This window comes from Ischnura elegans, chromosome 2 (assembly GCF_921293095.1).
Source record: "Ischnura elegans chromosome 2, ioIscEleg1.1, whole genome shotgun sequence".
Classification (NCBI taxonomy): domain Eukaryota; kingdom Metazoa; phylum Arthropoda; class Insecta; order Odonata; family Coenagrionidae; genus Ischnura; species Ischnura elegans.
In genome coordinates, this window is record NC_060247.1 from 25,668,288 (window position 1) to 25,905,060 (window position 236,773).

The window sequence follows — 236,773 nt, forward strand, 5'->3', positions numbered from 1 at the left end:
TCTTTATAAACGACCTCCCTGATGTCCTCATGCATTGTGACTACCACCTTTACGCCGACGATTTTCAAATTTATCGTAATTCATCGCCGTCCAATATTATTAATTCAATCGCACTTATCAATGAGGACATCGAGAGAATTAACAGTTGGGCGCAGGCTAATCATTTGGTTCTCAATGACAAGAAAACAACAGCAATAATTATAGGGAGCAATTATTTCTTTTCCCAATTAGACCATGAAAATCTACCTAAAATAAGACTCGGTAGCCACAATATACCCTATGAGGAAACAGTAAAAAACCTTGGAGTCATATTCGATCGAACCCTTAGCTGGAAGCCTCAAACAAACTATGCGAGGCGTAAAATTTTGAGATCACTACATCAACTTGTCAGAGCCAGTACGAATTTCATTAGTTAAAACACTAGTCTTCCCTCACTTGGATTATTGCACAGCCTTATTCACTAACCAAGACGACGCAAACAATAATAAACTCCAATTGGCCATGAATTCAGCTGTAAGATTTATTTACGATTTAAAAAAATGGGACCATATCAGTAACTATTACAATCACCTCAACTGGCTTAAGTATAAAGAGCGTCGCACCCTTCACATAATAACTCTAGCCTTTAGTATCTTAACGACCGGTTACCCGCCATACTTGTATGAGAAATTCATTAGAAAATCTGAGGTTCATGATATACCTACCCGAAATCATAACATTGACCTCCATATTCCAAAACATCACACGCCTCATATGAACAAATCATTCATAGTAACCGCCTCACAAATATGGAACTCTCTCCCAGCCCAAATAAGAAGCAGTACAAATATCAATAGGTTCAAACACAGCACATATGGGTTTCTGAAGAATGCCTCCTTATCCCCAAGTTAAATTTCTTTTGTTTTTATTCACTTTCTTATGTTCATATTTCTTGTTTATATTCACTTTCTTGTGTTCATATTTCTTGTTTATATTCACTTTCTTGTGCTCATATTTCTTGTTTATATTCACTTTCTTATGTTCATATTTCTTGTTTATATTCACTTTCTTATGTTCATATCTCTTGTTCATATTTCTTTTGTTTGTCACCTTAAATTTTGTAATTAGTGTGTTATATCGAAGTGCGATTATTTATTATTATTTTTTTTGTCGAAAATATTGTATTGTTTCTTTCATGTACTAGGCGATATGCACTGTTCACATTTGACTGTATATGTATATATATTTATTTACTTTTTCTTTTATTTATCTATCTCAATGTGAAATGTAGAAAGATGTACTTATATTTTCTCATGGGCCCCAGTGCCTACGAAAATAAACGATATTATTATTATTATTATTTAGCAATATAATTGGATTCCGGGTTAATTCCGCGTCGACTCATTTTTGGTGGACAACAATTTCGGGCGCGCTCCAGCTCCCGTCTTCGGGTCCAAATGATCTGCATAGCTACAATTCTTTATATATAAGGCTAGTTAGGCGCGCGCTGATTTTCTCGGTTTGAATTCCACTCTTAGAAGAGCTGTTTGAATGATGAAGCTAAAGGATAGCCGTCCTCCCTATTGAAGTTATTTTCATGATTCGCTTTTTCTATCGTCTCCCTTATCAGCCGAGGGAAATATTTATTTTTTTTCTGATGATAATTTTTTATTCTTGGAATAGTATGACGTTCCCAGGTTCCGACAATGCATGCTCCGCAACCGCAGAAAGTCGAAAATTTTTCTCTTCGTTTGCCTTACGATGTTCATCTATTCTGCATTTGAGGGATCTAGATGTTTGCCTGATGCATGATTGACCACAGGTACACGATACTTAATAAGCTCCTTCATAAATATCGGATGGGTGACGATCATTTTCATTCCGGAGGAGGTCAGAGTTATTCTCTAAGCTTTTGAATCTCGTCAAAATGTCGTGTTTGGCGAGGACTCTTCCAATCATCTCCGAAGTTCATGCGACGTATTGCAAGGGAGTTGCCTTCGCCTTTTGCTGGTCTTACCTAGCAGTCTCCAAGGCCACATCTCGTTTCTCTTCTTCCTTACTCGCGATTTTCCGAATCAGTTCCTGATCGTAGCCATTCCCTTGGAGTGTGGGAAGGACATGTTTTTCTCTAGCGAGCGAATCGGCATCCGAGATATACGCCCGATGAAATAGGGTTTTAATGACTGATGCTTTTTTCCTAGGATGATGATGTGATTTCGCATTCAAATAGCGATCAGTATCCGTTTTCTTACAATAAACTGATTGTCCTAACGTGCCATAAGATTTCTTCTTGACGAGAGCGTCCAAGAAGGGAATTAATGATTTTCTTCCATTTCCGTTGTGAACTGAATGGAACTATTTTGGTTGTAAAGGTGTTCAAGGAATCTTTTCAGTTCATCAGTCTCGTGTGGCCAAATGACCAAGGTGTGTTCGGCATAGGCGTGGTAACATTTACTTTAATGCCTGTAGTGCTGCCATGTGCAAGGCAAGGGGAAACCACCACATTATAATCCCGAAGAGTCCAACTACGCCAACTTCAAATAATCTGACATGATGGAATTCTCTCAGGTGAAATAATCCCGAGGTAAACTAGTCCCTCAACTAGATCTCAAAGCAGAGACTACACGAGAGGGTACATCGGTCGATTGTGATAAAGTTATGAGGAAAGGTACATGGAACTTGAGATCACTTCGAACTTGAGGTAAGCTAGAAAACCTTAAGGAGGATATGTAAATATTGAATCACGATGAGCTAGGAACCAGCAAAATGAATTGGCCTGAAGGGGGAGACTTTTAGAGTGGAAGCTACGGGATTATGCATGCAGGATCTCTAAACGGTAATGCAGGGTTGGGAGAATGCTCAGGAAGAGCGCCGGAATGCGAGTGAAAAACTCCCTAGAGTACAATGAAAGGATATTTATGGTAAAGTTAGAGACTAAGCCGATAGATAACGTAGGGGTACAAGTTAACATTCCTACGACAGACTACAAGGATGAAGAGGTCGGAGACGTCTACGATGATATCAGGGACGTTATCAATCAGGTAATGGGTGAAGAAAACCTTATTGTTTTAGGTGATTGAAACGGTGTCGTCGGCAAAGGTCAGGATGGAAGAATAACCGAAAAATATGGACTATAGGTAATCGAAATGAAAGAGGAGAAAGGGTCCAGGAATTCAGCGCAGAACACAAATTAGTGGTTGCCAACACGCTATTTAAGAATCACGTGCGAAGAAGATAGGCATAGAAAATGCCAGGAGACAAAATAAGATTTCAACTAGACAATATTATAGTAAAGCAGAGGTACCAGATAAAGGACTGTAAAAGCTATCCAGAGGCAGATATCGGCAGTGATCATAATCTAGTGATGATGAAATGCCATCTGAAATTCAAGAAATAAAAGAAATTAGCGAAAAACGAATGGCAATTAGAGAAACTAGAGGAGCCAAAAAATCAACAGGCCTTACGAGAAGTAGTGGAGAGCAGTATATAATTAGATCAAACTCAGATATCATGCTTTGGGAAGACGCTAGAGAAGTTCTAGGGAGAAGAAAATGTGTTAAGAAAAAGCTATGGATCACGGATGAAGTCCTAGACCTGATTGAAGAACTGAGAGAGTAAGAAAGTATAAGAATGCGAAAACTGAGGAATGACAGGCTTGCTGCAAGATAATAAAGAACTACATTTGCCGCGAGGAAAGCCAGAGAAACGTGGATGAGAACATATGCGAGGACGTGCAAAATAACATCGTACTAGGGAAATTGTAAACGGCCTATGGAATAGTGAGGACCCATTTCAAGGAACGAAGCACAAGATGTAATACCACAAAGGACAAGTATGAAAATATTCTAATTGAAGACAAAGACAAAGCCGAGAGATGGAAGGATTAACTGGAGGAATTATACAACGGAAGCAAACTTAGCTCAAAAATTATCGTAGAGGAAAGTGAAGTAGAAGAAGGATGACATAGGAGCGAGCATCTTAAGAGCGGAATTTGACGCTGCAATAAGAGACCTGTGAAAGAATAAGGCCCCATGAATAGATGACATTCCAGCAGAGCTAATCAAAAATGCAGGAGAGAAGGTATTAACTCAACTGCATAAAACCATCTGCGATATATACTCAATAGGAGATTTATCTAGTGACTTCGAGAGGAACATCATCATTCCCATACCCAAAAAGAAGGGAGCAGAGAAGTGTGAAGACTTCAGGACCATAATCCTAACGACAAATGCGTCGAAAATTCTGACAAGATACATTTACAGGAGATTATAACAAAGAGCAGAAGAATTCCTGGATGAGGACCAATTCGGATTTAGGAAAAATAAGGGCCCAAGAGAAGCAGTTTTGGCTCTTAGGCGAGAGAATGAGAATAGAGAAGAGAATGGAGAAATATAAACCGACTTTCATAACATTAGTCGATTTAGAGAAGGCATTTGATAAAGTGGAACGGAATTCAATGCTTATAATTCTGAAATAAATTGGAGTACTCTATAGTGATCGTAGGATTCTTCATAGTTTTATAAAAACCATGTAGCTGTGATCAAATGTGGACTCAACGAAGCAGACGCAAGAATAGTAAAAGGGATGAGACAAGGGTGTGCACTTTCCCCCATAATTTTTTATGTTTACAGAGAGAAAGCCATCGATGAAATCAAGAAGAAAATCTAAATCTCTATTGAATACCTTTCCGAAAATTTATGGTTTAATTTTATATAAGTAAAGATAAGAAATGGTGGTCATAACTGCCGGATCTAATTTATAATATTTAAGTTTATTAAAGTCATGGTTTGAGGTGAATCTAGAAGATTTAATTCTCGAAGCTCTAGTTCACCTATTTTTTATTTTCAAACATTTAATTATTTTTTCAGAGGTCAGTCAGCGCGTATGAAATCTATGGATATCCAGGAGTCCAGGGTATACTACGCAACTCCTACGCTACAATAAGCCTAGGTTAATAAGGGCATTTCTTAAGAGAGTGAACCGCTCAATGACCCTGAGGTGCAGAGAGGAGAAAGAGCCCTGGGCGGGATGGAGTCAAATATTCTCATATTAACATAATTTGAATATGTTGGATAAACAACAAAGGCGGCATAACAGCGTACTACACATACTATTCTGTCTAGAGCTCTGCCAGACGAAAATTTAAAGCCTAATAGTGAAATTTAGTCAGTTTTATAAGATCTGAACAACTGATGAGAGATTTTCCTTTGCTAGGAAATATTTTGACAACTTCAAGTGACTTGCCTCTGAAGATGAAAAGCATAGTATGCGAACCTTTCTCTTGTGGTGGAGAGAAAAAAAATTGACCATGGCAGGAATCGACCTTATTACGTTATAAATGGTACACATCCCTGATATACACTACACCACTACTTCAATTACTAAATGGCATGCTCTTATATGACAAAACTCCGTTCAGTCTCTTTCTTATTGTTTCCGATGAAACATTCACGAGCATAAGAACCGAAACAACAAGTTATCCTAAGCAATCCAACATATTTATATGCTCAGAAAAACAGCACTCCCACAATATCACAATACCCTTGCCCGATAAAAGCTTCGCGGTTCATTCAAATGCAAACCCACTTTTAATCCCATCTATTGATTTACGTAGAACGACAAGAAGAGTAAAACAACACACATGTTGTATGCCAAGCATTTGAATAACAATTAAGCTAATTGGGATCAAAAATATGACATAATAATGGTGTATAGCTGTAATTAAATCACGAGTCGTTCTCTCATCAATTCTTTCGCCAGGTTGCTAGAGCGACTTCACTGTCGTCGCTAGCGAAATTCGCTCTTGGCGAATGTTTACATTCGCAATATGCTCGCCAGACATAACGAGAATAACTTTTTCGTCGCCAGAGGGACGAAGCGAAGTCAGCTAGCGAATGAAAATGAGAATACGAATTCAGTCACCGCTCGCCAATCTTTTCGTCAAATCGCATTGGATATAGCAAGAAGGGTTTGCATTGATTGTCCACGAGGGGTTACCAAATAATCTACTACGTACTTGGTATGATGGTAACACAGAATTCATTCCCGCCAGTGAAAAGACTGAAATCATCATGTCGACTTCAATATTAATTTTCCTTTATTGGAAAATTAACAAAAACAATATTTTTATTTGAAACTGTCTCAGTATTATACAAAAATCTAGTTGGGTATTCTAGGGATTCTATTCAAAGAGCAAAAAAATGTTAAATTTATGAGCCCTTCGCGCGGACATTCTAAGCAACTATACGCATCCAACGCACGGAAATGGGAAACAGCATGTATGCCAGGTTTTGTATCAACATGAAAGTATAGGATTCAAATTAAAAAGAATTACTTTTCCCGGCAAAAAAATCAGCATAAGATGAATAAATATAGGTCCTTGAATACAAAGCTAGAAGAGAAATAATGCCACAGTCTGCTCTATACTAAAAGCCAAAAAGCGCTAGTAAATAAACCAAGTGTAAGCAATAATGAGCACCAGATTTTAAAGGTAATAAGTTCAAAATGGAGGAAAATTAAGTATGAAAATGCCACGTACTACACTTGTCTTGAAATGCATATGATTTCATTGAGTTTCATACTATGCCAATCAATATACTAAAGAATATTTACAAATATCGCCTGATGATCGTCGAAAATGTTCACGGATAACATAAGTACAGATGTTTGCCACATTTTCAAGTTTGATGCTCACAAAAAAGTATGTTTATCCCGATCGAGTAGCTTATTTCTTTACCCCTCGGCCTTACAAAGTTTTGAGAGCGCGCGGGTGGGCGGAAAGTGTGTGAGTGAGCCTGTATGTACATTACCCCGCAATCCCTTTTGCCCCTTCAGTTCCCGTCATTTATTCTCTCTACCCCTTCCCTCACCAAGCAGCAGTCGGAAAGAGAAGCCGTGGGACGCGAGGAGCGAGAGAGGGAGCGACCACAAGGTTGAACAATGCCATTACGCGGAGGCACCGCCTTGTTAGTACAGTTGTGCTGTGACGTCTATAAAACCCTTTCCTCCCTCGACTCAGTCCATCCCCGCTTGCGCCCCTTCCCTCCCGCTCTCAAACTCTCTCCTTTCGTTCCAAATGCCTCTTCAACACTTCCCGCCTCCATAAGGACTCCCTTCCCTCACTGAGTGTAAGGTCTTAAAGCCTACTCCTTGCATCCACCCCACTTCTCCCCCCACTCCAATACCTCCTCTTATTCCTTCCCTCCTCTTCTACCTTAAAAACTTCGGCCCCTTCCCCCCCCCCCCACCTACAAGCTCTCCTCCGCGCCATGCTCCACGAAGCGTCCCGCCCGAAATGTTAATTATATGGATATTCATTATCCCCACCACCCCACGACCTCACCCCGCCAGCCCATCCGCCGCCGCACAGACCTCTCTTGCCCCTTATCCCCGCCCACACAAGTCTCCAGCCTCGAAGACATCTTCCTTCCTTTTCCCTTGCCATACCACTCTCTCACACACTCTCTCCAAGCCAACCTCGACTCCTATTTCCACTCCCAACAACTCACCAGGCCCCTTGCACCTCACCCCTTGCCGAAACCCCTTCTTCACCGATCCCCAGAAAACAACCCCTATCTCTCCCTCTCTCTACACATAACCTTTTCGTTATATGACCGTAGAAGTAGGCTCGGTGTGTCAGCCATCTTCCCCTCTAACTCCGGTTGAACCCTAACTTCGAACGCGACCCACCCCTCTCCCGCAACCTCTAAGGTCTTCGTGCCCAAACTTCCGCCTACGTATTCAAAACCTTGCTTGCTCGCTCTCTCTGTCTTTAGCACACTCACCAAGACTCAGCCGCGTCTTTTACAACCAGCCTCTAAAACCCCACTCCACTCGTCCTTTCTTTTCCACCCCGCTAACATGCAGCCAACCCTTCCCCCCTTCATTTGCCCCCGCCTCGCTCCACTCCTGTTTCTTACACTCTTTCCCTACAGTGCCCCTATCGTCGTCCCACCCTCACATTCTCCAACTCCCCGTTTCCTCGTTCCAGCATCACTCCCGCACCAACCCCAGATGCTCACTTATAATTACCGCCTTCCAACAAAGCAATGAGAGGGGAAGGGATAGAAGGAGGAGGTCGAGGGAGAGGTGGGAAAGAGACTAAAATACAGGTAGATACCACTAGGCCCATCCATCTCCAGTATCTTGTGTCCTTCACGCAGTTAAAGGACAGATTACCTCCTCCCGTGTTCGCAGGGAGGCTGACAAGGAGACCGGATTCCCTTTTTCTCTCAACTGCTTACTAAAACCATTCTCACCATATCCTTACATCTTCTGCTTCTCGTGGTCTCTCCCTTGATTACTGCAATCTCGGGCAGTTCTCTCTACTCTGCTGTAATGCCATACCGACAGAAAAACCGTCCTTCACCATTCTTCTACGCCCCCACCTCTGAGCCTTAAAATTTTACTCACACATAAATATGTCTGTAGAGAACCTTTAACATGTACTCGCAGGAAGGGCTCATGGCATACTCACCTCTATCTATCTCCCAAGTCCCTTGTCCCCTATGAACTCCATCACTATTTACATTTTGCATAAGCCTCCCAAGCTACCATCTACCATCCCTCCTTCCATTTTCCTGGAATTCAACGCCTTCCCAATCTTGTCTCTGTGAGGAGTCTAATTTCTCATAATTCCACTTATCTCCCTCCATCAGAAAATGCACATCACCCGTGTCCACTAAAGGCTCTTCCGACTTGATAATTTCCCATTCTTAGAAGTAGATAAAGAAATGCTTTTTCACATATGATCCATTATAGTACTCACAATCAGTAAGGGATATGTAAATACTCCGAAGTTGAAAATCAGACCCAAAGACTGATCCAGAAAGTGCAAGAAATGATTTAAACGTGTTCTGAGGTTATGACGTCACTGTATTATAAATTATCTTAATCTCATGACAGCCAAAAACTTATTTTCCTACCATTAAAAGTTTCTGAAAATAATTCGCTGCAGTAAATACCACTATGAATGTTAACTGCGGCATCTTTATTTGCACGTATTTCCTTACGATTTATGATTATCTATGCTATAGGAAATTTTATATTAGCATATGATATATTTCCTTACGATACATTTCACAATCATCAGCCTATGTACCATGATCATTTTCAAGGAATATGATTTAATTTTTGATCGTGATATTTGGGATAATGAACATGTGTCATATTTCTTCGCGTGTCATATTTCTTTATAGTAATAGAAACAATTACGATTATAACTGACCTCAGTGAAAAGACAATGAAGCGACGGACTTGAGTAACAACGCGGCTTACTCAATTCATTGAGGTTTAACACATAATTACGGAATAAAGATACGCAAGTAATTAAGGGACGCCTGGTAGTGCTTTAATTACTTAAAACACTGGGGCAGCATACACCTTCCTCAAAATACGACTTGCTCTTTCACTCTCATATCCACCTCACTCACTTTTATTGCTACTTCTCCGCGATTTGCTCCACGACTAACGCATGTATAACGCTGAGCAGCTATTCCCTTTCCCCAAACAAGTACACCGAAGGCTTGGAATAGGGAGGAGCGAGGATTAGAAGGGAGAATGAAAAGCTTCATCAGAAACAAGGGACCCCTAAACGCTCTTCTGAGGTTATTCCGACGAAATCGCCATTATTTTGCCCTGAATAAATAACTTTTGGAGAGGATTGAAGAGAAGAATAGGGAACTAAGGTGGGATATAAGTCATTCACTTTCCATTTATACATTCAAAGTGATTGCGCATAACTTCTTGACAGCCAAGTCTCGAAGGAATACCATAATGAACCATAAGAGTCATGCCATGAAACTACGTGTAAAGATATTTCCAGGGCATATATTACATCTCTTCTAGGGTCAATATTTATAGCTACATACGGAACTATTATTTATAATGTTAAAACAGAAAATTCAGGCGAAATGACTGCGATATGAAATATAAAATAAATTACAGTTGATAATTGCAATTATTTCCCCATAAATGTCGATGTTTACCACATTTGTTTCATTAAAATAATTTATATGAAATAATTATTCCAACCTATATAAATTTTAACCATTATTACATGAAAAATAAAATATGAAAACAAGTAGGTAAGAAAATTTGGGCATCCTAAACTTAAATTCTTTTTGATGTCGTTAAAATGACCATTGGAATATAAAATTTATTAGTAAGTGAAGCATACATTAAAAATATGCAGGATTTCAAGAAGAATAATTCTGTAACAGAAGTAAGAAAACGTTCTCTTAACCAAGCGTAGGTAGAAATTAATATTTACATCTAATGAGATCAATAAAGGAGAAATACTGATGAAAATTGAAAGAGCGATGTAAAGCATTACCTAAGGTAAACTTTCAAGTTTCCTTTAATACTAGAATAAATATATTTTTAATACTTTCAAAGAAGAACATAGCATTAGGAGGCTGAATTGCTAAATAATACTATGTCGGCCTCAGCAGCGGCGAGGAAAATGCTCCCCGTGAAGTCTTGTCTTCCCTTTTTTATTGCTTAACCTGGCCTAGATGAGGCCATAAACCGGCCCCCTCATCCCCTGGGCCAGGAACAGTGTTGGGTGGTTCGAGCACCAACTTCAGTAGATTTCTCATGACTAGGGATGTGCGAGTACTCGAAAATTAGAGTCGGGTCGAGTAGTTGGCACTCGACTCGAGTGCTACGAGTAGTACAACGAATGTAGAGTCGAGTAGTTTCGGTTACAGAGCTGTAGAGACCAGAAAGTTTAGAAATCTGCCAACAGGAGTTAGGCGGAGGCGCTATCACGAAACTCGTATAATAATATCGTTTTTAAAGTTGATAAATTGTTCTAATACTTTGGCCTATGAGTTTCAGCTTGCCGTACACGCGGCAGTCAACCACAATAGTAGCCGAGAGTCTTTTCGTCAGCCACGGCGGCATACCGTCTCCAAACCCAGCGTCGTATTCCGAGTGGACCGCAGCATTGCTCATACTTTCTGATGCGATACTCTTATGCCCTACCCTCCTTTACTTACTCAAATTCTTAGATAATACGTAAAATTTGTAAAGATTTCTATTAAAAAATGTAACTTTTAGGTTTTAGCGGAAAAAACCGGTTTTCACCTGTGTTTGACGTCGCAAGTGGAGCATTCATTTAGCGTTTTTGAATACTGCGTAGGTCCTAGGTCAATTTTCCTTTAAATCTTTGTTGATGTTTAGTTTTATTATTGAATTTAGAAAATAAGAGTTGCCAAAGTTGATTGCAAGAAGTGATAAATGAAGAGAAATATTTTTTGGTCCACAGAGCTAAAGCTAAGTTCTATATTTCATTCGCATCGTCCATTTAAATTTCATGAAGATTCAGGATTCATGATAATCGTTGATAGTATTTGAATAAAAATTACCCAGATTCACAAATCTTGCGATTTTGGCAAGAAAGTACTCTTCCAGCCACACAAGTGTGAAGCGAAAGACATTTTCCAGCAGGCAGTGATAACATAATATGAAGACTTCACAACCTGCTGCAGGAGCATATAGAACAATTGATTTTTCTGCATGAGAATTTGAATGGATCAAATATTACAAGATTCATGTACGCATATAACATTTATTAAAATTGAGCAAATATCTCTACTCCGTGCTTTTCCTATCAGTTTGGATTCATATATTAATTAAATTGTCGACAAATTGCTATCGGTTAATTCATTTCAACAGTGCTTATGAAACTACTTCAGACACTTTAATTTTCATTCATCTCCTATTTCTTACACAATTACCATCAAAGATCCTCATTATCTTTTCATTTTTACATCAGGCTAAGTATTCAGAATAGAACATCCACAAGGCAGTTAGTCGGGACCAAAGGCGGGTACCCTGAGGGTTGCAACACACCCGTGCCGGGACCCAGTAACTTAACTGATACGCCCGATCCACAAGGCAATTGGAAAAAGGAGAATATGTTTGAGCATGCATTGTTGTATTGTCTGGTCCAGAAATTGCCATACTGGACTCGACTCGATACTCGCGAGTAGTTTGCAACTCGACTTGGCACAAAAAAGTACTACTCGCACATCCCTACTCATAACAATAGGTGATTTACCATACGTGATTTTAAATCCTATTCTGTTTTTGGGTAGCGAATCAAACGTTTGTTTGATAAGTTTATTCACTATGTAATTAAAATACTATGCCAGTACATCAGCTACGCTTATTTTCATTGATATTTATCTGGATAAAAATGCCTACACAAAAGTCTAGCGTGGAAGAATTAAAAATTTAGTCCTAGAGATTAATGATGAAGGTTGAATAGATCGACTGTTTGCGTAATGATAAAGTGTTACAACGGTGAGGGAAAGGAGAAGTCTGCTGAACACCGTAAGAAGAAGATGGGACAACTTAACCGGCCACATCATGAGGCATGATGATCTGATGGAGACAACCGTCAAATGATAAGCGGGCATATGGATGTGTTAAGGAATACCTCGAATTACTTGGATAAATTATGCAGAATGTAAAAGAGAAGACACACGTATCTATGAAAAGCCGACCTAATCTGACATTTTAGTAGAGAATTGCATCCAACCAATCTTAGAATCCGGACCAATTATGATTCTGAATAGTTGCCCGTAATTCTTCCTGTTAAATCATTTCCAGAACAGTCCTTGAATTAAAATTCTCAGTTTTCGCAACCTAGCACCCATTGCAAATACCCCTCTTGAGAGCTAATGACGATGGTCGACTCCACTCGACTGCCCTACCGTCGCCATTTCCCTTACCGCTCTTTTAACTCAGCCGCTACACTGTTCCTCCTCGGTTGCTAACCTGAATCCTGGCTAAATGCCCAGGAGACCGGAGAGCAAGCATGGGGCAGGGAGGATTATATTAGCGGTGCGTGCATTCTACGTGCAGGAAAGGGTCCCCTGGAAACAGGGCAACATGGAGTGGCAAGGTAGCTCAGCAGTTGCCTAAAAATAAGGGGAGTGAAATGCCGAACGTTACACACCATAGCCATTGCGACGTGCATATGGTTTCGCAGAAGAAAACATACACAGAGTACTGTTTGTTTACAGAGGAAACCCATTGAATTGAATAACGAAAAACAATATTGTACTCTAAATTAATCATTTCGCACACAACTGAAAAATGAAAGAGTACAGTTCAAATCAAACCATGCCAACATTATCAACAGATTGATCCTTCCGTTAAAATCCGTATAAAGATGGATTAAAATACATTTTTATAACAATTAAAAATATAAATTCATAATAAAACAAAAGGATTCATGAATAATCTGGCTATTTGATTAATAACGTAAGGCGAACCAAGTTTGACACAGCGCATCACTACAAGGAGAAAACATGCGATAAACTTGCACGTTAACACCCTTAAGCACGATCTGTCAGTAATCTCGATTAGAGCAGATTCTATCTCCCACCTCTTCTTCGAACTAAATGCCTCAAAGCCGACCGCATAACTTGATTAATCACCTCGTTCAATGCTAACCAAATTGAAATGCTGAGTAATACATCGCATGGAGCAAATGATCGAACTTCAAAAGTGTGTTATCTCATACAAATAAAATTACGAACCATATTGTTTGCTTCTCTGCACGCACACAGTCAGTCCTAATTATAATATTTTCTATATTGCTTACAAGTACCCCCAATTACAAGTAATTATATACGACATATACATATAAGTAAACAAAAAACTGTTAAAACTACCCATTCACTGGATATCCAGGCGGGGCTTGAACCCGCAACCTTCAACCAATAAAGTGCAATTTTGCCTTTCAATTCTAGTGGTCAGTTTTATTGTCATTTTTGATCTAAAGTGCTAATTAAAACTTCTCAAAAATTATCCTCAAGTAATTATTATAAAACTCTGAAAAATAGGCGAAATTGCAAAATTTATACATTTTTAATGATCTTGTGCGATCGGTAATAACAGTTAAAAGCCATAAATATGCATTTATAAATAATAACCTATGCTATTTGTAATCATATTTTGCTACAGCGTTAAAAGATATTAATTTAATTTAATTTTTTTAGAACGAAAAAAAAACAATTTTTTTTCATTTTTGTCATTTTTTCAGGTGCTTTGCGGGATCGGAAGATGACGTACGATTTTAATAATTCTTTTTTTGTTTTTCTTGTACTAACGTATCGCAACTTTTCCGCACTATTACGACACGAAATTTGGAACTTGAGTTTTTTCGCACCACCCTACTTTGCATCCTACCTTTGCATCAAGCTTGCATGCAAACGTACAGAGAAATCCCTCCACTCTCACTACTCTACTCCGCCAGCCGGCTGCTGTCTTCTCCCCCACTCCCTCCCTCTGCCCCTTGCCCCTTCCTTCTGACCAACCCCCCTTTCCCAAACGTCATGCAGACCAACGGACTCGTGGCCCGGGCTTCCCATCGATTCGGCGTCCTCAGCCGTGTGAAGAAGGACAGAGAGAGGACAAGGGGGGTCGGGGCGAGAGCAGTAGGAACAGGGAGAGGGAGGGGATGGTGGTCCCGCACAACAGGGAGTGAAATCTGGGAATAGCCATCAAGAAAATGGACCGCAATGGCCGGCAGAGCCTTCAATTTGCTCTTACCTCGCACTCACTTGGTGTTTAATCCTGAATTTGGGTTGAAACAGATGAGGGTAGAGGTAACCCCAGGATGATCCATATGCGTGTGATTTTCATAAAAATATGGGGAGGAGGCCATCCCCTTCCCGGAGTCATCTAGATGAGTGGAGATTTTTCTCCTAATGCGCTAAATTATAATTGACTACGTAAAACAGGATATTTCACAGTGAATAAAATCGGAACAAATGCTTAACTTTGGTGGAGGTCAGAATTAGAGCTAAAGGTTTTTCCAATAATAACATTTAGAATAGCTGTGTTCGGCTTAAAATAGTAATAGGCAGGAAATTTCTGCATGGATTCACCACACATAAGTTTATCTTTTTTTTAAGACGCATTCTAAACAGAAATCGTATGGTTGAATAAATGATGTGCTAGAAACACATTTGCCATTTATTTTCAGGAATAATGGACATTTGAAGGAAAATCTTGAGGAAAGCATTTGTAAAAGAGCAACATATATAAACGAAGTAAAAAGTACTTACGTATTACCTTCAAAAATCATTTAAATTATTCTGAAAACTAAAGAATCCAAATACATGACTGAGTTGAATTTGCAGGAGATACGCATTCTAAAGAAAGTAAAAGGAGACATTTATTTCGAACAATATCTACAGGAATATTGTTCAAATCCACTCAAAACGGACTCGACATGTGATTAATGTTGAACTATCTATCACCCAACCTCAATAAACACCAAAATCTAATTAACTTAATAAGTTTATTTGAAGGCAATAAAACCAAAAATAAGCATCAAAATTTGCAAATACATTTGCAGATTTTGATGCTTATTTTTGCACATATACATGCGCAAATAAATCGAAGTTTAAATTGGTAGAATCATACCAAACTTATGCGAAATAGTGAAAATATTGTGAACAAAAAGCGACGCATATTTAAGCGACTTGGTAATTCATCAGTGTTTAGGTGCTGATTGAAATGCCATCTATAAAGGCGATGTAAAGCCTTAACCAATAAGCCTTAAGAGAGAAGTGATAATTTCCTATATATGTTATATATAAAGCAATAATTAATACTGATAATGAGAGCGAGAGATGAAAAACGTCTAATACCAGAACGGAACCGATAAAAACTACACCAAGATGTAATTAACAATGCATTCCATATTGGCTTATTATTACATACATCAACTATTCGTATCACCACGAGGCCAAATGTTCAGCTGACTTTAGAAACAAGGTAGTTTCCGCCACATATTTGAATACAAAGTAGAGGTATTTATAGTCAAATTACCATTCGTAATTTTTTACGGGAGAGAGACATATTTCACACAAAAAGATATTATCATAACACGCAGGCAGTAACCAGCCTAAGAAACTAGGAGCGATATTCCCGAGAGCAAGAGAAGATAATCCATATGGATGCCAAAAACCTCGAGATAAGAAAATTAAAAATTATGTACTTAATTTTTATACCTCGACGACTGAAAGAGAAATTTCACAGAAGGACCCAATTTAAACATTGAAGTTCGTACAGTAAGTTCAATAAGAGATAATTAGTAGTCTAAAAAAGAATCTTGCCTGCAATTTTTGTGCATAAGAAAGCGGGCTAAGAAGTTCGACTCCGTTTGAAAACAGAAAATCGGCTCCAAACTACTCCAAACGGCTACCGGATTGCCAAGTTAACTTTCATTCAGTCAAATATCTCATCCAGATGAATCGAATTATGTATGAGTATATCCTCTTATTCCCCAAAACAGTCCTTTCTCAAGTCTTCATATTATTTATTAAATATTCTCATGATAAAAAATTGACGTTGGACGCTATTAGAGAATGTACAAATCGTTGTAATATAGATTATTAAATAATGTTTGTGCAAACGATTCCCATGCAGAAATGCTGAAAACCTATGTGTGCGCGTGCTGAAGTAGCGGAGAGCTCCTTGGAGCCATCTCGGACGCCCTCCGCTGAACTCCTTGTAGCTTGCAACTCCTTAATCTTTTATGCATCTTTTCCCTTCTCTCGTAATCTTATTTCCTCCCGAGAGCCTCATCGCACACGCCATTCCAAGCGTTCGCCCACTCGCCACCCCCTCCCAATAGCAGCACCGTCGCCGGCAGCCGCTCCGACGTCTCTCCTATCCGGCATCCTCTTCAACTATCCCTATTCTAGCGCTCACATCAATTATTAATAGGGTTCACTCCGCCTTCGGTTTCCTTTCTCCCCGAGAAAAACCTCTTTCCCATTCGACCTCTTTAGTCTACCCCCATTCGCGCACTCTCTTTGAAACATAACTCAATTGCTCTCCGCCCCGAGCTAGTCGTGCGCAGTACCTAATGTTCCCTCGAATAATACTCACAAAGAGATTTCAAAAGCTCGATGTAACATGCAACTGTCATACAAAAGCAATTGTAATGTGGATTTATCTGTAATACGTAACTAATGTGGAGTCAAACGACAAAATTCAAACCTGAAAATTTGACTTAACGCAGCATTAAACATATTTTCCACAGACACTCTAATGTGAAATTTCCCTCTTAATAAAACCAAATCGCCAGTTAAAATAAGCTCGAAACGATTTGTATTAACAACTAAAATAGTCTCATTAAACTCAACTGACCTCTTTTTTCATCGACCCAATGAGTATTGCTATGTATTCTGCTAATAAAATGACGTGAACGATTGAAATTGAGGGCAATAATACCACATTAGCCAATATTATCACGTCTAAAATAGACATAAATGCACATTAATTCTAATTTTAAAAAGTTTATATACAAAGAGCCAGGATAGACTTCACCAATTAAAACGAAATAAAATAGAAAGTTTTGCGCCGAAATTTTTGAGAAAGCAAAGATCTTTCTCAAACACCACAAAGCAAAGACACTGCACTAAACCTCAAAACACAAAAAAATATTTTAAACTCGACTTTTGCGTAATTGTAAGGACAAAACTAATCCATCGGTCCTGAGTAGAGATTTCCATGAACCATGGACTAAATATATTTTCCATAAGGCTAACTTCTCACATAATTTTACCATTGAATGGTTGGTTGCTTTCTCCACAAAAATAGCCAGAACTATTTTATAATTATAAGACTACAAACTTGTATCATACATGTATTACAAATATTGAGATATAAAATTCCATACACATAATCACGAATGAGAATTGACTGAATGCAAGACTGACAAAAAAATCAGAAGTAAAGGAATCGCAAGAAAATGACGGAGCTTTTATCAAATCAAGGGATTATAAAAAAGGATAGCTCGTCTAAACATACGAATTCAATGTATTTAAGTACGATAACTTGCATTAAAACTGTTCACATTTTCGAAAATTATATTTTCACTGCATAGGTACCTTCCGAACGGTGATAGCAGTTGGTTATGAAAATGACATAATGATGAAAAATATTTACCAAATATTATAAATAATCCCCACTCTTCCGATATGGTGCCAAAACTAAATAAAAATAATTTTTTAATTATTCATATAAAACGCTTAGTTACGAGTCAATTTTCATTAATTTTAGACATTTACGCCAAATCTATACACAGTCACGCTAAGCAATGGATTCACAAATTACTGTTCTCACGATGAAAATTGTTGATTTTAAGACAAACTTTTTCCAGAATTTTAAGGTCGAGCTTTATAGCTGATTTGCTGATAATTTATTTATCTCCTTATCCCTATCAGAACTAATCGCCCGGCTCATTACTTAAAAGCACAAATTAACTGGCCTTCTAATGTTCAATTCAAATATCATTTTTCACAATCGTCCCTTAAGCATTTTTTTCCATGAAGATATTCTCAAATCTCAATTAAAATAATGCAATTCCTACGAGGCTCTCTTCCGCTATTTTAGAATTTTACTTATGCCATTAAAAATGACCTTTCCCAATTTGATGTCTATTTTATGATGCATAGAACTATACTATACTTCGTACATGGTTTTTTTTCACAGATAAGTGTTCGGAGGAACTCGAAGGCAACCATGTGTTTCCAAAATTCAAGCTGCTAACTTACAAACATCGGAGTCACATGACAAACGCCAGCGTTACATTGAAGTACTTAGTCCCTAATCATTTAATACTATTTACCGGGTGGCAATATTTAAAAGTAATGACAGTATTTTTTTAGTTTGACCCAGAAATAACCCGACTTGAATACATTAGTTAAGGTCGTTATTTGACAACAATCTGACGCAAAAATAATATTTGGTTAATTTTAACAATTCGATACTTAATTTTTCCAGACTGAAAATATTCCAAATGGGAAAACCAACCGCATAAAATTTTCAATTTCTCCCATCATGACAAAACATGGCACATTTGATAACGTTCGTCAAACACATTCTTTTGCGTATTTATAAAAGAGGACGACTTAAAACGGACACCATCCGATTCACTATTGAGTTTTTCTTGGCAACAAACAATTATAGGATGGAATCATAAACTCATTCAGATTTCAAAAATCTTGAGGGAGCGTACGCTAAAAGTTCCCTCCGAAGGACCTGAAACTTCTCTTGAAATAAAGTCAGCATAACTCCCAAAAATGAATCAGAACCCCAGCAATAACTTCCTACCATATATAGAGAAACATTCTAATTCAGAGTGACTCAGTATAGTAATGCAACGGTTAAATTTTTATTGGGGTCACCATCTGTCCCATTGTCCCATACATGCTTCAAAGGAGGCTGACATCCAAGAGAAGTTGGTAATGGGTCAAAACATAAGTCAATCACCTTTTTTTATTTTTTGTGTATAATATATCACGCTTATTCAATCAAAGTTCTTCCACCATGACATTCACTTCTTGACGATTTCATGACCGCGCCGAAGGTTCGTTTGATACTGCCGCACCGGTTAGTCCAGTGACTCACCCCAAATAGTGAATTTTTAGCGTATATGTTTGCGTAGGCGGTGTTAAATGTGCTTTGTATGAAAAAGGAAATTTAACTATAACAATCTGTGAATTAAACAATAAAACATTTGAATAAAATATAGTGACAGATGATTGCAGATTAGTACATTTTAAAACACTGCCATTTGGGTGTTGGTAATTCATTTTTTTCTTTCAAGTATCTTTCTATTTTTTCAGATGAATTCGCAAGCACGAAATCCTAGATATTTTTAATGTCTTTTTCTTTTTTCATTCGAAGATTAAAAATGATCAAATTACCTAAGATTAAAAGGTAGTTTAGGCATAGGATAGACTCATAAAAGAGTTGTTGGGGCACTGCATATGTAATTGGATACTTGGGTCATAGTCCCTATCTAAATATCTTTAAGAAGTGTGTTATTAGTGCCCTTCAGCCTGAATTTGAAATTTTTAATCATATAGGAAATTAAGTCGCTAATGGTAGGTAGCTTATGGGCTTATATGACACCTAAGGTATTGATAAATTTACTGAGAAATTAATTTAGTGGAGGAAACAGATAGATTTAATTTTGAAATTATTCTACTTGTTCCGTGTTGTTCTGTTGATGGCGTAAATGCTTACAGGACCACCGGGTGAATGATGCTTTTGTTCAGACAAATCCTAAAACTGTGGCAAAAAGGATGGGTGGGGTAGGAGAGCGAATAAATTGCTTGACGGACTGCGATTGCTTTCGAAAGATTGTAATTTATATGCTGATTGAAGGACAGTTTGCTGTCGAGAATCACAATTTGTGCGTGGTTGCTCTTGGTACCTTCTGTTTGTTAACGTGTGGTGACAGTTGTCTCAGCCACTTTCTAATTAAAGTTTGTACTTTTTAGTAAGTAGCTTTAAGGTACGCACTTTCATTGTTAAGAGTATTTCGTTCATTTTATAGTATCACATAAGCAATAGGTATATTTAAGTAAAAACATAATGTATTATTATTTGATGGCAGCCTTAAACAGGTTATCTTTCAAGGCTACCTAAAATAACTCTACATTAGCAATTGAAACCTAATTTTTTGCATGGATTAATAATGAAGTTATCATTATTAATTTTGTTCTGGTACCCTTAAAGCCCCCACCACGTTCGTCATAGTTTCGGCATAGTATTCCCCACACAAATTTGGTCTACGCCTGTTTGGCGCAACTCCCGATAGCCGGACTCTCTCGATCTCGTACACATCAAAATCTCTTCACATCACCTACCCCTTTCTTCCCTAGGAACATCCATGCTCCTAAGGCGGCACCGTCGTCGCACGGGGCCCCGAATCGATCTGTTTGGTAAGGGTGCTGGGGACAGGCGCTACAGCGGCAACCGCTGCCCTCTCTCCCTCCTATTACCGTTATCCCCTCCCCCTTAGGGCCAACCCCTAACCTCCCCCCCACCCTTTCATCCTTCTCCAAGAACCACAGCCTCTGACGGTCCAAAACGCCGACCCCTCTATTCTCCACTTCCCTCCTTCCACTATACTTGCCGTGTTCCTCCAACCCGCCATCTTGTTTCCCAATTTCCTATCGGGAAAAGAGAGCTCTTTAACCGTGTCTCTTTCACTTTGTTTCCCGAAAATTTACACAATGAGCCTTATTTTGTACGCTCCCCATATTAGAAGTTATGCATACAAGTATATTAATCACTGACGAATTACCATAACTTATGCACCACTGTCATACACTGACGGCTACCACACTATGCGCTCAGCCCATAACGTCTAAATTGAATAACTGGGCTGTACATAAACTTTCTACAAATTCTTAAACTTAAAAATCGGAGAAAGGTCAAAAAGTTCAACGAACACAGTCAATTATACCACAGATATCATTCGAGTAATTTCTCTAAAACTGAATACAAGTTAAGACAACTCGATAATATTCAGCAAAGGTACAACGTATTCTGGCATTGAAAATTTAGAGAACTTAAGAAAGATGACATAAAAATATAAAAGGTATCTCTTCGACTACAGGCTTTTCTTCCAAGATGGGTAACGTATTCGTGTTTGAATAAATTTAGCCGTAGAAATAGTGTCATTAATACCGATACCGTCTTGCGACATAAGGCACAAACATATAGAGAAACAAAAAATATAAGACCCTGATGATACCACGCGACGGAAAAAAAGCGTTGGGCATTATAGAACATTATTGGGCGAAATATTTGTAAAACATTACGAATTTATTAGAACATTTATATATCAATTACATACACAACAACTGATTTAGATGTTCATAGAACAAACTAGGAGACACAATATGCAAGTACTTCACGCGAATTTTAATAATATAATATTTAAATAATATAATATTATTTACAAAGGCTAGGAATATGTTAGTTTACACACATTGTACTGAAAATTTTAAATTATCCAGGGCAAGCTAAGAAACTGCTTTGACCTCATAAGTATGTAGATGTTGATGTCACCTGGCATTCTATTCTTTGTGTTTTCGAATCTTACTTCAGTCAAGAGTGTAAGACATTTCGATTCTGTTTTCTTGTCTTACATTCCACGTTTCGATGCGACTGTAAAAATTCTACTTAGCTACTGCACTTCATATTACGTCAAAATATTTTAGGCCTGAAAATGGGTGTGAACTGGAAATATTTTATGTGGATTGAAATAAAAGATTTTGAAATTCCAGGTCAAAGCGAAAATTCATGAATAATTCGCGCATAATTCCAAGGACTAAAATTTCACGCACAATTCCCGATTTTTCCTGCTTTTCGGTTGCTGGACACCTAATAAATAAAACAAAACCTTTTAGTATATCCTCTGAACGAATGCTTACTTTTTAACTTTCGAACTCTTTTATATGAACAGGAATTGGGACGGCCTTGTTGATTGATGGAAGTTGTTATTTTTATTGCCTGCATGCTCGTAAGACGAACCTTACCTTTGCTGAAATCCCGAGTTAAATCATAGGAGCTCCATCGATGCCAATTCATTGATGTCGGACTGTGAGTAGGAACTCAATGATACAGCTGTAATGAATCCCGGTCAATCATTTAAACAGCTTTGCTGAATTTCCATTCCGTGAAAACTTCCCGAAAACAGGTTCACTGGTTAACACTGAAATGAATGAATGAATGAATACGCATTGAGAAGAGGGAGAAAAAACAACTTAAAGAGTAATAAAGGCAAAAATTCAATAATATATTTTACGGGTGATGCAGAAGGGAGACTCAAGAGGGGAATCACAACCAACAATGAAGAAAGGGAGGAACGGGAGATAAGATTGTAGCCTTTGGACGAGAAAAAGAAAACAAACAAACCGAAGAATAGGACCTTACAAGCATGAAAACTAATATCAATATTTTTTCTTAAATTTTAAATTACCAAAACTGGTATATTGCTTCTAGCAGTGATAAATGAGGACTAGCTAAAACTGAAAAGTATACTACCGTCTCTAAACATATATCACACACCATTACGTTCTCAATTGAAAGATATCGGTGCTGTACTAGTAGTCCTCATTAGCCAATGGCTATTACAAATATTTTGATAATTTTAACTATAATTAAAGGCAATGATTTATTTAATGTACAGTTATAAAATGCATGTTTACTGATGCTGAGAGAGCTCAAAAGAAGGCCAAAGAAGTCAAATATTTTGCATTTTAATATTTAATTGAGTCCAGACCCAAATCTCCACATATTCAACGCAGAACTATATTCAATTGCTGTGGTTAACCGCAGCCGTTCCGTCTAACGAGGAGGCCATCGCACAAATAAATGCCTATTTTGAGGAGATTCCGAAATTCTACTTTTTGGACAGCTTAAATTGACTGGAAAAATGCTTTGAAAAATGTATAGATGTGATTGGAGACAATGTTGAAATATTTTTTTTTTTTACTGATCCAAAATAATTTGCTGTTCTACCTTTTTCTTGAACGACCCTGGTAAAATCAAAAAATTAATTAGCTTCAGCGCAATTAATATGATTGCAAAAAATTAATTAATTACCTTCAGCGCAATTTAAATTATTACAAAAGGAACAACCAGACAAGGAACCACATCTGAAAAAAAATGAAAATCTTTAAGTTAACCCGAGAAATGTCGTTCATAAATTAGTAAAATGTGCACCATAAAAGAGAAATAATGGCTATTCTCAGAACATTCAATAGGCATTTAACGCAAATGATGAAGTTTAAATAGTTTTCACTATGGAGTGAAATTTTCATTGAATGTCGATGTACCTACGTGTGTTTATCGTCCATGAGCACATAATAAAAGATCGCGAAATAATGCATGCATTATTTGTTTTGCCAGAAAGCAATCATTTTTCCACTCAATCCATTCTTAAAATTAAATTCTCCTCCAATAGAAAAACAATAACGGCGACTGAATTGAAAACAATACTAGTGTTCATTTTTATCTAAATAATATTTTATCATCATTTGTGCAAGGTATTTTTCCTCCACGTAGTTTGTATTTATATTTTAATTAGAAAAAGTCTAAATAATCCTATTTTGACTGAATGTATTCCGTCTACGATACTTCGAAAATAATTCCAGTAATAAATATTTTGTTAACATGACTCGTACGATGACAGCATAGTCAGATAATCTGACTCAGATTCAAAATTAGTCGCCACTAACAAAATCTGACAGCACTTGATACCTTGACATCTTGGCTAAAGATTGGTAAGAGTTTTCTCGCCTACTTAAGTTCCAGGTATTTTTGTTCTGATATGTATTTCCAATAAAATGAGATGTGTCAGTTTCGTCAAAGTCCTAGATATGAATTTGACTCGGAAAAATTCTATGGACATTGTAATAGAATAGAGAAAAAATATGCCCTGGGTAATGGAAAAAGAAAAGCATGACCTCTCCGATTTTCACAATTTTTGGAAACCAAAACGTACACGAAAAACCAGGAGCTGATTTCTTATTCGTTTCCTCGCCTTAAAAGGCCGTAAAATCCATTTATGAGAGGAAAAAGAGCGGGATGACTTCCGAGAGGGAAAGAACTTATAGAGGGGGAGAAGTATGGGGTAAGAAAGATGATAGAACGAAAGAGCCAGAAAGGAAAAGAAAGAGGAGGCCTGAATTAATAGGGTACACGCCGATAAAATAAAAAAGAAGCGCGAAAAATTATTTGACGCCCCCCTTACCCTCTCCTCACACCCTCATAATAGGAATCTCACACTCTGCGATTCCTCTCTCCCCACTGCCATTGTAATACCCATTCCTTGACTACCCACCCACCCAGACAACCTCACACACCATTCCACCAATCCCACCTCTATTTCCATTATTTCCCTTTCTCGCCACTCGAACTTATTTTTCCCGCCCTTTCCTCCTCCTTGCCTTCCTTAACGAGGCGTCAAATCAGATCCAGGCTTCCTTATAGACACTCGATTCACACCCCACTCAAACCTCCTCCCAAACCCTTTTCTGAAGTTGGTACCGCGCCGCCTCCTCCAGCCCTTCTCCGTCTTTTTTTTTTTTTGCTCCTCTTCCTTTGTTTTCTTCTCGATTTCAATTGCCGTGACCGCCATCCTCTTTCGTTTCCTCCCAAAATCCAAGATCTCGTAACTTCCCCACTCCCATATCTCCTCGTAAAATCGCTTCTCCACAGCTACCACGCACTCTTTTTGTCCTGCCTGTCCTTCCCTTTGACAGATTATTCATTCACGAAACGATGAGAATTAGCGATAAATTTCACGATATGGTGACGCACAAGAGCATTTTTCGCATCACCAAAAGAAATTTCTTAACTAAAGACGAGATTTCAAGAAGCGAATATTACTACGACAAACTTTATAAAAGGCTGATTATAATCATGTTTATTGAGCCATTACCGACCAAGATTTCTCCGATTGCTGACCACATGATAAATTGAGCTATTAAGCTTGAATTAATGCGGTATACGCCGATAAAAGAAAAGAAGCGGGAAATATTCTGGTGACGCATAGCCAAAAGAATCACCGAAAGAAAATTCTTGACTAAAGGCGACATTTTAAGAAGCTAATATTGATATTTCTTATTTTAAAAAGGACTGATTAAAATCATTTTTACTAAGCCATTACCGGCCAAGATTTCTCGGATTGCTGACAACATGATAATCCGATTTATTTCACACAAAATCTGCGAGAGAATGTACTTTAGTTCACCATGACCACTTGCTTAGTTCAGACCATAAAGTTCGTAGTATTGGCCGAAAAATACTCACAATTCAAAAGTATGGATAATACGAATTAATCCCAAATACACGAAATTACGGCCAAAATCTCCGACTGCCTCTCGAAGTTGGTGAAATCGTACGGTGAAAGACTAACACATTTACTATCTTACGGGTCATTTTCCATTTTATACTGACAATAGCCTAATTTTTTACCGCCAATTCATCTTTTAGAATAATTTTCTATCCGACAATGTTAATGAACCGATTGAATGCACAATTCTGAAATAGTTTCTAAATCAAATAAGTATTTACTCTGACAATATACACCACTACCACATAATAAATAAAAGAAAATATGGGAAATACAGAGAATTTTAGTTGTTCGGACAAAAAGACACGCCTTAAACGAATTCCGTATGCATATCTTTTTTTAGTTTCCCTAAGCCCACACTTGACGGGTTTTTCTGCGGATCCAAATGGAAAGGCAGATAGTAAAAATTGATCCTATTGTGGTTGCAGCAAAAGAAAATACCTTAACTAAACCAAAACGGTAGTGGGATTCTAATCGTGGAATATACACCGACATGACGCGAAGGGCTGCCTGAGAATCTAATTCGCCTTCACCAGAGGGTCACACTCCAACCATAACTCCGTCTTCTCTCTATCTACCTCCACCCTAAAAAATCTTCCATTCATAAATCATCATTTGTTTACTCGTTTTTCCCATTTCCCCTTTTCCCGCATGTCCGTAACCAGAACCATAAAGTTAGGTGCGATCTTTCTCCCGCGAAGAAGCCACGTGATATCACATCCAAATCAGCTTTTCTAGAGTTTTCCTTTCTCGCGAATGAACCATTTAGATCATTCATCCCACTCCCTAAAAAATCCCTCTTTATATCATTCGTTGGCATAGCCATGCCCTTGATATAATCGTTAAAATTTCAAGCCCTCTCCCTCTCACCTTCCTTCAGCATATAAGCATTCAGCTGATTCAGCAGCATCAACAACGGCTAAGTTAAGAGTGACCGGCCCACTAAGACCTGTTTAAGAGCCATTTATATTTTTCGCATCACCATTCACCCTCAATCCATTGCAGTTTCCAACGTTAATTTAGAAAACTTTCACAAATCAAGGCAAAAACTTCACAAAACCTTACCAGCAAAGCAATTCGCATGTTTTACCAAAAGAGCAATAAAATACAGGTTTCCTCCCTGAAATCGAGTTGGTAGACACCATTCAAAATTTACATATTGGCATGGAGTACAGTTTTCCAAGTTTTCGCCCGAGACGATGTGAATAAAACCAAAGGCAAACATGAACATTCTAAGCATAATTTCAATTCCGGGATAATATTTTAGCTCCAATTAATAGGCTAAACTTGGTTTTCAGTTCCTACGACATAGCTAACATTCAAAATTAGTAAATACTAATTTTGGCTACATTCATGTTGTTATGCTCACATCATTTCAAAAAAAATCTCCAAAATTAAAGAAAAAGGGACTTGTGTCAGATAAAAACTGCGCCATGCACAAAGCATATTAGCTTAGTCCACTATAAAAGCCTTTCAACACGATAGTGGTCTATTAAAAATTTTATGCTATTTAACATAATGTCATACATATGAAATAAATGCTTTCATCAAGCTGAATAAATATGAATACCAGCAAAAAATTCCAGCACCTTACCTCATTATAAGACCTTAGCCGTCACCCCTTACAAGAAAAGCAAAAGTAGGATGCCAGAGACATCTGTCCAAGCCTAAAGCTAACTATCTTCAGCGGTTGGCTATACGCAAGAAATTCAAAAGAATCTTCTCAACATACATTTTTTTCATACATAATACCATACCCAGTGCTCACTTATTTAGTAATTTGCGAGCCATGTTCTCAAACTCCTTAAATTATATTAGCAATCCCTTCAATAACTTTGGATCAATAATTTAACCTGAGTTTGAAATGATAATTTAATAATGAAAAATTTAGCATAACCAAGAGCTAAAAAATTCTTCAAGCACAAAATACGTATTGTGGCAATAGTTCTCACCAAATTGAAGAAATACAATGATTTTTGGAAAATAATTGGAATTAAAGTTTATTCATATGAAGTGATAAAACATTATCATATCCTAAAAAATCTACTCAATAATAAAGTTTAAAAATAAAAGTTTTTAAATAGAGGGAAGATCACAATTGATGCATAAAATATTCTTGATACCAATCAATCGCCCCAAAACTAAAATATCATTTAAAACCTGTACAGTACAAGCTAAAACACAGCCAAAATAAATAATAAAATACCAAAGATATACTCAAATATCAATAAATGAAGTAAATCTTCTGCTAATCTCTCGCTAAAGTAATGTTTCTGAATGTTCGGTAAGCGTATTGGCCTAACCCTTACAAATCCTCAAACGGAATCGCGTTGAGATCCTACAAGGTGCGCAACCCTCAATGCGAAGAAATGTTAATCCTGCTCAAAAACTCTACTAAGAGAAGGATGGATAGGACAACACATAAGAAAGCAATTTCAGGTACACATTTCATATGATTGAAAAATCATAGTATCTTCTTTAGGTTGATATATAACTGTTGCAGCCAGGGGCAACGCCAGAACAGTGTGTTGAAGGGGGGGTGGGGGGGGGGAAGGCACGACCCCCAACATCATCTTGGAGAGGTCCAGGGGGTGGAGCATGTGAAAATTTGGAGAGGTCCAGGGGGTGGAGCATGTGAAAATTTTCAACCCTATCACATTTTATGCTTTTAGACACTTAAAATAATACCCTCGGGAAGCCGATTCCCAAAAACATGCACAAAGCCATGGTTAACAGGGTTGCTTCATAAAATTAGCCGTCAATATTAGTTTTGCTTCCTACTACTGGTGGAGTAAATTTTTTTTGGGTGTTTTATAGGATAATATTTTTCCACTAAAATAAATTTTTGGGAGGGGGGCCCCCTTCCAAATGCCCCTAAGGTCCCCTACTGGTTACACCACTAGTTGTAGTAGTTAAGACAATGATGGGCATGAGCAGTGGTGTCGCCATATGGTAGTGAGGGGTGGTGTCCACCTCCGGAACACTTTGAAAGAGACTACACACTGGGTTTGCTGTGGGTGGCACTGAGGATAGCAAGGCACGAAACTCACTGTGCAGTACAGGATTCATTCCTCTTCCGGTATCCTGAACCAGTTCACAGTTATGAAAAAAACAGTTCACTACTTAGGTGCACTGGTTCAGTTGACCAAAATAGCTTTTTCTAATGGACCCTTCTTTTCCTGAATCTTTCTTTGGCAAAGTTCTAAGAAAAATTCAATTCCAGGGAGAAAATTTTGGACAAGTGATACATTGTTATTTGTTTTAGGTTTTCAGCAGGATGAGAACCGCTAAACAAACATCGCCTTTACTTATCTCCTTGAACCCCAGTGGCTGAAGTGCAATTATTAATTGTGTACAGAGAGCAGTTTTTGGGTGTTCTCACTAGGAGCAATTATAATATAAGATCTAGTTGTCTTTTTCAGCAGGCATTTGCTCTGCAATCAGATGAGAAGTCTATTACAAGAGGTGGCAGGGAGCTATAGAGCTGAGAGAACACAAATTATAATCCAACACACAGGCCAGTTTTTTGAGACACCTTGCTGCCTTGTAATTTGAAATTAACCTTAAATGCAGTAATAGACTTCAGAAGTAATCTGTAATATCTGCATCAACTACATAATTTTGTTCCACATTTATATCCTTTCATTGGAGTTCTCAAACTACATGTTTAACGTTAGCTTCCGTGCTCGCAGATAAAATATTTGTCACATACTGGTCGAAATTATATATAAATGTGTAAATGCTTTATCAATGAAAACAGTGGTTATCTAAATTTGTCCCCATTGATGGTTAATTTACCTGAAATTTTACTGTGAATGCTGGTTCCAATTACCATATTTCTCCTAATATAGTCCCCCTCTGAATGTAGTCCTCTCCTCATTTTGAGGCAACAGTTTTGGAAAAAAAAATTAAAAATGCATTAGAATGTATTCCCCCTTTACTTTTACCACGGACATTTTTGGAAAAAAAGGAGGGACTATATTTAGATAAATACAGTGAAACCTCGATATAACGACACCCCACGGTGCACTAATAAACACTCGCTATAGCGAATTGTCGCTTTACCGGAGGTGGAGCAAATAATAGCCAATATATCTGTTGCAAACAGATATACAGGAACAGGAGTGGTGCGGCGACAGATAAACATCTATCCCATAAACGTAAGCATAAATCCAGACGAAAGGCGATGTTTTTTTGCATCACTAAATTTCCTTACTCAAATAACGACTAACTATTCAAACAATTTATAAGCGCCGCACTGAATGAAAATCATGCAAAGCATTGTTTCGTCATCATTATATTTATCGAACGACAGTTTACCACATAAATTTGAGTCTGAGCACTCCATTAACTTCATTTCTCACAGATCACTAGCAATTACAGAGGTTAAGGAGTCTTCATGAAAGTCTTCCGGCGCTGAAACCCTCGCTATGGCGAGAGCCAGCACCGAAAGGGTCTCGTAAAAACGAATTCTTTAACACTCTTATTATAGGGTCAATTGACGGTGCATCGGCTATCTCTCGTAATAGCGGGGGTGTCGCTATAGCCCGTACTCGCTTTAACGAGGTTCCACTGTATGGTACTCTACTGATCAAAGCAAATATTAGCGCAAAGGTGAACATAATAAACCTAATACAGTAGAATCTTGTAGAGTACATCTTTCAACAATTCCTCAAAAGAATGACTTTTGGCCAGCATATTTCTATTTGAGACCATAGTGAAGAGAGCGGGAAAGATGAGGTGAGTACACCTGGGAAGGGGTGGGCAGTATATGCAATGCATGGTCATTCAAAAACGCGTAGTAGAGGCTCTACCGTATATGTAATGACCAAATTGTGAGGGACGCAGAGGAGTCAAAGTAGGTGGCCAAGTGATGAAAGAAACTATATTACCATGCACAAGTAAGAATTTTATCAGTCTCCAAGAATTATAATAGGCCTCAAACAAGCAAAGAGCTAAAAAGAACACAAAGATTTAATGGCAGCAATGGTAAATACCTGACCACGTCAATGACTATATGCATCAGAAATATAGTCAGCACGAAAGGAGATCAATTGAAGGCTGCAGGCATTCAAATAGAGGTATATAAAAGAATGGAAAACGAAGTATGGACAGAAAGAAATGAAGATTAAATAAAAATGATTGTGCGAGAAGTATTACATATATGTATTATTATTTCTCCTTGTATATTAAGAGGAGAAACATAAGGAAAAGATAAATACATTAAAAGTAACAGCAAGACCTTGGTTCAAAAATGGTGATGGAAAACATAATCTACAGTCAACATATTTCTCCAACATTTCATGGAAAACAATAAAAAATGAAATCGTGATGTACACTGAAAACCTTAGCCACTCACTTTTTGACTCGCCACTTGCTCACCTTTTACACAAATGATGTGCTAAAAAGTCATTATAAAATATATACTCTCATTCTAATATAAACACCAATTAACATTTTTATTATATTTTCATGTAAAGCATTTGATTATAAATATTCTGATTATAAAATATATTTATACATTGAACAAATTAAAGCCTCATATCATGACAAATCCACATTTCTGGTAAGTTAATTCATTAAGTCTCAATGCACATCAACCACATCCTCCACCAGAGCAGCAACTCTTCTTTGGGGGCCTGTAGCCAGATGATCCTCCAGAGCCCATCAGAGGATTGTAATCTTCAATGAAAGAAAGAAAAGGTATCAACAAATTTAGAATTCACACCATCAATCTATTTTTAATAATGACATGCATCTGAAAAAAGTTATACATATTACATCAATAACTCAAGAAACAGAAGGAAATATTACGGAAATATTATTATATTGAGCTACGTCTTCCACGAATCCTTCCCTCTTCTCTCTGCTTGGCTTTCCCCATTACTACTGAAAACAGTTTTACAACATGCAGCTGTGAATAAGTGTTGAAACTATCTCATGCACTTCAAAGATTGCTGTCCGAAAGCCAAGCAGGAGAGAGAGGGAATTTTCAGGGGGGGCCCCGGGCCCTATAAATATATATTCGCAAACTAAGCGAATAGGCTATCAGTTAGATAGGGTCACGGAAGTATTCACTCGAACACCACAGATTTTGATGAAATCGTGAGAGGAGATATGATCGAATATCGAATGGACGTTGGAGGGGTTTTACATCTAGCAGTGTAATAGTAAGCGAGACAGAATGATTCCTTTGACGAAGTGCTACAGCCTTCTGCAATACGGTACTGGGACATTTTCAAATTTGAGAGAAAATATCGCCGATGGTCTTTTGTCGGAAGACATGATACTGAGCCACTTTTTGAAACTTTCTGCATTCCATTTAATAAGGCAAGGAAATATTACCCATGAATTAGTTCCACGCTGAAAATTTGATGCGAAAGCGGAGACGCATTTATGGTAATAGGAGTTTTTGGTTTGGAGTTTCATACTTCAGGAATAAAGGACATAGAAGACGTAAAAGTTTGCTAACAACAACATGCGAAAAAATATAGAAAAGAATTCACATTTGTTTAAATAAAAGCTGGTAGCAATTTTCTGCAACATCTTAATGCGTACAACGCGTTTCGGCTCACAGAGCCATCATCTGGCACAAGACACTCTCTAAAATATAAACATCACCTTTTTGCCTTTGAAAAAGGGGTTGGGGAATATTTGACATGTTTGAAGAAGGGATGGGAAACAGGCGTACACACTGGAGACAGTGAGAAAAGATACCAGTGAAGAGGTATGGGAAATCCAAGGTGGGAAGAGGACTCTAGACTTAACTGTAGAATAACTGGGAGATTGAGAGGAGTAAAAAGGGGGTAGGTTAAAAAGAGAGGCGGTGTGTCATTAGAAATGGAGAGGTGGGAATAAGAAGTGAAGCAGGAAAGAGGCGGGGGAGAGAATTAGCTGAAGGGTAGCTGAGAAAGGAGTGAGAATTAACAGGATTTCCCAGAAGGGAATGCAGGCGGAAGAAAATGGTCTACGGAATACGGAGAGAGGTGGGCGGACGGAAATACTCTGTGGAGGTTGGGGTCAGTTAAGGAGTGGGTGAAGAAAGAATTTGACCATTTGTTTTCGGGAAGGGGATGCTAAGGATAGGAGAGTGGGTGACAAACACTAACTCATTCATGAGAATATTTGTATCAATTTGTACTATTTCAAATTACTAGTAGTAGCATGCCGAATGAAAATGAAAAAGCAGGAGCAATTTCCACAATTTTACATTTATTAATACGACCGGTTTCGCTTTTCAGCATCATCAGGTACAAAAATATCAAGTGCGCTGTGCTTAAATAGGAAGGTAGGAGGCACTTGATATTTTTGTACCTGATGATGCTGAAAAGCGAAACCGGTCGTATTAATAAATGTAAAATTGTGGAAATTGCTCCTGCTTTTTCATTTTCATTATGTCACGTTTCCACTCCATCTCGCCTGAAACCTCAGACTATATTAGTAGCATGCCATCAGCAGACCAAGAGACAGAGGAGGAAGAAGATGACAGCTCAAGTGGTTCGTAATTTGTCTAGGATAACACAGTGGAAGTTAAAGATGTTTTAACTTTGGAACATTGCTCAATCGTTTACTTCGCCGGATATCTCCATAAGAGACTCTTGGCAAAAAGTGGATGCATTAACTGCAAGAAAAAATTTTCTGGGAAGAAAACAATTGAGGTGTCAAATATTAATCATGAAAAGAACATTCCCAGGAATAACCAAGGATGTTGAGGATTTGCTGTGCCCATCAAAGAGGTTTATCAGAATTTTTAAAAAAGCTCTTTTTTTACAAATTTTCAGATATCAATTTAGTGATAAACCTGTTAAAGGAAATTGAGAAAGTCGATGCTTTCAAAAGCAGAGAGTTTCCTTAAGTTAGAGATGGAATATGAGCCTGAGGTTTGTAATGAACATTTAATATTCACTCTAAATTTACTTTTTCAATGTATGATAAAAAGGAGTTGTACGTGGTCGTCCCCATTTGCTTCACAGGAGAAACAAAAAAATTAATATTTTGTCAAATTTATAGTAAATACATGCAACTGAATCTTAATACGTGAGTATGAAAAACTCATTTTAATTATCAATTCGTTTCAGAATTTCGATATAAACAAGCCCTGACCCCAGCATTTACTCAGTAATAACCTGATGAGAACAAAAGGAAGAGTCTCTTTAGAAGTACTGTAGAAGTAAGTATGAGGAGCTCATGGCAATCAATGAATCAAAGGATTAAATGTATTCATCTAAGATGTGTCCTATATCAGCTATTCATGGCCTACATTGCTTGCAATGAATATCATGTGAATGTAATATTTTCTTGTGCATTCATTCACAAATGGTTTGAATTTTTAAGATCTGAAAGTCTGCTCACCATGTATGGAGAAATACATTACGAATTAATATCTCTTAATAGCTAATTTATAACAACAATTTTTAATCAACAGTTACTTTATTGAAGGCACCTGGTTTTCTGATTTTGACACCGAAAACCAACCTTTACCACTCGTTAGTACATATTACATCGCATTTAGTGCTAACGAGTGTTATCTTAATCCCAGACGCGTATTGCATCGCTTTTGTATACACCTACTTGTGTTTTAGCCTAGCAGTAAGTGATTAACACTCTTGATCGCGGTGCATTACAGTCATCCAGAGGAAGGCGAGGCAGTTTCAATCTAATCCATCAAATCCAGTTTCCATCAAATATTGACCTAGCATTTTTATAACGCCTGAGATTCAGATAATAGCTGGCACACTTGCATGACAGCAGCCCATCGGTGTACAATTCGTCCGATAGGTCGGAAGAAAGTGCAGATCATTCCACTGGCGACTGCAGAATTTGGTTCTTGAAAACGTTTTGAACAATCAATAGCTATGAATTGCCACATTTTTCTAATGCCGTGACAACTTACAATCGGAACATACTAAAAATACTCCATTTGATATTGCTGTATAAATGGTCACCACGTAAAATGTATCTTTGGATATTTCGTTTATCGGTCCCTGGCAGAAGAGATTCATATCCCGATGGCAAAAATTTAACCAATGAGTGAACCTGGGCCCAGTTGCAGCTGCTATTTCTTTTACTTTTCAGAACCTCTACTAAATGTAAACTGACTTACGCTTAAAACAAAACTTTTCTCAAATGACAATGCGCCTTGTTATTGACGAGATGACGATTATCACAACTATGATCAAAATAAGGTCTCAAGGAAAGACAAAATCATGCATTAGATGATCCCTGCCCTAGGCAAGACCCGAAGTTTAAGTAGAGCCGATAGAACCCATTTCATTTTCCACGTGGTCACAGAATGGGCCATTACTCATCCCGCTATTATGCAAACAAATCAAGGTCACCAACGTACCCTTATTCCCAAAAATATAATGCTACTGCTGATGCATACCTCTTGTGTTTGTTTGCAGCGGTGCTCTTAAGAATTGATAACCAAATACTTTGAAAGCTTTAGTTACCTACTGTGGTGAAGAGGCTATGACCGTTAGCAAAAGGCAAACAGTGCAGGGCCATTTCATCTCAAATCAGGCAGACGGTGCAAAATCATGTCAGGTGACCATCACCGATTTCTCTGAAACTTATATATGTGAAAGCAGTATCCTTATGATGGATATTGATGCCTTTATATCAGCTCAGAACTGAACTGTCATAAAGTTACCGTCCTTTGAACATTGCGGTGTCAGGCCTCCGAGTAAAAAATGAAAATCACATAAATGCTGATTACTAAGGAACTATGGTCCATAAAGCAGTAGTTATATTGTAATTTTGAAGAGAATTCATTTATGCACATTATGGCATAACTTGCAAGTCATTTGAAGCAATAATAAACAAATAGGATTTGTTTAAACAATAAAAATTAGTCATTATTTAACAATTTATTACTAAAAAAAGGCCACCTTTTATTTCCTGTAAAATTTCTCAGCGGGTAGTTTAAATTCTCTGCTTTCAATTAAAAAAAATAAAAAAGGTAGTATTTTTATACTTTTTGTTTTAAGGCATGTCAAAGTTAGGTATGTTTTCGAATCTTTTACACCAAGATTGCATACATTCAAGGGGGAAAATGAAGTTTCATTCTACTTAGCATTCATAACAGTGAAAAGTTCATATCTGAATGATTGGTAACATCAATTGAGTGAAATAAAGTTCAATCTTGTTTACTTCCATGGCATCCAATGTGTGCAAAAACCCACTGCTACTGGCTGGAAACTGTGAATGAGTCGCAATTTGCACAGAGTATTTTTCAATGGCACTTCACATAAGTCTTCCACTTTGTGCCATGTGGAACATTTTGATGGACCGTGTGGATGCGTAAACGAGACACTAATGCTATTCTCTTCTAAACACACTGCAGTGATTTTAGAAATTCACCAGGTTTTTCGGAAACACACAATGAAGTCATTCATGGTGAGATTTTGAGTACAGGTGCTCCTTTCACCTAATTATTTTTTTGTCTAAATCGATCTTGTTAACATGTGTAAAATGCAAGTTTCATATTAGGAAAGAATTTACTTACTTAAAGAAAGTGATGTGAAACATGTACATCGTGAGAAAATAATATCTCCACAGCAATTTCTATTTTATTGTAATATTCTGGCACTTAATGTTGTAAATAACATTTACACTTCACCAAAGTGAGGTAATTCCTCACTGAAGTTCTGAAGCACACTACGCAAAATGTATTTCATTCGATATGTTGATTGTTCAATGAAGTGATGAACATTATTAAGATTTATATTGTCTCCTAAAGCGAAAAAATCTTCCCTCACGGAAAAGCTCTTCCTTGTCAGAAGAAAAGCCTCACCTTGCCAACCTATCTAATGGCAAAACCGTCTCCTTGGGAGGTGGGAGCTTTCAGCGCAGACTCAGACCAGTAAGGAAAGCCTGATGACATGCGACCATTAAAAATTCATACTCCGATTGTAATCGAGATAAAGGTACAATTCTTTCACCAAAAATAAATTTATAGTTTTATCCGAATTTCATATGCAGTATGTATGGACCTATGTCGTAAGATACGAAAGATTTTTACCCAACAAAATTTCAAATTTTTGGTCCAAAAAATATATAAACACACATAACAATGTTGAAACGGAGTTATTAACAAATTTAAGTTTACCAGTATGGAAACATATGCACAGTAAACGTTTCCTGCAAGTTTCAGCTTAATACTAAGAACAGTCTGCCGGCAAATGGATTAGGAATATAAACTCGGAAAAGTCAAGTTACTAGCCGAAATTCGAGGAAATACTTTTCATAACAATTGTTATAAACAAAATCGAATAACTATTATCTCCACAAAACATAGCGACCCTTTCTGCTTCAGAATATATTTTTAGACTTGTGGAACGAGCAAATTAAAAAAAAAAAATTGCAAAATATTGTTCCTCGCCATCTGATAATTGTTCCAGAGCTACAACAAAACTGTATACGATTTTTGTACGTGCAGTGAGCCCTGTATATATACTTACTCTATGCCCCTTCCCACCCCTTTCATTTCCTGCTCGGATTCCTTATTTTGGCCATTTTCAAAGGCTGGTGGAGAGCCATCACTACGGCAAAACAAGTGAACGAAGACAATGGCCATTTGGTAACACAGCTAACTTACTCACAAAGGGTACACCACAGAGGTCTGAAAGCGACTTAATTTCCCGGAGGCCAGACCCCGCCTATAGTATTTTGGTTGGTTTTCAGGAAGTCACGTGCCCTCTGCCCACACACCCTAAAAAACTTGGGACTACCTCCCAGTCGCAAAGATATTTAAAATAAATACATATATGTACATCAACATCCGCCACAGTCCAGTAGCTAAAGTGCACGACTCCTGAGTGGGGGGAGCCCAGATCGAGGTTCTCAAGACGCTGTTTTTACTCATGCAGCCATTTTTCATTCTCACAACACAAAAAAGTCTAAAATAATATTTCATTATTATAGAAATATGTACCATTTTTTGCTTAAAAAACATGTTATTTAAAAAGAAGAAAAGAATGGCCTATGGTCTAATAAATTATCGACAATTTCTCATATGTTTGATTGGAAAGTAACAGAAATTTTTAGATGAACATTTCAGATAACCAAAAATATTAAAAATGTGGTGCACACGTAATGTTATACAATTCATCCTTGCTGGTAAATAGATATCATCCTTGTCTCTCATCAAAAGTGATTATGTACATATAACCTTACATGCACACCACGTTTTTCATTTTTGATATCTGAAATATTCTTCTAAAATTTATTTCCACTTTCTCATCAAACATTTGAAATTTTCAATTACTTAAGAGGCCACTATATTCTTCTTTTTCGGAAAAAATGATATTTTTATAAGTTGGGAGCCATGTGCCAGCCGATACATTTCCAGTGGTTGATTAATGTGGATCTCAAAGGAGGGCATCACTGCCAGCCTGAGGAGATGAGAAAGTTCCAGATATCCAAGCATAAAAAAGGCTGCACCTCGAAAACAGGGGAAGGACTACTGACACTTCGCTTGCAATTTGACTTATGTAACTTATGGGAAATAAAATGTGACTTGAACTGAAAGTTGGTGTTTTGTTATAGGAGTTAACACTGCAATATTATTTATACATTGCAAACAAAATCCACACCAGAGTCCCTAAAAATTGTTACAACACTTTCAAATAATCATATGTGCACCAAAATTTCTTAAAAAGTTGAGATAAGGTCTAAGACTAAGATAAAAAAATGTTATCAATGAAAAATATGCCGACATTTTTCTGTACTTTTTTGTGCCACTCATTGAATTATTCTTCAAAATTATTATGTTTTCCATAATTTGCCAACTTCATTATAGTTTATGCTTGATTCAAGCAAGATTTAGATGAGCATTAATAATAAAAAACTATTGGTAGCTGACCACTGAAAAATATCAAAATTAAATAATACATAGTACAGTGGAACCTCGTTAAAGCGAGTATGGGCTATAGCGAGACCCCCGTTATTACGAGAGATAGCCGATGCACCGTCAATTGACCCTATAATAAGCGTGTTAAAAAATTCGTTTTTACGAGGCCCTTTTGGTGTTGGCTCTCGCCATAGCGAGGGTTTCATCGCCGGAAAAACTTACATCAAGACTTCTTAATCTCTGTAATTGCTAGCGATCTGTTAAAAATGAAGTAAATGGAGTGCTCAGTCTCAAATTTATGTGGTAAACTGTTGTTTGATAAATAAGTAGTTAATTTTGGTGAAAATATTGTGGCATTAGCATTCATGAATGCTTGATCTTCTTTTGTTCCTTGGGCGGCATAAAGCAGTCGTCAGCATACCCGCACATCCATGAGTTGCATGAATAGAAAGCATTTGATGGCAGACACCATGGCCAAGAAAACACCAAACAATTAGTCGTTGTTTGAGTAAGGAAATTTAGTGATGCAAATAAACATCACCTTTCATCTGGATTTATGCTTATGTTTATCAGATAGAAATTTATAGGTCACCGCACCACTCTGTTCCTGTATAACTGTTCGCAACAGGTATACATATTGGCTATTATTTGCCCCACCTCCGGTAAAGCGACAATTCGCTATAACGAGTGTTTATTGGTGCACCGTGGGGTGTCGTTTTATCGAGGTTGCACTGTACACTAATCAAATCTTTAAATTACCAGGCCTTAAGCTAGAATTAGACTGACTTTGACTGGAATTACCGGAGTCACTCTCTTTGGGCTTCATTTTAGATCTATAACCTAGTCCTTTTTCATGCCTTTCCCAATCAGCAATTCTTTCAAGACGATTTGCCTCAGCAATCTGCAATTAAAAAAGACATTTGATGAAGGATCATAACTATTTCAAATTTCAATTCAAAGCCCAAAAAAATCCAAGCTTCAAGTGAGCCCCAAAACTTAAACGGAAAATTTTGACATGCAGAATATCCGTATAACTGTCCATGAATTTCATATCATGGATAAATGGCATCCTTTAGTCAAGGCTTTGCTGCCTATTATACAGCAAAGGTTGCCTTTTGATTGGAAGGTTTCTTCACTTCAGACAATTCTCAAGAATATTAGTTTTAGGTAAGTTTTATAACAATAATGAGTGCAATTCACCTAGCTTTATCATGCATTATTATTGTGGATTACACTGATTGCACAAAATTTTCCCATTTCTTTACATGGCCCTAAGCAGCCAATAATAAAGTCATTCTATGTGATGAGGATGATACTCATTTAAAACGGATTGAGTATCTCTGGAGGATAACCCAATTTCATGAAGATCAGAGAAACATTGTGAGGACCGATGAAACATACATCACTCCACTCACAGCATTCCATCAATGTGGACAATGGGAGGAGGACTGAGATGCCCAATTTCTGAAGGACAAAGAAGTTTAGTAATCACTATTTTAAATTAAATGAATCTTTATCCGTATTATGTATACTGTAGCTATGGAAATAAGCTCATTCATAATGGTATGTGCTGGTAATATATTTTTCCAGGTGAATAGTTGGGATTCATCCTCAATGGCTAACTGCAATTCAAATCTAGAATATCAACAATTAAAATCTAGATAGAGGAATTGAGGTCAGGGGATTATCATGGAGACATGAATGCCCAAAACTATTTTAAATGGCTGGAGAATCATTTAAACTTTTATCTACGGAGGCCGTGTTTTCACGGCTTGAATTTTCCGATGCTAAAGGGGGAAGGCCGTGTTTTCACGCCTTGAATTTTTTGATGCATAAGGCCAAAGGCCATGTTTTCACGGCTTTGCAGTCAAGCTTGCCAAGTGGGTCCCAAGCGCCATTAGGATGCCTAGGCACGAGAAGTCCAACCCTTTCCTATTGTCCGTGTGGGGATTATCTCGGCCCATTCCGGCACTTAAGTGTCCCACTCAAGGAAGGTGCTCATGGTCACTTATTTGTTTATAAGTTAGAATAACTGAAAACCTACATGTTGCATTTATTGAAAATCAATGCCAAGAATTACATACTGGATGTTCTGCTGATCGGTTCCAAATTTTAAACGGAACTCTAGCATTCATATTAACGGAGTTCATCATCACCAAGAACAAATTTTGGAGACGCTAAGGTTACATGTTTAATTGTTATTTTAAAACCTTACCAGCAAATTTATATGAGCAATATTGTAATGATTTACATCTAAAGATATATGTTACTCTGTTGGCCACATTCTAAGTGTACGTTTGCGGTGAACTTCGATAAAATATCCGATTTATCTCCTATGAAAAAAACACTCGTAATTTAATAAAATATGATTCTCTCAGTTCTTTGCTGTGAGCCAAAATTACAGCGACTATTTTTAATAACCTCTTATCAACCTTTGAATACAAATGTATTATAAATGAATTTCGCTATAAATGCTATTTAATGCATATCCTAAAAATTCGTAAATTTAATGTACAAATAAGGTATGTTTTATGTAGACACAGTTTGTGAGAAGCATTCCATACCATTGCAGGAAAGAGAACTGCTCTACCCAGGTAATTACTCTCATATCTTGGTTCTCTGGTCAGGATCCATTAAGGTGGTCTGCCCTGAGCACCTCACGGGCTTACTTTGGGACACATTAGTGCATTAATGTTTTCTTGGAAAAACTTATTACCCTCCAACTGGCACACCCAAGAGTAGATTGGAGCAAATATCCTCCTATCCCAAGTGTTTTGTATTTTTTCTTATTCTGTGTGTAATATGAATTTATATTTATCTAAGTGAAATTGCTTAATAAATATAATTTAGCCATTTCAAACAACAAATTTGTAAGATTCAAGTAGTTTTATGAGAATTTTTCAGGAAAATATTCTTCTAAAAAAAATTCGAAATGTTTCATTCCCATGTTTTCAGAGAACTCGTGGAGAGCAGACGCGAATGAGGAGAGTGTGGATTTGGGCATCATGGATCTAAAATATGTTAATATCATAAATCGTAAATACCTAGAAGTATGCTAGGAACATTGAAAGATTTAATTCCCTTTAAAGTATTTGTTGGTCTATGATGTAATGCCCTTTTACTGAAAACCCTAAAAATAACCGTAGAACTTTGTTTAAAAGTTCTACAGGCATTGAAAAATGAAAGGTATACATTGATGAACTGACATTTGCTGCAATAGTAACAATTTAAAAAAATTAAAATTGCACTAGTAACAATAAACTGACTGCAAAAGTATGGCGTGATGGGCTGCCTTCAGGAAAAGGGTCGAGGATTATATTTGCCCAGTTGCCGAGGAAAGGGTCCGGCACCCCGCTAGGTAAGGTCATTAAGTGGAGGAAGTGACTACCTGGACAATTCCTTGCCGAGAAACAACTCCGTACAGGGCGAAAAAGAAATGCTCAAAGCCTTCGTACAGCCAAAAGCAACTTCCCGTGAAGGAGCCCGGCGCAAAAGGTTAATCTAAAATTTTCCGGAAATATCAACAATGTTACTGTAATACACAGAAATGGAGAAGATGCTAAGTACGAGATCTAAGGGTCCAATTCATAGATGGCACTTTAGGCTAAAGTACATATTAGATAGACTATTGCCTGCTTTCTACGTTTCACAAATGCCCCTTAACCCTTGGAGGACCAAGGGAGGGCTAAAAAATGTCCACCTTTTTATTTTTTCAATATTTTAAGTACTCATTCACCCAATACATATTAATAACTTCGTTATATTGTCAAATATAGGTTTAAAAAGATAAATACATCTTGATGTATATGGAAAATTTTGTTCATACAATGTTATGAGAGCGTAAATACGCGGTGGACATAAAGTAACCCTCCCTTGGTCCAACCTGTGACTATTTTTCGACCGAATGGAATCGTGCAATGGGACAAATAGTTTTGTTTGGCATTATAATTTATAACTTAATTAGTTTAAATTAACTATTAACGTTTATTTTAATTCAACAATAGGCTCCATATTGCATTTATGTATTTAAACTATAGGATGTAATTACTTTGATTTTATTTCACAAATTTCTACTTTACATAGTCTCAATTATTATTCTATTCTAAGAAATCAGAATTCGTAAAAATAGTTTTCAATGTATTTATCTTACATATTGATTAATTTTCTTTAAAAATTTTTAACTGCATGTTTAAATAATTACTCTCTGTTTCTATTCACTTTGCTTACTCTTATAGACTCTGCTTGGCAGAATTATAAACTGATACATTATATCGAAAAAAAGTTTCTGAATACCATTCTGAAATTCTGAATATTGAAGTCATTCCCTCTATAATACTTTCACAAAAGCCTTTTCACTGTATTTATTTTATTCATCCATGAACTGGAAAGGGCGCAAAGAGCTCTATCCAGCCATTCATGAAGCATCTTTTACAAAATGAATTTTTGCATACCCCGGAAACACTTGGTTACATATCTAATTAGACTCGCAAGAATTCGCAGTATTTTACCTTCATGTCAAACTGGAATGCCATTGATGCGAAAATATGAGTGCAACAAGAACTAGCCCACTTTCTTACCGTGATATTAGTGTTTTTAAATTTATGACACACCGGCTAATTTACTCAATACCTTCACCCTCACCCTCAGCTGCTGCATGATTTGAACTCTCGCCATTCAAGATGCAATCTGTATACAATATAATGCAATTTATACAATCAGGATACAATCCCAAAATTACCTATCATACGGTGAGCATTTACGATGCATGGCATGCTGTCTGCAAATCTCCTGTGAAATTTTGGTCCTCATGTTGACATCCTGAGGTACTATGCGGTGGCTTTTGAGTGAAAGGGTTTATATCTTTGAAAAGTTTTCCTATCTGCTTATCTACTTGACTGAGAGTGACGTGTGATGAGAATTGGAAATTACAAGTGATACAGAATAAATCAGTTATGTAGAATTGAGTGAAACTGTAGTCCATGTCAGTGAAATCAGTTCAAATAATGAAAGTAAGGCAGGTGAAGGAAGTGACTTTTGTAGGAAAAAAGGCAGCTAGGAAGATATCGAGTACGTTGCAAAAATGGCAAGGAAAAACCTGAGTGATCCTCCTTGCGTGACTAGGCTAACCATTCAAAATATATTGCGGAAAAAGCAATGTTTACTACCTGCTGGTAAGGAAAAGGATATGCGCAAGTCATTTGAAAAAATTTTAACTCTGAAATTCTTGACATGATTTTACGGCATACAAATGAAGAAGCAGAACTAACTCGAAGTCTAAAAATGATACAGTAGAACTAAAATCCTTTGTAGGAGTTTTGATATTGTTCGGTGCAAACGGTGATAGCAAGTTCGAATTGCATGACTGGTGGTTACAGAGATTTGGAAGGTCCTCCTATATTGCTGCGGAGAGTTGAAACTGATATCAGGAACTATTGCCTTATTTGATGAAAAGTCTACTCGGGGAAAGACAAAGATGAGAAGACAAAGTTGCGCTTATTTTTCGGTATTCCAAATGGTCAATGCAATATCACCCAAATATTACATTTGTGAACCCGATATGTTAGTTGATGAAATGTTATCATTGTTTAGGGGAAGGTGTAGATTTATAGTATTCATGAAACGATAACCAGGGTAGTATGGGATACTTATAAGAATGTTCACCAACTGTGATGAGAGGTATGTGCTCAACATGGAAATTATTGCCTCAGAAAATAAAGAACCATGAACAAGCAGAGGTTCAAACGAAATAGTGAACGCCTGGTGATCCCAATCAATAATTCCGGGGGAAATGTGTCAATGGGTAGATACTATAATTCTGTGGAGCCAGCAGAAGAACTTTATGGATTGACTATGGTTGGAACTACGCAGAGTAACAGGAAACTTATTCCTGAACAATCGAAGGGAACAGCTAGTCAGAAGATTTGTTCAAGTTTATTTGAATTTACAGACCCGAGATCTGGGAGTCCACCGGTGACTCTTATCATTCATCACCAAAGAGAAGCCTAAGAAAAATATCGTTTCTATATCCATACAGCATATAGAAATCTATTCATATCCGATATAAATGTCAGTAATTGTTTCAAAAATAAATGTGACGTAAATTTGCTCTACTACAACACCAAAGGAGGAGTTGATGTTATTGACCAGATGCTATGCAAGTATTCCACCAAAAGATCTACAAGAAGTTGGCCAATCTATCTTCTTTGCACTAATCGACATTGCTGCCCTAAATGGATTCTCTCGTTTTATACTCATTTTACTCGGTAAAATATCAAAAAAATTAAAAGGAGACATCATTTAGGCATATTTGTTGGGCCTTGAACTTGTGCGGCCACAATACAGTATTAGTTGGAAAAGGCAATAGGTTTACAGAACCACATTTTATTGATGATGGAAGGGGTCGCGGATAGAAAAATACAGCCGTCATATGTTGCTGTCAAAGTAATTCGCACAGGAAGTTTCCATGCGTGCAGCAACGCACTCACATCAAAAAGAGAAAAAACAAACAAATTATAAAAAACTATGATTATATGTACTTACTATATGTAACAGTTATATTTGCGGTAAACATGGCATAAAAACTAATGTATACAATACAGGCAATAATGCTACCTTATCAGAAGATTCGAGTTGATTATTCATTAGTGATTGTTTGGACCTTAGGATTGGGGTGAGTTGGGGTCGATGATGGATCTATGAGTGGAGGACTGGGTTAGGGGCCTTCGGTGGGGTCGGGGGTGGCGGCCCTAGGGTGACATGATTTAGTGCGAGGGCTGCACGCTCAGAGACAGAGACAAGGGGGCAGTGTTCGGCGTGACCACAACCGAGAAGCATCTATTCTGTGATGTGAACCTTTTCCAATTGTTAATACAGTCCACTAAGTATCTTTACGCGTTTTTCATTTCATTAAAGTTACCACCCTTGGACAAGTCGGTTTGAAGACGCCCTTAATTTTATAACTTATCGGAATGATATGGTTATTGATAAATAAACACTACGAACAATCTAGAACATAATTTTTTTAATTAGGAGACGTATTATGATTTATCATGTACTTTTAAATAAGGTAACTGAAAACGGAGAGGAAAATTTTAGGTTTATTTTGAATAATTATAAAATTGTTGTCCTGGAGTACGGTTGCTGAAAATGGACTTAAATTTGAAGTACTATGCCTTATTGTTATTTTAGATGCACAGTAATTGGTGATTTAGAAACTTAATTTTCAAATAAGGGCATGAAACCCGGCACCTCTGTGAAGAAGTTTTATCATAATTTCGATTATGATCAGTTTAAAAAGATTTGAAAATTTCAATATTTTTATTGCGATTTTATGACTTTCAGCTGGATAAACAACTTTTAAAATGTTTTAACAATGTAAAAAAAACAATTGTTGAAGATATATTCTGTTTCATGATTAGTTAAAACGAAAAAATATAAGTGGATATTTTTTGACCCTCCCTTGGTCCACGGTGTAACCGGAAAAAGGTTGGTCCTTTACGGGTTAAGAAAAAAAATGGCCGAATTGTCACTTTACCGTCCATTTTCAATAAATGGATTACAGAAGTAGATGATCTTATCAAACTCCATATACAAGGTACCTTTGTCAATAAAAAAAACCTTTTGCAGCAACTATCAGCGTACATGCAGCAGCCACACTGTCATCCAATATTTATTACCAAACACTTCTCTTATACACAATATCCTATGTTGTCACAGTCAGCTAATGAGATTTACACGTGACTTATTCCTGCTCCTGGGGCCTAAGTCTGTAACTTCGTTTTCTCCCGAGTTGGGAGAAAAGAGACTCGTGAAGCACCAGTTTCATCCAACTGAAGTCTGTAACTCGTTCCTCCCGGTAACGGAGAAAACTTTCTCCCAGTAACGGAGAAACTGTCTCTCCTGGAGAGTATCTTTCTCCCAACTGAAGTCCGTAACGCGATTTGGAGAAACTGACGTGCCCTGGACGGGAGCTTCGGAGTCACCCGCCCGGGACCCGGCGATTCATTTTCTCCATAGGAGAAAAGAGGAAAATACCAATGGCGGACCGTAGTGGGCGATCGTACTGCGGTTCTAATTGTATTCTAATATGGTTTTTTACATATTTGTGACAAAATAGAACACGAAAATGCATTCTTCAAGTTAGGCAGGCAACGTATGTAGTGTAATTTGTGACAAGAATAGAAATTTTTGTATGGCTGCATTTGCAAGGAAACTTTCGCATTTCGTTGTGTTGTTGTTTGTTTTTGTTTTGGTCATGTTACGGTGAGAGTGATAGTGAAATTCGAAGTTTGTTGGTGTTACAATAACTGGTTTAGCAATTTGTTTCAACCTATTCATTTAATTGTCTTCGCAATGTTAATGTGAAATAACGTAATCTGATTCTAAGTCGTTAGTGATGAGTAGGAAGTGAGGTGTAAAGAATCCTTTCGAATTTCAAGGAGTGCAAATTCTTTTAGTGTGTGCAAAGTGATTGGAAAACCGATTATCATGTTTTATTAGTTTTACATAATAGTGTTTTATATTTATTGTGAGCCAAGATATTTATTGAAACAGTCGATTCCGAATATAATGATTATAAGTATTAAAAAGATAGAAATGTGTGCGTTGTAGTGCTGTATGTGATATGATGAGCAATAAATATGCACAAGTAAGGGTAATTTTGCTTTGTTTTCTCTATATATACCTCCAGTAAACCATTTTCCCCATGTTTTCGCTATTCTACGCTGTCAGTATTTGAAATTTTTAAAAGTAGCGAGGCAGGTTGTTGTGTTTCCTAAACTATAACATTTTGGGAGATTGTAACATATGTTACTAATTGCTCGCACGTAGGTATTTGCAAGAATAAATATGTACCATTCACACATTTATCTTAACGTTATTTTCTTTACGATTCTTTTCTGCATAGTAAAGTTTCTCAATTTTCTTTTTCCGCTCCCACATTGTGTATTTCAGCTTTTCGAGGATAAATGCATGTAATACTGACGTTGATAGTTATGTTTTTCCATACTCATCATGCATTCACCAATGAAAGTAAGCATCCGAAGTGCAAAAAAATATGCCATATATATCATCAATGAATACAGCGGCCGTTTGTATACAAGATTACCTACATCTAAAACATAAAAATGCTTTGGTGTTACGCATTAGTCTCTCCTTTTTCAATGGTATAATATACTCTTTTAAGTGTAATGAACAAATATATCTACGATGGATTTAAATCGATTTATCCACTATCAATTATAATTTCGATGCATCAATTTCTTTTATTTGAAAGTTTAACTTTAATGATGAACGAGTAGCCCTTATTACAGGTGAGAATCGTTTGATTTCCCTCTCGTTTTTTTATTTGAAACAAAGCTTTTCTATTGGTTCTTCACGGTATCGCCGGCTTCGGATTCAATATTTTTCATACCTATCTGCTCTTCCTATCCGATACCGAGAATTAAGAGTTTTCTCCGGTAGCGGCCAGGAACTGATGTTTTCTCCGCCAAGTTACGGACTACAGTCGGGAGAAAACTACAGGAGAATACACTTTCTCCGGAGAAAGGAGAATTCAAGTTACGGACTTAGGCCCCTGGTGCACATAATTATTCTTAATATTGGCCTGCCTACATTGCTAACTTACCCTGCATTGTTGTAGCACCAACTTTTAACATTGTGTATTTTTCAGTGCTTTTTATCCCATTGTTGGGATCAGAATACGGTTAATTTTGAAATTAATGCAACGCATTGCTGTACGTATTATTTTACATCTCCTGATCCCATGTTCATCCCAACTTGATTTTTTACAATGTTGTAGATAGTAACATGAAGAATCAAATATATTTTTTTCATAAATTTTAAAGGTAACATGTTCTAAGATATTTGAGGTCAAAGTCACTGACCTTAACTGTGAGCATTCTTCTAATATGAGTAAACTGCCCAGATAGCACAAAGTAAGAGTGTTAACCGTTTCTTATGGTTTTCTTAAGGAAAAAATTGATAAGCAGCTTGTCGTAAGCTAAGGGACTTATATAAGGCAAGAGTAAGATGTTAGGGAAGATTAGGTAAGGAATGCCATCAAATATCCTGAGGCAACGTAAGTCACTTCTGTTGGAGCGCCAATGGCGGTTGAACAGCGTACTACACATGCTACGCAGCTCATCTCGACATGAATTTAAAGGCTTTCGGTGAAATTAAGCGAGTTTTTATAAGGGCTTAACAACTGATAACAGATTTCCCGGTAAATAGAAAAAAATTAATAACTGCAAGCAACCGGCTAGTGAAGATATAAAGCATGATACAAGTACTCTATCCATGCGGCGGAAAGAAAAAAAAAAGATCATTAGGGTGAACCGAACATGCAACCTACGTAGTCGAAGTCCTGTATGCTAACCACTACACCACGGCAGCTGATAATATTCTGAGGCGTAGTTACCAATTAAATATCCAATTATGTAAAAAAAACTTGTTTGGCATGTGCATGAAAAACTGAAATTATTCAAGGTCCATACATTTTAACATTTATGAATTTAAAATTATGGCTTGATAACCCGATGACTACAATACGTATATTAGATGTTCCTTCCGGCATTTTTATATTATTCTGCGTCGCTATTCTTGTGAAATTGTGTGTTTTTCTTACGACCTTCGTTTCGCCATCAGTTCATAAATGTGAATGATTTTCAAATTATGGCGGTATGATGTTATTTCTCCTCATAATATAGAGGCGCCAATAATAAAAACCTTTTTTTAATACATAAGGCCTCAATAAACACTCTGAAACGATGGGACAATAACAGCATCTATGGAAGTGCTGAAAGTTTGGCATCCATTTTGCCATTACTCTGGATGTTTGTCGCCCTGGCCGTAAGAAACCCATAACAAGCTTACTTGAGAAGCGACTTCCTTACTTCTTCCTTTCATCTTATCTCAATGACTTATAATGTGCTAGCTGGGTGTATATCATTGAAAAGCATATTTCAAGACCTTTCCAAATTTACCTATTTCACTGTTCTATAGTTATTATAACTGAAGCTACAGCCGTTTACGTCACGAGTGTAGGTAAAATTTTCTGCACATTTGAGAGGCCATTACTCTTATGTAACTAGAGATAAAATTCTGTGATTTGGTTTTTTCGTTCTCTTACCATGTGTAATGAACACACCACATTTCATGAAAATCGAAGAGGGTCAGGTTGGAAATTGTACTTTTCTGTGTTGATTTGAAATGGAATGACCCGCATGTGTAAAAGCCCTCAGAGACCACAGCCTTTCAAAAACTCCAGTTTCACCCATAACTTTAAATGGTAGTGAAAAATAAACTATTATAAATTGCCAAGATAAATTAAAATTACATGTCCACGTGAAAGGATAAAAATATTAAGTTTCGTCAAAATCTGAGCAGGTGAGTGAAGGGGCTAGATGAACTAACATGGAATGACCAAACTGTGTAAACTTATTGGAGAGATGGCTCACAACAGCAAAAGTAAGATTGAGAAACGAAGACATCAAATATGTGACGTCAAAGTACTTTGTTTTGATATCAGGAAATCAACCCTCTATAGGGAATTAATTGAGTTTAAAGGCAAATTAACGTTCATACAATACCAGAAATAGATAATTATGGCTAGAACTAATGTATCATCCATGTGATTTAAAAATTAATATTCAATGAAGTTCTTAGACAAGTCTTCTTCAAATTTCAAGCATAAAAAATGCTATAGTGACAATGCAAAAACCCAGTAATGAAATGAATAAGTGAAATTTCAAATGACAGGACTTAAATGGGCACATTTCTGCTATGCAACAAGACCATATGCCTCAAACGCTGGGAAAGTTACCTCCTTCTGCTTTTCCAGATATTGTCTGGCCTTAACTTCTAACTCTTCTTGCATTCTACGACGTGCTGCTTCCATAATTTCCTGCCTTGCTTGAAATAGCGCAGGATCTGCAAAAACAAGCAATGGGTGGATACAGCACAAATATATGACTGAATTACACCGAGGCGGAAACATTACCGCCCTCAAATAAGTGATTAAATTCACTAACCTTTATGATATTTGGCAGAATAGGCTGATTCTTCAGCGCTCTTTTTCCACCTCTCGTACATGGGTTTCACTTTTGTAGCCCATAAATAGTAAGTAATTGAACCAAATATCACAATGTACCAACCATATTCACTTAGAATAGTGAAGCCTGCAATACGTTTCAAAAATATAATACATAGCTTCCTCAAAACTTACATATTAGATAATTTTTTAATAAACATTAAAAATTACCCTTTTCCAGGAAATTTGACAAGAACTCTGGAGTTTGCTCTTCTAACGTAGGAGGATGCACATCATCCCCAATAACATCACCCATTATGATTATACAATATCGATTCCAGATTCCTAACCCAACAAAAAGTCTTTAACTATACAGAACAAGTACTTTAAAAACTTATTTTTCATGGATAACTCTTTCCCATGGACAGCACTATTTCCCCACAAGACAGCCCACGCAAAAAAACACTTCTGCGTCACGAATTGACGGACACGCTGTTCATTTGTCATACTTCGATCCAACCGCGAACGTTTGAAACAAGAGCGTACCCAGGATCATAACTAGGGGGGGCAAGCGAAGTTGTGACATTTTAGCATGGAAAAGGTGAATGAAACCAACATTTTTAGAAAATTATAGCAGCGCTTTATTGGTTTATTTCGTGGAAAAATAGTTTTATTTTAGAAACTTATCTTATACGCATCATTTTTCGTGGGTTTAAAGAAAATTTGTTGAATAATTTTGTTTCCATGCAGTTTTGATTTTGTTAAAAGACTTTTGCTTGTGGTGAGGGGCAGCTTCCCCCCGTGGGTACGCCCATGGTTAGAGAACATATTTTTTTGGTTAATATGGAGTTGTTTAAGCGCACATATTGTTTTAAACCCACAAACATTCAACAGTAGCGAAATGACGAGGGCAATAGGGGTACAGATGAATCCAGCAAACAGTGATTAATACTTTTGGTGTCCACGCCAGGGGCTTACCTTAGAATTAAGGCTGGGGGGGGAGGGTGTTTAGGTGCAACTATAGTCTGTTCACTTTATGTCTTCGGGTGAGCTTTCGTGAGAGCCCGGACACTCTCTGATGGCTTCGCTGATAGGGGAGGGGTAGCACCAAGAGAGAGAGGAGGAGCGAACATAACGTTGCCAAATGTACATAGCCACCTTACTTAATCACTGGAACCGTGTGAGTCATGGGTGGCCACAGGTATTTTGTTCCCGGCGCCGAGACAATATACCTACTCATCTGGAAGGATTTGTGGATAATCCTTTCACAGAAACCCATGACATTGTCAGCTGAATGAGAGTCATATGCTAGGAGAACGCGTAAGGTTTGGCAACACCGCTCCACGAGCAGATTCACGATGTTAACTCGGCGGAGGTCTCAGAGCGACTGACTGAGGCCACGCCTACTGTTTGCTGATTGGCCAAGGGAAAGTCACATGTCGAGTAACTTTCCCTCTCCTCATCTCCACTTGCTTTGGACACACCAGCTCACCCGCAGGGATAAAATGAACAGAGTATAATACCGTGGTGTGTGGGGGTAAGGAATACCTATCAGGATAAGTGGTAGGTGCGAGTTTAATAAATTGCAGAATTTTAAGATAAATGGTTCAAAATGGTTTTGGGGCTTTCTGAGGGATATTTTATTAATCTTCACCCTATTGTATTAGTAATATCAATCCAGTTAAGTAAAATGGATTCAACTTCAAATTTATCTGAGCTTTGTTTATCCCCCAAAAACCTCACTCCTCCATGGATCTTGTATATGTATCTGTAACCCAATGAACAAGTCCTAAACAAAGTTGGGTTCGGGCAGGAGTGCATCACCCCCCATGTATTCCATAGATCATTAAATAAAACTAGCCATTAAATGTAAGAATAATAAGTCATAATTGCAGTCTTGAATAACCAGCTAGTTCAAAGAACAGACTTCAGTCACTACTACCAGATAACAAATACAAGTTTTTTGAAAATTCCTTTAAAGTTTGTTGAAAGTTACTTAAAATTTTATGATAAATTATTATGCAAGAATATACTACATTTTAGTTTTCAGTGCTAAGGAGCATAATTTAAAGAATGTTTATGTAGTTATTCCAAGAAATAAGGTTGTGGTAATAACTTTTTAGCTGTATAGCACAATATTGTACCCAGAACTAAAGATTAAACAGTAATTTTGTAACAGTAGTTTTGAAAGCAGAATAGGATAACCTTCAAACCTGGTCAAATTGATAATCATGCGACATGAGACTCCTTGACTTAACTCTTGTAGATATATTTCTCTTCAGTAATTAGCACATTCAGCGTGGAGCACGTCAATTGACATGGTCCCGTCTAAGCCAAGATACAGACGCTGTGGGTCCTTTCTCCGCCTCCGTACGTGACTAATATCCACTTCCGAGTCTTCCGATCGTATGGATGGCCTTCAACAAGCTTCCCTCTTTCAACCCATATGTACCTTTGGTAAATAGCAGTGTTTGAACGGAAGTTATGGCATGAAAACCTCTCTCTATTTTTCTTTCCTATTTTATCTGCCGATTCTGATGACTTTCATGAAAATCGGGCCCGCATTGAATGTTAAGATTCTTGATACTTATGGAAGTCTTCTTACCATTGCATATGGTGGAGGCACAAAATTTTCAAGGCCTAACCAACATATTTCAAGTAAGGAGGGTATATCATATCAGTAGTCTACACTGCTGTAGCATTTTACAAGTAGGCACTTTCACAGAAATCTACACTGTGAAAATCTAATGCAACTTAGACACATGACTTCTATGCCAGGGAGTTTCATGCCAAGGCCTTCGACTAAAATGCTTGGAATCTGTAACTGATACTGCCATATCAGCAGTTTCACTCTTCATCAGCAGTCTGGCGGATGAATACAAGTGTTTTGAGAAACCAATAGTATAAGTGCAGACCCCTATTCCACAGGTCAGAATGAGAATTAGTTCAAAATTCTCCAATCTAAATCTCTCCCCCTCCAAGACCTCATCCTACCATTCCTTTCCCTCCTTGGCTACCAAATGCTATTCTGCATTTCCCTCTTCTCATCTCTGAACAGACAAGATTGTGGAGAGGGAACAGTTTCCCTGTTTGCTGCAATGCCTCCCCAAACATGTTTGGCATACAAGCAGCATTCTAGGATTTCCTGTCAACCTGGAGGTTGCAGGGAAAAATTGGGCAGAACATCAGCTGCTCGAGGTTTAGCCAACTCAGTTCGCTTAAGTCTCTTTGTCCACCTTGAGCTCCCAGCCAGTTTCCCCATCCCCTAAATTTCCCCTCTTCTTGCGACATATGCACAACCCACCTCCCCTCCATTGATACAGCCCCCTAGGAAGCCATACACCGAGGATGTCTTTCCAATTGCAGTCGCTGGACCCTATCCAAGTTATTTCTTATCATGTGAAATGTTTGCCTAAGGCCTGGTTACATGATACCTTAACACGTACGGGCTAATGTCTAAATGTATGAACATGAGAATGAAAGCCAAAATGCACTGTGTAACCACCCAACTTGTGCGAATGCATGCACAGAAAATAGAACATGTTCTAATTTGGTTCATACATTCGTTCCGTTCCAGTCCATCAAAATCATTCACGCAAACGTACATTAACTCGTACGTGTTCATATACCGTGTAACCAGGCCTTTAGATAAAATTAGCTTGTAGTAGTATTTTGAATACTTGATGATTTTGTCTTTGTTAAGTTTTTACCTCATTTTGTTCGCCAACAGTACGTAAAGTTCTTCTCCTCACGGCAAACGTTTGAAACATGGGGTTTGACGTTTTGCCACAATGCCTATCAGCAGCCTGGGCCTTACTAACTAGTAAAACATTAACCTAATTTTGAGCCATACAACAAGCATACTCATTAGGTAAAACTCATCCCTCAGAAGGTATTCATCCAAATATCTTGTATACTCCAGAAAACTCAAAACAACACACCTGGCCAGGAACTGGCTTCTCCCTCAATACAAAAAGGAAGTAAAGAGACTGTCATCTATAACAACCCATAAGAAAATTGTGAGTTGAGATTAAAGAAGCATCATGAAAATTTTGTTACTTTTATGCTTAAAAACTCTGGGATTGTATAAAAGAAATTTCTTTTGAGGTTTCACACACCCAAATTCTCGCTAAACCAACTGTAGCAAAGCCTCCTCAAATTCAATCTACCAACACCTTTGATAAGGCACATCAGAAAACCTCTACAAAACCACTAGGAAACCTCAACAGAGATATTGATGTTCCTCCTTCAAATACTCTGAATCGACTGTTGCAAGCACTCCAAAAATCCTTCTGAAAACCTATTCATAGAAATAGAGAAATTATGATCATATTCTTATGTTGCCCAGAGCATTTGAAAGCAATTATTGCAATGTTTCTCTCTGGCTTGTTAACAGCTGACAGTGCATTCCTGGCTAATTTAAGAGTGCACCACCAAAACTGTGACAAAATAGATAGCATAAATCCCACTCGATAGGTCATATCCCTGAGCAATACATATTTTGCAACGGTCAACAAGGTTTACCTCGGATTGTCCCATCATTTTGACGCCAATTCTCAGAAGCAGACGTTTCTTTTAAGTCCAACAGATCAAAAATATGAAAAAAAATTTTTTTTGAATGCTCTGATGCATTGATAATAGAGATTCCATGGAAGACATAGATGGTTTGGCATCTGTAATATGAGCAAGAGAACAAGGAAGTTTCTCACTAGCATAAAAAAATTGCTTATTATGTACATACTTCACAATAACATGGTTTTGTTTGCTGAAATAAGGGATGTTCATGCCATGAAATTCAAGGTCCAAATTTGATTAAATATATTGAATGTATTGATCATGCGGGACATTTTCCAACTGGGACTGTGAAAGGGAATTTCGTTCTGATGTGGATGAGTACATACTTTTTTACAAGCAGCTTATTATCAAGGACTTAATACATAGAGCTTTGCTGCATGAAATAAGTCCTTATTACTAAGCTACAGTGAAATCTTAAAAGTCATAATTTATAAGAAGCACAAGTTTTTCAATACAAAGGGAAAATATATAAATACAGAATTCAATAAAGAAGTGATCCAAAAAGAGCTACTACCTGTCAACTATAGTCACAAATTCATTAAATGACTTCATGACTACCCTGAAAATAAAAGGAGAGAAAATAACCCTAGATGTAATGCAACCTGAGATGATAAAATAACTGACAATGAAATCAGGAGAGATAAACAGTGCCTAACTGAGGTGAAAAAGTTAACAGTATTTGCCTGAAGATGCTGTCAACACGAAAGATGAAATGCAATTACAAAATCAAAAACCTTTCATAAAAAAAATGATTCATGTCAAATATTTTTATGCATTATGATGAATAACTTTCTTTTGAAATGCAGTTGAGGAAATGTGTCAGCACTTTGAAGATTCTCCACTTATTACCACCTTATTTGATTTCTGAAGCCAAAGGACACAAAAGCAAATGAACCACATTTTGGAAGTAGAAAATTTTAACAAAAGGCATCAGTTCTCATCCTAAATCAGCTCTCAGCAACAGAATACAAATAAATTATAACACAAATATTATACTTCCATTATTGAAAATTTTTCAGAAATAAAATTATTTTGTCATGACTGTTCACGTAATGGTACAGATCTTAATTCCGGTCCCTGGTAGTATTAGTGGATTGAATTTATCATTACTTAAATGCATGACCAGCCACAATGGTTATAATAATTAATTAACAAACTTAAAAGAAAAAGAGATGAGTGGAGTGCACAGACAAACATTCATTCTACATGAAATAATAAGATGTGAGAGATGTAAAATAACTTTCATAACTACCCATACCAACGAGGCATTCTGTCTATTACTGTCACTCATAAGCACATAATGCAATTCATTTTTATGTTATTTGGGTGCCTTTGTTCAGTGTAATGCTGATGTGAAAATTCATCAGAAAAGCAATTCATTTCATTCCACGAAGTTTTTCACAATTGCTTGGATAGCTGTTTCACTGATAAAATAAAAGTTTGACCAATGGCATTATTCCCAAAATGAGATGCGATGTCATATCAATGTCACATAATTCAACACTATACAAAAATAATTTTGATGAAAAAATTAACTTAAAACTCTGAAATATAATGCTTAAAATTAAGTTCCAAGACGACTAAAAACTCCTGTCCTGAGAGTTATAGAACCGGTTGGTTTTCTGGAAAATGTCACCGGAGTGTGACGTGGTTTAGGTAGTACCGAAGAACTTGCAAAAGTCACTCTCTGCTCAAGACCTTTCACTCCACCATCAGCTTCTGATATTCCAGGAACTATTGGTGACTTTTTCAACATAACCTATAGAGCATCAAATGGAAAAATAAAATTATTACTCCCATGTGCTATAATAAAATATTCACAGATATTCAATAAAAATAATGGGAAATAAGTAAAGCAGCTGTTTAACATTCGCATTAAATACCACACTTAACCTAGCATGCAATGATCTTCAATAAATATAGCACAAGTATTTTTCTGAAACTCAATAGTTCATGCATCATCAAAATGGAATGCAACGAACAGGGAGTTGACAAATGAAGATGCCTACAGGAGCTTACATGAGTGTGAAAAATTGGTCGACATGTTATTTTAAATTTCTCTATCATTTAATACCTCTGGAGCAGAAGACAAAAATCACATCATCTCTGATAAATCATCTAGTCACTCATGCAAACACACCTATTCCTTATTTGCAAGTTTTATGCATTTGAAATCATCTCTACTAGGTCTCATTATTAAGAAATGTTATGTAATATGCCTTTAAAATTCTGAAGTGCATCAGATAACTCACTAAGATAGCATTCGAACAACGCGGCAGGTTTCTCAGATTGTACCTACTTCAGAAAAAATCTACAAGTGATAGTCAATAACAGAGCAATGCCACAAATAAGCCCCTTATAAGTGTCTACTTAAAAAATAGCTCCATTTATAATTCACAGATCTAGCTGCATATTACAGATAAATGCCGACCGATCTCCTCATAATGCATTTCAATTCATGGTGCGTACTATACCAATTAGCATTGATTGAATCCCTCTTAGTCCTTGATTGTTATGAACTACAATTAATAAAAAAGTAACTAATTTATATTCATGGTTTAATGAGAAGTAATTCTTTAAGTGGAATTTCAATGCATTTTACAATATAAGAAAATAGCTCCTGTTACATAGCATCAACCAAAACAGAGGTATACACACATTTCACTCAATTTTAAATTCCAAAGAACATACTCTGATGTCAAACTCAATTATGACATCATATAAGTATGGAAAAATAATAAACAATAAAAAATAAATCAAGGAAAATATTCAAAACTAAGCAAACCAACGTAAGGAACTTGACTTCAAATTTTATTACAAAAAGAAAATTCAAACAATACATATTGATTGAAATTGTAAAAACAGTAGAATTAAACAAATTTGAGCATTTCAATATATACATAAAATGTCTGTTTTTTAAATCCTAATATGAAATACAAATAAACCCTTAATCATATCTGATACAAAAACCAAAGCTCTCACGAAGAGATTTCACCATTACACAGCTTAAAAATTGCATTACCAGCATGGCAAGTACAGCAAGTATTCTTATCCTGGATTAAATTTCAGTTCTTGAACATATTTTCTGAACATTTGTTACACATTAATAGCCAAAATCACAGAGGTAGGTGGTAAAAAATACAATTGCATATCATTCAAAGAAATTAATGAATGGATTGAAAACACTTTACCTACAGAGCAGTTGTCCAATAAAAACAAACAAAATATGTATAAGTTCTGTTAATTTGAACTCTTTTAGGCACATCATTAAATTTGTTACAAAATGTTAAGCCAAATGTATATTTTTTAAATCAAAATTTGTCCAAAATTATACAAATAATTATGCATTACTAATATTGTCAGTCAAACCATCACTGACCAAAATTTCTTTCAGCGTGACAGTTTTTTTATTTGAGCTTTACGTACAGCACCCACCTTTTTAGTCTTCATAGCTGAGGTAGGCTCTCCTCCTGACTTGCCAAGTCTTTGCTTGACATTTAATTTGACAGCATTGATGGGGTTGCCTACCAATATAAGGTCAAAGGATTAGAAAAATCACAAGATCGACTTTATAAAAGAATCTACTTATCTTGAACAACTTAACTTAATTTGAAAGAACACAAATATTGGTACAGAGAGAAACATATAACAAAGTGCCGACCACTAGAATGGACTTACTTATGGTCTGTTTTTTATGATAAAACAAACTTTCAAAATGAGTGGAATGAATATTCAAAATTTCTCATAACATGATAAAAATATGAGTAGCTGAAACTTTTCCTTACAGTAAGAATGTTAAAAAGGTAAAAATTAGTAGTCCAGAAACGATGAATCAAGGAAAATCACTACATATCACACCTTATGGCAAACAAGCCATTAGCACAGTAGAGGAAACCAAAATGTCCACCCATTACCCTCATTTAAAATTACAAAATAATGAGAATACTTATCTGCAACTATTTTGCATTCATTAGTGAATATGACATATTTTAATCAAAGTGAGGTAATACATAGATTATTTATGTACCCTTGAAAAGAATATGCCAGCCTAATTCAGCATAGTCATAGTTCTAGCATTAAGACGCCTCGCAACATATATATTTGCTATCTTTTTATAAATCACTTCCAGCCGACTATAGTTACAAACTTCGAAAATCAGAACTAGGAACTACTGTAAATTATACATATCATTAATCAATCCCTCAAAGTAAAAAACAAGGAAATTATGGACAAATTTCACGGCACAGGATTTAGTTCTTTTCTGGCGAACTCTTAAGATTAGGTAATACTTCTCGGGTTTCCAACTGGGCCAGGTCTTCCACTGCCGACTTTCAATGGTTAACTCTGCCGTCGTCTTAAGGGCAATGATGCTGGGTTGCATTTTCTTGCCTTTATATATGATTTCAAACAGTAAGTTTAAACATCAGCAGCAGAAGACCAGATCCCAATAGAAATTCGAGATCATCTCCAATAACAAGATATCTTCAGTGAAATCCATAAGATATAACTACAATCTGTGATTGCATAGTTTTTTTATTATAAATATCTAAAATAAACAGAAGAGGTGGCTTTGCCTCATTTTCTAAAAGAAACACTGAAATATATCCAGGAAGTAAGCGAGAAAGGGCTTGGAAATAATCAGTAGATTATAGAACCCACACAAAAAAGGTAATTATGAGGATTTGCAAGCAGCAACTTTACCAACTTTCATCGAATAGACAGCTAAACATTAAGTTGTGCCACTGATTTTATGATTAATGGCACAGCTCATGACACAGGAAAAAGTTGTGATATCATCATGGTCAAAGATGATATTGAAGAAAGTTATGGCAGTTGCATATTTGTCTACATCAATTGCACTCCACGATGATCCACAATTCTCCACGATGATGATACATAAGCATTATTTAGAGGGTGTTGCAGAAAGACCTTTAAGCTTCACAAGCCCCACTCTATTTAGAGCAAATTTGCTTTAAAGCAAATAAAAACTCTTGTGTGATCCCTTGTTGAAATTGAACTCAACTCAGATTATGTTTCCAACATGTACTAGGAGGGAACACTCAAAATTAAATAATGGTTTTTGATACTTTAAATAAAAAAGATGAATGAAAAACATAAAGGCCAATTTTCAGTGCTCAAATTCTATTTTTAAACCAGATAAGTAGCTTTAAAAGTCCGCTAGGAGTTTCAGCCACGCCCATGCCGCAAAACGCCGTGTGAACCTCATGAATTTCGCGAAAGTAATGCTTGAAGAAGCCTGAAACACATTGCGTTCGTGTAAAAAGGCCCAAGTTTTTCATCATGGTAAAACAAAACGTTAATTTTATTCTGGCTGATTCCAGGATTCTACTGACATTATTGGCAGAGAGCCTGGACAATTTTTTGTCTCAAAACGGATCATTACAGGTTTTTTATCATAATTTTGCTGTCATTGCTTTATATGCTTTTATTAATGGCAATGCAGCTTTTTAAAGTTAGGAATTGGGCAAGAGTTTACGTATCCTTTTACCGACACCTCTACATCGTAGGGATTTCCAAAACGAGGTTCACCTGACAGTAAATTGTGGATAAAATTCTGGGATTGGTGTTAACGTACAGTTTGAAGTCTAGTGAAAGGAGTCACACATTACGTTGCATTATTTGACACTAATTCTATTTCGATTAATATAGGTTCCAACTATTTGCTAGTACTCATTTAGTATGCATGTGCCACTGGTTTCTCTGTTGTGTTGTAAGACTTGCAAATTTATCCGTGTTTACTGTTTACCACTTGTACTTCTATTTATCAACATGGCAATACTCCCGGGTGTCAATTTTTCTTATTTCTGCTTTTTGTGAGTAATATGATACTGTAGTATTTTCTGGAGTTTAATTTGAGATTATCATGCATTATGTTGAACTATTAGAAATTTCATTAGGTTAGCGTCAAAGACCCTCTCCATTGCAGTGGTAGGCTTTTAATACACAAGATAAAAGGCAAGAGTGAAAACTGGGGCAAATATGTAGTAGATCCACACGACATGACAAATAAATCCAACATAAATTGAAGTAGAATGATAAATTTGCAATCACGAAGCAACATTTCCCGTTGAGCAAGTTGCTCAAGCACATATGAAGTCTTTGCGATGTGTGGCCAGAGACAAGAAAAGGAGTATTGGAAACTACCCTTCTTTGAGAAGCAGAATTGGTGCCGCAGGAGGATATTCCTATGGAACTAATAATAGGAAAATTGGCTTCAATTACCTCTTTACATAAATGAATAAACAACTGTGTAGACCTTACTACTTATTTATTCTTTTTTACAGACTTATTCCTTGGCACTGGTTTGATAATTAAAAATCTGTATTAACTCTTGAGATGATTTTCACATAAATTGCCCACTTTTACACATGTAGCTAAGTAAAGCTAAGCCTCATTGAATTAGTCAGGATATCAGGATAAGATAAAATGAGTTGCTTCAAGGATGCATTCAAATTTCATTGAACTCCCATTCTCAATGGACTGATGCAAAACATATAGATAGATATATTTCCCAAAATATTACAACAGCCACTAAGGAATCTGAGCAGAATTGTGGCCTGTAAACTGGTCACAGATTCAACCCCATATCCAATAATATTTTCTCAGGTCAATTTATGATGCCTAAATTCCTAAGGGCAAACAAATAAGTGCAAAATAATTTATGGAACTCTGATGTACCAAAATGCACTTTGGGTGAATTTTAAAGAGGTCTGCACAGAAAGGCTTCCATTTCGACCTTGATTAAACTTCCTGAGGAAAAAGTAAGATACCCAGGTAGCACATGAATGCTTGTAAAGCTATTTTTCATGGAAACAATATTTTTGATGAAAAAAAAATCATCACTCAGAGCTCCATTTATTATACGTGAAGATAATCTTCTCGCATAATGAAAGACATTTGGAAACTTACTCAGTATTCCCGCAGAATTAGACTTTGTTCCTTTCTTCAGGATGACCTTCTTTTTTGTGACCACTGATGGATTGGATGGTGAATCATGAGCTTCCTGTATCCCGTTTGAAATTCCAAGTTTCTTTTGCTGCCCCAAACGGTTAACTACTCCTTTCTTTCCTATTTTAATGTTATCAGCCCTCATAGTACCAACTGGCGAGGGACTTGACACTTCTTCTTCATACAACGCTGAAATAAAAGAAGTGTCCCTTCACGCCATTCCCTCACAGATAAACCCAGTAGGTAAAAGAAATTCAAGGAACTTACCCACTACTCTCTTATCACTAACACCTGATGTCTTTCGAACAGCTGATTTTTTAAGGACACCAACATATTCCAGTGGTTCTTCACTTCCCTCATCCATCATTTCAGTGAAAGATGATGAAGACACCTGGGACTTGTCTCCCAAACGATTAAACACAGACATTACCTAAAAGATGAGTAGCATGAGTATCTAGGTGGAAGACGCATAAATAAATAATTAGCAAAATCAATTAGTGAAATGTACCTTGTCAGATAATTCTGACTTGATTATAGACTCCCCACATGTCACCGTAAATTTCGGCTCTTCTGCTCCTGTTGTACTGGTTACATTTCCATCCCCCAGTCTTTCAAACACAGTTCTCTTTTTCGATGGAACCTCTGAAATATGTGTGATACAGGGATAGGTATTCCATAAATATTCAAAAGGCAATCATACTTTGAAAAATAATCTATGCTATACAAAAATAATTTTTTGCATCGATGAGATGCATTCACTTTCCATCTTCCGTTTTTTCTAGATGACCGAGATTTACTTCAGACTTAACAATTGCATATTTCTTGGCAAACCTAAAAATATTTATGCATAATATCTTTTGCCATTAAAATTCTTGGAAGGAGGTGATGTTTGCCCTTGCTGTAGTATGTTTCTAAATGACAAACATACAGCACTTTGACAAAAAATAAGGGCTAAACCACCATACTTCAACATAGAAAGAACTATGTACCTTGAAGAGCTGGTCTTTAAGGTTCTCTCCTATGTTATTTGGTGATGAATGAAGGAATGTTTTGGAAACATAAGTATGCTTCATGATTTCCAAGGTCTGTAACTGCTTGCTTTTTGTTGCTCTCTGGTATTCTTATTGGCATGTTTTGAATGCTCCTGATACATATTCTTTCATTTATGTAAAATACAGTGTTGGTAAGAAATTGAGTAAAAGTAATCGGATTACTAGTAATGATTATTTTTGTAGTACTTTATACTTTTAATGATTACTTTTTACGAAATGAAACTTTTACCTACAATTTACTCCATACAATGAAAGAGGAATAGTTACTTTAGTTTTACTTATTATTTGCTCGTAATAGGGTGGTTTCCTATTATTTTTTTATTGCCTGAATCAAAAGATTATAACTCCTGGAGTATGCATTTCATGCTTTTAGATTTTTAAATGACGATATCTATTTTCCGCCATTAAATGAAAAATGAAAATTTTCAAGCGTGCAAAAACACGACGGCTGAGTATGAATGCTGGGAAAAGCCTGTGTGACATCATTCTGGCTCCTGCTGCCACTGTGTGAGGTGACCTTAGGGTGAGGATATGTGTGCCGCTGCGATGCAGGCTGTTAGCATGTAGCACTTGGCTTAAATAAGGATTATTAATACCCTATCCAACGAAGGAAACTTTCCGACCATAGGCAGTTTTAATAGGTGATTATTAAGAGATGTTTCCCTGAGCTCTATGCCTCATGCATGCATTGGTAATCTCAGACAATGTAAAACTCCTATCTACTCATATAGAATCTAGGTCCCAGTGACGTCACATGGAGTGCCATCGCATGGCCACCAATCTGGCCTTTTTCAAATGAGGTTAAAATTGACCATTAACATTCGTCTAAACTGGGATTTCTAAAACCAAATAATTTGTACATTATGAATAAACTAATGTTGGGTAACGAATCGCAATCAATGCCTTTCATTTTCTTTGATGAAGGAGACTACCCTATTGATGATTACCCTACTCACTCCCATGTAAACTTGAATAACTTTCAGGTAGCTTTGCTGGCAGGTATACAAGCTTGAACAGGGAAGAATTCCAAGTTGTGTACCCCCAAGTTCAAGATGGAAACGCTGCTTCGGAAACACACAAGATAGGCATCATTCTCCCCCCTTCCCGATATTTTTACATGTGTGCCAACTGGGTTAAATTCATTGTTGCTAACGGCTTCCGGGTGCAGCTGCGTGTTGCGCTTTGTCGTGCAAGCTTTCGCGACCGTTACAGGACGCATTATCAGGCGATGAATGAAATTACGGAATTGGTTGTCAATTAAAACACTCGTCCAACCTCCCCCATCCACCGGAGTAGTGGGGGAGGAGGGCGGAGCTGACGTCAGCAGAACTCTCACCCCTGTCCTTGAGCGGCGAGCGGACTCTTCTTATCTAGCGAATAACCTTGTTGGTAACATATTCGCCGTTTTCTCTTTTGAAAAATCGTTTTCCACGTCTGGCTGAGTTTAACACCATCCACTCTGTTGAAATTTTGGGGGCATTTTTCAATCTCAATGGGGTAAATTCAGTCATTGAGTTCTTGAAATATTAGACTTAGCCCTTTCCCCTCTTTGATACAAATTGCTGGCATCGCACCTGCCACAAGATACATGAGTAGTGTAGGAAAATACAAGTGCATAAAAGTGGTTCTTGTTCGAGTGAAAAGTTTTGCACAAGGTCTACACGGACGGTCTTCTGAGGACCTAGTGAACAAGGAAAATGGTAGAATTTCAGTGTGTGTATGTAAATTGCATATTTCCATGAAAAAAATATTCTTGACATAACTTATTATCATATAGGTTGAAGTTAAAGCTGGTGTAAAAATAGACATTATTTCTAAAAAAACAATGTATCTCTCCAAAGAACTTGTGATTTAAAAGGGAAAGCGCATGCGCTTTTTCAACTTGATTTCATGTCTAACAAATGCATTTGTTAGACATGAAATAAAGTTGAAAAAGCGAAAGGAAATGCAAAATTACAAAAAATGGGTAGAATATCTGTGATTTCTGCATTATATTCTATGCATTTCTCAGTAGATAGTATGCATAGAAATACACTGGGGAAAGATGAATCTTTGAGCTTCAATATGAGTTATAAAACATGACAGTAAATGCATTGGGAGCAGCACTGAGTTAAGCACCCAAAGTGGAAACCTACTTCCCTTGTTTATTCACAAATTAAATCTTACAAACAGTGATTGTAATTTTACTGACTAATTTTTAAAATCACTAATTTGTTCTTGTAATTGAATACTTTTTTTATGAAGTAACTGTAATTGAGCCCAGTTACTGTTTCTCTGCACTTCTACCAACACTGAATGTATATGAACAAAGAATTGATGTATATAACACATATAGAAGTGCACCTTGATTTGTGAATGGCATCAATCCAAGGGTTCCATTTAGAATAGAGACACGAAAACAACTGCCTTCCTTAACTGGTTATGAACCACTACATATACCCACACATATTTTCACTTCGCATCTGATCCCACCACTACCCAAAACAGAAAGCAAGCACAATGACACTCATTCACCATGTCTTTTCAGTGCCAGACGTTACATTCTAGACAAGGGTAAATGCCGCCACCTCAAGACCTCAATAGTAATGACTTCAATTGACATGAGACTTTCCAAACAACTAGGGATAAAGCCCTAGGCACATTATGATTATACAGTAAAACCTCTTTACATCGTAATGGAGGGGACCAAAATTTAGGCAATTTGATGTATGGAGGTTCACTATAGCGAGGTTTTAGTGATAGGCACAATTTTTTCATATCCTTTGGAAATGAAAGGCACTACTGTCTTTTAAACCATTATATTTATGTGTTTAAACACACATGCATGCATCAGTGAACATGCATTTATTATTTAATAATTAAAGAAAGTGATCGCTATTGCATGATTTTTACCATGATTCGAGAGAAAATGATGTGATCTCTCTCAATTCAACAGTCACTTAAAATGATTAGGATAGTTGAATACCTTTTTTCTTATTTACTGTTAGGTATACTCTCATATTTAACAAAATGGCCAGAACTAATGATTAACGTGAAAATTACAGCTTAATAAGGTATATAAGAAAAAAAGAGTGAAACATTTATTGCTGAAAATGTCATTCCACGTACGTGATCGGGGCTGCATTAATGGTCTCTTGTTGTCTCGGTACAATTTGCGGAGGTAGTTAGGCCGTCTCGGGGGTATCTCCTTGGTATGATGAGTGGAGGTTTTACAATATAAAGAGGTTCACTACATAGAGGTTTGCCTATAAATTTACATGTAAATCCGACGGGACCGTAGGGGTGGTATGATGTATGGAGGTTTTTGATGTAAAGAGGTTCACTACATAGAGGTTTTACTGTAAAACAGAAAAGATTTCCACACTCCTAAGATAGCAAAACATGATGATGAGATACACATGTGCAACTAAGATAGCCAAAATAGTCTGCAGAAAACTAAGTTCCTACGGGCAAAACTAACTGCCATAAATGCCCACGAGGGTGTGTCAATGGGGATTTAACAAGGCAGCCAGACACACAAAGGTGATATGTCAGGAGCCTTCAAGGCATACCTTCCAGAAAATAAAATAACAAACAAAAACAGGTTCTCTTGGGCCTTTTAATCTTTTGAGTGGACCACAAAGTAACTTTACTAGAAGATACCACGTAATTACACAACAAGATGAACTTCTCAAGAGTAATCAGGAGACCTTGGGAAGGTATTATGACATTTCATAGAAGTGGGATATTTTTTATTTGAGCACTAAATCCTCTCCAATTTTGGTTTATAAAAAATACTTTGATGTGTAATTGAGTTTTCAATGAGAGTCTCGATTCTGAATAGGTTAAAAGGTTTTGAATAGGATAATAATAGGAGGGTACATCAGTCAACTGTGATAAAGTTATGAAAATAGGAACATGTCAAGTGAGACCTGTTGTAAGCTAGAAAACCTAACGGTGGAAATGCAACATTTGAATCTGATGATCTAGGAACCAGCAAAATAAAGTGGCCTAAAGGGGGCGACTTTTGGAGTGAAAGCTATAGGATTATGCATGCAGGATCCCTTAATGCTGGAGTTGGGATAATGCTCAGAAAGACCTTTGGAATGTGTGTATAAAGCTTCCTAAAGTACAATGAAAGGATAGAAGGATAGTTATGGTATAGTTAGAGACTAAAATAGTTTATATGTACTGTAGTGGTACAGCTCTACATACCTATGACAGACTATGAAGATGTAGAAATTGAAGATGTCTACAATGATATCACATACATAATCAAACAGGTAAGGGGTGAAAATAAGCTTGTTTTAGACGATTGCAATGCTGCCGTCAGCAAAATCCAGGATGGAAGAATAACAGGAAATTAAGGATTAGAAAATAGAAATGAAAATTATGGGATTCTCCACAGCGGACATATGGTTATTTGAAGACACGAAGCACTAGCAGTTGGGGGAAGGGAAGGAAGGAACAGAAAGGATAGGAGGAGAGGGGGTTCTCCTTATTCGCGGATGGATCGTCGGATATTCGGCTCTCCACTCAGCTTCAATGCAAAAAAAATCATTTCGACATTGGCCAAATCTAATATCTAATTCTTCAGGTGAGAAAGCCTCATTCTACATGCTTCAGGATTGATAAATAGGATATAATTTTTCATGTTTCTTTGAATCCCATTATTTTGAGTTATGTAAGCTTCTTTCGCTGCATTTCCTGACCGATTGGCAACAGCTGTAATCAAAACTAAGCGATTTTGTTGTATCTAGCTGCTCTCCTACCTTCCCTCAACACCTGGATGAGGGGTATCGAAAGGGAACCCACGACATGAAACATTTCGGCCAATTTGTAAGTTATTCAGTACTATGGTTATACCGTAACTACCCAGCACTCATTGTCAGTTTGAAAACACCATCATGAGTGGTTGTGTTTTGCGGTTGGACAGTTTTTTCATTGAGGTTTCATCTTTAAATATCGAATGAAGGAAAGGAATTTTAAAATTCCAAAAGCTAGTGATACCGCTCATACCAGGGCAAGTGAATTCAGCTCAGAAGGATTTTATGTGAAAGACAAAGTATTACTGTGCAAAGTTTGCGAAAAAAGATTTAAATTTGAAAGATGTGACACATTGTTAAAGCACATCAGTAGCGATAACACATAAACGTGCGAAAGAAAGGGGACCCGCAAAACGACAGCTACCATTTGAACAGACAATCACTCAGTCAAAGAAAGCGAAGGAGGAGCTTGTTGTTGCTACTGCTGAAGCATTTTTAAAGGCTTTACTCATTGTCAAGAAACTTGACAATCCCAAAAATTCTGGAATGGCTCTCGAAGTATACACATATAAGGTATTGGGGATTTGCCATTTGCCAATCGTATTCGCCAAGACTACATTCTTGAACCATTCATATAACTTGAGCCGATATAAATTGAATTATTTCCTTCATTTAGTTTTATCAGAAATTTTGTACAATCGAAATTGTTTTAAATGTTATGTAAAATGCTTAATAAAAGTATTAGTATTCATGAAATGTGTACCATAAAATAAATGCCTATAAACGTGAAAAAATTTTAGCGTTATAAAAACACCACCAAGATATTCTATAACACCAAATTCACATGGTTTTAAAACAAATTTTAGCAAAAAATAAAACCACTTTCACAGACCTCTACCTATAACACAAATAGTGTAGTATTCATTTTGGTTGCCACATACAGAGATAAGTCCTATAATATGGTATGCTGACAATAATGCTTAAATTGATGACATTGTGCTTCCAGGATTGAATTTTCAGAAGTACATTTTTTAAACTATGCTAAAGTAAAAATAATCAATAACATTCTTTTCTGTATCATACAGCAGTTATTATCCACATTCTTTCAAGTATTGACATAAGAAAATACAAGAAGCAAAAAACCCTGTCAACAACTTCAGAGTTGTTTATTGTACCAGTATTGTGGCAGGAGCAAGCACCCAAACTGTGATTGACTTACACCATTATTCTTAATTAATCTCGTCAAAAAGTAGTAGTAGATTTAAATGGCTTCAGCATTCCAACATTTAGCAGCCTCTAATTTCTGTTAGTCATACAGAAGCAGGAAGACTGATCAATTTCAATCAATTCATGAGTATGAAATCAGGACTATTAAGTCAGTGGGCCAGGAGGAATGCTGTTTGGGTCCTGTTTACACTATGAATAAAAGTTTACTTTCCCTTTTACATGTCCTTTATAGCTCTTTAAAGAAGGGAGCCTGAGACAAATATTCTCTCTCCTATGAATGATCCTAAATTAAACTTTAGGCACTCTATAGAACACTGAAACAAGCAATAAATTTTTCAATTCCTTTCTAAAATACCATATTATTGAAAACTTATAAATATAAAATCATTTTGTAACATTCAAATTTAAACATTACTTTTCCAACACCAACAAATTAATACTGATCATGAGCAGTGTAAACAGTTTATTTTCTGCAGAGGTGATGGTCACCATACGGAGTACGATTGAAAATAGGCAATAAGTAATGAGATATCTTGGCAATATTTTGGAGTCTTCTACTTACGTAAGTTAATAAACTCACTACGTAAGTTTATTTTAACTTACGAACAACGTATCTTGCTCGTATGTCGAAGAATTACTATATAGTATGAACATGACTCAATCGTAGGACCACTTTCACACTAAACGATTCTCCGCCGGCCACAGTTCACGGCATGGCACACGGCGTTGCAGAGTCGTCTCATCTGAAAGCCGCCTGAATTTCACGTGAATGGTGGCCAGCAAAAAGTCGTTCCATCTGAAAGTGTTCTCGATGTAGCATTGAGTGTATTTAACACCCTAGACGGATTGCCGGGCCGGATTGAAATGGGCAATATGCCATCAACGGCACAATTCGACTCATTTGAAGACATCCATGGAGACCAATGGTTGAAAGAACAGCGCCGTGCCAGGGACGGCGGCAGGCAAAAAGTCGGCTCGTTCGAAAGCGGCTGCGGCAGAAATGTTACAATGTTGGCGAGTGTGACAAACTGGCGAACCCTTAAATGCACGTGTTAGCCAGCAACTCTCAAAAGAAAAAAACGTGGATGCCATGCAGTCTGAAAGTAATACGTGCGTTTTCAAATCTTTTTTTTTTCACTTTTCAGCCTTTAATACGCTGTAGACCATTTTGGCTTTGGCCACCAAGTTCAAATCCTCATGACTATTTTGAGCTGGTTCCAAAGTACCAACTTTAGGCGATCGGTTCGCGATACCAGTTCCACAGGCCAAGAACCGGTAGAATCGAGAACCGGGTACTAGAACCTACCTATCTCTACTTCATTTTAATAATATGAATTTTACCCCAAAATTAAGGACACTGGACACTCTGGAAATCAGGAAATAAAGTTTAACATGAAGAATTCTGACAATTTTAATATAGGCATGTAATACACACCATGTCAAGGACATAAATGTAATTTGCCATCCAATAGAGGAAAAGCACACCAAAATAAAGGCCAGTATTTGATCAGACATACTTGATATATATAACCAGTGCTGTTGCTGGGCTGGTACGGCATACCCCCTAAAATCCAAACTCATTACAAGCCAACCGTTTAAACTACCTTTTAAATCAGTAAAAAAGAGCCTACTGTAAAATTTCCAATGGATTTCAGAAAGAAAATCAGAAATGACTACCTACTTGTTCAGAGTTATCTCGTGGCACAACTTGGAACTAATATAAGAGTTTCACATTTCAATCGCGGCCGGATGCATAAAACATGTTAAGCTGTTGGCAAATTTTGGTGAGTACCGCCTAACTTTTTTCTACAGCACTGTGTATAGCGAAGTGAGATCTGTAGTACTTTAACCCATTTATGCCGAAGGTTTGAAAAATGCGAATTTTACCCTGATTTTTACATTTTGTCGATAAAAATACGTATGAAAACAATATCCGAAAGAAAAAATAATGTATCTCTTGCCAATTATTAATTACGAGGTGTTCCAAAAATGGAACGCTAGGCAAATCCACTACTATGACGTACTCATTGATAGCATGTAAAAAATTTGATTCAGACTTTTATTAACTCACTATTAAGAATGATATCCAGGTTAACACTTAACATGGAAGGAAACATTGCAGTTTTTACATTGAAAAGTGGTATTTTTGTTGCTTTGGACACAGCGAGTTTGCTTTCCCTGCGTTACATTCCGATGATTCATGAGGTCATGACGTGAGTCTAGTTTACGATTCATAGATTTCATGATTTCACGGTCTGTCTTTCCCACCAGGCTCAATAGAATTACTGTATGTCTCTATATATTGACAGGTCAAACGGCGACGAAACTCAAGAAGATCCAATGGCTTCTTATCGTCTTTATGCAATTACCAAGCATTTTGTAAAGCCAGCTCAAAGCAGAATAACCGGAGGGCTCAAATACCATTTCTTTCCACTGTTTGATGCTTGAAACTTGTCAATATTTTCATCAGCTCGGCCCACTCCTCCCATATACTGATTATAGACCTTGATCGAATTTGGCTGAGTAACTTGTATCTTTCTTCTTCTATCTGCTTTTGAGAATAATGACTGACTGTTACAAAGGATTGACACCGGCACCAGAAGATGCAACAGTTACAACACTTTTATCATTTCATCTACAAACAATATTGTCTTTCCCATCAATTCGGTAATCGAATGTGCCCCAACATTTTTTATTTAGAGTAACATCAGATAGCAAAGGAGGTTTGTCTACGCGATCTTTTCTCGCTATGCCAGTTGCTTGGTGGACCATAGAATGAAGTTTATCAAGGAGTGCAATGTTTGTAAACAAGTTGTCGAACACAAAATGGTATTTACCGGGATGCTGCGTTGTGAGTACCTCAATGAATTGCAAAACAATTGAAGCACTTACACCATATTATTAGTATTGAGTGTTCGGTTTTTTCCTTGATAAGGCTGAAACCAGCAAATGTAGCCTAGACGCACCAGAATTTATATATACCCAAACCGAATAGGCTTACCCCGAATGAGCTGTTTGCACCCATCACGACCGAAATAGGGAATCATGGCCTCATCAAAGCTGATGAAGTATATTTCATTTGGCACAAATTTCATACATCTGTCATTCAGACGCTCAGTTAGGCCGCAACTTGGAAAACTTGTCCGTGTGGTTCACGTTAGAGTTGTCAGCAAAATGCAAATTTGAAAATATTGTTTCAAATCGGTCACGTCTCATTGCACCACTAACTAGAGAATTACGCGAATCTGGTCTTTGCTCCCAAAGCATACTTCTTCTCGGAACAGAGACGTAACCACTCAGGAAAATTATTCCCAAAAAACACCGACAGCCAGTTCAAGGTTCACTTCAATGTCCAGAAAGAGTTCTAAATATTCTGTAGGGGTTTTCATTTTCGTGATTTGTTCTTCTGAAACTCTACCTTCTACTGGCTGGGCAGTCGGATAGGCTTTCTTTCATTTGCGCACAACTTTGGTTACGTTTTTTCTTTGAGTAATAAGAAGTTGAGGCGAAGCGGAAGCCGATGCACCGCCATTTTCAGTTGTATCACCATCCGGTATCAGAAAAAGGTAAAACTTCTCGTCAGAAGAACCATGAATGTGATGATCAGAAGCGCGCAGCAATGAACCGGGAAGATAATTAATTGTTAAACGCCTAATTACTTACTTGATTTCAAATTAAAGTGAATTTTTCAGTGCGCATGTATGCACGCATAATAGTAGTGGATTTGCCTAGTGTTCCAAAAATGGAACACTGTTAAATAAAAGCTTATAACTAAATCAAAATACGCTGATTCAAAAATGTCTTCAATAAGCACTGTAGGTTAACTATTACTGAACATGCAGGGAAAAATTTACAACATTTGCACGTAATGGCAAATAGTTATTAATATAACATTAGAGATGGTCATAGAAAAACTGCCTTGAAAAAAAAGACCGATATTTCTCAACACACTGGCTGCGATGGGTTGGCAAAACTGACTAAATCTTTCCGCCCCATAATGCAATATATCTTTATAAAGAGGTAGAGAAAGAAAAACCGTGGCATATTTGTATATAATGAGTCGTAGTTATTAAATTAGAAAGTCACAGCAGGTGTTCCAAAAATGGAACACTAGGCATAAATGGGTTAAGAAGGTTAAGTACAGAATAAACTGGGAGGTTTTCAACACATGTAGCCATTTATTACCAAGGCTGTGAACCTAGTTTCTAGCAAGACCAGCTCTTCTTCCAATCAACTCCACAGGGTCTACTTAATAAAAAGCATACAACTTATGTATTCCTTTCTCCTGAGGATCAAACTTCTTTAGTAAGATCCTCAGGTCTTCAATCATACAATGATCATCCTCATGACATCTACTTGTCAAAGGAAGAACTCCTAAGCACCTATGGACTCGGAGAGCAAAAGCATAGTTCAAATCGTCAATAAACGATGGGAGCAGTCTGCTAAGGTGATCGCTTATAGACGATGAGAGCAGTTTAAGGGTTAAGATCTAAGGGAACATTCCCCATAACAAAACCACAAAAAATTGGCATAAAAATTTCATAACTACTTCGTGCAATTGACTGGCCATATATGAAAGAAATTTTCAAGTTGAGACGTTTCATGATACTACTGAAAGAGGAGTTAAATTGGTGGAAGAGATTTATAAAATTAATAATAAATTGACAGTGATAAATATAACATTGAAGGATATATCGACCAAGTTTAAAGTTTATCTAAAGAATTTCATGCTTTTACGGTGAGTGAGAATGAGCAACAAAAGTTGAAAGTATGCAAACTGCGTGCCACCCACAGTGGCGGACTCGGGTGGCGCACGCTCACTCTCGATGCGATATATCGGGAACGAAAGGGCAGAAATGAAATAAATTTGAGGTTATACTCTGCAAACGTCTAACAAGTTGTTGTAGAAGCCAAAAAAGTGATAGAATAATCCAAGAGTGACATTATCTTCACTTATGTCCCAAAAACACCCAAAAATACCAAAATTTCAAAACTTGCATGATGCGGCACGTTTTCCCGGCATCCGATTGCAAAAATAATTTTCATGATTCATTTTCTCAACAAATGGAACAAAACTGGGGGGCGTCCCAAAAGATATTCGAAAACTTTAAAAATAAGGACCACCCTAATGTACGTATATAATCAAGTATTCTATTCCTTATATTGCCTCTGATTTATACAATGAAAAAGCAACAATAGGGTGGTTTCCCATTATTTTTTAATTGCCTAAATCGAAAGATTATTACTCCTAGAGGACGTATTTCACGCTTTTAGATTTTTGTATGACGATTTCTATTTTTCGCGATTAAATGAAGTGAAAATTTTCAAGCGCGTGAAAACGCGACGGGTAAGTATGAATGCCAGGAAAAACTCCGCGTGACGTCGTTCTGCTTCCTGCTGCCGCAAGTGAGGTGACCTTGGGGCGAGGCTCTGAGCGCTGATACGACACAGGATGCTAGCAGGTAGCTGGGTACCATGCTCGCTGGTAGCACTTGGCTTAAATAAGGATTATTAATACCTTATCAAATTCTGTGCCTCATGCATGCATTGGTAACCTCAGACGATGTAAAACTCCTATCCTCTCGTGCAGAAACTAGGTCCCTGTGACGTCACGTGGAGTGGCATCGCATGGGCGCCAATCTGGCCTTTTTCAAATGAGGATAAAATTGACCCTTGCCATTCGTCTAAACCGGTATTTCTAAAACCAAATACTTTGCATATTATGAATACACTAATGGTGGGTAACAAATCGTAATCAATGCCTTTCGTTTTCTTTTATGAAGGAAACTACCCTATTACATCTTGATTGCCATCGGAGTTTTATGATCATCCGTCATACTGCTGTGAATATTAAACTGTCCTTATAGTCATATTGTGGTGATAATAGACCAGTAGAAGTGAAGGGGAATGGATATTTTACACTTGTAAATTGTAATTTTTGGCTAAGCTAGTTGCACAGCGGATTGACAATATTGCACCGAGGTGATTGACAATAGTTTTCCCTGCAATCATAGGGAGAAAGAAGTAGATGAAGTGTATGAATAGCTCGAGGAAATAATTAGAGACACCCCAGGTATCTGGTAGTGATGAGGGACTGGAATGCCTCAGTCAGGGAATGGAGGGATTGACACAAAATAGGAGATTTTGGACTAGGAATACGGAATGACAGGGGAGAGAAAGCAGCAGAATTTTGCAGGAGAAACAAATTATTCACCACAAACACGTGGTTCAATCATCATAAAGGGCAAAGGTACACACGGAAAAGTCCAGCGGATGTGGAAAGATATCAAATAGACTACATTATGGTAAGACAAGTTTAGGAATAGTGCGAAAAACTTGCGCAGCTTCCCTTCAGTGGATGCAGATTCAGACCACAACCTAGCGCTCATGAAATGCAACGAAAGATTTAAAAGACCTAAGAAAGTTAGGAAGGCAAGGAAATGGAATGTAGAAGGAATGATCCTGAAGTGTTTCACTCGAAAAATTGTACTACACCATACGAGAATTTCTGTATGACATCCGTGTTTAATAATTTTCGTATTCTGTATAAATATAAACCGGGCTTCGGAAAATAAGTACCATAAACAAGAGGGCGGCAAATGACATGTGTGGTGTGTGCTCTGGCAAGGTAAATCCGAATAGCCAACGCATTATTTGCAATAAGTGCAATGAAAAGGTTCATAAAAAGTGTTCGAAGTTGAAGGATAGTTCATTTAAAGCTCTCATTGCTGATACAGAGCTGGAGTGGTTTTGCTGCAAATGCAACCCGAATACGTCGTCACAAGCTGAATCTTCTGATTCACGTGGCTCCTGCTTTGGCATCATCAGTCAGTTAAAATCGCTGATTTTTTGATTAAAAAAGGACATTGAAGAGTTAAAATTATGCGTGACGCCTACATGCAACGGATCAGTGGATAATGTCTTTCTTGGAGACCGTCGTTGCTGAAGTTCGTGAACATGAGTCAAAGGCGAAAAATCTCATCATATTTGGCATGAAGGAGAGTTCAGGATTGATCAGTGACCTTAAAATGTGAAATCTTTATTTCAAGAGATCTCCTATGTGTCGTGCGAGTCAATTCACGTATCTCGAATTGGTGTCCCGAGTCGAACGAATCAGTCAGATCGTGTTAAACCTATAAAAATCACTTTTGACAGCGAGAAGGATGCCTTCCAACTTTTCTTTGACTGCATTAAGGCAAAAAATACCTCTCCTGCTTTGAAAAGACATAATGATCAACAAGGACCGAACAAAAAAGGAATGGGATTACTGTATTGCTTTGAAATATGAACTGTAAAAGGTGAAAAAGGTGAAGTTAATCTAATGATCAAATATGTTCATGGTATTTCAAAGATAGTAGGGAGAGAGATGCATCCAAAAAACTTGTAAAAATAAATAACCTCTCAGTTTATTACCAAAATGTTCGTGGCCTAAAGACGAAACTCAAAACACTTCAGTGCACACCAGTCTCTTTTGATGTTATTGTTTTAGTTGAAACGTGGTTATCTTCGGATATTCTATCGTCTGCACTTGGGTTTGACAACTACATCGTCTTCAGGTGCATCAGAAATCCAGGTACTAGTGCCAAGAAGAGAGGTGGTGGTGTACTAATTGCAGTACACTCAAATTTTGCTGTAAAAGAAATTAGCCTAATGACTGATGACGTTGAACAACTGATGGTTTCCATCTCCATTGGTACAGCAAAAATCTTGATTGGTTGTGTCTATTTACCCCCCAAACAAGACACTTATGCACAGCACTGAACCAGTGTTGAAAAATATAGTGTTGAGCAAAATTTTTTCTGATATCTTAATTCTTGGCGATTACAATATACCTGACTTTACTAGTGGTGCTAATAATGTAGTAAGTGCAAAGTCCTTAATGAACACAGTTGAGTTGCAAATGTCTCATGTTTTATATCTTTACCAAGTAAATACAATCCCCAATCGACATAACAAAATTTTAGACCTTGCTTTTTCCAATAATGAAATGCTCATTCCACTCGCGGACCCTCATCCACTGGTTCCTATAGATAGTTATCATCCTGCCCTTAACTTTATTCTTACGTTTGAACACAATCAATACCTAACCACTGAGCCCTTGTTAAAATATAATTACAGCAAATGTAACTTTGATGAGCTAAATTTACAACTTCAAACTATTAATTGGTCGAGTATTTTGTCCAATACTACTGTAAATGATGCTTTCTCCTGTTTCTATGAAATTGTATATAAAGCAATTGATACTGCTACTCCTAAGAGATTTTGCCCAAATAAATCCACTTACCCTAAGTGGTACTCAGTGACGCTTATTTCTGTGATAAAAAATAAGAGAAGGCTACATGCTTTATACAAAGAGACAAACTCTGATATAATTCATCAAAAATTTTCACAATGTAGAGCAAAATGCAAAAGATTAGCTAAAGAGTGTTCTGATGATTAAATGAATGATATTGCTCAATGCCTTCCAAGTAATGTGAATTGTTTTTGGAAGCATGTGAAGAGACTACGCAATGAGCACAATCAGCCAAAAAACATGTCCTTGCATGATGTAAATGGTGAAGATTCCTATAGTATAGCTAATTTACTTGCATCACATTTTTCATCTGTGTACTCTTATCTCTAGTCCTAAAATGCTTTATGATCATACTCTGTCCACTTATATTAATTTTAGCTCCTTATCAGTATCTGTTAAGGAAATTGAAAATGTATTAAAAAGCCTAAGCACAGATGTAGGATGTGGTCCTGATAATGGCCCTGCTATAATATTAAAAAACTGTGCATCGGTGTTGGCATACCCCGTTTATATTAATTAGTAAATTTTTCTCACATGGTGTTTTTCCAGATATTTTAAAACCTAGTTATGTGATACCCATATTTAAATCAGGGGATAAATGTGATGTAACTAACTACAGACCTATTACCATCCAATCTGTACTTGCTAAAATCATGGAGAAGTTAGTCCTTAATTCTTTTTCTCCAATGCTGAAGCACATACTGGTTACCGAACAACATGGTTTCAGAAAAGGAATGTCTACCACCACTAACTTAGCTGTTTTTAATACTTTTATAAATAACTTCTTCAATGAGAATAAGCAAGTTGATGTAATTTATACAGACTTTGCCAAAGCCTTTGATAAGGTGAATTTTGACTTGCTGCTTCATAAATTGAGCCTCATTGCCATACATGGTCCTATGCGGCATTGGATAAAGAGTTACCAGTTGTTTCGAAAACAAATGGTAAAAGTGGAGGATGCTACCTCCAAAGAACTTAATGTCACCACTGGTGTCCCTCAGGGGTCACATCTAGGTCCCATTCTTTATCTGATATTTATAAATGATATTAGTAGTATTATTTATTCCATTCTCCATATGATGTATGCAGATGACATTAAGATCTATAATACCATTTGCAACAATGAGGACATTTTAATACTGAACGGTTGCATTTCTAGGATTTATGGATGGTGCAAATCAAATCTTATGACTCTGAATGTAAACAAGTGCAGTGTTATATCCTTCACTTGGAGGAAACTTTGTCATAATTTTAGATATATTATTGATAAAGAAGCCATTCCAAGAGTCTCAACTGTGAAAGACCTGGGTGTTTAATTTGACCAAGCTCTGTCTTTCAATGCTCATATTGAGCATATTGTTTCAAAGTCATTACGTATGCTAGTATTTATAAGTAGGCTGCTCAGTGACACAAAAAACATTTATTTGCTAAAAGTCTTGTACTCAGCACTGGTACGTCCTACTGTTGAATATAGCAGTGTTATCTGGTATCCTTATTACAAATAAATAAAATTGAGATAGTACAGAACAGATTTTTAAGAATAGTAAATTTCTATGCTGGATTTCATACTCAATACACCTATCATATATAGAAACTCTTCAAATATTAGATATGGAACCTTTACTGGTCAGAAGGAAACTTAATGATCTGTTGTTACTATATGAACTATCCCATAATGTGGTATGTTGCACTTGTCTAAATGATATTAGTTTTAATTGCTTATTTACCTCAACAAGAAATTGCAACACTTTCTTTGTTAAATTTTGTAAAAAAATATTGTTTATAATGATTTTGTCACCAGGGCAATGAGGTTATTTAACAGTGCATCATATGTGACTGATGCTGACATATTTTATGATTCATTTGACTCATTTAAACGAAATATGTTAACCTATTCGCTGTCAATACACTACCTACCAACTTGATGTAAATTGTATATGATATGCTACCTTTATTGCACAATAATTGTAACCGTAGATGTATTACTTTTCTTACAATTAATATTTGTAAATTGGGTTTACTCCCGTAAAATAAATAAATTATTATATTCAGTTAAACGAAGCATCACTATTGATTTCAATTAAAATTAAACTACAAAAAAAGATAACTGCCAAGAGCAATAACGCGTCCCCAATACTAGCATGCAGTCATTCATTAATCCACATGCTTCAGCGCACCAACTGTTTGATGACACTGCGCGACTCTTCTGAGAATCATAAACAATCTCAATAGAATGCGGTTGGATGAGATCAGGAAGCTTAAAGTCATTATTAATCATTTTAAAACGTTATCATACTTACGTAAAGCTTGCTCCTCTAATATCCTTTTGGTTCTTGGAGTACTGCCGGAGGGCATGATTACTTTGTACTTTCCTTCATGCTCCGGCAGAACTCTTCGGGGTTTTTTCACAGGTGGAGGGGCAGCGACAGTTTTCTCATCTTTTTTCACCACATCCACAGGAGGGGTTTTCATTTTCACAGCTTGCTTTCCAGATGACAAAGGACCTAATCTTTTAGCTAAACTTGGGGATAACTTGGCTGTTACCGGCTTCTGGATGTCTGGCGAATTTTTTACCACCTGCTCCACTGCTACTGCCAAGAATATCTGCATAAGTAACTTAAACTTAACAACAATTTTAAAAAATCCTAGAACATTCAATAAGTCTCACCGGTGGGTTTCTTTGCTGCAGGTACTTCCGGGGGTACAAGTAAAATTGTATCGCGCGCCTTCTACAAAAGTAATGAACAACATGCTTACAGAAAAGGATCAACAATTTTAAATATCTCACAAATAATTCCTCCACAATAAGCATATGAATAAGTGATAGTCAGAGTGCTACACTCGATACCACAATAATGAAAACGCTTACTTGTTCATGGACTTGCTTGGCATGCTTCAAAATGGCTATAACGTCTCCCATTAAAGTGATGCCCATATCCCTTAAAATTTCCTTCGTTAGGTCAAGCAGCATGTCCATCCTAATGCGATTACTAGAGAAAGTCAGGGCGTACGTTGCCGCCACATCTGATGGAATTCCTGCATCGTTAAAAAACTTGATCCAGGCACCTGAAAAACAGAATACCTTGAATTATTGAAAACACAGTTTAAAAGCACGGAGTAAAATACATATTCACAAAATATTTTACCAGCCATAGCAGCTACTGTTACAATCACTAATGACTATCCGCCGAAAAGCGGTGAGAACAATTACACAACATTGTAATGTTGACAAAACTCACCCGTACAACTGCCCGCCATGTTTCGCGAATCCAGCAACATCTACCAACTTATCCGAAAACACTTCAAACAGAATTATTGCAATAAGATTATAAAAATTACGAAATTTTTATTTAAAAATTAAAAAACACTGAAAATCTCTTCCAAAAGAAGGAAATAAGCTATATTTTTGTTTAAGAAAATTGATTTTAATTATCCATACCCCTGTGGTCACGTGACAAGACGGAGACGGGAGCTTCGGAAACGGAGTGCCATAGGAGGGATCGTACGGTGAGTGAGGTGGTGTCACGCCCTGCCTCGATAGCTGTTGTGGACGTTGTATACGGCTAAAGCGAGTCAATACGAAAGTTCTACGATGACACAAAACGCGATGAATAACGCGGAGCCGTATGGTGACGGCTACATGCAGCCTGAAGAGGAATGGGAGAGAGAAGGACTACTCGACCCGGCGTGGGAGAAACAGCAAAAGAAAGTAAGTCCTTAATTTTTATTAGAACTCCGTATGAAAGCCCATGCGATTTGCAAGTAGCCATCCAGATGTATTGCGTTGTAGTGGGTTCGTTCGTGCAGCGCTTAGAGCGTCGATGTGGAGGTAATGGAACGACAACAAATCAATCGTGACATAAACAAGTTTGTGTTCATGGGAGGTTATACTTGGGTCAACGGTTTTCGAATCGACCAAATTGGTGGTGATTCCTTACTATAGGGATAATGTTTGTATGCCGTACCAGATCACTGCTAGTTTGACTCTTGATATATAAGCTTCTTAAGTCGCTTGACCGTTGCAGTAAGCGATTACCTAGTATGCGTCAACATACCTCAGTATTATTGTTGTTTTTTGATATCTCAACCTCTTCCTTTCGATAATAGTACGCGTAAAGAGGAAATTTTTTATACTTGGTTTTGGGAATTTTTCATTCCATGACTTTTATTTTGTTGCTTCATATCATAATATTTACAGTATTAGTCTCGTTGCGGGTTTATGATGTATTCGTGTATAGTGTGTACTTCATTATTTACATGTGATCATTGCTGGGTGGCTATTGCACTATTTCCTTTATAGCTCATTTTGTATTCATTGATTTGTTGTTTATCGTTAATGTGATCTCAGGACGTATTAGCGTCCATATTTTTGTCATAGCACTTTAATTAAGGCTTTAGTTAAGCCATTGATTCGCCCATATATGTCGTATTTTGATACATATAGCCAGCAACTTTCATCGTTGCTGCACAGCATCCCTCATCAGGGGAAAGCGTGCGCAGGCTCGGGTCCACCTTTGTGTCCCGCACGTACGCGGAATGGCCAGCCTAGCCACGGAGAGGGGGTCGTGAGATGTAAGGACTGGGGCGTCGGAGGAGATATTGGGTTACCCTATTCCCCCACCCCGATGCCCAAAAATGGCTTCGAGGCTCATATTCGAGAGCAGCAGGAGTCGACTAGGACCTAGCCGTGGTCCCGGAGCCTGGGTATGGGAGAGAGCCCATGTTAATGGAATTTAGGAGGGGATTGGGGAAACTAATTCGAATTTATGTGGGTGTTTACATCTAATTATCCTCAATTAGTGAACTTTACTTGCAGTGTTAAGTATACTTAGGATGCAATGCACTTTGTGGTATACCCGTAACAATTGACATTTCTTGATGCACCAGATTTTAAATATGATATGTGATTTTGTTGCGTATTTTGAACCATTGTGACATTATTTTATGTTCCTTTGTTTCTTTTTTGTATTTTACATTTAGAATACTATTGCACATTCATCCATGTATCCCAATTACCTGTCTTGTTCTGTCGTTCGCGGTCGACTAAATGATCGAAATTATTCTTTAAATTTTGTTTCCTATTTAGCAATTACTTCGCTATAAAGAGGGTGTACCTTTAAATTCCAGTGGTAATAAAAATGTAGCTTCAAGTTTTTTGATAGTATTTTATTGATTAGAATCTTACAAAAAAATAGTTCATGCTTCTTCTATTTCATATTCAAGTAATGGCCTGACCAAAAAGTTGATCTTCTGACCGAAGCAACTGAAAAAGAGAGAAAAAGTCCTTAAAATCAACATTTCCTAATTTTGTTTATACAATTACAATAGAGATGGAGTTTTTGTATGTACAGCCTTCGCAAAACTGGAATTTGGATGTATGTACTTTTCATTTAATATGTTTAATGAAGCGTTTATTTCACCGCCTCTTAAAAATAGTTAATGGAGACTCACTCGCGAACCGCGGGTATCATTATCAGTAAGTTACTTCTATGTTTCTAACATACTCATCACATTTAATGTTTTCGGTCAGATTGTAGTTCTATGCCAATTTTTAGGATTCATGTTCCTCAATTATTTTCTCAGGCTGTAATATTTGACGTGTGTGCACATTTGATGGAATAAACGTTTAAACGAAAATCTACGTTTTATTTTCCTTCGCTCTGGTTTTGCTTACTAGTATAACCCAAGATATATAGTCGTACTCAACTGTGCTATAGCCCCACCATCTCAAAAAAAATTAATTACTTATTTTTATTGTTCTGTTGAGCAAATCCCTCGTGATTGAGTGGTCTCCCATGTCTCTCCATTTGGTTTGACTCTTGAATTTCTAAGAAAATAAGAACAATTTTACAGTGTTCAGTTGGAGAAAATTATTCACTCTCGCCATTAACAATGAAGGCTACGAAGAGATTGCATGTTTTTGTACCGCATTAATTAGGTCTAGCATATGCAACCTCTAATTCTTAAGCTCTAGGAATATTTATTTCGCCCTTTCGAAATGTTATTATCATTGGTTGTCTGCTAATCTTTTTATGAAGCATAATTTTTTTAAGAAACCGGAATCGCTCTCAGGTCTTAGTATCATTTCTACTATGCATTGTAAGCTTTAACTTAAGATATGATCGTTTTACTAATTTCACGGTTGTTACTGTTTTTATAGGATAGGTACATAATTCGTAGACCTGCGATTCAAATTGTTTGTTATTTTTATGAATTGGCGGAAGCATTTGTATCAAATACTTCGTGTTTATTGGCTGTAATGATTTTGTGTTCGAGTTCAGAGAAATAATGCGGTAACAACTGTCTTTAGAATGTTTAAATATGGACAATGATCCCTATCATTGACGCAATTTATGGACTTTGTGGAAAATGAACGTTTAATTCTGGGTACATAAATTACACCAATCATCGCTCGTTTATCCGTAAAAGTACTTGTTTACCTTGGTGCACTACATTTTCGTTGCAATGTTAGGAGATTAATTAGTGAGAGGCATGACTTAAACTAATTCGAGAAACTAGAACATATCCTACATTGATTGGTATTTTGCAATATGAACGGATATTTTATGCCTTCCTGTGTACGATGCTATCCGTGTAATCCAAAAGGAAAATCTGCTGTAAATTTTCAATGCATTCGGTTTTCGAGGACTAAGGCGTAGAACTATTGTTTTAGCGGAACTATCACTCGCGCGCTATAGTGTATCTATGCGTTCATAAGTGAGTTTTCCTCGTCAAAATGCGTTCTCATACTATATCATAACTTTCTCAACTATCATTACTGTGTACCATTTCTATGAAATTCAAATTATCTTAGTAAATGATTAAATATTTATTATCTGTCATCGCTAATATTTGCCTTGAAGTTGTTGTTGAAAGATGTGGGTGTTTCCCAGACTGATTATGCCCGCGCTCCCAGCGAGTGCTCAGATTACGGGTGAATCAGTAGACGTTCGGAAATACCTCCGTAACTCTGCTTTAGTACTTAATGAGTCAGCCCAGTGGAGACTTCGACTTAGAAAAATTAATCATTCTCGATGATGTTGCAATCGAGGCGAATGTAGCTCTTTTCTGATTAATAGGGTTGATTGAATCATCGGTTTTGCAAAACTAATGATTTTATTGACTGCCTTTTTTGTAAAACTCTGTTGTGAGTTGAGTTTTGCTGTTACTGAGTGTTTGCGGAGGAGTAATGTGGAAAAATTAGTATAATTCAGTTATGGCCATTGCTTTTGGTTCTATTACCGTTGGATTTTATCTCATTTGTAGAATATTGCTCGTATTTACTGCACTGTGTTTATCAGCGTTGAGCGTATGAGAATCCTCAGTCACGGAAATTCTTCTCATCGAAATACATTTTGCATTTCCGCGTCTTTCTGCCGAATCCTTCGATATGTTTTCCTAAGGATCCCTTTTTCATTTGCATGGATCCTCAAATACTTTTTTCTTAATTTTAATTTTTATTCCTTTTCGTTATAAAGTTAATGTATTCATTCCCTCCACGTTAAAACGGCTTTTGGCAATGTTTTTATCGCGAATGTATGGTATAAGAGTATTGGTTTATAATCGATTTTGGCTCTGATTTTCGTAGGTAAATATTTGTAATAGACAGATTGATAATGAGCCTTGTTTAACGTGAGTTGTTTCCTAGGCGAATGCCATGGGAATACCGTAAGGCTTCTGGCGGCGACCGGTGTTTAAAGGGATGACGGTTGCATTAAAGAGGCATTTGACCTTGAGAAATTCCTCTTATATCTCCCGCCAAAGGAGGCCGTGTAGGTCATGTCAACGCGAGGCTGGAGATTGTGAAGGAAACAATTTTTTGTGTAATTCATCGAAGGTGGGACCTAATTATTCAATGAATAGTGGTTAATATGACTAAGTATCCTTATTATGTCGCTCTTGAAATGTTATTTTACTATATTGATGTATAATTTAAGGATTTTTTGCGGACGCTAATGCATAATTTACGAATGTCTATTAATTTGGTCTAACTCCGAATGTAGTGGAAAATTGAACCTCCTATTATGGGTTGGCCTATGCTAACTGCTATTTGCCTTCTAATGTCATTCACTTCCCATGAAAACTTGTATAAGCAACATTTTCTCATGTGCCGAATGGTCCTGTTAACTCAACTCGAATTCAGTTTTTTCATCTATTAGTTGAAACACGATTGGTAATTATAAGAGTTCATAAATATAAATTACTCTTCCGCCATATTTTCAAATTCTTTTCGCTACATATTACCCCTTGTAATGCCCTTAAGTGTTTGTGTTGGCATGAAAATACTAGAAAATAGGTTCCTTCCTTTGAGTAATTATACTGTCAGTCAATTGAATCTTCATTCGGGAATAGGAAAGTATTTATATCTCTAGGGGTAGGTAGGGAGAGGTATTGACATTTCTAAATCATATTAACAATGCAACTGTCATTATTGGGATGTGTTATAAATTACTTGTATGGATAGATGGCAAATTTTCCAGTGGTAGTTGTTATGTGGCAAAAAATCGATTTTTTTTTCTCTCTAGCGTGAGAGGGAATGGGAGTTAGATCAAGGGCATGTAGTAGGTGAAGGGCGACCGAATAATCGATTGCGCCTGTTATTTTTATTCTGTTTGGTGGAAGACCTCTCCAGAGGTAGCCGTGGGTAGCAAAATTAAGTGCAAACGGAATGTTGATTGAGTCGGTGAACGGGAGCATCTCTGTCGATCCCTTTGTTTACGCTCTCCATCATTTGCCGTGAGCTCTCTCCTTTTTGTTTCCTCTGTGCACATGCGCAAGTTATTTTATGCCACGAACTTGCAGTTGGTTTCTCCTTGAACTCGCTGAGCCGGTCGCTATCCTTAGGTAAACGTCAGGACAAAAACTTGTTTAAAATCATTATTATTGTTGTTTTTCATTGATTCGGCGCTTTCTATGCCACCGCTAGTTGACCGCAATTCTGAAGGTGCGGATGCGAGTACGTGATTCTGGATGAAAGTTGGTTATATCTTTGGTTGGTATGCCCTAGTTGCTTATTCCTAGGAGAAGGAAGAGTCCGTGTGATTTAATGGATACGTTGGCCAAAAGTTAACGTAATGTTTTGAGTTTGATGCCTTATTAAAAATGTCTTCACTTGGGTTGTGCGGTGCTGTTTATTTCTGTGGGTGACACTATTACTTAGAGTGTCAGCAACAATATTTTTTTTTTATAATCTTGATCACTTTGTAAAATCGTTGTTATGCATGGTTTCAGTTTTGACATAAATTGATTTTTTGAAAAAATACTTAACTTCAATGAAACATATGGTTTTACATGAAGAGCATATCCTCCAAAAGGGTATATAAGCGGTACCCTTTGTTATCGCGCGTGAGTTACCAACCCTGGTGACGCCACTGCTTATAGGTTGTAAATATCTTGTAATGTCCACCCCACTTGATAGGAGAACGTGCGTAATTGTCATCTCTGTAGATTGAGATATTTTGGTGCTTGGTACATTTTACCATTTGGTGGCCCCGATTGGTTTATGCATATTTTTTACATTTACATTTTTTAGCTGCGATGATATTTTACTGTTATCTGGAGCTGCAAGTATAATTTCTCTCCCAGAGAAAGTATGGCCTGTATCTGAAAAATTTTTAGAACGAACTATCGATCAAAGGTCTGCATGTTTTCCTTAATAATTAAAATTTATGTGTACATTTCACCGCTTTTTTAGTAGTATGGAGAATTTATTCCTACGTAATTTTGAGCGATTCGTCTCGATTTACTATTATTTTGATGGTTAGATTTTTTTTATTTTCCCATCTCGGTCTTTATTATTATTTAAATTACGCAGTGAAAGTTATCCAATTTTGTCTTTAGTCACATCTGCTCTAATATATGATAAATACAATAACTTATTGAGATAGATGGAAATACTGGTCATTTGGCATAAATACTGCTAACAGGTCCGTTATGGTGAAGATAGTAATCATTTGGTTCGTTCACCTAGGTTACCGCAACTAACTAGGTGTTGGATGGACGCAGTAATACCGGGTCCTAATTTCTGCGTGTGTCAGATAGTCTTAGCTCCATATACAAAATGTAGCATTTACTTGTCCACCCGTAATTTAAGTTGGTGTAAGTACTAGTGTATAAAATCCTGTGAGTGATGTCATATTTTTATTGAATTATTGTACCGCTCTAACGATCATGCTATGGCAGTAGGTAGTTCGGAATTGGTTTAAGAAGATAAACTTAATGGATGTTATGTTACCATGGCATCGATTGTCATTTTGACGTGTCAATTCTTGACATATGTACAAGCGTCAGTTAGGAACAGAAAAGAATGAGTGCCATGGTGAATATATTGGTGGTGGATCATCTTTATTTCAATAATGATTACCTGCATACTGACATTGCTGACCTACTCACCCAAGTTGGGATGTTAATATTGTGTACCTGTTGTCTTCAGCATGGCATCCAATATATGGTATATGGTAATGGTATAATGATGAGCTCAGCATCGGAAGCTTATTTAGTTTTTTTCGCTTTAGGCTATTCGAGTGACTGTATATATAGTTAAACATTACGGTGAAACGAACCGGCGACCATCACGTACATTTTTATGGCTTAGGGCAGTGGTGAGTGTTACATTCCACATTTTTAAGAAATATCTTACAGAGCGTTTGTCTGAAGAATAGTATTTCTCATTGTGTACTACTTGATGTGCTCCTCGTTCCAGTTCTTCGCTCTCGAGTATATTATTATTATTATTATAATTAAAATTGTTACAAGTAGGCATTTAGCCTGGTGGTAACATGTACATATGATGAAAAAAAACAATAGAAAACACTGAAAAAAACAATAGAAAAATTGAAAAAACAATAGAAAACATTTGAAAGAACAATAGAAAACATTATACAAAGCCCTTGGTCCCTACTTCTTCAGCCGCTTTTTAAAACTATGTAAATTTTTCGGGAAGGACTCAAATAGTTCTGCTGGTAGGTCGTTCCAGTCCCTTATGGTCCTATTTAAGAAGAGTATGAAAAATGTTCTGCAAAAGGGCTCGATTTTTGAAGTCAGGTAAATTATTGTCGATATCGAAGTGATCATGTGAGCCTACTATTGTATCTCCATCCCGTATTTTCTAAGTTGGAATCTTGTCAATTGTGCGACTTCGCTTAGATTAACTCATCCTAAAGCGCGCGTAGATCTCTTACAGTGTATCTCTTTCAATCCGCCATTTTTTATGTTACGATGTAACCTTTTTCACCCATTTATATTGAGGTGCCTTCTAATCATGAGATCGAGCGATGTCGACGCTGAGCTAGAGTTGTAGGACCTCTCACAGGTGATATAGATTATGACGATAGATTTTTTTATCACGTGCTCTTCCTTCGGTATTGCATTCCAGTTTTCTGAAAATTTCGATCGGCGCGTTCTGCTAGGCGTTGATCAGTTCGTGTATTTGGCGAGAAACGATGACATTCTCACTGTGATCTGGATAATTTCCTGCCTTGCTCTTCCTATTTATCCCTCTTTCAACCTATGGAATTAAATGATTCATGTGAATAATGTAGATTTTTTCCTTTTCTCGATGTGTACGTGTTTGGAAATGGCATGTTTCGAATTTAATTGGGGCACGAATGAAGATTCAAACTCTCACCCGCTTTACGGGCAACATTTATTCTGAAGTCTTTATTTATGATTTTATGTATTTACTTATTTGGTTCACACGTTCGGCTGCCAAACAATAAATCCCATCGAAGGTATGAATTTACCATGGCACTCATTCTTTTCTAATCCTAACTGTCGCTTGTACATGTGTCAAGAATTGACACGTCAAAATGACAATTGATGCCATGGTAACATAAAGGTACCTACGGTGAAAACATCCCATCTCTTTTGAAATACAGTTGAAAGTCATTTCAATTCTGACCTATCTAACTTCATATAATATTATCTGAACTAATTTTGTCACTCTTGGAACAGTCTAGGTTACGTGTCAAGATTAGATGCTTCAATAGTTTTTGTACAATAAGAGAGCGTTTCATCTTCAAATATATAATAGTTTAGTTTTGTTTCCTGTGGTAATCGTTAGGGACAAAATAATTCACGATAATTAAAGTTAACCAACACCCTGGTGTCACTAGCCCTTAAGTTCGTGTTTGAAGGAATTTCAAAACTCTTGGCACTACATTCATTTGTCTATTTAGGAAAAAGATTTTCAAGGTCATTTGCTCTATCTTTATTTTACCTGTCTTATCCTCGCTTGCTTTAGACATAATACATAATTAGAAGTTGTTAATTGCTGTTTACCATTCCATTTTTTTTTCGAAAAAGTCAAGTCTTAAGAAATATATTATTTAATCGAGTTCTTATCCACTTTATAAAAGTTCCCATTGTGCAGCCGGACCGATATGGGGCTTCATCGTGGGGGACGGTTTATGCTTTAAAAACATGTTGGTGGGGATTTCCTGTTAGGGGAGGATGAACTATCGATTGGGTGGAGGAATTGCCACCTAGTTGATAATCTTGTTGGTGGAAAAAATGGTTAGTAGACAGTTGTAAAAATAAATTATTTTGCAGTGAGGTTCTGTGAAAAATATTCAGTATGCCACGATGTTTTATGATGGCTGTTATTATTTGCCTATAAGTGGGGATAATGCGTCGTCATAGCTTGGTCCTCCTAATGTGTTGCGGCCACATATATTTTACATTAAAAAATTCTTCAGATCGCCTCCCTCGCAACCACTTCTATTGTTGCAGATTCCTCTTTAAACACTCGGTATAACTAGATTAATGGATATGCACTCGATATATTCGGGGGCCGTCGTCACCATTACTGGCTATTTTACCGTTTTGTGACCTAGGGGTTAGAGTGTAACCTGGAGTGTCCAAGTCTGTGGCACAAGTTCTTTTAAGCCACACTTTTTCTTCATTTATTGTCATTATCAAGCTTCTGAAACGAATCATCACGGCGAGGGACATAACCTTATTTATTTAACCTTTACAAAAGAATCAACTCACTCTAATGCCATCCAGAAATAAAACGCCACTATTAGATGTATCCATGTTTGAAACTACTCGAAGAACCCTTATTGAACACTTCAGAATGTAATTTGGTCCATAAATCATAATATATCGGTAACCTTCATGAGATACATTTATTGACGAAAGGGAGAAATGCTCATGAGGCGCAATTTTTGGGGAAATTTATTCACATTTGATTAATCAAGCGAAAGCATGGAAATTTCATTCTTTTATTTTATGCAGACATTTCTTTTAAGTTTATCTCATTTTTTAAAAAATTAAAGTTGCTCTTTTTTCTACATACGTTGTCGACATTTTAGTTGTATAGGATTCCATGCAGTGTTATTTTCTGATGGTGATCCGATCAAGCCTTTGGATGTGCTTGCCCCCGCCTTCCTTAATTATGCATGGGCATTTTTTAAAGAAAGGTTTCGGATATAGTATAAGAAAAATAATCCATCCGGTGATTTTCAGTAACTCTTATGCCTTTTTTCTTTGGCCCTCATTTCAAAACATTTGCTCTACTCCCGAATTTTGGGAGATGAAAAGCAATTTTGCTTGACCTTAACGACACCGTTCCATTTGCTGCTCTAGGAAACTATGTGAGGCCGTCCAGCTAGCTTAGAGATTTACAAAAATGCATTATGTGGCAAAATTTCTCGCCCTTCAGCACAGTCATTATCTTTGCATTCTTAAGCATTTATCTAATACCTCGTCTGCTCTTCGCATTTGAAAACATATTCACTCCCCGGGGTAGGAAGGTGTTTTCGTGAAGTTACAGTGATAAATATACTGGTAATGAAGGGAGATATTTCGGTTGGTTACATGTTGAGGAAACGTTCATAATGTAATGCGTGTTCTGGTGGAAAGTAATAATATTTTTTTCAATATCTGATTCTCACCAGAGAGATTCATTCGGAATGTGTTTCCTGTTGTAATTAGATACATTTTAGTGTTTATCCGGAATGGGCGTAATTTTCGTATAATCTTTCTGAATACATTATATTATGACAAAGTATATTATTTCATATTAACCCACATACGCCTTTCCTGTACTATTTACTGGTGCAATCATATGCCTTTCTGATACTTTACCTGATTGCCTTAGTGCGTGCCCAACCTAGCCCGCAATATATCCCCCGTGTAGCATCATAATTAGTTGTTGCTCTTAAGTACTCATTGAACTTTTTTCTCTAAAAGTACATTTTGCGGTGATTTAAGAGTTGCCTGTGGCACATTTATTTCAGTCACAGTGTAAAAATATTGGTTGGCTATCCTACTTGAGTTTCCTTTCATTCATTTGACCGCTGATTGAATTTCTCCCATATCTTCGAGGTAGTCTTGGATGGCATTATTTCTTTGCCCCTCGCCTATCACCGCGTCATTTCTAATTTTACGCCGGATGGACTCAGGAAGTGGTTGTTCATCTATAAATACTTCACTCCTACTCTCAAACTGGATCGATTGAATTGATAGTAAGGTATCCAATCCCTCTCTGACGCCTAAGTTAAACGACAATTCTGTCGATTGGAAGGATGCTTTTTTGGCACTGAATATGTCTCCTTGATTTTTATACACAAAGAAAATATAAATTTTTAAATTCGATATGAATTATAATATGGGTCGCAACATCTTGAGGATGTTGACTCAAAGAATGCTTGCTGTAGTTGAAGTCGTGGTGATTTAATGGCGTCCTCGTCAACGATCGGTCTCGTCTCCGAGTGAATGCCAACCAATTACTAGCCCATAATTTCCTGTTTCTACCCTGCGGTCGTTGGGAGGATATCAGAACGGGGGGCGAAGTGTGGCAGTGTTGGTTTTCACTCGGAAAGCAGGTGGACTGGTAGCGTCTGGCCGGAGATGATCGCGAGAAGTCGGGATTCGGAGGGCATCTCTTCGTCTGGCATTCTCGCACTATCAGTAGCGTAGGCTTCCTCTTCCCTCCTCGTCGCACTTATCATGACGGCTGCGTCAATGCCCACTCCTGCGCCGGTGTCGTGGCAGAAAAGCGCTTCGACGGCATAACCTTTCTCCTTGCACAGAACTGTGGAATCCTCCAGCGGGGCGGGAGGGGCGTGCGGCGGTCGACACAGTTCTTCTTATTAACTTCCGCTCCCTCCGTATCGTCCTTCTTTTCTTCCCGCTCTAATCTCATCGCCTACTGATCGCCTGCGTCATGAGCTCGATATCGTCAAGTATTCCCCGTTCGTATCCTCCCTGGGCCTCTCATGCGTGTACCCATGATATGCTACCCACTCGCCCACGCGACTTTTGCATGCCACCTAATTTGCATGACTTCTTTCGACGTGAGCGTTACCGTATTGTTCCTTCGCCTCGCCCGAGGATATGCCTTCCAACGGATCCCTTCCCCAGAACCAATGATGAATGCCGTCCTATTTTTAATTTTTACTGCCCCCCGGCTGCAGAGTTTTTTTTCTTCTGCGAAGACAGCGACAGACTTGGCGTCTGACGAAATTATTGATTTAAATTGAGCGCCGGTAACTAGTGAATAGCGTCGCCTGAAGTGTTGGTTTTAATTTATCCTTCAATAGTCTCTTGATAACTCCCGAGACACTCCGCATCGAGCGAATGTGTTTTGCCTTGAATCGACAACTCGGGAATGCCATGTCGTGCAAGTGGCTTGATGGAGCTTCCGGACTCAAATGCTGTTGAGAAATAAAGTGCACGTAGGAAATAAGAGGTCTCAAGACCCTCGCACCAGCGAAACAAATTAAAGAGAATTGTGCGTATAGCTCTGTCCATTTTTCTCAGCGCAATCGTATGTACGATTGATTTTATCGCAGATCGTGTGTTGTAGTGTTATACATATATGTAGGCTATCGTTATTGATATGTATGTAGTAGGTTATCTCTAAGCCATATAGGTGAGAGCGAGCGGGGCTAATGATGTTAACATTTTTTAAATGTAGCATATCCTAGTGAGTGTTCTCTCTACCAGATTATTTTAAAGCCTAAGGGTTTTCTCGGTGTGTGTCGCATGTCTGAGATCGACTTTCTTTTGTGCAGATCACGGGCTCATTATCATCTATTAACCTACTTATGGAGACGCCCTTGTTGAATATTTATTGGTCTCAATTTTTGAAATTACATCGAAATTAAAAAAAAATACTTGTTAAAATTATATAAGTAAAAAGTATTCATCTCATCAATTATCAAACCAATTTGTGTACATATGAAATGTTTAGGCGTAACATTTGTAGTCTAAGGATGTTTTATTTTAGAATTCTTGTCCTGTACGAGGATTTACCTCGATAGAAATCGGAATTAGATGCAATGAGTGTTAAACAAAAACGTAAGATCCTCGGGGATTTACGAAAGCTGGCCTCTGGTTCTGAAATATACTCGAAAGCAGGCCATTAGCTGATTATATATGTTGTGGCATTTATGCAACTGGACAGGCGCCAAAGAACTGCTGGGAGAACTGGAAGAATGTCACAATGCACAAGATGAAGAAAGCGCGCAATCGTAAAATTATGGAGAAATCAGGGAATCTGCTCACTAGTTTTCTCCACTTTATAATTATTTGTATTAGTTTAAAAGGAATACTTGGGTTATGTTTTGAAGGATAGAAACAATACGAAGGCTATCGACTTTTTCGTTTTCCGATGAAAGAATAAATTTTACGGAGGGATATCAAGTCGCGGTTTTTTTCATGTCGACCATTCCGTTCTATAATAACAGTTTTTTTTATTTTTGATGTGGATGAAATGCATAGGTATTGAATGAAAAACTCTACCATAAAGTTTTTCAGACCCCCTTCTCTAATACATTAAAAAAAGATTTCTCGCCTTCCTCCTACGCAGGAAACTTCACGACGTATTTCACAATAATGCAGCTATCTGGGGAAATTATGTAGTACAGAAGTGGAACTTGTGAGGTTTCCTTACTAGATAGCTATAGTTACATGTAACCTCTACCTACCCGCTCTACCCCGCGCCTTAACAGGCGATGCTGCAATCGAAGGAGTTGAGTGTGACATAAGGCGCGTCCTTCAGGAGGACGGGAAGGGAAATGTGACACACGAAATAGTAACACGGCGAGCTCAGCGATTCTCGTGACGTCTTTTCCATTCTGGATCTCGAACTGCCTCGTACAATTAGGGCTCAAGTGACGTCCCGCTTCGGCGTCTGGCGTTGTGACATGCCACGGCGATTGTAGCCGGCGGTTTTAGGCGAGTATGTGTGAGTGGGTGGAGAAAACGGGTGGCTGACGCTTATTCATCGCGGAAACGCACAACAGCCTGCCATTCTGTTTGGTGCGGGCGCGTGGGCATTCATAATCCAGCATTGAGGAAGAGGGGGAAGTAGTTGTGCAGCCAGGTAAATGCAGTGCTCTCTCGGTCCCTCGGAGAGTTCAGAGGGATGTTTTCGAAGTGGGGGGAGGGGGTTACATTTGGAGGGGTGCCGCCACTAGCGGGGATCGGAGGCACGAGCCCCCAAGGTGGGTTTGATGAGCAGCCTGTCTCTTGTGTGCCCACTTCCCCGTCTTCCTTTCAGGTGGTTAAGAGGACGCAACCCTCCCGCTTAAGTCGAGTCTTTTTTCCTGACCTATTACTTTTTTTAAACTTGACGCTGTCGTCTAGAAATTTTCATGGTATCTAGGGTAGGCCATTGTAAACGTATTTCTGTTTCTCAAACGTATAAATTTTCCCTCTCTGGAAGTACTTTTAAAAAATTTAAGCAGTTATACGTTCAAATCGATCTACTTCGTATTCCCTGATCATTTCGAGATGATGGCGTTTGTTTTAAACAAGTAATATGTTAGGAAATGAGACAGATAGAGCGGGAGAGACGCGTCCTCTCGAAGTCAAGTGTTGTGCCCCCATCGTCAGTTCCCCCAAGGAGTAGATGGCCCTCGCTCCCTTCCGTGGCGTGAGCCACACCTGGCGCCGTCGAGGATGGTGTAAGAGTCCGTCACCGCTTCGCCCCGAACCACCCGGCCGACCTTAATAAGAGTATCACTTGAATGTTTCCCTTAATTCCACTTGGCAAGGCACGAGTGAGCGTGAAAAAAACTAAGGGCGCATCCCCGTTTAGGCCTCGTCACGTTTCTCCTGTGGCTTTGGTTGTAAGGCTTCACGAATTGCTTTCGGTTTTTCTTCAAAGTTGTTGGATATTGTTCAGCGTGCACGAATCCTTGGCGTCAGGTGTGGGTGCTTGTTCAAGCGTGTTGAAATTGTGATCGATAAGACGATTGTTCTGTTTACATGATCCGCCAAAATGGAGGAAATTGTCCTCTCCTTTTGATATTTTGTGTGTGCTATTTGGCTGATGTGCTGCAGTGGTTCATTCTAAATAGATACATATTAACATTAACTAGGGGAAAATTACTGTTGTTTACTGAAGCTGTGAGGCGTATTCTCTTTCCACGTTAATGTGTATGAAATTACCAAAATTATGACGTACTAGAGATACTTTTTTACGCATACTTATTCATTTAATTTTAAATGAATGGTATCGAAATGGTACTTGATACTAATCAGTGTGGCCTGTGAGAATCCCGCTTTGGAAACATATTTGTTACTTTTCCTATTAATGGATCCAAGAAATGAAGTGTCAGAATTCATTGTGTGTTGTTCGATACGTCTTTGATATGATGTACCGTATTCTGGGAATGTTGTTTTTCTGGTTTACAAGAAAAATGTTAACTTTTGAGGCGGTACATAGTAACTTATCTTGTAACTTTCGAATCCGGCCAAACCTCGTTTTGCTCGGATGGACAAATCATTAATTCAAGTAGCAGATGCAGTCCTTGAATTTAAGGGGTAGGATAAAAATTTCGTACAAATTTAAGAGTGTGATATATTTTGGTCATCAGTATTTAAAAGGGGTCAACACTGTTGACAATTTTTACCTGACTAGTTCGTACTGAATTCTTAATTCTTTTAATTGAGGTTTACTTTACTAATCAGGTATGATAACTTGAAACCAAGTCGGCTCTTCTATCTGACTTTGTGAGTGATTAAGAAGGCCACGAAACAATGTGTTTATCCTTTTCCATGTGTCATTGTTACTATTCCTTGTCTTTCATGTCCTCAGATCTTACTCGCACGTATTTATTCTGGCCACAAGCCCTCTTCCTTCTCTGGACGCAGTATCCGTGGCGGTAATGTGTAGTAGGGGATTCAGTTTCCTTAGCCGACTTTTTTTTGCAAAGTAAGTGAAATAAGTTGTAAAATTAAAGATTATAAGGAAAGAACATGTCACCGTGGAATTGTATTGAGAAGCGCGTACTTCCTCATCAAATGTTGAAGTTCTACTAATTACTCCTCATATGATTACAGTTTATGCGATCTTAATTGAAGGACTTCCTTTATGGCTTCTTAATTCGATAGCCACCATCATTCGTTTTTGTCTATGGACTTTAAATTGTGTTCTGGCGTAGCCCAATGCCCTTTTAAGTGCCAAATGATCAATACACTCCTATAAGCTGCTCTGCCTTGTTTCGGAGCTTTTCGTTAGATAACGAAGGATCGTGAGAGAGCCGAATCGATTGGCCCTGACAATGAATATCTGCTCAGAGACGCTACACGAGACAATAGAATTCTATTTGAAAAACCGCCGTTATCATGAAACGGTAATTTGTCCTCGTTATCAGTGTGCGACCAACTTAATACCTTCGACCGATGTCCCAGCGAACTTCTGATGGTGCTGTGGTATAGTTGTTCTGTGATAGGTAAACGGAAATGAAAAGCGCTTATGAAGTTGAAATAATTTTTTTCCGAATATCGGGGTAGAATATGTTTTCCGACCATGGAAGAAAGTAATAAATTGCTAGTACCACTTCGGAGTGGTAGAAAACCTTTCCTCACCCGTGACTCTTCACTTCCTTAAGAAGGTTTTGACTGTGTAATTCCGTTTCAAATTAATGTTTTACTTGGCGACTATTTTTTTAAATTTCTTGGCGCGATATGCATTCCTGCCTAATCTCCAGGTTGAGGTTTATGGTACTTGGCTACTTTTTTTGTCGGGTGTAAGTAGGCTTGTTAACGACTAATGTTTTTTGTTTTAACTAGAAAATATTTAATAGATATTTTTACATATATTTTAACCGCATAGGGTTGGAGCAACGTTTCAAGCAGAATTTTTAATATCTGACGTTATTCAAATTAGCATGGAAATGCATGAAAAAAGACACAAGAATCGTGGCGAACTATTGTTCAATTTTTGCGTGAATTTGCATATTTTGCGTCTTGTTAAGAAATTAAACTTATTGGGTTAGGATTCTCTGCTGCCCTTAAATACCGTAATCATGTGATTTTTTTCGTATTTAATATGCATTTCTCATGAGATATTATAGTCAGACATTAGATGGACAGCGCATTCCAATTTTTCATACGTATAAGTTATGATTAATTATAATGAATCGTAATGGATGTACTTAATGTTTACATGGTGGTTTATTGTGTTAGTTAAAAATAATTTAAATATGAGTGAAGTATCTTTACAAATACACGTGCTAGTTTGAACACTTACAGTCATGGACATTGGAGTCTGCCATCATCTCCTTTGAAGGAATGTGTAATATTTTTGACTTGACTAATAAATTACTTTCAAACTTTACCGCTTGATATACCCTAAATTATTTTTCGTTAGTAGCTGCTTCCAGAATCCTATTGCCAGTAAAAAAAATACCACTTCTGTTTTAGTCGCCGTGTTTGCTTTAAAATTTCCTGTCTTTTAATGAGCGTATTCTTCTGGTTTATTCACTGTATGTTCGTTCGTAGTGAACTAATTTATTCCACTGTTTCGGATTATTTTCGGCCTTAAACGGTAGTATTTTACGGCATCCGTCAAGCATAACAGCTGCTGGCGAAACTTCGCGCATGACAAAACCAGGTGTATATCTTGAGACTTTACTGCCTTCCTTTGCGTAATTTGTAATGGTTTCGAAATTTATTTTTATTCGCTATTTTTTGTTATTTAAATATCAACAGTTGCCTTCAGTAAATAAAAATCTTTTTCGCCTCAGGAGTTTTTTGTTTCCGATTAACCTGTGTGCCTATACGCATCGTTATGCCCGTGATGATATTTGTCCTCCAAGGACCATTTCTGAAGGCCATAATCATTGGCGCTCTTTTGGTTACTATTTGTTTGTAGGCCAGAGAGCTGGCAAAGCTTGCTCGTAGGCTTGGAACAAATGGCATGGCGTCACGTGATACTCCTCACTCCATCTGTAAACATTACAATTTCTAGCAAACTGAGCTAAATTTGTCGTGGATTAATGCATTTCCGCTTTCAATACTATGTCATAATGGCAAACTAATAGCCGTGATATGCATATTATACGTAGAAAATATATTTAACCCTCATTATGACTCCGAATAACTGTTGGGTAATTGTAAGTAGTCGTGGAATGTAATAAATAAGGCTCTTCGACTGTAATCTTGTCTTTTTCGCTTACACCAAGGCTGCAGGTTCGGTTCCCACTTCAAGTCTTTGTAATTCAGATACTCGGAACTCCTTTCATGGAAGTGTTCACGAGTATTGAGATGATGTATGTAATATCATAGACATTTATTAGATAAAAATATCCTGTATCAATTCACCATCTTTAGTAATGCTACCCGTCATGCTATCCCTAAGTTTTTTATTCCTGACCCTGATTATGCGGTAGAAAAAGTTTTCATTGTTTTTATTTTCTTATTTTTACTCTTGCGAAAAAAAGTGCAAGGGAATCGTATCCCTTGTGTATAGTAACTTAGCTAACCGAACGGATTCAATGACAAATGTGCGTTGGAGTCTAAAATTGTAATTTCTCCCAAGAAAGCGTTGCTATATTGCCATAACCTCATAACCCTCATAACAGCTGTCATTGCTTTTTTGTATTAAGCCCTATCTATCGTGAGAGCTCTTTTATCCTACTATAATTTGCATGATTTTCGCTGTTTTGAGTGACTTTGTGAGTAGATAACCTTTTTGTCATTGAAATTTGGCGGATTGAAAATATTTGAATTATTAAATATTGTCTATATTCTTTTACTAATTTATGGAATATTTTAGGAATGATCAAGACAAATTTAATGCGCCTATTTCTTAAAAAGCAGCTTTGAACATATGATATTTAATAAATTTAATCAGCATCATAAGGAATTGGGTGCATATTTAATAAATTTTTTTCGTTCTAAGGGAGCTCTCATTAATCAATCTCCTGGCTTGTATTCGGATGGGTGCCATAAATCCGGTGCATAGCTAGATTATTCATTGATGTAGATGTTGCCAATGACGTGTCTCGATTGCTGCTAATGAGATTTATGTCTAGTCGTTACTCACGACGATGCGGGCTCAGGTACTCCACCTTTGAAGTTATATTTTCATGATAGGTGACGGGTTGCTTATTATCTATCGATGGTAGTCATACAATATGTATAAGAATAAGTCCTTAGTAATCGTGACCGCATTGCTCAGACTATAATACATTTTATATTTACATATATTAATTTATTTGTAAATGTTACGGATCCGCGGATGCTTGTTTTTTGTGTTTTGAATGACTGAGTTTCAAAGAAATCAAGTCCGAAGACTCTTTGTATTCTATTTTCGGGACCAAGAGGCCGTGAAGGATGTTTTTCCCGAGACGGCTGTCGTTATGGCCGACGTGCCTCAAGGGAGGCGTCGCTTTTAATTACGAATGCCATCATTATGGTTACCATTTCTTTCGATTGATCCACATGCACTAACATATCATGCTATAGGTTTTGATTTCAAGTGCGCAATTCATTTTCATCCTTCGCTCTATACGTCTTCCCACAAGGTCTTTTTGGTGAATTCCCCCAAATTCCGGGAGTATCGAGTGTTGGGGTGTGGTAATCGGCAGTTCTTTTTTTGGCCGACCAATTCATCGGAACGCTCTCTCGGTGCCGAACACGTGATGGGTTTTAACCCCCCTCCATTTCCCCTTCGGTTACATTCGTCATCCCCCTATCCTCCTCCCTCCTCCTCGCACTCCTTGGTCTTGCCTCCCAATTTTCCGCGACTGCTCCTGGAGAAGATGCTGGAGGGAGGGAGTTCATGGCCCGATATTTCCGTCTTCCGTCATTACTGTGGGCGTGTGTGGAGTACGAGGTGGTGGCGGCGCGGCGTCGGCGGGGGTGGTTACGCGAGAATGAGTGGTAAAGGAGGAAGGGGTGGGTGGGCTGTTTAGTGGAAGGCAGCCGTGGCTATTCCTGGGAATGTGACGAAAGGAGCTTGGAATGTTGGCAGCACTGCGTCCAGAGTAGCCAACAGAAAGGGATCAAACCTGTAGGACCTAGGTCCACCGTGAGAGAATTCTTTACGGAGTGGAGGTTTCATTTCAGTCATTATTGTCAAGCGATTTATTTTACCCTTACGCAGGTGCGGAAGAAAGCTGCCTTGTAGTCCTGTTATTTTCTGCTATTTTGTGGGCACCCATCTTTGGTGTTTATTCGTGATTACTGGGCTAGACTGAGATAAGTGATTCACCAAGGGACTCCTATTCCAATGTGTTAATCTCCTCCTCAGGACTTGGATTGGGTTCAGAATTAGTTTAGAAGCGGACGTCTTTATTGAATTTTCTTTCTATACCGATGGCTGATTATTTCAAGATAATCCTCTTTCGCCCACTCAAGAATCTTCGCCGGGAAACGGACGTGTATATTTTTCTATTCCCCTTGTTTAGGAGTCTGGATATGGAGTCCTCCGAGATCTTTTCCCAATAATACCTTACCGCATTAATGAAGTGAGTGATCTCCAGAATAATTTTTTATTCTCTGCCCTGGAACTGGGCGATAGTCTGAATTAATCGGACGGTAATTTCATTATTTAATGTATTTGATTGCCGAATTGATGGAAAGATTATGTTTTGATAAAGTGAGTAAAATTAATGCATTTCATTTACTCCGCCCTAGTTAACGGCAAAACAATCTCACACTAACAGAGCCAGTTCTTCTTGAAATATTTGCGTAGGCACCCGTTTCAAGTTGCTGGAAAAATTATGAATTACAACGCTCTAAGAAAACTGTAATATTTCTTCATCCTTCAGCGAAATATCGTTTTAGTTCGCATACTTATGTTAACATATTGGTGATGAATGCTCTCTGTCAAATTTTGTTATGTGGGAAACGTGAATCAGTAAATACAAAAGCTTTATTTGAATCGCTACTTAAACTCCGTTCGAAGATGACTGCTGCACAGTAAAGGCATGTTCAGAAATATTCAATACAGTTTGCGTAATTTTCGGTCACAAAGGGGCGAATCCGCGCTGGAACTTGCGCGGCGAAGGAATTCTGTTTTTCGGTGATGATCCGGTAGTGAGCCTTATCTTTCCTATTTTTTATGTTGCCGATCGAAGGCTGGAATAAACGGGTTCATACCAACGATTTCTTCGGCTATCGGTTGGCGAAACTCTAATAATACTTTTTTCATCTGCTTTCTTATCCAGGTTTTGATAGGATACCTAAGTTTTAACTTTCCGATTCTTGTCTGTTTTTTTATCTTTAAACTAGGACAATGGTTTGACCTCGAATTTTATATGTAAGAAACGTGCAACATAGCCCTAACATATAGCGTACGTCAAAAATCCAGAAATAAAAAAAACTTTCCAAATTAGTTTTTTGTTTATCGCCTAACCAATCGTTAAAGTTATCGTATTGTATGAAGCATTTGTGCTGCACTTACAAAAGCATGGTTGTTTTTCATTTTTGATACCTTATAAAATATAAAGAGGAATTGGAATTTTTATTGAAACTCAAATGCTGCAACATTTGTGTCATGCCCGACTCATAATTTGATAGTTTTTTCGAATTGCTAAATATATTTTGCTTCTTCTCTGCAATGGACAAAGGAGTGTGAAACTATGAAGGTTTTTCCCTTTCTTACCTTTCTGTGATTTTTTAATATTTTAAAAAAATGTTATTTCTAATTTGTTAAATTTGTCGTGTTGTTTGTCGAAATAAAATAATGGAGAGGAAATAGTTTTTGGCTCTCTACTCCGCCTTCGTTTTGGCTCCTAGCCGTAGATTTACTACTCTGCGTTCTCTATTTTTATCTCAGAAGAGGGCGGGGGTTCGATCCCATGCACTCCAGCGATTATTAAATGGCAATGCAGAGTGAGCTGTGACGGATAAGTCGGACTCAAGCGATGGCAATGATAATGTGACACCTTAACACTGCCAAATTGAAAATATACATGAAGTGCCTATATTCAAATAAATACCTATTGGTGTGATTGGATGTTTTGGTCGGTATTTCTCCATCTTGGTTTTACAGCTTTAGTATTCCTAAAAACAGAAGCTTGCTACCGGAAAAATGGCATAATCTTGTGACACTGGGGTGTAAAATGATAAATTTCTCGCGCAGATTTTTCTGGAAATAATTCATGCGTTCCTGTATTAGCATAGCTCATGTGAGACTTCTTGTGCCAAGCTGACAATTACGAACCCCGCCCCAAGTTCATATCTTCGCCGTGTGTCATATAGGAGCCCAATTCTGTGGTTGGTTGTTCTTGATGTTTGCTTTTTTAATTATCCTAAGTCGCTAGGGTTACCTTTAGCAATTTTATTCCCGAAATAAGTGCTGGCATAATATTCTGGCGATAGGTATGAGTTAATTATTAAATAATATGTATTCGGTGTTATGAGTCCTTTATGGTTGTAAATATTTACAGAGATATGTATTTGGAATGAGATGAATTATATGAGATGGATATAGTATTTGGTTGGTAAGTTGAGTGTGCAGTTTTCTGTTAAGAAGCCTCAATATTTTTATATATTTATTGACTTGTCAATAGACTATCGGTTATTAGAATCTTTGCATTACTAGCTGAGTATGGGATGAGCTCTACTCTCACTTATCTATACCAACAGATTGCTTGGGACACTGCGTAAGTGACGCATTCCTGTGAATGAATGCTATTCCCCTAACTACTGAAAATAACAATGGTTAGACATGTTCCACCTTACAATTTTCTATGCCCATGGCGGAAATATTATCGTTTATAGAATTTAATGATGAGGGTCTTAGCGCGCCGGGCTGGCCTTTTTAGCGACACGACACGAGCTTTGGCTTGAAAACTGACTTATGTCTATGGTTTCAAGTTTCAGATTGCATGAAGCATTGAAACTTATCCAAGTATATTTTTCGATGGAAGTTTTGGTCTTAGTTATAGGGTTATTAGGGCTGATTTATTTAAGTTGAATAAATTAATGCATATATGTGTGACACTATCAGCATCTTAACCAACTTGGTCGAAAGTTATGGTTTAGCAACGCCACAATGCCTGGAAAATGGTTGTTAGTTTTAATAAGTATTTTTAGTTATTTGTAGTTGAGGATAAGTATAACTTTTCCATCACATAATGAATGAATATCTTCCTCAATGTGACGATTTCCATTTCCCCCTAACCAGTGGAGTATTTAGGAATATGATTTGGGTGGGATGGGATGGCCTGGGGTGCCCCAAGCAACTTCTTCGGGAAAATTTTTGAAACATTACATGCCCTTATATAAATTTTTCATCATTTTGGCACCAGAAATTTAGCTTTAAGCAGATAGAGTTATCAAAGTTCATAACTATACAATAGTTTTAAATAACTTTTTTTATTTATCAGAGGCTCTGGGGGGATATATCCCCCCATAGTTACGCCACTACCCCCAAGCAATCATTCTGAATTTCTAGGGTTTCAGGTCGCATTGTTGTTTATCGTATCACAACGCCGTTTGTCAGCTCTCGAAAATAGGCCGCGGATCTATTGCCCAAACGACTTAAATCCTCTCATTATATACTTCTGAAGGTTCACCTGAGATTGTCCATATTGCTTTTAAATAAGGTGTGGTTAATTTGGCAGCAGGAAGACGTAGCCCATCCGTCGTGGTTTTGAGCCTGCTTCCTTCCTCCTGCCTCAGTTTTACTTTCCATTTCGCGCGTGTGACGCAAGATTTGTGTGAAACTACACCCTTATCCGTCATGGAAATATTTCCTGTCCTCTTCAGCCCCCGCTCCCACTTCCATAATCTGCATTGGCTCTCCTCCGCGCTCGCGCCCCCCCCGCGTTGCCCACGCTTCGCCCTCATCGTCTTCTCCTCCACTCATCCAACGCCCTCCACCTCCCCATTTCCTTTTCCCCGTAGACATTTCGTAGCTGCATCCCCGACTCCTCTCACGCATCCACCCCTCTCATCTCACTCCGCGTGTGGGGAGTGGGGGGGTTCGTACGCTTATAAATAACGGCCGGATCTATTTCTTCCCTCGCCTTTAGTCCCTTCACCCCATCCCGCCATTCCTCCTCCCCTACCTCCCCTCTCGCCCTCCCTCGTTTCGGTGGATACTTCTGCTCCGGATTTAGCTGACCGTGTCAATGGGGTACGGGGATATGAAGGGGGGGTATGGCCACTGGAGATTCTCCGGAGACTCTTGAGTGGGAGAAGTGGAGAAAGAGAGAGAGAGAGAGGGGCGATGGTTGGTGGAATGAGGGAAGGATGGGTGTGAGAGGGGGAGAGTTGGGTTGGAACCCAGAGCAAAAGCGAGCTTGAGGACGATAATAACGTTCTCCCGCCGGGGTCCTCCCTTTCCTTCTCCTCTCCACACCTTCTCGCCCTCGCCCCGTTTCCCTTTCTCTCGCTTTTCCACCCCTCCCCCAATCGAACCAAGGGGTTCGGAATCGTTCGTTTCTCAAAGGAAGATCTCGGTGTCGTTTGATGAAAATGATAAACTCTTCCCTTGGAGTGATTTTTTTGCTCTGATTCACTTTTCGGGTCTTGGGGATTTTAAGTTGGATGCAAGTGAATATGGATCGTGTTTCATTGGATGTTGAAAGGAAGAGTAATCGTTATTTGCGCTGTCGAGTAGGTTGAAGGTTTAGATAGTAAGTTAGAATTTAGCCTGGCCTGTTTTGATATCGTTCGTTTTAGAGTCCATTTCAAATTTATGGCGTGAAAAAATATATTTTGAGTGTTGGTATAGTTGAAAATCAAAAATAATTTCCTACTGTACTAGAAAAACATTGCTAAATGTTATGTCGTTCAAAGAATGAAGTTAGTTTTTTTGCATAAATATATTAAATGGCATGATTACTTATGCCAGAACGTATAGTTACCTCTCCCTTTATATATAGTAGGCAGATCCTGTGTTTTTAGTGGTGAAGTACAAAAAATTGATAAGTATAAAACATAATATCAGGTAAATATTTTTCTCTACGCTTTATGTTTCCTAATATCCACATATTTTTAGGAAAACAGACTCCCTAGCAAGAAGACAGGCTTCCGTAGTTTGTGTGTGCTTATCGTTAGGTTACCACATCCGGCTTCACGAGTCGGCACTCTTTTTTTATTAATGGTAGCTGCCGTTAATGATCATGAGCGTAGTTTAGCAGTTATTCATTGAGGATTGAAAGCGTATAGTTTAACCTCTTTTTTATGATGTAATTAATTGGGTGGAAATAAGTAATCACTATTAGATAGCATGGAGAAACTATTTCCGCGGAACAAAAATGGTAGCATAACGAATGTAGGAATGGCATTGGACGGGCAAAATTAGGCTCACAGCAGGAAGATTTCAACCCATTAAATCGAAGTTTCAGCCTTTTTTTTCACCCGATTCTGAAGGTTTTGGATTATTCTGTGAATTGATTTGTCCATTCGTTTGTGAACTATGAAGTATGATAAGTGGATTTGAGAGTACATCTTGAGCAGTGTTTCACCGGTTATCGGTTTTTTTTTCATGGCTTTATCGTATTATAAGGATATTTTTTGCGATTCGAAGTATTTCGAAGTCTTGAAAAACAAAAGTATGACTTCAAAGTTAAAATTCTTATTCTTATATTCTTCAGTAGATATATTAAGCGGAAAATGACTGGTTTTTTAAATTCACTTTCCTAGGCAATTTTCTTGTTAAATATTAACTACTTAGTTTGAGTTTCAGATTTGCTATGTCTGACTCTTGTTTCCTTCGAGTCGTGGAATAATATTTGAAAAGGCAAGGTAATCAAGTTTCAAGATATGCTCGGAAAATTTCTTCGCATATCTCAGAAACTCAGGAAGTTTACTTTCTGGGGTTGACGTCATGCTTTTGGTAGTCATTTCGGTGGAAATATCCATGAATCCATATAAATTCTTCAAACAAACTTCAAACGGAACAACTTGTGAAATTGGGCTCTCTTTCGGGTTATCCGGTTTTTTTTCGCATGTAATTCCAGCTAGCCATACTAGGTAATATTAATCATGGAAATAAATCGTGAAATTTATTTGAAACTGCAATGTTATTGTAAAATTATATTAATTTTATTAGTTTTACATATCTGTGCTTCAGTAACACCTCCGGTTTCAGTCACAGATGCAAAATATTTGTTCAGTTGTCTTCAGCGTGCCTCTTGGCGTTTATCTTTTGACTTTTTGAAAGGTCAATGTATTTAAGTAACTATTGAAGTTTATTTCTGTGATAATCGTGTTTAGTCCTTGTAAAGTTCGATTATTTTTTAATCGTTCATTTAGTTCATGATTTTTTCGTGATATTTAGTCTTATGTGGGCTATATTGCTATTATGAGAATGTTTTTCATCGCTCCTGAGTATTTTAAACCAGCTGTTTGTCGTTAGGTATTTGCTAGCATTATTTAGCTCGTGGCTGCTGTACTGTATCCTGAGAAGTTCTGGAAGTTTTCGGTCATCCATGTAGTGAATTCTTGGCAGTCATGTCATGTACATTGAAAGCTTAAGCTTCTTATTTGAGATGAGTATCCACTCGGGATTTCTTCTCAAATCATCTTCCTAGGTCAAAACATTATTTCTTAAGTTTATATCCAAACTGGAAATGGGTAAATAACGTTAGTTTGCGAAAGAATATTATAATCCAAATATCTGCTTTTAGTTTAAAACTTACTCTTACTTCGAATCTCACTTCTACTTCAATTTCATTCACTTTACGAAATCGTGAATTATATCGTCCTAGGCGGAAAGAAAGTGTTCATACCGAGCGCTCTTGATCACTTGCCATATTGTGACTCCGTTCGCTGAAAGACAAAGGAACAACAGGCTATTGTATAATTTACGTTCCCGTTCTAAAGACGCCTACTTGAAAAGATAAACCGCTGTAGAGAACATCCTTCGACGAACCGCTTCTTCGCATCGCTGTGAAACTGGGTCAAAAATTATGCGCGCAAAGAATACGTGATCTTTCTTTATAATTAGGATCGTTGAGTCATCTTTTGCTACAGTAGCAGGGTAGCATATTATAAGTGCTTTTCTCCTAATGCTTAAAAGCAATGTGGTTCAAAATATCCAAGCCATAATTTTTTATGAGATGGTATGCTAATCCTTTCATATCTCAAATTTAAAATTTTCTCTGTAATAATAATTCATTTACTTGAGTATTATTTCCCCATTTGCGTGCTTCATTTGTTTTCATTCCTGCGATAACCTAAGTTTCTTCCTGAGGAAGTGAATCAGGTGCGTTCTCATGCTTCACAGAAAATGTAATGAGTTTTCTGCAATGCTTAACAGTGGATCTTTACATCTGTATGTGCTCTCTTTATACTTGATGTTGGGCGTTTATTGTTTGTTTTTATCACTGTTTGTTGTGGAATGTCTGACTGCTACTACTCTACCTCTGCTGTGATTTTAACGTTATTTTGTGCCGTTGTTTTTCGGCTAGCTTGTCGGGACACACCCAAAATGCAGTTAGTACATTTTATCTCGGATAATAGTATAGATTTCAAGTACATTTAAAAGTTATAGTCCATAACCTTAATCGGGTTGAATCATGCATTATGCTTCAGTGAATTTTACGGTTTCGCTTGGCACAAAACCAATAATTTCACAGAGCATTAATCATTCGTTGGGAAAAGTATAGATCCAAAAATTACCAATGCATGTCCCTTGCGTACATGCATTGGTAATTCTTTGTCTTTTCTAATAACTGCCTTTTAATAAATATAGTTGTCCTTTTCATCGTCTTATTTTTGGTAAATATTTAATATTTGTTCCCAGTTTTTGTCGTAATGTGCCACTGTGTATTATTTTACTTGGTTGTTTTATTTTTATTGTTGTTAATTTTGAGGTAAGTATTTCTTCATAAGAGCCTGGTAAGTTGTTTTTTTGCTAATAACCCGTTGCGTTTTTCAGTGCACATCCATTCATTAGAATTGTATTGTTCGGGATATCAAAATTAAAATGCGTGGAACCCTAGTTTATATTTTAATGGGAATAATACGGAATTGAGTTCAAGTTAATTATTATTTTATTAGTTGGAAGATTTCCAAGAATCGTGTCCTCTTCTGGCTTCATTCTTTATGGCTTCGTATTTCTTCACTGTCATGTTTCCTATAATTAGTTTTACACCCCCATTTAATTCCTTCGTGTGTACTACTTTCTGTTGATTTTTCCTTCCTGATTTCACCGAGAGTCATTACCACCTTTATAATTTTAGTCTACTTATTTACCTCGTCCTTAGATATGAATGCTTACCTCTCACCGAAATCTTTGCTATCTGTCGTATTCCATCGTTTGAGTGTTCGGTCATCTAAATATTTTCCTTTTTTGTATGCCATTTTTAATTATATTTCAACTCAAGTCCTTTAAAATCGTAAGTTTAGTTTAATGAGGGTAAACAGTCTTAGAGAAGTTTTCAGGTCTTATTTTTATGTTTTAGCGAGAAGTTTTTAATTTATGATTGTGTCGCCCCGGTAGTCCTTGTTTAACGGTTTTTATAATTTACTTATCACCTTTTTGGAAAATTCTTTATCTCCTTTATCTATTCATAACCAACCACCATGATCGAATATCAAGGTAAATAACGATTCCTCTATCAACGCGCATTTAAGTGTCTTCATCGAAGCTTTCCGAATCAATTAATATCAATTCTCTGCCGTTTTTATTTAGTTCGATGTTCATTTGTTCTCTCACCAGTTCGTGTCCATTTTCAGCGTAGTTAAGAGACGACTTCAGCTTTCAGAGGTCGCATATGAAATGCAAATGCCTTTAGGGAAGTTTTCGTTCTTTCCGATCACGGTTCTCACGTTTGCGCCTCCTTGGAAAACCGAAGTTTTTCTTCGCGTCGCTTTTTCCGTGTATATCAGAACGGTGCGAAGATCTGGGCCAAGCGATCACAAAAGGTCGGCGCGGTGTGGAGGAGCAGATTTAGAGTCCGTCCTTTTCCTATCGCTGGCGCCCAACCGATAGATAGCCCATCCACTTCCTACTCGTTCTCGGTCTTCCTTCCTTCCCCCTCTCTATTCCTTCCATTCCCTCCGCCTTTCATCTTGCTCTCCTCTTCTCTCCCTTGCATCCCATGGGATCCGCCTCACACACTGTTTCCTATGCGACTCGTGGACCACCTTTCTCTTAACGGGACTGGGAGTAGGGCGAATACGTGGGGGGAACCTCGAGATCCGAAACTGAAGGATGGGTCGTGAGAGGCGGTCATGTCTCCACCCATCTCACGTTCATTGAGAAAGCCGACGCTTTCTTCCTAGCACTCCGCGTGCCTTCCCCTTGTTCCTCACTCCAGCCATATTTCCTATCCTCACCCCCCTTCTCACTTCTCCCATCCCATTCTCCTAATACCTACCCGTCCCAACGCTTTGTTCCCACTTACAGCTTCCACCTTTTGAGTTGACCTTGATTGCCTCCCCTAGCTAGGAATATGACTTCTATTGGAGTCTCTTCATCGCGGAGCCTAAATGGTATTCCTGCGGCGATTGCCGTGGGGTTTTGTGAGTGGAGCACTTGTGGATTCAAATATGGGTGTAACCTCTTGTAACTCAAAAGTTATGCTCTAGCGGAGGAAGCCGTTGTGATTATAACAGCATAGTAGATACTATACGGTAGCTAATGCAGTGGCCATGCGAGAAGAAGATCCTAGGGTTTAGAATTAGTGGTCATTTTTTATCAGATGCGGTGCCGTGAACTTATCACCTCTGATTTTAATGTGAGGGGAGAAAACAATGAGTATCAATGAGCAATGTTTAAGAGCTTTTTTTATTGTCGAAAACTAATGAATTTGAAAAAAAGCTAATTTGGAAGTGTGAAAAAAACTAATTTTTCTTCTGATTAGAGGTAATCTCGATGTGTTTAAGCAGTTAGCATTCTCATTTTCCAGAGCCCCGTGATTACTACGTATTGTGAAATGAGTGTGAAAGAGCCAGGTTGTTAATTGAAAACAGAAAAATCATGTTTCATACTCGTACCAGATTACGTCACCCGTTAATTTTCATTTGAGGGAATTTATTTCTATTTTTATATTATTATTACCTTTCGTGGTATACCTTCTTTGCGTGGAGAAGTTGTTACCTGCTATAAACTAACAGCGTAGTATTATGAGGAACGCCTTTAAAATTCAAGGTTGCATTCAGTATTGCTATTGTAATTTTATTGTCAAGTAGGTCTCAAGTGTATGAATAGTTTTAACCTGGGCAAGCATCCATTTGGGGAAAGCTTAGGAATTTCCTCTAGTTGCCGGGATAAATTCTTTCCTTCTGAAATTTAAAGGAATCGAAGTATTAGTGCTTACTATTACTTGGGTATTTCTGCTGAAGCTAAAAATAAAGATACACTATTATATTCCACACTTTATTTCGAATGGGACGACCCGGGTTTCTGCATGTCATGCTATCATCAGTTACAATTCAGTGGATGGCTTGCACTTAAATAGATATCCGTGGGTTGAGGGGATATGAAAAAAGAGTGGTGGGGAGGAACATTTATGGCAGGTTAGGCCGTTTCTGGAGGAATGAGGGGGAAGGCCTTGGGATGGCTTGCATAGGCGAAACAACAAAGGAAGGAAGGAGGTTGGGAGTTCTCAAAAAGTTTAAAAACGTGAGGAAATTAAGGTTGAGGGTCGTGGGGGGATTGTAATGTGACATAAAATAATGGTGACTGGGTGGGGAACATATGGTCATTACAAAGTTTAGTGAGCCAATTCACAATCTCAAACTGTTATAAGAAGCCCACTTTACGCCATTTGTCAATGCAATGTAAAATCCTAGGTTCAAATTACACAAATGGTTTTCGTCACATAAATGTTTGGCTATTCCAGAAGATTCGTCGTTATTTAAAAAACAATTGTCGATGTTCTTTCATACTTACATTAAAATTTCTCCCAGTTTGTCCAGTATATTAAATATCACATGTATCACACTTCAACTGATTAACACCACTTTTCTGTAGATTGTCATACTTGTCCTTTGTATTAAAAAGGATTTTATCCACTGATACAGGCTTGTAAAATGACACTTGGGCATTATGAATTTTATTACACAGTTCGTATGATACATGGGGTATGAAAGGTACATTTGAAATAAACTGTGGAATATAACAAAGTATTTATATTTTTGACGTGAAACAGTTCCACAATGTAACGCTGGAGACCGTGTCGTAAATTCTGCTGAAGTGTTGCTATAATTTCTGGCTTATATTTAAAAGCTGCAATGCATAAAAGATATTAGCATACTGAAAATGTTATAATTTCAGTTTTGTTCCAAACACCATACCTAAGTTTTGATGTTACCTAATGAAAATGGTGAAAGTTTGTAGTAGCTTGCAAATAACAACGATTAGAAAACAAAAGTTTAAGTATGCAGTTTATGCAGGCCATATTTTAATAGGACGATCACGCATATGTCACTGTGAAAGATATTAGGCTGCTAATTAAACCTCCAAATTATGCTAAAGGTACATTTACCTTAGGTACCTTAAGTCCATGGAGATGTCATCTATTGAACACGTTTGAGGATTACTATCGGAGTGCTCCTCTGGAAAGGTTGGCATTACACATAAACTGCTGTATCTCTATATCAACATCGCCTGCATTACACCGCGCGTTCAACAGATTATCCGCAAATAACACCAAATTCTTTATATTTCAAATGCCCATTACTTTCCATTTATTATGGGGTTAAATTGTGATTTTTTTGCGATCTTACACACTTTTTCTGTATAAAACATAAACTGTAGCTCTATTAAAAATTCTTGATTTTTCGGAGTAATTTGTTCATTTTTTTCTTTGGAATGTATTCTTAATCATGTCCTCGAGTTGAAAATTGAGAATATTTTCTTGGAAAGTATTTAAGTCGGGACAAGACAATAGCAGTTACAACCACGACAAGCGGAAGTTAAGCTTGATGATGGGCATTAGCTGGTAAATGCCATTCACCATTAAGGATATAAGAATATTACTATCATGAAATGGGACTCTCTCTGTCCCATCAAAAGCGTACGCAACTTTTAAAACTAGGTTGGTCCATAGTGTATTGTAAGAAAACAGAAACGGCTTAATTAAATTGCTGTGAATGGGCAAGGATTCGTTTTTGGAACGTTAATAATGGGTGTAATGTAACGGTATGAAGAATAAATCAAAAGTAATAAAAAAAAGTGAAATTGCCATTCAGATGATCTAAAACGCTTCCTGTAACAACAATTATGCATTGCGCATTTTATGCTCTCTTTTAAAGCTCAAATCCAAATAAGGTTCTCAATCCATTCCCCCTGACCCATAGATTTAGATTTTTTCAATAAAGGACAGGAAACATGTATTTATGAGAGTCTACCTGGAGCGAAATGAATAGACTGACCTGGAGATAGGTTTTTCATTTTTAGCTTCATACTTTTTACGATATTCTTCTTAATATAATATCGGAATTCTCCTCCAATGCGATCATTGGCTGGACTCCGTTCCTTTTTCTGCGTTCCGTTCATCGAGACACTACTGCTATCTCTTTTGTGAAGGGACAGAGGTTCTTTGTAAATCCAGTAACGTAATCAAAGAGGTCTTGCACCATTCATCGCCTCCTTCGGCTGTATTTTCTTTAGGTATTCGCTATCGCTTTTAAGATATCCTGAATAAACTACGAAAGAAGGCCTGCTAGATAATTTCTCATCCGTTAAAAGTGTTTCTTATCGTTTCCCCTGTTGTGAATTTGTAAATATGACTAATGTATCACCTGCTCAGGTACGGATTATCCGTTCTTGTGTGTATGGTTATGTGTTTTCGTAAGAGAGCGTTTCAGCAGTGAGGGAACAAAATTTTAAGCATTATTTTTCCCGTATGGAAAATTAAAGAATAAACTTAGGACCCGAGAAAATCGCCGCTGTACTGTCATACACCTGACGATGTCACATAGCGACGAAACTAGTAGATACTTAAGTTATCTATGTGAAACCTACTAAGTTTTTTTTGATTCAACATGAAGCAATTTCACGAATTCACGCCTCAAACTATCCATTTTGGTATGGAAAGGCAAACATTTGCTCATTTGTGTCATAATTCACGAGTGTAACTTGAGAATGTTTGCTTCTCAGGAGGAATTATTTTCATTTTTCAATAGATACGAGAATAAATTTGCCATTTTTTAGTATTTATAAATTTTCTATTAATACCATTGAACTTTTCGTTTCTCAAAATTTGGCAAAAAAATTCGATGCGTGGTAATGATGTTACATTGATTCGTCCATTTGTGGGTCTCATAAATAAGTTCAACAGATTCAGGCTTCAATTGGTGGAAGTTAGACTTATTAAAAAAAAAAGGTGGAAAAGTGCTACGATCTTTTATTTATTTATAAATATGGTCTTATAAATGATTGACACTGGAATCAGTTTTTAAGATTTAATTTTCTTTTTCAAAGTCAATGGTCAAATGTTATTTTTTTAATGATCCTCACCTCTATGTGGCGATTCCATGGCAACTACGAAATGTATCTGAGAAAATCTGTTAGCGGTGCCTTTAGAATGGGAATTTCCCCAATGAAGCGTATTGTACAATGTACATTCCCTAAATCAAGTAACTAGCGTCCTTTTCCCAACCTCGATAGCCACCCCTTCTTTTTCAGTGGGTAGTATGCCGATTCTACCGATGAATAATGCTGCTCCCGTTGAGTTTTTCCTCGTTCGTGCTCTTTCTCTTCCCCTTACCGCTCAAGCACTTCCTTCACAGGTCACCAGAATGCCATTCCTCGCTTCCTAATCATCTCGTGGGTATGACGACGAAAGGTCGTTGACCTCCCGATTAATATTTCTAATAGTGGGGATCGTCAAATAGGTGATCTTTATGACTCTAACTTATCAAGTAAGCAATGAATCAATTACGATACGAATCGATAAAGTTGCATAAAGGCATTTCATTTACCTCGCAAAATTGCAACTTCTTCGTATTTGAATCCCGTCTGTTCTTCACAGTTGTCCCATTATCGTCCGATATTCCGTTTGCCTCCTATTGATGTTCATTCGATATCCTAATTTGTATTAATTTTGTATTAATTTTTCCCCCTTTGTATTAATTTTTCGATCGTTGTAGTGTCCCTTCGAAGCTTTTTGCTTTGGAGAAGCAAACACTTAATACTATAATTCTGTGCATCGTAATTGAACGCTTGTGTGTAGCTGTAAGTGATCAGTTAATTTAATTTGGTTTTCCAGTGCAAAGGCGTTTTTACTAATAGTTAAAATATTAACTTGTTGTTTGAGCAAATTATTACCCATGATCTGACTAGTGTAAGTGCTGTTTCCGAACGCTCTATGGCGAAAATGTAGTCTCCACACTTTGAAGATGGAAGGTTGGTCGACTGAGGGAGTGAAAAACGGATTGAGGCTTAATAGACTCAAATATTTCATGTACGATACATGCCTAACGTAAATTTTCCATGTTTTTCTCTTAATTTTTCACTTAAAAATCATTTCATTTTTTATTTTTAAGCGAAAATTCTCTTTTTAAGTAGTATAAGAAGGAATATAAAAATAATTTTCGTCTTGTTACTGATTGATCCCGGCATCCTTTATGTGAAGGGGAAAAACATTCCCGCAACTCGATCACTGTATCAAGTTCGGATTCCGCGGCATAACTGTTCGAAAATTGGCGTGTCGCACGTCCCGTCCCTGCCTCTTCCCATTCGTTGCATCCCTATCTCGCGCATCTTCGACTCAATTTCGCATCGGATTCTTTTCCGGCGGCGCCTCACCGCCTTCGAGGGTCGGCACGCTTCTTGCTCGCAAGCGAGGAAGTCTGCATGGCGAATGGAGGCGCTCGGTGCAGCGGCGGTGACAGCGAGTCCCAGTGTTCTCCTCCATTACGTGCACCCCCTCCCTCCACCCCCACTTCATGCTTCTCTCCCTCCCAGCACCATGACGTGCTCCCCGCGAAGAGGATTTCCTCCCCTCCCACTGCCCCGTCATCATTCTCTTCCTCCGCCCTCCTTCCCAGATAAAAGCGATCCCCGATGCTTTTACTCCCTCTGCATTCTCTCACTCCTTCTTGGAACTTTCTTTTCCATATTAGGCTCCCTTCTGCTTCCATATGTTAAGAGCCGCTTCCCTCGGCGCGCTTGCTCGACTTATAACCCGTATTTGGTCCGTGGAAAATTCTTTTCCTTCCGCTCTAGGGCATCCCGGCGCGAATGGGGATCCCGCCGCGGAAGGCGGTGACCGAGAAAGTGAGGATCGACCGAACTGTGCGCGCATTACCATTGAATCCGTCATCGGGGTTTCCGTTTAAGTATCAAGGGCGTGAAGTTTAGGCCTTACCGCCCTTCATAACTGTTGTGTACGTTAAACCGTTGGTTCCGTTGAAGTTGTAGTACCCATATTCGTCGATTACGTTAGGAATGAAAATGTTTGTGTTTTTTTTTATCCTTTCGGTTTTACTTTTCTGTCCTGACCCAGTGAGGATCAAGTGTCCGAAAAAAATTTCTGCGTATCCGAGGAAGGCTTGGAAGTGTGGAGGGAGTGAAAAGGGGAAAAATACCTTCCTTTCCAGTGGAATATAAGTGAATGGATGGGAAGAGGCTGGTTGGTGATTCAATAGAACGTTTAGGAAAAATGCGGGAAAATGTGGAGGCTGTCAGAATGGAACGTAATCCTGACATTGGAAAGAGAAATATTTGCGACGCAATGAATGGGGAAATAAATAAGTACAAAATTGGATTATTCAAAATTACGAACGATTCTGTTTATTCCTAAGAGCTTGTTAATCGAATTTTGTATCATTTATAGGTACTAAAATCGTGTGAGCTATGTTAGATTTTGCATTTTATCTAGAATACGATGTATCGTATCTCTAAAAAATGCTTTTGTTCCTTAAGTATTTTATACTATATTTTGTCTGATTAAAATTTTCACCCGAAAAGTGTTTTTGCTTTGTGTTTCCCATGGATCCATACATCTGTTTTATTTTTTTGTTTTAATCTCCTCCTGATTTCCAAAACATTTCATGTTGCAAAGAGGTTATAATTTTTAACTTACCTCCTTAAGCCTTATTAGTATTTTCGTTTGAAATATGACAGCATGGTTTTACTACTTCCACGATGGTTTCAAGATAGCCATCGAAGTAGCTTATTTTACTCCTAACCAATGATTTACCTCTGCATTGAGTGTGGGATATTCGTATCCAAGTGTGACCTATCATTGTTGCGAATTGCATGCTTGATTTTAGCGAGTATCATAGGGTGTACTTAAGCTTAAAGGTAGAATCCTCTCTTATACTCGCATGATGTACAGACGATTCTCTATGTGGTTCATGTCACTGTTCATCTCCATTGCTAATCTAGGTTTTATACAGTTGGTAATTGCCTTTGGCTGACCCGATTTGTGAGTGAATGCTCTCTAGCTTGTTGAGCCTTTCCACAGTAATCTCACGATGTGTATGTAGTTTGAGCTTCACCGTAGACGTGGTTGTTGCTACGATTTTAGTTGACGACCTACCCTTTCTGTTGTGCGTGACCCATTTTGTTTTTATCTTAAAATATAATTCTGCCTCATTAGGGGCGTCACGCCAGCCTACGACTTGTTCATTATCAGGGGCGGATCCAGGATTTTTTATGGGGGTGCACAAGGGTTTGACAGGCCAACGATCTTTTCATCCTTGATATTAAAAACAACATACAACGATTACTGTACGAAATATTCTCTTTATTTTAATCTGAAAGTTATTACTATGAAGTTAAATGGTTGAGGATTCGTCATTTACAAAACAAAACGAAGGTAATGATAACCGTGTAAAAAATTTTGTCCATTTTTTAAGCCTCTGGGGGGGGGGGGCACGTGACCCTGTGCATAAAATAAAATTGCGTGTCAATGGCGAATTAGATACATTCTTTTCTTAACTATCCCTCTCGTCTGATGCAATATACGTAGAGTCGTGGAGAATTAATGGAATTGTCGGTTGGTTTGTTATTTATTGATGATTTTTTTAATAGTTATCTTCCATTCCCCTCTGGAACGTGTCCCAAAATCGTAGTTCTCTTTTAAGTTCTCCTGGACGTTTTTATTTTAAAAATTATTGTCTATCAAAGGAACGTTGGGCACTCAACTTCCGTTTTATTTTTTACGACTTGCTTTATGGCCTTTAATAAGTTAGCCTTTTTTCTGCTATGTATATTATGAAGTCAATGGACGAGATGGAAAATCTTCTTACCTGGCGTCGCGCGCTAATTTTCGATGTTGCAGATGTAGTTCAATAGAAACAGACTAGCTCAGGTGCTTCAACCCGAATTTCGGTTTTATTGCGTAAAGGGTGGAGCTCACCCCGAGCTGAAACAAGTTAATGTCAACCATATGCGAGTATTTCAGACCATTGACGGTCGTATTGTAGTTTGAATATTTCATCGGACTGAATAAACAGGTTATAATTAATATCTTAATTTTACTAGGGGCCATAACTTTTGTGCCGATAATGAAAATCGTGTAGTTTTGGATCAACTGATGAAATAAATTTAAAGTGAATACAAAGCAAAGTATCAACCTATTGTAGCTATATTTAGGAAATCCGGATCCATCCTTAGCGTGTTGAGCAGACGCCACGCACCTCTGCGGCCTTAATATCATTAAATCTCAAGCTTTGTGGCTCGCCGTCATCACCATGCTACAGTGACCACCTAAACGGCTTCAATTTTACGCCTTTTACCTCGTTGACTAGCCGTCAAAGATAGAATGAACTCATGTATCTTGATGACTTATCTATTACCTTGTTATTCTGACCATATCGTCTAAAAGAGTTGTTATTTTTGTCTCGCTCCGATGAGCTTGATCCCTCATCCTGAAACTCACCCTCAATTGGTACGAGTATTATTTACTAAGGCCTTAATGCGTCATTTTATGCTTAGTGAGCGGGCCGCTTCTCAAGAATCTTTTTCTGGTGAATGAAGGTTGTAGTTTCACGTGAACTTCGTATTTGTACGTGACTGCGTATCACTATCTGCCGAGGAACGGCTAACGCCATAGATATCTCTATCATCCGGCTTTCTATCCAGGGACAACCTACTGTTGAAGGAAATCCCATTGTATTGTTGGCTGAAGATTTCATTCCCGTTCATTAAACGTTCGAGACTAAACATCCATTTATATCCTACTGTTTCTTTTTTTCACTTAGCCGATTGCGTCTGCTATTTAGGAAATGAGACGCCGCAGGGAACAAGCTACCTTGCATGGAGCTGCAGGAGCTAATTTACGCTATCTTCGTTGCAGTTTTTCATACATGAGATCAGTGAACTGGCTTTATAGTTTCTCTCGTTTTAAACAGAATGGGGTGGCTTTAAGTCTTTAACTGACACGAAATCTTTTCGTCATCCTAATCCCGTGATATATTCATGGAAAATTTAAACGTAAGTGCCACATTTTGCTGAAGTCATCGTACGCTAATAGTGCTACATAGTTGTAATCTTATTGTAAATCTCCGGTATATGTATTCGAATTATTATTCATGTATCGTCATAATTATGAAACCATGAACAAATTAGGTTGAAAATTGTCATGAAGTTTCAGATGGTATAATGGTGATGGTATAATAAACCTTGATAGACTTGTATGATGTGAATGATGTTTTTTATCTCGACTATTGTTTTAATACCATCGAAAAATCATTTCGGAACTTTCGCTTAGTTCTTGATGTTTTATTGATTAATATTGTTTTTATTTCGGTCAAAATTTCTTGCTAATTTTCTTGCTACTATCTTGTTTCTTGTATGCTTTTGTCGAATTGTATGGCTGGCTAGTGCCGTAAGATTGTGTCGCCGTTTTTAGGAGAATGGGTTACTAGTGCAGTTCATACTCCAATTGTTGATAAATTTTAATTTAGGATCCATTCGTATTTTTATCTCTCGATTTTTATGCACTCCTAATGGGGTTGTAATTTAGAATCGAATTCCAAAATTAATTCCTTTATATATAAATTTACATTGTGCAATATATTAGTTTAACAGCTCCACTTATAGTGTGTGCTTCGCTCAACGCAACCTTGATGGCATTCATTTGAGGTACCTATCTGTTGTGAATTTTACCGTGGGTTACCTTAATAAACTTGAAATTATTAGAAACGCGGGAAGCTGCGGGCTATCGCCAAAGCGGATAAATCCTTGTTCTCGCTAAAGTATTTATCATACCTCCAAGTGTATTTATTTTTGTGTGTTTCGGTATGATTGTTATGATTAATTCTTTCCCTGTGATGGAATTAGATTCAGAGAGTTTGTTCGTGTCGACACAGCTTCGCAACTATAGCTTGGTAAGTGACCGATAGTTGCGTGATGTCCGTCAGATGATTTCACGGTCAACCTAGAAAACAGTAGGAATGCAGTCGACCACGTTTTTCACTCTGGGATTTCTCCCCAACTATTCCTCTCAAGATTTTTGCTGAAATTTGATGTACCCTTGAAAAAATTACTGTGTGATATAGTAACATTTTCTTTCCAGATACATAATAAAATCTCATAAAATCGGCTGTTACGTTGTGCGAGAAAAAGTCATCATGCTTCTCACATTTCCGTCCACTAAATAAACCAAGTTTCCTGCAGCCATTCGTCCAGATAAGTGTAGCGACTTATATACAATATATTTTTATGGCCTCGCAACTTTTTGCGTCTACGCATAATGACGTCCACCCAATCCGTTTTTTTCGTGATTCGCCAGCTTTTTCGTGGAGTTATCTTTTTATTTTACTTCAAAGTTATCCCATTGTGGTAGGGAAATTCCGTCTGTTTTATTTTGTGTGGCTCTTCTCTCTGGTCAGGGGTGGCTCACCCCTCACCCTCCCAAAACGTTTTGCGTATTTCTCTTGGCAACTATTTTTAGCGGATGCCACTTTTCCTTCATTGTTTTGCCTTTTGTAGTTAACTGCTCTATTTCTTAATCTTTCAATTACACGGCCTCTCCATCCCCCTGCAAAGTTATGAAGTTGGTTTTGGCTTTTGTAGGCAATTGCTCCGCAATTTTCGAAAAATCAAAAAATGGATTTGACTTTTGGGAGCCAATTAGGTTCTCATTGATAACCTAAAAAAAAAGAGATGCGCGTATGGGCGAAGAAGTGGCTGCTTGAAGTTTCACCCACATGAGTTTACTTCGAGAATTGGATGGATATGATTTCCGAAATTATTTGAGGATGGGCGAAGTGTGTTTCATGGAGTTGATTGGCAAAATCAAACCTCAAATCGATAGAAAAAATAGCCGATAACGGTACAGACGTTTCGACGACACAGAAATCGGGGTAGGGCGGTCGGCGTTTGGATGGTCTGACAGGACCAACCGCCCGACCGTCGCGTCCGACTTTTCTGGTCGGGCGACAGGCCTACACACCCTCCAACCGTCGGTGCCAACGTAGTTGGACTCGGCAGTTGGGTGGTTTGGTCGTAACGTGTGTAGCGCCTTTTAAGTGCCACACCGTGTGCAAAGCGCTGGAGCAAAAGATTCTGTCTACATTTTTGGTAAATTTACAGCGATTTAATGAAATGAAAGTTAGTCGAAATGGCTCACTTTCTGGTCGTAAAGCATCTCTGCAGGGCATCACAAAAGTGTTACACTTTTTCACCCAGGCCCTCTCTTGATAATTCCCCACATGCCCGTTTCTATATTATATATCCACATTTGGTTATGCATGAATGGTCTAAATCATAGAAGTGATTTTTGCCCATGGAACAGTAGAGAGGCTAAAACAAAATTAATGTTATAAATCATTTCTTTTGTTTTCTTCCAGACATTCACTGCATGGTGCAACTCCCACTTACGAAAGGCTGGGACGTCCATCGATAATATTGACGAGGACTTTCGAAATGGGCTGAAACTTATGCTTCTGCTTGAAGTGATCTCTGGAGAGACACTGCCCAAGCCTGACCGTGGCAAGATGCGTTTCCACAAAATCGCAAATGTCAACAAAGCTCTCGACTTCATTGAGAGGAAGGGTGTGAAGCTTGTGTCCATTGGTGCTGAAGGTTTGTCCTTAACATTTATTTTCCTATGTCGCATTAGGTCTTAAGAATTTAATTTTTTAGGCTGTCATTATATACTCGGTGATTATTTTCCGGATAGGCTTTAATTTATATATTCCATCCATTTTTTACTTTCATTCAATTTTCTTCGGTGCTGAGCCATCCGGTATTTTCATCACCAGGCTCAGGTTTAAAACCTGTTGATGTTTGTTTGAAATTCTTATATTCCCACTTATATATAGATTCATTTTTGTGTTATAAAGAGTTAATTAGGTTACAATCCACCCTTTGTTGTTACTTGTAGTGTGTATTCTTAGAAGTTATTGACATGAATTTAAGATTACCCGTCTTCTATATTTCTTACCCTTGATGATATTGAATAAAAATATTTTGGTTATTAAGTTTTTTTATAAATAGTTTGACTGGAAAATGTGGCATTTATTTTGGTACAAATGAGCACATTTTGCTGGTCAATATTTTCAATGTAAATTCAAAGTTTTTCAAATGTATATTAATAATTTTAATGACTTACTTAAGCAAAATCTGACAACAGGGTAGCCTACTTCATCCAAGAAAATGAAAGGCATTCATTGCGAGTCGTTACCTACCTTTAGTGTATTCATAATATACAAATTATTTGGTTTTAGAAACCCCAGTTAAGATGAATGTCAATGGTCAATTTTAACCTCATTTGAAAAATGCCAGATTGGTGGCCATGGGATGCCACTCCAGATGCTATGTGAGTAGTCAGGAGTTTTACATCACCTGAGATTACCAATCTCAGACGATGATCACAGGGAAAAAGGCACAGATCTCAGGGAAACGTCTCTTAATGACCAGAATGACATCACGCAGGCTTTTCCCAGCATTCATATTTAGCCGGTTCATTTTCGTGCGCTGGAAAATTTTTACTTTTCATTTAATCGCCAAAAAATAGATATTGTCATTTAAAAATCTAAAAGCATGAAATACATACTCTAGGAGTAATAATCTTTCGATTTAGGCAATAAAAGAATGGGAAACCACCCTTTATTGAATTCATGGTACAATGGCAGTAAAAAAAAAACAAGAATGTATTTATCAATTTTTCTTTTTTGATGCTTTTTTAAATTGTATAGTTAATGTTTTAGACTTTTATAACATATAATATACAATTTTTGATAATTTATTTTTGTTTGAATGCATATAATAAGTTGAAAAAAAATCTCTTCAATGCAGTTTTTATATGGCAAGGGTTTGTATCATATGCATGGAAAAATATTTCTTTTAATTCTTCAACTGGCATGTATGTAGTTTCATTGGATATGTATTCAATTTTCATAGTGCTTTTCCAGCCATTTTGAGAGGAGTTTCTCATTATATTTTGGATGCGTGTGTTTGTATTTTTGTCTTTTTGGATAAGCTTTTCAACATCACATCGGTAGGATTTAGTATTGCTTAAATCCCTTTTTCTTCTTCATTTATAAGTGTGTACCTAAGCATTTACTATCAAAAATTGATAGTTTGAGGTGTGACTTGGTGAAATTGCTTCATGTCAAATATTTTAGTTGTACTGCTTTTAAAGTTTTCCCAATTCTAAGTATAAAGTTACATGGATTTTTGATTTTACTATGTGCAACAAAGACGTGATGTTAAAAAATGTACTTTCTAATCGGGTGTTTTCCCGGCGTAGGTGTTGGATGAAAAGTTCTCGGGCTTTCCAACGGGTAATAAAATCCTTCTCCGCCGACGTTTCGATGTCCATCAGGGGCATCATACTCAGTTGCCCTGAGGATGATGCCCCTGATGGACATCGAAACGTCGGCTGAGAAGGATTTTATTACCCGGTGGAAAGCCCGAGAACTTTTCATCCAATGTACTTTCTAGTTTTCCATGGTTTTAATTTATTGACCTGACCTTAGAGAGGTAATGATTTGAGAAGGTCATTACTGGTTGTGAGTGAGCTTCCTTAGTTTTAATTTCCGCAGTGAAAAACATAATGAAGATAATGAAACCTTTGTTAGTACATCAAATTCTACATGAAATTTCTTTTTATTCTAGAAATTGTGGATGGAAACCTGAAAATGACTCTTGGAATGATCTGGACCATCATTCTGAGATTTGCCATCCAAGATATTTCAGTTGAAGAAATGACTGCTAAAGAAGGCTTGCTTCTATGGTGCCAGAGAAAGACTGCTCCTTACAAGAATGTCAATGTTCAGAACTTCCACCTAAGCTTCAAGGATGGTTTGGCATTCTGTGCCCTCATTCACCGTCATCGTCCAGACCTCATTGACTACCACAAGTTGTCCAAGGTATGGAAAATTTTCTTTTGTATGTATTAACTGGGTTTGACTGAATTCAATGCCAAAACTTTTCTGAAAATCAATTGTGCTGATTGCTTTTTAGAAGAATAATTTTTTTTAAGTTTTAGTGCAAAATATTACATTGGGATCTGTATATCCACATTAATAATAAAAGATGGTAATTTTTAAATCTTTGAAATAGTTGCTATTAGTTTTGAGTGATATCATATTGATCTTTTTGTAGGACAATCCTCTCGAGAACCTGAATACTGCATTTGATGTTGCAGAGAAGTATTTGGACATCCCAAGAATGTTGGATCCTGATGGTAATTATGCTGTGCAGTTCATGTTGTGATTTTGACTCATTTTTTTCCAGTTTCATGTTAGGTAATTTTTTTTATTGTGATGATTAATGATTCTTTTTACAATAGGGTGATATATATAACCCCTCAGTAAATATATGGTATATAATCGAGTATAAGTGGAGTAAAACAGTAGAATCATATTTTTATGTACAATTTTATTCAATTTTACAAATATATTTTTATATAGCTGTTTCTTGCGAAAGAATTTTGTAGCAAAAATGTGTAGGCTTCTGGTGTTAAAATTTTGTATATCTAGTTTACCCATCCAAAAAATTAGTATCTAAATTAATCTGAGACTAATTCTCTTCGTCTCATTTTTATTATCAGTGTTATTTTATTGTTTGGGAATACACCACCTACACGTCATTGGTGAATTTTCAGTTTGTGCTTCTTATATTTGTATGAAGCATTGTTTGAAAATAGCTCAAAAATATATACTGATCAAAGTTAAAGTAGAAAAAAAATCAACTTCATTAAGATTGATTATTTACGCTGCAACTACGTTAAATGGCATATTCTCACAATACTTGAATATAGAGTTCAATCTCAATACAGTTGAGGACCTCAAATCCAGAAACCCGGAAAACCAGAAATCCGTAACGTTTGAAAATTCCTCTGCGTAATGTTTCGATTTGCCACCTCGTGGCACCACTCTCCGAGCCTTGCTCTGGGACAAGTAGGAAGTCAGCACACGCTATGAATGTATGCTAACAACATAGGCAGGGACACGTAGGGATCTCAAATATCTAGCACAAGAGCCTGAACGCATTTATAAATTAATTAGTTTACAAAATATGGAAGCATTTGCAGAGATTTACTGTCCAACTAAGGAAGGTATTGATAGATATCACTACATCTGCTAGCAAATGCTATCAACAAAAGCTATTGAGAATGAAGAAAAAGATGTATTTATTGCTCGTTCTCATCTAGCATTAAGCACTTATAGTTTATGCTGCGGAAGCTACAGTCATGATATGAAAACTTATTTGGCAAGTTTTTTTCTCCTTCAATGTAGAGTACTTGAATCCATCAAAGGCAACGAATGTTCTTGTAGGGGTTGTTCGACATACCATCCACGCATTCACATGTTGCCAGACCTGTATATAAAATTGAAATACTGCTAGAAGGTTTATGCTAATTAATGTTAAATGCTCAATTCATCAGATGCTACATATGGAGTATGTTTCTCTATGGAAGCGAGGCTTGGACGTTGACAGCAGCAGAGAAGTCAAGAGTGGAAGCATTCGAAATGTGGTGCTACCGAAGAATGATGAAGATAAAATGGATTAACTGTGTGAGTAACGAGGAAGTGCTAAGGAGAGTAGGAGAAAAGAGAAGCCTCCTAAAAACATTAAGCAGAAGAAGGGACAACTTAGTTGGCCACATTTTGAGGCACGATGGTCTGATGAAGACAATCGTTGAAGGACAAGTGGAAGGGAAAAAGGGCAAGGGATGGCCCCGAATGAGTTATATAGGACAGGTTATAAAGGATGTAAAAGAGAATAAATATGTAGCTATGAAGAGATTAGCGGATAGGAGAGAGAAATGAAGAGCTGCGTCAAACCAATCTTAGGATTGTTGACTAATGATGATGATGAATGTTAAAATCCCTTTCATGTTCCAATTTCCAAGTTATGGTTTTATTGCATTAAAATTCTCAAAAAAAAAGTGTACCACTTTTCCGTGTTTTGAAGACCAGAAATTCAAAAACCCTTTGGTACCAAGCTCTCCGTATTTAAGGTCCTCCACTATATATGTAATTCAATGTTGGCCTTGTTACAAATTTCAGTAACATTGTCCTCTGTGTGAGTGATGTGATCTCTGCGTTCCCTTTCCCTTAAACATGTTTGTACTGCTGGTGATTCCCTCACCCTCAGCACATTTTTAAAAGTTACAGCTTGCCCTCAAGTGTGCCACCCCCTTAAGGAAATGCTAGATCCTTACCTTGACTTGCTGGTGAGCACATTTCTTACTGAATAAAAAAATAAGAATTTATATTCTCCAGTGATACCAATTTTAGAGGGAAGTAAATTTGGATGCAGGTAGTCATAGGTGATTTTCAGTTATAGCCTTTAAATTACTAGATAGGAAAAGCAAATCAGATCGAAAAGCAGTTCGTGGAGAATGGAGTGGAAACTCAGAATATGAATCGAAATTAAGAGATATAAAATTATGAATCAAGTGAAGTCCTTGATAGTTCAGTGATTTATCCCAGTGGTGGTGTAGCCAAGAATTCCGTTCAGGAGGTCCAAAACCAGGGTGGAAAATTTTTGAAAAACAGGGTGCTAAGTAGTGGGTTTTGAATCAATTTTTAACACTTTTCATAATGGAAATAACTTCATTTGTCAAATAAATCTTTTGTTAATTCATGATTTTTCAATATTTTGTTTTCTTTTATAAAAGAAATTGTGTTTTTATATTTGGGGGGGTCTGGACCCCCCAATTGATTCACCCTTATGCCATGATGAATATGATAAATAAATAAACAGTTGCTAAATCAACTACTGCTCTTATTTCATTGTAATTTAAGAATTGCAGTGATCTTCTACTAAGTTCTACCTTATACTCGATCATGTACACTAGTTTCCCCGCTGTTGGTATGAATGAAATATGTATTACCTTTATTTTTCTAATGAGTGTCAAAATTTGTAGGCCTTCAAAGTATTTTTCCTCCAGATCTGAATAGATCATTGCACCTGCTACATCTATAGTTGTTTAATGGCATCTCAAAAATTTGCATGCTCAGTCTGTTTCTTTTGGGTGAGTCTCTCTTTCTCTCACAGACCTTATCAACACGCCCAAGCCTGATGAGCGCGCCATCATGACCTATGTGTCCTGCTACTACCATGCCTTCCAAGGTGCCATGCAGGTAAAATGCAAACTCTTTATCATGTGTGCGAGTTTGCTTATCCCAGAGAGTGGAATTGTGCTCCATTTATCCAATAATGTACTTTTATTTTCCTACACAAGACGACGTGCATTTTTGCTTGGTTTGGAATATTTTTCGAGTTGCATTATGTATCTAACCAAGTGATGATTTTATGAGCTTATTTACCAAAGGGATGCTTTGTAAGTTTTGAGTAAACAAAGTTGATGATTGATTTCTAAAGGGCTTTGTATACTAATTATTAATTTAATTTGGAAAATGCTTACGCAGTCTCTCAATTCATAGATTGTTACAGTCCCTCAAGTTATCGTTATTGCATTCTTCTGTATTAATTCACCACTGTCAACAATCATAATTGGTCTAAAAATTTCATTTGAGATTTACGTTATGCTATTTTGTCAGTGTATTTACATTTTTTGTATGCCTGATTATGTAGGTAGGATTCAAATCCCTCTTTTTTTTGTTAAAATTATTTTTGTATAGTAAATATTTGATTTTACTTTTTCCCATCATACTTCTTTGGATTAGTTTCTTTAATGTGAGAATTTCATTACTTATGTCAGGAACACTTTAAACTTGCTGAATACGGAGAAATACTTAAGTATTAGCTTCTGGTTTTCTAGTATGGATTACTCCTATCTATGCAATTTTTGAAGACCTAATTTTAGGTGTAAACAAAAAAATGGAAATATGTATTTGGTTACAACCTTGAACATGCTTCACATCTTGTGGTCAGTGATAAATTCATTTTTAATCCTATTCCGAAAATTTAAATGTAATCTGGCATATAAAATAGACAAACTAAATTCTATTATTGCAGCAAATAAATTAGGATAAAATTTGTCTCATTATTTTTATTTCATGGGAGAAATTTAAGATGTGCTCTTTGTGAACTTTTCTCTAGTACATATCTCAAATTAAATTCCTCTGGATCTTAAGTTTGTAATGCCATTCACATTTCTTATGAATTACCTTGTAGTTTTAGTATTTAAAATTCTTCTTTGACCAATTTATTGTTGAAGATATATATTTTTAGCATCAAGATCATCCTTTATAAGTGAGTGAAAATATCCTGAAATATTTTTTATGATAACGGAGGAGGTGTGTAGCATAGGACAGCTACGGAAAGTTGTCAGGAGTGCAGTGTCAAAAGTACATTTTAAAGCATGGGGTCTTCATGCACCAGTGTGGAAACAGCATCGCTTTATATTCCTTGAAATATAGTGCATGTATGTTTGAATACGTGTGTGTGAATAATAAGCTTTTATCCTACAGTCAAAAGTAACTATCTGGCTGGAAAGAAGATCCAATTAACTCTGTAGATATATTACTAATAACAGGTTTACCCTGTTCCATGCCTGCTGTGGATTGAATTACTCATGTGTGATACACCTTTTTGCATGTGCTGCTCACTATCCCTACTTCCTCAGACCTGGTCAATACCGCTATGCCTGATGAGAGAGCAGTAATGACTTATGTGTCGTCATATTACCACAGCTTCTCAGGGGCTCAGAAGGTGGGTAAAATTATGAGCCTTTGATTAGCATTTCCATACTAATCATCAAATTTCTGTAATTCATTTATTTAGTTTACACATGAATATTGCTATGTAATTAAACAATTTATTTTGCCTTACAGGCTGAGACTGCTGCAAATCGTATCTGTAAAGTACTTAAAGTTAATCAGGAGAATGAAAGGTTGATGGAGGAGTATGAGAGATTGGCCAGTGATGTAAGTGTGGACTCTTCTGTCAATTTTAAAGTATTGATATGTTATGTGGTTGTTGATTGTTACTTGAATGAGCACTTTCTCTATTTAGCTTCTTGAATGGATCCGACGCACTATGCCTTGGTTGGAATCTCGTCAGACTGACAATTCTCTTGCTGGTGTTCAGAAGAAGCTTGAAGAGTACCGCACATACCGCCGCAAACATAAGCCACCTCGTGTTGAACAGAAGGCTAAGCTTGAGACAAACTTCAATACTCTCCAAACAAAATTGCGCCTGTCCAATAGGCCGGCATATATGCCTACTGAGGGAAAAATGGTCTCGGTTAGTAATTTATTATTTTTTTCCTTTTTATTCAATTAAGTTGAAATTGTCATTATGAATTGTTGAAAAATGTTCACTTCCAAATCAAATGTTTTATCTCTCTCTTATTTCCCTGTTAAAGTGATTTCGTAGTTTTAACCATTTAAGTGAGGGGTAAAATACTATTGAAGACTGAGTATGAGTCTTAGACTCACCTCATAACCTTTAGGTGAAATTATTTGCAAATCCAAGTATCAAATGCTTACCTTTACTAAGAGTGAGATGATGAAATGAATTTGATTTGATCTGGATGACTAAAATTTATCTTTTTGAGGAGTGATCTTGTCATTTTATGTTTCATCCATTATTCCTACTACTTTTGATTTATTTAAAGCAGCTGATGATTAACACAACTCTGTCACATATTACTATGTGAAATAAATTTTAATCATGTGTTTCAACTATAAATCTTCGAAACCTTAGGGTCTCAAAAGCCCACTTTTTTTTAAACTGAACTACATATTTACTTTGTTATTTGCGATATCAATACCTTGTGAACTCTTGATGCTGGGTAAATAAGAGAGATATATGGCATACGAAAAAATAAATTTTGAATTGAATGAAAAGTATCGCCTGTTATTTTTTATCCATTGCCCAAATTTAATGTTATGCCTACTGTAATTTATCAGGATATTGCCAATGCATGGAAAGGTCTGGAGATTGGGGAGAAGGCATTTGAGGAATGGCTCCTGTCTGAGATGATGAGGTGAGTTGTTATGAATATTATCTTCATTATCTTCTTCTGAGAGAATGTAAAAGCATCAGTTTTTGTGTCAATACTGGAATATATGAATGTCTGTAACCAAGACTCAATTACAATCGGTCAGGTTGGAGCGTTTGGAACATCTTGCTCAAAAGTTTAAGCATAAGGCTGACATTCATGAAGACTGGACTCGAGGCAAGGAAGAAATGCTGAAGAGTAATGACTTCCGTCAATGCCGTCTGAATGAACTCAAGGCTTTGAAGAAGAAGCACGAGGCATTTGAGAGTGACTTAGCAGCTCACCAAGATCGTGTAGAACAAATTGCAGCAATTGCTCAAGAGCTCAAGTAAGTTTTTTTTATTATTATATCCTAAATCTAATTAGTAGGCCTTGTATGAAACAGGTTTAATGTTTAAATTTCCTCCCATTATTTTGTAATATCTTTGCCTTTTCATTTGCAACTCAATATGCTGAAATAATTTTTTGTAATGGCCTGCAACAGTGGCAGATCCAGGATAGGGACAAGGGGGGGCTATGTATGGGATAACCTCCCAGCAGTAATGGGGATCTGAGCAAAATTACTATTCTATTTAGTGTAAATTGCATATCCAAGGGGCTATAGCCCCTTCAGCACCCCCCTCCTCCATAGATCCGCCACTGGCCTGCAGTATATAGCTATATGATCATATAAGGAACTAACTGAAGTTGTTCAAGTGCCGTGCATTCACTTGTGTGTGCCTTATTGAAATGAGAAAATTATTTGAATTTTTTTCCAGTGCCTTGGAATATCATGACAGTGCCTCTGTTAATGCTCGCTGTCAGCGCATCTGTGATCAGTGGGATAGGCTTGGCAGTCTTACACAGCGTCGTCGACAGACACTAGATGAAACAGAGCGAATTCTGGAAAAGATTGACACTCTTCATCTGGAGTTTGCAAAGAGAGCTGCAGTAAGTTACCTCTCTTACTTAATGTATTTCTCTCGGTATTATTTTAGTGGTCACTATTATTTGTTCTATGTAAACGACTGGGCTATTCTGTAACTTGAGGGCTTAATTTAGCACTACCACTATTTTCCTTTTGAAATAATGCCTATTTTGTGTCTTTATACTGTGCTGAATTATATTAAGCTGATTCTGGCTGCATATAATGCCTTTGCAAAATCTGTGATTGGTATGAGAATTAGGGTAGAAGGGATTCGAGTGATCCATAATTGCTCTTCTTTCCAACCAGAGCAAATGCCTTTCTTCACAGTAAGCTTTCTGCACGATATGTGGCCAAAGTATCCTTTGCGTCATTTTTATTGTCTCTTGCAATGGAAACAATGATCGGCTTATTAAAAATGTGCTGGTATGGGGAGAATTGGGAAGTATAGAATTGCAAAACCATGCCAGCCAAATGCTGGCATAGTTATTGATTCTATAAAGCAACCCCAAATTACACTTGTACGTACATACTCTCGTGAGTTACAGAATCAGGGGGCATAATATGGCACTCAGATAGCATCCTACATCTTAATTGTGGAATCACAATCTATTCCAGAATAGCCCTGTAAACTAATATAATGTCATTTGTTCTGATGCATAAATATTTATTTTCAAGTTGAATACTATTTTTTGTATTTGATTTAGATTTGAACGTATTAAACTTTTTTATTCAGCTTACTGCCCCTTCATAGAACTTGGGTCAAAATGGAACCATTTGAAATTTTCACTAATTTGTTTCCCTTCACATGTTCTACCTAATTACCTATTACTATTTCTTTTCTTGCGATAGTTGTGAGAAAATGTGGTAGTTTTCTTCATCTATCTATGGACTAAAATTGATAAAATTTGAAGTATGTATATAATTGCTCAGAACTTCCTTTTAAAACCTGAGGTAATTTGATTCCTCATATTTAATTGATATTATACTTTTTAAATGGTGAATTAAAATTACATTGTTCTAATTTATGCATTTATTTCAGCCCTTCAATAACTGGCTGGATGGAACTCGAGAAGATTTGGTTGACATGTTCATTGTGCATACAATGGAAGAAATTCAGGGCCTCATGGATGCTCATGCACAATTTAAGGCTACCTTGGGTGAAGCTGATAAGGAGTATGGTGCCATAGTTGGTTTGGTTCGAGAAGTACAAGAGCTTGCACAGAAATATCAAGTTCCTGGTGGTTTGGATAACCCATATACTACTCTTACAGCCAATGTAAGTGTTTGTATTGTTTTCAGCATTTCATTTTGACAATATTTTATAAGTTTCAAATTTTCTGCCTTACTGATTTCAATATTACAATCTTTTAATTGGATATACATTTTTTCAAATGGTACTATTGCCTTGTTTGTAATTCTAATGAAACTCAGAAAATCAGTGTTTTTGTTTGTGTAAAACCTGAGTTTGGTATGAGTAAAATAAGCTTCCAAATACTCCTATGAACATTTTTGAACTGAAATCCAAATTGTTTGTGAAGGGTTGCTGGAATCACAGTGTTTGAAATTTTTTTTTTTTTATTTTATAAAATTTGGATTTAACATTAGCTTTAATATATGTAGGTTACTGAAAATGTTTGCTCAGAGTTTCTATTTTAGATAACTTTGGGACTAAGTTATACTTGTATATTCTTCACAATATTTCTTTTCAATGCCATGCTCGTGATGGAATAAAAGGTAAACATAAATGAAATTGAAAACCCAATTCATCTATAATTTGCTTTGGTATATTTCCGTGTATTTTCTGTGCATAATAAAACAGAATAATTTTCCTCTATGAGGAAGCTTGCAGTAGAAATTTCCGAATCGGACTATAGCAATTGACATTCGTTATTTAATTAGTACCTGAATAGAGTAGGTGCGATGTATGTAAAAATATGTATAAGAATCCTTATGTAACTACCCCATCCATTTCCTGTATAGACTTGTCAATGCAGTATATCCTGGTTACAACCTTTTAACCTTTACCATGTTATTGTATCTTTGTTTCCTTCAGTAAGGTTAATATGAACCTCATTTCCCTTTGTAGGTTGGAAAAAATGATTCTACGGGTTAAGTTGAAGGTTTAGGGGCTAAGTTAACACTTTTCATGAGTGACATTATCAATGTAATTTTATGCTGTGAATCTTTGCCCAATTTGACTGCCAGCTACATGGTTTTGAATCAATTCTGTTTCTGCATTGGAAGCCTATGATATTTTAGTTAAATCGCAGATGCAAAAATTCTCCCTTGAAGAAATATTATTTGGATCAAACCATTTTAACTTTGTGTCCATTTGATTTTGTATAGGTCATGGATTGGTAACCTGTGAACCTTTGACTATATCTGACCTCAGAAACAATTTCATGAGTCTTGTGCAAAAAATAGCAGTTAATTATTTGAGCATTTTAGATGAAGAGTATGCTCAATGACAGAGATTAAATATTCTTTATTATTGGTATAAAAGTCATTTTTGGACTTAAGAATGAAACCTTTATTTCCCCTTCCTGTTTTCCATTTGGAGTAGGCTTCCTTCAAAATAGATATGTAAATCATGTGCTCCATGTTCAGGGAAGTTTCACTGCAATGATTTTCCATTAGTAAGGGTGGCCCTTTTCTGGCAAATTAAAGGTTAAGTTCAGAAATTGGTGACTTGTAAGTGAGATCGTATAGATGTCAAAATATGTAAGGTATATTTGAGCATTTCTCCTTTTTAATTGTATTTATTAAAGAGATAAATTTTTCATTTTCAATATTGAAAGACAGATAACTTGGGCTTTGTACATCAATTGAAATATGATGACATTTTTCCGTGTTGTCAAATTATAGATTAAAGTGTCAGACTATGAAATTCTCTGATCTGAGGGGTTATTATTAGTGCATATGAGTATATTAACCGCTCAAAAAAACTTATAAATACGAAAGTTGAGGTTTCAGCATTGATTTCAGAGAATGTTGTTATCTAGCAGTTAACTTTTATTTTAACACCCACAAGTGCACTGGAAAAATTCCATTATCCTAGTCATCTTCCAAAAAGTCTTTCTCACTTATGATTGATTGGTAGCATTGTAGATAAAAGATCTTACTTATTGCTTTTGATGCCATGTTAAAGAGGGAACGTTTATATTGTGCATCCGCCCATGTGGCTAAATCTGAGCATTGAGCTCTTTTCATATATATGAAGTAATGTCTAAAAATTATTCTTTCAATTCTGTCAAACTTCTCTTTTATTTTTTATTATTTTGTCTTTCTTTGTAATGCAGTATGTTATTTAGAAACAAAAATAGACTGGAGCCCATTGGCTTAGTTGTGGCAGCTTCATTTTGCCAATGAGAATGTTTTCACCAGTTTTAATGGGAAATTTATTGATGGTGAATTCTTGTATGTTATTTCAAAATGATCTAGAAAAATTGATACCTTATTTTCAGTTGCTCAAACAACAAATCATATGCCACTTACAGTACCAGTCACCTCAATACCATTCAGTTGCATTTTAATGAACATGATGTTCACCAAAAAAGCAAATCAAGTCTTTAACCATGGGGAGGGATATTTAGATTATTTGGCTTTGAGGGGAAAAAATCAGCTTATCTGTAGTTTGAATTAGCTGCTGAACATCACTTGTGTAGTATTTTTAGGATTATTAAATTGAAGTTAATTTTAAGTTCTCATGTCCAAGCTCAATTTATAACTCTACATAACTTTACCTATTTATCTCTTGTAGATGTGAAACAAATGTGCTTTGTCTTTGGATAATTTAATGCCTATATCTTTCTCTATAAATGCTGAGAAGCTTCAAGTGGCTTATCAAGTAAAAATCTCTTTTTTAGCAGCTTTTAGTATTTTACTTGTATTTGTAAGGTCAATTTTTTTTCCTCATTTTTTTGAGTTCTTGAAACTTGGGTGTTTATTTTCCCTCTGCAGTAGGCATCTTTCTCATAATATGTTTTGCTGAATGAAAAAATACATTTGGTAACATGAGGAGTTAACATGGTTCTATTCTTCTCAATATTCATTTTTTAAATGCCAGAACTATGCGGTGTTTGTAAACTTAGAATATAATCATGGATGGCTGTAAACATGCCTAATATGTTAAAAATTAGGAATAAATTTTTCATTGATCAATTTTGGCTAGTTACCCTAATGTTATGCTCACGTAGTGCTTTTAACATTTTTTGCTGACAAGGAAGGGATGGACAGTAAATTTCAGGTAGGCCAAGTGATAACACCGATTTGTTGCTTATGTGCATGTAGCGTTCTCATGATGTAGAATAGAAATATTCATTATATAATTCTCACTAAAATTGCTGGTTGATACACTTTTCCTGCACATTTTCATGAATATTTATGCATTTGAAAAGGAAATGTTAGTGGATAATAGTATTGACAAAGTTAAGGAAGACTGTGATCCCTTTAAGTAAATCACTTTCTGTTAGCTCTAAAATGGGCATATGTATTTCAATCAGAGTGTAATAACATTTTCAAGAAGTTACCACTAAATTATGTATTTACTCATTAATAATAGCTTCTCTTTTTGAATAACTATACACATTTTATAAATTAATTTGAAAATATTTCAATCCACTATTCTGAAAGTCATTTGATTTTAAGGTAGCCAGGGAGTCATTGTTGCTGCTGATTACTCTATGTTATTGTCATTTTCAGGACCTGACAAAGAAGTGGTCCGAAGTGCAACAGCTTGTACCACAGAGAGATGCTACATTAGCGGCTGAGTTAAGAAAGCAGCAGAGTATCCTTTTATGCTGTTTAGGTTACATTGTTAAAGCAATGAAACCAATCTCTTTTTATGCTTAAAAATATGTTTCCATGTATGTTCTACTGTAATTCCTTATTTTTTACGTAATCGTTCACCTTCAAAGACGTAGGGTTATTAATTTTTAGCATAATCGAATTCCAGCCAAATGACTATTGTATCCAACTTGCAATAGAACTACATTGACCGAAATCTTCCAACCATGGAATTCTCTCATGACAAACAAGCATGTTAAATTTCAACCATTCTCATGCAAGACATCCATATTAAGGTCACAGATTCAGGTGTTATGTGGTGGAAGTACGACCTATATCGTAATTAAAGTTTTGCTCACTACCCTCCCTCCCAAGATATGTTAATAACACTTGATAGTCATCTCCGTTTCAACCAGAATCCTGAATTTTTATCATTTATTTTGATATTTGAGATTAGAAATTTTATACTATTGAATTGTGGTAAAAATTACTTTCTTTAACATATAACTAAGATAACGAAATGCTGCGACGCCAGTTTGCTGAGAAGGCTAACCAAGTGGGTCCTTGGATGGAAAGGCAAATGGATGCTGTCACTGCCATTGGAATGGGACTGCAAGTATGTATATGTATATTTGGCATCTCAACAATTCTTAAGGTTGATCCTGAAGAGCCTCAGTTTTAAGTTAATTTTGAAAGTTGTACAATTTTTTGTGGAATAATTTTCCCTTTCTGAATTTATTCAGGAGTGATTTATGGATCAACTCTACTCATTAGACAATACAGAATGCTTCCCTTAGTGGAAATTTATCATTCCAATGTAAAAATAAGGATTCCCCCGAGTAAATTCCGTACTTATTTCTTGATAGGTATCTATGATTTTCAACTTGTCATTATTACATCCCAAAACCTACCAGTCCTTGAAATTTTTCTCTTGAGCTTTGTGTTTATTGTATTCTGCCAGATCTCGATCAGGACAAAGAAAATTGCATTCATAACAATTACTTGCAAATTATTATTCATACTTTTTCATTAAGAAATTTAACAAGTTACACCCATGAGAATGGTCTTAAAAAAGAGGGTATTCATCCATGAGTAAGTTATCATAGTTAAAAAACTTTTTCTTGGTATCAAAAGATTCAAGAAATGTTAAAGTCTTTGTTTTCTCATTGTGGTCTTAATGGTGGAAACAAGTGTCAAGTCTTACGTTGATTTTTAGATTGTTATCATATTTCCTCTGGAGTTTCTTCTTCATTAATTTTATAGTTTGGGTTGTGTCTCAGTGGCCCAAATGTTAGTTTGTCATGTAAGGATTCTTTTTCACTAATAAACATCATTGCCATGAATGCAAAGAACCTGTTTCAAATTATAATAATTCTAACCTTTGAAACAGGTAGATTGTTGATAATTATCAGATTTTGAAATAACAAATAACTTAAGCTATGAAAAATACAGAATAGTTAATAATAATAATCTGTGCCATAACTCACAGCTTATACGTCGATGATGATATTCAGGCTGTCCAACATCAAGAAAGAAATTATGTTCATTTTAGTTTGGATGCAAATAACTGAATAATGAGTAGGCGCACAGAAAAAAATAAGTACAGTAGACTCTCGTTTATACGAAATTCACAGAACTGTAAAACCCGAGGGGGTTCGGGCTGGTGTGGTGGCTAGAGTGTTGGCTTCCCACCCGGCGAGCTTGGGTTCAAATCCCGGCAGTGGCAGAGAATTTTCAGAGACTGCCCGATCCCTGCTTGAGTGTTGTGTGGAGGACATTTCAAGCACAACACTCCGTCCGTCGGATGGGACGTTAAGCCGTGGTCCCCTTGGCGCCTTTCGTCAAGAGCAGGCTAATGCCGACGCCGGGTTTCTCTCCACCCTTCCTTCCATACCCTTCCCTCATGGCGCAAATGACCTCAGCTGTCGGTCGCCTCCTCCAAATACCATACCATGTAAAACCCGAGGTTCAAAATAATGAAATTCGTGAGAACATTCCTTTTAGGAGTCATACCAAAAAAAAGATGCCTTGTCTCTTCAATGTCCCATACATATAGTTGCACTAGGGAATAGCTTTAGAGTCATGTGTATGATATATGCGATAAAATTAAGCCCAAATGTGTAAAAATAAGCACTTTTGTTTGATTTTATCAGTGGAAGAATGTGGATGAATGTCATTAAACCCATCCTATGCCCTGTTGTGTACTCTACCCACGCACCTTGGTTGACTCCCACTCCTATAGTTAATGCGGTTTTACGATCTCAACCAAAAACCTCCACTACTCCCTCAGAATACCAGCTATATCAGCTTTTTATGTTTCGGTGGAACCACCCCAACTTCATCCCCGTTTACACTGACAGATCTGTGTGCATGTGCAGCTTTCTCTCCTCCCCATCATCAAGTCAAAAGGCAAAATTACATCCTATGTGTAGTGTTTACACAGTGGAACTTTTTGCAATTGAGATGGCTTTGGAAGCCTTAACACGTTGCGTATGGATGGCGAGAATTCTCGTCATTTTTTTCCCAAACATTCCGGACAGATGACGAAGATTCTCGTCATTTAGGAGCGTCAACCTAAACAATTTTAAAGCATACAATACGTGTTCGTTAGTACGTTTTCAGTTGTTGTTCCTTATTCATAATGAAGTGATGCATCATAACGTTTGATTGGGTAAAGTTAATTTCTAAACATTAGCGTTTTAACAATGTTTAAACCAAAGGCATTATGCCCTAATAGGCACATATTTCCAAATCGGCGTTCCTAGGAATTTAAATACCCCGGTACGCAACGTGTTAAGTCACGATGGTGGCTCCTTTGTCATATGCACCGACTCTCTTAGTTATCTACAATCTATTTCTGGCTTCTCACCCATGCACCCAATAGTTTAAGACATTCACTTCATGCTGCTGACCTTCATGAGAAAGGGAGTAAATGTATGTTTTCTTTGGGTTCCGGGATATGAGGGGATAGCTGGGAACGAAAAAGCAGATGTCTTGGCCAAGGAAGCTCTGAGTGACGAAGAGTATACATCAATGCTATTTCCCTACGAAGACCTAAGAGCGTCACTTAGAAAAGCTGTACTTGAACAGTGGAGGGAGTCTTGGAAGACTCTGAGTGATGAACTCCAAAGCATCAAGGCAATAACATTAGCTTGGCCCCCCTCTGTCAGGAACAATCGAAGGAAAGAAGTAGTAATCACATGGTTGAAGATAAGGTATTGTCCTTTGACTCATGCCTTTCTCTTCACTTAAGAGAAGCAAGCCCCTCAGTGTGATTGGTGTAGGTGCCCTTTAATTATCCTACACATCCTGACAAAGTGTGACAAATACCATGATGCACAGATATGGTTCAATATAGGGGAGACCTTGATAAGCACCAAGTTTGAAATTACAGACACGCTTGAATTTTTCGAATGTTTGTATCTCTGACAGTTTGTAAATCAAATTTGTGTAGGGAGAGGACTTAGTGTACGGCCTACTTAGGAACAGTAGTATGTGGGTCACCATGATTCTACAGGAATGAAGCTTATTATATGATGTTGCGTGGATACTGAAGTATATTCTACTGAAGAAGGGACCATAATTGACGCTCTGGGGCTCAGTGCACGAAAAGAACTTGAACGTAGCACAATGATTATAACATAACATAGTGTATATCCACCTAATGCTGTTTCTTATCCGTAGAGCTTCGTAGTAAAGTTCTTTTCATACCCCTCAGGGACCAGGACTGAATTTTGTAATGATGCTTCTTTTACTATAGATTGGATTAGCCTTTTCATCGGGACGAAGGTTTGCTTCGTAAAAGCAAGACCTTCATAATAAGGTTATTTGTATTAACGAGAGTCTGCTGTTAATGTACCATTATTTTCCTGTCCAATTTTGCATTTTTTTTAAATAAATTTTTACTTAAAAACTAATTTTAATCATTTTTATTTTGGTTGTAAGGAAATAAGTAACTGTTTGTGAGGTTCGAGCAGGTACTAACTTAGGTTACCTATAAACTTTAAAAAACGTCATTTAATTGCTATCAGATTTAAGTTTTTGTAAGGTACACATTTTTGCTGTCTATATTTTTAAATGTTTATCATTTGCAGAAATACTGCTGATATCAATTTTTTATAATATGGAAAAAACAGAACTTGAATCAATGGTTATATGTTTTAATTTTTTATCTTGAGTTTTATGTCCCATTTGCTGTTGTACATTATCTTTTCACCCTTTTTTGTTAAATGTAAAATGAAATATTGATATCACACCGCATTCATTACTTTTTGACTTTCTTATTTTCTATTGTACACAAATATTTGAAAGTTGAATTAATAACAGGTCAGTTGTGTGATTTAGACTTATGATTTTCCACTGAAAGGGATGACATTATTTTCCTTAATATTTGCTAATTTGGCTGTTCCATGCATCAAATTTAAATTGCAAATTCTCTTTAGCATTTTTCTGCCTTTTATGAGTAGGATAATATAATTTTTAATTACAATTTGCATGCTGGCTACATTTTTATCATAACTATATTTTGTATCCTCTTAAAGGGCTCTTTGGAGGAGCAGTTGCAGAGGCTGAAGGAGTATGAACAAGCTGTATATGCTTACATGACACACATTGAAGAATTGGAGAAGATTCACCAAGCTGTACAGGAAGGAATGGTGTTTGAGAATCGTTACACTCAATACACTATGGAAACACTTCGTGTGGGCTGGGAGCAGTTGTTAACTTCTATTAACCTTAACATCAATGAAGTTGAAAACCAGATTCTTACCAGGGACTCCAAGGGCATCACTCAGGTATGTATCAAACTTTGTGCATTTCACACAACTTTACATATTTCCCGATCGATTTCAAAACCTTTAATGTCATTTTCAAAGGAAGGAGCCTATTTGAGGGTTGACTCACTCCTTGAAAATGGGTGAATTATATTGCTTTTAGTTGAAACTACCAAAAAGCAATGTATCCACGTGTGATGTAACTACAGCATTATAACAGAGGATCAATATGATTTCAATTTGATCAATAGAGAATTTGGGAATTGAAAAAGGTAATACAGCAGACTCCCGATTATCCGGCTGCAGTTTATCCAGGTTGCGGATTATCCGTGCATGATTTTCACTCTCGTACAATTTTTTCCGCAATATTTATTTTAAAAATCAGATGAAAAATCATTGGATTTACCGCATTAATGCTAGGATACATGGGACTTATTATATCCGTTAGAATCCCCTTCATAAAATGGAAGCTATCACACGCTAGCTGCATTCACGGGAGGACCATATTCCTGTTTTCCAAGCCTCGCATTGCGCGACCGCGCTCCTTGATAACAGACACACGTCGCGCAGCAGTTGCAACCCCGGCAACTTATGCGAGAGGCAACTACGTGGCGTGGTGCCTGACAGTGTAGTTTGCGATGCCGAGCAGTGGTTTTGAAGCATTCGTGCAAACCACTTATCTGTATCTGTGATCACACAGCCGCGGAAGTCTGGTTTTCGAAACCAGGCCTTACATGGAGCATTAATAGTACGAGTGCAACCATGTTATCACCGCTAAAAATATCGCAAACCGGCGAAGAAAGCTCTCAATAAGTCTGGGAAACACTCTTAAATAACAGAATAACTGCATAAATAATAATGTATTGTTTGTTTTACGTAAGTAATGAGCATTACAAGACATTAAAGTGAAAGTTTGGGTTATCCATGTTTTCTGATTATTTGTGCCGTCTCTCCCCATCATTAGCCGGATAATCGGGAGTGTACCGTAGAAAGCACAGTAGGGGGGGACCCAGCTCAAGCAAGCTGAGAGAAAGCATGCATATACATACAATATTTCTTGTGTGGGATGTTTGCTATTTTCAAATTGCTGTATCTTTGTACCTAGATATGTCTCAAAGTTTAATTTTACTCAGCAGTTAGTGAGTTTACAAGCAAAGTGAGGTAGAATAGGCAGCTATACCAATAGTGCATTTGATTTCAATCTGAAGTGAGAATACAGTAGAGCTGTGTTATATGGATTTTAAGAAATTTCACTATTATCAACAGATTTCTGTAATCCAGAAAAAATTTACGAATTAAAGCATAGGAAAGCTTTGTTATTACAAAATTGCACGAGTACGAATGACTTGAGGTGGTTTTGATTTCCGTCGGAAAATGGTGACGAGTGAAGGAGTACACTTGGAGGGCGAGACAGGAAGAGGAATGAAAATGTAGACCTGTGCTCCATCAAAAGCAGCTACTGGTCCAAGCCTCGACACTGTTTGTCTAAAATCATCTCGTGAATCTCCCAAAATATACGCTTTTAAGGCAGCATAATTAATATTTAGGCCTTATTTGGTCCTTCCTAATGATTGTACTTCAAGTTTCAGTAGCTAGTGACTAATTGCACCTCCGGCATGGAAGACGGCACTTACAACTTTATTAGTAGAAGGTGTTCAATGTTAGTGAATACTGTTGGGTTCATTTAAATTCGAAGTACTGGCTACAACATCATTGAAAGTTTGTTGAAAAAAATTAGCCTCTCAATAAAATAATTGCTAATTAATGGTTCTCTTGAATTTCTCAATATCGAGGTTCTATTGTATCAGAATGCAAGTGAAGGAAGATCAATGGGAAATTCAAATGAAGGCGAATGATTGCAGGTGCTCAGGGCAAGGGTGTTTCCATTTGGAAGACCACATTAAAAAGTTGGTAGAAAAGAAACATGAAATGTGCACAAGAGTATGGTCTAGTTTTGAACATGTTCATGGGCAAAGTCATTTTGTATTTTTTTGAGAAAATATTTAATAATTAGCTTTGAGTGTGTAACTTTCCTTTTCTTTCTTTGCATCCCTCCAATTATTTTTATCTTTCGTGAAAGTGTAAATGAATGATTTGCCATTTTTCATTCTTAAGGTTGTTTTAGGTGAAAATAAAAGAAAAGGAGTTTTCTTTATATTTTCACTGAATTTAATTAAAGGGCATTTCCATTTTGCAATCTTGACCTTTTATTTTTTTACATTTTCAGGAGCATTTGAACGAATTCCGTAGCAGTTTCAACCATTTTGATAAGAACCGCACTGGCCGTTTGACTCCTGAAGAATTCAAGTCCTGTCTTGTCAGTCTGGGCTATAGCATAGGCAAGGATAGACAAGTAAGCAAATGATGTCCACGAAAAATATATTTTGTGTAGTAAATATGCACCTCAAAAGTCACATCTAAGACCTGCTCTCTAACATCATTTTTACAGTGCTGTATTTGTTTCTAAGGGACCAGGTACCATTGGCAAGGGACCTGAGTTCTATAAATAAAAAAAGAATAAATAGAAAAATGATTTAACATTATATTAAGATTTACATTGAAGTGAAAAAGTCACAAAAATGAACAAACAGCCTTTTTGGCTTAAAAGAATTGCTTTGTTTTGACTGAAAGCTCAGAGAGTATTTACCTAATTTCAAGGAAGAAATATTATTTTTATTGAAGTATCAGTGTTGATTTCTTCAGTCATGGTATTATTACAAACATAGTTTATATTAATTGCATCTCTGATTAAAGTGATTCAACCCAGGGTTGAGAAACAGTTGTGATGATACTCCATGGTTCTTCAGCACCAAATGTATCCATCACTGATATATTTGCGTAATGGGAATATTAATTTTCATTTTAACCTTTAGATGTATCTATGTGTGGTACATCCAAGAAAATTTTCATTGGATACATTAATGTATTTGAATGATCCAAAATATACTGCTTCAAATGCAATGAAATCAACCATAACACCACATTCTGGACTTTTCTGATGTTGAAAAGGCTGAACTGATGTGTATTTGATTACTTATCTTCTTTGCTGTTATTTTTTTATTTTACTGGAAGAACTCTTACTTTTGATCAATAGTTTAATGTTTCTTTAAATGAAGTCTGTTCTGAATGATTTACATGCTTTGACCTCACCTCGTTTTTTCTCAGGGTGAGATTGACTTCCAGAGGATTCTGGCTGTTGTCGACCCCAACAACTCAGGGTATGTGCACTTTGATGCCTTCCTCGACTTTATGACTCGCGAATCGACCGATGTAGACACTGCAGAGCAGGTCATCGACTCCTTCCGTATTTTGGCAGGAGATAGGGTGAGTAGAATTTATGATCTTTTTTTATATTATGTCTTGATCCTTTTGAAGTGTTAAAACTCTGGAAGTAAGAGTACAAATGCTTGAGCCAAATGAATCAGTTAATGCTTTGAGTTGAATGCATGAAAATATTCTCTCCAATATTGCGTCAACAGAAATATCTTCAGTATAAAAGTATATAGCAGAGATCTGATAATCTGTAGTAACGTATGCAAAGCCAAGTTGTATATTTGAAAAATAACCTGAGACATTTTCCTATTAGTTACCACATGGGTTTCAATGCTAAAGTGCTACACGTACTGTATTGATGTACCGTATTTGTCTGAATATAGTCCCCCCTTTTTTTCCAAAAATGCCCGTGATGAAAGTTAAGGGAGGACTATATTCAAACTCATTTTTTTAATTTTTCCCGAAACTCAAGCCTCAAAATTAGGGGGGGGGGACCATATTCGGAGGAATACGGTATTTGTTGTTTTGAGCAATATCTCATATCAGCCTGTCATTATTTTATATACTTCTAAGAAGCATTTTAGCAGCTATTTTTATTATTTTTTCTAATAAACTTGACTATGCTACAACAAATTTGAGAATATGTAGTGGTGAATCATAATCTCATACAATGTTTCCATTTCTCATTAACCTCATTGATCTGTTTCTTTTTCCATAAACCTATTAATGATATGTTCTTACTTTTGCAGAGCATGATTTTTAAGCCTTGATTGTGGTATGCATTAATTCAAGTGGTCTGAAGTTATATAATTCTAAAAAATTCATCCTTTTTTTATTTGACCACTTTCCAATGCATCACAAATTTGGGTCTCAGTCCAATACATACTTATATCCAAGCCACAGCTGGTTCTGTATTTCTCCGAATATATTCTCCTTATTTTCGCCCCAAATACTGTCCCCATTAGCACTCTGTGAGGGAAGGGCTTTTTGTAACATGAATACATAGTGGCATGAAGTCTGTTAGACTGCATATATTGGTTGGATTTTCTGTGATTAGTGTTTATAATTTATTTCATTTAACCATTACTCATTATTTACAAAGGCAAAATTAGCAACAAAGTTGTAGAAAGACAATCAGGTGCACGATCTCATAGACCACGAGCCACAAACAGTTTTAAGCCATGACAAGGAATCTAGGCCAGGAATCAGAGCATTTTCTCTGCATAAATAATGAGGCTTAAGGAGAAAATCTCCATTAGTTTGTGACAGTGAAAGATACCTGAAAACAACTGCTGCGCATATTTTTAACTAAGTCTACTGTGGTGGCTCATGCTGGGAGAAGAAGATGACAGGTCTTGTGATGAAGATAAGTTCTAAAAAGGAGATGGAAATTTAAACATGACTGGCTGAATTAATTCTTTAGTTTGAGGATGTTCGAAAAGTTTCAGAAGCATCCGAGTGAAAACATTTATTTTACAAAAACATAGTTGTCATCATGATCGCAATGTTCATACTGCAAATTCTTGAAATATTGCTGAAATCTGTTGATTGCTAACTGAGCGTGACAGAAGTAGATTGTAGTGTGCAGTTTCAAATAAAATATCACAAGGAACCTCCAAAAGCAACCAAATAGCAATTGATTACGTCCACCATGCAGTGATTTTTATCTCCACAGTGATTCTCAAGTTGCCTAATTTGTCACTCATGTCACTTTTAGTTTAATATAATACCCCTTCTATTTTCTCCCAGATATTTTGAGCAAAAAAGGAGACTAGTTTTGGAGATATACAGTACATGCTTTTCTGAGGTGATGAGAAGTTGCTTGTAGAGTGCTGTAGTCAAGGTCAGATCTCTCCCAGTCCCTAACTCATTATGACACAGGTTATAGATGCAAGTACCATACAGATTCTTGTGGCAATTGTTGCTTAAGGAAATTAATTTTGGTAGTAGAGGTGGTATCTGGAAATTTAATACCTACAGTGAGTCACTGAAATATTTAGTTAAATATTATATTCAAAACTGTTAAGGCCGTTTTACATGAGGCATGTACTTGCACAATCTGCCGTGTGAACGAAGGCACTGTCAAAGTTGCATCGTGTAAAGCAGTGAATTGCTAGAACACATGCGAGAATGCATGGACATAAGATGGCAAAATAGCCCGTTCTAATTTCGTTCATGCATTCCCGCAATTCCATGCCATTTTAGAAATTAATGCATTAATATTCATCTTCATATATGAAAAAATCTTGAGTTAGAGAATGTGCATGATTATGGTACAATGGCTAGCTGCGTGCAAAACATTGTGTACCACCTCTTTTTTTCCATTTCATGAAAAAATGTTCTTATATTTATATGAAAATTTTTCATTGATAAAACTACATATTTTAATTATTTACTTTACAGCCCTTCATACTTCCCGATGAGCTTCGACGAGAACTTCCACCAGACCAGGCTGAGTACTGCATCCAGCGTATGCCTCCCTACAAGGGACCAAATGCTTTGCCGGGTGCTCTTGACTATATGTCCTTTTCCGCTGCATTATATGGGGAGTCAGATTTGTAGTTTGTGGTAGTTTTTATATGAGGAAGGGAAGATCTTCGAAACTACTCCACTTGCTTTCTCTATGACTTTTTTTTTAAACCCTTGGAGCATATTGCCTGTGCAGCTACTGTTTTCCTTTGATTTGTCTTGCAAACCCAAACATGGCTTAATAAAACTATGTAAAACGAGGTATGAAAAGATATTCCATTGCATTTTTGCCATGGAATCGATGGTTTCACCACTAGTTTTGGGCATTTTTTGCACCTGTAATAAAGATCTTATTTGTTGGAGTGGAGGGGCGTTATAGTGTTATGTTCATCATTGTACATTATGATAAAGTAAGCTTGAGCATGGAGTCAGTGACAATGACCCAGTATCAAGATATGCTATCAAATTACCTGACATTATAACATTGTATAAATATTGAATGGAGGGTAATGATTTCCGATAAGGGGAATATTATGAGTGAAGATGTTTGTGCTTAAAAAGTGAATGCACAAAATGGTTTCTCCATTAAATGTGAGAGGAAATTTTCTTTCATAGTGAACTTGAGAGAAATGACAGGTGGTGATCATGTACATTGGCTCATATGCCATCAAATGCATGTATTTTTTTCTTGTAAAGTTCCTCTCTTTAAGTTATTTTAAAAAGCGAAAAATTAAAGCTTCCCCCTTAAAAATTGGTATGACTGTCCTTCAAATGATTTTTATGACTATCCTTCTCACCTGTACTTTTTTGTATCAACATATCTTGGAATTTTAATCATAAAATTCAGAAAATGATGGTTAGAAAGCTACCAGTGTATGAGCACTAACCTGAGCTTTTCTTGGACTTGTGTATACTGCAGTGCTAGATTTTTGTGCATACTTTTGTATCTCTTTAAGACCTGGAGAGAGTGTAAATGATTTTCTCATGTTGATGGTTATTTTTTTTATAACTAACTTCATCTTGGAAATGAAATGGTATATAATTAAATAGCTTTATTTGAACATAGGCCCTCAAGGCATGCAGTAGAATCCACACTGCCATATTTTTTTAATTTACCTAACATTACTCTTCCCATAAGAATGCATATTCATCAGCATAATGGGTTAAAAAGTGGTTTGATGCTCAAATGTTCATATACTGTAGGGTGAATGAAATTCTATTTGTGGATGATGCCCAGGTCATTCTTACCTTAGGCATTATTGACTCAGGTTTTAAATCATTTACGCAAGCAAAAAGTTAACATAATCAAGTCATAAGATCTGTGTATTGTTCATCTGCTTCCATCTATTTTTTCATGAAGACATTTGTATGCCGGCTAACACATTTGTGCCATAAGTATACATAAGACATTCATCCAAATAAAATTATAATTGAGAATTTCATGAACAATTTATTCCCAAATAGACATGGCCTTTACTATTATAAGGGAAGTACATTACAAATGTGTACAAGTCACCATAATATTTCTAGTCATCTTATTTGAGTTTCCAGTTTATATTAAAAAACATAAAAGGAGCAGCATCTATGGCAAAAATAAATTTTTTAATATACATTTATACAAAACCACTATATTTTGAGTAAAGTTTTAAGTAAAAATCAATTTTATAAAATTTGTAATATAAATATGTAGTTTTAGTTTTTGTGAATGAAGTAAATTATTATATTCCTCGTGCACTATTCTGAAGGTTGTATTTTTATAGCTCCAATCCCTTCTCTTTACATTGATGTAATTATCATTATTTCAAACCTTTGGTCAATATGTTTTTTACTCAATAAAACTGTACAGCTAAATGCCTGGAAGAACATTTCATATTACTTTTTATGTAAAATCTTCAATGAGGTATGAGTAAAGGAAAGGCACTCAAGTGCATCAAATATATTTTAAAAACAATTCCAATACAGCAAAATTACCTTAGAAAAATATTTTTTCATTTCACAGATCAGTGGAAAACAGCAGTAGTTTCCATGAGGTATTCACTAGCACAAGTACACAAACACACAATTGCAGAATTTGTATCGCTTAGGTAACTTAGGCAGTCAACCAATACTAAATCAAAAGACTGCTACTGAGGATAATCGTTGGGTTTAAATCAATAGGGTAACAAACTACCACTTAACAAAATTAGAAACTCCTCATACTTAACAGACAATAAACATATATCTATAATTAGTAAATAAAGTAACTTGGAATAGTCTATATTTATATTTTTCGATTAGCGATGATAAATGCACAATTGCTTTCATAACATCGGGACAAGTTTATTTTAATAATGGGCCTAAAAATGCATTTTTCCAACCACTTGATGAACCTTGTAACCATTGTTACTATCCCTATGCAAAATACTTACAATTCAATTCTCACACTTTACATGAAGCATTGATCCATCATACTGAGTTAGGCAAAAAACTTTACAAATCACCTAAATCTCGTCCATCAGGGAATTTTTCCATTAAAAAGTCATGCATATAGTCATACACCACAAGCATAATTGCTCCTCCAGGTCCAAGACGCATTACTTTGGGCAATAGGCCTTTATAAAGGGCTCTCCACCTGTAAAAATAGAGAAATTATTATAATAACATACAGCAAACTCCTGATTATCCAGGCTAATGATGAGGAGAGGCGGCACAAATAATTGGAAAACACTAACAATCCAAACTTTCACTTTAATTCTTGTTCTTTTTATAATTTACGTAAATCAAACAATCTATTATTATTCATGCACATTGTTATTTTAGATTGCTTTCCAGAATCATAAAGAGCTTTCTTTTCCCGGCCACGATCTTTTTTGCGGAGTTGACGTGATTGTATGTACTTGTATTCACACTGCTCCGCTTAACACCTGGTTTCCGAAAACCACGCACCCGTGTCTGGGAGGTCACACAGAGTCAGAAAAGAGGTTTGCACGAATGCTTCGAAACCACTGTATGACATCTGAAACAACACCGACAGGCACCACCCGTCTCACACAAGTTGCATGGCCCTGCACCATGATGCTTGGAATAGGAGCAGGGAACTCCCATGAAGGCAACAGGCATGCAATTATGCCATCGTGCAGTAGCATTTATAGGAAACCAGGACTTAAGGCAAATAAATTGTCTACGCAGGCGAGTACCTGGCTCGTGTTATCTCTACTTCCACTTCCCCTGGTGCCTTCACTTCTACTATTTCCTCCCTCTCCAGTTTGACCTTGACTAGTCACAGTGTAAACATGCTTGTGTGTGACGAAATCTCCAGTTCCCTTGGGTTGTATTCCACCTCATGCAAGGCCACGGCAATAATTGTGCATTTGCAGTACGACAGTAACAATGAATGAGGGTGCAAGGGGGGCCCTTTGAAGGATACAACACACCAGGACCTGGACCCAGTAATTCAATTGGATACGCCCAGTCACCCAGGGAGGGGTTGGAATGGGAAAAAAAAGGAAGGAGGTGCTGCCACAATAGGAGCTCGTCGACGCCTCAGAGGAGAGGATAGGAGTGGAAGGTAGGGGATAGGGAAAAACCTGCACTGCCATGGAGACAATGGGGCCCACTACTGATGAAACTATTCTTGATTTACCAACAAAATTGGCAGATTCTATGTGGAGAAAAATTCAACGATCATTTCACTGGATTGATATGACATTTACCATTAAATATCATAGATAACATTTATTTCTCTTAATTTACAATTGGTTAACCATTGAAGAATCTTCTCAAATCGATAAAGATTTTTTCCCGCCGCTGATCATCATCATCTAAGCTATAGCAGACGTTCAAGTCAACTTGAAACATTCCTAGTCTATGCATAATAAAATAGTAATTCCAATTACAAAGGGGATTCTAAAAGAAATAATAATCCTGTTGTTGCTTTGCATTGAGATGCAAACATCCTGGTACTTATGCGTCCCATTTGATTGTTTTATAAAGATCATGGAAAACTTCGACGGAGAACAATGTTGTTGGATAAGAAGCTGAGCAAAGAATTTTGGGCAGAAGCAGTTAATACTGCAGTGTATGTCATCAATAGAACTGGAACAAGCTCAATAAAAGGCAAAACTCTTAATGAGTTATTGTTTGGTAAACCATTTGGCAATTTTGCGCAGCTCATAGTTTTTGGATCAGAAGTCTATGCTCATGTGCCGTCTCAGAAGAGACAAGTGGGATGCCAAAGGCAAAAAAGGGATGTTAGTGGGATATGAAGATTGTTCAAAAGGAGTAAGAGTATATTTTATGGATAAAAGAACAGTTGAGGTAGTTAGAGATGTAGTCTTCATTCCTGAAATTCAAAATAACTGCAAGGAAGAGAAAGAAATTAAAAAGAGCAAAGGTGGAAAATCAATATGAAGAAGGCAGAGTACAAGAAACAGAAGGTGTAACAGCTGGAAGAGAAGAAGATGAAGGATTACACTACAATCTTAGAGACAGAAATAAACTTAAAGCACCAGATAACTTGAAGGAATATCAATGTAAAATGGCTTTAATTTCGTATAACAAAGCTGTAACCGGACAGGGAAAAGATAAATGGATAGAAGCAATTGAAAATGAAACATGTCTGTCCTCAAGATGCCAAAGGGAAGAAAATTCTAACCAGTCAATGGGTATTCAAAGTCAAAGAATATGGGAGATACAAGGCTAGACTAGTAGTTAGAGGCTGCGAACAAGAGAGAGGAATTGACTATGAAGAAACCGTCACCGAAACCCAGTGGTGAATACAATGTCACTGAGAATACTGTTTGCCATTGCAGCTAAAAATAATTACAAAATGAAGGCATTTGATAATAAAACAGCTTTAAATGGGGAACTAGAAGAAGAAATTTACATGTATGTGCCAGAGGGTTTTGGTGTCAAAAATAAAATTTGCTGTTTAGAAAAATCCTTGTATGGATTAAAACAAGCACCTTGAAATGGAATCAAAGGTTGAAGAAGTTTTTACTGAACAGAGGGCTTTTTCAGATGAAATCAGAGCAGTGTGTATTCAGAAATGAGAACAGAACTCTGTATTTAGCTGTGTACGTAGATGATGGGATCATAATAGGAGAAAATTAATCTGATTTAGACAATTTATTAGATATGTTGAATTAAAACTTTTGGGCTATGTCGCCGCGTCAGATTTTGGGTGGCCCCAACGTTTCCCGACCGATGCTGGTCGCTTTCTCAAGATTCCCTTTCCCTTTCTGAGATTCCCTTGAGAAAGCGACCAGCATCGGTCGGGAAACGTTGGGGCCACCCAAAATCTGACGCGGCAACATAGCCCAAAAGTTTTAATTCAACATGACGAGCACCCGCGAAAGTTTTAACGAAGAATTTATTAGATAGTTTAGGAAAGGAGTTTGAAACAAAGACAAGAAATAATCCAAAGGTTTTAATTGGCATAGAGGTACAAAAAAACTAAGGACTCTATTTTTCTACCTCAGAAGGGGTATACAGATTACCTATATATTAGATAAAGTCGAGATGAAAAATACCAAGGGAGCTGATACACCACTTCAGATTGGGAAAAGAGCTGACAAGCAGGAAGAAAGGGATAAAAGTGTTCTCATGTTTCCTTACAGAGAAGTGGTTGGGAGTCTTTTATATTTGACGAATAAAACAAGACCTGATATGACTTTTGCAGTCAACTATGAAAGCAGAATAATGGAAAATTCAACAAAAACAGACATTGAAAATGTAAAAGGAACATTGAAGTATTTAAAGAAAACAGAAAACCTGGGTATTCGGTACAAAAGAAGATCAAATTTGACTCTGACTGCTTATACTAACTCTGACTATGCAGGTGACTTAAAGACTAGGAAGAGCACAAGTGGATATGTATGTCCTGATGTTCTGTGGAGGTCCAGTAGCCTGGTGGTCACGCAAATAACCAATTGTGGCTCTCTCCACTATAGAGGCAGAATATATTGCAGCAGCTGAGAGTGTGAAGGAAGTCATATATGCAAAAACATTTATTCAAGAATTGGTGGGTAAAGATTGAGTGCAAGTTTACATCTGGATAATCAAAGCACTATTCGACTAATGGAGACTGGACAACTTAACCCCTCAAGCGCGGCTGGCATTTAATTAAATCCCATCTCAGCGGCCGGATGATATTTAAATAACTTCGCCTTTTTGGCATACTATCATTTAATAATTTATATCTTTCATAATATGAAATCAGTATCGTTGAAAATTTGAGTAAACTTGCGTAATATAATACGCTACTACATAATAATTTTTCGAGCGATTTGAAAGAATATTTATTGTTTCATGTATCTCCTTTTATGAACTAATGAATAAATTTTCATTTCGAAAGATTTTAATTTGGTTTCGAATATGCTACGAGATGCCTAACATTCCATGCATTAAAAATACAATTACATGATGTAATTTAGTTATTTGGGGTTGAAAATGTCATAACAGGTTGGATACTTTCGATAGGATTACCCGTTTCGCCTACTTGAAATTTACCGCTCCGCCCACTTCTCTGACTTTGTTCCATTATTACTGTATCATTTCATTTAGGTAATCACGTGCTAATGTTTCAAACGTCAATATGTGAATATTCAAACGATTTACCTTAGAAAATCTGCTTTGTGTGACATGATTTGAAGAAATCCAAACATATCCCACTGCACATTTTTCACACCAGTACACGTAGTCTCTTCATTTCCCATATTAGGCACAAACAGCACACCTCCTTTGAGACTTTGATTTCTTCCCAGCTGCAGGAATTTTCTTTAGGAAATGTATTTCTGCGAGTCTTGGTACTAAATTGTGCAATGAGTGACGGCCATGTCCAAACAGTTCGTATGACGTCGGATATTTCAAAAATATTACCTCGACCAATGGCACGCGAAATGATAAGTCAAATTTTTATACGTGTTTTTCCTATGATCAACATATGAATTTAGGACTGCCGCATTCAATTGTCTCCTAAATAACTTCATACACCACTTGTAATGGCGTTTTCTTTGCGTTAGTTATGAATGCAATAACAGGTCCTTGAAGTTCACCCCACCAATGAATTTACTATAACCTAACACACTGACAGACTTCCGAGTCTCTTTTTTGCCTTTCAATACCATTCCCATTTCGTAGGATCCCCAATTGTAAAAAAATACCACTCACAGTAAGTACACCCGATGAGAATTTCAACACACTGCCTGAACGAACACCACACAGCATGAATGACTCTAGTGGACTGAAGCTCGTGGTTTAGAAGCTCCCTCAAGAGACGAGAAAATATCTCGAAGGGGCCCTAGTATATGCTGACTGTTTAGATGGAATCTTATCTTCGTTGATTACTGTCCAGAAAAAAAATATAAAAAAATAAATGCAGAGCGAGGCACATGGCCCCTTCGCCTAGGACGCTAAGGACTAACGAGGCGGGCCAAACACACTTGGGGCTCGAGGTGACGACAAACAAGCAGAAGACAGAGAGAAGGCATTCAGTTCTGAAGATACCGTATCTCAAGCTAAAGTAGCTGACCCTTCTTGACGTCTCTCAAGCAGAATAGGCGGAAGTTTTCATGATAGAACAGTTGAAGGAAGGCGTTGAGTTTTTGGACCTAAGTCGTCAACGCACCGGTTTAAAACGGAATTTTATCGAAGCATTTTAAAAACATTTTGAAGGCATAAAGCCGTTGTAGATATTTTATTGGAGAGGAAAAACATTTCTTCAAATGATAGAGTAATTAGTTTTAATTTAACATGCAATGTCTGGCGGAGAAAAAATATTATATACAGTAGGTCTGGAAGCGTACTGGGTACGCATGACGGCGGCATACGAAATTTAAAGGGCGCGTACTGGGTACGCATGACGGCGTTGAGGGGTTAATAGGCGAAGCAAGCACGTTGATGTAAGATATCATTTCATTTCTGAAAAGGTGTCAGAATAAGTAGTGACAGCCCAACACAATATCAGTTAGCCGATATATTTACAAAGCGCCTAAATAGTATCAAGTTCCATGCACATAAAAACGTATTGTTGTCAAGTAATTGAAGGAATTTTAATTTTTGCTAAAACGTAAACGTGTGAAGTTTTTTTGTATTATGGTTATTATAATATGCATCAATTCTGCGATGTAAATTTCAAGAAAAGTTTTATGGTGTTGAATGATGTAATTTGTTTTCTTTTGTTACCAAAGAAAAAAATTAAGAGAGAGTGTTAAATATTATATGATACATGTAGTATCTAAGAGATCTAATCTTTGATTAGTTACTGTTTTAGTTGAGGTAAAATAATATTGTCTGGTGTAGAGTGATTAGTAAAAAATAATTAAAGAATTAGCAGAAGCTCAACATGACTTCATGCAAAATAAGATTTCACGTGAAATAAAATGATCTAAAGTAACATTTTTCTTCTCCAACTAATGAAATGAACTAGTTAACACGATAGATAGTTCACTCAGAAACATACATGTTCAGTCACGAAATTTATCACTCATTCCCACTACTTTGTTAAGAATACAATGATTGAAGGCTTCAAATAATTTACGTAGCATTCCTGACCTCATTAAAGAAAATAATTACTGAAAACAACAGAAATAGTCAACACCTTTCTTGTGTACCAATCCATCGCTAGCCATGCCAAGAAAAATACTGATGGGATAGAACAAAAGATTAGCAACTTGCGCCACTTGGTTCACGGCGGTTCATAGGAATTCCCTATGTTTTTTATGGTAGCTAGCTGAAGCGTGGGGTCCCAAGGGCATTCTTCTTGAAGCTACCGTGGTGCCTAATTTGAAGCTACGGAAGTAGCTTCACAGCCCATAGAGAATATGGGTTGGAGCCTAATAAGCTACCGGTAGCTTCTGCTAGCTCTTTTGCTGTTGCTTCAGCGTTAGAGAATACAAGTAGGAGCTAGTAGCTTAATTAAGCATCTTCTCGCCAGAAAGTTACCGTGCTTCGAGGTTCAGAATAGACCCCATGGTCTCCAATTTTTGGCACACCCTGAAAGCATGAGTCACATATGAACTGTGTTCTTTGGTGACAACCAATAACTTTCCACAATTAGTGTTTTACCTCCATATGATTTCAAGAATAGAGATGCACACCATATATAAAAAGAATGAGTCCATATATGATGCATTTCCAACATGATTTAACTTTGTTAATCAAGGTTCCGTCACTTTTATTTATCGATTTATCAAGAATCACAAGTTCCTACATTAGACCGCACCCAAATAGCGATGAGAAGTTGTCACTACCACAGCATAATTTTGCTTGAATTTGTATAATAGTATTAAATTAATTTCCACAGATATATCGAATGATGAGAGTAATAAGGATTACAGACAATAATTAGAAAGAGTAGATATGTACAAATTACGTTGTATTTTACATGTTAGTACACATATAATTGCGCATCTTATATTTTTGTATGTATTTCTTCCATGTATGACAGTTTAGAAATTGACGAATGGCGAATTAAAAAAAGTTCTGACTCAATCTAGTAAAAATAAGATATCGGATTCAGTGCACAAAAATATATGGTACTCCATCAACAGAACTTGGAAATCATGGTAGAACAAAAATGCAGGCCTGTGTTATTGGTATTACACCCAAACAAGATGAGACAGAGTGGAAATTCAAACTGCACAAATCACTTAGCTGGCACGTTTCTGCCTAGAAAGAAAGACTTCACAAAATTTCTCGATCTTACACACTCGTCCCTTGCTCCTGTCTGTATTCTCTCCAGTGCCTCACTGCGAGAAAGGCAGAGTCGTAGAGTTCCCAGATACCCAGAGAACACTCTCCATCCTCTCCACGACCCCCACCCTCCCATGCTTTCGCAGGTCCCCCCCTTCCTCTTGCTGAGCAGATGGGTCGTTCTAGTTCCCCCAACTTGCCACTGGTGACACCTTCCGATGGGTCATGTTTTTGTCATTATTATAATTTGATTTATTACTTTACACCTGCATATTTCTCGGTTTTAAAAGTCGCATTAGACTAGTAACTTGGCTAGAATTCTTTTGTTGTAACTGTATTTTTTTTCAAAAATAATATCTTCAACTTACAATTTCTAATTAAAAATGTCAATTTAGATAAGCTAGGCAGAACAGATGCAGTGGCCGTTATTCATTAGTGAAGGTTTCACATCGATAGTATCATACTCATCACTCCAATTAGGAAAACCTTTTAACGGGGCAATCACCTTTCACATTAAGTCTTAATTAGAGATGTGCAAATAGTATCCGCGAATACTTGAATACCAGTAAGTATTTGATATTTGAGATCTCGAATACCTCGAATACTTTGAATTTCACGCCATACACTGTCGCACGCACGTCGTTGGTAGTTGACTCGGAAAAATGTAGAGAACTCTAGTCATTAAGTGCATGCAGCGCCATTTTAGGCAAGATGACTAACTACATCAAATTCGCAGAATAGAGTGGTGAAAATACTTCAACGTGGGGAACCGAAAATGATTGGGCGAAAAAATCCAAAAATCCCCGATTTCTCCCGCCAGGAGAACCTCAGTGCCGTGGGATAGTAACTACGTAGCACAATTACCAAAATACGCTACCCCCCCCATCCATCAGCCCTCGGCCCCTCCTCAGTTGCTTTTCTCCTCTCCGAAATCAAACAAAAGGCCCCAGCTCGCGCAGAGTTCGTATTACGAAGACAATAAATCAAAAGATTCAAAAGAAAATATCAAGTTACAGGAGAATAATAGACTCATGTTTCACCCTTCCCTCTTTCTCCCCACTGACCTTTATCTGCCTACCTGCTTCGAAGTTCCCCATTTCTGGACGTCAACAGCTGCATAAGTCATCTATTAGCCCAAAAGATGTCTAACAATGACTTTTGGTAATTGATATTACACCTTTATTGGATTGAAATATCAGTAATTTGAGCGTAATTTAAAAAAGAATAAGACCAAATACGACATATTTCTGAATTTATGTAAGCATTTTACGCTAGGAAATAAACGTCAAAATACGACGGAGACTTAGCATTCTGGGGAAATTTGATATCCTTGCAGCTGAGCTTCTTAGAAGTTGATGCGGTATTTTTTTCCGAAAACATTACTATATCAAATTACAATTTATGAGTTACGCTATACATAAATCTCTATTGTCACAGTCACAGACGAAGGGATATTATCTCAGGATATTTGGTTTCTCCCTGATAGCAATTCGAATTCATCTGCTTATCTCGTAAGAACTTCCAAAATAATTGAAGAAGAAGAAAATCCGGTGGAGAAGCACGTTTATTTTACAAAATGTCTCGGATTGCCCGCTAGCACTTGACAGTAGGAGTCGGGGTAAAGCGAGCTACCTGTTGAAAATAAGAAGTTGGATGAAGCCGAGTATCAGATGGGCATGCCGCTGAAATGGTGTTGGGTAGATAAGAATGTATACATCAGACAGAAATCCATCATAGCAGTGTAAATGCCAAGACGGCATGCAATCATTTTTTCGCAAGGTGGTGTGTCCCCTTAGGATATTTGAAAGAGATGTTAGTTGAATCAACTATATGCCCAAATTAAAATATTCAATTAATCAGCTAAATTCTTGTTTGAATCCTTTAAAGGAAATCACAATTACTCGCCAAAATCTTGGGTTTCCTGCTGCATAGGCAACCTAGTCAAACATTTCCGCATCCATCATTTTTTTCGTCCATCCCCTTGAAAAACAGAAGATCGAGGTTCCACTGTATACCTTTTTATTTATACATTCATCAAGTGAAGTAGATGAAGAAACGTACGTTTAATATGCTTTGCGCAATTCTAGTATTCGAGGTATTCGAAATTCAAGGTACATATTTGAATATTCGAGTAATGATTTAATATTTGAATTCGATATTCGAGTTCAAGAAATCTGCTATTCGACCCATCTCTAGTAGTAATATATATTTAATTGAGAAAAATGAGTGTGACCCTGCACCCCACCATGAATTTGAATAAATACGGTCTTAAGTAATCTATGGAAACTCTAATTTATAAATAGTGTGGAGGAGCCTCAAGTCTACAAATAACAAGGTGGAGTTACTAAAAATAGTCCATGTTTTTAAATGCATGGTCAGCATTGATTAACTTGATCATCATATTTGAAATCTGAATGTCTAAATTTACACAATAAACTTACATTATTTTATTCTATCATTAAAACAGGTCCAAATCAAGCTATTTATATATAATTTAAAAATCAGGAAAATGAGCATTGAATCATCAGAAAAAAAGAAAATTGCAAGATAAGCTGATTCAGCAAAGACAAAAAAACTTACCCTTCCTCTCGATAAACCAGTGATAATGACTGCAGTGTTCCATAATACTTTGTTTGATTTGGAATTGGTTGAGGGCCTTGAATTCGACTCTTAGCCACATCAAATGGAATATTGATGCATGATGCCAGGGTTCCAGAAACAAAACCGATTCCAACCTTACGGAAAAATTCTTGAGCTGGGTCCTGCAAAATACATCACCATTTCTCATATATAATAACTAGAGCTATAGGAATAAAACAAGTAAATTTAGAGCTAATGCATGTACGTACAAAGGTTGACCAAAACTAAATTCAGGTAGCTCCACAATTTCAAAAACAAATTGGCCAGTTAATTTTCGTGCCAAAGGGCACCTAGATCTTACAAAATCTAAGCAATGATCCATTAGAAGTTAAAATTTTGGGTTTCCAGGGCATCATATATGACTACATTCGCCTAATACATTTTGACCAAATAGGGTTGTTTTCTCGGACCCAAAATCCACAAACTGAATTTTATCGATGGAGGGAAAAAATTAGTCATAACATAAGAGAAAACCTATCCCATTTAGAGATTCTCCCATTAGTTTAAAATGAAGAAAGATAAAAGTTGCCTACCATTTTTCATGAGCTGGAGGCATCGTTAGAGTCACTGATAAATGAAAAACCTTAGTGTATGCCCACAGTTTTTATTAGCGTACAATGCATTTCAGCGAATCAGCTTCGCCATCATCAGGTACAAATACCACACACAATGTTTTTTCATTTACCATTGCAATATTTTCCACAACATCTCCCTGATCACTGTTGAATGCATTAGAGTCCCTGTTCATTAACACACATATTCAGGAAAGACTGATCCTTCAGGAATGATATTATAAACAAGAGTGTAAACAATATCAAACTAAACAAAGCCAATGCAAAGGAGGTTGGATTGATACAGAGATGGTGGCCTACTCAGCAAGTTCATGATGTCAGTGAAATGGTTAAGGCTGCCAATCTTCCGCATCAAGAAGCAGGCAATGGATCAAAAAATGGAAATATTAGGGTACCCTTATTCTTCAAACGATGCCATGATCAACAGTAAAATTAAATTAGAGAACAAGCCCAATCTTATTTATTCCATGAAACAGGAGCCTTCACCAAAGTGAGGAGAAAACATTAAAAATAATGTCTTGCAGTGTCGCAATCAATAATCGAGAGAGTTGTAGTATTTCAAAGCCTGCCGCATGAACGGCGGTGGAATATACGTTAAATCCATGAGATAAAATTTCCCTGGACCTGGGATCGAACCATGGACCTTTAGTTTTCCGGGCCACTGCGGTATCCACATTCTTAATTTCCCATGGCAATTGCACCAAGGCTTATGGTACTAGATGTTCCCATCAAGGATGACAACACAAATGAGAAAGGACTTTAATGAAACCACAACCGGTTGAGAGCCTCAAATCTGCACTAAAACCACACACAGCAGTACGTATGTGCAGAGGCCAGGAAAGCCAATGGTACATGGTTCAATTCCCAGTCCAGGGGAATTTTTTTTCATGGCAATTCATGTAGAATATGTAGATGTCTGTAGTACTACATAGATTTTAAAAAGGTGGATTGAAAAAACCTCTACGAAGCCTACAGACATCCCAATTGAAAATACCTGCATTGTGAGAATACCCAGACAGGAACTGGCCCTCGACTATGAATGCGGGAAATTCTTATATCACATCCTTGAGGTTTGTTCTACTCCCAAAGCATTGATAAATATTATGCTGGTATTAAGAGCTCATCGCATTAGTAGTCCAGGAAATGAAGCATTTTGGCTTGCAATTTTTTCAAACTGAATCGATTTTCTTGAAATTTTCACAAAGAGTAGGGAAAATAGTAAGAATCAAAATCTATATCATGCCGACGGGCGCTTTTACCCTGGGGGTGGTTTCCACCCCATCTCGGAGGTGGAAATTTTTAATTATATTTTGACCACAGGAATCGATAGAAAAATAAATTCTAAGAATAAAATGTTCTTTTCATTTTTTGCATCAAATTAATATTTTTCGAGTTATTCGCGATTGAAAGTAACATTTTTTTGACGAAAAAATCAATGATTTTAATCGGTTATAGGCAAATAACTTGAAAAGATTAATTTTATTAGGAAATTGTCAGTTACAAAACTGTAGCTTGTAAAAAATTAAATAAAAATCTCATTTTATATTTCCTTTATGACCACTTCGGACCGAGCTACAACTTGTTGATGGTTATCTTTTGTTTGTCGTACGCTAACTTTGAAAGATTCAATACAGGGTTCCCACTCTACCTGAACAATGAAATTCACGGCTTTTTCCAGGTTTTCACGGTTATTTTTCACGTTTTCACGGTTTTTTTAAGGTTTTCACGGTCTCAATTTTGTTAAATTCACGGTCCGTTAATAAGCCAACAATAAGAAAATCACTGGCCGTATATCAACAGAAAATTAACGTACGCGAAAAACGCCGTGAATGTTAACGCCGCAATGAAAAGTGATATCTGTTATGACGTGATCTATCGTTTGCAAAATTCAGGGCCGACTAAAGGACCAGCCCAACCGCGCTCTTGCCCGGACGCCGAATACCCTTCTGACCTTCTTCCGTCCGGACACTCGAGGTCCTTTTTTAATTCCTCGCTGAGAGATTGTTTTTTGCGCACGTTGTTATTACTGCACAGTAACCGAATTTCCCCCACCCCAATATTTCTTATTTAACGGAAAATATTTTATTTAAATTGTTTATAGAATATAATAAATTGATTCTTTCTTATTCAGCGGAAAATATTTTATGAAAATTGTTAATAGAACATAATAAATCGAAAAACAATTTCATACACTGTATTAGCACGAATCTAAGACGAACACGATTCTAAGACTACCCTCCTTTTTTGGAACTCCACTAGGGGACAATTTTTCTTTATTAATAACGATACAATTATAAAATGAATGCGGAAAAACGATCAATGCTTAATTTTTTTTGCTAGATTGCCTATGTCCCAGGAAACGCAGGATTTTCGCGAGTAATTAAGAAATTCATTAAAGGTTCCAAAACAATATTTTAGATAATAACAGGAATAGTAGTACTTTATCAAGACACATACTACGTCATATTGTTGATTCGACCCATATCTCTTTCAAAATTCTGAATGTTTGCTCTCCACTCGGCATTTACACTGCTATTATGGATTTCAGTCAGATGTAAAAATCCTTATCCATCAAACACCATTTCCAGTACACGTATTCACGAGAGCAATGTGCATGTTGTGCCTAAAACAACCGCATTCGCCGGTGCAGTGACTGGTTGTGAGATGGATCACGAAGGCCAAAAATAGTCAATTACTTGAATTGTTCCTGTCTAATGAATATATTTTTAATACAATTGAGGTAGTGTGTAAAGCGTGAACAATGTTGCGTTAATCGTCAGCGGCACGCCCACCTGGATCTTCGCCTTCATATCTCTACTTGTTTTCTCCAGGTAGCTCACTCTACCCCCACCCCTAACGTCATGTGCTAGCGGACAACCCAAGGCGCTCTGCAATATTCACGCGCATCTAGCCCGGATTCTTTTCTTCATGTTCAATTATTTTCAGTCCATCTCTTAAAATTCTCAATAGTTTCTTCGGAGGGGCCATGGTCGGAAGACGACTAAAATAAAACTAGTGAAAATGACTTTATTAAACCCACATGGAAAACACTCGGTGGTTCGAAGTCCAGCCACCCCGGAAAGTAGGGAACCACTCGTACGAGGTGAAGTTCGGAACTGATGCTATCGCGTACGGGGGTACGCAGAGCACACTGCAGAGGGCGAAGCGTGACCATATGACTGCGCCATGAAATTTTTTACCCTAAAGATGCCCATTCTTTTCTAATTAGCGTAGCGCCAGATGATCAGATGAATTCGGATTGTTAGTAGGGAGAAACAAAAATCTCTCGTTTTCAGGGCCGCAATGCGCGAGAATTAGTAACGTCACGCCGAAAGCTCGCTGTCACCCGGTTCAAACGCAGGGAGCGTAGTGTCCACAGCGCATGGCAGGTTGTCAAGGCTAGCGGTCTTCCAGTCATAGGATTGAGGGTGTTGAATAAACGTTCAAATTTTTCGACACAATGGCCATCTAGATTTAGTTTCGAAAGTGGTCGCTGCAGCCAGTGGGAAGGCTAATTGGGTGGAAGGGGGACTAAGCAGTGACCGAGGGAGGGGAAACCAAGCCATTTGAGGAAAGTAAACAAGCTGATGAGAAGTGGTGTCATATTTCAGGAGGGGGAGAGAAAAGGCCTGCGCTGGGGAAAGATGTTTTTTCTTCAGGCAACATTCGTTCCCACGCTTTTCTGACCCATGCGACCGCATGCGACGATGCTCGCCACAATGAATAGAAGTGCGCTAGCTACGAACGAAGATGAAAATTTCTGGGAAGGTATTATAATTAGGGATGGGTCGAATAGTAGATTTCTCGAATTCGAATATTAAATCATTGCTCGAATATTCGAATACCTCGAATTTCGAATACCTCGAATACTAAACGATGAATGTGAAAATGTTTGACTAGGTCGCCTATGCAGCAGGAAACCCAAGATTTTAGCGAGTAATTGTGATTGCCTTTAAAGGATTCAAACAGGAATTTAGCTGATTAATGGAATATTTTAATTTTATGTAAACAATAGGGTAGTTTCCTTCATTAAAGAAAACGAAAGGTATTGATTGTGATTCGTTACCCACCATTAGTGTATTCATAATATACAAATTATTTCGTTCTAGAAATACCGGTTTAGACTAATGGCAATGTTCAATTTTACCTCATTTGAAAAAGGCCAGATTGGCGCCTATGCGATGCCACTCCACGTGACATCACAGGGACCTAGTTTCTACACGAGAGGATCGGAGTTTTACATCGTCTGAGGTTACCAATGCATGCATGAGGCACAGAGCTCAGGGAAACATGTCTTAATAATCACACAGTCTGTTTGATAAGGTATTAATAATCCTTATTTAAGCCAAGCGCTACCAGCTAGCATGGTACTCGGCTACCTGCTAGCATCCTGCGTCGTAATAGCGCTCAGAGCCTCGCCCCAAGGTCACCTCACTTGCGGCAGCGGGAACCAGAACGACGTCACGCGGAGTTTTTCCCGGCATTCATACTTACCCGTCGCGTATTCGCGCGCTTGAAAATTTTCACTTTTAATTTAATCGCGAAAAATAGATATCGTCTTATAAAACTCTAAAAGCGTTAAATACGTACTTCAGGAGTATTAATATTTCGATTTAGGCAATAAAAAATAATAGGAAACCACCCTATTTGAGCATTACGCCTCCGTCGTATTTCTTCTTCTTTCCGGTATTTATTTTCTTGCGCAAAATGCTTAAATAAAGTCAGAAATATGTCGTGTTTGGTCTTATTCTTTTTTAAATTACGCGCACATCACTAATATTTCAATCCAATAAAGGTGTAATAACAATTGCCGAAAGTCATTGTTAGACACCTTTCGGGCTAGTAGATGACTCATGCAGCAGTTGACCTCGAGAAAGGGGGAAATTCGAAGCAGGTAGGTAGAAAAAGGTCAGTGGGTGAGAAAAGGGGGTGGGTGCGAGACACGTTTCTATTTTTCTCGCGTAACTTGATATTTTTTGAAGCTAAGGTTTTTGTAATACAATCCCTGCGCGAGCTGGGATCTTTTGTTTGATTTCGGAGAAGAGGAAATCGTCAAGAGTGGGTGAGGCGAATGCTGAATGGAGGGGGATAGCAGATCGTGGGAAATGCGCCAATGTCACTATCCCACGGCACTGAGTTCCTCCCTATGGTAGTTTCATCTCCTGGGGAAGATTCAAAATAAGTGCTTGTCATTATTAGCCACAAAGGACACACGGCAAACACCTCCTCTCATTTTATCATAAGATGGATGCGGGAAAATGGTCAGTGGGGAGAAAGAGGGAAGGGTGAAACACGATTCTATTATTTTCCGGTAACTTGATATTTTTTTCAAAGCTGAGGTCTTCGTAATATGATCCCTGCACGAGCCGGGACCTTTTTTTTGTTTTCTGGGAAGAGGAAATCGTCTGAGAGGGGGGGGGCGAACGCTGAATGGATGGGGATAGCGGATCGTGGGAAATGCGCCAATGTCGCTATCCCACGGAACTGAGGTTCTCCTGATAGGGGACACCTGGGATTTTCGGATTTTTTTCATCCGATCAATTTCGGTTCCCCACGTCGAACTCTTTTCACCGCTCAAACCCGTGAATTTGATGTATTTCGTCAGCTTGCCTAAAACGGTGCTGCATGCACTAGACGAGTTCTCATTTTTCCGAGTCAACTACCAACGACGTGCGAGCGACAGTGTATGACGCGAAATTCAAAGTATTCGAGGTATTCGAGACGGTACCTTTGGCATAACTATTCGAGATCTCGAATATCGAATACTTTCTATTATTCGAGGTATTCGAGTATTCGCGGATACTATTCGCACATCTCTAATTATAATCAAGATTGAAAGATTTTTAAGGTTTTAAGACGAAATTCACGGCTATTTCCCGGTTTTTTCACGGTAGAGGAAATTCACGGCTAATTCACGGTTTTAAGGTTTTCACGGTTGAGTGGGAACCCTGCAATACCAAATAGCAGGAAAAATGTATTTCTCAAGGAAAACTTATGCAATCTGTTTAAAAGTATTAAAAAAAAAACTTTCTTCAAATGAGAAGAAAAATTTTTATCATGAAATTTGAGCGAGTTATGATTAAAAATAAGATTAGTCCCTACTTTTTTCTACGAAAAAATCAGTGAAAACAACTCCTTATTACCACACTAGTCAAAATTGATCAATGCCCTTCAGAATTTCTCTTTATTTAAGTATTGTTAATTGATCCTAGAAGTTTGTTTAATTTATAACTCTAAATTTTGAAAAAATTGGAGGTAAAGTGAAAAGCCATTTTCTACAATTTCGTTAAAAATGCTCTTTTTTTAAAATAACTCCAAAAAAATTGGAGATATGAAAAAAATGCAGAAGTAATAAATTGTAGCTTCTTTATTTTCAAATATTTTTGTGTTTAAATTTTCTGTATAATAAATATTTTGTGAGATATTGATAATTAAAACCTCTATTTACAAGGGAGCTCCACTTTATTTAAACCCTTAAATCCCTCCCCTTTCAAAATTAAGGACTCAAAAAAAAAATTAATTCACATGATCTCGTAGTCAGTAAAAACCCTACAAAATACTATTTAAATGAACTTTCTATCATCAAAAATAAAGGAGCTATGTCTGAAATACCAATAAAATTTATTTTCGAAAAATTCGAAATCCACAATTCAGGGCATAACATTCCTCATAACCAGTATACACTTTGTGTGCTAACGTTCGAAGCTAACGATACACTCAAATTTGCTACAAAATAAACACACATACCCATAAGATGTATATATACGTACACATATGTGATTATGTGTGCTCTCGCTCACAGTGACCTGTGTGCATGCATGTGGTGGGAAGACTGGAAGCCATACAGTCTCCGTTTGATAGTGTTTCATGTAATGTCTGCATAAATGTACATTTATTTGTTTATGTTACCATGACGAAGTTTATTCTGTTTATCCAATTATTATCTTTTCTGTGCTGTGATTAAAATCCGATATAATATTTCTTGGAGTTTAGGTAAATTGACCTAAAGAAATATTATATCGTATATTAAACAAGGTCAAGAAAAGGAAAAAAATAATAGTGATTAAAATCATCAGAGAAAAAAGTGAATACATAATAAAAGGAGTAAGAAAGTGAATGAGAAGATACATTGTGATAAATAATTTACATTTTAAGGGTAAATAATTTTTTTTACATAACCCCCAATAGGTGCTGAAATTTTCTAAAATTATTTTCAAAACATAAAAAAAATAATCATGCAAATAATTTAAACTAAATTTTACCCGTATTTAGCTTTAAAATATAATTTTTTAAGTTTTAGCTTTTAGGGGTAGTTTTCACCCCTAAAAAATAAAAAGTGCCCTTCCGCATAGTATAGATTTTGAAGTAGGGGGTATAATTAGTCTAATCCCAAATTTTTGTGCGAATCGATTCAGTTTGAAAAAATTGCAAGGTTTTTCACTTTTATGGGTAATTTCCTGGACTATAGAGGAACGTACCTATTTTCCTAGATACATACCTTGAAAAAATAAACAAAGACAAAAACATCACTTACCTCGTACTCTGGCAGGTATCCTTTCACAGAATGGTAAAACCCAAAGTAAACCATATTGAAAACTCCATTTCTTGCCATTGTTGCTGTAACCCCTTTATTCAGGCCTTTCAGACCAAGACCCTGAAAAGAAGCATGATGACTAAGAACTTATGGTCATTTATCTTCAAAGATATGTATAGCAATTAATAGGGTGGTTTCCTATTATTTTTTTATTGCCTTAATCGAAAGATTATTACTCCTGGAGTACGTATTTCACGCTTTTAGATTTTTAAATGACAACATCTATTTTTCGCGATTAAATGAAAAGTGAAAATTTTCAAGCGCACGAAAACGCGACGCGTTAGTAGGAATGATGGGAAATCTCTCCGTACGTCGTATTTCTGGTTCCCCCTCCGCCCGGTGAGGTGACCTTGAGGCGAGGCTTAGCGCTGATACGTCGCAGGCTGCCAGCGGGTAGCCTAGTGCCCTGCCGCCTGGTAGCGCTTGGCTTAAATAAGGATTATTTATACCTTATCAAACGAGGAAAACTTTCCGACCTTAGCCAGTTTTAATAAGTGATTATTAAGACATGTTTCCCTGAGCTCTGCGCCTCATGCATGCATTGGTAACCTCAGACGACGTATAACTCCTATCTTCTCCTATAGAAACTAGGTCCCTGTGACGTCACGTGGAGTGGCATCGCATGGGCGCCAATCTGGCCCTTTTCAAATGAGGATAAAAATGGACCATTGCCATTCGTCTACACCGGCATTTATAAAATGAAATAATTTGTATATTTTGAATACACTAATGGTGGGTAACGAATCGCAATTATTGCCTTTTGTTTTCTTTGATGAAGGAAACTACCCTATTCTTTGCCCACTTGTGCCACACGAAGCGTTCTAATTAGATATGATAGATGATTTTTTGGGCAACATTCATCCACTAAGTGACAAGTATTTTGAACTAACTCACTCTTCCATATATATATATGCATCATGCTCTTCCTCTGACTTTGCATCCTTCCCGGTGGCGAAACATGCGGCCACTCATCAGCGTCAATTCAATGATTGCTACAATCTTTCAGTTTTAGCCTCCCTTCCCCCCACAGACCACCCACTCAAACTTAATTCTATTGAATTAAGTTACATTTGGCTATTCAAAGCATTTCTTCCTCCCAGCTTGAACATCCACCGCTAATCCCTTAATTGCCTCAACCCACTTCTTTCCCCCCCTCTTTGGACCCTACCTCCCCTCTATTTCCCCTTCCCTCAGCTATCCTTTACCCTCTACCTACAGATATATATGTATATATAATATATACGTATAAATTCATAGGTAAGGAAAGAAAGGGATAGGAACATGTAACAGAAAAAGGACGAGGACAACAGTGCTGTGGTAGATAGAAAAAGCCAGAAATCAGAGGGTAAAAATGTGGCCTGACTGGGACACAAACCCAGAACCTCCTGGTTGCCGGCCAGGTGCTCTACCAGTTGAGCTACCAGGTTGCTTAGATTTACCATGATTTCGGTGGGGGTTTATACACAGGAAACTCCCTTTGCTATGGCGGCTATGGCCCACAAGAATAACCAATAGATGGCACTGGGGCAGCTCACCACTCACCAACAGAAGGAATGGACGAGGACACAAGGATGAAAGGAAAGATACACACTCACACGATAGCAGGAAAGAGACAGGAACATGCGTTTCGGGGCACGCTGAGCCCATGTGAAATAAGCCAATATGGCCGATACACTACTTCATTCATTCACACGACGCCTTAAGCGCAAACATACGTATAAATTCATAGGTACGCAAAGAAAGAGATAGGAACATGTAATAGAAAAACGACGAGGACACCGGTGCTGTGGTAGATGGTAAAAGTCAGAAATCAGAGGGTAAAAATGTGGCCTGACTGTCCCTAGATATCTAATAGATGTTTATTTTCTATGTGGACAACTATTGCCACACTGTGGATCATCTCAGGAAGGCCACAGATTGGCAAACCAAACATTTTTAAATATAAGTATATTACGGTTGCTATTGATACATGTTAGTTGGTAAGTTATTAAAATGGAAGTTTGGTTGATTCGATTGATATAAATAAAGTGTATTATCCATAATTAAGCCACATTATGGCGGGCCACAATATGGCCGGGGGTCAAAACCATTCTGGGTCCATAATGGCAACCCTATGGCCCCAGCCACATTACGGCCACATTGTGGCCACAATTGTTGTGCTGACTGGGCATATAGATGAGGGAGGTGCTAGAATTAGAATTATATATACAGTAGGTCCAACAGTATGTTTTTACTGGCCATGTTGAGTTGATATTTGTTGATTCCCATTTAAAATACATTGTTTGTTATTGAACAACCAATGACAATGTCATGAGTCCAATAGGAGAATTATTTTTACTGGCAAATTACAATTGCTCAGGTTTGATTCAATCAGACGAATTAATGAATATGCTACTTTTGCAAAATTCAAACACAGTTGACCATTTTCCATGCTTTTGTTGAGCTACAGAACAAGTCGTCACAAAATACTTTTAGATTTCATCTGATCAGTCCTACAGAATGAACTCTTCTGCAAGTAGTCACAGATGGCAAGATAAAAATACAATAAACCACTGGATTGTGAGCTAGCTAAATTACCTGCTTGTTAATTATTTCCCTCGTTACCGTCCATGTTGAAGGCAGTTCCCTTAACTTGGCTTTATTCGACTGTAATGCGACTTTGACAACTTCAAATGGGTTGACGATTACCGCCTCTGTGATACCTGCTCCAAGCCCTGCCAAGGAAAACGTCTGCAACACAGAAAAATTCCACGTTAATAGTAATTTTGTAAGATAGCTTACTGTAACTTACTAACCACGTTCAAATATTCATACCAGTGGTGTAGGTGAAGGTGACCCAAACAGAAAGAACTTCTTATATTGTTCAAACGTAAAAAACTGAAAAGATTCAGATAACGAGTATGAAAAAAAGTTGTCTACGAAATTTCGACAATATATGAATTTCCTGATGTAAACAATTCACCTTCACTGCTCTCTTGGGGGTTTCCACCATAACAGGAGGTAATAAACCCTTCCAAAACGCAAGAAATCCTTCATTTAGGTACATTTTTCTCATGCAATCACCAATTCCAGAATAATAATGAGGATCGCCGGGTGAAATCATTTTACTTTGTATTTGAAATCTTGTTTTAACTAGGTCTAAAGGATGCATTATACAGACTTCCACGAAACCTAGCATTCAAAGAAATTTCAAATCACCGTCAGAGGCTTGAACAACAAAAATGAAGGTGTAAATAGAAAAGTACAAAACGTACCAGCTGATCCACCCGATGCTATCTGAATAGCCGCTTGTTTGGCTAAAGATGTGCTTTCCGGCATTTTCAAATTTGATGAAGTCAATGCCTAGAACAGGGAGGTGCCCCAGAGATCCTCTCTTTTCTTTTCTCAGAGGTGGAAGTGGACTAAAATAAAACTGCTGAAACTTTATGAGAGTGCGTGTGTTTTACAATAGGTACTCAACGGGTTTCGATCGACCAGTGGCATGGGGACACTGAACATGCAATACTTTCAGAGAAAAGAAACCCATAAAATACGGAATATTCGCCAGACTATACCGGGCGGTAAATCAGAAACCGTCATAAACAAACATTCATTTGCATTCATTATCTACCATCGACCACGAGGGTGTTGGATTGGCTGCTTCAAGATGCAGTAACAAGTGAATAGGATAGCCCACAACACCCCTTCCCACCCTTCCTTTCCATTCTTGCTTCGGCTCATTTCACCGAGTTCCGAAGGTTCAACACTGCTGCGCTGCAATCGCCGAATCTATTTCTTGCCGCGAGATTCGAACTCCATTTTTTATTTTAATAGTTCATATGTACTGAATTAGGGTCTAAAATTGTGATTCATTGGATTGTCGGCCAAAATTTCAGCATTTAATTCCATCAATGAAACCTTAGGATTCTTATCCTAAAATTTAAAGGTAATTTTTTAAATGAATTAAGGACTGAATCGATTAAGTTCATTTACTCAATGCTGCCATTCAAGATGAGATTTACCCTCTCTGTTTCAAACCCTGGAATTAAATACTACGTGATAATCATAAATGATGTTTCAAAATTAGTATGCTTAGATACATCTTGAATATTTCTCAAAAATTATATAGATATTACAAATTTGGACTATAGAAATCTCTCATGTGGGAGTTGTGGAACTCACTTATTGATAAATTTTCAGCTTCTAAATTAATTCTTGCCTGATCTGCACTTCATTTCTCATGATGGTGTAGTATGGCATAGAGAAGATGGCTGATAGCTGAGGTGATTTATGCCATGAGGTAAGGGTGGAGAGAAACTGCATCGGCATAAGCCTGCTCTTAATGAAATGTCCTAATGGGACCATGGTTTATTGTCCCATCCAACGTTCTCATTTTGCCAGTTAAGCTTACACTCTCCTTAGTATTTCTGGACCATGTTATTTTTCAAAAAAGAAGAGAGAGAAAAGGATCCACTACACACCAAACGATCCATCCCTTTTTCTCTCTCCATCCGTGGACAGAGGATTTGCAATAACCCTGACGATCTGCAGAAACTCCTCTCTAAACTTCACACCTCTCTTTGCCGTGGGTACCGCAAAAAAACTTTTAAACAATAAAATAAGACAAAAACCCCATGCAGATAAAAAATGCTCCCCCTCACTGCTAACCATCCACTTTTATGGCGCTCATGCACTACAGGATATCCTGAAGGACTTGAACCAGTACTTGCTTGTACCCTATTCTTTCCAACCACAAATCCACCTCCATTTTCTCTACTATTCCATGGATCACTAACAAAAGACCACCAAACCTAAGCACAATTTTCAAAGCCACACACCCTCTTCAAAAATCCCATCCAGTCACCACCATCCCTCCATCACCTCGTAACCCTCTCAGATGCAAAACCTGTAAGGTATTTTCTCCATCCCCTGCCTCTTTTCTCCCCTAACTTAAATACCTCATGATATTTCCCCCACCACCTGTACCTCAATCAACATCATTTACCTCCTTCATTGCAACTTCTGCCCTGCTTTCTATGTAGGCCTATACACCACCCCTCTTAACATCAGAATAAATAATCACCAGGCCTCCTATCGTCTGATTCCCCCACAAATCTCTCCCAGTAAAGCGCTGCAGGAACAAGTGACTTTGTATGCATTCACGCACATGGGTTCAAAGTTAAATACACGAAAGGATGAAGTATACCAAACTTGGCGAACTTTATCCGTTGGTGTATTTAACTCTCCCAGTACCCATATATTCTTTGTCTCATGACTCATTCTTTAATGACTGTTTCATATTTTCTGTTATTATACATTCCCCCCCCCCTCCCCACTGATTCCGCCCTCAACCTCCACACCCTGGAATTAGCATTCATTTGACTATTACAGGCATGTAATGAACGTGGACTGAATGTTGCCTGCTAACCCCCAACCCCCTCCCTTCTCCCCGTTCCCTCGTCCAACATTTTCCTTGACCCTGCCTCCCATAAAGCCTACTAGTGTCCTTTTGGATGTTGAGAATGAAGCAGATGCTTCGAAAGCTCCAGTAAATTTTTTTTCCTGTGTGAGTCTTTTCCCCTCATGTGTGTCTGTTTTTAGTCATAGTGACTCACTAGTGAACAACTATTTTGCGCTACTTGCATAATTTCTTTCCACATCATTATACATCTAATATATAAAATTCTTGTGTCACGGTTTTTTATAGACAAACTCTTAAACAGCTGGACCAATTCATATGAAATTTGTTGTGTATGTTCAGTACAACTGAGAATATGTTGTAAACTATTGTAAGCCCATGAGGCCCTGGAATGGGCGCTGAGTCATTTACATAAAAAATATTTCTTATGGAAATGCCATATACATGTACATGTAAAGTTACTTTTTAATGCCTGCAGACCTTTTTTCTTTTGCATATTCAAATTAGTGATAATAGTCACATTTAGTTTAGACACATCATTGGAAAGAAAAAGAAATGCCCATGTCTTTCTCGCAATCAATTTTCGTTTTCTACTTGATATACTGTGAAAATTGAAAAATAATACAGAAAAATGCTGAAATTTTGCAAAAAAAATTTCAGCAATTTCAGTTCCCATGTATATTTTGCGTGAAAAAATGCAGCCTGACTAGGACTCAAAACCAGAACCTCCTAGTTGCCGGCCGGGTGCTCTACCAGTTACATATCAACCAGAACTTTGGCTCACTGGCAGCACTGGTTCATATCATTCTATTTTTAAATAATTTTGGTTCTGAGACCCTTATCTCAATCTGCAGCATTTAGCAGCAAAGAGAAAGTCAGAGGATAAGTGCCACCTGGCTACTGCTGCCTCCTAAGAGAATTGACAGCAGGTAGTCGCCATTAAGGAAAAAATTATGGAGGCTGAAGTCCCCTAAGCCCCTTGACTATGTGCCAGGTTTTTCCCTTCAACATTTGCAATTCTTATCTCCTACATCCCTTGGATGACAATATAGAAGCAGTGGAATTGCTTTTGTGGCTCCAAATGACCTATTCATGAAGACTGGCATGAGTAAATATAATTATTACAGATAGGACCACCAATACTAGATAAGTTGAAGGCTAAAACCCAAATGAAAGGTGATAAAACACTAGATAGATGAATCATGGAATGAAAGTAGAAAAGCTTAAAATTAGTCCCTTCCATGAAAAAACCAAAGGAAAGAGATTATAATCAGTATACTGAGCCTTGAAAATCCAAAAATGACTCTGCTTTCAAGGGCTGGTATCATTTGAACTGCAGTGAGGTAGTCCAAGGCTCTCAAGAATGAAATTAAAATTCCTTATATAGGGACTATTCAATGTACGAGAGTAAGGGGAAGAAATTTATGTACAAGAAGAAAATAACAACAAATTTGTTGTTAACTTATAAAATGTAATGGAATAATTATTTTCACATATAAGATGGATGGGAAATAACAAGTAAATTTTAAGCAGGAATTGAAGGAAGGAAGAATATATATATAGTGGAAGAAGACGGTCAGAAACTTGAGAATTAGGGAAAGTTCAGTAACCATCGTAGGAAATATTATGGAGAACGTCATAGTGGAATGTTTGTCTCATTCCCTTTGAACTGCCTGCTTTTTCTGAAGTTTCAACGTAAGGAATTAGGATGGAGGCGTGTGTATAAATGTATATGGCATACGTATCAAAAAACGTCAGCCATTACACGACAATTTATGACTAAATTGTGAGACGATAATATGAGTTAACTCACGTTATGAAAATGGATTTTTAATCCACCTGAAAAGAGAGTACCGAATTATAATTTCAAAAATGCGGTAGCGACTTCCATTACATACAATCTTAAGATTACAGCATCCTATGCGAAAATTAGGTCACCTTGCCCTATGTCGAGAAAAGAATCAGAACTGAAATAGATTCGTGATTATCCAATCTGCCGTTTCCGTTTACACGAGAGAAAAAGATTCAACTCCGTGTCTGCGAGACGTTGACCTACCGAATTAGAACCACTAATTGTAAGTGGTAAGATTCTGTAGGTATGTCTCAGGATCGTTTCGAATATACATACTCATGATATGTGCATAAAATTAGAATAAACAAACGCAGGAAGGTAAGCGACGAGATTGTTTGTTCATTGTCTTGAAGAGGTGGGGTTGGTGGGGTCGGCTGCGGCTGGAACGCTGGAATGCGCTGGAATGAAGGAATGAACAAAAGGTGTGAAATAGTGAAATGAATGGAACGAATGAATGGCGTGTTGCGTGGTATTGAATGATGCGGCAGATTACACAACGTAAACTGAATGGCCTTCATGCTGAATGATGATGACTTTCAGCATTGGGAGAAGAGATCTGAAGGGTTATGATCTTAATAGATAGAGGTGTTGCAATTTTAAGAGTTAACATCGTCCGAGGCCTCTACGTGTAAGATCAATCACACATTGCTGCCTCGCGCTACTTGTATGGTCAATTTGTAATTCAAGTTCACAGAACTAAAATTTCTTGGTTGTCATTCATTTAAAGTTTATTATAAAGATCTGCCATGGATGGTTCAGTGCGTCATAGAAAGGTTTGTGTTAATCTAATGTTAATTGACCGTGGCGGATTCATTAGAAAGGAGCCTATGCACAGTGCAACTGAGTCGCGTACTCAACATAAAGACTAATTCAATTACATTATTACCTTTGATACGTCCTGGAATACAACCTGTTACTTTTCTTCGTAAATTATACATTTTACAGAGAGGTGATGGTGCACAGAGTATGTCTTCGCGGAATGCTCAACTAAGTCATGGCAAGAAAACCTTGGGCTTCCAAAAAGTTTTCATTATATTGATAGGTGTGGTTGCATTTTTCATAATCGTTGTTGGTAAGTGAAATCATTTTTATTACTTGGAGTATCCAGTTGAAGAATGATGGCATGCTTGATTCACGGTTCTTAATTCTAGGTTCCTATTATCAAGCGCTGCCATGGAACGTTTACAGCCACGGCACTAGCGCTTTAGACAATTTGGCTCTGTCTTTGGGTATACAAAAACACACACATGCTGTTGTTATTGACGCGGGAAGCACCGGGTCTCGGGTACTAGCGTTCACCTTTCATCAGTCGTACGGTAAGATATTAGTTCGTTTTCCTTTTATGTATTACCTATATGATTCTTGGACTGACCTGTACTTTAAAAGTTGTATTAACGTACTCCTATTTGTTAACGCAGATGGTAACTTGAAGCTTGACAGAGAACTTTTCGTGGAAGTTAAGCCAGGATTGTCTTCATTTTCGGAAAATCCTAAAAAGGTAAACATATTTGAGGAGGAAATAATGTGATGTATTTTGACGCAATAATTTGATTAAATAATATAACATTCTTGCTCAAAAGCCAATCAGTTCTGTATAGTTTTATCATGCCGTTTCAATGAGTGAAACTCTTATTGTTATGATAGTTTGATAATTGACAGTGAGATAATCACTCATTGAAAGGTTGGCCTTCAACAGCCTTATCCGATGCCAAATCGAAGTACATTTTAAAAATTTCCTGGGACACACCAATAAGTTACTATGAGTGCCAAAATATATATTGCCAAAAAGTGGTGAAATTCGGCTAGAAACTTTGCCTAAGAAGAAATATTTTCGATATCAAATGGAATTCTTTGGAACATTCCTCCTATTTGCCTGTCTTGCCTGGAGCCATTCCTGAATGAGCTAATGTATCATTATTACTGGAGATCATGTATCGTTTATATATTACGAGATATTAAAAGTATATTGGAAATGAAGAAAGATAATAAAATTTAAAAAAGTTTTTGCTCAACACTATAGTATCTCTTTAAATGGAAAGTCGTTTATTAAATATTTTTATTTTGAGAAGATTCCTCTTTCTAGCACGCTACATTACTGCTATGTCTGACTGCTATGTTTATGTTACTAGCTGTGTGTAGATTCACCTTTTGTAGTATGCTCTCTTAGCCTGGGCTGTTCAACTCATTACTTTCCTGCTCTATTATCGCAGGTTACTGGACTATTCAGGTGATAGAACTTTTTCACCACTTCCAGTTTTTGTTTTCTTTGTTTTACTTAGGTCATAGCCTCCTGTCTCCTTCTACATGATTGATTTTCAGTTTAAGACCAGATATGTATCCAGCCTCGCTCTTGCCCGTTAATTTTTTTGCAACATCTTCGCATATCTCTGCTTACGCCCCTTCTGTTGTGGCGAGCTTTTCATCATAGCCATTTTCGAATGATGCAAAACGTTCCAGCGTCCATCTCTGCTCTCCTGCTATTTTTGCCATTTCTTCCTAAAGCTTTCTGTTTCTTTCCTCTGCTTCCTTTTCCTTTTTCCCTTCTTTTTCTTCTCTTTCCCTATCTCTTCTCTCTTGGTCTTCCCTAAATTGCCTCCACATTTCTGTATTTCTTCTATCTTGCTCTTCCCTAAATTGCCTAAATAGGGCTTGCATCTCAGTTTCCACCAGTTCCTCACTATCAACGCTAAACTCATACATACTTATATCTATTCCCTCTTCTTCTAGCGTGTGTAATAATCGCTGCTGCAATTCTGACTTGATACCCCCTACTAACAAGTCCCTCTCTTGTAATAGTTGCCATAGCTCTGCCGACTTCAGCTCCAAAAATTTCTTCATTTTGCCCACCATTTTCTTTCTTCACTCCTTTGGGATGGTCCTCTTTCTCTCCAGTTCTTGTGGTCTCACCTCTCGAGTAGTCAGGCCTTTCACGTTGGACGCCAAAATGTAACGTTTTTTATTTTTTCACCTCAAACTTCACAAATATTTTTATTACACTTTATAAACAAACTCAGGAACAAAAACACATCCACACGCCACAACTATTGCAATCCAACTCCCCCTACACTCCATCCCGCGCCGTCAACAACAATCACCCCACTCCACCTCTGCTGCTCATTATTGTCCGCTTCATTGTCCTCCTCCCATCAATCGTCACATCCAATCCAAAACAAAACAACTAAAAATTAGGCGTTACAACCTTTTCTTCATTTCTTCCTTTCCTGTTCAATATTTTTTGGCTTTCTTACTTCTATCAATTGCCCAAAATCATCTATGATTCTGAACTTACTGCTTTGTTCTTCTTTTAAATATATTTAGGTAAATATATTTTTGATCTCTTCTTCTTCCTTGCATGTTGCTGGTACACCTAAGTAAGGAATTTCATAATATGAGGCCTAAATGGCTTTGCCACCCTCACTGTCTTTAATGACCCACTTATCCCAGAGCAAGGTCCAAAGATGAGTTTTTCATATGTATTTCATATGAATCTGTTAAAAAATTTTCACAGAAAAATTAGGTGGTTGGGTTTCCTGTTTGTGCTTCTTATGTGACTCCATCGCCTGTACATGTATCACTCTTTGGCAACTTCTAGCTCTTTTAGAAGAGGTTTAGAATGTGTATACGTGATTGAGTTAGTTTCATAAATATGTAGTTGTACTTGTGTCGATTAGATTCAATTACACGTGCGAGTCAAGTTTACTACACATTCAGTTTTTTATTGATTGGGGTTTATGAATCAATTTTGTTTTTTTTTGCCAATTTCTTATTTGTAATTTACCATGCTTGTCTTGACAGAAGCTACAATTTGAAAGTTATGATTAGGTACTTAAATGATGTATGTAATTTTTCATAGGAGCAAACATTCTTTTAAAATAAGGTTGGCACTTGTTATTTTGGAGTTATACTTGCATAATGAGCTCAACTAGAGAATGGATAAACTTTGATTTATCACACTGTATTTAAGTGTAATAATCATTGTAAATATGAAATGAGGATGCTGTTAACACTCTTAAGTGAGTTTGTAATCATGCTGTTTCAGTAGTGTCTATCTTATTTTGTCCCAAGCTATTTATTTTTACACCCAAAAAGTAATAAAAATGAACATGCATTGACAGGGTGCTGAAAAATTGGAGGAGCTGCTGGAAAAAGCAAAAGAAGAGATTCCTCAGGATTCATGGGCTAGTACCCCTTTGACAATAAAGGCCACAGCAGGGCTGAGATTGCTTCCTCCTGATAAGGCTGAGGCTATTCTTCATGAGGTAAATCATTTAATTTGATTGTTGTGAAAATGATATCTGTAAAATATCAGGAGACAAGGTCTATGCTAATTCTGTCTTATGCTCAGTGTGATGAGTTTTTGAACAAATTATTTTTTATTAATTGTGTTATGCATGAATTTTCTATTGCTAATGCATATCATAAGGTATTTCATATTTTTCTTGCTAAAGAGTCATTCCATTTCAATCAACATGACATAATTCCTCTAAAAAATGGTGCAACCTATGGTGCTAGCTTAGTAAAGGCCTGATGACACGGTAACATGTATGAGTCAATGTGTGAATGCATGAACGATTTTGGTGGAACGGAACAAGTATCGATGCATGAGCCAAATTAGAATAGGTTCTCTTTTCTGTTCATGCATTCACTCAAGTTGAGTGGTTCCTCGGTGCTTTTTCATGTTCATTCACACATTCATACATTTACTCATGTACGTATTAATGTACCCATCATATAACCTGGCCTTAAGAGCATGCGGGGGTTTGCCCTCCAAAAATGTGTAACGTAGAAACCATCTTAAAATATGTTAAGAAAGGAATCATAAATAGAATTTATTTTCAATTTTATTTGGACTTTGTTAGGATGCATAATCAGAGCTGCACTATAATTTGTGGGCAAAGATGAATTGGGTTAATGTTGCTGTATTTCTCAGCAATGGTCTCTTGGGATCTATTCGGTAATGGTGTGAACTACTATGTATCTTTCATAACCATTTGGTATATCATATTTTATGTATTAAAAATTAATATGGGTGTATAAGTGTTTCTCAATGTTTAACATTAATTACAATAAAATTAATTTCCAGAGGGTGACTTCTTATACCCAAGTTTTATTGCTTAAATGAGACAATGGTTCACTGTTTCATCATGTTAACTGTGTAAATACACATGGTCCCGCATAGTGCAGAGTGAGCTTCAAGTTGTTGGTTGTATGAAAGTAGGTTTGTTTGTGATGTAATTTCTTTTTATGAGTTATTTTGTATTGATTTTGATAGTGTTAAGTTACCGTGTAAACTCCACAAAGTGATACCTGCATCACCATATACTGTAAAACCACAGCATAGCGAATCGAACAAGACAGGGAGAACAATGACTTAGTGATAAAGGTAAAGGGGACTAAATATATGTAAGTATGTACTGTGCAAGTTGCATTGCTGCAGGATAAGCTAAGTTTTTATGTAGATTTAAGACATAGAATTTGCAGTAGAAGTATTTAGTACTGTAAAATAGGCTTTAATTTGACATATCTTCAGGTGTTGGATCTATAAAAAAATTGTATGGACTTAAAATATTCTCTTAGCCATTTACGCTGATGTAATTCTGTACAAAGTATAGTTACATTTTAGGTCTTAAGGCGCCCTGAAGAAGTACCTAAATAAAATTCATTTAACATCTAAAATGAATATATGCAGTTAGAAGTTTGAATTTTGCCATCCTGTTGTTAAAATTTACAAAAGAATTTAGGAAATTTTTAATTTCATTGCCAAATCCAACCATTATCAAGAAAAATTAAAATTGGCCTAGTTCAGTCCTCGGTAATTTATTATATTTTCAGCTTCTGACAGGTGGCAAAAGTATGTGTTCTGCTCCATGCCCCTTTGGGGATTAATTTTTGGTGGTACTGGGGAAATCACCATTCACTAAATATTGTGGAGAAGTGAATTCTAATTCTCTAATGAGACACTTGCATACTAGAACTTGTCAGTCAGCATCTCGTTCGTCTCTTGGCATGTGTGAGTTTGTGACACAAATTTTATTTTGCATTGGAGAGATCATCAATATTCAGCTGAAGTCATCACATTTCCTTAAATTGAATTGATCTGTTCACAATATTACAACAAGCTAAGTCATAAAATGGTATGGTGGCCAATTCCTGCCGAAAAAAATCCATAGCACTAGACATCACACCACGGATTTGCGAAGGAGAGTAATTATTTGGACTTGTTTTTCTGTAATATTTATGTTAAAAAGTTGATAGAATTGAAAATTTTACTATCATGTCATTATTTCAATATTAAAAAATGCCTTACACATTTTATGATGTGATGGAGTTTCTTACTGCTGTGTTTCAATGGCATCGTGTGATAATGCTCTGGAAATTATCAGAACCTGTCTTCATTGTGTGTACATAGATGATGGTATTTATTTGCAATAAGTGATCACCAGGTTTCCTTATAATGAGTTCATATACATGAGCATTGTAATATTCCCTTAAGTTATGCAACCTACAATTTCAATTTGATTAAATAATTACTTTGAAGGATTAAATGGGCAGTTTTTTCAGCCTGAGATTCCTCTGGGTAACACTCTTACCCTCTGCCAGATTTCATGTTCTAGATAAGCTGAAAGATAGAAAGTCGGGGAAGCATCTCGGTATCAGGTGAAGCACTCTGGATTCAGTCAAGCATGGATAGACCTTGAAGGGAGTCAAGTCCCCAGCAAAAATGGAAATTTCTACCAAAACCCCTGTGTGATGGTGCTTCTTCACAATAGACTGGCCAGAAAATGGATGAACAGAAAAGAATCTTAACAACATAAGTCTCCGCCATTCCTGCACCATAGATCTTTGCTGTTTATTGATTTTGTTCCAGCTTCTTTCTGCTCCACTCTCCAGTGAATTCAGCTTATTTCATTGATGATACAAAATGAGACCACTGTAGGATCATATCTGGAAAATCAAGTCTTTGAACCTGTAAACCAAAATTATTACTGGAATGAGAAAGTGACGTCTTCATATACACATTTCTGATGGTGTTTCCATGCCAGATTGTTTAGGATATTGTCGATGTTGAATAGGGTTAAGAATAGTTGAGCAAAATTAACTGTTGACTATGAGCCATAGAAACCTTGCCTTCGAAAATAATTGCGGCTTTATGTACTTTTATCTAAGAAATGCACATCTGGAGGTGTATGTTGCATAATGGCACATTATTTGTAGTCACGAGACCTCTATGTTTACTGTTCCTGTATGTCTCAAATTGAATTCACTAACTCTTGGTTTACTTTGTGGTTGTCGGTACGGAATGATGTCCAGTCGGTGGGCTTGAAAGGGAAACCGATCGGTGCGGTGCCGATGAAATACAGAATACGGCCCCAGGTCTGATTCCTCTGTGAAATAGTGCCTATACAAATTAAAGTGGTAATTCAAAGTGAATATGGGAATTAAGGAACTTCACCCTTCACCTTAAGTTGTAATGAGTGCCCGATTTATCAAACGATTTTCCATATATTTTGAGCGCTCGCTAAACTGAGCTTCCACTATGCTATCCAAAAAATATTTGGCATTGTATTTATCATTGTTTCAACCTTAAATTGATTCCTAAGTCGTTCTCTGTATTACTGTTTTGTTAATACATACATTCATTTATATTAACTACATAACTTGATTATTTTCTTGGCTCCTAATTTTTGTGCCTCAGTTTCAATAGATATATATTCTCTTACGAGATTAACCTTATTTTCTTTCTGATTGGTTTGGTTGTAGGTTAGAGAGCTGTGTATGTCTTCTCCATTCCATTGTTTTAACAGCTCCGTATCAATAATGGATGGTGTTGATGAAGGATTATTTTCATGGTTTACTGTGAACTTTCTTCTAGGTATGTGTTTAAAATTTTTTTCATGAACTCCTATGCTTGAAAATTGAGAGTTTTAATTTCATGAATTTTGTTATTGTAGATCGGCTTGGAGGGCATGCTGATCACACTGTAGCTGCTTTAGATTTGGGTGGTGGTTCCACTCAGATAACATTTGCTCTTTCTGAGAAAGAAGAATTACTAAAGAAAGTGCCTTTAAAATTTGTCCATCAGGTTTCAGCATTTCATACTAATTTATCAGTATACACTAATAGGTATGTACATTGGTGATATGAAAATTCAATTGTAATGCTTTTAAATGATAGTAGAATGTGTGTCCTTGGAATAATTATTACATACTCTGCCATTCCTGGGTAATTACATTTATGCAAATTTAATTTGGTATTATAAAGTTACAGCACATTCTTATGATGGAAAATCTTGTAGCTCATACATGAAAAAGGTGGTTAATTTGTTGTGTTACCTATCTTTGCATTAATAACAACTTGGTATTAGTATTTTGTAAGAATTAAATATTACTTATTTTGCCATTATTTCACAGTTTATTAGGTCTTGGACTAATGGCAGCACGCCAAGGAATTTTGCAGCAAGGTAATCCAAAATCTTCAAAAATACTTAAAAGTCCATGTATTAATCCTATTATATCTTCGGAGTGGTCCTATGGAGGTGAAACGTATGTAATTGGGTAAGGATTTTAGATTCATTCTGTTAGTTATTTAATTTTTGTATTGCCAATTTCCTTTCAAGCTTGCTTCTACATCAAGTAATGTCCTTCATACCAAGACTATTTTTCAAAGTGAGATTCTTTAAGAAGAAGATATTACCTAATTGTCAGAATCCTTTCAAAACGATGGACCATTGTGGCCAGTCACCTAACCATCGCTTTGTAACCCCTTTGACATGACAAAGGTTGAATTGCAAAATTTTGGTAGGATATTAGGGTTTCCCACTGGGTAATTGTTGACATTATTGCTGCAGTGGGAAACTTGAATAGCCTTCAAAAACACTGTATGTCGGGAGAACACAAGAGAATACATTATGAGCAAATTTTAGCTTTCCCGTGATGGTTGATTTTAATTCACTTTTTGGAATAAGATTTTTCTTGCCCCATTTCTGCTGTTGTCATGTAAGGGCTCAGAAATTTTCATTAGAACACGAGGAATTAATTTTGTGATTTAATGGCATTTTTGTGTGATTACTTGCGATATATTGTGATTTGTATGATGGGAATGAGATGGGAATAAATAATGCAAGTTTTTCCATGGCAATAGTGGTGGCACTATGTTTGTTGATGAACTTTCCTCTCAGTGCATCATACCAAATCTTCTATTCAACTACTGACTCTGGCCTGATGGGAAAAACAGATAATATGTATTTAAAAGATAATCTATTAATTTTTGCGATCACTTAGCACTTAATTCTTTTTGTTTTTATTAGGAATTTTTCCTCCTCTTAAGGCCTTTTTACATGGTACATCAACCGTTACAAGTTAATTCTTAAATGTATGTACAGGTGTATGAACAAAAAAATGCACCATCCAACTTGTGTGAATGCATGTACAGAAAATATAACCTTTTCCAAATTGCTTCATGCATTTGTACATGTTCCGTTCTCCACAAAAATCTTTCATGCAAACAGGCATTATCTCTTACGTGTTAATGTAACATGTAAACAGGCCTTTGGTGCACAAATATGATTGTATAATGCTCATTTTTAGGGGGCCTGAAGTACCATCTTATGAGCATATTAAAGGAGGAAAGGGAGAAGTGTCAGAGGAGAGGCCCATCGTTAAATTTGATGATTGCCTCAAAGTCATCAAAGATATTGTTCATCATAGGGTTGACAAGCCAATAGGTCTAGAAGGACGTGAGATTAATGCATTCTCCTATTACTATGACAGAGCTGTTGAAGTTGGTTTGATTGGTAAGTGAAATCAGTTTTAATTTTTTTTTTAAGTTAAAAAAATGATTGATTCGATTGGATGTGAAAATTAAGAAGAATTCATAGGGTGTGCAGAACCTGTTGCACACATGGTTTACAGAAATTTTTGCTATCATTCATTAAATTTTTTATGTTAATTCACGAAATTAATGTACTCAAAATATAGAGAATTCAAAGCATGTACATATTTTTAAAATTAACCTATTTTCTTGCAATATAACATTATATTTTTCTTTCAGTGTCAGCATTAACGCAGATAGTGCGATTTGGTGCCCAGGTTTTATTTTAGCATGATTCTTACTCAATGACTCTCCCTAAATCTGTGTGCAAATAATGTATTATATTTTTATTCTTTATTTTTCTGTTTGAATTAAAAAATTGCCATTGTAGCGTACAGAAATTTCCAAACTTCGAATGCCATTTACTATTAATTTTGCTATACCCGCTTTTTTATGCCAGTTTGTTGAAGGCAATGAGGAGGGCCAATTTTGAAAAATTGATAAAATGATATTTTCTTCTAACCTCAGTGGAACTTCTTCAAGGACGAAGAAATAAAACATTGGGGATTTTCCTTTTTCAATACATAATTTATTTATTGGTCCATTAAACATGACTTAGATCATCCATATTGAGCATTTGAAAATGAATGAACGTAATTGTTTAAACCTATCGGGACAGTCTGTGAAATAAGCAGTGGAATATGTTTCAACTTTTTCATATTCCAACAGAGCTGTTTAACTAAATTTCCCCTGTTATTATGTGTGAGTTATGATCAGAACTTCTGGCTGTGAGGAACAGACCCTGAAGACCTGAAAGCCTAGTCCACTGTCATGGAAAATAAAAAAATTTCTTACTGCAGTCAGAATATATTGCCCCATAAAAAAATACTGGAGTCAACTGCAGTTGCTGCATTTTGTGGTTGTGTTCAATCTTTGTGAACTCTTTGTTAATCCTGCAGGAAAATTACCTTTAAAGCTCATTGTATTGGGAACCTCGATTCAATGAAGTCTCCATATTCTTAGTCATATCAAATTTGTTACATGGAAGTATTATGTACTTATATGACTTGCTCCCCATTGAATATATGTATATTATATAGACATGAATATTTATATTATTAATTCAATTTAAATGATTTGGTAGTGCATCACAGTAGATCTCCAACCTCCAAACTTCAGCCATCAGAATGGCAAACTATCTATATCTCTTTGAGTGAAAGGGCACTGACTCTCGAATCAAATTATATAACCAGTGAGTTATTTCTTTCATTCAATTGACAGTAGTTGTTGTTGCAAGGATCCATATACATATGTGCCAAATATTTTATCTGTAGTAATCTCTGTATGAAAAATTTTACTTCCGAAACTATTCTACTAAATTCATTGTTAAAGCATTGGTATTTATTACTTCTAAACTATGTTTATTACTTTGATAGCTTTATGACAATGGGGTAACCAAAATGTATTGAACAATCAGCATATCTGTTGTCTTATATTTTAAGTGTTTCTCAGTGCCCTGGGGGTCTATTCTCTAACTCGAAGCGCGGTAGCTTTCTGGTGGAAAGATGCTTAATTAAGCTACTTGCTCCCACTTGTATTCTCTAACGCTGAAGCTCCGGCGAAGGGAGCTTGCAGAAGCTACCGGTAGCTTATTAGGCTCCAACCCTTATTCTCTATGGGATTTGAAGCTACTTCCGTAGCTTCAAACTAGCTGCCACGGTAGCTTCGCGAAGCGCGCCCTCGAACCCCGCGCTTCAGCTAGCTACCATCAAAATACATAGGGAATTCCCATAGGGCCATGGGAATTCCTATGAACCGCCGTGAACCAAGTGGCGCGTGTCGCTAATGTTTTGTTCTATCCCATCAGTCTTTCTTGACACGGCTAGCGATTGAGTGGTAAACAAGAAAAGTGTTGACTAGTTTTGTTGTTTTGCGTAATTATTTTCTTTAATGAGGTCGGGAATGCTGCGTAAATTATTTGAAGCCTTCAATTATTGTATTCTTAACAAAGTAGTGGGCATGAGTGACAAATTTCGTGACTAAACCTATATGTTTCGGAGTGAACTATCGATCGCGTTAACTAGTTGATTTCATTATTTGGAGAAGAAAAATGTTACTTTCAATCATTTTATATCACGTGAAATCTTATTTTGTGTGAAGTCATTACTAGTGAGAAGAAAAACCCCGAAAACAGTGATTATTATTGATGTTGCGAGAGACTGTTGTAGTGACGGTACAAATTGATGCGTTGAAATCATTACCAATGCCAATGTATCCACTGCACAGAGATGGATGTCTTATTTTTGCAAGTGTTTATACATTTATGATTAACTTTACCGTGCATTATTAGCAACGATCTTTGTTGTGAAGTGATTGTGTGAAGAGAGTTTAGTGTTACATAGATGCAGACCGGAGAGAGGTGGATTGTGTTATAATGCAATGTAAGGTGTTTCATGATAGTTATTAATAATTTTTTGCTCTTCCAATGAATAAATGTGTTCATGATATCATTCTGCTTTCATTTGTGTGTCTTTGGCCGTATATACGCATTTAATTTCAGTGCCGGTAGTTAAGTTGGTGTATTTGTTTTGAATTTTGAGAAAGTGTAGCCATGGATATTCCAGAAGCCCACGGAGGAAGTCATCACAAAAACAATAATATAATATGACTTTAATATTTGGAGAAGGAACTACGTTTAATAGGTTGTTTTTTCATAATGATGGTCAAGTTCTAATGAATCGCCCTCGCTTGCAATAGTGCAAGCTTGGCGGTTGGCATATAATACTTATTCATAAAACCATTTAAATATTAATTTAGCCGTCGTGAGAACGGCACGACAGTAGAGTTTTGTGTAAATATCGTTTGAAGCATATTGTGAGCCTAAAATGATTGCTTAGGCCAATCTGAGTGAAATGACGTAACTTTCAAACATAATTTTCTCTACCTTCCCATTAACTTTGTTGAAGATATTCCCGAAATAATATACACTTATCGTATGCACATGTTATTGCGATATTCTCTCGCAGTGCAAGAAGGAACAATCTCTGCACAGAAACAGTTGGTCGTCAAAATTTTTGCATCAAACAGGCAAAAGCATAAGGAGCGCTGAGTGTAAAGTTCTCGGGAATTAGAACGACAATGTGATAGCATTGGTTTAATGTGTTGGTAGTTTACTAACATTTTCTCTTCATTATATTTACATGGCCTACATGATTATCAATCGTGACATAAACTGCTGCATCGATCGAAACTATTGAATTGATATAAAAGCCGCTTAGCCAAATATAATTATTTCTACGCATTTCTATTATTATTCGTATTTCTATTATTATGAAAGCTGAAGGCACTCAGCATTTCGTAATTTGCAAAGCACATTAATTTCAACTAGAAGAAAAAGTCAGCCGAGAACGACTACATTACGATTTTCCCGCAGGTTACGAAATGAAACGAGCGATTTCATTGGTTCTAAGAGTAAAATCTGAGTTCGCACGAAATATTTCTCATACCCCATATCCGGTCTGAGAAAGCTACCAGAAATTCTCGGTCTGAGAAAGCTACTCCCTGTTAGAGAATAAGGTTGGTAGCCAATTCTGGTAGCTAGTTCGAAGCTACCACGACGGGAGCTTCGAGTTAGAGAATAGACCCCCTGGATGCTCTAAATATTTTGACTTATACAATTTGGTCTTTAAAGTGACATAATTATGATCTATTTTTAATTGGTACAATAGTTAATAAGTCACTCTAATGATTAATTTATCTTTCAGATCCATTTAAGGGGGGAGTGATAACTGTTGAGCATTTCACCAAGGCTGCAAAATCTGGTAAGTTTTCATGTTATTATTAGTACCCAATGTTTTGTTATGGAACCTGATTTTATGGTTGCTGGGGCATTTGCTACATATTCCAGTGAATGTTGATTCATTGTCTTGGAACTGTGTTGTCAGATACTAATTCCCGAATATCTATGACAGGGTTGCTAATTAAGTTGAGTGGGATGCTTTTAAATAGTAATTTTACATCTAGTTAGTATGTACATGTCGGCTCAGATAAAAAAAACTAATATCTCTGTGAGAGGTTTTAAACAAAATGGTTCATGAGTAGGACAAGCATCATAGTGCATCAGCATAAGCGAACGATTCAATACGATTGCTCAATCTCATGCATTTTGAGATATTGTGTTTTGACCCACCCATGCAGTAGACTTAAAATATAATATGGATGATATAATCGCTACTGATCTTAATAATGTGACCTACAGCTTCAACTTATGTCACCAATATTTCATATTTATATTATTGACATTATACTTATGGCAAAATTTATGTGATTCCTACATGTACTGAAGATGTGGATTTTTAAACCAGCTTGTATAGCTTAATTTTCAAATTCATTTTTGCCATGATGGTTAAATAAAATAAATTGTCAAACTGATGTGTAATTTGAAAAAATATCGATGTGAGCATTATTGTGGGTGTTCCCATAAATGTATATAGTATATAAAAGAAAGTTGAAAATTGTGTTAGTTAACACCAATTATAACTTGAGAACAGCTGAGCCGTTGAATAATATGATATTTTTTTTATTCATCTCAGCCCCAGAAAACAGAAGAAACATTAAAAATTGTTAACGTTCACGGAAAAAAATATTCTTGATCTTGATAATGAATAACAGTTTCTTAGGGGTATGTTTTTATGAGTTGGTAACTCTTCAAAAGCTGTCAAGTCGGTCAAAAATAGATGATTTCTTTTGTTTTTAACAATTTAATTAATAAGCATCCAAAAACGTGGAAAACATTTAATAGTTAGAAAATATTTGTAGTATTCCAATATATAAAAAATATTTTAATTCAAACTAAGCCCTGTTCAAGTTGAGTTGCCGAGAAATATGTCACTACTGTGTGTGTGAACAAATTCCAAGCAATAGGGTAGTCTCCAATTTTTTTAAAATGCCTAAATCGAAAGATTATTACTTCTGGAGTACGTATTTCATGCTTTTAGATTTTTAAATCATGATATCTATTTTTCCCGATTAGACGAAAAGTGAAATTTTTCTAGCACGTATCCTCAATCCTTATGAAAGCCAAGAGCTACCTGCTAGCAGGGTACTCTGCTACCTGCTAGCAGCCTGCATCACAGCTGCGCTCAAAGCCTCGAACCAAGGTGGCCTCACACGGCGGCAGCCGGAACCAGAATGACGTCACACGGGGTTTTCCAAGCATTCATACTTAGCCATAACGTTTTCGTGCACTTGAAAATTTTCACTTTTCATTTAATCGCGAAAAATAGATATCGTCATTTAAAAATCTAAAAGCTTGAAATGCGTACTCCAGGAGTAATAATCTTTCGATTTAGGCAATAAAAAAATAAAAGGAAACCATCCTATTAGTCGAAGGAAACTAAAGGAAATACAAGCTTCAATTTTATGTACTGGTGGAACAAAAAAAAGCCTTCCTCTCCTGGACACCATGGATTCAACTTTACACAGTTTCTGCCACGTGTAATGCTCTGTTTCTATATGGTGAAAGTGCTACACTATAGGCCTAATCTTGAAAATGGGGTACTTAGATGTTCCATCTACCGAATTTCTGGCGAAATGCAGAACATGTCTCACCATCAGGTCCCAGATCACACGACATGTTACAAGAGAAATGATGATGCCCGATTTTCGCATCAGTTCTCTAGTAGTCGGCTTGCTGGTGTGGAAAAATAACCCCTATGTGGTATATAAGTCTCAAGAAAACTTTGAACTCCTTTGCTGATAGGATTTTTCCAGTCCATCATACGAACTCTTTTGGAGACACCTCTATGGAAGAGTTCCTCTGCAAATGTGTTTGTTTCTTCAGCAACTGACTGAAAAATCCTTCCTGTAAATAGTAGATTAAAATAATATTGCAGCCTGTCCCATGACCACCTAGATAATCACCTATCTAAGTGGTCATGAGACTCTCACTGGTGGAGGAGGAGGATCCCAGACAGGCCAGCAGAGCATGTCAATTAACATGCTCAATGCTCTTGACTATGTAACTGGGCTTGGATGGGACCACATAAATTGATGTGCTCCGCTCTGAATGTGTTAAAAAATGGTGCGATTTTGATCTAAACATCATTATTAATTTTGGTTCCAATCAGTGTCACTGAATCAATGGGACCTGAGCCCCTCAAAAATTCGTTATGGGGGGTGAGGTAAAAATGTGTCAGGCTTATCGGTTTTCCCCGGAGTGTCCAGTTATCGAGAGTCGAGTTTTCAGGGTTCTAATGCTGATCATATAACTCTTCTAAAAAAACTTAAAAACTCACTATTTATAAAATTTCCTGAGGCAAGATCTCGGGTTTGGGCCCCCCAATAGCTTTTATAAGTCAGCACCCCTGGTTCCTACTGGCATCAGCTATCCAGGATTAAAATTTTGCGACACAATTTTTCTCCACCCAGTGTACACGCCTCAAATTTATCTCCCCTAGGCAATTCTGTAAAAAACAATGTTATGTGTTTTATGCTCAGTTAAATGTTCCACATTTTTGCAAATAAAATATGCCTTGTGTCAGATAATTTATTGGAGGGATAACTACTTCTGATTATCGTCGAGCAAGGCTTTTTAGTTCAATCCAGAAAAAATATTGTTTAATAGTTTTTAAGGGTCCAATTTTGGTTTTTCTTGTAGAACTGTGATAATTGATTTTATATTTATGTCCTATGTTGTGACAAGTTGCGCGTAGATCTGGTAGGATAATGCTAAGCATGGTGAATAATCCTAAATAAAGTCTTCGTTCCTATCTATCAATGATACTTCATTCATTCTGTCTCGTTGAATTCTCTCTTTTCCTTGTCCTTGGTGTCTTTGGGACCCCATTCTCCATCATCACATTCCACTGATGTGTCTTACTTCTGCAGATTTGATTACATTTTCCTTAGATCAATTCTTGCTTGGAAGCACTGCAGGAACAAGTGACTTTGTACGCAGTCACGCGCACGCAACGTCCATGGTGTTGTTGATTTGACTCAGGCGTGAAATTTTGATGCCATCTTCCTGCTGTATTAGTTTCCAATGTATTTTGTATTTCAGTTCTTTTTCCTATTTCTTGATGGCTTTGTCCTGGGTTAACTTAAAAGAGAAATGGAGATAACCCAGTTCTTTGTGTTACTTATGTTGTGATCTTGATGTCCTTAATGTTATTTTATAATATTCTACTTTTATTTGTTTTAAGTGCCAAGGTAAAGATTAAATACGTATAAATAATGCTTAATCTTGATTGATTCAAACATTGTAATTTTGTAGTTGAAAATTGGTTTGTACTGCTTAAATTTTTCTAATTGTTAACAATTTTTCAGCTTGTGCTTATCCTAATGCTGATCAACCTTTCATGTGCTTGGATTTAACATTCATATCAGTTTTACTTCAAGATGGTTTTCTATTAAAACCAAAGACAAAGCTGCACGTAAGTATATGACATCTTATGGAATTATAAGAGATACTGAAATAGATTGTTATTACTGATAAGGAATTATATTTCAGCTCTTCAAGAAAATAGACAATCATGAAATTAGTTGGGCTCTAGGAGCAGCATTTCACTTGATACAGAATGGATTTTAACATTTTTGAATTGGAAATATCTGCACAGCCTTAAATTGTGCCTTTTAGAAAGCTCACATTCCCGAGTATTTCATTCCTCATCCCTTTCATTTAAGTAGTGCAATGTTTCATAGTATTATCTGTTCAAGTTTTTAGCTGTATAAATGTTTTCCACAATTTTTGGAATTATTTTTGTATAAATTTGTATATAAATTCAATATAGGCTTAGTAGCATTTTTAAAAACCTTGACATTTCTGTTTACATGCGATTAAAAATATGAAATAAATGCAAAACTCATTTGTACTGTGTAAATGTTTGTTATGAATAAATATATTTTAAGGCTATTAAAATGAAAATTTGATTTTCTGTCAGCTTTCAAGCCCACCCAACTCTTTTTATTTGAAACTGATTACTGTTGGCTATGATCCTTTTCAAATATCTTTTTGATTAGTGTAGTAGTTCAATCTTGGATTGTTTCGAGCGGTATCATGGCAGAAAGTGGGACCTGTGACACTAGGAATGTGGTATGGGGAGAGAGAGGTGGGCACTGCCATGTTTTCTCAAAAGACGTCAGTGAATGGATATGAAAGACTATCTCAAAAACCCTCTTCCCACTTGGCAACACAGCTAACTTACTCACAAAGCCTTCACTACGGAGGTCTGAAAGAGACTGAATTTCCTGGAGGCTAAGCTCAGCTTATCACATTTTGGTTGGTTTTGAGGTAGTCAAGTGACCTCTGCCCCATCCCTAAAAGACTTGTACCTCTCTCTCTCAATCAGTCACAAAGATATTTGCAATGAAATCTAGTTAATGGTCCAAAGTTGTGAGACAGTCCTTCTCACATCAGTTTGTGCATTCCCTTTCTCAACCTGCAGTGGTAATCTTCTTTATTGCTGGTTCTCTCTGCTCTTTCCTTCCATGGAAAAATACATACTCATCCTAGGTTGCCCATTATTTCTCCTGCAGTGCTCTGCATGGTCTTTGAGACCTTGCCCCTGTAATTCATTTGTGCCATCCCCACAGGTATGATTTCCCTGAAGTTATTATGTTCCAGTTGCTCTTTATCCCTATTCACCTCCTTGGAGCAAATAAGGCCTTAAATTATCTTCAACTTCTGGCTAGAGCTGTGATCCAGTCATCGTCGGGTCCCAACACTCCCATGTCCTGCTACTCCTGCAGTGCACCACAGTTCACACTTCCAGTGAGTGAGAGAGATGAGACGGGCAATTGGAAAGTCAATTCATATTGGTAGAGTGGACTCACCCCAGTTAGTGTTTGGAAACCTAACCATGGACTGGGGGCTTTTAAGGTTTCAGACCCCCCCCACTCCTGTGAAATTTTTTGACCTCTTGTGTTGTTCTTTCCCTTGGGCTACAACCTTGTTGCAGTGGAAAGGCTTATGCATTCCTATGACCCCCCAGAGCTGCCATGGCGGTATTAATTCCCAATTACTCCCTGTTGGGCCACCCATGCCATATTGGTGCAAGGGTAGGAGCCAGGTGAAAGGTAGTCCACCAGATGGTGTCACATAAAAAAACACTTTGGGAATGGAAGTGGGAAACCCCACCATTAATCTCTTCCCTGAAAACATGGGAGTGCAATCAAATGAGCCTCGGGAACTCATTGAATGGGACGTGTCCACGAATGGCACACATCGTTCATGGCCGTGAGGTCGGCAAGGTCCTCGAGGTCGCCATTGTGCGACCGTGCCGTATAGTGGTGGGGAGGAAAGTCAATGTGGGGTAGCTTAGCTATGCAGTAGAAAGAAAAAATAGAAATTTGGTAGAAATGGGAATGAAGAGAGTGGTATGTATAAATCAGGTGTAACTGATGACTTCAGGCTTAACTGTAAAACTTTTCAGACATGGAAAATGAAAGAAACTTTGTTAGGTTCACAATATATTTGAGAAAGCACAAACTTCTTTTTGATATCATAGTAACACCTGACGATGAGTGACAACGTAACTATGTATGAAACCATGTCATGAAGCATGGGTCGTGTTTTTTCAAATATACATATCAGTGTACCTAAATAAGTTTATTCTTTCAATTTCCATAACAGATGAGGTAAGTGATAGGATTCAGGTGGTAGGTGCATTCCACCAACCTTGTGGTAATTCAAGTTTACATACCTACTAGTAATCATAGGAAGGAAGAAATATACGAGGTGCATGAGCAGCTCAAGGAAATAATTAGGGAAATCTTGGGCAAGAAAAATCTAGCAGTGACTGGGGACTAGAATGCCTCAGTCAGGAAAGGGAGGAATAGAAACGAAATAGGATAATTTAGATAAGGACCGCAGAACAGCAGGGGGGAGAAAGCAACAGAAACATATGATTACATATTATGTATGTTGTTCCTCAGAGAGTTTTGTGCCATTTTCAATTGTACTTACATTTGAGGAGAATACTGGAAGTTCTTGTTGTTCCTGGAATGTAAAGGAGTTGACTGACTACCATCATGGTAACTAACACACACAAAATTATGCCCAGACCTAAAGTTCCTTCAAGTGCTTCCCCCACAACCTGTTAATACATACTGTATGTGAGCAATAGCGTGGCAAAATTGCTAGCCTTCTTATATCATGAAGACTATCGAGGGCATACTATCTATCGTAAAGAAACACTTTAGGGTCGTTACAAGATTCCCCACTTCAAATTGAAGTTTTAAGAATCATATGTAATGCTTTGTTCTAACAACCTCCAAGTAAAACAATGTGTGGAATAGTTTTCATAGAATTAACAGTTTCATAAAAGGTTAATTCACCATTCATCTTACCACACTGAAAGAGCCAACTGACACTGCAATGGCTCTGTTGATTCACTCATCATGATCTTAGTGAATGGTCACCCATTCAACCTGTCCAACATAGCTCAACTTTGAATTTAGAAGCCTTTCACACAAAAATAAAAAGGTAAGTTATAGGTACAGGTGACTTAGGATTGTTTCCAGTTTAACTTGACCAATGAAACTGTAAACAAATGGTAAACTTGATTTATTTTGCAACACTTCAACGCCAGATTAATGCAAAATATCAAACATCGGTCGTAGTAGAGGCAATGAATTGAAAAGTTCACTTAAATATTTTTCCTTGGTTGAATTTCTTTCCTGATTTGTCATTTCCAGTCCAGCTGAAGTATTGCTCAACCATTTTCTTAGTTTCTTCTGAGTTAGCATCCAACTTTTTCCAATGGTAAGAGTCGTAATCAACCATCCAATCAGGTGAAAGCTGTTGGAGAATAATATTCAATCAGTTTTTCATCATATAAACCTTACATTTACGATTTTACTTCCCTAATGACGTAGTTGACAATTTTAGTCATGATTTGAAGGGTAAAGAAAACACATGGGATATGCGGCCAACTAACTTTTAAAAATGATAAGCACTAAGGTTACCATGTTGATGCTAAAATATTTCTCCCCTCTATATCTACTTGTCAGACAACAGTTTTACAACTAGCAAGTTTGGGAAGTCTCATAAATGGCCAGCAACACACTTTTTCAGGAGGGTAAGTCTGTAACTTTAGGTGCTTCATTTTGGAGAAAGAGTTCTCGCCTCAAGTTTTCTCCCGACCCAAATCTGTAACTAGGTAGAGAAAACCGTTTCTCTTGACCAGATGGGAGAAAACTCGCTCCGATGAGTAGTATGAAAAATGTATAAGGCAAATCTGATGTTGGGGTGGCAGCCAATGAAAATGCTTATAACAAAGATGTTTACAGGGAAAATAACCCTTGTAAGAACAGCTGTTTACACTGCCTGTGTCGAAGCTACTACATTTATTTTAGTAAATAGTCGTTTGTAATCAATCATATTTAAAGAGAACTGCCATTTAAATTTCTTTAAATGTCAATAGGTACTGCAGTGAGTTTTAGTAAATTATTGCATTATTCCGGATGAGACTCACAAGATGAAGGTAAATACAAAGTATAGGATGATCATACTGAATTACTTGAGTGAAAACTTGGCCTTTGTTTGTTCACAATTTTAGGGCATGCAGAGGAAGGTGACAACGAGAAAGATATGGGAGGAGTAGAACATACTCCTCTTATTTCACAAGGCCCTCCGAAGATTATGGATCTATTGCAATCTCCATGGAGAGAGAGAAGAATATTAAATGAAGATGAGGGAATTTTTTGTGAATGACAATGTCCTAAATCTGAAAATGGTAATTTTTGTGGCGGAATAGCCGGCAAATTAACTAAAAACCGGGATAATGTAAAAAAAAGTGATCATGTGGATATTTTTAACGTTTGTATTTTAATGTCAAACTCAGTGATGCAAATGTTTCCTAAATTGAATGTAAAATAAGCTCATTATCACACAGTGGGATTAACTTTTTTGAAATGCACCTCGCACAGCGATTCCTAGCTTGCAAGGCTAAATTCAAGTGACGGTAAATTATGCTTGTCACACACAAAATTCTTCATTTCGTATCACTTACAACCTCATCAAAGTTGAAAATTAAGAGTAAACTTCAACTGCACATTGAATAAACGCTTGGAAAATAAACCAAGTATGGTCATAATTATGAAAAAGCCACAGAAGACGACAGACAAGAGGTTGCCTTACATTATAATTCCATCATATGTTGCGTCTGACACTAAGAAAACATTTACATTAAATATTGCCTGAATCTGCTATCTCAGGGGTTCGTAATGCATTGCTGGCAGTTGACGATTTTTCAAACCAGTCTAAAAACAACTATTGTGTCACCCAGGCCCTTTTGTCGCTCATCGAAATGACAGGAAAATGCTACCTTGAATGCCATTTCATAGCTAGCGGAGTTTATGAATGATAAATCATTTTAATTTTAAGTCCTCTGAGTCATTAGCAGCTACGTGAAACAGTCTTTAAATGCCTTGAAACCTGACCCAGGTTTCTTCCCTGAAAATGAATGAACGAGAATGCATTCTTTTCCAAAGGAATATCGTCTCGTCAACACTAAAAACTAGTTGAGGGGGAAAGGAGCCACTTTCAATCACAGCTTGGAGTTCATCAGAAAATGTTGCGGTGACGGCGCTATCAACACTTGCAGATTCACCTGATATCGCCGCACTGAAAATACCTGCTTGCCGTTTTAATTCTGGAACCAACCGGAGCTTTCACTAAATGTCTCGGAGCGATTACCACTCTCGTCTTTTTGTACTGATTCACTATGAACTTTCCGTATTTGTAGACCGCTTGGTTGAAGTTGGTGCGGCTGAGGTCACTGATGTTTTAACTTCGTCTTTATTCAGAATAAGGCATCGTGCGTTTAAACTTCCGCGCAATATCGCTTTGACGTTCTCCATTTTCAAAGCAATTGACCTATATATCAATTTCTCTTATAGGTTTATGGTTTTTCTTGATAAATTCTTGATTTTTCTACCCGCATTCCTATATTTTGACATTTTCTCTTGGTTTTTACTCTGCATGGCTCTATCGAAATCACCTTCTACTGCTGAACTGTATTCTTGAGACGCAGAGGGCCTACGACTGCGGGGAGGGAACGAAGCTATTGTGTTTGAGACTCTATAGCGGACCCTTTTATGTGTTGATGCTATTCATACGCAACTCGGCCACCGCTCCATTTCTCCCCCGTGAATACCGATGACCTTGAAGGTTTTAGCGTAGACCCTCTACCTGGAAGTCAATCGCCCGATAACCTATGACGGAAAAAATTACGTCTCAACCAGTATTGCTTAAAAAAACTCATTTCCACTAGCCCCACACTTAATTTATGATCTAAATTAACTCATTCTGTTAAGGAGACGAGATAAATTACTTCGGTAGGCCGACTATCTGGACCCAATGACGAGTAATGCTTTTGGCCATTGCACAGCAATAGATTTTGATTATTACATAAACAAATTAGAAGATTTGAAGCAAGCAATACTATAATTATGCGTAAAATGATAGCAATTTCGTGTGTACTTAGCGCAAGTTCACGTTTTATCACGAGAGCGTTTAAGATTTTTGATTAGGCTACACCGCGTTGCAATGTTTCCCCGAGGAACGAATTTGCGCTATATAGAAATTGCGCTATAAGAGACATGGGTGTACCTAATTTACTCCTGCTTCAGGCAATATTTAATGTAAATGTTTTCTTAGTGTCAGACGCAACATATGATGGAATTATAATGTAAGGCAACCTCTTGTCTGTCGTCTTCTGTGGCTTTTTCATAATTATGACCATACTTGGTTTATTTTCCAAGCGTTTATTCAATGTGCAGTTGAAGTTTACTCTTAATTTTCAACTTTGATGAGGTTGTAAGTGATACGAAATGAAGAATTTTGTGTGTGACAAGCATAATTTACCATCACTTGAATTTAGCCTTGCAAGCTAGGAATCGCTGTGCGAGGTGCATTTCAAAAAAGTTAATCCCACTGAGTGATAATGAGCTTATTTTACATTCAATTTAGGAAACATTTGCATCACTGAGTTTGACATTAATTTAATATTAATTAATAATTTAATTGTGTACATTATACACTGTTTTCTTTTTTGACGTAGCCTAACAGGAACGTTTATAAGTACCAACTTTGTTAATATGAACCTCTGTTTTTTTGATCCCGTGAACTTCGTAATAACGAGAAACTACTGTACTGCAATGGATAACCACTTGTTGATAATATTCGAGGATCTTCAATACAAAAGGTCACTTATTTCTGCAACCAATTAAGGTCGCTTCATCAAGGTTTTACTTATATTTACTTGGAACAAATCACACAAAATAAAGTAATTCACCTACATACACAAAATATAATTCCATTTTACCTTGAAAGCTAGATCATGGCCTCTCCACACCCAGATGCCTGATATTGAATTATCATTATCTTGTCCAAACACGCACATTGAGGCAAATGCATTCTTAGCTAGTTTTCCAAGCCTTTGATAAAAGCCTATAAAAATAAGAGAAAGAATTAATTTTTAAGTGGTGTCCCAAAAAACTGATATAAATATGGGTTAAAATCTTCTACAAATTAATTTAAACATAAGGCAACAATATAAGAATAAGAAAAATGTAACACAGTATGGTAATAAACAGAATTTTAAATTTACGTCCACTCATGGTATTTATGTAAATGCCGACTTAATGGAAAATGGAACACAAAGAATTGTAGAGGAAATTTCAGATTTTTCCCAGCCATTTCAAAACAAAATCTGGCGTGACTGCTACTCCATAGACAGAAGTAGGGAAGAATGAGTAGACAGAAGTTGAGGAAGAAAGAGTAAACTGCAGAAGACAAAAAATTGTACTTATGGTATTATTCATTTCAAATCCTTCCCAGATTAGAATTGAATCAAATTGACACTGACAATATTCAACATCCCGTTCTTACAAAATAGCTTCCAGCTCCACATATTTTCTCTTGAAAATGTGATGTGGAATCCCAGAAAAACAAGCAATTTATTTTATGCATTTACCAAGCTTATTGGTATTCCCAGGTAGATCAATGCACCACCAATTCTTTTGACTGTATTTTTCATCTTGGCATTCACCAAAAAAGGAGTACCTTACCCTTACTTTTCATATCAGAATTGACCAATTCTGAAGGCATCAATATCAAAAGTGGCGAATACAGATGGGGGGCGTGCACCCCTCCCTTGTGGGTCCGCCTGTATTGCCAAACATAATTTTGACTTTTTTGTATCATAATATGATATTGTCTTTTATATGTGTGTAATCACTTTAATTAAAATTTTCTTTTACTCTGCCAGTTACTTTATTATTTTTTATTATGATAAAAGTTAAGGCATCTCAAGATATCTTTTGCACCCCCCTCGAGTGTTTTTTCTATCCGCTACTGTATCCAAATCACAGGTGCCATACAAGAATTGATTATGTCATACTACCCTGAACAATATTTCTTAAATTGGGTACCATTATACTTAATACTATTACACTTAATTGAAACTTAACAAAAAAAAAAGCAGATTTTTACTTTAGCAAAGAACGTCTCATTACCACAACAGCAACCCCATTTTTAACATGATAAAGGTGTTCAGTAACAGTACATGCTGCCCAAAATAATAATTTAACAAAAGAATTATAAATATGTACCAAGAAATGGCATTACAAGGGTGCCCTGGAAAATTTTACAATGCATTTTGAAAGGTGAAGAATCATGCCATCTGGCAGTTAATACTTTCATGAACAATGACTTTCTCCAAGAATTCTCAAATTTGTATTGCCAACTTTTAAAAACAAGATCTACAGAGCATAAGGGTGAATGTGAAAGAATGAATTATACGAAAACTTTTCATTAGTCCAATCTCTTTGCCTTCAATGAGCAACCTAGGAATAGGTTGATTTCTCACCGAATTATTGAAGAAATTTATGATAGCATTAGTACCGTTAGGCAACTGACTAAAAATTGTTAATGATACACTTAAGACTAGTGAAGTTTACCTGCAATTAAATTACAACTCATAAATATTTTGGCTAGCTCTTCAGGATACTTGTAATCGCAGAACCAAATGGACCAATTTTCCTTATCGAATTTCTCCCAGAAGTAGGGGATTGACTTTGCTTCCTCTTCATTTGAGTAAAATCTTTTGAAATCATCCAAATCAAATGTCCTGTAAGCAAGCAATAACAAAAATTTCATTATAAATTACCCATATATTTAGGTGGATACAAAGGCAAGTGCATACAAGGCTGAGGCATTTGAACCCTTTCCTAGACAAAGGTGGTGTTTTATGCATAGGCAGTCGCTGTAAATATTCCACTCTATTCTTTTCCACCAAATACCAGTTATCCTTCTGAAAAGATTCCACTTGAGCCAACTCTCAAGTCCAATGAGCTCACCTTTCCCCACTCCATGGGGTCTTTGCCTGATCTAAATATCCTACAAATCAGACCACGATTCTGGGGGACATGGCTCTTGCTAAGAAACTCACTAAGCCATGTTTTGAGATGCCACTGTGCAAAGCCATGTTTTGGCTGTCAACTGATGGGTGATATTGCTACAGCATGAATGACACCAGCTAGCTACTTAGTGTTGCTGGACTCCACTACACAGGTTCATTTGTACAGTGCACTACCTAAGGCAGGGGACATCACTTAAATTAAGGGCTATGTAGTGCTGTTCATGTGCTTTGCCACACATGCAATTCATCTGGAAGCCATATGCGATCTCGCCATTCCCTCCTTCCTCGCTGCATTTCTAGCCGTCGAGGTGTTTGCCACTAGCTGTACTATGACCAAGCTACCACTTTCCAAAGGGCCACCAAGGAATTGCAAAGGATATTCGGATACAACATACACCTTCTACAATGAGGTCGCCTTAGCCCTCGCCTATGATGGAACATGTTGGTGCTTCAAACCCCTGAATTCCCCTCATTTTGAAGGCCTGTGGGAGACTGGGGTGAAGTCTACAAAATATTTACCTTATCAGAATTTTTAATTTACATACCCTTACACTTGACAAGTTAACAACAGAACTTATTCAAATTGAAGCCTGTTTAAACTCTAGACCTGTCCAACTGATGTCCTCTTGCCCAGATGATAAAAATACCCTCACTCCTGCACATTTTTTAATTGGTTAATCAATTAAAACCCAGAAACTCGAGTCTCTGCATATGGCAGATAACCAGATAGCATCTCAGAAAGCTGATGAGACAACTTCTGGAAGCAGTGGTCATGGGAATACCCTTGCTATCTACAACAGAGAATTCAGTAAATGGGACGACCCGAAAGCAAACTTGGGGATATAATAGCCTTTGATTGGCCGAGGCGACCATTACCACCCATAAAAGTGGTTTTTGGGCTGCATTTCAAAGATGCCCCGAGGGGAAGATGGATACGTTTGGGTGATAACGGTGAAAATGGCGAGCACAATGCTGCTAAGTCTGTGTGCCATAGCCCACTACCAATACCACTATAACATTTTTAAATTTTAGCTGCTTATACCGGGTAGCTTTTAAGTGAAATTATTTCTAGTAAATGGATTTTTTGCCACTACCAGAATCATCTTCTCGAAATTCTTTATTTCAAAATTCTTCCACTCAAACATTGGCACCACCATCGAAAAAGAGTGATGAACAGCAAAAAAGAGCATAGAGCAGCAGGGCATTGAGTGCACCTTAGTAGATTGGAAAACTGCCTATATCTTTCAACAGAACCACAATCAGGACAAAGAGGCAACACAAAAATTAAGTTTTTTGACATGTTTTCCCAAAAAATAAGGCATGGAAAAGCCAAATACAGGCGGTCCCCGACTTTCGTACACAATGCGTTCCTGAAAACTTGTGCGAAAGTCGAAAGTACGAAAGTCGAACCATTGACTTCCATACTAATTAGGGGTTACGTTCCAAAAGAGCGGAATATACGTACTAAAACCTTTTTTTTCACGGAATTCATTTCAATTGACTTAATTTGAATAATATGTTAATACAACTCCTCAAATCATCTAATTTCTTTCGAAAATACGCAGAAAATGAAAAAACAAGAACTCTGTTGGCTATCGAGTGAAACTTCCTCTTGGCGTTTAAGTTGACATTCCACTTATTACGTCCACTATAAATAAAAGGACATATCAAGAAGCATAACAAAATGTATTTGTTGAACCCACACTCTGGATACCTTTTAATTTTTACACCATAATTCGACATTTGGCAGGTGACATTCATGATCGCGTATATTACGCATGTTATTCAAAAAAGACAAAAGACAAACGGAAATCGGGTGATATTTCATGCAATATCGTTGCTGAAGGTTTACATGAATTAAACAGCACTCATACGAAAAAACACAATTAGAAAGAAGGTCTTACTAGTTTTATTGAAAGCTATTTGATGATGTCTAGTCAACTTCTTTTGAAAAATATCTTCAATGAAGGCTTTCTTCTTCTCTTGATAAAGGAGCCTGTAGCAGGCAGTCTGTCTCCCAAATAAATCACCTAGATTAGAGTCAATTACCAACAATTCCCTTCATTATATACGTTCGTATTGTTTGCATATACTGCCATTTGAAACAATTGAATGTTGGGATGCGCAATAAACATCGCGGGAATTTTAAAAAAATTACAGACCAACGTCCGAAAGTCCGAATTTAGCGTACGAAAGTCGAGTATAAGGTGTCAATTTTGAACGTACGAAAGTGCGAATTGTACGAAAGTCGAGTGTACGAATGTCGAGGACCGCCTATATTTTGATAGATTGTTGACACCATTAAAAACAATAGACACCATATTTTCCAATGCCCATATAACTGACATTCATGATGGAGGTAAGTGCCATCTCCTCAAAGTGCTGGCTAATATCCACTTACCCCCTGGGGAGGGCATCCATTGGGTCCTTGCTCTTGGGTTCCTCTGCCAGAGCTCTCTCAGTCTCATCCAATTCTTCAGTAGCAGCCTTTTTTGGGGTGTCAGCTTGTTTCTCCTGAGGCTTTTCTGCTTTTTCTTTCTTATTTGATTTCTTGTCTTTTCCAGTTTCTTTACCAATCTTTCCTGAAATAATAAAATGATAGTGCCAAAGAACAATCATAAGACCCATGACAAGTCACCCCTAGATACAAGATAGGACAAGAAGGGACACAACTGCTACCAATTACAGAAAAGGATTTTCATGACTTGATAAAATGGCCATTGTAATGCAAGTTTCCACAATTAATCATTCGAAAGTCAGACTCAGCTGACCATAGAGAAGCTTAAAATTTGTTAATTAACCTCACAACAATGCTGACTGTAAATTGTTACAGCAGAGACAGGTCTAGAGCCGAAACCTCTAACCTCACTTCTCTTAACAGTAGAATTAGCTTCTCTGCCAGAATTGTAAGACACAAGTTGCCCTTCAAAACAAGTCTTCAAAACAAGTCTACCAGCTATCTTCTCTGTCAATCACTGATCTCTTCCATCAAAATATTAAAATAGATTTAAAATTTATTTACAGTAATCCAAACTCACACATTGACTGTCCTAATTAGCTTTCCTCTACTGATTTCTGAGTGCCTAACCGATCAACAAATATACATTCCTTACTTCAATGGCCTATCCCTTGTTAATTGCTCACTCTAACACCGCCTTTACTTCCTGCTCAATTCATTGCGAGATAATACTGATGTTTTTTTCTGCCCTTGAACTCATTTGTCAATCTCGCCATGTCCCATTCCCCAGTGAATAAAAACAACCTCCTCCTCTACCTCCCTTTCCATAAGTCTTGTATTTTTGTTCAATACTAACTTTTGCCTGTACTATTTGTTTTGATTGTATAAGTTTAAATTACATGTTTGCTACTGTGCCACTGTAAATTGGCAGAAAAGCTGTATGTGAGCAACTCCCGATTATCTGGCCGTGAGTGCACGATCCTTCAAAGTTTTCTGCAATATTCATAAAAAAATAAAATTGGACACAAAAGCACCAAGATATTTGCATTTTTCAAATACAATGCTACACCAGGCTAATTATTTCCATTAGAATCCTCTTCTTAAAGTGGAATTACTATATCTAATTGCTGACAAGGAATGTTTCAAGTTTACTTGGGCATCTGCTAAAGCATTCTAGACGACGATCTGCGGCAGGGAAAAAACTGATGATTAATTTTAGAAATTCCTTCAATGGTAAATCATTTGTAACTTCAGAGAAATTTTACTTATGACCTTGAACTGTATACTTCATACTGCAAATGCACAATCATTGCCGTGGCCTCACATGCAGTTGAATAACACCCAAGGAAACTGGAGATTTCCTTGCACTTGGACATGTTTACGCCATAACCAGTCAAGGCCAAACCGGAGAGGAATGGAATAGTATAAGTGAAAGCAGCGGGGGAAGTTGAAGTTAATTATTTTCACTGGAATCCCCTTCTGAGGGTGGAATTATTTTGTCTACTTGCTGACAAGGAATGTTTCAAGTTTGCTTGGGCGTCTGCTCTAGCATTGTAGACGACGATCAGCGGCGGGAAAAAAAACTCTCGATTAATTTTGGAAGATTCTTCAATGGTTAATCATTCGTAAATGTGCAATTATTGCCGTGGTCTTGCATGCGGTTGAATACGGTCCAAAGGAACTGAAGATTTCGTCGCGCTCGGGTATGTTTACGCTGTCACCAGTCAAAGTCAAACCGGAGAGGAAGGGAATAGTAGAAGTAAAAGCAGTGGGGGAAGTTGAAGTTGAGACAGCATAAGTCATAGCCAAGCACTCGCCTGTGTTGACGATTTGCCACAAGTCCTGGTTTCCTATAAATGCTAATGCGTGATGGCGATACTGCGTGTCCATTGCCTTCACAGGGGTTTCAGGCTCTTTTACTAAGCATCACAGTGCGGGATCGGGCTCAATGATTACGGATCTGCATCACACAGTAGTTGCATCCCTGGCAACTTGTGCGAGATGTGATTACTAGGTATAGTGCCTGTCAGTGTAGTTTCCGACATCACGCAGTGGTCATGAAGCATTCATACAAACCACTATTCTGAATCCGCGACCTCGCAGTTTTGTGGTTTTTGGAAACCAGGTATTACATTTAGCAGTAGGAATATGAGTACAATCACGTTTTCACAGCAAAAAATATCGGGGTAGGGAAGAGAGAGTTCTTAATGATTCCTGAAAGCAGTCTTAATTAATATAATAGATTGTTTGATTTACGAAAATTACAAGAAATAAATGTAAAGTTTTGATTATCCGTGTTTTCACATTATTGGTGCCGCTTCTCCTCATCATTAGCCTGAATAATCGGACGTGTACTGTACTTAAATAAATAAAAAACTGTGAAGCAGCAGACATGCAAAATGGATAACTTTAAACATGATAAGTTGAATTACTGCCTTAATGCACACTAATTCTCAATAGCAATAGCATAACACCAATCTCTCATATCTACATAAGTTAAGGCAAATGTGTTATCTCTCTTCATCAGATTTCCCCATATAATGCAGTGTTTCCCAGTAGCATATTACAAGTAGTTTCAAATTGTTCAGTGCCAATATTCATCAAATCATCAGATTTACCTTACAATTTCATTGTAGAGGAGAAGTAGACAAGACCCTCATTAAATATCACCTAATTTGATCTATTACCAGAAGTATATTTCCCTACAAAAATCAGCTGTTAATTTCCAGACACACGAGGATACTCATCTCATTAATTTAATCTATTTTTACTTTCATGAAATGTGTGTACTTAAAATTTTCATTTCTAACCATTGTCCGATTACTTGGGTATTTCTGAGTATGCTTATCTTTAATTTTAATCATAAGACACAGAAGAGCTAGAATAGCTGTACTTCATTAGCTTTAAGTTACAGTGATGCCTTGATTACAGATTGTTCCAGGGACCAATTGTGCGATTATCTGCCCATCAATTTCCTTGCGACACCCCTTTATCCCAGCTGTCTTACCCTACCTCGTAAGAGTTAGTTAATGAAATTAAGGAGTATTAGTCACAAGAGGGCTCTCAGGATAAACGAGAAGTCAGTGTTAGCCCGCTCTTCACAAATGATGACATGGGGTCCAAGGCTTGAAGTGCTCTCCGCACAGCACTCAAGCAGGGAACGGGCAATTTCTGATAACTCTCTACCACCGCCCGGGATTCAAGACCAGGTACTAAGGGTGGGGAGCCAACAGTAGCCACCACACTAACCCCTTACCGCGACCAAGGTAAAACAGTATCCCAGATGTCATCGAAACAATGACACTGACAACATTTAAAGTCAACTGATAAAAAGAATACAGAGGAACAGATGCCATAATATGTTGAATATACCTTGCACTTCAGCGAACTTCTTCGCATCAAATTCAGCCATTTTTACGCAGAGAGGGAAGTCGCCAATGACAGCTTTTACTTGAGGTTGATTAATAATAGTTGTAAACCACCTGTTTACGTTTTGATACGGCTTCCTGAAAAAGATTACAAAAGTACAGTACATAGGCAGTCATCGTTAATATTATCGGAATTTCACGCTTAGCTAGTTAGTTAATTTTTTTTTGGACAGCTTCACCTAACAATTTTCAGCTAAGCCGTACCTGAATGCTGGGTCCAACACATACTGGTAGAGATGCAGCAAAGTACAGCAGACACTAATATCAGCCAGAGTGATTCGCTCCCCAACTAAATAAGTTACGTGCAATAAATGGGAATTCAAAGCACCCAGGGCTTTCTTAATATCATCTTTAGCACGTTCAACATTCTGAATATTCAAACGAAAACATAGATATTACAGTAAGATGACTACATAACACAGCAAAATACCAAATTACATTCCAGACCTATAGAATATTTTCCAACTAGCTTACCTGCTTGTTATACTGCATGATTCCTAAACATGGAAACACCCAAGTGCATGAGGCGGGAAGAATGTCATTGTCGGCAAATCCCATCCACTGAATTACTTGAGCTTTTTCGAGATCACTGCGACCGCGTAACTGGTCATTGGAGACTGAAAATTAGAAATTATATTATGCGACTTAGGAAAAAATGAAAGAGCTACAGATATTGGTTATAATGAAAGGGGTAAAAATACTGATAAAAGTAAAAGTACCAAAGTAAGCAATGGCATTGCTTTCGGTGATGCATTTGCCATCAGCTGTTTCAAATGCAGGCACCTAAAACAGAAAAAAAATCGAATTAATAACGCCCTATTATAGAAAACGCATGAAAATTAAATCTAATTCAATATTTCAGATAGACAACAAACGAAGAAATACTTAAGCATATTGAAAGTAAATCACAAACAACATTTCAAAGATGACAACAGGGTAAGAGGCATTGTATACAGTTAACGTTGAAATCATACTGGTAATTAATATATAATTCACAAGAAGAAAATGTATTGCACTACCTTATAATAGAGTTAAATATTACCATCGACTATGACACAAGCAAATAACCACATGGGTAGCATGACACGTCACACCGGTAAGAAACTGTGGAGACTCAAGAATATAATATTCAACACACCTTTCCAAGAGGAAATTTTTTTAAAAAGGCCTCGGTTTTGTTCGTTTGTCCAAACACGAAATCTTGTGCAATTTTTACTTTGGCTCCGGAATATTCGGCTGCTATTAGAGCCTTGTATGCTCTGAAATTTTCGGGGTAAGTGTAGAGAGTCTGTAAAAACAAAATTGCGGAAAGTGGAGTAAAGTTCGTAATTAGAATATTTCCATTCATCGAACGTCAGGATTACAAGGGATGTCAATAGCAATATTAAGATATTAAACACGAAAATCAACTTACTCCGGACGCCATTGTTCCTCTTTGCGGAGAGACCAAAAGAACCCAGGATCTCGGGTACCTGCGGTGTTGCCAATGAAGAATATGGTTCCATCATTACTTTGAAATTCCGAGTAAATTCGGTGACTTGTCTTGATTTGATGCATTTTGAACTCTGAATATCTTTAAGCCAGTTTCAAATTAAAGCAAGGTTATTCCTCCAATTCATACGGAGTCAATATTTCTTACATATTTTTCTTCAACTGGTTATATATTCCACATTATTCGTAAATATTTAGTAGAAAATAAAATTTTAAATATTTTCACTGACATTTATCAATATTTAACCTATTTATTTAAGGAAAACAACTTTTGTTTATTTCTGCGTCAAAAGGATATGGCAACGTTGTAGCGATCTCCACCAATTTTACTATTTCCGGTGGGTTGTGATAACTGTACCGATTGTACTGCATCAGTTTTGACAGCTAAAAGTGGTAAACTGGAAACACAAATTTGAGAATGGTAATTTTCCCTGTTCACGTTTTCAATTGGAATTTGGAAAGGAGATTTCTTCATGGTTATTTCATTCATGTGGATGGAACATTCGTCTTTTTGGCGTAGATCGTTGCAAGTAGCTTTGGAGGCCAAGATGTCAAAAGCCTATGCCTACTAGCTCGTTTAATCAACAATGTATTCCATGGGACTATTATATGTTTTAATTATGATCAAATAGATGTGTAAAACCTTCATTCTAACTGTAGACTTTGATTATGTCTTTGTGGGCTACTTCTGTATCGTCGCACTGAGACTAAGGGTCAACAAGTACTGCAAACGTCTTTATGTCTCATTTTTCCATTTCCAGGGTAATGAAAGTTCTCTGCCAATGGAGCTTTGCTCCAACTGTGAGTATCTGTCTTATGGTCTTATCTTCTAGTGGTATTCATCTGGCGTTTATGGTCTCAATCTCTCATTACCTATTGTTTTGGGATTACTACAATTTGCTTCATCACATTCTAGGAAGGTTGCAAATATATATCTTGTATTTGATGTTATTAGCCCAATTTCCTGTAACTTCGCGAGCATACGCTGTGGCGTAATTGATTAAATGTTCTCAGTCTCTTTAGTGTGCGAGAGTTTCTTGTAAAAGAAAACGATATGTTTTTAGTTGTGTACCAATTGATTGACAAGATGGAAGGTAGTCTTTTGTCAATTTTTTAAGGCCGGATGAGGCACTTTTTTTTACATAAGTTTGCATGACTTGATAAAAGTGGTATCATTACAATTTTCAATTAGTATTTATATACGTTGATTCTTTTACAAAAAGAGTTTTCTATAATCTGTATCTTATCCCCTTCTATGAAGAAAATTACATATGGTTTAGTATTGTGTACATCCTAAAATATTTGTACGTTTTTGGAGCGTATCGCTTGTCTAGGAAAAGCAACCTGAATTGTTATTTCAATATTACCTCAGATTTCTTAGAGCAGGAACTATATCAACTGAGAATTCAGTCGTTTTTCAATGATCATATGACTGATCCAAATGTCTCTTTGATCGAAGGCTACCTCATATTTCCAGGAGTGTTGATTATATCACTGTTGAAGATAATAAAAAAGTGGATAGTAGAAGTGGATGTTAGGAATGTTTTAAAAACCTAGATCTAGTTACTCTATGTACAGGTACTGCCTGCGATGTAGAATAAGTGTGTTTTGTTTGAAGTTATCTCTGTAACTAATGGCATTTAGCAATGAGTATTCATTTTTACTAGGGAAAGGATCAGTGTAATTTTGGCATTTCATGGATTGGGCACAATTAATTTCTTATGTAACGCAGTGGCCCTATTGTTTCTGAACTTTATTAAAATGGCCATTTTCTCGTTATGATGGTATATGTTTCATTTTATTAATTATAGTTGACGCTGATGAAATCAGAAGACTTGGTAAGAGATTTCGCAAATTGGACCTGGACAATTCTGGATCGCTGAGCATAGATGAGTTCATGTCACTTCCGGAATTACAGCAGAATCCGTTGGTGCAACGTGTAATAGACATTTTTGATGCCGATGGGAACGGAGAGGTTGACTTTAAAGGTACCTGTAGATAATTTCAAAGCCGTTTGTGGTGATTGGTAGGTACTAATTTGACATCATTCTGTTTGCAGAATTTATTCAAGGTGTCTCTCAGTTTAGTGTCAAAGGAGACAAGGAGTCCAAGTTAAGGTTTGCCTTCAGGATTTATGACATGGATAATGATGGATACATATCCAATGGAGAACTCTTCCAAGTATGTACTCTCCCTATCTAATCACATGTTAGTCCTTGATATTCAATATGCTTGAATTTGTGTAGGTTTGCAGACTTCTGGCAGCTTTTTATGGTGTAAATATTTACATTTACTTTCAATTAATAATACTGTAGGCCTAAGTATAGTATACATTCACATACTTTAGTTGCAAAGTTAATGCGTGAATGCCAGAACATAAGATTGAGTGCAGGAATGCATCTGGTAACCTCCCAACCAGTCTGATTGCATGAAAACTGATAAGAGAATCTATTCTAATCTGTTTCATTCATTTGTGCATAATGTTTCATTTAGTCACATACTGACAAATATGTATTAAAATAGCATGCAACCTAGCCTTTATGAATTTATGTGAATGATAGATCATTAAATATTGAATGGATTTTTGAATCCAATTGTGATGGAGATATCTGGTAAATTAATTCTTCAAACCTTCACACAGTATGTCCAATGTGTTCACATAACAGCTGATACTTCGGTAACTTTCTTATGTCCATCATCAGGGTAGGCATTAACAGGATCCTATGGGATGCTTAAGCATTGATTATGGTGTACCTCAACCAGTGGAACAGTTTTGAAGAATTTAGGGAACAGCTGTGATATCTGTCCTCACAAACCTCTTCACTTAGTATTGTGTGATGGAAATTTTTCACCAACTCACCATAATGTCCTCAAAACCTGTAGTTTGCAGGTGGAGTGCCCAATGGCAATTTGCATTAGATGATCTAGTTCTTGCTCTATCATTCACTCAGTACTACAATTGACAGTGGTTAGGTTCCTCAACTCGCAGGTGAAATGGTGGGGCTGGAGCTCTCCTAAAATTAAGCTGCAAGCATGTATTTTACACAGTCAGGGTAGGCCCTACTTGTATAGTGTGGATTTTCATTGGAAGAGTCAGAAGGCTTCACTTCGGTAGGATTTGATTCCGGTACCCTTCATTCAGTACCCAGATGATCCACCTAATGGGCTACCATGCTCCCACTTGTTACTCCCACTTGCTGTTACATTTCAAAGGTAGGCAAATTAAGGTAGGAAGAAAAGATTATAGAATCGAGATTCTGAAAATATCATAGCCCTGATTTTACCTACTTATAAATCATTACCCAGAGGAGAGAGCTTTTTTTTGCTATTATGTTTTTGTGATAGGATTGAATTTTTGCATTGACTCTCAGGAATGGATTACTTAATTTGTATCAGTTATTCTCCCTTTGAAGTTATGTCACTTTCCAATTGTCCTCCATACTTTCTAGCGTTTGTCTCTTATTTGCATCTCTCGGAGCTCTTCAGCAAAGGTGTTACTAGCCTTGCCATAGAAGCTGTTTTGTTATTTTGATGATGTTAATCTCCATGTTTTTAGTATCATGCCAGTTAAACTGAAGGTAGTTCTTAAAGTGAAATGTGGTGCATTGTTTTTTCTGCTTGGTATAATGTGAGCGGTCTCTCAACGTCCTCAAGCTATTGTAATTGTTATGTAATTTGTAAGAAAACCCTAGAAAGGCTAACGTTGCTTCTTTTGATACTAATTATGTATTTATCAAGTTTTTCTATGTACTTTATTAACATGAATTTTTTTTGGTGAATCAGTTTGCAAAGTATTGTTTTACTCATTTATTGCTGTAAAATCTGTAATCATTATGTTTTTGTGGGTAAAATGTAGTAATTTATTTGCAGCAATGCTGATTGATCTGTGGGAAGAGCCAAGAATTAGATTGACAGTGGGAAATTCTCTTGTTCTCATTAAGTTTTAAAATAGATTGTGTACTGGCAAGTGGTCAAAAATTCCTAACCTCCCTCTGCAAAAGCTGAAATTAGGAATCCTCTGGTTAAAGTGAACAAACAGATTTATGGAAGTAGATTTTGTTCTTTATTCATCAAAACGTGATAGTTCATCAATCAAAAATACTTATGCAATTCATTACAGCATTATCAAATGATGTTATTAATAAATATGCTTTTTTATTTCTTCTAGCCATGTACATTTCCTCAAATTGATGAAATAGGTTAATTTTCATTCCTCAAAAAGTCTCACAGGGATAGATTGAGCGGTAAAAAAAGCTTACTATGTAATAAAACAAAGAACTTAGTAATCCATGGTCCAATTTATTCTCTTTGGTTAATTCATCATTAGTATGTTCTTATTTGTGGAATGCATTTCTTTGGAAAAGTATCTAGCGCATATAATTTGGTACAAAGAGATCTATGGTTGAATGTTGTAAATGAAAGCAACTATTGCTCCACGTTGTCCAGTTAGCTAAAGTAATAAAAGGATAAATAAGGGAATAAAATGGAATAGTTGCTAAATCTTACATAGTGGTATCCGTAAGCATAGTGAACAACCCTTTGAAACGCCGATCGGTGAGATGGAAGGTGTTTAAAACTCAATTTTCATTTCTTTATGTAGTAAAAAAGTGAGCTCTTATTTAAATGTCTCCTTAGATTCTCTCGGTTCCTAACTTTGACATTAATTAGGTGTTGAGGTTATAAGTTTGAGTTGTCTAAAGCAATATTTTGAAGCATTATGGCATTTGGGTAAAAGTTCAGATTCTAATAAGTACACATGCAAGTATACTTTTCATTCTAAGTACATATTTAATTTTCACTTCAAATTTCATGTATTCATGCTGTTGGGTTTTTTGGTCTATCACTTATAAAAGTTGAATTTTCATAGGCCAATGTTCAGCACCTTTAATTTCACATCACCTGCAGCATACAGCATGGTGATTGTTTGGTGATATAATATCAGGCAATGATAGTACTTAAATATGTACCTCTTCAAAACAATAAAAGATGTTACGGCCGTTAGAATTAAAATGTTGAGTGTGGATGGCATTACCATGCATGGCAGGGGTTTCTAATTCCTTGAAGCATGTGATGCTTAATGTTCACCCTTATTCAAACGTGAGAGTACTTTTGGTGGAAGAAAGCTATTCATTCATGAGTGTCAGCCCTGAAACTATTCATTACAACTATCAAAGAAGGAAAATGAATGAGAAATACCTCCTGTTGGTATATTGACGTCGTTGTCATTTCTGAAGAGCATGGCACTCTACTGGGTATGTAGAGGTCTTGCCTACTGACCAAAGGGTCCTGGGTTCAAATCTTAGGTGAAGCTCTTTGACACCCCACTTCAAAATCCTCTTTCAGTGTGAGGTTACCCAGGTAAAGCAGCTGTTGCCAGTACCCTGAGTGAACAAATTTCACATGCCAGTGGCTAAGTGTGGGCTCTATAATCACTTGGTATTTTCCCAGGTACTATTACTTGCCATAGAATCAGTTGAAGTCATTTAATGAGGCCCTATTTTTCTACTTGGCAATGTTATCTTCATTAGAGGTTGTTTTAAAAGATGAACTTGGTTTCCCTTCCCTAGTTTCACTTTTCTTAATTGTCTGAAGACAAAGGCATTACTGCCTCATTAAAAGGTAGCAGGAAAAGAGAATCTTTGTAGGTGCTTAAAACTTATTATACCAGTTATTTATTGGACTGTTTGATTGCTGTATAAAAATAATCAGTAGCCAAATAAAATTTTTTCCCCTTGCAATCATATGAAACAAGTGAAAGTGGATGTAAAAAGGGATATAGTCAGTTATAGATCCTTAGGGCAATTATATCCACATCTGAACATTACTTCCTCTATTTTGGGTTGTTAGAAATCTTTGCCTACAAATTTACTTACCTAAATATGATTAAACTAAAATATAAAAGCATTGTTCTTATAAATCGGGACAACTATACTCTACAAGTAAGGTTGGCCAGTCTGTGATCTTAAAGTCGAAAGTCAAGATGTCTACTAACCTGGAAATACTTGAATACTGGAATTTTGCTCCAGTATATGTCTGAATATAGTCCCCCTTTTTTTCCAAAAATGTCCGCGATAAAAGTTAAGGGGGGGAATTTTTAAATTTTTTCCTGAAACTGCAGCCTTTAAATTAGGGGGGGGGGACTATATTCAGAGGGGGGCTATATTAGGAGGAATACGTTGTGTACCTCTTTCAAATCCTATTCATTAAAGCCTTTTGTGCTAATAGTTACATACTAAATATACTGTACATATTCACTTATTTACTGCTCATGTTTGGGAACTACATATTTAGCAAGAGCTGCTTGCAAGTATGACTTTAATGGGGAACTTGCATGAATTTTTTTTATTTCATAGGCGGACAGAAAATTATTTTCTGAATACAACAAAGAAAACCGCATGTAAATCTGAGTTTTCCTTCGCGAGATATTCAATGATAAATATAACGAATTTTAAAGCGCGGGAAAAACTCCCTCACCCCCCAAGCCACTGCCGACGAAGCCTCGATGACGTCAAAGGTGCCTAAACATCACGCGAAGCTATTGTTGTGATTGTTTGTAATAGTTGCCAGCAGTTGTGAGAGCTTCGTTTGTTAGACGTATTGATTATTTTATATTTAAAGATAAATATCCGACGATAGAGGCTTGGAAGCCCTCGTATTTTGCATTATTTATAATATTAATATCTGAGTAAGGGCATAAAATATAAAACTGGAGCAGTTAAACCAAAAATTTGATAATACCTAAATAACATCGTTGTAGGAGTCTGAGCCACGGCCATTGGAAGGGGGATACGTTAATTGTAAGTTGATGTTATCGACGGCATATCATTCATTTAAGTATGTAATTAGAACGATTTTGATGTTTACTAATGTCCGCTTAGCTTTTATATACAATAACTTCATCCGTTTATTCGTAGGTACCGGAGAATTCGTCGTTTAGGACTGTCTGTGCTTGTATTATGGGGTGAATTCCAGTCAATGCAACTTTTGCTCGCTGATTGGAGACATCTAGGAACATTTTTGTGCCAAAATAGTGTTATTTTCAACGTGACATCTCCCGTTAAGCTACTGCTAATAATCACAGTGCCAGTGGTTGTAATGCACAAAGTTTGACAAGGTTGAAAAATATCGGCCAAGAGTTATCAGTGTTCCATCGTGATTGAATTGTAAAAAGTGCTATTACGCTATCGATAAATGTCTAACAGTAGTGTAAAAATTGTCAGTGGCGTGCTAATCTCCGTTGTTCACCGTATATATGACATTTCACGATCACGCTATTGAAATAAAAACTGTGTGAAGTTTGTTATTCCATTATTTCAACGAATAGTAGTGAGAAATGTCACCTGTGTCACTTGTGTGGGCTAATTTAAGGGTTTAAATCAGTGAATAAATAGTTGTATTCATCATAACGAGTTCTGTTATTTTAAGTTGTACGTGATGAATATAAGAATGTGATAGTGACATCCAGTTTTTGATAAGAGTATTTGCCTATTTCCCACTATATTTTTATGGTATATGTTAGTATATTGTTTAAGGATTTACCTATATTATTGAAATAGGTTGTAGCTTGTGTGTGTGTTGGCAGCGGAACCGATTCGCGATCTCACATGTGGATTGTGTGCAGACTGTTTTGCTTTGAATTCGTACCGTAGGACGGATAGGAATACCGTCTTCGTTAATCCGGCGTTGCCAAATTCAACAGCACAGCTTACTCTAATGTCAACAGCACAGCTTACGATCGTTATCCTCCAGTATTACAAGTTTCTTTTACAACTCGATTTGCCGCCGACGTATAGCAATAATTTGTCTTAACAAATTCCATGAGGGTCGTGGCATCAATTTTTGGTGTCCTAAAAAAAGGCTGGTGTCCTAACCCCCCATGCCACACGCCTTTTAGGCGGCTTGCGGGGTATTATGTAGACGTAGATGAATTTCAGGTGTACTATTCGAACGAGTGGCAACGTTATCATCCATTTTTCTGATAACCAAAACACACGAAGTGAAACGCTTGTACTTCATCATCCCGATGCCGCATTATTAATATCCCAAGTAATAATCTAGGCACAATAGCAATAGGAAAACTTGCCCAAGAATAACAGAACAAAATAAAGTGACGATGAGCGGCTAAATACTCCCTTAAAACAAATTTTACACCATGCGCTTAGCGTATTTCCCTACTCCCTACGGTTGTTTAGGCACCTATGACGTCACGCCTGGCCTCGGCAACGCTCGGGTGTCTTCGCGCAGTGGTCGGCTCAGAGAAATTTTTCTCGATTTTAAATGCAATTTTTTTATTTCTTTTGATGTTGAATGGAGAAACTGAAGGTATTTTTGCGAGCTAATGTATCCATTTGACTTATTCAAAATAGTTTTTAGAGCAATCTACGACCCATGCAAGTTCCTCATTGTAACTTACTGTGTTTCTAACTGGAGAATTTCACTGTCATCTTGAGAAGATTTAAGGTAGGCATCTTTTCGAAAAGGTATCCTCAATAATAATAATAAATTCGTTTATTTCAATGATATTATTCACAAAGACTAGAGTAATGTGGTGATGCCCGTGTTCTTTTTTGCTCCCATTTTAGTTCTTGAGTTGAAGCTATACATAATTTTTAGATGATTCATTGAACCTGATCTAATTGGGGATGTAAATGGATACAAAATTTCCAACAATCTGGGAAGGTTAAGTTACCAAATTTAATTTTGCTTTCCTTGCTTGACTTTTACTTATTTTTAATGTTACTTTTAAATGTGAAAACTAGTGAGTATATATTGAGATTGGCAAGGTGGCTGCGTTGAGGATAATTCATTCACCTTGGTGAAAATTTTGTCCTTTGCCATTGTAGATTTTATAATCCGTTGCATTAATCACGCATGGAAAGGAACTATGTAGTATGTTAACCTTTGAAGCGCTTCAGAAGGTCTTTTACTCTGATGTGAGGAAATATATTTTTATGAACTCCTTTAGGCTCTTTATATTTATTCTTCCGTATTCATCTTAAAGAAACATCATGTTATGATATCTCTTTTTTAATATTTTCAAGGTATTCTGAGGTTTTATTTTGTTAATGATGTAAGGATTCAAGTTTAATTAATATTAAGTAAACGCTAGAACTTAGCCATGGATTTTTTTGACTTGGGTATTTGAATTCCATGTGAATTTTGAATGGAGTTAAATATCCCATTGGTTGATGGTACAAGTAATCTGTCGCTATATTGAAAAGCCATATCTGAATCTAACACCAAATATTGTAGTCCGAATAAAGCTATAGGAAAAATGCTTCATTTAAATTAAAGAAGTTAAAACTTTTTTTCAGGTTTTAAAAATGATGGTGGGCAATAACCTGAAGGATACTCAGTTACAGCAAATTGTAGATAAGACAATATTATTTGCTGATAAGGATGAAGATGGTAAAATTTCATTTGAAGAATTCTGTTCGGTAAGTACCTATAGCTTTCTCAATTATTATATCAATATTTTTTTATTTAAAAATGAATTTTAATCAGTACCAAAAACCTGGTATAAAGATTAGTGTCTCACTCACAAGAAAAAGTTACTGAGAACTCTCTTGGATTTCAATCATATTTCCCACACTTATTATCCCAACTAATCTAACAAATCCTGTGAAATATTTGCACTCTTGTAACCAAGGAAAAAAGTCAAATAAAAATTTTGGGTTCAGCAGCCCACCCTATGCAATCAAGCAGTGTACGTGAGGGCAGATCGGAAAAATCGAATCCATCTGGTCCAATGAAAAAAATTGTGGGACTGATAAAAAATAAGGCCTGATAAATTTGAGACCTCTAGTGAACCCGTGACCCTCAAGCGCATATCCAAAGTTTGCATACCTTCATAGCAACTCGAGAGGCCTCTTCATAGACCGTAGGCTCCTTTCCTTTGTTCTCAGATCTAAAAATATTTCATCACCTCTCTTAAAGTTAGTAACATTGATTTGTTTAATGCTGACGAGGCGCTAAATAAGGGACTAGTCGTCTCAATACGCATCCTTTTTTACCCTCTACCATCTTCCGATTTATATTATCAAAGATGAATGCCCTCCTAGCAGCACACGCGGGATGAATTTTGCTGTATTTGAGGCGTGGGAGGGGACGGGATTGGCCTGCTGCTCTTGTATCCGCGACGCTGCATGAGCGCTGGAATATTTTCTTCACGGACTCAAATTAGGCATTTTGTGGCTAAACGGTGTCAGATACGTCAAAATGCATGAAATTTTTCCTATAAGGGCAGTATCTCAGCAAAATCTGTAGGGAATGACCATAAAATATTATATTTTCGAATTTTGACCCTCCCCCTCTTAATTGCATTTGTGCGAGGGTCAGGGGTTCACCTAGAGGTCTCAAAATTTTCAGGCCTTATTTTTGATCGGTCCCACAACTTTTTTCATTGGGTCAGATGGATTCGAAAAAATCGATTTTTCCGATCCGCCCTAGTGTGTGTGTTGGCTGGCTGTGGGCTTGCCTTAGCAATGGTTTCTCACAGTGGCTGTTGGCACTTTCTATGCTTTTGTTTGATGCTCTATGCACCTGCACTTTGGAAGAATGTTTAATATTTTTACTGGACCAGTGAGTTATGTGTGAGGTGAGAATGAAGGTCAGATTTATGTTACCTGTAACAGCTTCTGTGGCATCTTCATGCCAAGGTTTTCAAATATGGAGGAGTTCTTGTTGATTTGAGTGAAAATTTTGGAATAAGTTTTTGAATACTCCAAAAATATCATGAAAGTATTTTCTCATATGCAGTGCAACCCCACGCTCAAATAAACTCTCGCTATAGCAAATTGTTGCTTTACTGGAGGTGGAGCAAATAAGAGCCAATAAACCCATTGTCAACACTTACATCGGAACAGGATTGATGCGGCAGTGAATACATTTATATGAAATAAAGCATAAATCTAGACGAAAGGCAATGTTTTTGTTGCATCACTAAATTTCCTTACCTGAATAACAAACTAGCCATTCAATTTATGAGCGCTGTACTGAATAAAAATAATGCAAAGTAATGCTTTGTCAACAAATTTTTCTATTTATGTTGTGCATTTACGTGATCAATCTATTATTTTGATATTTTCCTCTGAAAATTCAAACTATTGCTGATGAAACAGTAATACGGTTATTTAATGCTTCTATTGGTGTATGTTTATTGTTCCCGTACATTTCACCAAAGTTATGTGAAATAAAGTATCGCATTCGCAAATAATGATCTTGCCTCAAAAAACCTTATATATCATCTAATGTAATATCTTCATTATCTACACTGAAGAGTCTGCTAACATTCTGAAAGATATGTTTAAAAATGCCTAAGTTTCAAAAAAGATCCATTACTCCCGCAATGTCATTGAAAAAATATATTGGGTGTATCCACGACACTGCAATAAAAGCAATTTGAATTAAAATTGGTAGCACAAGAAAAGATATCAACTTGATATTATTTCATGAAAAATTTAACGCAGATATAATGCTGATTTCACAGTAAAATAAAAGCAAGCTGGTAGAAGATGATGCTTCTAGATGCAGGTAATGCACTGTTAGTGATGGCATATGTGAAAAGTTGATGCTGCGCTTTGTTTTTTCAATTTAAAAAATTCTGCATTCTTTTTCATGTTTCACAGTCATTATTGAGGATTTAAAATCAATTAATTCATACTTGTAAGTTTTGTTGACCTTAAGGGTCCATCAAATGCGTGTGCATTTTTAACTCTTCGTTGCATATCCTACCCATGCATGTTATATTAGCTAGTTTCTTTCAGTGTTGAATTTTCAGTGGAAAATACCAAAACAATAGATTGATCACGTAAATGCACAACATGCATGGAAAAATGGCTTCATCGGTTGTGTATTGGGATAATGTAGACAAAGCTATGCTTTGCATGATTTTTATTCAGTACGGCGCTTATATATTGAATGGCTAGTTTGTTATTAAGATAAGGAAATTTAGTGATTCAACAAAAACATCTCCTTTCGTCTGGATTTATGCTTACGTTTATCGCATAGAAACGTCTCCGTTGCCACACCAATCCTGTTCCTATACAATAGACTCTCGTTATTACAAACAACCTTATTACGAAGTTCTCGTTATTACAAAGCAAATCATTGGTCCCGATGAAACAGCCTATCCAATCGATGGTAAAAGAAGAACATTATTACGACATTACGAATGTCAGTCCTGGTCCCTCCGGCTACATAAAGAGCTTTATTACGAAGTTTCTTGATTAAGTAACGGCATTTAGGTGGATATAATCTACTCTACTCTACAACCATTGCGCTACGTTTAAGTTCTCCTCATGCACTGTGGGCAAGACCATCAATTATGGTTCTATCTTCAGTAGGAGATACTTCAGTATGCATGCACCATCATAAAATAAACTTCATTTCTGTGGAATTATTGTGACCCACTCATTAATGCTCATAAATTGGACGTTCAGTTAGTCCTCTTCCCAGGTACATTCGATTAACGAACTTTCAGGCTTATGAAAAGACGAAAAATTCTAGCGTGCCCGAAATTTCAAATTTGGCACCTTTCGAGTTGGCTGATGCGACACGGTGTGGCGTAATGGAACTCCCACTTTGGGCATTATCTGAAAAAAGTATCACTTATGTCACAGAGTATGTGACGTGAAGTCATGACCTGTTCAGCGTTTCGCCTGTTTTTCCTTCCCGTGGACAGCAATTTTTTTTGGCTCTGGCTGCGTCACACTAGATCTGATCAGTTTGTCACAATAGTGAGTTCTTGCATAATTTTAATGCAGTGTTGCTGGATAACCGCACTTCTCGAAGCCTTACATAGCTTAATGAACTAAAGATTCCTAAAAGAAATGTTCATACGAACTTCGTTATTACTAATCTCCGGTTTTTCGTTACCGTCAACTTCGTAATAACAAGAGTCGACTGGATAAGTGTTGACAAAGGGTTTATCAGCTCTTATTTGCTCCACCTCTGGTAAAGTGACAATTCCCTTTAGTTGAGAACCGTGGTGTCTCATTTTATCAAGGTTGCACTGTGCATTGTTTTCACACTTATTTGTCTGAAATATATGTTGTTCTATTGACATTGTTAGCATTTCATCCACTCATGAAGTTTTATCCTTGCTTGGGCACTGGATTGGTTTCAGTGATGTAAAAGTTGATATATCGGCCTACCACACTTAAGAGAGGGTTAATGTGTTACCAATGAGTTGGAAAGAAATTGAAAATCTTATGAAAGTGACCTTTTTTTTACCTGAAGAAGTTTCAACTCCTGTAAATGGAAAACAAAAAATTCTTTCCCTGCCATGCAGTAATCATAGTATCCTCATTTTAGAGTGACTCTTTGATTATTTTTATCTGAATGATTACACAATTGCCAACATTGGTTGCTGAAATATCGATTTCATTGATGACCTTCTGTATAGGCTTTTCATAACTCTTTTAATAATTAGAAATTCATGTAAGAGAGGCACCCTCATTTTCAGCTGCAATTTCTGGGAAAAGAGGTACGTCTCTTACGCAAGTTTATAGGGAAATCTAATCCATTGGTGTGCCTATAGTCCCAAATTAGATACATATGTACAAATAATGCGTTCTAGCTTTCTGTGGAAGTTCAGGTTTTGAGGTAAAACAGAAGACATCATAGGTACTTGTGCATTTACGGTTGGCTCAAACTCATTTAGTTTCAGCATCAAACTTTTCTATCTTTCTCTGCAAATTCCTGTTGCAGGATTTTTTTTTATATTTCCCTCCTTGTCCACGTCTCATCTCTTAGGAAGTCTTCATTCTTCACTACAAAGTTGTTTACCATTATTGTGTTGACATTAAGATTTCCTACAATTTCTTTAACTGAGCCACTCTAAACATTTAAGGAGCTTACTTGATTAAAACAGTAGGCATGAATTAAGTTTTCATGAGTCCATGTTCCAGTTTCGTCATATTATTTGTATTCCATGGAATATTAAACATGGCTGTGATCTTCCATTGATGACCCTCTATAAAGGCTTTCAATTCCTTTGGGTATGAAAAACCTTTAAATGAAGGAATTTCGTGGAATAGGAATCCTTAGATGAATCACCATGTTTTATTGTTAATTTAAAAAATTCGGGATGCTTGGTTAGTGAATAATAACCCATGTTCTCCTCTTACAGGTTGTTGGCAACACAGACATCCACAAAAAGATGGTGGTTGATGTTTAATTGATACTATGTATAAATTGTTTCAGATTTGTACCTTTCAAAATTGTCCACTTTCAATGTGTACTAATTATAAGAAAATAATTTTGGGAGTGAAAGCTGTTGACTATTTGTACCACAATGAATTTACTATCTCTTCCATGTTACTTTGTAAATTAATGGAAATATCTTTATGTAAATTTTCTACCACTCTTTCTAACTAGTGAAAAGCTTGAGTCAAATTAATATTTATTGTGTGTAGCTTATGTAGTTAAGTTCCATCTTAGAAGATTATATACTTGTTGTATGACGTCATGTTGTCTTGCAAATACTTTAAAAGGAAGTTTTAATTCAGTACTTTGTTGAATTGTACAGATATACACTCTACATAAACTAATGCCAACTCATGGGAGTGTGCAATAGGTTTGGGACTTACATGAGTTATATTTGTATTTATACAGTTGTGTACTAGATGATTTTTGTTTTATGTAAATTATTGCTATTAGTGATAGAATCTCTTGAAAATTAAATTTGCATACCTGCACAATTATTAATCAGAAATAGATGTGTGTATAAATCTGAAACCAAGTAGTATTAGATGGTAAAATGTTCATCTTTTCCTTGTAGAAGCCATTGTGATGAAGTTAGATTTGAAGCAAGGGGGAAATATCAGTGATTCTATGGTAGCATAAAATAGCTGATTTTTGTCTGTTATTTCAATGTTGTTAATAATAATGAACATTTTACCTAATATTTATGTTATATCTGCATGTGCCTTTTACAAAATAGCTCCTTGTATTATTTTGCCTACAGAGGCTGTTGATTTCCATTGTATCTATCTGTATAAACACTTGCTTAAATTATAACCATGTTGAGTTGGCATCTTCAATGGATGATAATTTTGACATTGCTGTTCATTATTTAATTGTTCATCATGTTTGTTATATTTTTTTCATTCATCTGAATAAAGTCAATTATTATTAAGGTGTTTTCAGTCATTTGTAATGGGGAAGTTGCATGAAATTTTTTTCATCGAAATAATACATGATTCTTAGCAATTTTCACCAGGAATCTGTTTTCACTAATCAAACTTCTCGTTAACCATTGTTTTTGCCATTAAAATTCATTTAAAACAGTGTAATCCGTCTTCAAACGCAAAGATAGCTCTGATTGTTGATGACGTCATATCTCACCACAGCGTTTTCGTTTTGCATGCATGGCCAAAGAAGCTACAATGAAGCAGTGGCTGAGTAAGTGAATATTTCGGTATTTCTTAAATCAGTGTTTTCTCTGAGAAATTTTATGACGTTTTTTAGTCACGTCAAATATTTTTCATCCATTTTCTGTATTCATAGAAATAGAAACATCGAATATATGCAAAATGGAAGACTTGTTTCATGAAAGGCTGTTGCGATAATCTCCCAAAGGTGGATCCCATAATGATGGCATTATATTTTAAAAGTAACCCGGACTTTTTGGCTGCAGAATTTAAAGAAGTGAAGGCTTCATGGTAAGTCTTCCTAGTTTATTTAGTCATTACTGGACCAGCTTATATGGAAACAGAAGCTACTTGGCATTTGCTTAAAATAATGATGCATCTAGTAAGTGCAAATGTATTTTATATGGTATGAGATATGATTTTTTGCTTTCAGTATGATATCAGCTTTTTGATTCAGTTTGTTGTGAAACACTTCATAAGCAAAGATTTAAGATAATTTTTCTATGCACATTATATTCTGTTCAGTTTTAAGGTGTGTTCTGTGTACATACTGTCTAAAGTGTGTGCAGGTTTTGATAGGTTATGTGCTTTTGGGACCGCTTTTATAATGGCTGGTTAACGATAAACATAAAATAATACAGCTTTTAATGTCGGCTATGAAACTTCTATAAGATGCCTACATAATAATTATTTGGCAAAATTCAGTCATTTATGTTAAATGGTATTAGGTGCGCAACTAAGTTCTCGCTGTTTTTTATATGGAAAATACAACTTAAATTTGAAAAGATGTTCTTAAATTAATCAAAGTATTTTCCGTCGCTACCTGCAAATTTTTGGCATCATTGAGGCAGAGCCTGAATATCGTTATGGTATAAGTGTTAGTCTTTTAAAGCCATCCTCTAATCCTGCATTTTTGCACCAAATGGTTTTCAATGCACGAATGAAGGACAAGCAACTTCTTTTCTCTGGCCTTTCTTATTACTCTCTCAACATGTATCCTAAAGCTTTCTAATTGCTTAGTTAGCTTAATTTCATCTGTACAATTCCCTATATTCTTGGAAACAGTGGCGCAGCGAGGTTTTTTTTTGGATAAAATCCCTCCCAGAGCTCAGACAATATTTTAAGTTTAATCTATTTTTTTAATTGGATACTTATAGAATATTATAAGGATTAATAAAATATCCCTCAGAAAAAAACTCACCATTTTGAACCATTTATCTTAAATTTTTTTCTGGCGGAGGGCCCCCACACCTCGTGGTTACCCTGACAAGTACGCCACACCCCCAGTATTAGTTGCACCTGAAACCCCCCCTAACATCACCCCTGCTTGGAAACACTTGGTGGTCTAATTAACTCTCAAAGTTTACCACTGAATGAGTGAGCAGTTTGTTTGAACCCATGATCTACCATTACCCCACAGCCTTTTAGAATATGCTCTAGAAATCCAGTCTATGAGAATGGCACTATCTATTGCCCGGCCACCTTAACCCCTCGAAATGAAATTTTCTAAAGAAGAATCGTACGATTTATTTCATTTTTGATTGAGTTAAGATAGAAATATTTGGGCTGTAAACATTTTATTTATTTTACAGCAACGTTAAAAATGATTCCTTTGAAATAATTGCGTTTGAAAAACATTACTTCTATTTTTCTTTACTATCAGCAGTATAATGCACTGATTACTGTAAAAAAAAAAACGGATTTAGAGTTTCCTTCACAATTCACTTTAATTACTTTATACCTATCGCAGTGTAATTAACTAAGCACAGTTAGATACGCTAATCACAGTAAAAAAACTGATCCATGCAAGAGAAAATGCGTTATATGTCATTCACTGCAGTGAGTACTGATCTATTTTTTTATAATCCCATTCAGGTTAAACTTCGCCAAATTGGGTTACCTGGCATTTCATTTTCTATAATTGACTCTACATGCAAATAGGGAACAGGAAAGGGAATTGGCATATTAAGCAGCATCTTATTTTCGTAAACTCAAAAAACTAGCCACCAGAATAATGGAAGCAGAGAAATATAGTGCTGCTGTTGAGGATGTGACATAGAGATCTCCTGGGCTAAAATATTGAAGGATTCTTTAGTCTAATTTTCCTTAACATAACCATTACAAGCAATCCAATCTTTCCCGATAGCAAATTGACAATAAAATAATTTTCACTGTCAACCCTTGAATACAACGCTGGCTTTTTTTCCATCAAAAACAAAGTACCTATATTTTGTCTTTTGGCTACTTATCTCCCCGTCTGATTCCATGTCAGAGCTGCTGCTGCCGCTAAATCACTTATCATACTCTTCTTCAGTCTTAGTTAAATTGCAACTCTCACTAGCTGCGATACCATCTAGCTTTTCCAGGCGGAAGAACTTCATAGGAGAAGTAGGAGCATTGACGGAAAGTTTTTTTTTCTGAACACTAACAGTTTTTGTTACTGGTTTCAATTGGCAGGACTTTTCCTGACCTGACTTTCCACCACTTCCTCAGGTTGTATTTCCTTCTGTGGCACTAAGTCAGTTGATTGGAGGAGGTAGTGATTACATATCATTGAGTTTTTTACAAATTGTACACTCCTAGGTAGCAAGTATGGCTTTGAGGGAGTTCAGATAGGAATACTACGCATGTGAATCAATTGATTTCGGAGAGAGGGAGGGTAGCCTACTGAATGTACCCTTCTAAGTCCTCTTATCATGATTAATCAGTGATAAATTTAAAAAAATACAATAATTATAAGATATCGGATGCTACGAGGGCCATTTCTTTCAACCTATAGCTCAGCAAAAACACCATGCAAGCAACAGGCGGGTACTGCGCAAATGGGCAACAGCAAGTCCTCCGCACCACACGCTCAAGTCATTTCTCAACATGATTCTGTTGAAATTACTTTCTTCTGTCTTTATCACTGATCTTCACGAACAACTCACGTCATTTTCATCGGCAGATCATTCTTCCTCTTCATCGCCTTAACCCACATATTTCTTCTCACTTATTTGGCATAAGGACGAATATTTTATTAGAATTTTGTGATGTATTTGAAAACATAGGCACCACGCAATATTTATAATTTGACATTATAATCAGCACTTCACTTAGGTAAACATACAGTCTTCCTGGCGTAGGTGTGCCACAACTATCTCCAAACCCCACGCCTCGGTCGCTAGCAACTATGTTTGGCGAGAAATGACGTCACACCTCTTGGACACACTACTTTTGCTTGCACCCCCCACTCCTCCAATTTGACCTTTAACATCTCGAAAACTACCGCTAGTATTGAAATTTCCTCCAGTAGATATTCTTTCCTAGAGGTTTACTGCATTTTTTACAGAGTTTAAAAAAAATGTGAAAATTCCCCATTAGGGTAAAAGGGACAGTTTGGTTTGCATGAAACATTCTCATCAGGCCATAGACTAAGTTTGGGAGGCCAATTTACTGCCCATATCCTTTATTGAGAGTGGGTGTTTCATACAATCTCGTGGCCTTCACCACAACAAGAAGGACGATTTCTTGAGCTGAACCAACATTTTACTCTGGGTTTAAAATTCTTAAAATCTATGGAATACAAGGAGTCGTAAGGTCAAGTAAATTAAAAGACAAACCTTAAACTTCAAAATATATATCTGACAACATTCTTTTATATCACAACATAAGTTAGCATTTGTACAATGAAATATTCTAGATTCAAAGCAATGTGGACTGAGTAGTAATTGTTAACAACACAAATACTGATTAGTCCCAGCTGGGGTGGAAAAAAATAAAATTAAGGACTAGGACTTGCTGCCATTCATTATATAGACTGGTGAAAAATGGTAGTAATTTTCCTTTTAAAAATAATTCAATAAAATACATTTTTTTCTAAAATAATGGCACTGATGACAAAAAATTTTCTTTACAATTATATTATTTTGCTACATCGGAGAAAAATGAATTTTGAGTCGACATCAAGTCAACACGAATCGGCACACAAGTGGAAAATGATCTGAGGGGGAGCCTAAGTTTGGAATTGGTCCATATGCAAAGCATTCTTCTTTGCATAAGAGGCCCAAGCGAGATATCAGTTTAAGTTTGCCTTCTATTGGCTCCAAGCTGAGACCTCTGGTTAGGCAACTGAAACATCAACATTTCAAAATAAAGTCAGTAAAAGAAACCATTAGCACTCAGCTCACTTATGATAATGAAATTGAGTGCATTCAGGGGAAGTGAATGCTCAGGGCACTAGCACAACAGCTGTAGAAATTCTTCCTGAATACGACAGCTATGTAGCGGCTCGGTCATTTCTTGGAGTGGCCTTTCCAGCCACTAATTGCCTGAGCACATACCGGCAGGAACTCAAACATTGGTGTTATGTGGCCAAGGGTGAGTTGCTAGATCATTCAAAAGGCAGTACGTAGTGCCCACTCAACATTTTCCATTAAGGGATGCTGAGAATAAGTTATGTAATGGCCTGCGCGTGTGGTGAGAGTTCTGACCACTCACTCCACCTGAATGCATCCATAGGCTCTGGTACATTGTTTGGGCATAGCCCTCTGGGTAAATACCAGTATGGTGACCCATATTTTTTTGGTTACTTCCAAAACAACACAGGCCCAACATCACTTAACCCAAGAAGAATTAAATAGGAACCATTCATTGGGAAGGTCTTAAAAAACCTTTATCAGTAAATAAATTAACAAAATAACAATCATGATCATATTTACAAGTATGCAGGAGCTAATGAAAGTCATTGTTTTTTTGCTGGCAGGGAGAGTTCATTATCCCAAGTACTTACCTGGTATGCAATACCTCTCTGCAATAATGCATCTGAGGTGTGATATGTGTAGACAAGTGGACTTTGGATATAATTTTTATCAATCACACATATTTGAACACGGATTGCGGAAAAAAACATTTCTTTAGAGAGCAACCTAAAAGAGAACTATCTTTTTAAATATTCAACAAATTCCTGGGGGGTGGGTCCTTATTTCACCACTGATAGGACGCCTAAGGATGGCAGATGAAATTGGGGTAAGTTGCACTTCATGCATTAAGTTCAGTAACATCACTTTGTTGTATCACTTTTATTACTTAATTTGAACAACACCAGTAGCAGCTTGATCAGACTCAATGTTAACCCATTTAAGCTCATTAATCTGGTGGATGTAGTACCACTGAATGCCTAGGATTTCAAAATTGATCAAAATAAGGCATAAAATCACATTTCTTCTCGTTATTTACCACTGTAACATGCTTCATTTCAGTAATTGGAAAAGAAGTTTAAAAATTGCTCCCTCAATGCATTTTTAACCATTTCCTTGATTATAATTGCCTCAGTGATAAGGTATCAATTATTCAAAGTATATCCTGGAAAATACATTTGCATGTTTTGTATGCTGTTAGCTTATTTTTTTTTCAATGAATGCGTTTCCTTAGTCAAAAGGCCATCCATGTGTTCCCTATCCCCCCTTTTCTATACTTTATGCCATTTTTGGGTGTGATTCCTCATCTATTTGTAGTTGATGATACCCACTAATCAAATATATCATGGTGAAGTAACAGCTGTTTTCCAAATAATCTAGCACCTTTACTATGTTTGGGAGAGGATATACATCGGGAGTGGTAATAGAATTTAATGCCCAGTAATCAACACAAAGTCTGTAAGTGGTTCTTTCAGCTAACTTCTTTGGCACAATAACAATCAGTGTTGCCCAGGGACTAGTACTTGGAACAATCACACGCACCTCAATCTGATCTTGGACCAATCTTTCCACTATTGCCTTCTGGTGGAATGGGATTCGGTAGGGTTTTTTTATAAATAGGTTTCTCGTTTGGCATCAGGATATGATGTGTCAACTGTGTTGGAAGTAGTGGACCCTCACATGAAATCAGATCTTTGTGATGAGTGCCAAATTTTGGGTTCTCTATCCACGTTCATCATTGGTGATTGACAATGGTTTCAAAAGCCATCTTGCTTTCTTCTTCAGGTCGAAGGTGAGAAGTCTTGATTTTTCACTGCATAATATATAGCACTGGCCATCCTTCCTCTTAGTGCTGAGTGGTCAGCACTCTCTCTAAGCTATCCATGGTGCAAAATGAACAAATATTTTGTTTTGGGTCATTATTGCATGGCTCCTCACTAGAGTATTTGGATATTTGTGATAAAAATTTGAGTTTTTAAGTGAAGTTGATGGTTCACAGTGGCAATTCACTCAGAATTTTAAAAAGTAGAACTGAATACTAGGAATACATTTTGTTGTCCCAGACCAAACCAAGGAAACGCATTCATTGAAAAAAAATAAGCTAACAGCATACAAAACATGCAAATGTATTTTCCAGGATATACTTTGAATAATTGATACCTTATCACTGAGGCAATTATAATCAAGGAAATGGTTAAAAATGCATTGAGGGAGCAATTTTTAAACTTCTTTTCCAATTACTGAAATGAAGCATGTTACAGTGGTAAATAACGAGAAGAAATGTGATTTTATGCCTTATTTTGATCAATTTTGAAATCCTAGGCATTCAGTGGTACTACATCCACCAGATTAATGAGCTTAAATGGGTTAACATTGAGTCTGATCAAGCTGCTACTGGTGTTGTTCAAATTAAGTAATAAAAGTGATACAACAAAGTGATGTTACTGAACTTAATGCATGAAGTGCAACTTACCCCAATTTCATCTGCCATCCTAAGGCAACAGTTTCGAAAACCATCCTGCTTTCGTCTTCAGGCGAAGGTGAGAAGTTTTCATTTTTTGCCATCTTATATAGCACTGGCCGATCTCCCCGTGTGCTGATTGGTCAGCACTCCCTTCCAAACGTTGCTGATTGGGTAGCCATGAAATGAATGTTACCAATGTTAATGGTCAATTTTAACCTCATTTGAAAAAGGCCAGATTGGAGACCATGGGATGCCACTCCACCGTGACGTCACAGGGGCCTAGATGCTATGTGAGTTGTCACCATGAACAACGCCGCGGAAACCTACGCACGAATTTCAGTGGCTACCCAATCAGCAACGTTTGGAAGAGAGTGCTGACCAATCAGCACACAGGGGGAGATCGGCCAGTGCTACATAAGACGGCAAAAAAAAGAAAACTTCTCACGTTCGACCTGAAGATGAAAGCAGGATGGCTTTCGAAACTGTTGTCAACCATAAACGACAGACGCGGCTGGAGAACCCGAAGATTAGCAGTCATCGAAAAGTTCCACTGATTGTGAATTTCTATTTATTTCTTTTTGGAGGGAGTGTGGTTAAGAGGTCTCCTCCCATTGCTCTCTCCTTCCATCGCCTTCTGCTGGCCTCCCACGGGTATTGATGCAGATTCTCATGCTTCTTGGATGCTTATCAGGTAGGACTTGGAGAGGACCATGCTTGGGTCTGATCATAAAGGTGCCTACTGACAGAAATGTGGCTGGGAGCAGTGACAAGGAGTCAATGGGGTATTGAGTGCTGAATGAGAATGATAGTAAAAGTGTTTAGAGAGAGCATCGAGATTTTTCCTTGCGATATCCCAATCAAATTGCTGGGTTGACCCCCGGTGAGTGCAGGGGGTCTTTAATGCTGCTGATATGGATGATGTGGAAATGAAATTTAATTAATATTACTGGAAGCATTGTCACCTTGACGAGTTACTCATTAGCAGATAACGTGACTTAGAGAGTTAGACTGGAGGTGCAAAATTACATCTCAGACACAGCTTTAAAATGATCTTTCACAGAATTTAAAATTACACTGGCCATTGATTAACCAAAAGAGAATTTAAGGACTTCTGGAGTGAAGTAGCTTACTTTACTTACCTATAAAAAATGTAATCCACCGTGACCCATTTATCTTGTTTTGTAGTGACTTCTTTTCCACGAGAGTTTCTGTGTTCATATACTGATTTCAATACAAAATTGTGACTTAGGTGCCCCTTTCTTCTTTCCATATGCATTTTAAATCCATCTTCTGGAGGAACTTCACAAAGTTTCATCTCCCGGAGTTTTTTGATGTGATCAGAGTTGTACACTTTTAACTCACTCAATTCTGATATTCTATCAATAGAGGATGATTCAGAGCTCAGCCGACCATTCACTAGACTGAAATGCTGGCAATTGCTAGTAATGCCAAGAACATCGAACATTTCATCAGAAACATCATTATCCAGGAGAATTCCTGTTGTCAAGAGTTTATACAAGCTTGATTTCGGTGTCACATTCAAATCGCCGGTGACAATGAGAGGGTAGTAAGAGGATGGCCCATCATTCTTGATAAACGCCAACCTCTCCAACTCTGCAAGTAATAACTGTGTTTGTGCAAGTTTTACATCCATTCGTCTTGGATTGTATAGTAGATGAGTAGTAGCCACGCATAAATGAGATAAAGATGGACAACATTTTGAGGAAAATCTCGCAATCAAGGCCACATTATCTCTGTTTAAAACTGGCATCATAGGCTGCATAAACTCAACAGTGGAATACTCTTCCAAGTTAAACACAGATTCTTTATAATAAATGGCAACGCCATCCGGCTTGTCTCCAGTTCGCTTCTTGTATATACCTTGGTATCCTAAAAAAAAAACTGTAACCTCAATTCCACAATCTTTAAAAGGTAAAATGACTCACAGACTTTCAAAGTTAATATGTATGGATTAATGATATGATCCATACATATTACAAGTAAAGATCACAGCTATGAAAATAACCTACCCAACTTCTGAAGTTCAGGATTGTAAAATGACTGTAAATGACTTTCCTGTACTTCTTGCAGACATAAAACCTGGAAGAGGAAAGTGTTCAACTCAAAAAAAATTACAAACTTAAGAGAGAAATAAATCTTCCTGGAAGTTATAATATGCCTTACATCTGGTGAAACACCTTCTATCTCTTTAAGTAAAGCCTTACTCCGCCAGTCCCAGCTAAGGGCGGCTTGGTTATGATTGTAATACAAATGTGGATGACTTTCAAGCAGTAGCTGAGATAAGACATTATATGACATAATGGTGAAGGGTAGTGAATTTTCTTCGCCTAAAATTGAGAACATTTCCAATTAAAGGTAATCACCTCACAAAATACATGAATTCCATTGTAACTCTCATAATAAAACTTTATTTATCCCACCTTTTTGGCTAACAACAAAACTTCTTCCATACTCGGTGTACTCCAATTGGCGAAGCTCTTTGAGCTGGTTTCTCTTGCGGTCAACTATAGACATAGGTTGCATTATTCATCAGAGCTAAAAATCCTTTCAATGAAGAAACAAGAAAAAACAATAGTGAAAATTAACCTTTCTTGTCGTCCATAGACTGAGAAGAACCTCCATAAAACTGCTGCGTGCTGTCAAAACACTCATTTGGGCTTCTGAACAATGCTTCAGAAGTACTTGTGGGAGGTACATGTTTCATGGCATGTACACTTTGTGTGCCATTTCTGGTTGATTCATCAGCTTTAACCTCATTGTGTTCGGGATTATTAGCCAACTTCTCGAATATAATACATACTTCACCGGGGTCATCTTCCTCAACTTCTACAACCTCAACGTCTGAATTTTCTGGCTTCATTTTCTTCAGAGGGGACTCATCAATCATAGACATGGCACCAAAGTAAATCTAAAAGAAAAATAAATACCACCGTGGAAGCTGAATTTAATATAACAGCAAACACATTTATAAAAAAACAGCTGAGCTACCGTTCAATAAGTGATAGGCATGTCAAGAATTTTTCTGAAATCATTTAATTAAAAAAATCATAATTCACTCCCATACCTGATATAGGCAAACAAATACGGAAACTATATTAAATGCTCTTTGAATGGTTATATTTTTCACCTCTTGTTTTTTAGTGATACGCCTCGATCCAAAGGCTACAACACCGAGCACTGAATAGCAACATATACGGTGACTATGGAAGGCAATTCGCAAGTTTCGCAGTTGTTCATGCCGAGGAACGAGAAATGATTCGTAGAAATCACATCTTATTTTACAAGTGTAAACGTAGGGGTAGCATCTGGGACATTTCCGCGAATATGTGCTGTTCTTATCAATGCACTTATCCACTTGAGCAGCTTGGTAAATTTTGATTGCGAAGCGTTTGAATCGCCTAACTGGCCTCCACATGTATGTCTGCCCAAAGAAAAAGAAATAACACAATGTCAATACACCTAATCTCTTTAATACTGCACTGCTAAACAACAAAACTAATTTACCTTTCAATTGCGTCTTGATAGCACAAGGTATCTCAATTTTATCGCATTCTCGCCATACATACTATACTTAATTAACCATTGGGAAATGAGGTAGCGTCAGGGTTAAAAGTTATTATTGAGTGCACAAATGTTGTCTAGATGTCCAAAAATTCAACTCAAACTTGAGCTCTTTACGCCTACGTACACCATCCAACACTTTTCTCGCCGATTCTAAATATTTTGTTCAAAAGAGCAGAACTAACATACTACATAGTCGGGAATAGATTCACGATTATAATTCACCTGGCTATTCACATGAGCCCTAATTCCTCGTCCTGATTATGAATGTTCCAACCGCTCCGACACATAAGAAATCCATAGAGATTATATTACTAGAGAGTAGAGTAGTTTAGAGTATTTATGAAAAAATCGCTAGACGTGACGACCATGCCATCATAAAACATGACCACGGCGAGTAGACTTGTAGGTGAGGGGGGGAGAAATTCGCGGCGAAGCGGGGTAGCGCCGCTACCCCGGCCACCGTGGCGTGGCAATCGCGTGACGTCAGGATAACAGCCAATCGGCAACGACTAGCAGACAACAGCAAACCGTTTGTAATCGTTTGAATCTAAACATGCCTTCGTCTCAACGTTGTCATGCTTTTGGATACGGCGCGCGGAAAACTCCTGATAGCCCTATCAAATTGCATTAATTTCCTCGGAATGAACGTCTGTAAGTACAAAGTGAAAGAATCTTGTAGTATAAGTTGGCCATTAATGCACTGAAAGCCAGTAGGTGAGACCGGCGATTCCGCTGTATATCCCTGTTCTTCCAATTCACTTTCAAAATTAATGAAACAATCTGTTTTTATGTGACATATCGTACTTAGCGTATAATATTCTTATGTTCTTGTAGTATCTGTGGATTTTTTTCATTAGTGTCATGCTATATATGTGCTGTAAATGGTGTTATGACGGGGTAAATGCAAGTGCAAAGGGTGGGGACTTAAGTACTATTAGGGCATTATTTTCTTCCATGCGAGAGACAGTCATTCACTATAAGATAATTTTCCACAGGAGTACCCTTATATTAGGGAAGCTGGCGTGATGAGTAATCCCTTTGAAGATAGTCCTTTCTACTCCTCCAACACTGTGGCAAAGATATCCTATCTTTATTTCAGATTTGCGGGTGAAAAAATGTTCACCATCGATGACCCTCCACATCTCCTGAAGTGCCCACGAAACATGTTCATGGAATATGACAATAAAGAAGAGGTATAAACATTAGCAAATACTTCAAAATTGTCAGTATTATGTAAATAACCATAATTAATTATAAATTTTGTTGTAGATGACAGTTGGTGGTGTAGCTATTACAAGGGTTGGAAAATAGACCCACAATGAGGAGACTAAAGAATCTGAGTACAAGACACTGGGAATATCGTTCACTTCCCCAAGATATCCACCTCTACTCTTAATCCTAGGTGAAGAGAGAAAATGAAAGGGAGCCTTGCCGCCCATGCATTCTGTCGATTACTGTCTTCTCCATTTGGACATTTTTGTTCAGTTAGGTGAGTATGATTTCATACAGATTTGAGAAACTGTAAATAGATAAATTTAGTAAGGGAGACATCCATGTTATTTTTACTGTCTATTGCAGGGTGGATTGATTAAGGTGTGAGTGTGACTGCAGAAATCGTTCAATTCATAAAGCAGTTTTGCAGCTTTAATGGAAGTGCCCAACAGAAGAACTGGAATGGAAATCTTGTGGCCTCTTGCATGATAAATGTCAGCATCTGGAATTTTAGGAAGAAGGTATTGAAAAAGTTTATATATTTGTGATTCGCCAATTCTGTGCAGTCTCTATAGTGGGTATTTCTATATTATGTTATATATTTTATTTATCAAATTGCATTTCTCTGACCAAGCATTAGCCTGTACCTCTCCTGATGTTTTCACAAAGTTGTATGGTATGGTTTTTTGGAAAGTATCTTTCCCTGTTACTCATTTAGTCTGTTTAATTACTCGTGCACCAAGATTCAATAGAACACATCAGTCAGATTACACAACATAGCCAACATTCTTAGCACACCTTACAAAATTATTCGGTACATATAATGGCCTGATTTATTTCAACAATCAACGATGGGAATACCATTCAAGATATGTATAAACATACTGTTTTCTGTGTTAGATGAAGGAGATATTATTTCTTTGTATCTTATGAGACATTCTTTTCTCTGTCTTTTAGGGAAGTGTAATGAAACTTTGTCTTAAGGCCTCACCCTTAGTGAGCAAGATATGAGAAATATTAGTGAAAACAGTAGTTACAGTTTTTGCTACCAACTTTAATAAAATAACCATTACTTAAAGACAACGAGTACCAAAACCTCTAATTTTTGCATGGCAGTGGTAATACAGCCAACCTTTTGAACAGAGGACAGTAAAGGGCATCATGTTTTTTAAAAATTCATAGCCTAAATGCCTCTTTTTTTTATCTATAAAAATGGCCATTGTCTGAGACGAGGAACTCCAATGTATTCAATGAGATAGGTAGAGAAAGTATGACTCACTTTTTGCATTTTTCTTTCAATTCTCCAAAATTATTGTTGCTGTGAGAACAATATTGGTGTCAACAGCATAGGGAATGGATTGGAACCATTTATTTGTAGAAAACTATTTATATGATCATTTATGTCTGAAAGTGATAGGATAGGCACAGGGAAGGAGCTTAATGGAACTCCATGCTTCAGGCCTGTACCCAGGCAAATGAAAGTTACACCATTTCCTGAGGTAATGACAAATTGAATATGGTCCGACAAGTAGGTTTCAATCAAAATTAGCTATGACACAAAAACCATCAAGTCAAGTTTATTGAGGATCAATTGGTGGTCCACAGTGTTAAAAACTTTTGAGAAATCAAAAAATATTGTAGCAACTTCCATTTTATTATCTAGTGCATTGATAATCTGGTTTTCTAAGTGATGGATTTCAGAAGATGAGATTAGTGTTTCCTGCCCTTGGTATTTATGGTTAGGAAGTAAATACCTATGTCCTTATTGATGTTGGGGGAATATGAATTATTTAATCAGTATAACTGCATTTATCAAGGGAGATATTATCGTGGGAAGAAATGGATTGCTAGACAAGTGAATCTCATCTATTTGTCAGCATAAATGTGAAAATTATAACTTCATATCTCAAATGAAACTTGCCTAAAGGAGGTAGTAAAAAAATGCTGCCTTCGATTTTTGGTAACCAAAACAGTTGTTCCATAAGAAATGCACAAGGATAAATGTTTTACCACCCTAAACACTTAAGGTCACTCAAAAACATTTTTCAAACAAAGGAGTGGATACTGCTTTGGCAAATCTGGACAGCTTTTAATGGAAATTTTGAAGCATGTTGTAGGGCATTTGCAATTTTCTGACATTTTCCGACCTTGAGTTTTACATGATTTCAATGTGGATTGTGCGCCCCTAAAATTGATTAATTTGGAAATTCCTAGTAAGTTTACATGGAGACTACTGTTCATTATTCCAGACTTAGGATTCTTTTGAATGCAAAAGTGTATTTTTTCCATCCTTTGAAATAAATAAATATTTAAGGCTGGGTAAATTAATCAAATTTCAAAGTAAGACAGAGAGTCGGGTTTTATGTAATCAGAAAAATCATTCCCATTCCCACCTCATTGTTTTGTTTGCTTTTATTTAATAGTTCAGTCAGACTGTTGAAAAGTACTGCAGTCAAAATTTTTAAATACACGAGTGTTCCTACTGCTAATTTGCTTTGAGTTGTATTCTCACGTGTA

General features: G+C 37.0%; 8 protein-coding genes and 1 long non-coding RNA gene across 21 annotated transcripts; 4 read left to right on the top strand and 5 right to left on the bottom strand.

Moving 5' to 3' along the window:
* Positions 1-30,824: 30,824 nt before the first annotated feature.
* LOC124153483 (selenoprotein S-like) lies at positions 30,825-51,072 on the bottom strand. 3 transcript variants are annotated; one of them, XM_046526672.1, is made up of 5 exons: positions 50,788-51,072; positions 50,558-50,704; positions 50,350-50,456; positions 39,288-39,429; positions 30,825-31,357 (listed from the first exon to the last, which is right to left on the bottom strand). In XM_046526672.1, the coding sequence occupies exons 1-5, from the start codon at positions 50,870-50,872 to the stop codon at positions 31,272-31,274; spliced, it is 567 nt and encodes a 188-aa protein (XP_046382628.1). In that variant the 5' UTR covers positions 50,873-51,072; the 3' UTR covers positions 30,825-31,271. The 3 variants fall into 3 exon arrangements, with proteins under 3 accessions (XP_046382628.1, XP_046382629.1, XP_046382630.1); XM_046526673.1 differs by having other exon boundaries at positions 39,315-39,429; positions 50,788-51,066; XM_046526674.1 differs by having other exon boundaries at positions 39,330-39,429; positions 50,788-51,060.
* Positions 51,073-55,359: 4,287 nt separating this feature from the next.
* Positions 55,360-80,945, bottom strand: LOC124153486 (uncharacterized protein C19orf47). 3 transcript variants are annotated; one of them, XM_046526678.1, is made up of 10 exons: positions 80,857-80,945; positions 80,657-80,717; positions 80,287-80,483; positions 80,086-80,146; positions 79,718-80,005; positions 62,609-62,742; positions 62,368-62,530; positions 62,062-62,289; positions 58,567-58,655; positions 55,360-56,890 (listed from the first exon to the last, which is right to left on the bottom strand). In XM_046526678.1, exons 2-10 carry the CDS (start codon positions 80,694-80,696, stop codon positions 56,696-56,698), a joined length of 1,395 nt encoding a protein of 464 aa, XP_046382634.1. In that variant the 5' UTR covers positions 80,697-80,717; positions 80,857-80,945; the 3' UTR covers positions 55,360-56,695. The 3 variants fall into 3 exon arrangements, with proteins under 3 accessions (XP_046382634.1, XP_046382635.1, XP_046382636.1); XM_046526679.1 differs by lacking the exon at positions 80,857-80,945 and having other exon boundaries at positions 80,657-80,735; XM_046526680.1 differs by lacking the exons at positions 80,657-80,717; positions 80,857-80,945 and adding an exon at positions 80,564-80,650.
* On the top strand, positions 80,910-147,541 carry LOC124153484 (alpha-actinin, sarcomeric). 3 transcript variants are annotated; one of them, XM_046526677.1, is made up of 18 exons: positions 80,910-81,126; positions 121,320-121,554; positions 123,592-123,845; positions 124,081-124,162; positions 126,985-127,101; positions 128,519-128,604; positions 128,727-128,819; positions 128,908-129,138; positions 129,807-129,883; positions 130,005-130,226; positions 130,657-130,828; positions 131,845-132,081; positions 135,507-135,591; positions 136,103-136,206; positions 140,132-140,383; positions 142,590-142,715; positions 143,528-143,686; positions 146,039-147,541. In XM_046526677.1, the coding sequence occupies exons 1-18, from the start codon at positions 81,010-81,012 to the stop codon at positions 146,195-146,197; spliced, it is 2,808 nt and encodes a 935-aa protein (XP_046382633.1). In that variant the 5' UTR covers positions 80,910-81,009; the 3' UTR covers positions 146,198-147,541. The 3 variants fall into 3 exon arrangements, with proteins under 3 accessions (XP_046382633.1, XP_046382632.1, XP_046382631.1); XM_046526676.1 differs by lacking the exon at positions 126,985-127,101; XM_046526675.1 differs by lacking the exon at positions 128,519-128,604 and having other exon boundaries at positions 80,911-81,126; positions 126,985-127,070.
* LOC124153487 (mitochondrial 2-oxodicarboxylate carrier) lies at positions 146,447-170,241 on the bottom strand. 2 transcript variants are annotated; one of them, XM_046526684.1, is made up of 8 exons: positions 170,193-170,236; positions 169,837-170,003; positions 169,545-169,753; positions 169,397-169,459; positions 169,160-169,312; positions 166,523-166,642; positions 158,357-158,538; positions 146,447-148,715 (listed from the first exon to the last, which is right to left on the bottom strand). In XM_046526684.1, the coding sequence occupies exons 2-8, from the start codon at positions 169,898-169,900 to the stop codon at positions 148,574-148,576; spliced, it is 933 nt and encodes a 310-aa protein (XP_046382640.1). In that variant the 5' UTR covers positions 169,901-170,003; positions 170,193-170,236; the 3' UTR covers positions 146,447-148,573. The 2 variants fall into 2 exon arrangements, with proteins under 2 accessions (XP_046382640.1, XP_046382639.1); XM_046526683.1 differs by having other exon boundaries at positions 169,837-170,241.
* Positions 170,242-174,235: 3,994 nt separating this feature from the next.
* Positions 174,236-191,566, top strand: LOC124153488 (ectonucleoside triphosphate diphosphohydrolase 5-like). 3 transcript variants are annotated; one of them, XM_046526687.1, is made up of 12 exons: positions 174,236-174,254; positions 174,778-174,904; positions 174,984-175,148; positions 175,251-175,330; positions 177,948-178,091; positions 181,594-181,705; positions 181,785-181,956; positions 182,244-182,387; positions 183,420-183,625; positions 187,407-187,463; positions 190,969-191,075; positions 191,153-191,566. In XM_046526687.1, the coding sequence occupies exons 2-12, from the start codon at positions 174,799-174,801 to the stop codon at positions 191,228-191,230; spliced, it is 1,371 nt and encodes a 456-aa protein (XP_046382643.1). In that variant the 5' UTR covers positions 174,236-174,254; positions 174,778-174,798; the 3' UTR covers positions 191,231-191,566. The 3 variants fall into 3 exon arrangements, with proteins under 3 accessions (XP_046382643.1, XP_046382641.1, XP_046382642.1); XM_046526685.1 differs by lacking the exon at positions 174,236-174,254 and adding an exon at positions 174,295-174,605; XM_046526686.1 differs by lacking the exon at positions 174,236-174,254 and adding an exon at positions 174,296-174,460.
* A 2,625-nt stretch (positions 191,567-194,191) lies between these two features.
* Positions 194,192-207,462, bottom strand: LOC124153489 (elongation factor 1-gamma). Its single transcript, XM_046526688.1, has 10 exons — positions 207,367-207,462; positions 207,091-207,240; positions 206,672-206,735; positions 206,427-206,569; positions 206,157-206,320; positions 205,897-206,030; positions 202,468-202,648; positions 199,606-199,775; positions 197,970-198,094; positions 194,192-194,440 (listed from the first exon to the last, which is right to left on the bottom strand). Exons 1-10 carry the CDS (start codon positions 207,376-207,378, stop codon positions 194,285-194,287), a joined length of 1,299 nt encoding a protein of 432 aa, XP_046382644.1. The 5' UTR covers positions 207,379-207,462; the 3' UTR covers positions 194,192-194,284.
* A 293-nt stretch (positions 207,463-207,755) lies between these two features.
* On the top strand, positions 207,756-222,582 carry LOC124153490 (calcineurin subunit B type 2). The gene is made up of 6 exons (XM_046526689.1): positions 207,756-207,864; positions 208,205-208,244; positions 209,255-209,431; positions 209,503-209,624; positions 216,758-216,880; positions 221,575-222,582. The coding sequence occupies exons 1-6, from the start codon at positions 207,862-207,864 to the stop codon at positions 221,620-221,622; spliced, it is 513 nt and encodes a 170-aa protein (XP_046382645.1). The 5' UTR covers positions 207,756-207,861; the 3' UTR covers positions 221,623-222,582.
* A 3,838-nt stretch (positions 222,583-226,420) lies between these two features.
* LOC124153491 (protein angel homolog 2) lies at positions 226,421-233,433 on the bottom strand. 4 transcript variants are annotated; one of them, XM_046526692.1, is made up of 8 exons: positions 233,267-233,433; positions 232,545-232,901; positions 232,067-232,388; positions 231,901-231,984; positions 231,644-231,807; positions 231,490-231,559; positions 230,599-231,349; positions 226,421-226,927 (listed from the first exon to the last, which is right to left on the bottom strand). In XM_046526692.1, the coding sequence occupies exons 2-8, from the start codon at positions 232,893-232,895 to the stop codon at positions 226,762-226,764; spliced, it is 1,908 nt and encodes a 635-aa protein (XP_046382648.1). In that variant the 5' UTR covers positions 232,896-232,901; positions 233,267-233,433; the 3' UTR covers positions 226,421-226,761. The 4 variants fall into 4 exon arrangements, with proteins under 4 accessions (XP_046382648.1, XP_046382646.1, XP_046382649.1 ...); XM_046526690.1 differs by having other exon boundaries at positions 232,985-233,433; XM_046526693.1 differs by lacking the exon at positions 232,545-232,901.
* A 762-nt stretch (positions 233,434-234,195) lies between these two features.
* LOC124174023 lies at positions 234,196-234,918 on the top strand. The gene is made up of 3 exons (XR_006868840.1): positions 234,196-234,237; positions 234,314-234,533; positions 234,623-234,918. It is a non-coding gene; the product is annotated as an uncharacterized LOC124174023 (long non-coding RNA).
* The last annotated feature ends 1,855 nt before the right edge of the window (positions 234,919-236,773 follow it).

Excerpts from the sequence above, each read along its gene's own strand:
- LOC124153483 (XM_046526672.1), bottom strand. The coding sequence starts at position 50,872 with ATGGGTGATGTTATTGGGGATGATGTGCATCCTCCTACGTTAGAAGAG. Across the intron at positions 50,705-50,787 it reads GTCAAATTTCCTGGAAAAGG|GCTTCACTATTCTAAGTGAA; the intron begins GTAATTTTTAAT and ends AACGTATTGCAG. Across the intron at positions 39,430-50,349 it reads ATCTGGAAAAGCAGAAGGAG|ATTGCTGAGGCAAATCGTCT; the intron begins GTAACTTTCCCA and ends TTTTAATTGCAG.
- LOC124153486 (XM_046526678.1), bottom strand. The coding sequence starts at position 80,696 with ATGTTGCTGGATTCGCGAAACATGGCGGGCAGTTGTACGG. Across the intron at positions 80,006-80,085 it reads TGCAGCAAAGAAACCCACCG|CAGTGGAGCAGGTGGTAAAA; the intron begins GTGAGACTTATT and ends TCTTGGCAGTAG. Across the intron at positions 56,891-58,566 it reads CAGCTATGAAGACTAAAAAG|GTTATGTTGAAAAAGTCACC; the intron begins GTGGGTGCTGTA and ends GATGCTCTATAG.
- LOC124153484 (XM_046526677.1), top strand. The coding sequence starts at position 81,010 with ATGACACAAAACGCGATGAATAACGCGGAGCCGTATGGTGACGGCTAC. Across the intron at positions 128,820-128,907 it reads ATGAGAGATTGGCCAGTGAT|CTTCTTGAATGGATCCGACG; the intron begins GTAAGTGTGGAC and ends TTCTCTATTTAG. Across the intron at positions 129,884-130,004 it reads CTCCTGTCTGAGATGATGAG|GTTGGAGCGTTTGGAACATC; the intron begins GTGAGTTGTTAT and ends ACAATCGGTCAG.
- LOC124153487 (XM_046526683.1), bottom strand. The coding sequence starts at position 169,900 with ATGCCGGAAAGCACATCTTTAGCCAAACAAGCGGCTATTCAGATAGCA. Across the intron at positions 169,754-169,836 it reads AGCATCGGGTGGATCAGCTG|GTTTCGTGGAAGTCTGTATA; the intron begins GTACGTTTTGTA and ends TTTGAATGCTAG. Across the intron at positions 158,539-166,522 it reads GATACCTGCCAGAGTACGAG|GACCCAGCTCAAGAATTTTT; the intron begins GTAAGTGATGTT and ends TGTATTTTGCAG.
- LOC124153488 (XM_046526685.1), top strand. The coding sequence starts at position 174,579 with ATGGATGGTTCAGTGCGTCATAGAAAG. Across the intron at positions 174,606-174,777 it reads GTTCAGTGCGTCATAGAAAG|AGAGGTGATGGTGCACAGAG; the intron begins GTTTGTGTTAAT and ends TACATTTTACAG. Across the intron at positions 183,626-187,406 it reads TGTTGAAGTTGGTTTGATTG|ATCCATTTAAGGGGGGAGTG; the intron begins GTAAGTGAAATC and ends TTTATCTTTCAG.
- LOC124153489 (XM_046526688.1), bottom strand. Across the intron at positions 199,776-202,467 it reads ATGGATGCCCTCCCCAGGGG|GACATTTGATTTGGATGATT; the intron begins GTAAGTGGATAT and ends GCTTGCTTACAG. Across the intron at positions 198,095-199,605 it reads GAGTTGTAATTTAATTGCAG|GCTTTTATCAAAGGCTTGGA; the intron begins GTAAACTTCACT and ends TTATTTTTATAG.
- LOC124153490 (XM_046526689.1), top strand. Across the intron at positions 208,245-209,254 it reads AATGGAGCTTTGCTCCAACT|TTGACGCTGATGAAATCAGA; the intron begins GTGAGTATCTGT and ends TATTAATTATAG. Across the intron at positions 216,881-221,574 it reads CATTTGAAGAATTCTGTTCG|GTTGTTGGCAACACAGACAT; the intron begins GTAAGTACCTAT and ends CTCCTCTTACAG.
- LOC124153491 (XM_046526692.1), bottom strand. The coding sequence starts at position 232,895 with ATGTGGAGGCCAGTTAGGCGATTCAAACGCTTCGCAATCAAAATTTAC. Across the intron at positions 231,350-231,489 it reads TCCTGAACTTCAGAAGTTGG|GATACCAAGGTATATACAAG; the intron begins GTAGGTTATTTT and ends TTTTTTTTTTAG. Across the intron at positions 226,928-230,598 it reads GTGGATTACATTTTTTATAG|TTGCCTAACCAGAGGTCTCA; the intron begins GTAAGTAAAGTA and ends TTGATGTTTCAG.